General features: G+C 34.5%; 1 protein-coding gene and 1 long non-coding RNA gene across 2 annotated transcripts in view; both read right to left on the bottom strand.

Annotated features, from left to right (window-relative positions):
- Nucleotides 1-49,263, bottom strand: part of CDH12 (cadherin 12) — a 1,480,679-nt gene extending 1,431,416 nt beyond the window's left edge. The window contains exon 1 of the mRNA XM_056824264.1: nucleotides 48,944-49,263. The gene's annotated coding sequence lies outside the window, so the exon portion shown is untranslated. The remainder of the gene's footprint in view (nucleotides 1-48,943) is intronic.
- A 74,076-nt stretch (nucleotides 49,264-123,339) lies between these two features.
- Nucleotides 123,340-272,632, bottom strand: LOC103102415 (uncharacterized). Its single transcript, XR_464176.3, has 8 exons — nucleotides 272,436-272,632; nucleotides 239,850-239,957; nucleotides 211,284-211,397; nucleotides 203,414-203,467; nucleotides 193,399-193,736; nucleotides 167,385-167,470; nucleotides 123,939-124,062; nucleotides 123,340-123,716 (listed from the first exon to the last, which is right to left on the bottom strand). It is a non-coding gene; the product is annotated as an uncharacterized LOC103102415 (long non-coding RNA).
- Between the last annotated feature and the right edge of the window lie 15,726 nt (nucleotides 272,633-288,358).

The following is a 288,358-nucleotide window of genomic DNA, read 5'->3' as shown; positions in this document are numbered from 1 at the left end:
GGCCACGTTGGTAAATGATTGGCATGCATGCCTGAGTCACTCACCCTTCTGCTCAGCAGCTTGTGGGGTGAGGCTTTCAGTTTGGCCACTTGGTCTCTAAAAGTTTTGCCATCACTGGTGTAAGATTTCGTCCAATATCAAATCTTGTGGTCCTGTATAGAGTCACTATTTTCTATAGTGAACAACACTATAAACATAATAGCTATTAAAGTATTTTAAAAATGAAAGTACTATAGAAATGCCAAAAAATTTTGGATTTTAATAATAATTATTAAGAAGGTTAAGCATGGTAAACAGTTTTATGTGGGAGGTACAGTAAATCTAAGGGGAAAAAAAACAGGATTAAAAGGAACCATATAAGGTGTTCAAAAGCCTGAGGGCAGTTTTAAACTATTAAAGCTTAATAGCTACAAACTTGTCTGTTGTGCCAAGGAAAACCGTAGGAGAGACAATAAGCACTATCTTTGGACTCTTCTGCTCCCAGGTTCCCACAAGCCAGGAGTTTTCAACCTCTTTTGTTTATCATGGACCCTTTTTGCAGACAGGTAAAAACTAATGAACCTTTTATCAAAATGTTTTAAATGCACAAAGTAAAATGCTCAATATCAAAAGGTAATCAATTTTTTTCCATTTAAGTTCATGAAATCTATGGATTCTCTGGGAGTCTGTCAACCCCAAGTTAAGGAGCCTTACCTAAATGGACAAAATTAGTTTTACCTGATTAAAAGAGCTGGCCTTATGTATAATATGATTTGGTCTTCCCTCTCAACTCTTTGCTCTGACCCCATAAATAAATAGATACATATTTATATCTGTTTTCTTGCTAACATTAAGTGAGAAAAGTCCAGGGTATTTTTCCTTAGATAGGGATTGTTTTAAAACATAATGATATAGTTCGAGTAACTTTTTTTCTTATTCAAACTTCAAACTCAATACTTGTCAAATGTGTGATTTTCTTATGACTTATATAGGACACAATCCTGAATTTCTTGGAAAAAATGTTTTGAGAACAAAGAACCTTTCAATGACTAAAAAGTCTCACAATGAGGCAGTAGAGTCCAAAAAGGAAGAGTCTGAGGGTAGGAAAAAAATCCCAAATTTATAATATTCCCCAACTTTAGTTCTATTTATCATAAAAAATACTTTTGTGTAAAGTGTGAATTTAAACTATGTTCCTAAAATATGTCTATTAATGAGATGAAGAATATTTCAACATAGCTTTTGGTGATAATCAACATCATCATCATCCTTCTGTAATCAACTTCATTCTTTCTTGGAATACCACTTATAGGCATTTAATAATTGATGCTTTGAGGTTAGAAAAATGAACCACTATAGTTACACCCTGATTACTTTTCAGAATTTTGTTCTTAGATAATTGTTGGAATAGCTATGTTAAAGACTGATTAGATAGCTTTTTCCTCTGCCATTTTGTTTCACATTCTCAACTTGGTTTTTAATAGATATGCCTTCATATCCTGAAAGCAATGAGTGGTTTTTAATTAACACTAGGAAAAACAGCCTTGATGTTAAAAGTTGAGACAACAGCAGGACAATTAAAGGGATGGGGGAACAAATATATATCAGGATCAAATTTGTTTAATCTCATAAGAAAAGGATGCAAGGATCAACAGGTCAGGACACCTCTCTTGCCTTTGTCAGTAGAGATGACTTTTAGGTCATAGCCAGAAGAGTGAGAGAACACTTCCAATCTGGCATCCATGTTATACTATGATTTTTACATTTAATGCAGGGTCACCTGAGATCTGACATAAAAGGAAATTCATCAATTTTTTAAGAGAAGACCAGGTATTTTGGAGTCAGCTTCTGTCATCTTACACTAGAGCCAATATTTAAATTATCAATGTAAGGATGTGCCTCTTGGAAATCAGCAAATGCTATAAATGAGAGTATGAATTATTACTTTGTTGATTGTCTGAATTTAAGAAAGTGATGGATAACATCAATAATGAAACTTTAACTTTAAAATATAATATGTAGGGGCATCTAGGTGGCCTAGTGGACTGAGAGCCATGCCTAAAGATGGGAGATCCTGGTTTCAAATCTGGCCTCAGACACTTTTTAGCTCTGTGACACTGGGAAAATCACTTAACCACAATTGCCAAAACCTTACCACTCTTCTGCCTTGGAAGTGATACTTAGTATTGATTCTAGGTCAGAAGGTAAGCTTTTTTAAAATGTGTATACTTTTTTTTCCAGAGTTAGTTGTTAAACATTTACTGGAATATTACTAACTGAAATCTAACTTGTGCGTCTCTGATGTCTGACTACTTCACAGCTTTCTTCCTTGATATAAGATATTTCTAGAGAGACATTGAGGATCCTAGAAAAGTTAGATGTCAGTCATATTTGGCAGAAAGAGAGATATAGCTCAAGCATGGGTAACCCATATCAAGTAAATTTGAACCAAAACATCAGAAGGTTTGAGAGGTTCTTTTCTCTCTTTGACTTTAGTGTTTTTAGTGCCAAAAATTCAGATCAATGCACTAACCAATGACAATTCCAGAGGACTGCTATTGAAGCATGCTTACTGTCTTTTAAAAGAAGGGTGGCCAAAAAAGATGCAAAATGTAAAATACATTTTATGAGAAGGCCAATCAATGTAAGGATTTGTTTTGTTCAGATATGTGTTATTTTTTTAAGCAAAGAAGCCGCTTTTTCATGGGAAGTTTGGGGGTATATTTAGGAAGAAATGAAGAATTTATGATGGAATATTACTGTGTCATAAGAAAATGAATAACAATTTAATTTTGGAAAAATATAAAGATCTAAAAGAAATTTTGAAATGAGCAGAACCAAGAGAACACTATATAAACTAAGGCACCACCTCTATGAACTTTGGCCCATCTTACTCCGAAGGAGAGGACACCCAGGTCCCCTCTGTCTCCAAAAAGAAGATTAGCCAAATGACACCTTGTGATGTACAAGCTATACAAGATAAAAGTCTCTCTCTCTCTCCCTGAGGAGACACTCCAGAACTGCAATGCCTTTAAAATCAAGATAATCTTTACTAAGCAAGGATGTACATAAGCATGGGGAACAATTTAGCCTTATGATGAAAAGCTCAAATTCTGAGTTAGAAGGCAGACATGTGTATGTGTACATAGATACATATATGAGAGAGAAATTTTTTTCTATCAAAGTAAAGGGGCTGAGCATTGTGTGGGCTGAGAGTTCCAGGAATAGAGATGTTGGATTGCCCAGTGCAAGATGGAAGGGGAGGTTGGCATAGACCAAAAAACCAACCAACCAACCAAAAAACCCTCCTCTTCGAGGAGCAAAGACAAATACTCTTTGGTTCATATTTTGTTGTAGCACCATAGATTACCAAGTATAAATAACTCAAATCCAAGTTTCAGCAATCCAATAATCCAATGAGTCTGAAAACCAGGTGTCCTGTAGTTGAAGCCAAGTAATAACAGTTAAACAGGTTTGCAGAAATAGCTCATTAGGCCCAAGGTCAACAGAGAGATTGTCTGCCCAGCAGAACATGAGACCTAAAGTTAAATAAGTATCCCATACCAGGTTTCCATGGTTACTTCAGCATGGTCAGATTTCCAAGGACTGATTTCCAAGTCACTCTGGGTCCTAAGTAATTGAAGTCAGAAGTGAACACAGTTTAATAATCTACATATATCAAAAATTATTTTCTTTTTTCCCTTTCTCCTTTTCTTCCTTTTTTATGGTACAGATGGGAACAGAAAGTAGTTCAGATGAATATAGAGTTATGGATAATTTTGGAATTTAAGATGTCGAAATTTTTTTAAATGTACAATATAAGCAATAATGATTTTGTACTTTCATATAAAATCTTATTTGTGTTCTTTCTATATGGAAATATTAAGATTTATTAATCTAAGAATAATGAAAAAATGAAAGTATCCAGAATTGACTCAAGATATTTGACTATTCAGTAGAAAGATAAAGAGCAATATGAGCAGTGACTGGACAATTTTAAGACCTAGATGCAGTTTCAAAAGCAAAGAATTGACTATTCTCCATTTAGCCTTTCAAACTATGTTGTTCTGCTTACAAAAAAAGTTGTTTTGGCTATCTAACCTCTTTAGATTTAGCCTATTTTTTGTAGTTCTAAATATTATTTTTTATAATGTATTGGTCATAGTGCTTCATGAGTGAGCAAGTCTTAAATAAATTAAGATAATCCCCACCCCCAAAAAAGAGTAAAGGAGAGGAAGAAATAGAAGGAAAAAAAGGAAAAAAAAGAAAAAGAAAATCAGGAGCCATATTGTCTAGGCTACTAAGTATTTGGCTAAGAAATGTGTGCTCCGTTCTATAGGTAATGGGGAGACCCTATAGTTTTCTTTAACTAGGGTGGTTCTAAAGTGGTACATTTGAAAAATTAATGTGTGCACTGGGGGATAGTGACTATACTTAGACACAAGAAGACCTAGAATTTAAATGCTTTGTTTTAACAACACTCTTCACTATGGGTCCACCAACAAGTTACTTAACCTCTCAAAATCCCCTTGAAACTGACAGACCAAGTTCAGTATTAGTGAAGGACATTTTCACACTAGAAGTTCCCCATATTCATGAAAGAACAACTTGAAATCCCTCAGTCCCTAACTAACTCACTCAAAAAAAAATGTTGAATGGAAATATAGAAAGGAACTGCAGTTCAAACATTCCTTAGGAGGTTCTTTTTAGCAAATTTGCTATGATGCTAGCAAAGGGAACTTTTATAATACTATAAAGAAAAGAAAAAAAGGTTTTTCAAGAAAAAATTAATAACATTGGATATACAAGGTGAGGGAGAAGAGTGAGGAAAAACTGACTGCCAGATCTTCAGTTAGGATGACTTGAGAAATAATGTCAATATTATTAACCAAAGAGGCAGCATGGGGTAGTGAACCTGCCTTAGAGCCACTGAGAGAGGTACAGGTGCTCCTCTCTGACACATACCTGCTATAAGCCTGATCCTGAGCAAGTAATTAACTCTTATTTCTCAAACAACCTTCTAAGATTAAGTTTCAGAGAACAAGATACCCTGCATGAATAGTCAAAGTTTTGTAATCTGGGAAATTTCTAGAATAAGAATATCACAAATCCTATTTCTGTGAACAAAATGAGATAAGTGAGGAAACGGAAGGCTGCATGCTTTAAATAGGTTGAATATGTGTGGGTTTTTTTGTCTGGAATTCTCTGAGGAACTGCTCAAAGGCCAGTTGAAAACAAAGTGCAGGATTTCAATAAAAAGGAGTTTTGTCCCAGAAGATTCATCAAATTGAATTATTACTAGACTACCCTTCTGTTCAGATGATAAACTTTATTGGTGTTTCACAGATTTATGAGAACATTTGTATGTAATAGATAAGAGACAAAGACAGGTCCCTGTATGATTTTAGATGGTATCTATAGTACTTGTTTAAACATGAAATGTTCCATATATACAATTGTTATTTTTTTATAATGCCAGGAACTATTAGATTTTGTGCTGAATTTTCTGTAAAACTTACTAAAATATAAGGTTTATGCTCTACTAGTCCTTCAAATAAATATAATTAAAGGAGGAAACAATTGCCCAGAATCATACAAAGATGCAAATTAGGAGGGTATACTAGAGCCAGTTGGAATTTTCTCAGGGAGTCCATTGTTAAATTTTTAATGTGAGCATTTACAACTGGGAAATTGACAAATGCTACAAATCAGGGCTTTTTAAATTTTTTTTATTGATTTTCTCTAGACTTTAGAAAACTATGAGGAAAATGTTAAAATGCAAATTAAACTTAATTTTAAAATAATTTTTCCTATTAAAATTGCAGATTAAACTTTGAAATATGGCCTTAGAATGTATTTATTTTTGGAAAGGCAGATGTGAAATATTAACCAACACAGCCGACAAAAGAGCAAATATGAATATATCAAGCACATAATTATAGTCTAAATACATATATGTTCATTAATATTCAAAATTCACATACATATAGACAACTCTTATATTTGATTCTAGTGTTATAATAATTTTGATATCTTGAAAAATGAATTTCTCCTAAATATCTCAGGTGTGGTTGTGGTCACCTTTATCTCATATTTTTACTATTATTATTTAATAATAAAAAGTCTTTCTACTTTTTTGGTAATCTGGAATATTTTAAATGATTTAAAAACATGTTTAATCAGACCTACAGAAATGTATCTTACCACAACAGCTTATGCATGATTAACAAAAAGAAAGAACATATTGGCTTACTTTCAAATCACTATTAGAAAAAAAAAAGTATATGATTTTAAAATTCCCCATTACTGTTGCACATGGAATAAAATATAATTGTGTTGAGACATTGTATCTGAGTGATTACTGAAATTTCTTTGGTCAGATCAGTGAATCTGGTAAACAAGGAAATGTTAGCCAATTTCATTTCACAACTGTCCACCTCCAGAAAATTGATTAAGGGACACACTGAATTAGAGGCATCTGTTTTTCTTGAGCTACAAATACTACTTTTAAAATATTCTTGTTGAAAAGTGAAATTATCCTGCATTAATTTTTCAATATGTGATTAAAAATAAATTATTAAAAAAACAAATGTTATTACATTTAAATTCAGTCATTTGAACAATTATCTGAGTTCCCCAGATTAATTTTGTTTCAATCGTAATTGGCATAGATCGTCAATATATGATTTTCTATTTCCCTATCCAAACTTTCTTCTTCATTCTCATTACAACCAAACTAATCTAGTCCTTTTATGTTTGTAATTGTCAGCTTTAAATTCCCTTTATCAAGTACTAATTTTCTGTAGGTAATGGCATGTGTAGAGGTTTTTTCCTTTTGTTTTGTTTTCAAAATATCTATTTTCTCCTCTCAAGTTTCATAATTAGAATAGTCAAAATAGTATGTAATAAAAGGTGGACATATATGTATTGGAATAAGAGTGAAAAAGCAGAATTTCAGTTTTTCTATGTTACGTTTTGGGTGTTTTTGCTTCATAAAATTTAAGGGAAAAAATGAATGAGGAGCCAGAGAAACTTTAAATTCATAATGAAAGAAAGGTGGCATGCCATTGTGTATAATAAGGAAGGCTTTGAAGTCTAGAAAACATGGGTTAAAGACTAGCTTCTGAAAAACATGGAGCTTTGGGAGACTTGGGGTAAGTTAGTTAACTTTTCAGGGCTCTAGGCTCTTAAAGCTTAAGTTTCAGAACAATTTCCTGTCTGCATTGCTGAAGGGAATAGGGAATTCTCTATTTCTAGGGATTAATAAAATCAGGATCAAAATAAGCAAGCAACAAAAAAAGGTATTATATAGATATTTTTTATCATCTGACTGCCATTTTCACAGAATAAATGGTCATTTAGTCCATTGCTCAGTCATTCGGATTCAGTTTTAATGACTTCCAATGATATTTATTTCATTACTTTTTTGAATGGCTCTTTTTATTAGAAGTTATGTTCTCCCCACCCCAAAGCAATAAGCTTAAATCTATTTGCAACCTCAAGCCATTGCTATTTATTCTGTCCTCTGGGGACAAGGAGAAGAAATCTAACCTCCTCTCCCCTTCGACATCACAGCCCTTCATATACTTAGCATGCTAGGATTTGGACTCAGAGAGGAATTTAGAAATCATTTAATCAAAGACCAACAAAAATATTTATTAAGGGTCCAGTGGTATAGGACACCTTGGGAAGCACTGGGGTTATGAAAAGGGGCATAAGAAAGTTTCTCCCCTCAAGGAGATCACAATCTAATGGGGGGACAGTAGGCAAATAAATATGTAGAAACAAGCTAAATACAGAATCAACAGGAAATAATTAAAAGATGAAAGTCATTTGAATTACAAGGAGTCTTAGAAAAGGACTCTGCTCTGGACAAAAGGAACCCAGAGAAGTCAATAGGTTAACATGAGGAAGAAGAGCATTCCAAGGATAGTGGACAGCCAAAGAAAATGCTGACAGACCAGAGATGTAATATCTTATTCATGGGAGGCCACATTCACTACATAGAAGAGTACCTGTCAAAGAGTACAGTGTAACAAGTCTAGAAAGGTTAGGAGGGGATCTTCTTATGATAAATTTTTAATGTATTTTATTTGATCCAGAAACAATGGGGAAGCATCGGAGTCAGGCCTATGTTTAGGAACATTATTTTGGCACTTAACTAGAAGGTGGATTGGATTGGGTAAAGACTTGAGGAAGGCAGAATCTAAGCATGAGGAGATAAGAATTTGCACCAGAGTAATGGCAGTGTCAAAGGAGAAAAGAGGATATATTGAGATGTTGCAAAATTAAAATTGGCAGGCCTTTACAATAAATTGACCATAGGAGGGGTGAGAGATAATGAGGAGTCCAGGATGACACCTGGATTGCAAAACTGCAGAGGATGGTGTCTGTAATAAGATATAAATTTTGAAAAAGAAAATAAATAGGAAGGTAAAAAAGGTAAACTTTTAGGGGGAAAGATAATTAATTTTACTTTATTTTACAGATGAGGAAAAAAGGCCTCAAAGAAAATAATGGGCTTGAATATTTGAAAGTAACAAATTAACTAAAATGAAATTTTAAACTCATCTTTTGACTTCTAATTATATATTCTATCTACTTGAAGATCAATTTCATGTCCTCTCTATCAGTTTCTTCAACAGATTTTCATAAAATATGGTTTCTCTTTTCCTTGACTATCCTGTTCACTCTTTAGTCAATTTTGTCAATATGCCAATGATCTATAATTTTATCAGTAAAAGCATTGTTTCTGATTAGGCCTACAATACTTCCATAAAATTAGTAGATGGATTTTTGAGAATTACTATTATAAAAATCTTCATTATCCCATAGCCACATAGGTGATGAGGCTCTCTCAAATTAAAAAATTTGTAAGAATCCACCATGATCTCATATACAAAGATTTTCCAACTTCAGTTGATACTGGGAATACTTGAACATTGTTCACATAGCCTTGGAGATTGTATGGTTCCCTGCATACCATTATGGGCATTATTATAGGATTTTAGAAGAGAAAGCTCATTGATATCTAGACTAAAACATGGTGTCCAGAACTGAACACATCATTCAGAATATAGTTTAATCAGGTTAGACATTTCTATTAATGCAGCCTAAAATAGTATGGGATTTTTTTGTTGGTCATATTACAATGCTAATTTATGTTGATCATTCTATCCAATTAAGAAAAAGAGAGAGAGAAAACTTTGAATTCAAAATCTTGTCTAGACAATCAGCACCAATTCTTTATTTGTACAGTTGACTATTTGAATCTGACTGTAGAAATTTATCCTTATTGTCGTGCTCTTAGAATTATACTATAATTTCAGATTTAAAAAGTCCGGATCCTGATTGTATAGCCCAAGGTTTTGGCTCCCAGCTGCATGCCATATGCAAATCTGACTTCATTCAAAGCATTGCTAAAATAATATTTTAAATAGGTCCATATAAAAATATATGGGGCAGCCCACTAAAGAACCTTCATATTGGCATTGATGCCTTTATTAAGTATGACAGTAAGTCCAGTAATTTAGCCATATCCACATATAAAAAAATGTGGACTTAATCTGTGTCTTTCTTGCTACAAGAATATATAATTAAATATTATTTCAATTCTATTGTCACTATATTACTCCTGAATAACAATAACCTCCCTTCGTAGTTACCTCTAAAAATAGCATAACTTGGATACTTTATGGTACAAATAATTGATATACTACTATCCACTTCTTGGTGTACAGACTTAATGAGGTATTTTCTTAGAAAAAGCTTTAAGTGTGAAAAAGTTCTTACAGAATTCTTTAATCATATGTATTAAACTCAAATTTGTATCTAAAGAACTATTTAGGGCAGTAGAATGACAGTTATAAAATGTAATACCATCTATGTCTTATTGTACTTTTATTTATTTTGTTAAATTTGTCACAATTAAATTTTAATCTGGTTAGGCTCCACTTGGGACTGTTGTCACTGCAAGTTTCACGTGTCTCCTATATGCTATCATCCATTAGTAAGCTTTCCTGCATTCACAGTCCCTTCCTTCCAGGGGGTGGGCTGGGTTATAATAGCTATGTGGCCCTGATAAAGTCACATAACCCATTTCCTTCAAATTCTTCAAAAATGAAATGGAGGCAATAGCAACCCCACCTTTCAAGATTGTTTCATGGATCAAAGGAGATAATATTTATAAAGGGATTAACACAAGTCTTGGCATACAGTAGATGGTTATTGCAATCTCCTTATGGATAACCTATCCCTCCTTATGTCTGTGTAATCACCCATTTACAGATGTTCTTATCTTGTAGTTTATATCCTGGCAGCCTTGTTTTTCTTTTCTTTTTCCAGTGAGGGTAGGGGGAAGAAGGAGAAAAAATAGCTTTCTAATAATTATTTTAAATAAGGGGGTAAGAGGTGCTATAGGCACTTTCACTTGATGCAACTGTATTATTAGTTTGACTAAACACTTTTACATTGTTACAAGAGCCTCCTAATGAAGTTGGAATAATCCATGAGTGTTTATAATATTAAAACAAAACACATCTATAAAGTTTTTTTAAAATACTATAAGCTTGAAAGCTCCTCAACCATTCATATGCACTTTCTCAGTGATCTTCAATAATTTCACTTCATCCTTTTGCTCTCAAGAATCTTATATTTTTAGACCTCAACTGTGTTCACTTCCTCCCTAACTGTCCTTGATCGTTTTCCCCTTGCACATATACAGGACTCAATCAATTGATGCATTATATTTCTTTATTGCATTTGTTATATCCTCATTGAAATTTCCTTCTGTGTCTATTGGGTCCTGTCCCTTCACAGTACCGAGTTGGTTTTTCTGATATCAAGGTAAACTATATCTATTACATTTCCAATCCACCTGTCTCATAACCTTGTCAAAAAAAGGAAATTAGGTTAGTCCAAAATGACCTGTTCTTGATTGAAACCATGCTGTCGGTTTTGTGATCTCCAATTCCCTTTTATATGTGCATAAACCTTTCCCTTAATAACAGATTCTAGAATTTTTTCAGGGACTGAAGTAAAGCTAACTAACCTATTATTCAAAAAAATCTTCTCTTTTCTTCCTCTGAATATTGGCATAACTTTCTACAGCTTTCTATGCTAGAGACCTTCCCTATTCCTTCCAAAATGTGTTACTGATACATTTTCAAGTTATTGATACAAAAAACTCCTCCCAGCAAATTTATAAATTTCCTGAATGTAATTTGCACCAAAGAGTTATGCAAAACTTCCTAAAAGAGTGAATGTGACTGACAGTATGCATTACTTCCCATTTTGGGGGGATGGATATTTTACCTTTAATATTTTTGAGTAAGTATATGTTTTATTTTTTCTCAGTTTCGTTTTGGTTTAACACTGTATTTCTTTACATCATTGCAGTAATTATCATGTATTATTTATTTAATCTGCATCTGTTCATACCAAATTATATGGAGTTACCAAAACCTCAGAGTCCACTAAATCTGACCCTTTTCATTTCATAATTGAGGAAACCAAGGCCTGAAGAGATTAAGTGGCATATCAGTGATTCAGATAATGATAGAATAAGAATTTGAGTCCAGGTGCTCTGACCCCAAAGACACTCTACCACTATCTCCCTAAGGCTCATAATGTTTCTGTGAAATAGTCATATTTGTCATTTCTTCTAGAACAATAACATTCCACTCCACTCACAAAACACAATTTGTCCAGCAATTACCCAATTATAGGCTACAAAGGTTGTGTTTTAGCTTTCTGTTACTATATAAAGTGTACACTAACTACTATTAATATTTTGTTGGTCTTTCCTTTTTGCTGACAATGAACTGCTCACTATGTAAAATCAATAGTGTGATTTCTGGGTCAAAGGATATAAATATCTTAAGAACTATTAAAAATTCTTGTGAGACATCAATACTAAATTGTAAAAATTAATAGCTATAGCAACAATTAATTAGGGCTTGTGTTTTTCTATATTTATATTGTATTATTTTCCCCAATCATTTGTCATTTTTGTTAAATGATGGGTATTAGTCTCTTAGTTGCAGTGGCTTGGTGACATAGTAGATAGTGCCACAGACCTGAAAGCAGGAAGACATCTTGAGTTCAACTCTGGCCTCATATATTTCCTAGCTGTGTCACTCTTGGCAAGTCCACTTAAGCCCATTTACCTCAGTGTTCTCATCTATAAAATGAGCAGGAAGAGGGAATGGTGAACCTCTCTAGATATCTTTGACGAGAAAACCCCAAGAAGAGTCAGATGTGAATGAAACATGTCAACAATCTCTAAGTTGTGAAATCCAGAGATTTTTTTCTTATCTTTACCCTGGTGATTCTCCAAACTGCCTAACCTACCCAAAACTTTTACTAACTTCAATTTCACATTTCCAGTTGAATATCATCCTCCAATCCCTCAGTCTTTCAATACAGATGTCATAAAATTCTTCTCACTATGTATCACACCTCAGCCCCATAGCTAATCTCTTACCAAAGCCTGTTGATTTCACTTTTGCGATATCTCCAACCCCTTCTCTCCTCTGATACTGCCACCACCCTGCTTCAATACCTTATCACCTCACCTCTAGACTCCTGTAATTGGCTGCCTGCCAAAAATATATAACCACTTTAATCTATCTTCCATTCAGCTACCAAAGTGATTTTCCTAAAGCAGAGGGGTCTGGCTATGCCAACTCACCATTTAATAAGCTGTTATGGTATGGTTCCTTATTGCCTTCAGGATCAAATACAAAATCCTCCTCTCAAAGCCCTTTATAACCTAGTCCCCTTCCTACCTTTCCATTCTTCTTATATCTTACTACCTGACAATAATTTTTGATCCAGTGACACTGGATTCCTAGTGGTTCCAGTAACTAGACATTACATTTCTTGGCTCTTGGCATTTTCTTTTGGCTGCTCCTGTGCCTGGAACACTCTCACTCCTTGGCACTGACAGTTGGCCTCCTTCACTTTCTTTAAGTCCCAACTAAAGGCTCAATTTTTGCTTGAAGTCTTTTACAACCCCACTTAGTTCTAATGCCTTCAATCTCCAACCATTTTCTATTTTGTCCTGTCTATAACTTACTTTGTATATATGTTTATGTATTGACTCCTTTATTAGAATGTAAGCTCCTTAAGAGCATGAGCCTGACTTTTGTGGAAATGCTTAAGGCTACAATTTTCCCTTCAACTATGCATTTTTTCCTATTCTAACCAAATTGATTTGGTTTGTGTAAAAAGTTTTAAAATATTAAGGAATTAAAAAGGCATATTTTTATAACATCTCATTTCTGTATTTTTAAAAATTCATGTTCATCCATATGTATGAGAATAAACTTTCTATTCTTCTTTTGTTTTTCAGTGATATCATTTGTAATCAGTGTATATAGTTTGTTAATATTTGCCTCAGCAAGCCTTTAATGCAGGGACTTCTTTCTCTAATTTTGAGAATAATGAGGTTATCTGAAAAATATCCATTCTTCAAAAGTCTGATATAATTAACTTTTTAATGCATCTGGTCAAAGATGTGTTCCATAACTTGGGAATTAATTTACAATTTGTTCACTTTCTATTTGATATTAAATTATTAAGTTCCAAATTTACTGGTTGTTATTTGGGCACTTTGTGGATATTAATATTTTTCTGTTAAGCTTTCAGTTTTTAGGGCTATATAGTTCTGATTTTTTTATTCATCTGCAGGTTATAAATTCCCTTTTATCTCTGACTTTGGTAAGGTAGGTTGCATCCCTTTTCTGTCTAGTGAACCAATAACTTATCAATGTACATATGCATATGTGCATGATTATGTTCTACATATATGCATACATGCATGTCTGTGTGTGTCAATATATACACATGATTGATAGTGTTCTGTCAACAGGCTTTTATTTCTTCCATTCTTTGTATTGATTCTCCAACTCTCTTTATAGTCTACTATTTTCTTATTTTCCAAATATTTTCTCAACTCAATTTTCATATTGAATTTTTTCATTAAGATATTTTTTCAAACTTATATGTCAAATATATATATATATATATATACACACACACGTGATGTATTTTTTCCAGAACTTATAGATGTCAGATATTTTGTAAAGTTTATTAAGCTTTTAAATCATAATAGAGTTTATTAAAATTGTTTCATTCTCTCTTTTAGGGACTAGTTGTATAATTGTATTGTTCTACCCTACTGGAGATTTCTCCTTAAATTCTTCTTCTCATTTATTTTTTATATTTTTTTCTCCATGCTTTATTTTTGCTTACTTCTTGAGTCTCTCTACCAGCATTTCTCCAAGAACTTTCCTCGAAGATTATTTCCTATTCTACTCTTGTTCATTCATTTTAATTTGGCACATTTGTGATCTTTTGAGGTATTATAAGGATACTCATTAGCTCTATAATCCTTCAGTTGAATAGAAATATTCTCATCTGCCCAATTTTCCATATCCTGGGATAGATATTATGTGGGCCTAGTGAGCTGAACTTTGTGTACAGTAAAGTGCTCTCATAATTTCTGACTTATTTTTCCTTTGAATCTCTCCTTAAATATTCTTGTCCTATTCATCCCAGTCCAATAAATATACTCAATTGAGAAAATGAAAGTAAAATAATTATTGCTGCCTTCTTTTAATTGTATAGTTATGTACAGTTGACATGAATTTAGCCAATTTCTTGCTCTTCTTCAGAATATTCTGACCTGCTTGACATTATTTTCATATTTTTCTTTTACTTTAATCTTGATTTCCCCCATTACTTATATAAATTATTATAGTAGTGATTTTTTAACATAGGAAGATTTTTGATATCTTCTTTTTCTTACATCATTCTATATAACAAAAAATATTTTAGACAAGGAAAAAAATAGCACAATGGATCAACATATTGAAAAATTTTGTGTTACACATGTGAACCTCCAATGTTCACAAAGGGGTGGTTTGTGGGTCCTATCATATCTCTTCATTTCAGTCCTCATTTAGATTTTCTAATATGAGCTGCATGTCCCATTCTATCTTCTACAGATGCCTTTTTTCAGTTATAAATTCCCATGAAATTTTTTTAAGAATTACTTATTTTTTTCCTGCTTAACACATGCAGACTTTTACCAAATCATTGCCCTTGTCAAACATAATCCTTCAGTTAGATCTAAAAGGAACCAATGTGGGAATGGCTCTCAGTAGATACTAACATGAAGAATCATCACTCACCATTTAGTGGTAGATACAGATTCATTTTTAGATTCCAAGTAAGGTTCAGACATTCTTACATAGTTCCCTGTGGGTGTCCAAATTTTGTTTATGTGCTTTTATGTGTATGTGTTTTGAATCTTTCTACATGCATCATCATAAGTTATAGAAATACTAATATAGAAACTTCAAATGACTGTGCTCTTGGATTATATTCAGTAAAAAAGATAAATTAACAAAAGCACTAAGGGAAAAAGGCTTAGCATCACACATACTATGAGCCAAACAAATCTTACAAGCTAACTATGACTGCCAATTTTTCTTTGAAAAATATTTGCTTGGTTGTCTCTTCTTTTACTGCCAAATTTGTCAAATGAGAATTACCTCAGTTACATCAACCTCCTCATTTAAAAATCTTTTCACCATTTATTTCCTTAACCTTTTACATACTTCATTCTGCTCTATCAAAGATCATAGACCAATTTATCAAATTCACTAAGTGTGTTCTATTTTTCCCACTTTTTCAATTCTATATTGAATTTGACACATCATTATCCTGTATTTCTATAAAACATTTCATTTCCTTTGCTTTTTGTGATAATACACTAACCTACTTTATGCCCAGAAACATATTTTCAATTGTTTAAAAGGCGTCTCCACTTCAAAATCAATAATGTAGTTCCAGATATGTTCACTGACTTTCTACTTGATTCAATCTTCCTACATTTCCTCTTCCATAGCATCAACCATGTCACTTTGCAGAAAGCACCATTTTGAGGCTCTGCTCTGCTAACTGATAATTTCCTCACCTGTATCTCCATTTCAGGAACTTCCAGGCTGTCTTTTCTTCACTATTTAATTACAGGCGCTCTGGATTCCCCTTCCTCTTGTCTACCACTTTTGCCCATTCTCTCACCTGCTGTGTTTCAACACTACTTTACATGTTGACTTCTCACATGGGAATATAAGCTTGTTAAAGGGAAGGACTGTTTTATTTAATTATTTTTTGTCTCCAAAGCTTAGCCTAGTGCCTGCCACATAATAAATGAATAATAATATCTATCAGTGTCAAAAGGCAATCTTATCTGTCCCACAAATTGTTTTCCATCCTGTCTCCTTAATCTCATAACTGGCCCTACCACTGTTCTCAGTCAGTTATTACCTGAAAATTATTGTTTTATAACTCCTCTCAGGGTCGTCTCTTCCCTTTCATTCTGGCTAATATCACATCATACAGACCCTCATAATATATCAAATGTGGACACAGAAAAAAGGTCAAAAAGGAAAAGATTTCACAGGGGAATATATTGTTATAAGGATAGATTAAAAATTTTGGAAGTGAAAAGGATTCTGGGTATAGTCAACTCAGTTCAGGAAATATTTATTAATTTCCTAATGTACTCAATGCACTCTACTAGGCACTTGTGAGAAAACAGTATGATATCTTCCCTGAAGAATCATATAATCTATAAGAACCAAAGTCCCATTACTACCATTACAGAACTTTACAATACGGTACCATTTACAGTAGCATTAGGAAACAATAAAGAGATTACATAATCTATCACTTTCTTCAGTAATAGTAGAGAACCACCAGGTAATGAATGTTTTCTTTAAATTTTTTCCAGACTACATATCATAAAATTTTTAATGATGGTTCTCTGACATTTTGTAATCCATGTTCTTCCCCTCCCTCCACAGATGGCATATAACAAGATATAGGTTTTGCATATGTTTTCACAACATATATATTTTCATATTAGTCATTTTGTGAAGCAAGACACATATTCCTTACACTGGAGACAATTCATGGAAGAAATAAATTTAAGAATATGTTTCAATATGCATTCAGATTCTAACAATTCCTTCGATGATAGTGAATAGCCTTTTTTGTCATGAGGCCATGGATATCTTTTTTTAACCTTCTTTAAAACCTAAACTTCTTGCAATTTCACATACCAAACTCTTTTTAAACTACAGGACATAGGGGGCAGCTGGATGGCTCAGTGGATTGAGAGCCAGGCCTAGAGATGGGAGGTCCTAGGTTCAAATCTGGCCTCAGACACTTTGTACCTGTGTGACCCTGGGAAAGTCACTTGACCCCCATTGCCTAGCCCTTACCATTCTTCTTCCTTGGAGCCAATACACAGTATTGTCTCCAAGATGGAAGGTAAGGGTTTAAAAAAATAAAAAAAATACAGGACATAACAGTGAAAATCCCTTTGTCTCCCAATTCAAGGATTTACTATTTGTGTAATTAGACCAAATCACTGAAACTGTTCTTAAAACAGGTATAATTAAACTTGTGCTACTTTTCTTACAGCCTTGTTGTGAGAAAGCATTATAAAAATGGGAATTAGTTGCATTTAATTGTCATGATATGCTTTTCTTTAAAAATGGAATAATTATCCATGAATAGACACATTTTTAAGAATCATACTTCTGTTAAATCTAATAGGATGAATATGTAACATGTAATACAATGTGAAATTTATATAATATCAAAATATAAGAATGATAATAGTTAGATCAGTGACTTATTGTTGCTGAGTCATTGTAGTCCTGTCTGATTCTTCATTAGCACTTTAGGATTTCCTTTGCAGAGATACAAAAATGTAGCTTGCATTCCTTTCCAGCTCATTTCCAATGAGGAAACGGAGGCACACTGGATCATGTGACTTGTCATATATGGCTATTAATTTTCTGAGGCTGGATTTGAACTCAGATGTTCCTGACTCTAGGCTCTGTGTCACCTAGCTGTCCTATTATCTAGGATTTATCACTATTTATAAAATAAACTACCAGGTACCTTAAAAATCTTAGTGCTATTCTAATTTTCATTTGAGGACATGCTCTATTTATAAAAGATTTCATTTTTACTTACTGGCCAGGGGTAACCATGAGGTACACCTTTGTTTAGTGATTTGGGAAGTAACCCTGACCAAAAGACCTAGATTAAAGTCTTGCCTCTGATATAGTCTAAAATTATAGGACAGTCTTTAACTTCTTAATTGCTAAAGATGTAAGAATCTAATTTACTGATCTAAAAAACAAATGTGTATTGGTTGAGGGTATTGAGAATAATTCCTGGAAGGAATTTACTACAAAGGCAAGGAGGAAATCTCTATAGGTATATAAAAGCAGGTACACACACATGTACACACACACACACACACATACACACACACACACACACACACACACACACACCCCTGACCTAATAGTAGTTGAAATTACTGAAGGGGTAATAGCAACAACACTCCAACCCCTTTCTCTATCATTGTATTCTGTTCACTAATCCCAATAAAAATCCTTCTTTGAAAGTCCAAAAAGTAAATCATCTAAATATGTTTTGAAGGTGCTACATAGAGAAGTCTAAAAATATGATTTAATAGCCTTTCCTTTTCACCTTATAGCTGCATGATCTTGCATTTAAAGTTTTAAATAGATGGTGTTACGCATGTTCAATATATCCCCTCAAATAGATTCTTAAGCCACAAAAGTGAAAATATTTGAGGAATTGAAAGTGCAGTGATTATACAGGTTGTAGGTTGAGTTTAAAAATAGAATACAAAAGTCAAATTAAAGCAAAGCATGGGAGGAATTGTTCTTTTTATATCCAACAACGCTCAACATGTCTGGGAAGGAGAGATACAGAAACTAAGACCTCCAACTTCTATTAGCTCGATTCAAATAAAACAAACATTTCTCTTGTATTAAGTAATGTGTACGTCCCACATCTATTTCTATGTTAAGACCTAGTAAACTCCCAGAAATTCACACTTTCCATTGACGGCATTTATAAGGAATATAGAAGGAAAATTTCAGGCAGTAAATCTATAACAATAAATTTAATTTTTCCTAAAATAAGCATTAGAAAATAGAAAGCTAATAATTTGTTTCCTTGATCCTAAACTCTTGGAACTGGCAGGGAAGGAAGAAAGGGAAGAGAAACTGGGGAAAAGAGAGAGTGAATCTCTTCCTGGGTAGAAGTTCATCATGCTTGGAAGACCCTGCTTATGGTCTAGTCACTGTGATTGGTGCTGCAGTGGGACATTTTTCAAGCTAGGCTGAGTTCTAGATACTAGTTTGTTACAATCTACTCTGGGTTGCTCCCTTTCCAGCTCTCTGATTTTGCTTTTCTAAGAAAAGAGTTGAGAGCTCTGCATACTGCAAAATCTTATACAAATTAGTCTAAATCCCACTGATGTTTACTTCATCTTCTCCTTGGCTAGGAAGGAATTAACACTCAGTTTCAGTTCCTTCATATGCCAAAAAAGGATAAAAATAATACATTCTTCTAAGGATTATTTTAAAAATAAAGTGGGATAGCATGTAAAGCATTTTTCAAATCTGAAATTGTAACATAATAAAAGTAACATAATATTACTATTTCCTATAATTATAGTTTACTTATGGTCTTTTCAACCAACAAAATATCCAATAAGGCCATTAATATGAAAAATAGGCTAAAAGCAAAAGTCAAGAATTTACTAATATTAAAGGCAGATTTTTGTTAACAAAATAACTAAGAAAAAAAAACCCAAAATACACAAATTGGAAACACTGTATTCCAACTTTTTATTCACAAATTTAATTGAATGATATCCCAACCACAGGAATATCATCCAAATGATGCGATCAATTTTGACAACTATTTGGATGTTACTTGATTGTGCATATAATATAATATGGCTAATGTATAATCAGAAGAGATTTTAAAAATAAAACTACTTTCTCTTTTCCTACTTCATGAGTCTTTAAGCTTCTTTCAGGCTTCTAAATACATGTACATATGTTGAAACATGAGGTACATATGTTTACACAGATGCAGAAAGAGTTAATGTGGTTTTAAAGAAGAGTCAGTTTGTAATTACATTTAGGTTATCATATTCTCCCTGGCCTAAGAACTTAAAAGCTAATTTCATCATATTTGAATGTATAATCAATGGTCTTTCATATTTAATAAGCATCTTTGGATCAGGAAAATAGTTCATTGCCTTCCTCTAAGAAATGTCATTGCCTTTACTTAAAATAACTATGATTAGCATTAGCATCACCTGGAACAAAATCAGTTCAGATTAGCATTCAAGGGATCATCTGGGAATGAGGGAGTGTTAGTAGTGAGAAGAATGTGGGTAGTGACACAGGAAGGGGGAATAATTATGCTACTATTACTATGGTTACAGTTGGATTCTGTAGCTTTGGGTTTTAGTAGATTCTAAAGGTAATAAAGAATGTTGCAGATATGATATAAAGACTTTATCATTATCATAGCACCCTTTAGTGCTAACAAATAGTTAATAGTCAAGTGTCATCAACCAATGAATATTGTCCAAAAATATAACTATTTGGATTTTCCTTGATTATACATAGTACGTAATATGGCAGAAGAGATGTTGAAAAAGCAACAGAAGAGATGTTGAAAAATATAACTACCTTCTCTTTTCCTATTTTATGAGTCTTTAAGCTTGCTCCTTTCAGGAACTGAGGATAAAATTCAAGTAATCACAGTCTATGTCTTCAAGGAACTAACCTTCTATTGGGAAGAAAATGCACAAAGGGACAAATATACATATAAAATAAACCAAAAAAATGATTAGAGCTTGGGAATTAAAAAAAAAGACTTCTTGAATGAGGTTATGTTGGAGCTGAGCATCAATGGAAATTAAGGCATTTCAGGAGGTAATGATGAGGACTTAGAGCACTATAAGCATGAGGAATTATATGTAGAATCACTAGTTTGATTGAAACATAGATTGCATGTTGTGAGATTTAAAATGGTTGAGGTCTTAAACTGTAGTGATTAAAATAGTGGAAGATATAAATTGTGATAGATATAAGAGAGGGTGAGTAAATTTGACCCCAGAAATATGTTTCACTACAGTGTCTTGGGTTTTAAAATCAAATATAAGGTGGTCGCCAGGGAAATATTCCCAATTATTCAAATACCCAAGTCAATTGGGTTTTATAGAGATTTTTAATTAACAATACAATGAGTAATCAAAGAAGGAGAGAGTAAGAAAAGAATCAGTTTTTTAACACTCACCAAAAGGTCTGACTAAACAAGGATTTCTAATGACAACAGGCCAGCAGCATCTCAGCTGCTTTCACCAGCTCCCTCCTCCATCTGAGTGTTTCAGAATCAGTCTCCTCAGAATGAGTCTCTCCAATCTGAATGTTTCAGAATGACCTCCCAGCTCTTCCCTGAGCTCTTATTTTTAAGGGCAAAATCTCCTCTGTCACCTCCCCTAAGTCCTTACATCTACCAATCACTGTAGATGTTTCTAAAGGATCGCCCATTTTTAGTCCACACCTAAGAAGGTGTGGATTTTTGAGTAATTCACACCAGGAAAGCTCTGAGTAAGTTTTCCAGTTCTTTGTTCCTTGTAAATTCACAAGTTGCTTAACCTTTATAGGTATTTAGCTTAAGAAAAGTATGGGTTTAAGTACTTTTCATTGTTCAGAAAAGAGTTTACAACTTTATCTTCCCCTAGGGCAGACCCAAGTAGGTAAAGTAGAATTCTCACATTCCTGCTTTAAGTAGAGTTCACTGCCCAAATGGGGAATGGTCTTAATCCAATCTTATAAAGTAGGGTCTGGGAAATTTTAAGGTTTACAATGTAGAGAAGTTTACAATGTAATCAGTCTAGAAAGATATACTAATATATCAATTTTTATTTATATGTCAAACAGAGAAACTGGTATTTTAGTTAAATGAATTTAAATATGCTGTGTTCTTCTACAAACCTTAAATTGCTTTTGAAATGTTAGCAGCTGCTGCTGTTGCTCCTACTACTTCTAAAAGTACGTGTACTACAACTAGTCTAAAGGCAATAGGGAGCCACTGAAAGTTCTTAAGAGAGGAATTTATACTTTCATCTAAATTTAGGAATATCAATTTGAAAGGTCATTAGTAGACAGATTAGAGAGGCCTTGGGTTGGATACAGGTAAATCAGTAACAATAGTTCAGCTAAGTGATAATGAGGGTTTAGCTGCCCAAGTGCAGGAAAGGTGTAAGACACAGTAGTTGTTTCAAATTAAGAACTGACAAAATTTGGCAATTTATTGAAAAGGGAGGGTGTGTAGGCCTATAAAGTTGAACATGACTCCTAGGCTGTAAACCTGAGGGATTAGAAGAATAGTAAATTCCTTGAAAGAGAAGAAATTAAGAGGATGGTGAATTTATGGGGAAAAACAATTTTGTTAGTTTTTTTTTAGTAAAATAGAGTTTGAGATGCCCCTGAGACACCATGGTGCAGATTATCCAGCAGGCAGTAGGAGATATGGGACTGCAACTCAGGAGAGAGTAGAGGGCTGGATATTTATATAGAAGACTTCCAAATAGATGAAAGCTGAACCCATGAGAATCAAATTAAACAAGAGAAAGTAAAAACAAAAAACAAAGCCAAAAATATAGAGGGCAAAACTCTGAAATACATCCACACCTGGATGATGCTTCTTTGTGCAAAGGAGGCAAAGATAAGGAACCAATGACAGAGCATTGCCACAAAAACCCTTGCAGAGTCATTATGCACAAGGAGAGGGTAGCCAGGAATTTTCAAAGTGCAAGTCTAACATAAGAGATATGAAAGCAATTGTAATATTAATGCATTCATTATAAATAGACACTGTGAAGACTATGTGAACACTGGGCACTTGGTTGATAGTAATCTAGTGACCAGTGATCACTTCAGCATCGAGAAGTGGATAAAGCTAAACAAAATATGTTATAGCAGTACAAAATAGCCTTTTCAGAATATATAGGAGCCATCAAAACTGCAGGCTCTCTTATTTCAGCTGCTTAAGTATTTGAAAAACTCTCTGGTGAAGTAATTGGCTCCTTTCAGAGACCACATATTTGCTCAGCATTCCTCCAGTGGTAAGGTAAGAGTCATAACATGTAATGATTTAATAGCAATTTGAACTGAGTTAGGGTACAGTGCTGTACAATAAAATCTTATCTGCATCTTTGCAAAAATCTAATTATGTTTATGATTCCAGCTATAAGTTTTTCTTTTTAAATTTTCCATTTCTATCAAAAAATTCCTCCACAGTCTACATCTTGCCTCAAATCTGGCAGAAATGATATCCCTCTGTCTTTTTCCATCAGTGTACAGCAGAGTGAACAAAGCAGTACAAAGTTACAAATGGAAGCTAAATAAGCCTTTAAAACTGTATGATCTTTTCAGTGGCCTTCCACACCACCATCCCTCCCACCTCAAAAACACATGTTGTGCTATCATCTTGTTCATTTTCCCCCCAGAACTAAAAAGGAGCTGACCCCTATTAACTGTGCACTGTTTACTCATAAGATAACATGCTGGGCTGTGTTACAATCAGATATTCTGGTTAATAATTCCTGACCCCTGAGTACTTCACACATTCCTGGTTTGTTTTTTTAACCTGGCTGATACAATTATATCTGTAAAATACTTCTTTTTATTGCTTCCCCTTTTCACCTCAGTGGATGCTGCAGGTGGATAAGTAGCAGTGGTATACTGTATCCATTTTACCCATGGAGAAATTAAGATAGCATGAAGTTAAATCGCCTTCTTAAACTCATGTGGCCAAGAGTATTACTAATCACTTATAATTGCCCTTAGTTCATTAAAAATTTCACAAGTTTATAATATTTATGGGGAAGATCTATAAGAATTGTGATATTATTTTAAAAGAGAACAGGTATGTTATTTTCATGTACAGATTTAATTTGACAGGGACAAACCACTAGAAATCATATCATTTTAAACAAGAAGAGAACTTAGAAACCATGACTGAATGAATGAATAAATGTATAAAAATAATTAAATTCTTCCTATATGCCTAGGATTATGTTAAACTCTAGGGACTTTGTACTCCAATGGGGTAGGTGAACAGGTATATAAATTTATAAGACATAAGGAAATATAAGTTAAATCTTCTAAGTCATTAAATATTGAGGGGTTCAAGAAAGGCTTTCCCTATTAGGTGGTCTGTAAGCTGAGTCTTGAAGTAAAGCAGAGATTGTACAAGGTAGAGGTGCTAAGAAAGAACCTTCCAGGTATGGGAAACATCCTTTGCAAAGAATTAGAGGCCCTGAGAAGGGCATCCTGTGTGGACAATGGTAAGTAGGTTAATGGGGCTGGATGGCAGAGAGTGAGGAGGAAAACAACTGAAGACCTGTGAAGAGCTTTAAATGACAAACAAAGGAGTTATTTTTCTTTTTTTTTAAAGGTAATAAGGAGCTAAATGGGGACAGATCCATCCCCTTCTACATGATATTTCAAATACTTAAAGACACCCATCAAGCTTTTGCCTGGCCATCTCTTCTCTAGGTTAATCCTCCTCATTACTTTCAAATGATCTTCATATGTCATGAACTCAAGATATTTCTTGATTGTCTCGCTTCCCTTCTATACACTATCCATTTTATGGACGATTTACCAAATCTTTGTATGTATAAGTGAAACACATTAAGAAGATGTGGTCTAATCCAAGTCAAGAGTCTAGAGAGGAAGCAACTACTTTCACTTTGTCCCTGATTGCTATATCTGTCCCCTAAAGCAGCTTAATTCATTAGTACCCTTGATAGCTAATATAAAATAGCCCATCCCCCTGGACTATAGTTCAGGAAACTGAGATCTTGGATATAGGAAGTGACTTGGAGCAAGCCAAAGAAGATATAAGAAGTAGAAAATGACTCATATCCTCTGCCTCTTAAGATACATGGTATAGGACAACCCATGCAACAGAGTCATCTGATTCATTTAACTAGAATTAACAACTAAACAAGGCTTATTAAAGTAAAGATCCCAGCAAGTCACCTTTAATGTTTTTAATTAATTTAAATTAGCATTGCCATTGTATAATGTTGAACACCAATAACTTATTTAAAAGGTTCAAGTAGTAAAAACATACCTGTTCCTATTTTGTTTATACTGCTAATTTGCTCAGCAAATGCTTTCTTCCCAGATTGTATAAAAATAAACTTCAACATAGCCCTGAATTAATGAGGTTTTACTTCCCTAACTTTTAAAAGGCAGATAGAAGAAGATTAAGCCTTTTAGTGAGCCAATTAGTTGCAAAGAGAAATGACCAGGGAATTCCTTCCTTCAAACTCCCTCTCTAACCCTAGAATCTGTTTTCATTTCCAGATTATCCCAGATATCCCTGGCACATGTATTGCAAATGACCCTACTTTCAAGTCTCTCCTACCTAGAACGAGATGTATAGTGTACATTTTTGCTGAAACAAAGCAATTACTGTATAATATCAGCCAAGCACCTCCACCAACTACAAAGCATTATAAGTGTTCCAAAGCAGGATAAAATAAAATATCATGACATTTTGTAATAATTTTTTAAACAAAATACTGCAATAAGCCTGAAATAAAAAGATTTTCACAGGAAGAATTTGTAAGTATTTTTCTAAAATGAGCAACTCCATCACAGCAAAAACTCAATGTGAATCCAAATGTCATATTGCATCTCTATTCCAATACTTGCCATTTCTGTCAAATAAAGCTTTCTTGTTTTCTTATCTTTCTGAGAGCAAAACATTTAAATCTAATATTTGTGAATGTTAATTTTTTTTAATCTAATGGACAAAACACCCAGACTTTTTTTAATTGGGGGAAATTAGAAAGCAGCATATGTGTCCCTAGAAGGGGAATTGCTAAACCATCAGGAAACAAAGTATTTATAATAATTTGGAGTAATATCTTTCAGAAAGCTCAATATTTATTTTGTTACTTGTCTGTAACAGTGGCCAGCACAAAACGCTTGAAAAGAAATCTTTTATTAACAGTCTGAATGACTTGAGCAATTGGTGCATCTTGGGAAATAAGCAACAAGAAAGAGAAAACATTCAATTCTAACGCTAAGAATTGTTTATGATGACTAATGACCACCCTCTTAGTTTTACTGCTCTCACCATTTTTATTGGTTTTTTTTTGGTGAATTCTACCTGTGCTCAGCTTCAGTATCATTCATGAGTATTACCCATCAACTATTTGTCCTCCCCTCTTTCAAAGGCTCACTTCTTCTTTAATCTTTCACATTTTTATTACCACCTCTCTCCCCACTGACTATATGTCATCTTCTTGCATTGCTAATTCTCCTAGAAATCACATTCCCCAAAGTACTTGTTTGAAATTGAGTGTGGGCCTTGAATCTGTATTCCCAACAGAGGGCTGATGAACAATTTCTTATTTGTTTACAGTTTATATTAAAAGGAAATGGCCTTTATGGACTAAGGATATCCAATATTCCAGATGCAAAGGAAGATACACAAAATCCAACTTGGGTATTCAGAGATAGCTATTCCTTTGAAGTTGTAAAATTGGTTATATATTGATGGACAAATTCTTGTATGAATTTCTCTTTGTTATTATATATAAAACACAAATCAAATAGGAACAGATGAAGAAAATAAAAGTTGATTTTGTCTTTGACTAAACTTATTTAAACTCTACACAATTATGAGGTCTATAATATATAGCAGTGGTATCCAAATATCTGAAAAGCACTTAGCAAGTCATAGAGTACCAAATAGTAACTTATTATTTCTAACTATTCAACCACCCCATCTGTAAAAACTTCATCATGTACCTCCAATATGTATAATATTTGCTTATTCATAACAAAGATATACTGGTCTAGCAATAATTATATCCATCATAAAACTATACATTCATAGAAATTATTTGAAGGATGACAAAGATGGAGAGCAATTTGACCCTAGAATCAACAAGAGAGCCACTAAGTAGAGAAGTGACATGGTATGACTTGTACTTTCAGAAGATTATTTTGGTCACTTATGTGGAAGATGGATTAGAACCAGAAGGGACTGGAGGCAAGGAAGACCAATTAGAAAGATACTACAGAAATCCTAGTGAGAGGTAGTGAGTTAGGACAGGGAGAAAGACACCTATTCTAGGAGAGGGCAGATATGAAAGACAAGGAGGTATACCCAATAAGACTTGGCAACTAACTGGAAATCTGAATCTGAATTAAAGGAAAAGGAACAGTCACAGAAGACATTTAAGTTTTTAGAACATGAATATTGAAAAAATTGGTGGTAAATTTGACAGAAAAAGAGACATTTGGAAGATTAGTATGATTTTTAAGAAAAATAATGTAATGTATGCCATGTCTATCTATCCTGTTCATAATATATCCATGCCTGGTCTTCCCCTGTGATTCATATAGTTTGACCCAAAGTGAAAAGGGTGAGATGGGGTCCTTATTTAATTGTGACTGTCCTACTCTAAAGAGTTTTCATTCTGATCCTCCTTCCCCCAGATATGAGTTTATCTGGTGGGTGTCTGGGCAGAATTATCACAAGGGCATCTATAGCAGCACACGTGGGTAACTGTTGACTTAGCTTATCACTGCACTGATACTCTAAAACCTGATGGCGAGCTAGAAATGCTGTGAGTTCAGCCATGGCTGAGGTAGAGTAGAGGAATAAGAGGAGATAAGGTGTTGTTGGAGTCAGGATTGGCTAATATTAAGCAGTGTATATTTCCTGGAGTCAGGCAATACCTACTCCAACTTGAGAGTGAAATTATAACTTCACTTTGAAGACCTATAACATGTCCTGAAATTTCCCATTTCATAATTTCTATAGGTATAGGTACTCTTTTACTGAAATAGACACTAGCCCCTCCAAAGCTAAATTTTATTAGTAACTGATATAATTGAGTTGGCTGCTTACAGGCTGACTAGGTACACAACTTACCCCGCCCCCCCCCAAATGGCAAATCCTCAGAAGTCTATATTATCAAGTCCTGGACTATACAATTATTATTTTTTATTACCTTTAATAATTTCCATCTAAGTTCAGGGCCTGGAGCCAATGAATTTTTTTGTTGTTGTCACTACATATTTTGGTAACTAGAGTTCAATAAAACTGGTTTCCTATGGACATCTATGTATTTTACATTATGCAGTTTAAAACATTATTTTGAGAATGGGTTAACAGGCTTAATCAGACTGTCAAAGGGGTCCATGAATCAAAACAGATAAAAAACTCAATCTAAATGATATAGAAGGCCTATCCTTACTACTTTCTCCTATAACATATCAAAACATGATTATATTTGTATTCTCATGACCTAGTATATTATCTGGGATATAGTAGGCATTTAATATTTTGAATTCCTTCATTCATTTCAACTTAACTGGATATAAAATCACAAAAGTTTTCAATTAAAACTCATAAGTTGTTCCATTTATATGAAAGGAAAAGTCTTCTTTGTTTTTCACCTTAATATTTAAAAGAACATCAACATATCGGTAAAATTTGCCCCTAATAACAAAAATAAATACAGATTGGAAGAAAACATTGAAAGTCTACCTGGAGACCAAGAAAAAATTTGAAATTGAGTGATAGATTCCAAATAAAAGTCAGTATTGAAAATTGTTTTAGATTTGCTTTTTGGTATGTGTGGCTATATATCAATTCCTAAGAAAAAGCCAAACTTATAACACCAAAATATGATCCATTTTTAATTTTTCTAGGTTTTTTTTATAAAAGTATTTAAAACATGGAGAATCTAAACTAGAGAGATTACAAGAACAGCTTATAATTACCCATTTGGCCTGTTCAATACATCTCATGTTAACTTAAGAGATATTAAATGTGTTTAGTATAATTTTGAATCAAGATAAATGCTTGGCTCTCAGGTGGAATATTGATCCAGTCCAGTGGAAATAACATATGCATAAATATTATATATGGAAAAAAAGTTCTGTCATCTTTATAAGCAAAGCATTTAATTTGTTGCAATACATTACTTTTCTGACAGATTGTAGACATTATAGCCTAAGATCACCTCATCATCTGGTTTGTTTTGTGGTATTTCGGCCTTTATAGATTATTCATGCCTTCATCTTAACTTGCAGTGGCTAATATCATAAATTATATGTACAGTTATTTTACCCAATCTTAGGCCTTTATTAGTTGTAGGATAATTAGAGAATAATGAATGGGGAAGTGACAAATTTCCTCTTCCTCATTTATTCTTGTAATTAAATTGCAAGTCAAGCATCAATCAAATAATCTACATTATTAGAATCTAGAGATTTCCTTTTTTTTTCTTCAGAAGCTTACATGTTGCTTCCTTGGCAAGACATTTATCAAAGTTTATAGCCTCCTGTCAGACAATCAAAAAAGCATAGCTACTAAACTAACTACCTAATGATGTTTCCCAGTGACAATGAGTTACAATTATACAGTGCAGTTTCAAAAACTCAAATTCTCTTTCTATTCATTTAATTAGAATGACTAAAATCTTCCAACAAACTAAACTATATGGCACAATAGCACAATAGAGTTTTGTATACCACAGATTATTTTTTCAGAATGCATGTTATTTAGTACTGAAGTTTGTCACCTTTATAGTGATTGTTTCTATTACTCTTTCCCTAATGTCCAACTCTGTGCCTCTTTATTTGTGGAGGTAAAGTATGTCAGAGCCTTTGAGAAACCACGGGTGTCAACTCTGTCACATCTTACAAAGGCTTCAAATGTGCTCTCCCATAATGGACTGTACAATTGTTCTCCAAGGATGAGCTTAGAGACATTTAGAGGGGCTCATCACCAGGTTGCCTGGAGGATGATGAATTTTTTTACCACAACAACTCCTCAAAGATTAAATCATAGAGGATTTTCAATCTGTGTTGGGGTGGGAGAAGTGTCAGTGAGATGGAGTGATAACTGATGGATAGCTCAGTTGTTTCATGGATATCTTTAAAGAGAATATGAAGGAAATCTTCCAGATGTTGGTTTGATCCTCTATGATGACTTATGGAAGCTCATTCATGAAGATTGTACAGCTTATCCAGAGTTGAGTTGGTTGTAATTTGCATGGTTATTGCCCATATTTGCATTAAAAAGTTAACAATACTCCAATGCAATGTTGGGGTTGCTTTAGTGTTTGTGTTCAAGGGTGGGGGTGAAAAGTATATACACACCATTGAAATTATGAATTATAGGTAAAATTAAAAATTAGTTTCTACAAGGAATGCATTATGATATTTCTTATAACTGCTTTATTTCTCTTTTCAATCTTTGTTTCTTATTCTCTCTTAAGGTCATTACTTGAGTTAAAGAAAACAAAAGCAGCTGGAATCCAAATCGAAATCAGACATATGTAAAAAAATATAGTGTTTTATATGTGCATGATTATGGGCCTTTGTTAAAGAGGGTCATATGTTCAATTTATAATTTCCTTCCTCAAGTAGGGACATGATATTCTTGCCTTTCTCTTCCCTATACCTAATTAGAGCTGAAGAAAACTCAGTGAATCTTCTGAAAATGTGATTCTCCTTGCATAAAACATATTAATATTTAGTGAGGAGATTGATTTTATATCAATATAGTCATTTTTATTCCTAGTTATGGAAATCAGTATACAAATAAGGGATAATATATCTACTATATCAATAGCACCAGGGCATGAGAAAATTCTGCCCAAGATTACTAAAGATTGCCATGATTGTCTTTTGTAAAATTTTCATTAATTAGATCTACACAATTTATTGACCATTTTTCTATAATTTTAAATCATGTTAAAATAGTACCTTCTGCAACATGGATAGAGTGCTGAGCTTGGAGTCAGAAGACTACCATTCAAATCTGGTCCCAGAAATCTCTTGTATAAGCCTAAGCAATTCACTTACCTTGTCTTCCTTAGTGCCCTCAAATATAAAATAGGGATGATAATAGCACATACCTCAGAGGGTTGATTTGTGGAACACATGAGAAAAGAGCTGCCTACCATGGAGCACAGTGTCTGGCACAGAGTAGGAACTTAGTAAATGCTTGTATATAGAGAACTAGTCTTGAAGCCAGGAATACATGGAATCAAATTCTGCCTCTGAAACATAATTGGCTATATGACCTTTTTAAGTTACTTAGCATCAATATGGTGGGACATTCTTGAAGTTCATGTATTACAGAGAAAGTGCCAACTGACACTGGTGGAGGGAATTACCTCACCTGAGGTTTATTCTGTGAAATGAAACAACAGATCTACATCCTATATCTTTATTTTTTTAAAGCATGTGGACAGTTATTTTACATATTACACTAGAACCATAGATAGAGCAGAAGGAATATTAGAGACCACTTAATACAGTCTCTTCATTTTACAGATAAGAAGATGAGACCCAATGTGCTTCCATGGTCCACTAAGGGTCACATACTTAATAAATAAAAGAAGTGGAATTGGAATGCAGATCTTTTGACTCCAAGCCCAGCATTCATTCTCAATGTACTACTCTACCACACTTTGTAACAGCAAATTTCCAAGTTTGGGGATCAAAAGTTAGCTCTATTCATGGGTCTCAGAATTATAATTATAATTAAAATTACCATTACCATCTTAAAATTACATAAGCCAAGAGGGAGAGAAAGGTGATAGAGAAATTCATCCTTTTCTTCTCTACTTCAAAGATCTATGCTCATGTCAATGTAGCTCCTTATTTCATTTTTTACAGATCATGATTTCATTGAGATAAATTTCAAGAATGGTGCCCATAATGGAACTTTAGTGGCCAACCTCATCATAACTAGGTGGCACAGTGAATATAGTATGGTGAATAGAGAACTGGGTCTGAGATCAGGAAGACCTGTGTTCAACTCCAGTCTCAGATACTTACTAGCTATATGACCCTGGGAAAGTCACTTGAACACTTTCTCCCTCAGTTTCTTTAACTACAAAATGATCACTTATCTCCCTGGGTTATTATGAGGCTTAAACGAGATAACATTTGTAAAAGATCTGCACAGAGTAAATACATACTAAAACTTATACCCTTTTCCCTTCTTCCTTTCTCATAATGAACTTCTTTGAGACATAATCTGTTTGTGCTGGTGGCCTTTCTACCTTTGTAGCTTCTGCCAGATTTCAGGCTACACTGAAAGTCTTAAAATATCTACAGTCACCTCTATGCCATTAAAGACATCATAGTAGGGTTATAGTTGAGAGATAATAAATATACTTAATAAAAAATCAGAAATCAGGCCCTATTGAAATGAATTTCATGTCACTATATAAAAGGTAACAAGAGAAATCAATCATAATTTTTTGAAGTTAAAACTGAATGCATTTTCCTCACAGATGATTTTAACAAAAGCACATTAAATTTCTCTATCACTTCTCCTTCATACTAAAAAAAAATGTACCTACAAAGAAAGGGAGGTATGTTGTAGGGTAGGAGAGTATTGTATTCAAGACTATACCATTCAACTGACTAGACTAAGCTCCACTTGTGATTCATCAATTAATATATTATGGAAGATAGATCTACCCAAAATATATATCCATTTCATTGCTCTGGTGCCTTTCATCTCAACTTTAACCAAAAAGTTCAACTTTCCAGAAGATTCCTACTAAGGTATACACATGCTACATAATGATGAGAAAACATATAAAAAGGGTCATAAAACAGATTTTCCAAGAAAGAACAAATGACATTTTAACTTTATTTTAATGGTAGTATTTATTAATATAATGAAGAATTTAGTATCCAAGAGAGAATATATACATCGGAAAACATGGTTTTAATTCTATAAACTAAGAAGCTTCTATAGTGACAGGGAGAACAGTAGCAAGGCGGGGAATGTGAGACCCTCAAGGAATAGTCTGGACTATAGATGAGCCAGTAAGTTGTCAAATGGTGATTGAGAAATAATTGGGTAGATATTAGGAAACATAAGGACAATAGATCTTATGGAACACAAGGACAAGGGGGAAAAGAGTGATCAGAGGTCAAAATGAAATAGAAGATCAGAACTAGAAAAATGTCAATGTCAGTCAATAATAAACAAGTAAACCATGAAAGTATGGCATTTTTGCTTCATTCCAAAGGTTCTGCATTTTTGATTGGAGCTAAATACTAGGGACATAGATAGCCAGCTAAGGGCTTGCAGGTGGGAGCAAATGAAGGCAGAGGAGTCACATTAGGAATATGGGAAACAGCTACAGTAGATAATATAGAAACACAAGTAAGTATACCAAGATATCTATTCCCCTAATGTTCATGCCAACTTGAAACCAATCCAAAAATTGTCCTACAGAATTTGTGGGAACTGATTTTGCAGTAACTGGTAGCAAAATTAAAAGAAGCCAAATTTTTTGAAAAATCTAAACATTGTAAACATTTCCAAAACAGTTTTCTACATCTTCACTGTAAACAATGGTGTTTAACAGCTGGGAAATCTAATTTAATTTGGAATCTGTTTTTATTTGTAAGGTTCTCAGCTATCTTTCCAGGATGGCTTTTGCCCATCATATTTAGATCAGATGAAAATATCATCAAATGACAGACATATGTATATGTCATAACATAATGGAATGACTCCATTCATTTGTTGTAACTGCCTATCTTTTCCCTTATTCCCATCAAAGCAGGGAAAAATCTTTTTTTTTCACATATAGAATTTGTTTCTACTTCACTTAGTGTGTAACAAAGACCCTGGTTTTCAAGATTTTTGAAAACTTGGGGAATTAGGAACTTTAGGTGATAAAAATATTTACAAAAACTGGCATTGTGAACAATTTTTAATGTAAACTTCTTGGCTTAGTTTTCAGTATATTTATCATTGTCCTGGGAATGGAAAAGTTTAATATAATGGTTTAAGAGGAGATATATGTGAATTAATAATAACAAACATACTCACAAGTTAACAGTTCAGCTTAGTGACATTAATTAATGGAGCATCTTTAAAAAAATTCATTCAACCATGATATACACTTATGGGCTGATGACCACTTTTTCTGTAATTTTTCAGGAATAAATAGTAAATATAAAGTTCTTTCATATCCTCTACTTTCTCTATACTCTCTCTTTTCTGAGAATTGGAGATTAAGAATACATTTAAGGATGTAGTTTCCCTGATCCTGCCCGGTACTCTTCACCCCTATATACATAGCTTTAATTATGAAAAAGTATTTGGAAAGTATTGATGTAAATGAGCTTTAAAACAGAAATATTCAACAAGGTTTCATTCTACAGCATCTGGACTCTGAAATATTTGATAGTCATGTATTGCAAGAAACTCTCGGACATTCAAAATCGCATTGGAAAAGAGAAAGAAAAATTGTTAGAAATGGCACTCGCAAACAAAACTTCATGTTTAGTTCTTGTTTTCAACACTCAGAACAGATGTGTGTATGTGTATATGTACATACATAGGAAATGCACCAGAGTGAAAGACAGTGAGACCATGTTAAGAAAGAAAAAAAAGAAACAACTTACTGGGCCCAGCAACCAAATGACACTTGAAAAATCCTCAATCTTCTGCTAGATGCCCATGTTCCTTAGATGTTGATGCCAGTTTAATCCAGTCAGATGTGACATTCACAATCAACTTTGAGCCTTTAAAAATGTAGTGACTTCTTTGCCCATAGGCTTTGTTTTATCTGTGTGTGTAAGAATCTTCTGTGAAGGCTATATGTGCAAGGAAAAACAATTCTGAGGAGTTTTAATTGTAAATATTCCAGCACTTTCCTTAGCATAGGAAGAAAAGAGACACAAAGAGAGATCCAAAGTCCAGCCCTTCTGTTCAGTCAGATTCCAACAGAGAAACGACACAAGGCAGGTGTTCGTGATCTTTACAAGCCTGACCTGTGCCCATGTGTTTTGCATCTAGCCAAAAATAATTCATCCCCAAATGTTCGAATTCTTCAGGCTTAGTGGATGTGCACACTGAGCTTTCCTGTAATCACTAGTATATCTAGATGAACAAGGGAAGGGGCATGACTCATCATTTGGATGTGATAATATGACCCAAGCTAACGTTAGGGGATAATAGGCAACCTGGCACTCTGCAAATCGAATCACACCATGATCCATCATTAACCCAAGTGAGCCACTGCTTTATTGAAGCAGCCCTCCAAATGAATAGGTCACAGTCTATTTAAAAGCTCAGAGATGTGTTAAGGCTCCAAGGACTTCTATTCTATTAGAACCTATAGCCCAAGCATTAGTAAGATTGGAGGCACTTCTGCCCAAAGCACTTAAATTTTTTCACAAACAAGTTTCTATTACTGGATTTTGACAGGTTGTTTTGAGTGGTGAAATGTCTCCAGATTAAACACACACACACACACACACACACACACACACACACACACACACACACACACACACACACACACACACACACACACACCCCTCCCATGTAAATAGTATAGAGAGAATGGGCTCAGGGAAGCCCTTCTCTAAGAGAGGAAATAAGTTTCTACTCTAAAACAGACTTTTGCAGTGCAATTAACTTAGAAAGAATGGAATTTCCAAAGCTGTTCAAATTAGGGCAGTGCTGTTAGAAGCAGTTGTATTCATAAAGAATTAGTATTGCCCTTCAGAAGAGAGCTCCTGAATCGAACCTAGAAGGGTTTTAAGATTAAGCCATTTAATTGCTACTTTAAGAACTCTGGACTTTGCATAGACATGAGTTCCAGGTGTTAATACTGATTCTTCACTGTTCACTTCAGATAACAAAACTGAGCCTCAGAACCAATTAAGAAAAATCTTTCAAGGATTTCTTCCTCCTTTTAGTGCAACCTGGGAGCTTTATTTTAATTGTAGACACCATGGGGAATTGGGGACATTATACACACACAGATAGTATTGGATCTTCAGTTAAAAAAAAAAAAAGGCCAGTTCCCTCCTGAGTTATTCAGAGTTAAAGTTTAAAATCTTGGATCTGGCACAAAATTGGAGGCCCCTTTCCCCCTCTTCTTCCCAGTGAGTATAATGGATGAGCATTTAAAAATTCTTTTAGATACTTTACCTTTACTGGTAGGTTTTTAAACAAATCTATTATAATTCTTATAGAAAGACAGCAATTCATTGACTGTTTTCCTGAACCTCTCTGAGATTTCTCCTTAGTTCATATTCTTAAGATAGTACTTTATGAGAGGGATTTATAAAACTGTGCTATAAGTACTGAATTTGCAAGGTGTTTGAAGGTTTACTCCTCGAGGGCAGGGACTGTCAGTCTCAAGATTGTATTTATATCCCGATCACGTAACATAATACCCATCTTATTTAGTAAATGCTTGTTGACTGACTGATAAGTCATTCTGTAATCATAATGTAGTCATCCTACAATTGATGCCTAATAAACCAGGATAATCAGCACTAAAGAGTTAATATTAATTAAAAATTCTGCTCAACTTACTATGGTTGAAAGGTAAGGACAAGCTGGAAAATGAACAGAGTCCTGGATGTTAACTTCACTTGTGACATATTATTAATGAACCAACATTGGCCAGGCTCATGAATACTTCAAAATTCTTGCATTTTTTCTTTTTTTATTAATAAAATGTATCCCCAAATATTCAGCCCTTTCCCACCCTCCCTGAATAACAGAAGGCATTATCTAGGAGACAGACATGTTCCTACAAATTGTCTTCCATGTTTCCACCTTTCAGTTCACTTTCTGGAAATAATGTTCAATGTTTATTTTTCCAGTACTGATTCTATAGCTATGTATATATTCCCTTGGTTCTACTCATTTCATTGTTCATTATCTTATGTAGTTCTTTCCAAGTCTATTTTTGTAATTAGCCTGCTCATCATTTCTTATGGCATAGTAGTATTCCATCACAATCATATACCATAATTTGTTTAGCCATTTCTCTCAATTTCCAATTTTTTCACCGCTATAAAGCTGCTATTAACATTTTGGAACTTGTTGATTATTTTCCCTTTCCCTTGATTTCCTTGGGAAATAGACCAAGAGATACCTATACTAAGGGTCTAAGGATATACAGTTTTATAACTGTCTGGGTATAATTCCAAATTGCTCTCCAAAATGGCTAGATCAGTTCACAGCTCACAGCTCACTAAAACACAACAGTGTTTTTAGTGTCCCTGTTTTTCCACATTCCTTCCAACATTTGTCATCTTGCTTTTCTGACTTTTTAACCAGTATCATAGGCATAAGATAACATCTCAGAATTGTTTTGGTTTGCATTTCTCTTATTATTAGTAATTAGGGCATTTTTGTATACCTATGTATAATTTGATTTCTTCATCCAAAAATTGTCTCTTCATATCTCATTTTTTCAAAGCAAATTGGTTAACTTTTCCATTGCTCTTCCTTCTATAGCACACTGCCTCCTCATTTCTAAAAATGCTTACAGAAATTTACAAGTGGAAAACAATGGTTTGTTCAACTATGGGAAAGCTCATTTTAAAGGTTAAAAAAAGGCAACAGAAACTAAAAGCCTCTTGGATTGTGTTAGTAGAGAATATACAATGCCTTTATAAAATTAAAAATTTGATTAAGTTGGGTGGGAACTCAACTCTGATACTAAACGTCATTAAAGTATGTGCTTCACTATTAATAAAAATTCTCTGGAATAAATTTCATCAGGTGTTTCTGAGAAAGTTATCAACTTGTAAAAGCTCTCATATAAAAACTTGGTAGATAAAAGCATTGTTAAAATCTAAACCCTAAAAAAGAATGTTAAGCAAGATATCCCATGGCATGAACAAATGTTTTTGCCATGAATAATTCCCTTCGAATACATCTCTAGGCAATTTAGTTTCACATTTGCTAGAGGGGTAGCAATGCTCCCACTAAATTCTACCTTGTTCCATGGACAGAATTAGGTACTGCTGAGAAATTAGATAAACCTACATCCATGACATAAAGTGCAAATTCCAAGAAGGTGGACAATTGAGTGGTTACTAGGAAGAATCAGAAGAGTTATGAGAAATAAGTCTAAGTACTAGCTACTAATAGAAGATAAGTGAAAGGTGCCCTCATTTTATCCCCTCTCCTCAGTCATTTTAGTATTGATAAACTTACTTTTGTTACTCAAAAATGAGTACAAGTACACAAATAGTCATGTAAAGTCATCTTCATAAATATGAAGGAACTATTTTTGGTATATGATCCCCAGTGAATATAGAAAGCTAGGCCTGGACATGGGAGATCCTGGGTTCAAATCTAGAATCAAACACTTCCTATCTCTGTGACCCTAGGCAGATCACTTAATGCCATCTGCCTAGTCTTTACCATTCTTCTGCCTTGAAAGCAATAGTTAGTATTGACTCTGAGAAGGTAAGTGTTAAATAAAATATAAAGTCAGGTTGATAGAGAAGCTTGTGTTTAAAATATTTTGTTGTAATAATATTTACCAGGTGGAAACAAAGTAGAACAAAATATATTATATGTTTACATGCACATATTCAAATATAAATGTGATGATGTGACAATTTTGTAGGTTTATATATTTTAAGGCAGAATTAAATTTGGGAAAACTTCATAAAAATATTCCTTGGAAATATCACACTCAGTATCAGGGTTATTAGTCAGATGTCCTTGAATTTGTCTTTTAAAAATATTTCAACAAGTCATCAACATCCATGGACCACAGAACCCTCTACAATCTGGAAAATGTGAGTAAAAATTTTTGGCCCTCCCTTCAAATCAGAGAAAAGTCTAAAGTTCCCCTTTTCTTTTATGGGGTGTTTATAGTACCTTATTGTAAAATTTGGGTCAAGTATTTGACCATAGGCTACATGTAGGTCAATATTAACATTTATAGTATGCTGGCTTTCCCATTCTTCTTGCAATATGGGGAAAGATACAATGTGGAAGGTTTACCTGGAGCTAGTTTCCTTTGAAATCCAATATAAGTTTTTATTTTTTAACATAATTAAAGGCATTATTTGGAGGAGTCTATATACTTCACCAGATTTCCAATAGAATCCATGACCCAAAAAAGTTTAAAAATCTCTGATATATAGATATAGCTCTATATACACATATGTGTATATGCACCTACATATTTATGTATATATTTATACATATAGACACACTTAGTAGGAGGGTTGAAGATTTATACATTAGCAAACATGCTAAATTTGGTGTTAAAAGCCCTTGGATCATGTTGAGATTCTTCTGCTTCCTATCTATGTAACCTTGGGCAACCTGACATCACTCAGTCTTAGTTTCCCCTTCCATAAAATAAAGGGATTGAATTAGACAATCTCTAAGGTCTAGATTAAGTTTAAACCTATGATCATGTGATAATATATACATCAGAGAAAAGAAGGGGAATTAGTATTTATTAAGCACCTATTTTGTACCAGCGGGGTGTTATGGGGTGCTCAGGGAGGGGTAGTATCTCTGGTATGGAGGGCTTGTCGTGCCCTTTTAGGGCAGCTCTCCAGCCTCTGACCCTCACCTGACACCCAGCTCTCACTTGTGGCTCCCAGTAGCTGCTAGCATGTGGCAGGGGCCACACCCTGGGCAACGGCTTTGACAGGCCGGCCAAACCTTGTGAGGGTAGCCATCGGGTCTTCGACCCCTGGTGAAGCAGGGCTTTGCTCACCCAGCATGTGAAGACTGCTTCGGCGGAACAGGTGGAAGAAACTAACAAGAAGGTTCAACGGCTGAGAGGGCTACGCAGCAAAGCACTGTGGAGTGCTCAGGGAGTGTTGGAGCACAAAAGACAACTCGGCCATCCAATGCAGCTAAGGAAGTCTCCAGGTGTAATGATTTTTCATGCCAATGGACCCAGGCTTCCAACGCCGAGAGAGTGGGATTGTCTCTGTGCATCAACTTTTCTACTTAAATCTCTTTCACGCACAAGTATCTTTGTGCACACTCATCTATCCTAACCCTGTCCACCCTCTTCAAGACATGCAGTGATGGGGGAGTGGTGACGCAAGATTTGTGCCTCAGTCTTTGGACTCCATATGAGGGTACACCGTAGATGAAAAAGCACAAAGACAATTGTCATTCTCGGACACCGAGAGACTACTACTATTTTGTACCAGCACTGTGCTAAAAACAGAGACAGTCAGAACTGAACTGATTTGCCCAGGGTCAGACATAAAGGAAGTGTCTGATGCTGGATTTGATTACATACATAATATGTTAAGAAACTATGATGTCATTAGGGTAAGAATTCCTAGTGTAGGAACTCTTTCCACTAATGCAAAATCCAACTTATTTATATATTCTTTAAGGAAGGGTCTCAATTTTTTTTTTTGCTCCTTAATACATATAGGAAAAATGAGACTGCTAGGTGGCACAGTATTGAACATGGGATCACAAAGACTCTTCTTCTGGAGTTATCTTATGCACTCATTAGCTGTGTGACCTTGGGCAAGTCATTTAAAACTGTTTGCCTTTGTTTTCTCAATTTTTAAATCAATTGGAGAAGAAAATGGCAAACTACAGCAGTATCTTTGCCAAGAAAATCCCAAATTGGGTCACAGAGTCAGATATGACTAAAAATGACTAAACAGTGATTTTTTAAAATCAGTAAAAACAAGCAAAAAAAGCCTCTGAGCATACAGTTCTAGCTATATGCATATTCATTTTTATTTGAAATATGAAATAAATTGTAATAAATATCCTTATCCAAGAGAAATAAATTCTTACAATACCTATGTCCAAAAATCTTTTTTTTTTCCTTTTTTTCCCTCTCCCTCCCAACCCTGCCTCTTCCTTAAGAAAGCAGGCAATATGATATAGGATGTACATATATTATCATATAATACACATTTCCCTGTTATGATACTAGACAAACACTGCTTATACTAGAGAAAAAACAATGTAGGAATAACATGAAGAATGGCATATTTCAATGTGTATTAAGACTTAATCTGTTCCTTTTTGGTGGTAGATAATGCTTTTCCATCATAAGTTCCTCAATTATCTTGAATCTTTGCCTTGGTGATAATAATTCATTCATTCACAAATTATCATCATACATTATGACTGTTTCTATGTACAAGGTTCTCCTGGTTCTGCTCATTTAACTTTGTATCCCTTCACATAAGTCTTTCAAGGTACTTTTGTGATTGTCTTGTCTGTATTTTCTTATGCACAATTGTATTCCTCTACAAACATATACCACAATTTGTTCAGCTATTCCCCAATTTATGGATATTCCTTCAGTTTCCAGTTCTTTGCCACTACAAAAAGAATTGCTATAAATAATTTAAAACATATACTTTCTCTTACTTTTTTCTTGATCACCTTTGGAAAAAAACCTAACAGTGGTATTATTGGGTCAAAAGGTATACCCATTTGTATAACTCTTTGAGTATAATACCAGATTGCTCTCCAAAATGGTTGGATTAGTTCACAGTTCTACTAACAATATATTACTGTCCCTATTTTCCATATCTCCTTCCAACATTTAGCAACCTTACTCTTTTATCATTTTAATCAATTGGATAGGTGTGGGATATCTCAGGGTTTCTTATTTACATTTATCTAATTAATAATGATTTATAGCAATTTTCATATAGTTATATATATAGCTTTGATTTTTTCCATTCAAAAACTGTTTATATCTTTTGACCACTTATCAATTTACTTTCTTGTAAATTATATAATTGTACTACTGAATTGATTATGTAAATATAAAACTTACACAGAACAAATTGAAAAGACTGAGAAAGAAGAAGTAGTATTTTGCCCTTTTAGCTAATACAAATGTATCAGTAATAGTAATAATACTCAGGCACAACAAAAGTGATTGTATTTCTTTCATGTTTAAAATTTCATTGAACATGTTGTCTGTGGGGATTCAGATAGTACTCACGTATCACTAGCCTATAGTAAAGACTCTATCAAGTGATGAGTGCTGGTAGAAACCATAAAGTGAGGAGGTTTCCATGGTCTAGCATGGTCGAGGAGAATTTGTCTATAGGGCTTCTGTGGGCACTTAGGTCTTAGTTATACCATAATCACATTGAATGGTAAGGTCTGCAGCCCCTATAGGATAGCTTTGAAAGATGGTAGAATGAGGGGAAAATTAAGTTATAAGAAAGAGATGAAAGGAGTTTTATAGCAGTGATTGATTATCATGGCAAAGTGGATGTGTGATTCATGTTCCCTTCCTCCAACCAGCCAATCATACTTTCAGTGAAACCCAAGCCACTATTCTGAAGCCCATTTTCTTAGAAACAGTGTCTCCCTGAGGCTCCTAGATTTTAAGTGACTGATATTTGCAGATAGCAATGTCAAGATAAAAACTCAGTTCTTTTTTCTCCAAGTTCAATCCATCAACTTTTTATTACATATTAACTTTCACATAATTAAATATACATATGCATGTGTCTCTACCTAAAGAGGCAACAAAGGAGAGTGGATAAGATATTGTCCTTTTAGTGAGGAATACCTGAGTTTAAGTACTGCTTTTCACAGCTACCAGCTCTGTGACTTGACAGGCAAGATGCTTAACCTCTGAGTGACTCAGGCAACTCACTAAGGTCTCTGGTTCCTAATAACTAGATTCCATAGTAATGGTGGGTGGTTCAAAACAAGAATTCCTTATATCAATGAAATCACAGATTCTGAATAAAAATAAATTACATGTGCATATACATATTTAAACACAATGCTACACAGAAGTTATATCAATGCAAGTCAAGATCTGATAATTTCTATGAAGTAGTAAGGCTTTGAATAAAAGTTTGGTGATAAACTTTCTTTTACTGGAAAAATAACCTACTTAAATGCACAGTGTTGGGTTTATCTGTTTAGTTAGAAAACAGATGATTTTTTTCCCTCCTGCTTCAGCAATTCATTAAGGTGCCCTTCTGAAGCAATTTAATTAAATTCAACTCATTTATTAAGTACTTACTATTTATAATGTACTATCTTCCAATCTAGGGAAACAAAGACATAAACCAAATAGTATCTACCTTTAACAACTTAAATTCTACTAAGAGGCTACCACATAAACAGAGATAAATAAATACAAATACAAAAGATAGTTTGGTAAAGGAGAGACCACAAACTATTCAAGAGAGAAAATCAGGGAAGACTCCAAGATGGAAATGTCATCTGAATGGCATGACTACCTAGTGATTGACTTGGATAATAATGTCTAGGTAGATTCAGCCATGCTTGAATTATACCTAATCCATCTCATTAGCCAAATTATGGCCGCGGGCTCAACATTCTCCCACCTCTCCCTACCATCTAACCATAATCAAAGCAATACTGCCTTTGCTACCAGATATGATGTGACAGACAACTATTGTATAGAACCACTCATCATTCCTGCATCTTTCTAAACAAAAATCCCTTTGTGGCCATGACTCCTCAATATTTGTTGGGTCCCCCTATTAGTATGTAAACCACATGAGACTAGTGAGTTAATCTTCACTTTTGCATGTGTATCTAATGTGCATGGCGCAACACTGAGTACATGATTAAGAAATGTTTTTCATTCATTCATGCATCCATCCATTCAGTGTAAGTATTCTAAGAGACCCAAAGAGATAATGGTTTACATGAGGGGAAAGAGAGTGCATCAAAATAGAAATATGGGTCTTTGAAGTACTCATTAATGAGGTCAGTGATTATATGATATACTGTAGAGAGATGGTCCTGTTCACTCATTGGGAATGTTGAAAATATGTTTATAATACCATCAAAACTATTAGAAGTACCACAATGGAGTAGCCTCATTTTATAGCACACTAGCATTTAATAAGTCCTAGCTATATGGCAGGAATTATACTAAATTCTTTACAAAATTTTCTTTATTTGATCTTCACAATAATTCTGTGAGGTAAATATTATTATCTCTATTTTGTAGCCAAGGAAACTGAGTTCCACAGTTAGCAGTATCCATTCAGTTCTTCCTAACTTCATATCTTTTATTCTATCTATTGCCCAATTTAGCTGCTTCTCAAAGAACTAACAGATGAGGAAACTGATTCACAAAAAAGATTAGGTAAATTGTCCATTATCTCACAGTTATTATTTGAGTTGGTATTTGAACTCAGGATCATATGTGTCCATATACTAGTTTTTATTGCAACTATCATAATGATATGTAAGCATCAGAATAAACCCCATAGAGGGAGTAGTTTCAAGTAGGGCCAAGAACTTTTGACTCCTGGTGAGAGATATGATGTCAGGATAAAGATATCCAATTTCTATTAGCTCTTCTGTGTATCTGTCACATTAACTCAGTCATTAGTATAGATCTTAGGTCAATCCCACCTGGACATTCATTAGTCTGCAGAGTGCTACCATGAAATAATGGCATAGAAAATATAACATATCCATCAAGGTCTGGATTAGTTTATTGAGTCAACATTATGGCCAGAACAAAGAGAAAAAGAGTGAGACTACAAGAGAACAGTTTCTGAAGGGGCTGGAACATGGAGATTAAAGGAAGGGAGACATTTGGGCTTTAAAATTGTCAAGTTGTAACTTTGGGACCCAAATAGGGAAAAAAAAACAATGCTTGATCATTAGTAATTTAGAGAAGCAAAATAGGTCTTCTCTAGTCATGACCACTGGTTTGAGGGCAAAATAATCCAATGTTCTCAGTACATTAGGAAATTCTGAAACAGATTCTGGAGAGTGGAAAATAGAATTCTGGTCAACCAGACCTTGCCAATGGCATGAGAACTGAATTAAAATCAAGGTCAAGACTGGGCAAAATAATTTTAGGCAAGAAGGTACTAAGGGAAAGCTAGTAAGGATAGCTGGTGTTGAGAAAACTAGAATAGATTTTTAACAATCATTGAAAAATAGTTAATGGATTATATATTTGTATTTATACATATATATAATATTATTATACCCCCATCTTCACCATTGTTCCACTGTAATGGCTTAATTCCTATTCGATTACTTAATAAGTCAGTGTACTTTCACAAAAAAGCAAGGCATATATTGGGTGGTAAGAAAGAAAATCACAGTTATCTTCCTTTTAATACAACTTGGAAATTTCCAGTTTGACATTTATAGGGGGTACCAGTAAGGATAATATTAGTCTTACCAGTTGGGAAACAAAGAATGATTCTATGAAAAATAAAAATCTGTTACACACTCTGGCATCATCATTATTTAAAATGAAGTGTATTATTATCTTTTCAAAATCCCATTGTAAATGAAAGTTTCTACCATTTTGTGTTCTCAATATTTATCTTTCTTTTAGGGGTCTGAGAGATTCCTAGTTTTAAAAAGATTATAGAATTCTGAAAATTAGTTCCACATAAATGTCAATATATGTATATATGCACATAACATACATGTGACTAAACTATGTAGCTTTGTATTTGAGTTCACTTGGGTATATAAGATGGAGGCATGTTATGTCTACTTTAAAAATAGTCTAGAATTGAAACAATTTTCATATTTAAGTTAATGTAAATTCCATCCAAAGCAATGCCTTAGAAACTCAAAACAGTGACAGTACAATAAAATTCACATGAAGATTAAATGGAATAGATGCATACTCTAGGTTTAATTTATCCCCCTATTCTAAGAGCAATGAAACCACAGGGAGTGCTAAAAAGCTGAATAAAACTACATTGCTAATAATAGAAAATGTATACTCCTGACAGTCTATCAATTGTTTATTATATACATTAAATAGATGCAATATAATTGAAAATTCAATAAAACATAAATATGCATATGCAGGCACACACTATTGTTATGCCATTGATCTAGGTTCTTTTATAGCTGGTGATATTTGCCTATTCATTTTTTCTTATTTGCACCTCTTCTAAATGTATATTTTCTCCCATATTAACATTTTATAATTGATAGTATTCAAAATGGAGCTTTAACTGAGTCATTAATTGTATTCTACACTGTCAGGATTCAGCACATAAACACACGCACACACCACTTTTCTATTATAATAATGATTTAATTATTTTTACTATGTTTTCACAGGCAATCAGAAAATAGTATGCATTTCCTAAAGAAAAAAAATGAAATAAAGTAGCCTTAAAGCTAAAAGAGGTAATTCTTTTAAGAGCCACAGAACTGCAAACTGGACATTTGTCTCAGATCAAAAAAGCAAGAGAGTTCATCCCACCTCCCCACGACCAAAATTTTATTCACACAGTGTTTACACATCAAACCTTGTCAATTTTCTTTAAACATCATTATGTACAGACCTAGAAATGAAATTGGGTTTTTATTAAATTCAGAGAGAGTTTGATCAGTCTTTACCATTTGTTTTCCCTCCAAGAAAAATGCCAACAGTAACTAAATATTGTGCTCACATGTCAGCAAAAATATTCTTTTCAAGGTGGTCATGCTGAATTCATGTTGTATTTTTCCATGTTACTTAGAAAGAAACAAAAACATGACTTTGTCAATAAACAATATAAGGTGGCATCCTACTTTAGAAGGTGAGGAGCCCCTCTAGCCATTTCTGTTTATGCTTTCTCCTCCCTGAGAGAATTATTTCATAAAACACTCTAAAGACATAAAGGATGTTCTATTTTACAAGTATGTCCATGCATCTATTAAAGCATTGCCAGGTAAGCTTGGTTAACGTCTTCAGACATAACAGTCATTTTTGTCCTCACAGAACATTCTGATGTTAGAAGTTTTTGATGTGTGTTTTAACTTATAATGTGATGGTATAATATAAAAAGATAACACCCTCCACCAACACCATCATAAAAGAACTGTCGAAGGAGACTCTATATAAATCTGTTTCATCACCAGAGATTAGTTAGTGTTTGTCACAAGAAAGAAATAGCTGCTCCATGTTTTCCTTACCACTACACTAGAAAATACTGACCATTTAGAGTCAAGAACTGTGCTGTAGAAAGCATGTGCAAAGTCCCAGGTGCAAGCTAAAATGGTATAATAGGTGCACTGAAGTTTACTTTATTTGAATTGATGCTATGAAAAGGTATAGGTTTCACAGTAAACTTAATATGCAATTGTCCATAAAGTCAAGTAAAGAACCCCAAAATACAGAAAAAAGTAATATGTGTCCTAATTTGATACTTTCTACAGGACCCAGCTTCCACTGTTTTTTTCCCCTTCTCTCTTAGGGTAGAAGCCTAATCATGATTATTATTCCCCACACTTAATAGGAACATATTACCTGCTATATAGTCTAGTCCTTTCATGCTGGGAAAAACTATCACTGGGTAATGCAACTGAGTGACTGATTGTCCAGCAGGAAACTCACATCATTGGCGGACAAACTTACTCTTAATGCTTGTGCAACAGAACACAAACAGTAGGGGTTCAGAAATTCCCTAGCTGGTATAGTTGTAACAAAAAAATAAGACAGGCTCTAACAAAAATAAAGCAGTGTTGTTTTGTGTTGAGGGAAAAGAAACTGTGAGAGATCATATTTCAGCATGGGTTTCTAGAAAGATACCTTTGTAGTGAGAAATGTAAATTAGGAGAAGTAATTATTCCAGATTTGAGTTTTCAAAATTAATATCCAGTGTTTCCTCCTTACTTTGATACTCCCTCCCCACACAAGATCCTTAAGAAGCACTTTGATGTTGCTACTGAACTGCCTGATATAACGAGCTTGATCAGTTAACATGTAAGCTGCTACTTTGTGTGTTGATATGCTCCTGAGCACTCCAAATCAATTTGGCAATTAACTGCTTATGACTTTGGTAGAGTAACCATCTGGCTTTACGTTCTGAAGAGACATTCTTTAAGGATCCTGGAAACCTTTCCCTACAACGTGCTCACTGAAATTCCTACTGAGATGTTGATAGAAAACACAAATGGCTCTGGCCAGTTAATGCATAATAGACTAACTTCAATTTCTGAGGTTCACATTCTCTCTCTTTTGAAAAATCTTAAAACTGCCCATAGGGGTAATGAAAAACACTATGGCATAACACTTGCTTAATATGCTTAAACTGCAATGGTTTGATTATCATAAGATAGTTTAAAACTGCATACACTGGCCACCCCCTGTCCCCCAACAAAACATCATCCAAAATCTTCTGGTGTTTTGACTTTCTAACCAGTACCAGAGCAGTCATTTATTCTTAGGAGAATACAGAGGAAGAGGGCAGGTCTGGGTAGCTTATGATTGGATCTAACAATAGCCAAAGTAAAACCATGAAATAATCACAGAAAGGAGCTTCAAGTCTATCAACTCTCTACTTGGAGTACATATCTGATAGGTCTGTGAGTCACAGAGCAATCTGAAAAACTGAAGTTACAAGACTATTGTTTCATTTACATGAAACAGAATAGCATTAAAATTATCTAAATATGTTAAAGGTTATGTTATGTTAATATGTTAATAGTTATCTGAAAAAAATGTAAACCACAATTTTATTTGGGGTTTGCATGCCTCATTTATGCTAGGCAATTTCAAAAGGTAGGAAACAGTAGAACAGAGCCTATACTGAAGTATTTTGTATCAGTGCTGAGTTAATCTCTTGCAAGGAAATTGAGATGGCATTGCAATGAATGATTATGTAAGTTGTTTTTAAAGTTAATGGATTTTTGGAATTAAAAAAAATAAAATAATACCCTGCTTTATTGACTCTTAGTGGGTAAGAATATAAGGCATGCGTTTCTAAAAGTCGTTATGAAAAATATTTTTTAAAAAGCAAACTAATTTTAAAGGAAGTTGATAAATTAGGCATTAAACCCATTAGAAAGCAAACTAGTAGTGCCTTCTAACATCTAGCATTTGTGATTGATCTTTCCCTAAGAAATCATTTCTGCCTGAATACTTTAAGACTTATGATTAAAAAATAAAAATAATTTTTTTAAAATTCTAAGGCTTAGCATCTTGCCAGACCTACTCCCATTTTCCTCGTTCTCTTTAACATCTCCCTCTGAAGACTGGCGACTTGTTTAGAACTTGCTGAAGTTTCCCAAAGCAAAACAAAACCCAGACCGCTAATTCAGATGCTTCATCTGCGTGGATGCTTATGCAGCTTCTAAGCACACTGCATCCTTTTATTAATCTCAAAAGCATTTCTGTTCTTGTACCCTGAAGGAATCACGCAAGCTGCAAACAGATTCAAAAAAAGGAAGCTCTTACCTGACAGCAGAAATTGCAGCAGCAGCAGGAGCAGTCACAGCAGCGGCAGAAGCAGCAGCAGGATACAACGGGAGCTTGTACTGAAGTGATACCTTTCTCTCTCTCTCTCTTTTTTTAAATCATTGTGACATTAAACTGCCCCGTAACGTGTCCCTCTTCATTCACAAAAGGATCTCACAGGCAACGCAGCCAGGTAGAAACCACTTTCTTACTGGAAGAGGCTGCCTCTCTTCTCAGAAATGACTGGATCCCTCTCTGTGGCTCCCTACACATTTACCCTTCAGATCAATACTGCTCTTTAGCAGCAGCTTGAGCTCAACTGCAGCTGATAGAGTCTAGCCAATTGGTATTGAGGATTCCCTTTCTGTCATCCCCTCCCTCAAAAACACACAGCGTGCCTCTGAAACATTATTTAGTTGTGAAAAGTAATTTAACCCTTTACTTGAAAGGTAACTTACATTTCAGTGCGTTCTCCCCACCCCCCTCAGAATTCATTTCATATTGCTTTAAAGAAAATCTTTATGGAACCAAGTAGTTTTCATATGAATTGTTAAATTAGCCCTGTTGCATAGTGTGAAGATTCCAAGCACCTGAGCACAATAGCTCCTGGGTTGTTTTAAAATGTTGCAATCCGAGGATTTTTAAAAAAATGTAATTGCAAAGCCATTTAACTAAATCCAAGTGCCCTGTGTTCTGGGTCACAGTTTTATTTTCTTTTCCTTTTTTTTTTTTAATTTTTGGCCAGTTACCTGAGCCACTATAGCCAGAGTTCTGACCTTGGATATACTGCAGGGTCTCAATTTCCTCATCTGCAAAATGAGACAGTATGAATCTTAAGGTGTAGGAGGTTCCTTTCTGTGTTCACCTTCCAAGATTATCAGTATCTGAACCAGCTGATAACTCTAAGATTATCATTAATTAGAATCAGCTGCTAATTAATCAAATTCTACTGTTCTTATCATAAATGAACATTTATTGCTTCAAAACTTTTCAAATTTTGAAATGACCCTGAAAATAAGACATCCCTTCACATTGACTATATCAATGAATTATATTCTTGATTACACATACACATACATGTAAATGTTTCATGTGTACATAGGTTTCATTTACATTAGCATAAAACAAACATTTTCAGGATGTATTAGTGACTACAGGACTGCATCATTAATTGTAATGAATAGGATCACTATTTTTCAAATAACGTTTTTAAAAAATATTCTTAAAGGCCAAAATCTATATAGGAAAAATATGGAACATTTCACACAGTTGTCCACAGTGATGCCAATGTCAAGTTTTCTACCAAAAATTTATGAAGGTAATAAATGATCATTTACATGTTTTCCTTTTGATTTTTTGTTATCATTGTATAATGGGGGGGCACTAGCTTTGTAGTCAGAAGATTAGATTCAAATCCTGATCAAAATTACAATAATGTTTCCTTGTTTGTAAATTAAGATCATTAGAATAGATTAATACTAAGGTTCCATTTACAAATCTATGTGCTATCTTTTTCTACCTATTACCGACAAATGCTGTAGGAATCCAAATCCAAATCCAAATCATTTTCATCATATATGTGTGTGTGTCTGTGGCTTTATATACATACATATATACATAAAACATAATATCTGTTAAAAGAAAAAAGAACAAAATGGTTTAAATAGAATAATTCTTAAGTGGTACAAAGTATTTTTTTAAGTTGATATCCTATATGTTGAATCTTTATCCCTGGTATTACTTACTAGCCTAGTACTTCATCATGCTTCAAAAAGCAAAAAGTTTTTCTTGGGAAGAAACTAATTAAAACTAATACATTATGTATTTAATACAAAATACTTAATGTATTTAATACATAACATCCCATGGAATCAGACAGACTAAAATAGCTTGAATGCAATCCAGCAAACAAATTTATTTCTTTACCTGTCCATCACTAGGTGGAAGGAAGCATCAGAAAAGTCTGTGTTCTTGACTGCTTCATAAATTTTATTGATAGTAGAAGTTAGGTTAGCTCTTAGAGTAAAAGGCTAATGTATCAAAAAAGCAAACACAAGTGATTATTGAGCTATGTACAATAATTTTATTGTGTGTTAATTTGTGTTATTCCATTAAATACATAGTCTATGTACACCATTTCTTAAAGTTATTCTATGATTCACCCACTAATTCATTTAATAAATATCTACTGGGATCAATGTGAGAAATGCAAAGAAACTGTAAATCAAATGAAACAACCTCTGAGAAAATGTTTGCTGGTCATAAAAACACTTGGGCTTTGTAGTTCTTCCTAAATATGTAAGAGAAGAAATTAAGGCAAAATCTTGCCTGTAGAAGGAAGGCATTGGTTTTCATATAATATACTAAAGCTTTTACATACTTCCATGTAATTATAGTAAGAAGTTCTTGGCTATAAGAAGATCTAGAGGAAAGCAAAGAGACAAAGGGAGAAAGGAACAACCTCCCAGTGTAAGTAGCTAGTGTTGATAAAATTTGGATTTCCCTGCTTTTGGATGTTGAAAGATAACTTCTAAATGAACAAACTGGCAGGTGCCAATGTTTTATTTGTTTTGTTTGTTTTTTAATCAAGGGCACTGAATTCATTATCAGGAACACTAAGAGAGATTACCTCAAGGAAAGATCATTGATGGCCTTGAATATATTCTAAAATAATCAAATAGTCCTTTGTAGTTTTTCCAATTGGGCATAAAGATGATAAAAAAATTTTTTATTTATTTGTTTTGCAAATTAAACTACTGTTGGTTTCTAGAATAAACTGCAATCAGTGGAGAGATTGGTAAGAATGTTATGATGTTAATTAAGATATAAGTTAATAGAAGTTTGAAATAGAATGGTAGAGATAAGAATTAAAAGTAAGATTTGGACCTAAGAGATAATTGAAAGAAAATATCTGTAATATGTAGTGAGTAATTTGGAAATTGAGAAAGGCAAAGATAAATGAAAACTTGAGTCTTGATTATAAGGTCTTTTTGTTACCTTATCACTAACAATTTTTAGGAAAGGATTTATCTTGAGGTAAATACAATGAATTTGGTTTTAAATATGTTGAACTTGAAGAGTGACCAGGTCTTTCTACTGGAAGTAATGAATAGGTGGTTTGGAACAAGGCACTGAAACTTGGAGAGAGACCCAAATCAGGATGAGTGATATGGACCTGTTCTTGTTTAGGCCCCCATCAATTCTTACCTGAAATAATGCAATAGGTTCTTAATTAATCTTCTTGCTACCATTCTCTTACTCCTCAATTAATCCTCAAAAAAATCTAAAAAATAGATATTCTCACAACACGTTTCCATATTATCCCATTACTCATGAAGCTTTAGTTTCTTCCAATTGATTTCAGCATTGTAGTGACCTTTAACCCTCCTACCTAGACCTTCCCTGGGTGGAAGTAATAGCCCCTTCATTGTGGTCATTGTTCCTTGACAGTTTAGGATGCTTAATTAGCTTATCAAGACCCGAGGAGGTCTTATCACTGACCACTTTATCAATGACCAATGTAATCCTTCTGGTTTGTTACTTCTGTCTCAGCAGAGCTGGTTCGTTTTGTGCTTCTAACCCCAGATAAGGCTCAGGAACTGAGGAGACTACCATAATTTTGTTTTGGCCTCTTTATTAGTCCCACCAACTCCACTCCAAAAATGACTGGATCTATGATAACAAGGCTTATTATAAGGGAAAATAGAAACCAGCAGCTGCATTCATGAATCCCATGTATGTTAGGGATTAAGTTCCTCTTTCTTTAACTAATCCCAGGGATTTTCCTTGAAACTTGTATTTTTCCTGAAGCCTTATCCTGCTTCCCAGTCCCCCTCTTCCTAAATAACCATTAAGAGTGGGAAAAGGAAAATAAAATACTAACATCTGCTTAGCATTTTAAATACTTCAAAGATTGGCTCAAATGTATCTTTAGAATCATAGATTAATAGGATCATAGATTTAGGCATGAGTTAAATCTTAGAGGCCATTTAGTTCAACTCCATCATTTTATTGACATGGATCTGGGCCTCAGAGAGAATAAGTACCTATCTACCTATTGTCACATAGAGATTTGACCCCATGTCCTCCGAATCTAGTATGTTTTCAACTTTACCAAAATTTCATCAGAAAAACATGAACAGTATAACAAAACTTGCATTCATTATTTCCTATAGATGACATTTGCCCAGGTTCAGCTGAAGATACTTCCTTTCAACAGTTATTTCTGATTCCAATTCTTTATTTTTTTAATGAAATTTTAATTTATTTTCAATTCCAATTTCTCCTTCTACTCCTTTTTTTCCCATTGAAAAGGCAATAAATACAAAGCCCATTACAAATTGGAAGTCATGCAAAACAAATTTCTGCTTATCCATATTCTTAAAAAATATAGTTCAGGGGGCAGCTGGGTAGCTCACCCAGCTGGATTGGGAACCAGGCCTAGAGACAGGAGGTCCTAGGTTGAAATCTGGCCTCAGCCACTTCCTAGCTGTGTGACCCTGGGCAAGTCACTTGACCCCCATTGCCTAGCCTTTACCACTCTTCTGCCTTGGGGCCAATACACAGTATTGACTCCAAGAAGGAAGGTAAGGGTTTAAATTTAAATAAATAAATAAATATATATATTTATATATATTTCAATCTACACTCTGAACCAATCGGTTCTCTATCTGAATGTGAATAGCATTTTTCATAATGAATCCTTTATGTTGGGTTATTAGGTTGATCATTTATTAAAGTCTTTGAAAGTTGATTTTTCTTCATGATGCTTTTGTTACAGTGTAAATTGTTGCCTTGTTTTTCCTTGTTTCACTTTGTATGTTTATATTATTCTTCCCAGGTGTTTCCTCTTCATTATTTTTTGTAGCACAATACTATTCTATCACAGTCATATGAAATAACTTTCAACTATTTTTCATTTCAAAGACATCTCAGTTTTCAATTCTTTGACTCCACAAGAAGCTTCTGTGAATATTTTTGTGTATATGGGTACTTTTCCTTTTTCTTTCATATATTTGGGATATAGACCTCTTAGCAGTATACTGCTTTGTTAAAGTCAGTTCAAGATTCAGCAATAGCACTACTAGACCTAAATCCCAATGAGATCAAAGAAAGGAGAAAAGAATCTACTTGTCCAAAAAATTTTATAGAAACTCTCTTTGTAATGACAAATAATTGAAAACTGAAGTGTTGTCCATCCTTTGGGGAATGACTAAACAAGATGTGGTATATGATTTTAATGGAATACTATTGTGCCATAAGAAAAGATGAACAAGATGACCACCAAAAAACCTTGGAAAGACATATGAGATAATGCAAAGTGAAGTTAGCAAAACCAGGAGAACATTGAAATAATATATGATGATAAACTGTGAATGAATGAATTATTTTTAGCAATGCAAGGATCCAAAACAACTCCAAGCAACTCATGACAAAAAGTCATAGAAGAAACTGATGGAGTCTGAATACAGATTAAAGCATACCATTCTTCACTGTAAATCCTCCATGAATTCTTTACTAGTGTTCTTCTTTCACATCATAATGAACATGGAAATGTGTATCATATGATAACACATACACAACCTATATCATATTGCCTGTTTTCTTAGGGAAAGAGTTTAAGTGGGAGTAAGGGAGAGAACATGGATCAGAAAATATCAGAAAATGATTATTAAAAATTATATGAATACATAATCATTTAGTCAGTTTAATAGATTTTGGGACCCAGTTCCAAATTCCTTTCCAGAATGGTTAAACTGATTCATAACTCTCCCAAAAGTACATCATTAAACCTATTTTCCCACATCATCTCCAGCATTTGCCATTTTCCTTTTCTATCATCTTAGCCATTCTAACACAATAAGGTATTATTTGACAGTTGTTTAGTTGTTTTTTTTCAGCATTTAACATTATTTTATTTGGTCACTTTCATACATTATTCATTGGAAACAAAGATAATTTTCTTTTCCTCCCCCCCCCCCCCAGGATCCCTCCCATAGCTGACCCACGATTCCACTGGGTATCACATGTGTCCTTGATTCAAACCCATTTCCATGTTGTTGGTATTTGCATTAGGGCCCACTGCTTGTAGCTAGTGTTTTTTCTTCTAGATCCAAGCAGAATGTTCAGGGACCTTGTATTGACACTAATGGAGAAGTCCATTATGTTCAATTGTACCACAGTGTTTCAGTCTCTGTGTACAATGTTTGACTGGTTCTGCTCCTTTCACTCTGTATCACTTCTTGGATTTTTCCAATGATTAGAGATTGAGAACATTTTATTAATAGCTTTGATTTCCTACTTTGTGAACTGCCTTTTCATCTCTTAATCATTTACCTTACAGCTTCTCAGGAGAAAGGCTGGTTGGCTTATTAGAATCTGTCTCTTTATCTATATTTGTCCACTTTCACTCTTTCCACCTCTTTATAAATAAAGCTGGTAAAAGTCATTTTGACTTAAGCTATAATATTTTTAAATCAGCAACCACAATATTACTTTAGAATGCTCAGATTTAGCATAAAACCTAAATTTAAATTCTTACAAAGTCATAATAAATAGGAGAGTCCCTAAATGTTTTTCACATGAATGTTCTATGCATGAAGGAGTTAACTTAGTATATATAATGACTTTTTTGTCTACAATATCTATCCCTTTCTCCTTTTATTTCCCATAACCTGAACTATCAGGACTATGGTCTCAGTAACATAGCATTAAAACCCCCAGTTCAATGGTGTCCAGCTTCAGCAGAGCCAGGATCAACCCCAGATTTTATGATTCCCACATATAGCTTTATACATGAGCATATTGTCTAAAGGGAATCGAGTATAAAATGAGGAAAAGTATGTGTAAGGATTAAACAATAAAAGAAGCAATCTAAGGAGAAATGCTGCTAAAGGCACTTTGGAACTAACGACGTTCATGAGGAAGGGCTATGGATATTTGGGAAATATGAGATGTCAGTGTTACATTTTGGCTGCTAAAATGTTAGCTTTTTAAAAAAGATCACAAATCCTCATTGTCAACTCACACTAATGAAATCTGACGTGTTCATATAGGGGATGATGTTAATTTATTTAATACTAAAATAGTTTACAGAATCATTGGTTAGTCTGATAAAACTCTTGCTGCATGAAATTGTCTAGCAGTAAAATCCAAAGTCAAATAACATCCATTTTTTAAATATAAGGTAAACAGCAATATAGGAGCAACTTTCAGAATGAAAGTCAAAGTTTTCCAGCTTTACTCTCTCTTTCTAATATTGTTAAAGTGAAGGTTTAGGGAGCAATACACATGACTAAGCTATCAACATCATTTTGGGAGTTAAACAGAATTTTCTCAGTCATACTCAAACAAGAAGACTTAGAGAGGGAAGATGTGACTGAGTTAGATGTGAAAATTTTCAAAAGATAAATTTTTAGAGTTATGGATTGTGCTTATGGATTTGACTCACAAAAGAGTAGAAACAGACTTAAATTCTGTGTTCTCTAACAAAAGAAGAGATGAAATAAACAAATAAACAAAAACTATGGCAACTCATTAGTGAACCAGCAGATGGCAATGAAGAAGAAAAGACAATCTTCAAATGAAAATAGCAACATGCCAGCTTAGGAGAGGAAGTGGAGCAATAGATGACATCACCACATCAGACCTGAATTTACCTTCTTTTAAATATTTTATAATATGATGCTTTTGATAAAATTTGTTGGAAAGTTGGCAACGCTTATTGTTTTAATTTTCTCATTCTCCACTCAATTTCCAATATTTACAATTGAGATTCCATATTTAGTACTGAAGAGATTACTCAAACCAAGAAGACAAATAATCACTATATATACATATAATTAGATGGCCTTTTTCAGTTATTATCCTTTTTACCATTTCTGTGAAATTTAGCCATTGTTACCCAGAGGCCTCCTGGTATAGCATATTTTTAAATTGTGCATCAATTGCAAAGTCCCTGAATTTCAGAATTCTTAGAAAATTCAAAGCAAGAGTTAATAAATGAAGTAGACATGATTTTAAAAACCAAATAAGGGCAATGAAAGAAACTCTAGAAAAGAGAATTAATGACTTGTAACAAGATATCCAAAATCTTATTCAAAAAATAACCTGAAAATTAGAACTGACAAAATGGGATATAGAAACTCCATATCAAGAAAGTTTAAAATGAACTCAAAAGAATGGAAAAAAGAGACTATGATGTATCTCATAGTGAAAATAATTAAGCTGAAAAAATAGTTTAGTTCCAGGAGAGATCATTTCAGAATCAACAGACTGCCAAAAGTCATGACCCCTCCCCAAAGGCTTAAATATAATATTTCAGAAAATCATAAAAGATGGCTTCCATGATTTCTTAGAACCAGAGAGCAAAATATAAACTGAGAGAATCCACTGGTCACTTCCTGAAAAAGTCTCTAAAATGAATATTAGTACCAAAATCCAGACCTCCCAGATCAAAGAGGAAAAAAAAATACAAGAAGCCAGAAAGAAATAATTCAAGTACTAAAGAGCCACAGTGAGGGTTGTATAATATTTATCAGTCTCCAGTACAACAGAGCAGAGACTGGAATATGATATTATTGAAGGCAAAAATCTAGGCTCACTACTGAGAATAATATAACCAGAAAAAAATTTAGTACAATCTTACTGTAAAATAAATGAAATTTTAATGAAATAGAGGCCTTCCTGTTGAAAAGACCAGAGCTGGATAGCAAATTCTACACATGAAGACTGGAGTAAAGAGTATAGAAAGGTGAAAATACGAGTATACAATTGTAACACATTAAAAATGTTAAATGGTTTATATACATTAATGGGTAGATTATATATGTAGTCCCTCAGAACTCTATCATTACTGTTCACATCTAATTAAGAAAAAATACTGGGAATTATTAAATTATATTTTGATTACCTTAAAAGAAAAAATGTGTAGAATTGAGAAAAAGATCCCTGGGAAAGGGAGTAAGAGATGAATAAAAGGGAATATCATCTCACATAAATGAGATGTGCAAGTAGAAATCTATAGAACAAGGAGGATGGATTGGGCAAGGAAAAGGAGACACATGAGCTGCTCTCTTCTCCAGACTTTTCAGAGGGTGAAAGGATATAAACATACACACACACAGTAGTTTACAACAATACAATTCACCCAGAAAGGGAAATTAGGGGAATAACAGAATGAGCAGATAAAGGGAAGAATTCATCAAAGCAAAAAAACTGTCTTAAAGAAGGCTCAGGGAGAGAAAAAGGCCCTTAGAATATGGTATAAAGATATTTATTATATTAGAAATTAAAAATCATAAGAATTTAAAATATCCATTTATAATTTTATTTTGAATAATAGCAAAATAATGTAAATAACATATTGTATGTTTTCCAAAACAAAACAAAAGAATATTGAGAAGTGCTTGTTTTTTGTATTCTTATAAATCCCTAAATAGAAAATAGCTGCATTCTCATGTTTTCTCTATTTAATATATTGTGAGAAGTCATTTTAGTTGAAGTATATGAAGAAAATCTAATCTCTTGTATGCATATAGATGGAAAAAGGAGGAATATATTGATAGAAAAATATCTTAGTATTGATATAAAAACAGTTTTGACTTCTCAGATGCCCTGAAAGGGTTTTGTAGACCCCTCTATGACAGTTGCTCTAGTCAACCTAGCCTACTTGCTATGCTCCATAATAATATCTCATATCCTAAGTATGTCATTGTAGAGTCAAAGTCTGTCTCCTTTCTCACTTCTCCCTCTTGGAACCTCTAGTTCCTTTTGAACTTTGGTTTGAGTGCCACTTCCTTTAATAGGCCTTTCCTGATTCCCCCCAATTATTTTTCCCATCCTTGCCAAGTCTTTGGGTAATTACTTTGTGTAGAGGCTATATTTATTTATCTGTAATTGTGACAATTAAAATATATAAGAGCCAATATTTCTTAAATTTAAAATAATTTATTAATTGACCAGCCAAGATATCTCTATGAGGTCAAATGATTCTCTAGACAACCAAAAGACCTCCTTTCTCCTGACTAAGAGAGCTATATACACTTTAGGAGCTCATTATTCAGCTTGCCCCCTGAATAATATAATTTCTAATTGGTAATTAATTAATTAGAAAATGGTCCATAAAATGATCCACCCCACCAAATCCTATGTGACAGGGGTCACTTGGGAAGGAAAAGAAACTATATCTCACTTTTCTAATAACCCAGTTTTATTCAAAGAAAGATATTCATTGGGATTGAAACAGACAAAGAAAATGTAAAAAGCAAAAGTCAATGACCCAGAATCCAGTAAAGGACTATATAAAATTTTTTCTAATCCTTAAAAAGGAATTAACATAATATATTTTAATATAAATTAATATAATAAATGAAAAATAAATTATCATATAATAATGTTGTATCCCTCTTAGCAGAATTTAATTTGCTTAAAGACAAAGAATCTAGGATATTCATATTTATATGATCAGTGCCTGGCATATAGCAGATGATGAATAATTTTTGATTGATAGACCCACAAATGATGTACTCAGAAGAAATTACTAATTGATATGTGAGTCATCTGAGATGTACAGTTTCTTTTCGCCACATCTATTTCATCCCTGTGTTTATCTCCAGTATTCAACTTGATAGTGATGTTTGTGGAAATGTCTCTTTGAGGACATGTTTTTCTTTGTTATTCATCTTGCTATTGTGTTTTAGATAAACTAATTTTGTTTGGAATTGATATATCTTCTATTTAGTCTGGAAAAGGGAAAATTTGTGGGGCTAATAACTAGGTTCTTTGAGTAGATTCTAACCCAAAGTATTCCTTAAACCTAGGAATCATTTTCTAAGTCCAGCATTTGAGGGTGAAGAGGAAAGACTACATTTATTATCCACTCTTGAATTATATCTAATACCTTTTCCTCAAGATGCTCAAATTATTTGGCTTATTATTTTAAATATTGAATAATCTATTATATATTTCCTGTATTACTGCAAATAATTTGATTTTTAAAATATTAAAACATTCTATATGCCATATTTTTCTTTTTTCTACAGCATCCTAAAATACATTTATTCATTCACTGAATTGATATTTTAATATTCTTTTAATAGTTCTAAATTATATTAAAATACATTAATGTGCTTTATTTTTATATCGTTTTTGCAAATATATCTATCCCCTCCCTATCCCAGAAATTCATCATTTGCAACATAAATGAAAAAAGATAAAGAGACAAGACATTACCACAAAGTGGATACATGAAAAATAAATGACAGATATTTGTTTATGTTGTGGTTCAGTCATTTTCTAGTTGTATCTGACTTCCTATAACACCATTTAAGATTTTGTTTTCAATTTTGGGTTTGTTTTTTTTTTTTTGCAAAGATACTGGAGTGGTTTGAGATTTCCTTCTCCAGCTCCTTTCAGAGATAAGGAACTGAGGCAAAGTTAAATGACTTGATCAGGCTCATATAGCTAATAAAGGTCTGAGACTATATTTGAACTCGGGACTTCCTGATTCCAGGCCTGGTGCTCTATCAAATAACCACCTACCTGCCCAACTTATTTATTTACTTATGGTGATTTTTTTTTCTTATTATTAGTGATTTGAAACATTATTTTATTTAATTGGTTATAGTTTGCAGTTTTCTGATAGTGAAATGCTGTTTTACATTTTGATCATTTTTCCATTGTGGAATAGCTTTTATATGTTATATATTTGAGTAGTTCTACATTTATCATAGATATCAATACTTTCCAGAAACATTTGATACAAAGATTTTCTTTCAAAATAACTGCTTCCATTTTCTCATAGTTGAGTTGATTTGATTCATATAGAAGTTTTCAATTTCATGTAATTGAATCTATTTCATCTTTTATGATTTACTCTATCTCTTTTTTGGTTAAGAATAATGCCCCTGGTCATAGTCATAAAACTTTTTTGATATGGTTCTACTCCATTTTAATATTAATCTTTAATATTAAGGTTCTACAAATGATTTGATATTTTTATCATATATGAATTTATTTTTATATGATAGAAATATTCATTGAAATCCAATTTCTGCCATTTTCTAGTATTACAGCATCTTTTACAAAATAGTGAATTCATCCCCATGTAGTTTATTCCTTGAGTTTAACAAATGTTGGTTGATAGAGTTAAATAGTATCTAAATTTTATTGACTAAGTCTAATTCACTGTCTATTTGCCTTTTATTTTTTTTTAATTTTTTAAACCCTTACCTTCATCTTGGAGTCAAAACTTTATTGGCTCCAGGGCAGAAGAGTGGTAAGGGCTAGGCAATGGAGGTCAAGTGACTTGTCCAGGGTCACACAGCTGGAAAGTGTCTGAGTCCACATTTGAACCCAGGACCTCCTGTCTCCAGGTCTGACTCTCAATCCATTGAGCCACCCAGCTGCCCCCTCTACTCACCTTTTAAAATAATCTGTAACAAATAATGTTGATTTTCAGAACCAGAGGTGTTATTCAACTTCATTCCTTCTTTTTTTAATAATTTCCCTTGAGCTTCTAGACCTTTTGCTATTCCAACAGTTTCCTTATTTCTTTGTCAAGTCCTTTAAACTAGCTACTTCTTAGCTGTTTGATGAAGTAATGAATCAATAAATTAATTTAGTGTATCATCAGAATTTATCTTTTTTTAAAGAAACAATTAGAATTCTGGATTTGAGTAAACTTGAGAAAGATGATTAAATATTGTGTGTAGCTTAAAGTATATTTTATATAACTTAAACCCTATTTTCCATAGTTCTGATATTTGAATATGAGTTCCAAAAAACCTACTTCACAGAATAAGTAATAGCAAAAGCAATTTAGGGCTTGAATACACACACTTAGTAAATACATTTGCCAAGTATTGGCCCAGCTCCTTCTTATACTCAATAGGCTTGGGGCAATATTGTAGATACAGCTAAAGTAACTGTTGCCAATCTAGAGAAGACAGATGAAGTTTAAGCTATGTAAACTTAGCTTTAATCGTTGGATAAAGAAGCCCCATTTTGTTATATAATATACAGGTCCACTTAGGAACATCGCCAAGCCAAAAGGTTATGCTAATATATGTATAGTATAGTATAGTAGAAATTATGTCAGCCTTGGGTTTAAATCAAAGTTCTGTTACTAATAATCTTTCTGACCCTGAACAAATAATTTATCCTCTCTGTTCCAGTTTCCTCTTGCAGGAATTGGATTGGAAGGTGGAGCAATTATTTTTAAGATCCCTCCATTCTCTTGATCTATTGCCCTTAGAATCTTCAAAGGAATTTGAATCCTAGGACTTGAAAGGGGGATCTTATAGCAAAAAAATTAATCTATAGGAAAATATGCTAGCACAGGCCTGGAATAAAATATCTGGAATGCATCTAGAACATAGCAAAATTAAGATGCTAAAATTTAGTAACCTAAAGTTCTTGGAGTTAGTTTGAGAGCATATATGTAATGTACAAAGGCACTCAATACATTTGATTAGTCATGTACCAGATCACAGTGAAACTGCTCAGCTGATTTGGGTCCAGCTGCACTCAAAATTCCAATAGAGTAAGTAATCCAAGGTAAATGGAGGAGAGTGTCAGCAACCTAGAATATCATGATATTTAAGATACAAAATTTCCACGATGCCTTTTGACATAAGATTTTTTAAAGTTCTATATCTGAGATACTTTGGCATTCTTTCCAATATTTTATTATCATTTCTTTAAGTAAAAGTTTTTTTTTTCTGTCAATTCACCTTTATTCTCTCAATTTTCATTTAAAATCAATGATAGTTTAGAAACATCTGCATTGGAAGTTATTGATTGTATTTCCATTTTGTGATGAAAATGAAACCAATCTATATGTGGATGAGCTCAGATTTTAAAATGATATGCCCCAAATATGGAAACAGAACAGTAATTAAGAATGGATACAAATAAGCAAAGAGCTAGATTTAGAAGGGCCCTTTAGAAGTTGACTGAATTCAATACATATTTCTTAAGTGTCTACAATGTGCCAAGTACTGTGTTAAATGCTGGGAACCCAAATGTGAAAAAGATTGACCCTGTCCTCATGAAACTTACAGTGTAATGAGGGATGAAGACAATGCACAAAAGAAAGCTGGAAAAGAGGACACTGTGGGTTACCATGTTCCATGCATGGAGTTGAATCCAGGCAGAACTATAACATTATCATTTTGCAAATGGGTAAACTGAAGTGGGATTAAAGGAAGGAGAAAGTTAAGTGATACAGAAGTTCATTTAAGTAATAAGGGTCAGAGGCAATCTCCAAGGGTAGTACTATTTATTGGTTTATTTTTTATTTTATCATACCTTCTCATACAGTTATATGAAGAGTAAAACATGAGGGGGCAGCTAGATGACTCAGTGAATTGAGAGCTAGGATTGGAGATGAGAGGACCTTGGTTCAAATTTGACCTCAGATGCTTCCTAGCTGTGTGACCTTGTGTGACAAATCATTTATTTTTTAGCCCTTCCTATTCTTCTCCTTTGGAACCAATGCACAGTATTGATTCTAACAGGGAATGTAATGTTTTTTAAAAAGCTACAAAATTAAGGTTATGGAATGGTGTAAGAACAATAAAAAGTTTTGGTTATGCTATTACTGTCTGTTTTTAGAATATATCCAGAACAAGAAAAAGAACATGTAAACCATAAAGTACTATATAAATTCTATTATTATTAAATGTTATTCAACCAAGTAATATATTTTTAAAAAATTAAATATATTTTATTGATGTACTTTTAAAAAACATTCATTCCTATGATATAGGAACCCATCCTCACCCAATTAATGTCTTTTGTAGTGATACAAAACCATTAATCATAACTAATCAACATAAATAAATCTGATAGCATATACAACATTCAACATCCATAGTCCTCTACTTCTCCACTAAATGATAATGACAAGATTTATTTATCAGTTTTCCCAGGCTATGGTAAAAATTATAATTAACATTTATATAGCACTTACTATGTATCAGGGAGTTGACTATGTACTTTATAATTATTATCTCATTTAATCCTTATAACAAACTCAGGAAGTTATTATCTCCTCTTTATAAATGAAAAAACTAAGGCAAATGGAGGTGAAATAACTTGCCTAGAAAATTAATTGTATAGCTAGTAAGTGTTTATGCCCAAATTTGAACTCAGATCTTCCTGATCCCAAGGCTTTATCCACTGTGTCACTTAGGTTCCTGTATTTGATCTTCATAATTGTGATTTTTTAAATTTCATATATATATTTATTATATATAATTATACAGTATATAATTTTTTACTTCTAATTCCTATCATTGTATTCATCACATAGATTGCTTTCCTGGTTCTACTTATTTCAATCTTTATCTGTTCTTTTAAGTCTCTTCATGCTTACTTGTGTTCTCCATATTTGTTATTTGTTAATGTGTGAAAATACCCATTATACTGTAGAGAACAGAAGAAGTACAGGGAATAAGGAAGGTTTTGTAACAGGAAATGGAGGAATTGAAGGGAGAGAGGGAATATGGGTGCCAGTGAGGTAAAAGGAGAGAGATACCCCTGCTGAGAGGCTATTTTTGAAAATTGAGGTTCCCAAGAAATAGGCCATTTATGATAGCCTGAAGGGATGTCTTCTCTATGGACTGATGTGGAAGATACCCCAGAGCAGGTAAGCCTGGACCCCCCTGAGCAACAAGCCTCCCCCCCAGACCAAGGTCACCCAGCAGCGGTCCAATAAGGACTATTTATGGTTGAATGGCTGTCCCTGGGTTCTGCTCCCTCTATGTCCCTCTGAAATGATAGTCCTCTTATCTGACTGAGGTTATTTAAATAAAGATGAATTTTAATAACAAGTTTGGATTTGGGAGATATCAGGGAAGAGGGAAGAGGGATTTCCCCAGTTTGGATTTGAGTCTCTCTCAGCTTTTGAGCTGAGGCCAGACTTCGAAGGCTGATGGAGGGTTTCTTTTATTCCTTTCTAGGCTAATCTATGCAAGTTCAAAGTCTTTAGCAGTAGACAGCAAGAAGAAGAAAAGGTTCTGACTTTCAGAGTTGGTTGGGCATGTCTCTTCCGGTTGAAGCCCTAAAGACTGACCTTATAATTCACATCACTCCCCTTAAATTCTTTTGTCCGATGACAGGATCACAAGAATCCAGGTAGAACACATGTTGGGAAAAGTCCAGGAATAGAGGTACTTCTATCCAGAGTCAAAGAGGGAGTGCTCCTTCCAGTTCAAGGACTAGGAAAGAGAATCCCCAGACCAACTGTCCCTCTCCAAGTTCCCCTCCCCCATCAACTATCATTCTTGTCAATATCTTCTCTCTCACATTCCAACTGCTGTTTGCTCCACCTGAGTGGCAGAAAGTCCAAAACTTGCTGCAGTTTTCCTTTCCATAACTACAACTTGTTTAGACATTAATTAATGGGAAGCTATTTTGTTCCTATTTCTTTGCTACCCAAAAATAAGTGCTCCTATAAATATTTTGGTAAATATTGGTTCTTTCTTTCTGACTTTAACTTCTTTGAGATATATGCCAAGCAATAGAATCATCCATTCTATCTACCAGGAAACCAAGACCCAGAGAAACTTGTCTAATAAAAATATCCTTTCTAGTTGTTTCATAGGTTTTCTATTATATTCTTATTCTGTACTTTACAAATATGAATCAAGTGAGCATGTTTACTCATTATATTTGTGTATATATACATGTGTATATATCGTAGAACAAAAAGATTATACATAAAATTGTGAATTTCAGTCACATATTAATTACTTTCCTTTTTAAGTACACAACAAGTTTGACACAAGTTTGCATTATAACCCTAATATTTAAAATATCATTGGATATTGTAACAAGGGAATCACTTTAAAAGACTGATATATATTAATTTAAGGTCGCCAAGGAATCAGCTATGTATTTCCTAAATGAAAAACTCAAGTCAGCCGTCAGCCTTTTTTGGAGTTTAATTACAATAGGAGTAAGAAAGGAATTAGAGATAGAGAGAGAGAAAAAGGGAGAGAAGGAAATAGGGCTTAAATACCCCTTTTGTTTAGGCTGGGCCAAAAGGCCCAAGCCCTTAGATAGCTGGGGCAAAGAAAAGAGATCAGTCCCTATTACTCACGTGTCCAAAATGGAGAAACAGTCTCAGAGGCCCCCACCTTCAGCTTCCTTCAGAGCAAGCCTTCTCAGAGCCCACACGAACCACACCGACCAACTCTCCACCTCTCCTGGAGTCTTCTGACCCCCTATCTTTAAGGAAACCATCCAAGTTCCTCCCCTCAGTTCTCCCATCTACCAATCACTGTTCATCAATTTCCCTGTGCCAATGGAGGCTCTAGCTTAACCCAGGACCGCCCAGAGGTTTCTGGCTTTTGCACATGTCTGTTGAAGGTCATATTTTCAAATGATTAAATCTTTACTCCTTTGCTACAGCCCTTTCTAAATCCTGTTAACCTGAGTAGGGTAGAGATTGGAATAATTAAATTTTGATCTAGGCTGCAGCCCTTACTCAATCCTATTAGGACTGAATAGGGTGGAGATTTATTCCAAGTATCTCCATTGTATCAATTCTAAAATCAATCAAGACTCAAAGAAATTCCTGTTCTATGCTTAGGCATAGGTCAAAGTCCTTTCCATTGTTCAGCAAAGGGTTTCTGTCCTAAAGTAATCTTAAGAAGGGAAGAGAAGGAACCTCCCATGCCAATGGGGTTCCCATTCCAATAGACTATCAGTAAGAAATTTTCCAAGTATGAAATATCCCAATGGTGAAATTTCCAACATTTATAAGTCTAAGGAAATTTGAGGTTTACAATATATTTCTCCTTCCCATTTTCTCCTCATTTTCCTTAAGGAGTTGGGAGCGGATAAAGAAGAATAAAAAACCCTTGAATCAAATAAGCATAGTCAAACAAAACAAATTTCCATCCTAGTCATATCCAAAGATATGTTTCTCATTAACCATATCTGTCCATTCCCTCTGTCATGAGAAAGGTAACATTTTTGGTTATCAGTACTCTGGAATCATGATCTCAGATAATAGCACAATGAATGACAAAAGTATAAAGCAAATATGGCTAAAATGAACTTGAAGTCAAACATAGATGAGATACTAATCAAAGATTACACAGCTATTTTAAATGCATCTAGAATACCAACTCTAGGTGAATGTCATGATTTGAACAAATATTGTTAATCATAGGAAAACAAATGGAACAGGTGAAATCCCAGAAACCAAGTATGAGGAAATATTATCTTGGCTTTCAAAAATAGGTTAAAGGGTTAAACTCCAAAATTATGAAGTTGATATTGAAACCTGAAGTTTTAGAATAAAGAATTTTGTGTTCTTTGTGAATAAATCAAACATACTAGAAATCAGTCTGTAATCCCTAAGAAAAAAACACCAACCTGAGTTAATTTTTTTTTAAATTTACTATACTGTATTGGTAGACAAAAGCAATACTATGGTTAGTTTACTTCTATTTCAGAAGGGAAATTAAGACTATTAAATTAATTAAAGATAATATGAATATTCCATGTTGGTTTGTAGTAAAGTTTTAAGGTTATAAGTAATTGAATGTCCTCAACTGAGGGAAACCAATTAAACAGATCAAAGCCTTCTCTTCTTCTATTAGAATCATTTCAAGTTATTCCCCATTTTTATCCTTTTCTTAAAAGAAAGTAAAAATAATTCATCAAAACCAACTGAAGTTGTAACTTTGTTTGTAGACTATATAATCCCCACCTTATAACTACCACCTCCATAGCTAGGATACTATGCTTAGAAACTCTCCAGTGAAGGCAAGATGTTGCTTTTATTTTATCTTTTTTTGGGGGGGGAGCAGGATTAGTTATTATAATTATTAAATATTTGACTTTAATATTTTTAAATTATGAAACTAATTTTTCTCAATTTTCTTGAGTGTGCTTATTTCACTTTACACTTGCTCATAAAAATCTTCCCATCATTCTCTGAATTCCTTGTTCTCAGTGTTGTTTTGTTGTTATTATTCCTAATGTGGGTGGGATCCAGTTCTTTTGTGTTGAAGGTCTACTTGGTATTCCTTTTGTCTTCCACCATTTAGCAGTCTGTTGAGAACAATTTGAATATATAAAGAAAAAAATTCCTGTAAGATAATCACCTCTATATTCTATTCATATGATATTATGGGGGAGATACAACTAGCACATATTACATGTATTTTCTTAAGGTTTGCTAGAAATTCTGGTTGCCAAGTGAGCTTAAAAAGATCCTGAGGGATGGAGGATGATCTTTAATATTAGAGGTAAGACCACTGAATCTGAACTACTGTTATAGTAGTTTAATGGCTCCCAGTGGGAGGTAGTTTCAGGATTTATTTCTTATATGCTGATTTGGGAAAAAAACATCCCTGTATCCATGTTGTAAGTAAAGGAGTTTGTCAGAACAGCCTGTTCATCAGTAGAGAGAGAGAAAAAAGAGGTATTGCTAGGAATAAATTCTACTGAAGAATATAGGAATGAATGAAAATTATCAAGAGTAAGATGCATTTGTTTGAATCACAGCTACCTGATGTGAGAGCAAACACTGGGTAACAAAGCAGGCAAAATGCCAGGGCTAACCCACAAGGGTAACGAAAGCTAGTTTATTTAAAAAAAAAGGAAAAGGAAAGCTCTAACAGTCTGTGATGATCAGGAGCTGACAGCTAAACAAAATCTATATGCTTTGTGCCACAGTTATAGGATGCAATAGTATTTTTTCAAGGAAAATCCCTCTTGTTTCTGTATAAGTCTTAAGAACCCATCATTTATTTACACTTTTTTATACTTGGCTTTTTGATTGATGGTTTAATATCTTCTGAGTGGCCACAATGTGCTAAGGGCAAAAAAACATAACTATCTGCTCACTAGGGGCATTCCCAGTCTGTGTCTATATGGTACTTCTAATCTAGTCCACAGTACAATAACCCAGCTGTCATGAGATTTCATGCCCCAGCACAGTATGCCTGAAGAAAGTGCCCCATTGGCAATGTGTAGATACTACTGCCCACTGACTGAAGTCAGCTTTGAAGACATGACTAAAGGCAACCAGACTTATATAATTCATTCTTTGCTATTCCTTTTAAAATATATATGTATATCTATTTTTCTAACTTTATACATGAGTAGCAATATCACAGTTGAGAGAGGTAATTTATGGTTATCTGATATCCATACTAGCAAGAGGAGCGTGATTTTGCTTACTCCTCTTGGTAGATTTCCTATGTTGGGATTTCAAGTAACTATATGCATTATCTAAGTGAGAAGAATTGTTTACTGGTTGGTGTGCAACATAAAGGGACAGAGAATAATTTGGGATATTTTTATGGGTCCAAGTTATTAAAGTTGTATACTGAAGATTTTTTAGAAATTCATTTTGTGTCTTAGAAAATACAGCTGCATTTTCTCTAGTCTGTTCACGTACAGTTTATATTTGTACTTCAACAATAAATCACCTTCCTTAGAAACGTACCTTTTTTCTTTCATTTCCCTAGAATATCTACATTTATTTAGAGGTGACTCCTTGGAAATTGTTGCCCACCTCTTGAATTTTGGTGGAAAGATTTATTAATAAACTGTCAAGTATCTGATTATGGTGGCATAAGAGTTTTGCATCCAGCATCTTCATCATAGATGAAAGAAATGATACCAATGGGCCTTCCATTAGAAATGGAGTTTTGTTTTTGTGTTTTAAAGAATTAATGTTGTGAAATACTTTGTCAAGTTGCCTTATGTGCTACTGTGCTGTGTCATTATTCTTTATAACAAAATAAATGCACCATAAATACACCTTTGCAAAAAAAGAAAGAAGCACAAAGAAAAAAATGAAATTCTCTTTGAACTTAGGAAATATTAAAAAAAACTTCTTTAGCATTTTTCATTATTGTACTTATGGAAATCAAACACTAAGACTTTTTGGGTAACATTTACAGTATAGAAATATAAATAATAACAAATAAAAGCAATCTATTCCTTGCTACCAAAGGAAGTGAAGTGAAAATAAGTGGAAAAGCATAACAGAATTTATTATATAGCATACAATAGGTCACTGAAAGCTTTGGTATAAGTATTTCCCAGCTTTTAGAATCATGCTTAACTTCCTATTATATAAGTATTTTTTGAATCATTCTAAGAACCCAATGTTACTTCCAACTGAATTTTAGTATAATAGAAATTTAAAGCTATGTAAAGGGAAAATAAACTTGGCTACTTAAAACCACTCTTTAAGAAATTCATATAACAAATATTTTGTAGATCTGAAGTAAATATGTAAAGATTGTCACTAAGCATTTGTCCTCAGCCATTAACATTCCCTGTTTCCCTCCAAAATACATGACATGCTGAACATTATTACAAGAAGCCTTATCATAGCCAATCAAATTTTTTTATTTCCTATGCATTATCTTCAATAAAGTATTTCCTCATTATTGCAATAATGCATAGATATTTGGTTTCATTAATATTGATACTACCTGCATTTTTGGAAATTACTACATATTGTTAAAAAATGTGTCACTCTGAATCTGGGAGGTGAAGGAGAAAAGGTGTGTGGCTGATACATCTTGAAACCCATCCATCAAGCTACTGTGCTTTTGAATATCTACTGACTGTGGTGAGAAGTTATTTTCAGTCTTCTGCTGGACAGGGACTAGAGAACTCACCTTCCTACTTTGATGACCATCTGTGTACATCATACCTGGGACTTCAGTATATGACTTACCAAGGACTCTCTATTTGTGAGATTTTGATTCCCTGTTGGACTTGCCCTTAGGAACTTAGGTTTTAGTTTAGGGTGAGTGAGAAAGTGTTGATTTAGTGGGTAAAACATTTAGATTTCACCCTATCCCACTCTCCTTCCCTTCATCCCTTCTCTTCTAAATAAATTCTATAATTTTATATGAACTGTTTCCCCATTTTATTACTTTCCTTCCCCTTTCCAAATTATATACATTTTTAACAATATCTATGCATTCTAGTGCTTTGTGACTTATTGCCATTTTTCCCCATGAACCATAGCTAGTGGTGTTAATCAGTGTTCTGAGTGATTTCCTCATTCTCTATTAATTTACATATATACAACAGCAGAGCAACTAACTATATGTTTCCTGTTGCTCTTACCATATAGCAAGGCTACTTCCTCTTCTGGTAATACATCTCATTGATGATGTCTTTTATTCCAACGTTTTTGTAGGGTTCATCTGTGGTAATGTGCCTATTTATGCCTACTGTGAGTCTTTTGACAGTCATTTTGAAAATCTGCAATTTTGATTTTTTGAAGAAATGTGATTTATAGATATAGAACCTTACCAGAAGTATAATATGGAACTCTGATTTTATTCAAAAGGGAGCTTCAGGCAAGGAATTTCCCTTGGACAGTGCAGATCAGCAGCTTTACCATGGTCACACTATAGAGAAGGCACTGAGATGTTAAAAGATTTGTCTAGAGTCAGACAAGTAGTCTGTTTTAGAGGCAAAACTTGAGCCCAAGTCATATTGGATTTATTCAATGAGTTTCACTGGTTATCCACTGTAATATTAGTGTTAGCATAAGTAGTTGTTACAGAAAGAACCTTGGAGTTATTGAAAGTGTGTCCCAATCTCCCAAATGCAATATAGTTTCTCTCTTCATCATACTCAATCTTGAAACCAGTCCCTCATGTTTATTCAGTATTTGTCCAAGATTTATACTTTGATTGGCCAGTTCTGTGGGCTGCCCATGCAACTGAATATCATTATCTGGACAACAGATTGTCTTCATCTTCATCTGGAGGGCCTCACCTGCTATAGAGATTCCATCTTCTCATTATATTCTGTATTTTAATTCCTTTGTCAGTGGAAAAAAACAAACAAACAAACCTTAGTTGAGCCTACATCACCCTCAATTGAATAATATGAGGATTATCCAGCAAATTCATCTCTGCCATTGTACCTCTTATGGAATATTGCATGATTTCAATATACGCATTAGGTATAGCTTGTTAGCAGAGGAATATTAATGTTATAATTTGTTCTATTGAATCCATTTTGTAATGATTTAATTACTACAAATAAGAATAGTTTATGATGAAATATAATGTATCTTCTTTTGCTTATTAGCATTCTATTTTCAGAACTGAGATAGTATTCCCAAGTTTTGATGATTTTATATATAGAGTATTAGTTTTTCTTCTGGGAAGAATAAAGTTATTTAAAAATGTTTTTACATTTTTGTAATAGTTTAAACATTATCAATTATGCTTCCATTTAATTATTAAATATTTACTCTAACAGATATAATTAATATTTATGTACAAATGAATTTTTATCATTATTACATATATATTTACTTAAATCTTTCTTGGATTTTTCGATTTAATATATCTGAACAGAGCTGTTTTTATTTGTAGCCATAGTTTTCACTAACAACCATTATTATTTTAGGGACACAGAATGAATGAATGAATGAATGACGAATTCTTTGTGTTTAGTATGTGCTAAGTGTTGAGTATAAAAATAGAAAAGTAACATTTGCTGTTCCCTAACTGCTCACATTATAATGGAAGAAGACAACACATATGGAAAGTTTCAGCTGCAGTTCAGATGTATAGCTCCCATGTTCTTTAGGAAGTAGTGAAAAAACAGGTACTAAAGCCTTTTCAGACATGTGTGCCTGTACATATGTATGCACACATATGTATATGTACACATATCTGAAAAAATGAATTATGCCTTTCATGTTTCTATTTATCATTTCTTTCTCTGGAGGTGGACTTTCACAAGTCATTCTTCAAATATTAGTTCTATAACTGTATATAATATTCTCTTGGTTCAACTCATTTTTCTCTTCATTATTTAATTTTGTCTTTCAGAGGTTTATTTTTATTAACCTTCTTATCCTTTCCTACAGCACAATAACATTCCAAAGCCTTTTCTTTAAGAGAAAAAAATAGATAAGCACTTATCTAATACCTACTATTTGCCAGTCACTATGCTACGCACTAATGCCACTCTACTGATAAAAACATATTTATTTCTGATATTGACCCATTTGATAATGTCATAGATTTTCTTGATAAGAACTTTCTTTTCTAGATTTTCAATTAATGTGTCTTTTAGCTCTTGCAAAGGCAGTTGCCAGGCTATGTTTCCAAAGGATTTCTTCCCATGTTGATAGGTGCAGGCAATCAGGATACAAGCGTCACCATTCCCAAGGCTCTTGGTTCATGGTTCTAGGCTGTTCATATAATGGTCTGAGGAGTAGTCAAGTTGTTGATGATGACCTTTCCACATACTACCTACCTATACTTCAGGTACCTTACTGCTCTACCTAAGATGTTCTTTTGGTGGCAACTAATTATGTTTAATTTAATATGTTAAACAAATAAAGAGGGAAGGTTAAAATTCCATGGATGATAGTAATGTCTTTGATGATTTTTACATTTTATAGTTGACCTTGTCATTGAGTAATAAGCAATTGATATTTCTATATCATCGAGCATTTTTGGATAAGCACATCTCTAATATGATAAGATTAAAAAACTCAATAGTAAAAAGCAGTAGTGTTTTGCACTTTAATGGACTATATCACAAGGGTATAAATCAATCTTTGAAGAGCATCCTCAAGCAAGGATATTCAGTACCAAGAACACAATTTTCCATTGGCTCAAAATGATTGTTTTCTTTTTCTTTTAAGATTGTCTTCTTTTTCTTGCTCTAAACTTACAGACAAAAATATATACTATTTATTTACATTTCATGCTCATTTTAAATAGTATATATGTACATATATATGTATGTATGTACTCTACATTTTACTTTCAAGATTGCCTTGCTTTTGTTTATTCTATCTTCTGAACTTACTTCTGGTCTCTTATGTGCATTTCAAAAACATTTCAATGACCTTACTCTTTTTTTTTCTTTTTCATCATTGTTGCTAACATCCTAAGTCCTCCCTCATGATGATTTTAAATTAAAAAAAATGACCTTTTAGCAAATAATTAAAGTAAATTAGTAAGGTTGCTAAGTCCAAAATGCATATAATAAAATGTTTCATCACAGCTCCTTGGAAGCATGATTTGTCATTGCTTTGATCAAAGTTCTCTAGTTTTTTTTATAAATGTTTATCTGTATGTTGTGTCACTGGAAAATTTATTCCGTTACTTTTAACTTCTTCTCTTTAGTTTAAACTTCATAAGATTATCTAAAATCATCTCTTTTGTTTCTTACAATACATGAATATTCCATTATATACATACATGTGCCACAAACAGAGCAACCATTTCTTCAACTGAAGGGAGTCCCTAATCTTTGGTTTCCAATTTTTCCTTTTAGTAATAATCTTTTAGGATACCTTTTTGCTTGTTGCTCTTTATCTGGTTGTTTTTGGCTTAAAACTATTATCTTTATGGTGTTATCCTCCCCTGTAACTATCTATCTTCTTATTCTATTTGTTTTCTCAGTTGAATTTAATATATTTCTATAGCAAATTGTTTATGTTTACAACTATGTGTTTTTTCAACCTTCTTTTATCTGTTTCAGATAAGTATGGTGTGCTCATTTCTCCATGCTCTCTATGTTCATATGTTCTTCTACTATAATTATGAGACATTATTTTAATGGACATTGGCACATGCATAGATTTTTAAAGTGTATTGCAAGACTTAAATCACTGTATATAAATATTAGCAACCATCATCACCATTATCATTAACTCTGATAAGATATTTCTGTGCAAAGAAAATTACTTCTAAGAGCATCTGATGATATGCAAAAGAAGTACCTTAGAGAGACATGGGTTCAATACCGAAATTCTATAACTGGTCCCTGTTTCTTTCTTTTCTTTTTAAACCTTTACCTTCCATATTAGAATTAATAAAAAAAATATTGATTCTAAGGCAGAATAGTGGTGAAACCTAGGCAATGAGGGTTAAGTGTTTTGTGCAGTCACATAATTAGGAAGATTTGAAACCTGGACCTCTTTCTCTAGGCCTAGCTCTCTGTCCACTGAACCACTTAGCTGCCCCTCCTGTCTCTTTCTGGTGTTGATGTCAGAGACACTCTATACATTTGCCAGTCGTAGTTTTAACTTTCTTCTTTTCTACAAAATTGTACTCCTTTTATATTCCCTACTCTTTTCCCTCTTACATACCTCAGGACACAACCAATTTGTTCTTTAAAAAAAAATCCCATTACTTTCAAGGGTACAATCTCCTTTCAGTCACCCAGGGTCCCAAGATTAATGTCAATCGCACATACCTACTCTTCTTTCCTCATAATTTATTTGGGTAACTAGGTGGTTTAGTGGTTAGAGTATTGAACCTGGAGTCAGGAAGATTCATCTTCTTGATTTCAAAAATCTGTTCTCAGACACTTACTAGCTCTGTGACCATCAGCAAGTCACTCAACTCTGTTTACCTCAGTTTCTTCATCTATAAAATGAGCTGGAGAAGGAAATGACAAACCACTCTACCATCTCTGCCAAGGAAACCACAAATATGGACATGGAGAGTTGGATATTACTGAAATGACAGAACAACAATTTGTTTAAAAAGTCCTGTTGATTCTACCTTCACCATCTGGCTACTACATACTCTCTTTTCTCCTCTGACAAAGACAACACCATGTCCTGAGCTCTTTTCACTTCATGCCTGGACTATTCCAATACCCTGCTTATTGCCTTTGCTACCTTGAGTCATGCATGCCCTACTCCTTGTAGGTTCTCTATTTAGCTACAAATGTGACCTTCCTCAAGTGCAAATCTGACTCCAGTGGCTTCCTTTTACCACTAACAAAATATTTATCAAATGATCTATTTGGTTTTTAAAGCCCTTGATAATCTGGTCTCTTCCTACCTTGCAAGTCATCATACTTTATTACCACATGAGTAATCTGTGATAGAGTGATACTGATCTCCTTGCTGTTCCTGCCACAAGTCACTTCATCTCCAGAATATAAGGATTTTTCTAGGCTGCATCCCATGCTTGGAATACTCTCTCTTCTTGTATTTACTAATTGTCTTCCCTAAAATCCTTTAAATCTCTGTTAAAATTCCATCACCTGCAAGAAGTCAATTCCAGTTGCTCTTAATTTTCATGCCTTCTCTCTAAGATTAGCTCCACTTTATCCTTTATATATCTTTTATTTTCATAGTTGGTTACACATTTTCTCTCCAGATTCCTATGAAATCCTTAAAGATAGTGACATAGTTTTGCTTTTCCGTGTGTCCTTAGAACATAGCAAAGGGACAATGTATAGTGAAGGTTTAGACTGAGCATTTGAATCCCTAAATATACAGATCATCATAAGAATTATCTTCTACTGCCTGAGCAAGGGGCTAACCTTTCTGAAATAATCTGGAAATAATTTGTAGTATGAATTTCCTTTGTTATGCTTTCCTTGTTGACACTTACTCTTTTCTTTGTTATGGACAATATGGAAATTGGAAGATGTTCCCTCAGTTTTAGAGATATGAGCTACCATGTAGGGAAACTATAGTCCCAGTGCTCAGGGCTTTGTTTGGGGCCTGATTAAAGTTTAATTTGTTTTAGTCAAAAGTTGTTACTCCAGATTTTCATTAATTGCAGACATAATATGCTTCTGAAACATTAGGGGATTAAACCTGGGGTTTCACTGATATCAGGAACACCCATTACCAAAATAATTGGATATTTTGGCAATATATCTATGTCTAAGATATCCCTTCAGTTTTGCAACACAAGAAATAATACCTTAAGCAGACTGTCAGTTGTGTTTGTAAAATTTAAATATATGGATAGCTTACATGTCCTTTTCAATTTATCCTTTAGGTTCATCAAATGATGAAGCAAGGATATTAGATATTAGATGAAGCAAGGATATTAAGGGAAAGTAAACATGATCATGGATCTCTGGTTTCCTTGCTTCGAGGCAGAAGAAGAGTTATTAATTATTAGTGACAATTAGCTAAGTTGCTGATACAAAACTCTTCACTATGTCCCTAATTGGGCTTTCTAAGCACTGATTTGCTGATGTTCCAATAACCACTGTGGCAGAGGGTTTGCACTCAAGAAAGAGTGACAGGCTGAAGTGTTGACGGATCTGCTCACTTCAATGGGGGAGGGGTCCCAGGAGCTCTGGAATGTGGAGAAGACAGAAGATTCTGATTGGGATTTCAGTTAGATCTCTCTGTCAGCCTTGAGAAGCCTAGGAGGGAGGTGTGACCAAAACAATCTCCTGAGGAGATACTCACCTTGTTTTCCTCTCCTGGTGACTATACATTCTCCCGCACCCACACCCCCAATAGCCAACTGAAGTGATAGCTGAAGAAGATATTGGAAGCTCTTTCAAAACTTACCTCACAGCTCCTGGTGCCCTGGGTCTGAACTGTGGCCAGGGGGCCAAGACCAGGGCCAGCCAAGCCTGACTCTCTCTCTTAGGGAGCCCAGGTTTCCAAGGCATGAGTTCCCCAAACTCGAGGAGGGAGGGAAAGGGGTAGTTAGAAAACTATCCTCCCTTACTTTCCTCACCAATTCCTTTCCTGCCAGCCATTTCTTAGTGTTATTGCCTGCTTAGTTTATGTTAAAGTTGTTGTCTTTTCCCAAAGTGACTCAAGTGTGAGTGGGACAACTAGAGAGGGGAGAGAAATCTTCCTGAGAAGAAACCTTTAGGATCTTGTAGTGGAGGGAGTCAAGAGCCAGTTTAGGAAAGCAGCCATAGCTGAAGAGGCAAGGCTGAAGCGAGAAAACTACTTAAACCCCTTCTTCTCACTCTGAGCCAACCTTAAACATCAGCTGCCTCTCCTGGATCCTGCTTTCAGGGGGAGATCTTTATTCCTCCTCTATCCTTTTTAACACCAACTAATTCCTCCATTACACCCCGCAGAAATAGTTGAGAATGAAGCTGCACTGCCACTGGTTGTTCAACTTTATAAGTATACCATTCTCGTCCTCAGAGTGATTATTGTGTTGGAGAATGATGATAGAGTGAGAGATGAGCAAATCTTTAGTAGTCTTGTTACTGCGGAAACTACTTTAGAAATCTCTACAGCAAGTAAATATAGTAATTTGAGATATGAAATGCCAAGAAACTCAAAAGAAATAAAATCATTTTTTACCACAGTTTCCAGCCTGTATGCAGAAGTGTCTCAGAATTTTTAATATGTGTCATAAGTCCAAACATCCATGAACATATTCCCTTATGAGAGGCACTAAGTAACTTTTGTCCAAAGTCATCTCTCTAAGACCATAAATTTCACACAGTGTACCAGTCTGTATTTGCAAAAGATGCTACCTCATTAGTTAAAATAAAAACCCAGCACCCTCCCCAAAAAGGAACCAAACTTTATCTTCTTAAAACATAAAAAATAATAATAAATATATATTTGTGGAGAGGTTTGTTCTGGAAGAATGAGCAAACATTTTATAGAAGAAAATTATCAAGATTATCTAATGACAGAAAGAACAATATGTTTCTTGAAGTAATAGTTGGGCTTCTTTGGTATGATTTTTATTCATAAAAACAGTAGGATAAGTCTAATTAATTTCCCATTGAAACTAATCTCCAAAGTTTGAATTTTATTCAATGGTGAAACTGGATTAAAAACAAAAATGTTCCTTTTCACATCCTCTTAAAGAATCATACAATGCTTATGATGAGGTCAAGGTATAATTTCAAAGTGAAATTGGTGTCATTTACTTATTATCTAAAGTGTTATACAAAAAATAATCACAAGAGGGCATTAACACTTAGAACCAAATTCAGAAATACTGTCATACAGAGATTCCCAATGTAGAAATAATAAAGACTAATCATTGAATTCCTCAACAAGTTGTCAAATGAAAAATGGAAATGAATGGTTATGATGGAGGTGCTGGTGTTTGAAGTGTTAAGCATTTATAAATATATAATCTGACACAGTGGGATTTTTTTCTGAGGAATTTTTGGATGAATGTGTTACTCTTAAAAATAGTTGCCATAAGTTGTAGGAGTCTGGAAAAGAATTAGTTTGAATACAAGAAAATATGAGTTGAATAACGTGGGAGAAAATGCTATTTTAACAGAAGCACTGAAATGAAAAGCAGCCTTTAATCATGGAAATAATACTCAAATGTACTTAAATATATTTTAATGAAAGAAACAAGAAAATAGACATATTTTATGAAGATTATTGTGTCACATTCTAACCATTAACAGCCCATACATTAATTTCTGATTCATTAGAAACAATATTTCCTACAAGTTTAAAACTTCGCTTGAATTTTAATCACAAAACATAAAATAGCCAACAAAATAATTTCCTAACATGAAATAAGAAAGCCCCATTTGGTTTCCCATTTTGAAGTGAAAAATGTTTGAAGTGTCTGTGTAATTTCTATTCAAGGATAGTCCAACTTCTAGGCAGGACGAGGTGACTCTGTATGTGATATAGGAGAAAGCCTCCATCCTCTCCACCCCCTTCCACCTCCACCACCTGCCTCAAAATATGTCCCCTACAAATTTGCCTCAGTGTCTGAAATCTCCATCATTAGTTAACATTTTGAGTTAATGTACCATCTCTGAAATAATTTGAAACTCTGAGTGATTCATGATTCCATTAGTGTAGGTACTTCTTCCACTGATGCAGCCTGCACTTCCATCATACCATTTTAGTAGACTGTCTGGTTTCTTAGTTTCATTGGTGGCTGAGTTCAAACTATCATTTGATGGTCAATCATGAATTGATAACTGTGCTTAGCTATTATGTTTCTTGAACTATAGGTAGAAAGGGCCCTGCCAAATCCAAACTCAAAGACTTTCTAATTTAATGGTATATGTCATATCTTGTTACCACTGAAACAGCTTAAGAGAATGCATGATTGTCTCCAAAATGCAATGTGGTATTAGACTAAAACTTTAGTAGAGACATCTAAGATACCATATTAAAATACACATATAGATGTACCAAAGGATGACAGAAAGGGGCTGGACTTAGAGAAAGCCCTGGGTTCAAGTCCTGACTCTGACACACAGTAGGTGTGTGACTTTGGGTAAAGAACTTTTTAAAACACTATATCAGTTTTGGACACATTGCCTCTCTGCAATATGTACTGTCAGTATCAGTAAAGGAATTTATAATAAAAGTTTCTTATAACCAATAGATCATGGAAACATATTGATTATATATATATATATTGATTGATTTATTCATCTCCCCATCTCTATTTAATCTATTTGACCTATACTTCTATATATACCATGTAGGAATGACGGTATTTTATAAGGGGATGCATATATATTGTCAAGATAAGAAATTTAAATGCAAACACATAAGAATTACAAATGCATTTATCTCTCTATGTATGTATTTATGGACCACGATGTATTCACAGGCCATAAACATGGTTTGTAGGCATATATGTGTATTTGTGAACATGTGTGTATACATAATACACATATGAATAGGTTTCTATAGGCTAAGATTATATGTGTAATACACATGACTATATGCACATGTATGTATGCATGTATAGGAATATCTGCATGCAAATATATGCACACATACATGCATATATACTCATTTATCATTTCTAAAAGGTCTAAAAGCTAAATGAAAATGTTGAAATACCATATAAATATATATACATGTTTATATATACATATATACACATTCATGTATGAATACAAATTAATGAATCTTTAATCTTACCACTTTAGGAGTTCCCTCCAATGATTCTGATCATAACTCACAATATTCATGTGCCTTTTGTCCAGATCTTCCCCCAAAATTGCTGTAGGATATTTGTCCAACATGTTAGAAGTCATTCTTTGTTATCTCACATTTTTCTTGGGTGCTCATAAAACACTCTGTCTGGATTTAGCCAGTGCAAAGGATAGAGATCTGATGCTAGAGTCAAGAAGACCCAAGTTCAAATTGGACCATAGACACTCACTAGCTGTATTATACTGGCCAACTTCATCTGTCTGCTGTACTTCCCTCATCTGCAAAATGGGGATAAAAATTAACACCCACCTCTCAGAGTTTTTTTTTTTGTTAAATGAGATGATATTTGTAAATCTCTATAGCAGGTGTTGAATAAATATTTATTTTCTTCCTTTCTTCCTACTTCACCCCTTATTCATGCCTTGTAATCTAATTTCTCTTCCTAGCATACAAAACCTTTTTTATGAAACCCTTTAATACATTTCATCTTCAGAGTTACTTGTTTGCTATTTGTAGCCTCCTCACTCTAAATTGGTCAAAATTGGGCCCAATTCATTGTCCATTTGTACTATGTAACCCAGATATATATATATATATATATATATATATATATATATATATATATATATATATATGGATAGATAAGCCTTAAGAGTTATTCATCCAAATTCATGTAAAAATCTAGGCCAAGAACATTGCTCATGGTCTTTGAACTTCCTCTGAGAATAAACATACCGAACCCCTTTGGGTTATTTCAGATCATTCCCAAAGGCTTCTGTCATGTTCCAGGGATTGGTGGAATTTTCAGAGTATCATACAAAAATAGGGACATCTTCAGGATCTCTACCTTCCACAGTTATTATCTATTACCCTGTACTTGCCACTAGATCTCCTCCAACTCTATATCAGTTGTACCTTTGTAAAATAGGAATCTCTTTTTGTTATATCTCTCCTAAAATTCATTATTAGAAGTGTTTTTTAAAAAACAATTAAAAATAATTTTGGTGTATGGATGACAGATTCTTTGCAGTAAAAGAGTTTGAAATATGGTATTTTGTTCTACTAACTTCAATACCCTTTCACAATCATCAAACAATAAATTTAATGTGTTCTTGCACTCTCTGCATCTTTCATTTAATTGTAAAGTGTAAAGATGTAGTCGATTATTTAATATGCTTGTGAAAGTCTGCTTGTTTCCCACTAATATTCTTATTGTGGATAAGGAAATGTCAAATTGCTCCAGTATCTTTGCCAAAAAAATTCCACGCCCACAAGATCACATTGAGTAGGACACAACTGGACAACTGAACACCACCAACATCAAATATTTTTACTGAGAATGCTCTTGATGTGTGTATTGGAAGATGACTCAGAAAGATTCTGTATCAATAGGAATATATTCTATCTGGTCTCTTGTTTGTATTTTTAAGGTTTAAATGTTGAGATCTTATTCAAGATCTTTGATATCTCCCCACATTCAGATACCTCATAAATCAGTTCCCTAATACTCTCATAATAATGTCAGTTCCCACATAGATAGCCTCTATATAAACTTGATCCAAAGTGGCTATCACTTACATCTTTGTTCTTTTTAGTACCATTTTTACCTCTATTTTAAACACAATGTGAATTGTGATATTAATGTTTATATATGGTAGTCCCACTCTCCTTCACAGAGAAAAGTTGGTAAAAAGGTTTTGGATTTTTTGGTGACTTTTTTGTATTTTCTTTCATTTGTAATACTTATATTTTCACTCTATTATTCTCATGGAATGGTTTTATTTAACTACGTATTTTGCTAAACTTTCTACAAAATGGTTTTCTCTCCATTTCTCTTATCTACATGAGATAATACTGCTCCTAACTACCCTTCAAACTTCTTTCTGAGAATTTAAAGACAAGTTTACCTTCTGAGCTAGGGTTTCATGGGACAGCAGTTTACCTCTACTGACAAACATTTTCTGACTACTTTCAAACACCTTATGTTGGCAATTCATTTATCTTGGATAAACTTCTGTATACTATACAGTTAGTGTTATCAGTAGTGATTTTACTTTAATTGCCTTCTTATGTTTTTTTTTAATGATATAGTTAAATAATTTCAGGATTGTTTCATCCTTTCTGTAACTACCAATGTGATGTTTAAAAAGTGATCATATCACTCCCCTATTATATGGTAACTAATATTTCTTATTTCCAGGATTCAGTAAACCATCTTTAGTTTGACATTTAAAAGAGCTTTTGACTTTTTCCTATTTTCACATCTTCTTATATTCTACTTCCCTTTTAAGATCCAATTATTTTGACCTAATTTCCACTCATCACACTCCATGTGTCATCTCCTTCCTCATTACTTTACACAGTGCCTGTAGCAAGTACTTAATACACAGTTGTTGATTGTGTTTGTATTTCTAGGATATGTCACACATTAGAATCTACTGAAAATAATATTTATTATTTTATGATATTAGGTAACTGTCACCTAGTAGATAACAAGGCCCACAGGGAAGGGATCACAGGTTGAGTAAGTTAGATCAGGTTGGTAAAGGGAGAGCTCATACAAGATGTGGTCTTATTCCATTGCTTAATCTAGTTGTGGAGGAGAACGTTCTTGAATCAAAGGAGTGTTTTTTTTTCCTTTTTACCTAAAGGAAGGAGATCAAGTAAGCCTGGGTAGAGTATATATCTATATCTACATCTATATCTATACCTATATCTATGTCTATATCTATATCTATATCTAATCTATAGCTACATCTATATCTATATATCTATATCTATATCTATATCTATATGTCTATATCTATGTCTATATCTATATCTATATCTACATCTATATCTATAGCTATATCTATAACTATATCTAGGCAAAGGCCCATTCAGAGCCTACTATGTAATAGTGGGAGTCTAGAAGGAAAGATTACAAAAAAGAAGAGAAGTCATCAAAATATCAAAAAAATTACCATCAAAATATGGAAAATCTTTCATAGCTGGGGTCAGAGGACCTGAACCTTCTCATTGTATTCTAGAAGAAATTGAGGCCTGAGTTTCTTCCTTATGTAACTTACGAAAAGGTTTCACACTTACTATCAAAGGTGGTAGTAATAAAATTTGTCTGCTGCTTACTAGCATTTCCCCCAATTCAATTCTAATTCCAATATAATTTTTCAAAGAACAATTTTCTACTACTGATTATTTTTCTTTCTTATAGGACAATACCTATTAAATATTCCCTTCCATATTTTTTTCTTGTTTATCTACTTATAGTTCCTATTTTGAGAAAAAAAATGCAATTTTTATTCCTTCACAAAATTTCAACTCTAATGGACTGCTGTGCTTATCATCAATACCATGAAATTAATTCTAGAAAATGTGTGGAGAATAGTTGGGAAAAACAAAACAGAATGAAACAAAACAAAACTTAAATTACCCTTGCTCACTTCCCTTTTATGAATGAAAGTGGAATTAAGAATTTTCTTTCATTATTCTTACTGAACATTAAGAGGGACTATTAGGAGAGGGAAAAGTGGAAAATTGTTCATTTAAGAGCTTTGCCTCAGGCTGCTGTTAGAATAAAACTAGATGTTCTGGGCTTACTCCATCTGAAGCAGAAATAGAAAGAAACTGGGTGCTCTTCCTCTTGTTATTTTGAAAAGAATATACAATTATAAAGACAATTCTAAATACAAATGGACAACCATTGATTGAACAATGAATGAAGTTCAAGTAGGACAATGTACTTGATACTAGTGTGCCATTAACATTTTAAATAATATATATTTTAAAAATCCTGTTATATTTCTAATTATACTTTCCATATATAGAAATATAGATTATAGAAATCAAACACAATTTCCTTTTATCTATATTTTAGTCCTTTTTCCATATTAACCATGTTGTAAAAGAAAACACAGGGAAAAAAAAACATTAAAAAGCTGAAAAATAGTATGCTGTAATCTGTATTCAATTTCTTTCAGATCCTTCTCTGAAAGTGCATAGCATTTTCTATCAAGAGATTTTGCCAACTTTCAAAAGGCTTGGGAAGAAGAGTATTATAGACTGGTAGATATAAAGTTAAAAGGGACCAGAGAGATCACTTTTTCTAACCTTTTTATTTTGTAGATGAGGAAACTGAGATTCACAAAGATTAAGTGATTTGCCACATTTCTCACATAGAGTGAGAAATGAGATTTAAGCCAGGCCCTTTGATACCAAGTTAAGCTCTCTATCATGCCTTGAAATATAAGGGAATTTCATTATTCTTTTGGAGTTTTGCTGACTGAGATGACTGAGAAATGTTAAAAAAAATAAAACAATAAATTTTTTAATTTAAATTTTGTATTTAATTCATTAATTTAGAATATTTTTCCATGGTTACATGATTCATGTTCTCCCCCCCTCCCCATAGCCAACCTGCAATTCCACTAGGTTTTACACGTGCCATTGATCAAGCCCTTTGTGAAGACTGGATTTGGCTATCTCCTGATTATAACAATGAAAGTACTTAAGTCTTCCTTTCCATATTATTGATAATTGCACTAGGGTGATTGTTTAGAGTCTACATCCCCAGTCACATACACATCAACCCATGTGATCAAGCAGTTAAAACAATTTTAAAACAAGTTTCTGACTATATGTGCCCTAAATTTATATAATGCATTCCCTCTTTATTTGTCTCAATCTTAGAAACTTATTTTCCTTCATAAATTCAGTGATGCAAAGAGTTCTTAGACATCAAATAATCCTTATTCTCTTCTGATTCTTTGGAAATTTTGCATTAGCATATTATCATATATGTATTAGCATTATACATATATAACATATATATGTAAATTATATAAAAGTTATTTTCCAGCAATCAACTTAGTTTATTTTTTCCTTATTTTTTAAATTAAATTATTATAGGAATGAACTTTTCTTATTAGCAGCTATATAATCAACTCCTGGATTCTCAATCTATTTTAATAAGTCCCAAAATCCTTTTCTCTCCACGAAGCCTTTTTATGATGATGGAAAAACAAACAAACAAACAAACAAACAGCAACAAAAAAACAACCCCTGACTACTTTTATTTAGTCTATTCAACCATGACATAGAATTCCCGAAACTATTCTCTCTGATCTTCTCCTGAATTTTGTATTTACTCTTTTTTTTCCACTCTTACGGTGCACTTACCCTTGAGATGAAAGTGATGTCAATACCTTTTTGTCAATTCACATACAGCTTAATGATCCCATTCTCTCTGCTTGTCCTATTTTTTCATCTCTGTGTCAACAGATGACCTATCTTAGCATGTTAACTAATCAATCATAAATAGGAACTGGGCTTACTTAAGTTGTTTTTGTATATTACCTAAGGGAAATGTATTTATACAGATGGAGATGGACTCCTGATGAGCTATTTTGGCTGGCTTCATTAGAATCTTCATTGATATCAAGGTTAGTGAGGATGTGGAGGTTTTATAGAATCACTATCTTAATAAGAATAGACCTTGAGGAGACACTGAAGAAGGGGAAGATACTGTACCTCCTCTCATATTAGGGACTATCTGAGAATCTAAGGGCTATAAGATCTGGAAACATGGTATAATGGTATAGTTCTCCTTTGCCTAGAACTTGGTTGGAGTTCTGGGTCTCCATTGGTGAGGAAAAGATGCTTTGGCCTGATGGACATCAAGTTGTCCTTGGTTCAGGATGAATAGTACCATCAAAGAAAACCATCAGACAGAGTAAGCAAGTAGAAATAAATTCAGAAGCTCCAGGAGTATAGGATGAAATTTTCAAGTGATAGAATAATCATTGATCATATTCAGGTCAAATTGAAAAGACTTTCAATTTCATGCTCACAGTAAGGAAAGCATTTTAGGAGAGTGTGAATTTTAGATTTATTCCACCCTGCTTAGTCTAACATGACAGGAATGTCTACACCCCTACTTAAGGATTAAGTATTGAGAAGGATGGCCTATGACAGACGTGCTAGCACATGAAAAATCAGAAACAACTGACAGACCCCCTAGGCTGTCCTAAGTCAAGCTTAATGAACCTAAATGTCTAGTCTTCTGGATATATTGAAATATGCCTTTATTTTTTGCTTTTCCCCTTTGATTCCTAGTCTCCCTTGTTCTTAACTGCTTTGTCTTGAACTTTGGAATACCCTCATGAGGTTATCTACTCTTTCTACATTGTTGTTCAAAGTGCTTCATAACTGAAGCCCTTATTATGGCCTTTATAATCTTAGACTTTCCATCCCTATACACATTCTATAATTTTAGGCTGTGATGGACTTCTTGCTATTTTTCATATACAATACAATTTCTCATGACTCCAAGCATCTGTGCTGTCTTTCATACATGTCTGGGATACTTTTCTTTCTCATTTCTATCTCTAAGTTTCCTTGGCTTCGTTTTAGACTCACCTCAAATAGTATTATCTTCATTAAAATTTTCCAAGTGACTTACTTGAATCAGTGGAGAGAGTTCTGCGGTCAAGATTTAAGTTCAAAATCAGCCTCATTCTAGATGTATGACCCTATGCAAGTCTCTTAATTTTTGCCTACTTTAGTTTCCTCAACTGTAAAATGGGAATAATAATTGGAATTACCTTCAAGAATTGATTCAAGGATCAAATGATATGAGCCCATTTTCTGTTTATTTATCTCTAATGTTTTGGTAAAAATGTTTTTTCTTTGTTTTATTTTTATTTGCATATGTATGTGTATGTTTAATACTCAGACAAAGTATATCTCCCTGAAAAGAAATAATTTTTTTCTTTATAAAGAAGCTAAAATATTTTAAAATCAGCATCATCTAGCTGAATGTGAAGATGTTTAGATAGAAATGGGTTTACCATGAATAAAATCATTTACTAGCCAAACATCCCCATTTTTAATAACTGATCTTTATATGTTATAATTTTTGATTCCAATGGTCACTCTCTTCTCCCTGGATAAGCTTTATCTTGCAAATATTCATTCTAAATGTGGTATGCTGAAAAGACATAAACAAACTAGAACAGCCTTATTATACCAAGGCAGAATCCAGCAGGTATAAAGGATAATTTTAGTGTTGTGACCTAAATTATAATAATTATTGGTTGCCATGGATATCCCAAATAATAAAATAAAAATACCCAAGTCAGTCTGAAATGTTATGGTGATTTAATTAATATAGTAAACAGAAATTAAGAAAGGAGAAGGAAAGGGTGTAGGATTTTCTCCCACTTGACTTGTACTGGACAGGAAGATTAGGGGATCTAGAAAGTAAGGGTTTGGAGTGTGAAAGAGGAAGGAATCAGCCTGAATTCCAAGAGGGTTCATCCAAGATGCCTGAACCTGAATTATCTCAAGGGAAAACTCACCGCCAAAACCCAGACAAATAGCTGCCACCATCCCAGGATGTTGGAAAGCTTAGCATTCTGCCAGCCAGAGATGCCTCTCTGGGAAAAGAGCCAAAGAGGGCAAGTGACTTGCCCTATATAGATGGTTTTATGTCACTTTCATGTGTCTCATCTGTACCAATGTTAGCTTAGCTTTACTTAGGACAGCCCAGGGATCTGTCCACTGTTTCTGCACAGGTCTGTTGAAGGCCATTTTCTCAAATACTTAATCCTTGAGTATGGTGCAGACATCTCTGACCTTAAACTAAGTAGGGTGGAGAAATGTAGAGTTCCCAAGACTTGATTCTTTTAAACCAAGTATCTCCATTGTTACTAATCAGGAGACAGCTAAATAACATCTTCTAAAATATGGTCTAAGTATGGTGGAGTAGTTTTAAAATTCACACAGGACTATTATTAATGTTCCTTTCTCTATACATGATAGTTTTACTTATTATTCAGTCATTTTCATGACCCCATTTTAGGTTTTCTTGGCAAAGATGCTAGAGTGGTTTACTATTTCTTTTTCCAGCTCATTTTATAAATCAAGAACTGAGGCGAACAGGGCTAAGTGAATTGCCCAGGGTCATATCACAAAGCTAGTAACTGTCTGAAACCTGATTTGAACCCAGGATGATCTACTGAGCCACCTCACTCAGTAGATCTTCTATCATCTATCTCTAGATACTTCTATCATCATTGCCTAATGTCACATTGAGGGCCATTATGGTAAAGTGACTAAAGAGCCAACCTCGAAAAGAGGAAGATCTGTGTTCATATCCTGCCTGACACATATTAACTGTGACTCAGTGAAAGTCACATAATATCTCTGTATTCCAGGCAGCTTTCCACCTTTGTAAGTTGCCATTTAGTTACTAACCAAAACTAATAATTGGAGTTCTCTATCACAGTAAAATTGTAAGTCTTATTGAATAAAAAGATAGTATTATCTTTCCTGACTACTATATCCTACTGACTCACAACAAGGTGGAAATCCATAAGAATCCCTAGATCTTTTAATAAACTACCATTGAGTCATATTTTATCCATTCTGCCTTTGTGTAGTTGTTTTTTATTGAAACCAAATGCAGGACCTTATATTTATCTACAACATTTTATTTACTTGAAATCATCTGGCCATTCCAACCCATTGAATTCATTTTTCTCATCTTTGTGTCATTTAGTCATTGAATAAACATGATTTCCTCATCTTCCTTCAAGGCAGTGACAAAAACATTGAACAACACACAGTTAGGAGTTCAGCTCTATGCCATTTCTTTAGAACTCTCCCTCTGGATGGGGATCAATCCATTAATCAACATGCATTAAATCCAGTCAGTTCTAGTATTCTGAACTAGCCTTAATGTAAGCGTCTTTCAGCTTTCATCTCTTATCCATAGGAATATTGTGAAAGGATTTGTCAGAACTACTATATATGTAAGAGCTTAGGATTTTAACTACTAACATTTTCAATATGAGTCACCAAAGTGATAGGCTTTTTGTGGGGGAAATTTTTGGTTCAATAAAAGGAATAATTTTCTAACAATTACAGTTGTCCAACATGGATTAGGGCTACAAAAAAACGTGTTTTTTTATTCCTTCAAGTATTTGGGCTGAAGTTGCAGAAAAACTGTACAAGAATATGATTTTTAAAACAAAATAAATAAACAAGTTTCTGCTTTGTGATGATGGTTGAATTAGATAAGAGAAGTAAAAGTTATTGCTGTAAAACTCCCAATTACAGCACAAATGAAATAAGATTAAAATATATTGAGAAATAACAAAAATAAATACAAATATAATGCAACATTGCTTTTTTTGTCATTTTCAGTCAGGTTCAACACTTCAACTTGGCTTGTTCTTGACAAAGATATTGGAGTGGGTTACCTTTTTCCTTCTTTAGCTCATTTTATAGATGAAGAACTAAGGCAAATAGTGTTAAGTGACTTGCCCAGGGTCACATAGCTATTAAGTGTCTGAAGCCAGATTTGAAGTAAAGATGAGTCTTCCTAAAGCTAACATTCTAACCACTGAACTAGCTCATTGTCCCTACATTGCAACATAGCTATTATTAACTTGGCATTTTCTATGTCTATGTGGCCCTCAAGGATCTGTTTCTTTTTGTGATAGGCACCACTTGTCTAAATGCTCTCTGAGATTCCATCAAAATTTAACATTGCATGATTTTATGAAACTTGGGGAAAATATTTTCTAAATTAAATTTTAACCTATCAAGTTAATAAACATTAATTTTATCAGGAAATCATTTCTACCATCTTTCCTTTCTTTTGACATTCTACATTCAGGCTTTTAACCTAATCATACCACCAAAAATGCTATCTCCAAAGTTACCAGTTTTCTCCTAGTTACAAATCCAAGGACATTTTATCAACCCATTTTCTCTTTGACCTATATGTAGTGTTTAATCCTGTTCAACTCCCTCTCCTTTTGCTATTCTCTTTCTATAGGTTTTCAAGACAGCGTTCTTTCCTAGTTTTCTTCATATATATACATATATATAACCACTCCTAGGTGCTGGATCATCTATCTGTGGAGACTGTCTTAGAGCCACAGATGAGTGTTAGGTGACAGAAAGAACCAAAAGGTGAATGAGTTGCTTGGTAAGCTCTCATTCAGAGGCACTAATCTTCCCTGCATTCTCCGTACACCCCTGGCTAAACCAGCTTGAGAGTCACAGACAGTTCTCAAACCCAGCATTGACTTCAGGAGATGTTTACCAGCAGCATGTAAAGACTTCCCCATATGGACAAGTGAAGAAAATTTGTTCCAGCAGTCACAAAGGCTGTCAAAGCAAGGCACTGTGATGCACTTATAGCTTGGTCAGATATCAAAAATCCTACCGTCGTGGGTTATTGCCAGTTCTCCTGACTTTTGTCTTTCCACTAGACTTTGGTTATTCTTGAAGAGAGAGCAAGGCAGAGGAATTTTTGCATCTCTGCCTCATTTAAATCCAATTTGAGTATAAGTCAAGACATCATGATGCCATTGTTCCTCCTTGAAATAAAAGACAAATAACTTTATTAGTCAGATCTTCCACATCATACCCTTTCTCTCCGGGTTCTGTCCTTAGTCTTCCCTTCTTGCTTTGTACTTTTTCACTTGATTATCTCATCAGCTCACCTGGATTTAAAATATAACCATTCATATTCAAAATAGAAATCATTATCTTTCTCCCTAAAACCTCCCCTATTCCTACTTTCCCAATTATTGCAGAGAGCAACACCATTATCCTCAACTTCTCACTGTCTTTCTCTCAGAACCCCCCCCCCCATATCCAATCTGTTGCCAAGTCCTCTCATTCATTTCTGCAAAATTTTTCTAATATGCCTCCTTCTCTCTCTTGTCAGGTATCACTCTAGGGCAAGCCCTCTAAGTTTTATGTCTACACTATGTCTAGAGCCTGTAGATGGGTCTGTCTGCTTTTAGTCTTTCCCCACACTAATCCTTCATTCAGCAAACAAAGCGATTTTCCTAAGTTGCATGTCCAACCATGGCTCTCTCCTACTTAATAAAATCTAGTGGCTAAAATAATTTGTTTGACATTAAAATATTTTTCATTACCTAACCCCTTCTACTTTTCCATTTCTGTTTTATTTTATTCCTCACATACAGTGACATTGAACTCTTTATTGTGTCACAAACAAGGCACTCCATCTGTAACCTCTAGGCATTTTTTCTGACTATCCCTCCATACCTGGAATACTCACCATTCTCAACTCCACCTGCTGATTTCCCTGGCTCCCTTTAAATACCTACTAAAATCCCATCTTTCTAGTGTATTCTAGTGCCTTCTTTCCTAGTTATTTCCTGTTTATCTTGTATATATTGTTTTTCATGATGCCTCTTCCATTACATTGTAAGCTCCTGGAGGTCAGAGATTGTCTTTTAACTCTTTCTGGATCCCTAGCACTTAGCAGTGGAACATAATAAATAAGTGATTAACAAATGTTTGTTTATTATTTTGTTGATATATGTAAATGTATGTGAGTCTGGAACTATATACTATGACTGTATGTGTACATATGCAGACAGATACCTATACATACACACAAATATAAGTCTCATATAAATGAACATACTCAGAAGTAATAAGCTGCTCTTATTGCTTATATAGGAGCTCCTATTTGAAAGCGGGATTCCATTAAAATAGATAAAATTAGATGAATTCAAGATGGCGGTATAGAGGCAGCAAAAGTTCAGAGCTCTGAAAATTCTTCCTCACCAATGAAAAACCAAACACTCCTAGGGGAATAAAACAGCTAAGGAATCCTCCTGCTGGACTCAACTTAAAAGGGATACCCCCAAAAAGCCTGAATTCGAGAATACTCAGGTTTAAGGGGAAGGAAGAAGGAAGGTCCAGGACCCCTCCCCCAACTACAGTACTGAGCCTCCAGCAGTGGCTGGAATCTCTGGGTGGGCAAGGGACTACCTTGTAGCCAAAGTTGTGCCAGGCTCAGAGCTTTTAACACAGGTGGTGGGGAAGTAGTTGGAGAAGAAGCACAGAGCAGACAGTCTAGTCTCAGCCAAGACACTCCATATTTCCCACCACCACCTTCCCAAGGTTTTGGCCTCAGGGAACATCCAGCATTGCAAGTTCAACTTCAATGGGCCTAATCTTATCAAGCCTTCAGAGGGATGGGAAGCTCAAGCTCCAACACCCCTCCCCCACAGACTGCTCTGAGAGCCTTATTAAGCTCCAAGGGTGAAGGTTAACAGAAAAGCCCAAACCCACAGATCCAACACATAATGAGAGGAGCAAGAGTGCAGGCAACTACAGGGAGAAAAGAAGGGGCAAATATGAGCAAACAACAGAAAAAGAAAAAAAGAATTATACTCAACAGCTGTGACAAGGAAATCACTTTAAAAGACTGATATATATTAATTTAAGGTCGCCAAGGAATTCAGCTATGTAATTCCTAAATGAAAACTCAAGTCAGCAGTCAACCTTTTATAGAGTTTAATTACAAACAGGAGGAAGAAAGGAATTAGAGATAGAGAGAGAGATGGAGAGAGAAAGGGGAGAGAAGGGAATAGGGCTTAAATACCCCTTCTGTTTAGGCTGGGCCAAAAGGCCCAAGCCCTTAGATAGCTGAGGCAAAGAAAGGAGATCAGTCCCTATTACTCACGTGACCAAAATGGAGAAACAGTCTCAGGGTCCTCCACCTCCAGCTTCCTTCAGAGCCAACTCTCAAAGCACCACCTCTCAGACCAAAAACCTCTCCAACCAACCCTCCTAGTCCTCAGACCCCTCTCTCTTTAAGGAAACCATCCAAGTTCCCTCCCCTCAGTTCTCACATCTACCAATCACTGTCCATGTCTTCCCTGTGCCAATGGTGGCTCTAGCTTAACCCAGGACCGCCCAGAGGTCTGTGGCTTTGCACATGTCTGTTGAAGGTCATATTCTCAAATAATTAAATCTTGATCCTTTGCTGCAGCCCTTCCTAAATCCTGTTAGGACTGAGTGGGGTGGAAATTGTATTTTCCAAGACCTGGTTCTGTCATTCCAAGTATCTCTATTGTATCAATTCTAAAATCAATCATGACTCAAAGAAATTCCTGTTCTATGCTTAAGCATAGGTCAAAGCCCTTTCCATTGTTCAGCAAAAGGTTTCTGTCCTAAAGTAATCTTAAGAAGGGAGGAGGAGGAACCTCCCATGCCAATGGGGTTCACATTCCAATAGAGTTCCCACTATCAATAGGAAATTTATCAAGTATGAAATTTCCCAATGGTGAAATTTCCAACATTTATAAGTCTAAGGAATTTTAAGGTTTACACAGCTTCTACCCAGGCAATGAAAAAAGAGCAAATGTAACAGAGGAAGATCAAGGAACACCAAGCAAAAACACATAAACTCCAGCAAATTAGACACAGGCTTTGGAAGAAATCAAAATACAATTCAAAACACAATTAAAAGAGATGGAACACAACTGGGAAAAGAACTTAAAAACTAAGATAAGTCATCTGGAAACAGAAAATAGTATCTTGAAAGCCTACATTTATAAGCTTGAAAAAGAGTCAAAGAAGATGAAAGATGGCCTCCAAAGAAAATCAGATTAGAAGGATAAAGATGACCAAAAAGCCAGGGATGAAATTCAGTCTTTAAAAAACAGAATACAACAATACAACAATTAGAAGCAAGCCACTTCACAAGGCAACAGGAAACTATAAAACAAAATCAAAAGAAAAAAATGAGGAAAATATGAAACACCTCATTCACAAAACAGAAGATTTAGAAAATCATTCCAGGAGAGACAACTCAGGAATCATTGGTTTACTGGAAGACCATGTCAAAAGAAAAATCCTGGACATCAGCCTACAGGATATTATCCAAGAAAACTGATGGGACATTCTAGAACAAGAGGGAAAAGTAGAGGTTGAAAGAATTCACAGATCACCTCCTATACTTATCCCCAACTGACAAAACCCAGGAATGCTATAGACAAATTCAAGAACTATCATACCAATGAAAAAATATTATTAGCTACTTAGCAGTCATTCAGATACCATGGAACTACAGTGAGGATAACACAATATCTGCATCTACACTGAAGGAACAAAGAAAGGCATGGAATATGAAATTCCAGAAAGCAAGGGAACTAGTTCTACAACCATGAATCAACTACCCATCAAAACTGACTATATTCTTACAGGGGAAAGGATGGTCATTTAATAAAATAGAAGAATTCCAAGCATTTGTAAAGAAAAGACCAGATCAGAAGAGAAAATTTGATGCTCAAACACAGAACTTGAGAATGATCAAAAGTTAAGTAAGAAAGGGGGAAAAAAGAAAAACAAACAAAAAAAAGCTTTTTTGAGACCCAATAAGTTAAAATGATATGTATCCCTAAAAGAAAAGAGAACATTGATAACCCTTAAAAATTGTTGTTATCACCTGGGTAGCTAGACACATTATACTTAGAGGGAACAGTGACAAACTATAGGATGGAATGCCAAGACAAAAGTATGTATATAGACATATGTATGCATAAATATATATATGTTCATATATATATATACATATATATGTACATATATATGTATATATATATATATATATACACACACACACACACACACACAGAACTGATTTGCGCCCTATAAGGAAGTAGAAGGGTAACAAAGGGACTGGTGGGGAGAAAAGCAATACAAAAGCAGGTGAGGGTGGTGGGTAGTTTAAAAAGACTGTAAAGAAAATAAGAGGGGAGGGGGGCGGAGTCAAGATGGTGGCCTAGAAGGAGCAGAAGTTCAGACCTCTGAATACCCTTCCTTGCCAGTCACAAACTGAATGCTCCTCGGGGACTGAAAATCAAACCTAACAACAAGACAGAACAAAGGAACCCTCCTGCTAGACTCAATTCAACAGGTATGCTCCCCCAAAAAGCCAGAATCCGAGAACACTCAGGTTTAAGGGGAAGGCAGAAGGAAGGTCCCAGGATTCCCCCGCCCCCCCACCGCCCACCTAGAGCACTGAGCCCCCAGTGGCAGTGGGAACCTTTGATTTTCAGTCAGTGATTTTCAGCAAAGGAAAGTAATGAATGCTGGAGGGGATGTGGCAAAGTTGGGACATTAATGCATAGCTCATGCAGTTGTGAACTTATCCAACCATTCTGGATGGCAATTTGGAACTATACCTAAAGGGAGCTAAAAGACGGTCTGCCCTTTGATCTAGCCATAGCACTGCTGGCTTTGTACCCCAAAGAGATAATAAGAAAAAAGATAGGTACAAGAATATTCATAGCTGTGCTCTTTGTGGTGGCAAAAAAAAATTGGAAAATGAGGGGATGCCCTTCAATTGGTGAGTGGCTGAACAAATTATGGCATCTCTTGGTGATTGAATACTATTGTGCTCAAAGGAATAATAAAGTGGAGGAATTCCATGCGAGCTGGGATGACCTCCAGGAATTGATGCAGAGCAAAAGGAGCAGAACCAGGAGAACATTGTACACAGAGACTGATACACTGTGGTACAATTGAAAGTAATGGACTTCTCCCTTAGTGGCTATGCAGTGATCCTGAATAACTCGGAGGGATCTATGAGAAAGAAGACTATCCACATTTAGAGGAAAAACTGTGGGAGTAGAAACACAGAAGAAAAACAACAGCTTGATTACATGGGTCGAGGGGAATATGATTGGGGATGTAGACTCTAAATGATCATCCTAGTCCAAACATCATCTATATAGAAATAGGCTCTGATCAAGGACACATGTGAAATCCAGTGTAATTAGGTGTCGGATATGAAAAGGGATGGGGGGAGGGGAAGAAGGGAAAGAAATATGATGATTCTTGTAACCAAGAAATTATGTTCTAAATTGACTAAATAAAAATTTTAAAAATAGATAAAATTAATTTGAATTCATTTGTTCATTACAACTGATGAAATCCACAATGGTAGCTCATTTTGATTATGATAGATAATGGATTGTGAAATCTTTTGTGCCAAGTTGACAAATTTCTGTGTTTGATAGTTATTTTATAATTAATGTGACTTTGAAACAGAAACCAGTTAATGAAACGTGGTTTTCAATCTTAAAAAAAAAACATTTTCATCCATATGCTGATGTATTTACTATTCCATACTTTCAGTGGATAGATAACTGAACTTGGTTTCAGGAAGACATGGATTTGACTTTGGATATTTACTCCTTTTTTGCCCTGGGCAAGACACTTAACTTTTATTTGTTTCATTTTCCTGATCTGTAAAATAAGGATAATATTAGTATCTATCCCCTTAATTTGTTGTGAAGATTGAATGAGATGATATTTGTGAAAAGCTTTGCTAGATTTAAATGCTATATTGTTTTGTTACAGTCCTATGGGATAAGGGAATCTTTCATGGGCTAATGTAGGGTTTCCCTATTGATGTTTGCTTTCTACAATGGGGTCTCAAGATAGTATACTGCCCAACTGTAAGTACAGCTATCAATAGATTATGTCCTCAACCAGGTACTCAGTTTATGTCTAAGGAAAGGCCTAGAAGATGTCTGGGAATATAACCCCTTAATGAGATTGAGTGCTAAGAATAGGATTCAGTTTAATGAAAATTTTATTGCCAGACATAGGGAAAGGGGAAGGAGAGAGAGAGAGAAAGAGAGAGAGAGAGAGAGAGAGAGAGAGAGAGAGAGAGAGAGAGAGAGAGAGAGAGAGAGAGAGAGAGAGAGAGAGAGAGAAATGGGTGACCCAATATATAACTCAGATATGGATATAATTCAGTGTGAGGGCAGTGCTGCAACGGGAAAAACAAAGATAGGTCCATTGAGCAGGAAGGGTGTTGTCCAACAAGGTTTGTTAATGCTGTAGGGTAATATGGGCTCCAAAATACCCTTCTAAGAGGATACTCAGATGTTAGGTAGTCCTCCTGAAGGTTGTCTAGTTACATCTTGGGATCAGAGCAAAATATTATTGGGATAGAGTTATTTATCAGAGGTAAAAAATAACCAATAATTAGACAAAATGTTATTCTGAGGAAACAACTGTACTTATCTTTGAAAAAAATTCATTATATTTTTTGAGAGTTTATTATTTCTCTAACCTTATTGTTTCCTCTAGGAGGGAAACTGCCATGATTGCTTCAACATCATCATGCCCAATCTTGTCCAAACAATGTTTTCCACATATAGATTCTACAAAATATAGCCTCCCTCCAGGAGGAATTATCAGTGTGGTCTCAAGACCACCAACACTCAAACATATAGCATATGTAAATACTATTGCTTGTTGTTATCATTATGTCCATCAACAATATTCCAGACTTTGACATTTACCAATCTAATTCCTGTTTGCTTTGAAAAAAATATAGTTGAGAGGTAACATTCTGAGAGAATGTCTAAAAGTCATATAATTCTTTCATGATTTGGGGAGTTTTTTGTGCCAATGTAGATCATAACCATTCTTTGACTTTGTGGAGGGATAATGAACTACTTGGACAAAAATAAACCAACATTTTGTGCCAAAATTTATATTGATAAACCTCTCAGGCATTAGGATAATATACTGACCAAACTATACTTATGAACAAAAATTTTGTTTTTAGAGTTTAAGGTAATAAGCCATATTTAGTAGGACTCTAGGACTAAGGAAAGTGGCCCCAGGTGTATTAAAACTGATATTCTGAGAAGTCTTGAATGGAAAAATAATTACAGAAGGTAAAAATGTGGTCTTAAGTAAATGGAAGAGGCATACAAGGAAGATGAGGACAAAGTTATGAAGAGGGAGCATGTAATTATGAATAGAGTCCTGGACTTGGATTCAAATCTACTACTCAGAAGCCATTTAACTTTCTTCAAACTATATTTCCTTAGATGTGAAATGAAGATATTAATAACAGTTCAATTTCAGTGAGTGCCTAGGATGATTAAATGAACATAATGAACAAACAAATACAGAGCATTTCCGCACCTAAAATCAAAAATAAATATTGAGATTTTTCTTTAATCAATATAAGAAGGGCAGGTAAGGTCTCTTTCATTTTTGTTTTTATATCTATGGTGTCTAGAGCAATGCCTGTCATTTAGTAAACAGATAATTAATGGTTTATTTTGGAGCTGAATAGAAAAAAGAAAAGGCAATAAAACTATTTTGGCTGGGAAACAGCAGGAAATATTATGGGATGATTGCATATTTGCATAAGAAATTGGACTTTTTAAAAATATATTTTCTGGCAGAGCTTCCACCCTTCCTCTGAGTCTAGCTTCTTGAGTCATTGCCTATTCACTCTTCATGACAACAAAATGGGCTCTCATTAAGTGTGGTGCCATGAGAGAAATTATCCAGAATATCTCTCTGCTCACAATTGGTTTATCAGATATAAAAATATCTGATATTAGATATAAAGAAGCTTAAAGGACATCAAAAGCCATCTGGACCAAAATGAACTTTGCCACTAATTCATTTTACAGTATTTCACATTTCCTACCCTTTCCCCCAGGTAATCACATTGTCTTCAATCCAATATCTTTATTCAATGGAAATTTACAACCATTTCACTACAGGTGGATTCCACTTTTGGATAATTCTAATTGTTAAGGAGTTTTCCTCAATCTCTCTTTCTGATTATCTGCCCATTCTCTCTAGTTTTGTCTTCTGGGGCTAAGCATTAGAAGTCTAATTATTTTTTTTTCTACATAATAATCCTTTGAATACTGGAAGAAAGCTTTTGTATCCCTCCCTGCTTCTGCTTTCTCGAAGTGAAATTTTTTACATCCTTCAATATATTATGTTCTGAAATTTTTTCACCATCCTGATCAGTCAGTTTTAATTTTTTAAAGCACCTCCTATATATTAAGCACTTAGAATACATAGACAAAAGACATTTGCTGCCATGGAAGAGCTCATAATCTAATAAATACTCTGTTGTGAATATCTGTGCCTTTCCTTTTTTTTTATTCCCCCAAAATAGAATATGTTATTTCACTTGCACATTAATCAGAGCAAGGAGCTGCAGAACTATAACTTCTTGTTCTTAATGCATGGACTTTATGTATCTTAAAATGTTGCTATATATAGATATTATTAGCAATATGGGTCTATTGTCAGCCTGTTGACTTACATTGAATTTTTAGTCTATTAAAACTTATATTTCCTAAAACATATTGCCTAGTTCAGTGATGGCAAACCTTTTAGAGAAGGAGTGCTGGGCCCCATTGCCACCTCACTCCCATGATCAAGTGTCATGCTCCTCCCTCCCCACCGAGTGCCAGGAATGACCTGCCCCCTGCTTGGCCCACACAGGGGAGCAGCTCCACCTGAGTCCCTCTGCCTTTCTAGTAAGAACTCTTGGGGGTTGGGGTGATGGAGACCACATGCCCACAGAGAGTGCTCTGTATGTCATCTTTGTCACCCATGCCATAATTTTGCCATCACTGGCTTAGTCATAGCTCTCCAATATGTAAAGTGATTTTAAAGCCAAATGTAAAAGTTTACATTTTTGCCTTTAATCCCTGACTAGGGACAACAAATTTTTAAATAAGCCATATTCATTGTAGAGTTATTATTGATGCAGTTCCCATAAGCTTTTTATGAGTTTTAGAATATGTCTTTTTTTTGTTCCACTCCTATCCATCTCCAATTTGCTACAATCACTGCAATTTAATATTTTATTAAACAAATTTAATTATTTTTAAAATGCCAAGAACAGAATACAGGGTTGTTTCTAGCTCATATAACTGATAGTGATAATTAAGTCTCTGTTTTGCAAAATCCTCTAGGAACTCTCAGGTATTTTTAGTGTCTTCAATTCATTTCTTCTTCTCTAGGGTTTATATATTCATATTTTCCCCATTTCCTTCTGTGACTGACTTGTTCTCTACTATAGCATATACAACTTTTAGTGCAGTGTTTGGCACATAGCAGGTACTTAATACATGGTTGATAAAGTGGCTATCCATGCTTCCAGTAGTTTTTATCTTCTTTCAAGACTGCTCTACAGTCATCTTGGGTCTTTCAATTTCTTTATTGACCCAGAAACTTGCTAACACTTGCAAAACCTCACATTCACCAACAATGTTATGTCTTGTGGCTGTGCAATTAAGAGTCCCTTTTTCTTCCTCCTTTACATTTATTTGCCTTTGGTCTTTGCCATCATTGGAAAAGGCTACTCGAAACCTGTAAGAGCTGCTCTCTATACCCCTTTTAAATAGGTTTAAATGATTAAGTTTCTTCTGTTGAACTATTTTGAATCAGGACTTTGACATCTGCTGTGTTAACCAATCCTTAAAGATTTACATCAACTACAAATTTGACTAGAATGACATTTATATCTTTATATAAGGTAGCAATAGGAATATGGAATAATACAATATACAATAATTCAACAGATCCCTAGAACACTGTGCTAGAGACCTTCCTCCAAGTTGTCCTGTAATAGATATTTTCATTTCATAAATTTATGGTAAGTATTGATTTCTTCATTTTACGTGATTTTTTCCTGTTTTTAGAAGTTACAACAAATATAGCCATATGACAGGGAAGTGTGGCTATAAAATAATAGACTTTGAAGCAAATATTTTTTACATGTGATAATAGCTGTAAAAATACCTTTAAAGCATTCATGGCAAAGTTTTTTTCTTGAAAACATTTCTAGAACTCCCCTTTTAGAGTCATTTGTTTGAACTGTAAATAATTCAACTTGATTACATTTGATATATTAAGCAAATATTATGTATAATGATCTGTGTTAGTTGTTAGGAAAAGAAAGTTTAAAAAGGAATATTTCAGATTTTTGAAGAGCTTACATTCCACTAAGGTGTGTGAATTCAATTAAGTACAATTGAATTCAAATTGAGAGATATTTATTAACCACCTACATAGATGGGTATGATTCAAGACTGGTAGGCCAAGAAAATGATTATCTTTTTTATCCAATAGGCAACTGCAAACCATTTGGTATTTTTGAGCAGAATATTATTTTAGTAGCTGTGTCAAGGATGAATTAGAAAGAAAAAGTAAACATTATCATGGAGTCAATATAGTTTAGGTAACTGATGATGAAAGCTACATTATGTGAAGAAACTGGTAACTATTAGAGACTAAATAGGAGAGATATTACTGAGGCAAATTTCTCAAGACTTAGCAGCTGTCTGAATAAGGCGGTGAAAATGGGAAGAGTCTAAAATGTCTACAGTATATTACTAAGTCCTTCTTTCTGCTGTAGATTTCTGGGATTACTGAGTAATGTAGAAAAATTCTATAATTTATTTAATATTGATACTTCTGTGTAGAAGTCATGGGGAACAAATTTGCTGCACACATATCTTGAATCCAACTGACCTAAGAACATAGAACTTCATAATAACTAAGATATATCCTACTCTTCCCCATTATCTCACCCCTCCCAAAAAAAAAAAAAGAATGAGAAGGAGAGATAAGGGAGAAACCTTTTCTTTAATAATCCATAGTCAAGAGACTTCCAGTCAAGATGGCGGCTTAGAGAAAGCTAAAGTTCAGATCTCCGGAAACCCTTCCCGAACGATCTCAAACTATAGGCTCCTAGGGCGCCGAAATTCAAAACAATCAACAGCATAGACCATGGGAATCCTCCTCCTGGACCTGGACCTGGATCAAAAGGTAAGGCCCCCCTCAAAAGCCAGAACCCGAGAACACTTGGACCTAAGGGGTAGGAGCACAGAGTCCAAGGCTCCGGGAAGCCGTGACCCCTCCCCCCTCAGAGAGCAGGGTCGTCTGAAACAACAGTAACCCTCAGGGCTGGCAAGACAGCCTCAGGGCCAGCTATTCTGAAGGCAACTTCCCGAAAGCAAACCGACCCAGTCGAGGGGGCACCCAAACATCAGGGAAACAGAGAGAGCCAGGGGCGGATGTAACCCCCTGGCCCGATCCTTCCATTCCAGTTCCAGTGAAAGTCACTGCCTTAAGGCATACTCAGTTCAACTCAGGGAAACCTCATAGAATGGACAATCTGCCCAGGACTAAAGCCTCTAAACACCAGACAGAGATAAGAAAAGCTAATCCTTCCCAATCAGAGATGGCAAACTCCACAGAAGCACAGAAGCCCCAAAATCCCAAGAAAAATAAGAAGAAAGGGGCGACTTTGGACACATTCTATGGAGACAAAATACAAATTACAGAGGAGATAGAAGACGATGCACAATAAAATGCTCCGAAACCTTCCAAAGGAAATGGAAACTCTCCACAAACCCATGAAGAATTTGAATCAGAAATGACCAAAAAGATGGAAGCCTTCTGGGAGGAAAAGTGGCAAATAATGCAAAAGAAATTCACACATCTACAAAACCGGTGTGATGAAACTGAAAAGGAAAACCAGGCTTTAAAGGCCAGAATCAGGCAACTGGAAGACAACGATCGTGTAAAAGAGCAAGAATTAATAAAGCAAAGCCAAAATACCAAGAAATTATAAGAGAACATAAAATATCTCACCTACAAGGTGACACATTTGGAAAATAGAGGGAGAAGAGATAATTTAAGAATAATTGGACTTCCAGAAAAGCCAGAAATAAACACCAAACTCGACATCGTGATTCAAGATATAATCAAAGAAAATTGCCCAGAGATTCTAGAACAAGGGGGTAATATAGCCACTGACAGAGCTCACAGAACACCTTCTACACTAAACCCCCAAAAGACAACTCCCAGGAATGTAATTGCCAAATTCCAAAGCTCTCAAACAAAAGAAAAAATCCTACAGGAAGCCAGAAAAAGACAATTTAGATATAAAGGAATGCCAATCAGGGTCACACAAGACCTTGCAAGTTCTACTCTGAATGATCTTAATGCATGGAACATGATCTTCAGAAAGGCAAGAGAGCTGGGTCTTCAACCAAGAATCAGCTACCCAGCAAAATTGACTATATACTTCCAAGGGAAAGTATGGACATTCAACAAAATAGAAGATTTCCAACTTTTTGCAAAGAAAAGACCAGAGCTCTGTGGAAAGTTTGATACCGAAAAACAAAGAGCAAGGAATACCTGAAAAGGTAAATATTAAGGAAAGGGGAAAGGAGAAAAATGTTATCTTCTTCTTTTATTCAAACTCTCTTCTATAAGGACTACATTTCTATCAATTTATGTATACTAACATGTGGGGAAAATGTAATATATAAATAGGGGATAAAGAAAGACCAAATAGAATAATCTTTCTCACACAAAGATTCACATGGGAAGGGGAGGGGAAGAAAACTGCTATGAGAAGGAGAGGAAGAGAGGGTTTTTTACTTAAACCTTAATCTCAGGGAAATGAACTCTGAGAGGGAAAAACATACAGATCCATTGGGATCTTGAATTCTATCTTACCCAACAAGGGTAGGGAGAAGGGAAAACCAAGGGGGGGAGGGGGAGAGGGAAAACAAAAAGGGAGGGAAAGAGAGGGGGGAGGGGGAGGGTACAAAAAGGGAGGGACTAAAAAGGGAAACATCAAGGGAGGGGACAAGGGGGACTGATTCAAAGTCAATCACTGGACTAAAGGATAGAGCCAAAGAAGAAAAGGTTAGAATTAGGGAAGGATATCAAAATGCCAGGGAGTCCACAATGACAATCATAACTTTGAATGTGAATGGAATGAACTCACCCATAAAACATAGACAAATAGCAGAATTGATTAGAATCCAAAACCCTACCATATGTTGTCTACAAGAAACACACATGAGGCGGGTTGACACCCACAAGGTCAGAATTAAAGGATGGAGTAAGACCTTCTGGGCCTCAACTGACAGAAAGAAGGCAGGAGCAAAGCAAAAATAGACCTGATCAAAAGGGACAGGGAAGGTAATTATATTTTGTTAAAAAGGGACTTTAGACAATGAGGAAATATCATTAAACAACATGTATGCCCCAAATAATATAGCACCCAAATTTCTAATGGAGAAACTAGGAGAATTGAAGGAAGAAATAGACAGCAAACCATATTAGTGGGAGACTTAAACCAACCATTATCAAATTTAGATAAATCAAATCAAAAAATAAATAAGAAAGAAGTAAAAGAAGTGAATGAAATCTTAGAAAAATTAGAATTAATAGACATATGGAGAAAAATAAATAGGGATAAAAAGGAATACACCTTCTTCTCAGCACCACATGGCACATTCACAAAAATTGACCATACATTAGGTCACAGAAACATAGCACACAAATGCAGAAAAGCAGAAATAATGAATGCAGCCTTCTCAGATCACAAGGCAATAAAAATAATGATTAGTAATGGTACATGGAAAACCAAATCAAAAACCAATTGGAAATTAAACAATATGATACTCCAAAATCATCTAGTTAAAGAAGAAATCATAGAAACAATTAATAATTTCATCGAGGAAAATGACAATGGCGAGACATCCTTTCATAACTTTTGGGATGCAGCCAAAGCAGTAATCAGTGGTAAATTCATATCCCTGAATGCTTATATTAACAAACTAGGGAGAGCAGAGATCAATCAATTGCAAATGGAAATGAAAAAAACTCGAAAGAGATCAAATTAAAAACCCCCAGCAGAAAACCAAACTAGAAATCCTAAAAATTAAGGGATAGGACGAGCCAATATAATAAAAATGACCATCCTACCCAAACTTATTTATCTATTTAGTGCCATACCCATTGAACTACCAAAATACTTCTTCACTGATTTAGAAAAAACCATTACAAAATTCATTTGGAACAACAAAAGATCAAGGATATCCAGGGAAATAATGAAAAAAAACCACATATGATGGGGGCCTTGCAGTCCCTGACCTTAAACCATATTACAAAGCAGCAGTCATCAAGACAATTTGGTACTGACTAAGAAACAGAAAGAAAGATCAGTGGAATAGACTGGGGGAAAGCGACCTCAGCAAGACAGTATACGATAAACCAAAGATCCCAGCTTTTGTGACAAAAATCCACTATTCAATAAAAACTGCTGGGAAAATTGGAAGACAGTGTGGGAGAGACTAGGAATAGATCAACACCTCACACCCTACACCAAGATAAATTCAAAATGGGTGAGTGACTTAAACATAAAGAAGGAAACCATAAGTAAATTGGGTAAACACAGAATAGTATACATGTCAGACCTTTGGGAGGGGAAAGACTTTAAAACCAAGCAAGACATAGAAAGAATCACAAAATATAAAATAAATAACTTTGACTACATCAAATTAAAAAGCTTTTGCACAAACAAAACCAATGTAACTAAAATCAGAAGGGAAACAACAAACTGGGAAATAATCTTCATGGAAACCTCTGACAAAGGTTTAATTACTCAAATTTATAAAGAGCTAAATCAACTGTACAAAAAATCAAGCCATTCCCCAATTGATGAATGGGCAAGGGACATGGATTGGCAGTTCTCAGATAAAGAAATCAAAACTATTAATAAGCACATGAAGAAGTGTTCTAAATCTCTTATAATCAGAGAGATGCAAATCAAAACAACTCTGAGGTATCACCTCATACCTAGCAGATTGGCTAACAGGACAGCAAAGGAAAGTAATGAATGCTGGAGGGAATGTGACCAAGTAGGGACATTAATTCATTGCTGGTGGAGTTGTGAACTGATCCAACCATTCTGGAGGGCAATTTGGAACTATGCCCAAAGGGCGACAAAAGAATATCTACCCTTTGATCCAGCCATAGCACTGCTGGGTCTGTACCCCAAAGAGATAATGGACACAAAGACTTGTACAAAAATATTCATAGCTGCGCTCTTTGTGGTGGCCCAAAACTGGAAAACGAGGGGATGCCCATCAATTGGGGAATGGCTGAACAAACTGTGGTATATGTTGGTGATGGAATACTATTGTGCTAAAAGGAATAATAAAGTGGAGGAGTTCCATGGAGACTGGAACAACCTCCAAGAAGTGATGCAGAGCGAGAGGAGCAGAACCAGGAGAACATTGTACACAGAGACTAATACACTGTGGTATAATAGAACGTAATGGACTTCTCCATTAGTGGCGGTGTAATGTCCCTGAACAATTTGCAGGGATCTAGAAGAAAAAAAAAAAACACCATTCATAAGCAGAGGATAAACTGTGGGAGTAGAAACACTGAGGAAAAGCAACTGCCTGAATACAGCGGGTGAGGGGACATGACAGAGGAGAGACTCTAAATGAACACTCTAATGCAAATATTATCAACATAGCAATGGGTTCAAATTAAGAAAACATGTAATGCCCAGTGGATTTACACGTCGGCTGGGTGGGGGGGGAAAGAAAATGATCTATGTCTTTAATGAGTAATGCTTGGAAATGATCAAATAAAATATTAAAAAAAAAAAGATCTAGAGAGAAAACAAATGAGGTTCCTTGAGTGAGGTCACTCTTTTTCTTGGAATTGCACTTTGCTGAGGCCATTTTCTTTTGTGAGCATTCCTCTCACTATTTTGTATTTTCCCCAAGCCAATAGCAACCAAAACTGGAATTTTTAATGCTGTAGTCTCAGAGTTACAGATCAGTTTGACTGACTGCCAAGGGTTAGAGTTGAGGGAAAAGGGAAAGTTTTATGGTAAGCATGTTTTTTAAATGTTGCTGGGGAAAAAGTGAGATATCCTGTTGCCTTCTTTCCACCATTTGACCCCCTACTTTATTCCATGACTTCTAGAAGAAGTTATGGGGAAATTCTTTTCACCCTAATCAGGACTCAAACATTAACTGCTTTTGTCTTGTGTCTATTTTTATTCTCCCTTGTTATAATATCAATCACTCATTCAGTAAATAAGCTTGTATTGTCTTTGATGTGCCACTGATCTGCTAAGCAATGATTTAGGAACTGGAAAGGACCTGTAACTCTACTGTGGTGAACACGAACCAAGATCTTGGATTCAGTCCATAGACCTGAAGTGAAGCCTTTATTTAAGTAACTAAAATAGGGAGCTCAGTCTGACAGCAAGTCTGCTGTTCTTTTATGCAATACCTAAAAAGCCTTCTGGCTAGATAAGAGGAGCTAGGGCTAACCGCTATCTCTAACCAGGGACAAACCTGCAAATGTGTCATTCATATCAAAATCAGGGTCTGGTACTTGCAAAGTTCAGGCCAGGATACAACAACCAGACTTTGCTCTAGATCAGATTTCTTAGGGAATGGGTACACTGGAAATTTATACTTCTGTTGTATCCCCAGAGATCCTTCAAAACCATAACACCCAAAAGAAAAGAAAGCAGCAAAAGCATACCTCAAAATATAGAACATGAGCAAAGAAGACCCAAATTTTCCTTCTAGAATTATATAATTCCTGGACAAAATATAAAGCACTGAATTAGAAAGGAAGGCAGAAAGAATTAGTAAAAAAAAAGAAAAGAAAAGAAAAAAAATGAACCAACCAAAAAATCACATTTACAATAAAAATTATTGTTGTTGTTTTTTTTTAAAGATCTAAGTATATACAAGAAAAGGAGTAGAGTCAAAAGAACTGCAGCTTGATCATAAAAAGCAATTAGAATTTCTTGAGGAATGAGGCAAGATGGGTTTTTTTTATCCAAATCATATTATAAATTAAGTGAGATCTACCAATAAAAAATAGAAAAGAAATGAGGAAAAACTTGGAGGAGAATTAATAGCTTTAGACAAGAGATACAAAATTTAACCCATCTAAGATATTTCTTTTGAAATGACAAGAAAAAATTTAAGCAATGTTAAAAGAGATATGTAACAAAAAATAAAGAGCATAATTCCCTCAAAAGCTGGTTTCTAAAATATATCAAAGAGGAAATAAATAAATCTATGAATCATTATATGAATTTAAAACTAAGAAAAAATAGAAATAGCTTGAATACAATATTTTAAGAATTTATGCCTTGAATTTTATAAGACTTATTAGAATGGAAGGTCAAGAAAATGAAAGAATACAAAAGTCTTATGAAATAAAACAAAATGATGAAATATCCCAGGAACATCAGAGACAAAATCTAGAAATTCCAGCTAAAGAAAAGTACTGCTAATAGTATCTTGAAAGAAGAGTTCGAGTACTGGGTAGCCAGTCAGGTTCAAACAATGTTTAGTAGCTATAACGTAAAAGGAGAATAAGCCTTGGAAAATGATATTGCAAAAAGTAAGTAATGTAGGATAACAGTCAAAATAATTTACTACACAAAAACAAATATAATAAACTAAAGGAAAAAGGTGAAGCTTTAAAGTAATAAAAAAAATTTAGGTATTATTGACAAAAAAAACCCAATGTTGAATAGAAAATGTGAAATAAAAACAGAGGAGTCAAGAGAAATACAAAAACATAAATATGAGTACACAATTAGAAGAATCAATACAAGGATTGAGTGTTAAAATTAGAATAGAGGAATGTGAGACAAGTATCTACTTAGAACTCTTAGGTTATTGTATTACATAGAGGAAGTTGAACAGGACATAGTGGATTTAATATATTTTCATGACCTTAAAAAATAAAAGAAAGAAAAGAGGCTTGAAAAGAAACATTACATAAGGAAAGAAAGGAAGTAGGAAGAATAAAGAAACTTAATTAACATATTCAGGGGACCAAGTCAAAGACTATACACAAAAGCAAGAAATGGAGAGAGGGACATATATCACTTAAAATTTGCTTTCATCTATACTGATCAAAAGATAGAACACACTCATTCCTAGAAGTTGGTATTTAAAAATATTTAATTCAGTTGGAAAAAGAGGAGAGAATGGGAAGAGAGGGACATAAGAAAGAGGATTCTCATGAAGACATTAGTCATAAGAAAAACAAATTTCAGACTGAGAGTATACATAATTAAGAGGTTTTAAAATGAAAGAGATAATTTGTAAATATAATTGGTGTCAGAGTTAATGGCAAAGGAGCAGAAGCAGGGATCACTAGTATATTGCATACTTTTTTAATAATTTCCTTGTAAACACAAAAGTGGGAAACAAATAGAGGAAGAAGATTATTTGAGAGTAGATGAATGGGAATAAATAAATATGAATGAAAATAATTTTCAATGTGAATGGAATAAATTCACCTGTAAAATGGAAAATGATTAAAAGATATTTTAAAATAGCAGAATCCAAAAATATACTTATAGAAAAGCAGAATCCAAAAATATACTTTGTACAAGAAAATATTTAAATTGCAAAAATTCACCCAGTTGAAATTAATAACTTGAGCAAAATTTATTATGCTATAGTTCAATGAAAAAAAAGGAGCAGTATCTATCATGATTTTAGATAAAACAAAAATAAAAATACTACATTTTGATGAATGATACAATAGAAAATGAATTGATACTAATACTTTATATATATATATATATATATGTATATGTATATATATATATATAGTCCAAACCCTCAAATAAGAAAATAGCTCTCTAAAAATTAGATTTGGACAAATGTGAGTAACAACTTTATGGGATAGTAGGAAACAATAAAACAAATATATGAAAATTAAAAATAGAAGAAAGTTTGAAATATCTCACCGGAAAAACAACTGACCTGGAAAGTAGAGGAAAGAGAGATAATCTAAGAATCATTGGACTGGTTGAATATCATGATCAAAAAGAGAACATGGACACTCTATTGAAAAAAATTATCAGCAAAAATTGCCCTGGTGGTTTTTAGTAAGAAGGACAAATGCAAATTGAAAAAGACCATGAGATGTTCCAAATTAAAAAAATACAAGGACTATTATAGTCAAATACCAGCACTCCCAAGCCAAGGAAAAGAATGAAAAGAAACCCAAAAAACCCCAATTCAAATATTGTGGGACTACAGTTAGTAATACATAGGATCTAGGAGCTTCTACATTAAAGGTTTGAAAGGCATGGAGTATAATATTCCACAAAGGCAAAGAATCTAGGCCTAAAATAAAAAATCAGTTGCTCAGTGAAAATGAGTATAATAATCCATGGGAAGGAAAAGGCATTTAGCACAATATAAGTCTTTTGGGTATTCTTGACTAAAGGACAAGAGCTAAGAAGAAAATTCGATAATCAAATATGACACTCAAGGGAAGCATAAAAAAAGTAAACAAAAAAGCAGGGAATCAGAGATAAACTAATCACATTTATTCATAATATTTTGATAACTAGGACACTTGAGATTTCAATAGTATAAGAGATACCTAAAATACTTAATATATTTAAGCTAATTAATGGAGACAATGGGGTAAAGTTGATTAAATATGTAATATTTTTAGCGCTAGAAATTTTTAAGATACTTTAAGGTAATCAAAGGAAACATTGGAATTTAACTGATTATTTAAATTCCTGGTAAGAATATGATAACTGAGATACCTAAAGTATTTAGTAAAATACCTTAAGCATAAGGTACTGAAGTGTAACAATTAAAATTAGTTTCTCTTCTAAAAATATTATCTTTTAGAGGTTTATTAAAGATTATTAGAATTAAGAAATAAGGAAATACAAAATAAGAAAAGCACGTGCAACCTACATCTTGCCTTCCTGGTAGAGAGCTACGTGCGCCTAGAAGTGGAAGCCGAGAGAGAGTGCCAAAGTTATTGAGTTATGATCCAAAAGGGATGCATTTATTATTTCTGTTTTTCTGCATTTGGTTATGAAGTTTTTATGCCTAAAGCATGTTCAATTTTTGTGTGGGAACCATGTACTGCTGAAAAGAAGGTAGATTCTTTTTTGTTGCCATTCAATTCTCTCCAGAGATCTATTAATTCTAACTTTTCTATGATTTCATTTACTTCCTTTATTTCTTTCTTGTTTATGTTTTGATTTGCTTTATCTAGATCTAAAAGGGGGATGTTGAGGTCCCCCAGTAGTATAGTTTTACTGTTTATTCCCTTCTAAAGTTCATTGAATTTGTTCTTTAAAAAGTTAGAAGATAGACCATTTGGTGCATATATGTTTAGTATTGATTTTACTTCATTGTTTATAATATCTTTTAGCAAGATGTAATTTCCTTCCTTATCTCTTTTAATCAGATCTATTATTGTTTTAGTTTTGTCTAAAATCATGATTGTGACTCCTGCTTTTTCTAGTTTAAATAATGCACAATAAATTCTGTTCTAGCCCCTTACCTTTACTCTGTGTGTGTCACCCTGCCTCAAATGTGTTTCTTATAAACAACATATAGCAGGATTCCGTTTTTTAATCTGCTCTACTTTCTGCTTTTGTTTTATGGATGAGTTCATCTCATTCACATTCTCAGTTATGATTACCAACTGTGTGTTCCACTCCATCTTATTTCCTGCTTTTGATCTTGCTCTTTTTCCTTTCATTCTTTCCCTTTTCACCAGTTTTACTTTTTATCACCCCTCACAATTACCCCTCCCTCCTATTACCGCCCCCCTTCCCTTGCCTTGTTTTCCTCTTACTTCTCTATAGGGTAAGGTAGGATTCTATACTCCAATGAGTATGATTGTTATTCCCTCTCTGAGTCATTTACAATGAGAGTAAAATTTAAACGTTGACCATTACCTCCCTCATCCTCCCTTCCACTGAAATACTTTTTCACACCTCATTAGGTGAGCTCCATGCCATCTCTCCATTCTCTTTTCTCTCAGTTAAATCCTCTTTTTTACCCTGTGATTTATTTTCACATATGATATCATCCTAATCAACTTACTTTCCCACTCTAAGTATACTCCTAACTGTTCTTCTACTAATAAGAATTTTAAAGAATTACAAATATCTTCTTTTCATAGAAGAATACATACACTTTGACCATTTTCTGTCCCTTAAATTTTCTCTTTCTTATTTACTGCTTAGGACTCTCTTGGTTCTTGTGTTTTGTAGTAAGGGAATTAGGAAATCAGTACTATATTGATTGGAACAAGGAAATTTGGAAAGGTATCTCTTAAACTGAAGAGTAACTGAGGCAAGAGAGTGAGTTCTGTTCCTAAGCTTGGAACTTTGAAGAGAGGAGAGCAAGAAAAGTTGGGACAGTTGTTCTCTGGTATCTGAGGAGACAGACCAACTGAGATCTTGCTCTCTGGATATAGCTCTGCAGTTAAAAAGGGAAGAGAAAAACTCTGAACCATCCTGAAGGGTTTTCACTTTCCTTAATTTGGAATTATATCGAGGAAAAGATGCTGTTAAATCTGCTGTGTTGGAGAACTGTTTGTGAGAGGAGAAAGACCAAAGACCTGCTTGCTTAAGCTTTGAGAGCCTCAGAGTTACACTCTGAGTCAGTTAGCCTTTGAAACATTGGTTTAACTTACTGTTTACTTGGAGACACTTTTTGCTATTAATAATTTATTCTCTTATATAAGGATTTAGTTAGTTTTAGTCAGATAGCATTTTGGGTATTTTTAGGTAATGGTAAGGAAGTATAGCATTAAGACTAGAAGACTTTGCTTTGCAGCTAACATAGGAGAATGGGTGGATATTTAGTTCAATGAAGTCTTAAAGTTTCCTTGTTTATAATCCTTATATTCATATCCTTTAAATACAAATAAATATATCTTAAAGCTTAGGCAAGAAGGCCTTCAATCTATTTTGTTTTATTGTTTCTTGATGTCTCATGTAGTCAATAGCTTCTAATTTCCCAGGAATAATTTTTTAAAAATTATTTTCTTCTGTCAATTTTAAGCCTCCTTTTTCATTTGTCCTATTTCTTCTTGCATTGATTTGATTTTTTTTACCAAGTTTTCCTCTTCCTTTCTTAATTGATTTTTAAAATCCTTTTTGAGTTCTTCTAAAAATCTGAGTAAAATTTATATTTTTCTTTAGAGCTTTGTATGAGTTTGCTTTGCTTTCACTGTCCCTTTCTGTGTCTATGCTTTGTCTCCAAAATTTTTTTCTATGATTAGGCATATTTTTGTTTTTGATGTTTGCTCATTTTTCCTACCTTTTTCTTGACTTTCACTTTCATTTTAAAGGCAGCCTCTATTCTGGGTTTCTGAAAATTTCAGTTCTTCCAAGGTGGTATTATGGTTTGTAGGCTGGGATCTCTAAGAACCATTTCCCATTACTCATTCAATCACCCCCTGAAAATGCTGATGGTTCACATTCTAGCCTCAGGCTTAGGCATAAGCTTTTAGTTTTACTTTAGGGTTGATCAGGTCAAGAATATGGCACACTGCAGGTTTCCCTACCCTAGGCCTACACCTTGAGCTTTGGTAAGGGCCATCCAGGTTTTCACAAAGCAGAAACCTGGTGATTTCTCTTGTCTTGGATTGGAGACCCAGCCCTTGGTCTACAAATTGCCCCAAATGGGGATTCAGGATCTCACCACAAGCCCAGACTGGGGCTCCAGGGCTGGATCTGGGCTCACATGGATAAGGCTGAGTAGTGCAAACTTCCAAAGGCTGGAATTCTACACTTCATCATAGGTTTGCTTGGAACTCTAAGGAGTGTGCTTTAGGTTTAACTGCTATTAGCCCAATCAGGATCTCAGGGTCTGGATGCTGGCTTGGGCCAAAGTTCAGAACCTGGAACAACAATATATGTTGAGTGGGAGGTTGGAATTTTCTGTTGACTTGCTCCTTACTCTTTCCTGCTGGCTGTGCTCCCTTTATTTCCTAGTGCCCCAGTCACTCTCTGCCTACCTTTCAAGTTGTTCTCTGCATGAACATTGTTTCTTCTCTGTCTCCTTGTTGGTTCTTTCACTCCTGTATTTGTTTTATGGTGTTAGTTTAAGATTTATTAGAGGGGATTCTCGTGGTGGTTTTAAGCTTCCCATTTCTACTTTGCCATCTTGGCTTTGCCTTATCCAAAGAAAAAGATTCAGTAGAGGAAGTATATGACAAAAACACCACTTAATGAAGATGATATGGTAGTAACAAGTAGGAATTGTAGGGAGAAAAGAATGGAATCAGGAAGACCAACTAGAAAACTATTGTAGTAATCCATTAATATTTTGGTGGGGGACAATCTAGGGTACTCACTCACTGAGCCATCCACTCAGTGAATAAATATTATTGAATACCAATGTATAAAACACTGTGCTAGATACTTTGGGAGTGTAGAAAAGTGAATAAACCCTTGCCTGTTTTGAAGTGAACAGAAATGAAAGAACATGTTTGAGTGACATTTGAAAGAATGAAATAATAGGAGCTGGGAACAGATTAGGTTTAATATTTGGAAGAGAGGAATGAATTAAACATGAATCCACAGTCTCTTGCTTACCTGAGAGATTAGTATTGCCACTGACAGAGATAAGGAAAGTAGGGTTAGAACATTTTAAAAGATTGCCGTATTTACCATTTCTCCTTTACAGAGGTAGGGATAATAGCTCAATTATTATTTAAGAATTAGGTCATTCCATCCCTAAAATAATTTTTCATCACTTCATTATATTTCAGTTTTTAGGTAACATTAATATAATTTATAATAATCTTTATTAGGTGTGTGTTAGCTTCTCCAGTTTTCAAAACATTTTTATTTAATGACCTTTTTTTTAAAAAAGAAGAACCATTTAATACTATTTTATGATTAACACAAGAAAGAGATGATTGCTCTAGTTATAAAAGGTTATATATATATTTTTTCCTTCAAACTTGAACTTGATAAGTATAGAGACAACAGCTGGTAGAAGAAATTTTCTGCCTTTCTATATACTCTTTGATATCTTAAAGATGCCCTCTCTTCTTCAGAGTGAGAAGCTTAATATCTTTTTCCAAATACAGAAAATAAAAGATAGCAAATCTTTTTTTTCCCCACAAATTCTAAGCTAATATCTTCAGGTATAATTCATTTTGGAGGGAAGCACCTATATGTGTTTAAAATTTTAATTCCATGGACAGCTCTGCAACCATTTCATCCTAATTCAGATTCTGACAGCCACCACTTATTCCCCATTATGGCATCTTTAAATATGGCCTCCATTCCCAATCTAGTACTTTCATTTCTGTTTTATCCTTCTCAATCCTTGCTTAAATCATACTTTATCATATCTTCCCAGCTCTAATAAATCCTAAGTCTAGTGGGAACATTAGAACTTAAAAATAAGATTTTCAAATTTGAATAATGAATCCCCTCCATATCTAATCTATTTCCGAGTTCACTCATAAATGCAAGATTCTATCCCTAGTCCCATTTAAATTTGACTCTATATTGACTGAAACAGGAAACCCTGGCTATAAGGAGATAGCTTGTCTTCTGCTTTGCTTTTTCCTGTCAGTTTCAGACTCCTCTTTTTCGACTCAAGAGTTCCCTTGATATCCATCTCACTTTGTATGGTCTATGGCCTGCTCCTTATACCTAACCCTAAAAACAAACTGATGGAAATTAAAGAAATTCCCTAAAATCAACGTGTAATAAGAAAACGGGTAAGAAGGAATTAATATAAAATAACATTTGAAAAGGTTCTGCTTATTGTCTGACTGTCTCTGTCTCATCTGTCTGTCCCTCCTTGCCTGTCTCTCTCTAGGATTACCATTTCCTTAATTCTTGACAGCCCCTTAATTATCAAAGCAAACAGGCCAATTTAGCTTGCTAAATAATGAAATAATAAGATTGGAGGCACTTATAAATGACAGTATCTGTCTCTTAGATCCAATGGACTAGAAAAGGAAGGAGATAACTATTTTCTTGACAAGCTGTGCATTAATGTTCTTCTGTCATTTAAATTTCATCTGTCCTCTGTATGATTCAGAGGTTAAAAAAATTTGCAAGATAAGACAGTAATATCATCTTACTGTGTTAAAGACACCTATTAGTCATGTCCCAGGCAAATAGGGATTTATGACTCAGACATAATTCTTCCAAATATGCCTGCTGTTCATAAAAAGGCAGAGATATATGACTCAAAAATAACATTGAGACAGAAATAATTTTACACTTCACTTTGCAACATTGACTCTCCCCTAGAATGTATAGCAAAATCTCCATGTTTTATGAATAGCTTTCTGTCAATACCACAGATTTATGGCTCAAACTTGTAAGTCAAATAAATTCCTGAGTCAAATAGAAAGAAAGATCTGAAGAGACATAGAGGAAAAGTATGCAGAATAACTGCATTCAAGATGGATGGTATATGCCACGCAAGCATTTAAAAATCCTATTGCTGACACAGTCTTAGCTGTGAGGAGCAGGTCAAGTATACACCAGGCTGCTTCACAGTGATTAAGCTCTTCAGTCCCTCTGACTACTTCACATATCACATAATCATTTAGGGATAAAATATTTTGAGCGGGTAGGAAAAGATATGGACAGATTGTAGTGCAGTATTTTTTCTTTTATTGTAATTTGTGAAAATGCTGCCAGGAGCATGATAGAGTAACATGCTGTGTGTACACAGAGTGCTAGAGGTAACATAAGTACAAATACCAAATTTCATCAAGAATGACAGCAACCATACTCTTTTTTCTCTGTAAACTATCAAATCTTCCAGATCAAGTATGGGACCTGTAATAGGTCCTCTCTTTCTTCATGCCTCTTCCACAGACCCTACTTAAAATATATCTTGATTCTTAAATTGTGATCACAGATATTTATATCCATACATTTAAAAGCATTTTTAAAATCAGGAATTAGTCATTTGCTTCTCCTTCATATTCTCTATGTTCAGTTTCCAAGAACCTTAGTTCCCAAAGGGTTTCTTTTCTACTTCAGAAAACAACAACAACATACCTCATACTGAAAACTTAAGAATACTAGTCACTGAATTTTCTCCAAGATAGAATTAAAGGTGAAGAAAGAAGAAGCCATCCCTCCCAAGCCAGAAGTCATAGCTAGAATTCAGAGATCTCAAAGCCCAAGAAGGCAAGGGTAAAAATAGCTCCAAAAAGGATTAGATATAAAGTCCCCAAATTTTAGGTGACTCCAAACATTAAGGCTTTGGAGATAGCTGACACATCCTCAGAAAAATATCCCTAGGGGAAACAACTTTGTTATTAAGTAAGCCATAATTAAGGTTCCCTTAATTTCTCAGTATACTATGAAGAAGATTGAGGACAAAATACCTGGGTCTCCATTGTTAATGTCAAAGCCAAGGAGCATCAGATCAAGCAGGCAGTAAAGACATAGCATTCATTAATGTGGCCAAGGTTAAATAGTAATCTAGCCTGATAGAGAGAAATAGACTACCTATATTCAACTTGCTCTGGACTTTAATGCTTTAGATGTCAAACAAATTAGAATGATCTAAACTATATCCAACTAGCCTGCTCTATATGCAAAAAATTTCCAGTAAAAAAGTATACATTTTCAATTATGCATGTTTTAGTTAACTTTAAATGATTATCTCATATTATCTAATATAATAATACATTTATTTTTCAGGGACAATAATTACATGGCAAAGGAAAAAAATAAACCTAGTCTCAAACTCCAGAAATTTGTAATTAAGTAGGTATACATATCTACTTTCAAAACTCTACTATTTTTCAGTATTATAAGGATTTATAGCTTATTTCAATAACTTAGCATTCCATAGTCTACAAAAAGTCAAGACTAGGTATCTCTTTTTTTAGCAGTCCTTTTCATCATTGACCTTCTAGGAAAGCATTAAAAATTAGATCATTGACATGAAATTCCATAGCAAAGTTCTCTGGAAGTAACCTTGCATCCTTTCATAAAAATTATTCAGAAAGGTTAAAAATGGCATCAGACTAAAATATTGCAATATTTGACTCAGGACATTGTGTGGACAGCATAGACAGTGACAAAAGAATGGATTAAGTCCTTGATTCAATTTTATATCACCTATCACCCAAAATATATCTGGACATTTCAAACATTAGAGATTAAATTTAATTTTCATTCTTATATAAATAATGAAAGAATCAATATAAACATGAGCTAATTGTATGTAGCTCATTATGTTGCACATGGAAACTCATTTCCTTACATGATATAATACTCTTTTAGCACAGGTCTGTTTTAGTATTATGAACCTATAACTATGTGCTCTACCAACATACAGAATAAATTATTGGGGGCAAATAAAGGCATCCTTTTAAGATAGCAAGATAAAAAATTTAAAAATGCATTAAGTATATATCCAAGGTGAATTGTTTTTATCAGAAAATGATTTGAAGAATCTTGATTAGTCTTTAAATAATTTTGTATTTAAATACAAATATAATAAATCTCTAGCTCTGGCTAGGAACTGGAAAGAAATGATTTGTGGACCAAGTAGAGGTAATTTGGTCAAATGGTGTCAACTGGTGAAAACAAAGAGAATTAATTCACCCACGTTAACAATTCACTTATAATCTTAATTTAGACAGTGATTCTTTCAAATCTCCCACCTTACTCCCTGCATAACTTCTCTATCATATTATTTTCCCTTGTCATTTCATCCATACCTACAACTCATTTATTTCTTTAACTAGCATCTCAAGGGAGATAACCGAGAGAGGCAGAAAGAGAAAGCGAGACCAAGATGGGGAGACAAAGGTGAGAGAGAAATACTAAGACTGAGAAACAGAGATAGAAACACCATGACAAAAAAAAAGAGGCAGAGGCACAGAAAGACAAGGAGATTCTGAGAAAGAGACTGAGGTAAAGAACATAAGGCTATCAGAAACAGAAGATGGGTTATTCGGAGGTCATATTTAGTTCACTGGGTGCCTAGAGATTTGGAAAAAAAATTAAATGAATCACTATCCCTCCTCACACTCAACAATTTTTCACGTGCTCTAGGTTTTATGAAATGCAGTCATTTAAAAAGATAGAAATATGTAATTAGGATGGATTGTGACCAAATGCCCCAGTGACCATTGGCTGGTGCCTATAAAACATACCTTGATAATGAATTGAGATCTTTCTTGGTGACAAACATACCTATACCATACTATTTTGTGAGCTGATTATCACTAGTGTTCTGGGAATATTATCAAGATGGTATGAATATTCGTCCATACCTTCTGCTGTGGTAAGCGGCATCTGTTAGCTCAGTTTAGGTCTGGCTGAGTGCTGTTCTTCCTTAGAACCATAGTGAGTAGAGAGAAAAAGAAACCCTGTGGCACTTGGCTTCTCCTACACCCAGATGGGAGAGAAAGGAGGGAAAACGAGCAATCTCTTTTCTCCAAGTCTTATGAATGTGGGAAATGTTTAAGAACACTCTTACTCTATACACAGAAGAAAGTAGAAAAAGACACTATAATTACAATACTCTGTTCCTTGGTTTCAGTGAGAGAAATTTATAACATTCTTGTCCTTGCATTGTTGTATAAAACAAGAAAGGGAATAAAAGAGGAGGTTAGGGAATTTTGGTATCTTTGAAGGAGGGGTCTCAACCTGCCCTAAAAAAAAAAAAAATATATATATATATATATATATATATATATATATAATGCAACTAAACTAGAGCTTCATTAGAAAGCTGTCTACTTTTTGTAACAATGAAAGTGAAATTATTAAATGCAATATTAATTAAAAAAAGATTGTGGTCTCTGTTATAAATTAACACTCAAGTCAGGAGTCTGTTAGTAGCTCTTAACAATGTAATTTTAATTAAAATGGAGATATAGGGAAAAATGGGAAATGTAGGAAGAGGACAGATGATATTAACTATATAAAGAATTCCCTAAGCCAAATCAGGAAACCGAAATCCAAAGCCCACAAAGCCATTTAAGCCCACAAAAACACCCTTGAGTGCCAACTAAGAGAGAGAGACAGAGAGAGAGAGAGAGAGAGAGAGAGAGAGAGAGAGAGAGAGAGAGAGAGAGAGAGAGAGAGAGAGAGAGAGAGAGCGCAAGCGCACACTGGCTCCATACCTTTTATCCTCCTTGCCCATATGTCCCACAACATATGCATGCAAAATGGGATGTGGGGTAGGAAAAGCTGGGTCAGATCAGCTGGGAATGGATTCTATCTGCACAATACCCCTTGTGATTCTATTGGGAGTTGAGAATGTTGAAATCTCCCATATTTACATGCCTAGTCTCCCCAATGAATCATTACAAATAACCAGCTTATATCTCTTACTAAAGGTGCATACAATATTGCACAATCCAATGGGAAATGACAATAATTAGAGATATGAGAGAAATAAAAAAGAGAACAAAACCAATGATTGGTAGGCGCATTGACAAAAAGTCATTTGGGGGCAATCCCCTTTGGCATAAAACTTTACAATCAAAATGCATGTGTTCCACCCCCTTCAGTTCAATTCACTATATCCCAAAGTTCACTTTGGATCTCTTAATGCAGTGTATGGTTCTTGCAGGCTTCCTCATGCCTTCCCCAAACATTTCACTTTCTCAATTTGGGAAGTTATCAAGCTTCTTTTCCTGAAATTACTCTCAAAAAAGAAAAAAAAAACTAAGTCTTGAATTCATGACAGTTATATAATCCCCCTAGAGGAGGGTATTGATCAAAATCAGGATCACCCTGGGATACATGGCTGAGTCATGGAGTGTGTAGGACTACAGAAAATTGCTGAACTAGAAAAGAACAAAGGGACTAAATTTTGAAATAAAAGGGAAGTATCATTCCCTTGTCTTATTTTACTTTCACTCTCAGGGAGAGGAGAGCTGAAATGGCAGCCAAACTGAGGTACTTGTTGGAAATATGGCACAGGGAAATCCTGCATCTGACATTGTCAAATAACTGCTTCCTTGAACTTCAAAACAAGTCCCCTGTCTTGGCACAGATTCCCAATGGGATTGGTTGGTCTCCTTGACCTTGTGTTTCTTGGCACTATACAGGGGCTCTTTTGTGATTCCTTCTTCTGAAATCAGACATAATTATTAGGCATAATTATAATAATACAATTATAATCCTGGAGGAAGGGCAGAGTAAGTTAAAGAGTTATAAATATAAAACCATCCAAGGGTCATCAAACCTTATGGGCAACCCTTCCTCCTTTGGGAGCCATCCAGGGGGTCACCAAGCCCCATGGGAAATCCTTCCAACCTCTGGGATGAGATTGTGACAGCCATAAAAGGCATGTATTTATATATTCCATCCATTGCAAATGAGGAGGTGGGGAATACAACAGTGCTATTGTACTTCATTTTGTCACCCATATACTACTCAAGTCAAAGGTAGGTGAATCATCAGTCAGAGGTAGTTGCATTCCTAGATATATGAAAATCACTTCTGAAAACCTGTTAAGATCAATTAAGATTTTTGTGTCATTAAATTTTCCAATGGTCACTATTGTAGGTTGTAACCCATATAGGACTTCTTCAATATAGGGAGAGGAACAAACTGAAAGGAGTCTGTTGAGGTTTAAAATTCACCTCCAGACTCTTTGAGGTAGCTTACCCTCCCAAATACCTCATTTATCCAGATTCCTTTGGTTACATCTATGGGATTCCACACACTGAAGTGGATTTCTACCCTAATTATAGTATGGATGAGCCACATTATGGGTATTTCGGTGTGAATTATCATTTGCCTCATTCAAATTATTATTTGTAAATACATTTCTAATATTGTTATTATTTCTATAATTGTTATTATTTCTAAAGTTGTTGTTATTTCTATTTGCCTGATTCCACTTTCTCCAGTTCATCATTTTGTGATCCCTCCTTCCAAAAAAGCAATATATTAATGGTAGATTTGGGGATTGCTGCAAAGGGGCTATGGCCACTCCTTGATTTGCATTTCCCTTTTTCAATTTTTCCATTAGTAATTTAATTTCCTTCCTTAATGCCTCCACTAAGTCAGTGTTGTCTTCATCGTTCTTTTCATGGTCATTAAAGACATAAACAGCTATTCTTAATTCCTGGAAATCAATATTATCCCAGTTTGGGCAGTTAGTCCTAAAATAGCCTTTGACCACTTTACAACAGGTTTTTTTTTTGTTTGTTTGTTTTTACAAACTATCTTCTTAATTGTCTGACATCCCGTTCTCTGGAAAATTGTAGGTCTATATACCTACCTCCCAGCTCAATAAAAATATCCAAAAATGGGGATGCATTTTCCTTATTTTTTCTGCTTTAAATTTTGTCTATGTACCAGGCCTGTCAGAATAAGCTCTCATTGCTTTTAGTAATGCATTTCTAGTGTGGCATAATTTCAAATAATCTTACTGTTTATTTTATTTCCATTTTGGGTCTTACTATGGTGAATGAATTGTTCTCCTTTACTAGGCCTGATTAACAACAGAAACTATTTTATTTTATTTTTCCTTTTTCCATTAAAATGGCTTAGAGCAAATTCCCCACATCAATCCATGTGGGATCAAAAGTGAGATAAATACTTTCCAGATTTTTTTATAATCACAATGGACTTATCTTCAAAGGAAGGAGTGTTTTCCTTGAATCTCTCAATATCTTGTGGAGTAAAAGGTGTATGATGTCCAATGGTCACTAAATCTCCACTCTTATTGTAAGTGGGTATTTCCCTTAGGAGGAATGGGAATTTAAATAAATTATCTTTGATTACTGCTACTTAGTTTTTTGTTTACATTGCAATGGAGTAAGTGAGGGGATGGGGTGAAGTAGTAGGGGAAAGGGGAGTTTGGGTAGGAATAGTTTGGGTATATATGGTTTGTGTAGAGCAAGAGATGAATTGAACAGGGCAAGGCAGAGACTAAGTAGGCTTAGATGGTGAGGCAGAGTAGGGAGATAAATCTTCCTTCTGAATCTTGAGATTTTTCAAGCTTTTCTCAAGGTTTTCTATCTGAGTCTTGAGATCAATGAAGCTAACTTTCTGTTGTTTTTCCTTGAGGAGAAATAGAGAAACTACAAAGAACCCTATAAGTATAAGCACACTCAGGAACAGTATTAAACAAAGCCATTTGGAAACTGAACTAGTCAAACTCAGTAAAGTTCTCTGGGAACAGGAGCTGTTTCAGATAGGCAGGAAACTGTCCTTTCAGAGTGTGGGCCATAATTTTTAGCACCATACTCAGTTACCTCTTTATTTTTAAATCTAAGTATTAAATTGTTTACTATTCTACTTTCTGTCCACAGGTAGCTCTAGCCTAGTATGTACTGGCTAAGGGCTAGAGCCACACAAGACTAGTGGGCTAGGTTTTGTAAAGACTAGAGAAAAAGAATTGCTGTAGATAGAGACAGACCCTAATTAACCCTTGAATGGAGGGTGGTGAAAAGACTTAGCCTGTAACTAAATTTAGGAGGGACAACTAGAAAAAGAAAATAACTTTCTATTTTAGGCAAAAGAAAACACACTTTCTTTTAGGTGAAAAAAAAAGATACTTTAAGGATATAGCCTGAATTCAACCAAGAGGTTTGGAAGAGTTTACTCCCTTTTCCTCCCCACTTAGGAATAAAAATACCAGCAGGCTAATGTTTCCAACAGCATGTTGACTGGGAGCTCCTTTGCTGATCTTGCCTAGAAAGGCAAAAATGTTTTCAGTATACAATACATGCTGTGAGCTGTTGAGATCTTTGCCCTTAATAGGTTTTGAAAATTTCTCATGATTAAGGGAGTTGCTTTCCAGGATTGCTCTCTTCAGTGTTCCACTTCCCACTTAAGCCAATGTCACATGGTGGTTAAGGAAAGGCCTTAAAAAAAGAGCAGAAGTAAGATAAGGCTAAACTTTATTAACTTTATTAACTTAGCCAAACAATTAGCACTTTCTGACAATTTAAAAAATAAAACTAAGCTGGACCTATTAACCTCCCCCCAACACTCTGGAATTCTGGGCTGTGAGATAGTAGCTTGTAGGGGCAGGGTAGTTTCCCTAGAGGCTATTGAGAAAAGAAAAACAGAAACAAAAACAATACCTGGTCTCCCAAGAAGAAGCAAGTAATGGCTATCCAACTGTTCTCAGTCACCTCTCAGCCCTGAGTTACTTCTCATCCTTCTGTGCAGGAAAAACAAGGTGCTTCCAAATGACTCTCTTAGACCCTAGCAATCAGCAATGGTTGTGAGGAAGCAGCAGGAAAGGTGGCGAGAGCAAAATTATACAAATTAAAATTAATGTACAATACTTAAAATGTTATATTTTAAGAAATTTATTAATGATCATTAGAAGTAAAGGGATAAAAAGGTAACAAAAAAAAAACATGTGCCTATGGCTAATCAGCCTGTTCAAAATCCCTGCTTACCACCACAGTCACCAGCAAGAAGCAAAGAAGCCAGGACCAGCAACCCACTGAATTTTTCCCTCTGTCTACAGGAAGTACATAATGACAGGAAGTCAGTGGGCTCCCTGGAAATGTAGTTTTTAGGGTAACAGATTTCTAATTATACAAAATCCAAAGCCCACCAAACCACTTAAGCCCTCAAAAACACCCTCAAGCACCAATCTTGAGAGAGAGAAAAAGAGAGAACCCACCCCCACACCTTTTATCGTCAGTGCCCATAAGTCCCAAAACATACACACAAAAATGGGATATGTGGTAGAAAAAGCTGGGTCATATGAGCCTGGAAATGGACTCTATCTATGCATTTTATACCAACAATAGTATGAAAAATGTGCTATTCATAAAATTTTACTATGAAAAATTTAAGGAATTTATCAAACATAATTTTGAGAAGCAATATGCTGTAATGGAAAGGTCATTGGACAGAGGCTGATTCTAATGTCTGATGTGCTTACTGTATGACACTAAGCAAGACAATCATATTTTCTGACCTTTGGTTTCCTTATCTTTGAAGTTGAACTGCTAATGAGACTTCTTATTAGAAGTAATTATGCATAAGACCTAATTAGGATCATTTGAGGTAATTGGGAGCTTAGCAGCTAAGGACTGTGATGTTATCTTTGAGGCCCAGGTAGAATCTTTGACAGAGTTCCTGGAAGAGAATCTTGAGGAGATGGAAGCCTGTTGGTTTTCCAATTGACACTTACTCCTGGTGGTATGAATGCCCTGTGAAGTGGCTAGCTGATTGCTCCTGGAAAGCTATGGAAAACTGAGTGCCAGTTGAAAAGAGGAAGAAGGTTGGAGCTTTGGAAATAGCTTGTGAAAAAAGAACAGAAAGAAGAAGAGACTGGGTTTTTCCTCAGAGTGGCTACAGGTAGAGTCAGGCTATTTTGAGCCCTGTCTTAGGCTCAGTAGCCTAAACAATTGGCAGTGTAATTTGGGGGGACTCACACTCCTTAGATGGAGAAATGAGGTTTGAAGGCAGTGAGGAAAGGGTTGATGAAAATAGCTTCCCTCACTACTCTCTCCTGGAGTCCCTGAATTACCTGAGGGAAATAAAATGTAGATCTCCCCTCAGTGAAGACTTGCCCCTTGGTGGCAGTACCAGCCCTCAAGGGTGGCAGGGAAGTCTTTTCTACAAGAAGAGGTATGAGAGACCTCAATCTAGATATGTGCTGCTTTGGTGCACTCACAAGCCTCCCCCTCATGTCTTCTCGAAAACTGGCAACAAGATGGAGTCTGTCAATGACCTTACTCTCTAGATGTAAATAAATGAGATTGAATTCGCTATCTGACTGCTTATTTGATTTAATTGTTGATTGGGGTAAAGGGGAAGAGGTTAGAGGGATTGTAGGTCATCCTAAATCTTTTTTCTAAATAATCTTAATTACTAAAATTAAAGGTTTTCTTGTAGGCAAGTATAAAGATTAAAATTAATATTCAATAGTCCAAGTATTATTTTAATACTATTTATTAAAATCCACTTAGAGCTAAGAGGAATTTTAAAAACTCCAGCAAGCATGCAAAAAAACTCCTTCCTTCCCTCTAGTAGGAGCCCAGAGAGCCCCTATGGGTGGAAACAGAAACTACAAACTCCCTCCATGTAAGGAGATGCACAAACAAGAAAAGGAAAAGGGAATTGTGGGGAATTTCTCTAGGGTTCAAGATTGTAAATCAATACCCAAGGAAAAGGTAGAAAAGGGGAGAGCACTGTTCATCTATTTGAGTCCAGTATCTCAATAGTTCATGGAATGAAAGTATTTGAAGAAATTAAGTTTCTTGACAGGAACCAGTGGTGTTTTAAACAGGAATCCTCTATGTTAAGATATCTGTCAGTCATAGAAATCTCCACAGGTGTCTTGAAATGGCCCAGAGAAACAGCTCCTCCTTCCACTCCTTTCTGCATCTCAGCACCCAAGACACCCCTCCTCAGGAAAATTTCCCAGAAGTCCTTGTTCAGTTTCCAACTGTCATTCCTATATTCCAATTTCCCCCTATGCTTCTTTTGTCCTACTGCTGGTCATTACAGCAGAGTGAGAGAACTATCAAACTTACTCAAAGCTGAATAGAGATATAGAGACAGTAAGCTTTATTTTAACTAAGAGAATTATAATTTAGGATAGTTTATTTAGATAGACCCGGGAATTAGTATAAATTAAGGAGTGATTAGGAAGCTGGGGAAAGCCTGAGCTAGAAGCAAGTTCTCCTGAACTAGAGGGTGTAGGTAAAAGTTTAGAAAAGTTTAGATCCCCATTTAGATTAGGGAATTATTCCTAATCCTCAAACCTTTGTTCACTTTTCCTTACCCTTCCTTAATTCTTTTCAATATTAAATAAGGGTTTTTTTTTGTACAATCTGTCTCCAAGCAGCTTTACTTTCAGCCATATCTGACTAGGCCCAAACCAGCTACACTGAACCTCATTAGCCACCAACTGTTAGGCAAGTGCCTAATCAATAACAACTGAAAGAAGAAGATACAGTGTCTCCAATTTCCCCTCTACATCCTAATGAATTCATGGACCCCATTTAGGAATATTTGCCTTAAAGGAGAGTTCTGAGGAACCACATTCTCAGGAAAAACACATGGCAACATGTGATAATTTATTATCACATTATCAAACATGTTAATACTGATTATTTTTTCTCTTCGGAAATGATAACTTTGTCAACCTTATTTTTCATATCAAGTTAAAAAAATATAGTTTCATTTCTGTCACATTGAATGCCTTGCGCACAATTCAGGAGAAGAGAAGTAGTCCTACAAGGTTGAGAAGTGCTACAGATGCTGCTGTTGGGAGATGATATTGTTGGGACGACAAAAGACTCTAAAAAACTACAGGATTCATCAATAAAGTCTATGCCCACTCAAAGTATATTAATAGACCTCAAAAGGGAGAAAAATGGATAAAAATTTTCTCTGACTTAAAATATGCAGCTGGATTAGCAGTCAAATTATTTTATATGAATTATATACAAATAAGTATAATTTTGTTTGCTTGTATATTTGTATGTATATATGTGCATACATATATATTCTAATAATATAAATCCTTACGAAATTAAAAAATAAGATATTATATGTACTAAGATATATTCTTTCTATATAACAATTAAATCCTATATTTGTTATTATCTCATTTCAAACATTTTAAGCTATACATTGCTCCTTTGGGGGATTTTCTTGGCAAAGGTACTAGAGTGATTTACCATTTCCTTCCCCAAAGCTTTTTACAGACGAGGAAACTGAGAAAAACAGGGTTAAATGATTTGCCCTGGTTTATATAGCTAGGAAGTATCTCAGGCCAGATTTATACTCAGAAATTCTTGCTTCAAGGCCTAGTGCTCTATTCACTGGATCACCTAGCTTCCCTAAATCCTATAAAATACATTCTAAATATAATATATAGTCTAAACATTATATATTACATATTAGATCCTATATCTAACTTTTCTATTATATATTATATAACTGCTATATTTTGTATGCATATTCTATATATATATGCATGTATCGTATTTATCCATATATATGTACATATATGGATATCCTGAAAACACAATACTTCAATTGTATATGGAATAGATGGAATAATATTTTTCTGCTTATAGTCTTAGAAAGAGAATTATATTCTAGAAATAAAAGAGAAAAATGCACATTGAGTTCAGTCACCTAATAAAACAAGTAGTAAATATTTGTTGACTATCTGTATATGTAATATATGTAGCTCTGAAAAGTTTAAGCAGTAAAGTAGTGTTCAATATTTGAAGAACTACCGATTAATCAAACAACAAGAACTGATTGAACACTTACTGTTGGCCAGGCACTATACTATGTTCTGGAGATATAAGTGCCCAATCTTCTCTTAGCTTTTTCTACCAAATGGAAAAGATAATATGATTTGTTTGTGTTTCTCCAAAAAGTAACTAGAATTGATGTATGAAATTTTCCATTTAGATTTTAAAATTGAAGATCATCTAAAAGGAAATAGAAGAGCATATGTTGAGTACTGCAATGCGAAAAGGATAGAGATAGGATAAGATTTAAGAGAAGTGGAAGGCTGTCAGGGCAAATACTAAGAACTAGAGGGAAAGCATTTTAGCAGGCAGAAGGCAGAGGAGGAACAGTTTGGAAGTGACAACTGCTAGAGTAATGATTTCCTGGAGGAGGTAGGTCTCTTCCTCTCTGGAAGAGTGAAGGAAAGGCAGGCTTGTCAGAGCTCATATACCTCAACCTGACTGTGGAGAAGGAATAAATCCAGAAACCATCTTAGGAGATACTTTATTTGACTGGGAAACATCTAGAAAAGAATCTGACCACACCTACTGTGCTTTCCAGAAGGTTTTTTATCTAAAAATCCTGTCAGATCAGCTTTGAGGTTTTACCTCAGAGGTCAGAAACCCTGGGGTGAACTTAGCTTTTTGAGATCAATCATAACAGTTTTTGGAGACAGCTTTTGAAATAAATCTAACCAACTACTGAGAGTCATAGATAGGTAGTTTAGTCAGGTTTTGGGGAACACCTAGATAGAAATAGGCAGTTGGTAAGTTAGCTGGAAGACCCGAAGACTCCCTCTTATGAGGGGCGTAGAGGATTGTGGGGAACTAGCTAGATCCCTTAGAGTTAGGGACCTCTTATTCTGATCCTCAGTTTGTATCCCCTCATAATAATATATATATATATGTGTATATATATATATATATATACACATATATATGCATAATATACATATATATATGCATAAATTGTCTCCAATGCATTTGTGCACTGGCCCAGTGAAAGAAAGTGATTCTTTTCACTCTCAGTAACCAGAGGTTAAAATACCCAGAGATCATAGCTGGGTATTCAGGGAAATACCTAAGTGGAAAATACCCTCTGGGTCTGGGTCTCTCCTTTATATCTTTGTATTTTCTTTTAGTTAGTACAAGGAAGCTATAACACATTGCTAGCAAGAAATTTTATGGTGTTAGTAAATAAATGATTTCATGAGACTGATTTATATAATGAGAAAAGTAGAAGAGTGGTCTTGGTAGTCAGGAATACAACAATGTGCCTGTATATATTTTACTGGATTTCATAAATTGACAAGAGAGCTAAATGTAAGCTCATCCCCCATCCCCTGCACAATGAGTCAGTTAGTAAACATTTATTACTATGTGCCAGGCATTGTACTAAATTATATGGGTATAAAGAAAGGAAAAAATATTGTCCTTGATTATAAATGGCTCATGTTCAATGGTTAGACCAACTATGGTGTTTTTACACCAAGATATAAGGAATTAGAAAGGGTAGATAGACCATGAATTGAACTGGCAGAGAGAGTATCCACATCATTCATATACAGAATACTAATAGATTGAGATAGTCCATAATTATGTAGAAAGAGAACTAGATTTAAATTCTTTTTTAGCAATTGATTATTTAGATAGATCTTTGATGTCATCAATATGAATACTTCCTTTAAAAGAAAAAAGCTGTCTTTCCCAGCTTCTGCACATCTTTATGTGTTTCTATAAATCCTCTATGGAGGATCTATCTAAAGAAATAATTGACTTCCTGTGTCTCAGAGTATCACAGAATCTCAGACTTAACTAGCTTATAGTAGCCATCTGGTTCAATCCAAAATAAGGAAAAGACCTCTCTAAATCAAAGATGAGAAGCAGTCATTCAGATTTTACTTGGAAGTTTCTAAATAGAAAGTCACTCCTTTGCCGAGAAGTCCATTCTACATTGGGATGGCTGTAATTATTAGGAAATATTTCCTAAGTCAAACCTAAATTTTCTGCTTTGTAGTTCTCCTCATTATTCCTATTTTTTACACCCAGAGCAAAGCATACAAATTTTGTTCTTTTTCTAAGTAACAATCCTTTAATTGTGTGAAGAAAGTTATCATATATGCCCTAAAACTTTCCTTTTCCAAGATAAATATCTCCAATTCTTTTAACTGAATATCATTTGATATGATTTTTGTGGCCCTTCAATGATCTGGTTGCTCCATATCCAAGTTTCTCCAGTACTCAAGTGTCCCCTATAAAATGCAGTACGCAAACCTGGACCGACTACAATGGAACTCTTCTCTCCTAAGTTCTCTCTTTTTCTCAAAGTAACTTATGATCACACTGACATTTTTTAACTATCATATCATTCCATTGAAAAATATTGAGTCTACAATATCTTAAAGCAATCTATAAAAACCACAATAGATATTCAATAGTGTTTCCCAAGTTAGGAATGGAAACCACTAAGCTCCTTCAGGTCTTTTCCTCAGACAGAGAGAAAGTCAATGATGTTATCACCTCCAGCCCTGAGAAAGAATCCTTGAGTGTCTGTCTCTGCCAACTGCCAGAGACCAACTCCCAACTGCCAGAGAGAGTAATTGACACAGAAAAATGGTTATAATTGTCAACATCTGAAATCAACATGCTCCCTCAGTTCTGCTTCAAACTCCAATTATTTTCTCAAGCCAGCCACTTTACTTCTTGTCTCTAAACTAATAAAACAATACTTATTTTCTAATATCATCCTTACCATTTTTTGCCACCACAAAGAGAGCTGCTATACATATTTTAGGTAAATATAAGTTATTTTCTTTTTCCCCTGATCACCTTAGGAAATGTATGATAGTGATATTGCTAGGTCAAAAAGTATACACAGTTTTTTAACTCTGTGGGCTCTTTGAGATTGTCCGCTAAAAAGTTGGATTGGTTCACAGTTCCACCCATGATGTATTAGCATCCCCATTTTTCCACATTCCCTCCACCATTCATCATTTTGTCTTTTTATCATGCTAGCCAATTTGAAAGGTTTTATACTTAGAAACACCTGAGTTCAAATCTAAACTTAGGCACTTATCAGCTTAGGGATATTGCAAATTATTTAACCTCTGTATTACTCAGTTTCCTCATTTGCAAAATAGGAATATTAGCATGTACTTCCTAGGGTTGTTGAGAGCATCAAACCTTAAACTGCTTTATAAAGGCTAGCTATTGTTATTTCTCATTCCTAAAACATGACCAGTGCATTCAGGTTCCTACTGAATTCTGTCTTTTCAAATAGGCCTTTCCTAATCCCTTTTATTTATTAAAAAAATTTTTATTTTTTTTTATTTTTTTTAATAAATAAATATATTTATTTATTAAAAAATTAAAAAATTTTTAAACCTTTACATTCCATCTTAGAATCAATACTATCTACTGGTTCCAAGGCAGAAGAGTGGTAAGGGCTAAGCAATGGAGGTTAAGTGATTTGCCCAGGGTCACACAGCTGTGAAATGTCTGAAGCCAGATTTGAACCTAGTATCACCCATCTCTTGGCCTGGGTCTCAGTGTACTGAGGTATCCAGCTTCCCCCTCCTAATCCATTTTAAATGGTAGTAACTTCCTTTTAAGATTATCTTTACTCTCTTCTAAGTCTTGTTAGTACATAGTGATTGCATGTGGTCTCCTCTATTAGACCTTAGTATCCTTGAGAGCAAAGACTGTTATTTGTTGTTTTTGCTTTCATTGTATTTCTAGCACTTAGCACAGTTTCTGCCATATAGTAGGTAATTAACAAAGACTTACTGATTTGATTTTATGTCAGATGATATATTATGTTGCTTTAGATGACTATGTAATTTTGGGCTATAGGCTAGATGCTGATTCGACACATAATATACCTTTCCTTTTTTCCATTTCAGAACTTATCTGATTCTTTTAGGAATATGATAGGACATGATTACATTTAGTTACCTATTAGAATCATTAGATTTATTGGTGGCACTTAATAACTTAGATTAACTGAAAGCTCTATTCCATATCCAAAATTTGATCCTGCAGAAACACTTGCTTACTCTTTATCAAACTCTGGGTACTAAAAGTCATCAGTGATCTATAGCACTTCAGATCTGAGTTGCTCCTCCATATACGCTGCACTAGGAATTCATCGGCTCTCTCTCTGGAGCTGGAAAACATTTTTTTTCCCCTTAGGACTATTGGCTTTGTTTTGGATCATTTCTTAATCAGAGTAGCCAAGTCTTTCACAATGGATCATCTTTACTGTTACGTACAATGTTTTCCTTGTTCTGTTCAATTCACTTTATAGCAGTTCGCATAAGATTTTCTAGGTTTTTCTGAAACCATCTAGTTCTTATAGCATGGTAGTATGCCATCACAATGATATAGCACATATTGTTCAACCTTTCCTCAATTAATGGATATTTCAATTTCCAGTTCTTTTTTGCCACAAAAAAGAGCCACTATAAACATTTTTCTACAAATAAGCCCTTTTTCCTTTTCATTCATCTCTTTGAGATTCAGACCTATTGGTGGTATTACAGAGTTTTAGAGCTATTTTTTTTATATTTCCAGATTATTCTCCAGAATGGTTGAACCAGTCCACAACTCTACCAATAGTGCATCGATGTCCCTCTTTTTCCATAGTCCTTCCAGCATTTGTCATTTTCTTTTTCTGTCATTTTTGTCAATTTGATATATGTAAAGTGGGTAGAATCTCAGCACTCAGAGTGGTTTTAATTTTTATTACTTTAATCAGTAGTTATATGGAGCAATTTTTAGTGTGATTTTGATGGCTTTGATATTGTTTCTATAGAATACTAAAAAAGGGGCTCTTAACCAAGGGTCAATATTTTTTCAATAGTTGGGTCATTTTAATATAATTGGTTTCCTTTGAACTTTCATTTCATTTTATACACAAAAACATTCTGAGAAAGAGCCCATACACCCCACTATTCTGCCAAAAAGGTGCATGACACACAAAAATAGTGAAAAACCTTTGCTCTAATGTATTGACTGGCTCAGCTAGTGATCATTGTAGGTAGTAACTAAATCTACTTCTGCTTCTAAGCTCTGTGATGTATATCAAATTGTGGATCCATTTGAAAATAATTTTGTCTTCTAAATATTTTATATTATATTATTTTATATTTATATTTATTTTATCTTCTAAATATTTTAAATTTTCTCTCCAATCTTCCTTAAATGATTATTACATATTTCCCCTATCATTCTTCCCCCAAGTACCCTGTCCTCAAAAAAAAAAAGATATGGAGAAAGTTGCAATAAAATAGACAAACGCTGAACAGTTTCTAAAATTAGGGAAACTTTTTGAATTAGTGAAAATTGAATTATTGGACATCTCCATAAATAGCTCAGGTTTTATTATTTTTAATGTGCTTTGTTTTATGTTTTTGTTACCACCTCTCTTCCTTCTCCTTTAGAATCCCAGGGTCAATATTACTATCACCAAACTCAGTAAAATCCAATCAGATTTGCACACAGGATATCTTTGAACAGCATGAGCAGTTTGAACATGTGATAAAACTGACAGAGCATTGGCTGACCTAGGCCAAAACCATTATTAATTCTACAGCAACTGAAAGTAGCTTCAAGCTACTAAAAATAATTTACTCTGAAAAACAATGAGAGCTTTCAAAAAAAAAGACCATCAGGAGAATAGTTGTTTTTGCTCTAAAAGCACTGGTTTCAAAGGATTCAGTAGCAAATATATGCAAGCAGAATTATGTTTATAACTTATTCTCTTTTAATATCTATTTGGCACAGTCACATTTGTTATAATGTGTATGTTAAAAGCTACGGATTTAGAACCTACTAATAATGTTGTTTTCCTTCTCTCCATTACATCCTGTCAAATGATTTAGCTGTCCTTCCTGCTGAGTCACAGCAGAATATGAAAGTCCACATTAACAACACAATGGTACTGAGATCCTGTACTGGTTGCTGAATTCTCCCAGCTCTCTTGACTGGTGAGCATTTGATTCCCTGCTTATAAGCTAATTATAGTAAAACAGCACTAAGGTGCATTTTTACCTAATGGATGCAAAGGAGATAATTCCAATACCTTTGAGGATTCCCTGCCACTTCTTTTTCTCATTGTCTCTCAAAGCAGGAAAGCCATTATGGTATCCTCAAGGTTAACTACAGTTAAACAAACACTTAATCAATCAACAAGCTTTTGTTAGGAATCAGCTCCACCACAGACTCTGTTAAAAGCTGTGGATACAGAGAGGGGCCACACTAAAAGTGTTTCCAGGATAGCACACTTTTTCAAACACAAACACACATTCATACACACGCAGCAGGTCATGCAAGAGGTAGTGGACTTGTGATTTAATTGGTAAAAAGAACTATTGAGAAACACTCTCTACAATTGAAGGTAGGTGCCTTCTTTGCAATTTAAAATCTTAGAGAATTGCTTAGAATGCTGAGGGGTTGAATGACCTGCCCAGGGTCACACTCTCTCAGAAACAGGTATCAAACACCAAAGTCTTCCTTGTATTGTCCACTAAAACATCATTTCTCTGTTTCTCTCTGTCTCTCTCTCTAACAAGAGTATGTGTGTTTGTATATATCTGTATGTATGTATGTGTATATATATATATATATGTGTGTGTGTGTGTGTGTGTGTATAGGCATATATATTATATCTATGTATTTATGTGTATATATCAGTATCTATCTATATGTCTGTCTGCCTTTATCTATATCTCTCTCTTCATCTCTCTTTATCTCTCGATCTACCTGACTGCCTGTTTCTGTTTGTCTGTCTATCTATTTAATTATCTGATTGTGTCTGTCTCTGTCTGCATCTGTATCTATCTATCTATCTATCTATCTATCTATCTATCTATCTGTCTGTCTGTCTGTCTGTCTGTCTGTCTGTCTATCTATCTATATGTCTGTCTGTCTATCTTTCTGTCTATCTATCTGTCTGTCTATCTATCTATCTGTCTGTCTGTCTGTCTGTCTGTCTATCTGTCTGTCTGTCTGTCTATCTATCTATCTGTCTATCTGTCTGTCTGTCTATCTTTCTGTCTGTCTATCTTTCTGTCTATCTATCTTTCTGTCTATCTGTCTGTCTGTCTGTCTATCTATCTATCTGTCTATCTGTCTGTCTGTCTATCTTTCTGTCTGTCTATCTATCTGTCTATCTATCTATCTATCTTTCTATCTTTCTATCTGTCTGTCTATCTGTCTGTCTATCTTTTTGTCTATGTCTATCTATCTATCTATCTATCTATCTATCTATCTATCTATCTATCTATCTATCTTTCTATCTGTCTGTCTATCTATCTGTCTGTCTATCTAGCTATCTATCTTTTTGTCTATATCTATCTATCTATCTGTCTGTCTGTCTGTCTATCTATCTATCTATCTATCTATCTATCTATCTATCTATCTATCCATCTACCTATTCCCAGACCTATGAGTCCATGACTCTAGTAAATGCTAATGCAGGTTAGCAATTCAGTAGCACTGGTAATTTATAGTTTCCTAAGACATTGAACGATCATATGGCTAACATGTGTCAGTAGTAATATTTGAAATGAAGGCCATCTATCCAAAATGATTCTGCTGCTCTTTTAAAATAAATCTAAATCATTCATCACTAAAAAGCAGGGATCAGCAAATTACAAACATTCATTCTGCTTCCACCTGTTTTGTAGGGTTTGTTTGTTAAGAAAGTTTTTTTATATGATTCAATGAATAAAACTTCATTTTATATATGTAAAAATCCAGGTAGGCCATATTTGGCCTTTGGGCTATAATTTGCCAATTTCTGAATTATGAGAAGGGATGATTATTAACCAAAATTCTTAAAAATGCAAGAAGCAATCAATTGGGCAAACATTTATGAAGCATCAGTTCAGGCACTGTGCTCTAAGGACGCATATACAAAAAAATGACACTGGCCTTGCCTTCACTGAGTTTACATTGTACTGAGTAAAATGAATTATTCTAAAAGTTAAAGCACAAAGGATAAAATTGTTAATTGTGTTCTGGAAAATACTTGGTCTCTGAACACATAAGAAAAATGATCCTCTCTGACATACTATTTAGAGGAGATCCTAAACTCACACCTAGTCAAGGTTTTGGAACTGCTAATGACCACAGATCCATCTGCAGCTAACCTCATCTATTAGGTTAGAGGAAGAACTAGAGTAAACTGTAGTCTAGAATATATTTTCTCTCTTACCCTTTCTACTCAAGTGAAATCGAATTAGTACTTTCAGGCACTGAAAGTGGTTTCAGGCAACTTCACTGAAAGCAGACTGGTGCAAAAGAAACCTAAAACATAGGGACAGCGGTCATTATTTACTGCCGAGAAATGTCACAAAAAAAGGCAAAAGTGGAGAACTAAAAGGAGAAAAGGACAGAAAAGTGAATTATATTTTACCTGACTGCTGATTCTCCTTCTTCTTCATCTTTCTCTTTACTTTCTTTATAGAGACTTAACAAAATGCTAGAATATTATAATTGCGAGGACCTTAAATGTCCATCTAATTCAACCCATACACAAAAGGAATTTGAAATAATAATAATGATGATGATGATGATGATTATAGCTAATGTTTATATAATACTTACTGAGTGCCAGGTCCTGTGTTAAGTATTTTAGAATTTTTATATCTTTTGATCCTCAAAATGAGATTTTATTATTTTCTTTATTTTAAAGATGAAGATGTTGAGGCAGACAATTTAAGTATCCAGGGTTATATACCTAGGAAGTGTCTGAGGCTGGATTTGGACTTCAGTCTTCCTGACTCTAGACCCAGTACTGTATCCCCAGCATCACCTAACTGCTCCAGATAACATGTATAACATGTGCTCATCCAGCCTTTACCTGAAGACTTCTCTGGAGGGGTTACTAACAGCCTTTCAGGGCATCCCATTCCACTTTATGTGAGCTCCAATGCTTAAGAGCATTTTCCATAGACTTAGCAGAAACCTGTCTCTTTTCAGCTTCCAAACATTATTGGGTCTGCCCTCTCAGACCAAATAGACAGAGTCTAATCCCTCTTACACAGAAGTACCCTCCAGATATTTGAATATAAATTTCATATTGATACCCTAGTAACCAAACCCAACTTGAATCTTTCCTTCTGTCTGGATATTTCCAACTCAGTTGATTTTCATTTGTTATAGCTCTTCCCCTCTTCTGAGTGCTCTCTAACTTTTTAATGTCCTTCTTAAACTATGGTGCCAAGAACTTAACTCAATACTTCAGTTGCAGTTTGATGAGGTCAGAGTGTAGTAAAAATTGCCTCCTCATTCCTGGAAACCTTTTAATTTAGGACACATTGTTGATGCAATGCATATTTAACTTGTTGTCAATTTAAGCCTCCAGATCTTTTTTAGACTGATGTCTAACCATGCCTCCCACACACTATGCTTGTGAAGTTGACATTCTGAACCCATTTAAGAATTTAAATTTATTCTATTGAATTTTTTATTCTAAAAATAAAATTTTATTGTTTTCTTTGATTTTTATCTCACTGACAACCAAAATTTATCTCCATTTACTGATAGAATCATGAAATATAGCAATGAAAAAAGTTTTTAAATTAATAATATTATCCAAGATAACTAAAATAAATGACATTATAAGTAGCATGCTTCACACCGATAATCACCTAATTGCAAAAATTGTAGAGACATATTATACTTTTTCATATCTTTTTTAAATAATCAATTTTTGTTGATAATATTGCCATTTACGTTGTTATAGTTACTTTGTATGTTGTTTTACCAAATTCTATATACTTCACTTTTCACTAGTTCACTTCTACGATGATTCTAAATATTAAGCATATATATTCTTTTTTTAATTTAAATTTGTTTGTTTCTTACATTAAAATTCCCATTTATCCTTCTCCTTTCCTTCCCTCCCAAAACTAGAGAAAATTATCAACCAACCAAAAAATCAACTATGTCTTACATATAGAAATCAATTCTTTCTCTAGAGGTGTACATTCATGGTTCTAAAAAGTATGAAAGTATCATTTTATTATTTTGAAATAACCTAACTAGGCCATAGCCATGCAGTATCTCTCCAGTGTTCTTTGTTTTTAGTTTTAATTTTTTAAAGAACATTTTGTAATTTCATTTATAAAGTTTATAAATTAGCCTTATTTGATTAATTTAAACATATTTCCTACATTTTCTAGTTTTTATAAATGGGGTTTTCCTTTCTAATATTTTCTCCCAGTTATTATTCATGTTATGTAGAAATATTGATAGTTTTTTGGGGGGTTGAGGTGATGGTGAGGCTGATTTATTTTGTTTTTTTGCAACTGTATTGAAGCTATTAAAGGCAGCCTTTTGTTACTGTAGATAGGGTGTTGCCTGGAGTCAGGAAGACCTGAGCTCAAATTGAGCCTCAGACACCTATTAGCTGTATGAACATAGATAAATCCCTTAACTTTAAGTTGCTTTAATTTCTTCAGCTGTATAATAGTGATAAAAATAGCAACTACTTTGAGAGTTGTGATGATTAAAAGTAATAACATTTGTAAATTACTTAAATTATTATCTGACATATAGTAGGTGCTCAATGAATGCTTCTTTTCTTTCTTTCCTTCCTTCCCTGTCTCAATTTCCTCAACTATAAAAAAAAAATTGAATTAGATTGCCTCTGAAGTTCTTCTATATCTATGAATTTATTTTTAAAAATTTCACTCAGTTCATAAGGTTTTTTTTTCCTATTATGTGCCAATGTGCTATTAGGAATATAACTATTCCTGTGAGGACTACATTAGATATGCCTCAGAATTTGGGGTATGTTGTCTAATGTAAAAAGGAAAGGAGTTTGGGAATCTTTAGGGATAAATTGTGTTGGACCTACATCAGAAAATTATCTGTGGTTTGGGAAGGCCAACAAAACCCAGCCTGGCAGAGCCTGGTCTGGGACTACACACGCAGGTCGCTCAGTGCAATGGGAAAGTAGGTTTAATGAAAGAATAGGGTAGAAGTGTATGGTATAACCTAAATCTAATTGTCTAATACCCCAAGATCTAATATCTCTTCACAGAGATTCTTCAGAGTGATTTTCCTACTCTAATCCTCTCCTCACTGCCTAAAATCCTAGTCTCTGTTCTTGGCTAAGCTAAAACTAAACCCCACTTAGCTGGTTTTAAGGAAAGGGTCTTTGTAAGCCTGATAGGGCCCAGGGAAGGTTCTAGATCCATAAGGACCCGGGTCTGGTCTCACAATCACTGCATATGTTTGTTCAGGGTCCCCAGGTTCTGCTTTGATGAAATACAGCAACCAAGACAGCAAGCAGGACAGGGACAAGGATAGGATCAGCCACTAAACTAAGGAAATACAACTATCACCTCTGGATATCTCCAGAGAGAGAGTCAGCTAACAGCCTCAGAACCAGTCCAACCCTTCCTTCTAAGTTCCAGAATCTTCTTGCTGGTCTCATGCCACTTCTCTCTGCAAACTTATACACCTTCTTCTTAACTTTTTCTTATAACACTAATCATCAGTTTTTCTACATACTTTTGAATGTTTCTATGATTTGTCCTTTAACCCATTCATTGTACAAGATGTTAAATTCTCACTTATTATTTCCCTCCATGTTATTTTCACCCCATTTTCCCTTCACTTCCTCCTCTCCTTTTACCCTTTCCCTGTTCAGGAATATTTTTTTTTCTGACTATCACTTCCTTGAGTTCATTGTCCATTTTATCTCTCCCCCTCTATTCATATTCTCCCACCCCTTCTTTCTTCATTATAAGGTAAGATGGATTTCTATGGCTAAGTGTGTACAGATGTTATTTCTACTCTCTGCTAATTCTGAAGAGAGTGAGGATCAAATATTTCTGCCAACCTACTCCTATCTTCCCCTCCATTACATTTTTTCTAACTTGCCTCCTTGTGAAGATAATTTACATCAAGTTTTTGCTCCTTTTCTCCTTTCCCAGTATATTACTTTTCCTTATCCTTTAATTTTGTTTTGCTTTTTCTTAATATCATTCCATCATATCAACTTTTTTGCTGCTCTCTCCTTATATATTCATTGCCATGAGAGTAATAAAGTTATTAAGTCTCCTAAGTAATTTAGATACGTAATGTACTTCAAGTATCATAGATATCTTAAATATCTTAGTTATCACCTTATGTAATAATGTTTAACTCCATTCTTTCCCTTGACTACCTTAATTATTATATAAGTATTTTGTGTATCATAGAAATTATACATTATTTAACACTTTTCCATGTAGGATGGTGTTCAGCTTAAGTCCAATAATTCCTTGAGTTTTTCTTTTCTCTTTTTATGATTGTCTTGAGTGTTGAATTTGCCAGTCAAAATTTCTTTTCAGTTCTTGTTATTTCATAAGACTACCTGGAAGTCCTTTACTTCATGAAATATATATTTTTTTTCCTGAAGCATTATGCTTAGTTTCACTTGATAAGTGATTCTCTAGATCGTTTTTGCCTCATGGAACATTATATGCCATGCTTTTCAGTCCTTTAATGTAGAAGCTTCTAGGTCCTATGTAATCTTCATTGTGGCTCCACAATACTTGAATTTCCTTTTCCTGGATGCCTACCAAAGTTTTTTCCTTGGCCTTAGAATTTGACTATAATAGTTCTGGGAATGTTAAAATTAGGGCTTCTTCCAGGAGGTAAATGGTGGATTCTTTCAATTTCTATTTCTCCTTCTTATTTAGGACATCAGGGCCTTTCTGTCTGATAATTTTGTACAATATGCTATGCATGATTATTTTTTATCTGGGTTTTCAGGCAATTCCGTGATTCTTAGATGATCTCTTCTGAATCTATTTTCCGGGTCATTTATTTTCCATTGAGATTTTCAGATTTTCTACTATTTTTTTTTCATTCATTTTAATTTGTTTTATTGTTTTCCAGGGTCTTATTGAGTCATTAGTTTCCATTTGTCTAATTCTAATTTTGGAGTATCCATTTCTTCTTTGAGGCTTTATACTTTATTTTTAAAGACAATTATTTGCCTGTTTGAAGTTGTATATTACATATTTTTAAGAATCTGTTTTCTTCTGTGAGTTTTTGTTCTAAACAATAGGCTTTTTCTATCATTTTCTTTTCTAAGTTTTCTTCAAACCTTTTTGTTATTTTTAAATCCTATTTCAGAGCTCCTCCTGGAGTTCATTTTGGGCATGGCATTCACATTTGCCTTTGAGGGCTCATATATTTCCATTTTGGCATGCTGTCTTCTTTTGAGCTTGCATTTTGGTTTTCCATTTTGCTTAAATAACTTTCGATGGTTGGACCTTTTCTTTGTCCTCTACTCATTTGGGGGCTTTTTGTTATCTTGCCGGCTCTATTTCTGGGATGGAGAGAGTATTGTTCTTGTGTTCCCCTACATGTCTTATATGGTGAATGTAGCTGTGTTTCACTCTTCAGTGGCCAGCTTTCCCTGTTATTGTGCTGGGATTGTTCCCTGAGTATGTTTTAATTAGTCTGATCCTCAAGCTCATCAGAATGTGCTGGCACAAGACTGCTCCTTATGCTGCTGATTCCAAGGCTCTTACTTCCTACCCCATCACTAGTATTGGACTACTATCATGCTGTTGGTTCTGCCATTCATTGTTACTTAGTTGATTCTGAATTTTCATGACCCCATTTAAGGCTTTGTTGGCAAGATACTGGAATAGTTTGCCATTCCCTTCTCTAGTTCATTTTACAGATATGGAAACTGAGGCAAATAGGATTAAGTGATGTAAACCTTAAACTTTCTTAGACTTATGGATGTTGGAAATTTCCCCATTCGGAAATTTCATACTTGAAAAATTTCCTACTGATAGTAAGAACTCTATTGGAATGTGAAAACCCTTGGCATGGGAGGGTCCTTCTCCTCCCTACTTAAGACTACTTTAGGACAGAAACCTTTTGCTAAACAATGGAAAGGGCTTTGACCTATGCTTAAGCATAGAACAGGAAGTTCTTTGAGTCATGATTGATTTTAGAATTGATACAATAGAGATACTTGGAATGACAGAACCAGGTCTTGGAACTTACAATCTCCACCCTACTCAGTCTAACAGGATTTAGGAAGGGCTGCAGCATAGAACAAGATTTAATTATTTGAGAATATGACCTACAACAGACATGTGCAAAGGAAACAGACCTCTGGGCAGTCCTGGGTTAAGCTAGAGCCACCATTGGCACAGGGGAGACATTGCAGTGATTGGTAGATGTGAGAACTGAGGGGAGGGAACTTAGATGGTTTCCTTAAAGATAGTGGGGTCTGAGGACTGAGGGGGAGGAGGAGGTTTTGCTCTGAGCGAGGTGGCTCTGAAGGAGGACTGAGGAGGTTGCTCTGTGGGAGGACCAGGAGAGAAGGCTGGCTCTGAAGGAGGAGAATTCTCTGGAAACATTTCTTGAAAGGAGGCTCTCTTGAAGGTGGAGCCTGAGGTTGGCATGAGAAGCCTTACCTAGAGAGATCTTGGGTGAGTGATAAAACCAACTGACTGATTTATTCATTCTTATTCCTTTCTTAATTTCTCTCTTTTTCTATTGATTAATCAGTATATTATAAATTAAATTTCTCTATAAAACCCAGTTGGCTTGGGCATATTCATAAATTGGGAATATATTCCCTGGCGACCATCTTATATTTATATAAAACCAAGACACAGTAGAAAACATATTTCAGCGGTCATAATTGATATATATATTTCCCTTGCTCCCAAACATTTTAATTATCACAGTGACTTGCCCAATGTCATATATGTAGGAGGCATTTAAAGCTAGATCTGTAATCAGGATTTAGTTCTGGCACTTTATCTATCCACTTGAGTTTGTATGTTTTACTCATATTGCCAATATTAAATACTATTTTTGATATAATATATTTAGTATTTCTGCTTTTTAAGACTAATTTATAATGTCTCTTTAGTAAACATAAGTTTTACTTTTGTAAAGGTACACAGGTCTTCCTTATACATGGATAGGTTCTCTAGTCACTAAAGCATGTTATACAATCTACAGAGACAAGATGCTTTTAATATTTAAACTAAAAGTCATATGAGGAAAGTACTAACAACTGAGGGGGACCACGAAAGGTTACATTCAGGTGACAAGAGCTGAGTCATAAAGAAAAATGGAAATTTCAAGAGGTGGAAGTAAAGAGCGATCGTTTTCCAGGATTGGAGAAGAAGCTAAACAAAGAAATATTCCCAAGATTAAAGAAAGGAGGTGGGGAACAATAAGAGTAATCATTAAGAGTAATATTTCTTTTATATAGGCATGTCTTATTCTCTTTAAAAGGTGATGGAAGCTTTCCTTTCGATTTGATCCATTTAGGGGATTATGGCATAACCTTCTGGCCAAATGAAGCATAAAGATACCAGTCTAGAAGCAGATGGACCTCTGGGCTTCATAGAATTCCCATTGCCAATCCAGCCAATATTTGTGTCTGACTAGGCTGTGTCCTCCCAATGAAAGTGAAGGCAGAGAGAATAATTGTACACTTGAATCAGTAATTGTGTCTTTTTAAAAATATTTTTTTTTTGGTAAGTAAATCTCTTTTTGTGAAAGTCATTAAATCTCTTTTTGTTAAGGTCATCAAATATTTCATTTTGTTCTAATCTTGATTATTTATAATATATATATATGTGTGTGTATATATATATATATATATATATACATATATATATATATATATATAATAATTGTAGTGGTCTGAGTTGTACCTGGCACAGAAAAAGAGAAACATGACTTAAATTCTTAGATTTACAATTTGTATTAGTAGCTAGGTGGCACAGGGGACAGAACACTGGACTGGGTTCAAGAAGACATCTATATGTGTGCAAATCCCACCTTAAACACTTATTAGCTGTGTTACCCTGGGCAAATCATTTAACCCTGTTTGCCCCAGTTTACATATCTATAAAATGAGCTGGAGAAAGAAATGGTAAACCACTCTAATATCTTTGCCAAGAAAACATCTGCTGAGTCATGAAGAGTCAGAGAGGATTGAATCACTGAACAACAACAAATATCAAGAGAAATAACCCACAAAAACAAAAAAAAAGTTTTGGGGGATGTGGGTGGAGGGATCTTCAACCAATTAGAAATGTTTAGAGTTCTAGTCTTAGAGTCGGGAGGACTTCTTTCAAATCCAGCCTTAAATACATTCACTATGTGACCCTGGACAAGTCACTTATATCTTAGTATCTTAGTTTTCTCATCTGTAAAATGAACTGGAGAAACAACTAGGAAACCATTCCAATATTTCTACCAAGAAAAACCCAAATGGGATGAGAAAGATTTGAATATGACTGAAGAGTAAACAACAGAATTGATAAGTTATCATTATTTGTGTATGTATTTTATCTTCTCTATTAACTTAGGAACTCTATAGAACCATGGAACATTACCTCTTTTATCTTTGCTTCCTGTTCAGCATCTTATTGTTCAGTCACTTCAGCCATGTCAGACTCTTAATGATATCATTTGGGGTTTTCTTAGCAAAGATACTGAATGATTTGCCATTTTCTTCTCCAACTCATTTTACAAATGTGGAACTGAGGCAAACAGGTTCAGCAACTCGCATAGGATTACACAACTAGAAAGTACCTAAAGTTATTTTTGAACTCAGGAAGATGAGACTTACTGAATGCAGATTTGGTACTCTATCCACTGCACCACCTACTTGTTCTTTCAGCATCTAGCATATTCTATTTTGCAACTAGTATTGACATTGGTAAAATTGAATTGAATTGATTCATTTAAATAACTTAAAAGTCCTAGGAATAAGGTGATGTTTGAAATAAGTTTGAAATAAGTCACAGAATAAGAATGACCTGACACCAAAAACTCATCTACTTTCTCTTAAACACCAAAGAAAATTTTAGTAACTGTGCACCAACAGAATTGGAGATGAGGTGAACAGAGTGATTGGGTCTAGTTTCCCATATTTCAAAACACTTTTTTCCCATGTGAGATGTATGGTAGGTTGTTGGTAGATTCCCTGCCATTTTGGGCACCATAGAGAATGGCTTAGGAAATAATCATTTAAGATAACATTTAGATCATATAATTCTGCTGTTTCCATGTCAATCTATCCTTTTACAATGGAAAAAGGGATTAAAATGTGGGTGGCAGAAGCATATTCCTGAGCTTCCTAACAAACTAGATTTCTTGCCTGAACTTTGAGGATTACTTAGACAATTTGTCTTTCCTTTATCTTTACATATAAAGAAATTTCTATTATATATAAGTATATATTAAAGGAAAGACAACATTCTAAGTAATCCTCAAAGTTCATATATATGTATACATGTATATACACATGTCATATATGTATATGTACACATATACATATATATATATATTTCCATTTGAATATTCCAGGAGAAACCTACATATGAGGTTTTAAACTTTTAGAAATAATCAATTAACATCAAGTTGAGTAGTAATATGAAATGTATTAACCATCATATACTCAGCTCACTGTAAAAGTGAATAGTAAAAGCCCATGGATTTAGAGTCCTCTATCTTTACTGCTGGTTTATATTTAGAATATTGAATGAAATTTGAAAAAAGTAACTGAAGGGCTATGATAAGTTTATTGGCCCCAGGAAGAGAAATTTATTAGGCAAGACCATTTTGATAGGTAGATACAAGGATGCTTCTATGAAGCTTATCGAGTGAACATTGTAGCATAAAAGATCTCAGCTTTTATTCAGCTATTAATAAAGCTAGCTTAGTTGTATTATAGCTTCTTAAGAGTTATCACCCCTCTTTGATTATAATATAATAATTCTGCATCTGATTTCTGCCTTTGCAGTGATTTGTCATTTCATTAAAATAGTATTTTCCTGAAAAAAGTTTGATTGTGCCTACAAGAAGGAAACAAAATAAAATGCAAAGAAATAATAGCTGAGATATATAATGATGCAGTAACTAAGCATATTAATGTGGGGAAGGGAAAGGTTGGCCATTTATATGGTCAAGTTAAACCAGATACATTTAACCTCTGAATGGTTCATTAACCTATATATGGGCACTGTAAATGGTAGAGAAGGAATTATAAACTCCTGCCTAGATAAACTGTTTTATCAGCTATCGTAGACTGGTTTATGGTTTTCTTTTGGATATCACAGCAAGCAGCATTACCAGAGGGAACAAGGATGATCAACCATCACAACTCAGCACAGTGGCAGGAAAAGGTGTCACAATGAAAACATAGAGAAACTTAAATATGTGAATGATAGTTATAATAAAAGTAATAGTACTGTTATGAACTGATTAACTACATACATTTGAAATTATAGAAACTGGTGTTAGCTGGGATATTCTGTTGATGTTTGTTTAATACAATTAATTTCAATAAATATTTATTCAGGACACTATCTATTACTAGGGATACATAGCCCTTACACCCCTCCAGAAATCTTGCCAGCTCTTCTTTAGCTGGGCCTTATAATAACAGATCCACAGATGAGAGCTATTTGAAAGATGGGTGAGCAGAACTGGAAGGGCATAGCAAGCCCCGACCTCAGAGGGGCTGGTCCTCCCTGAACTCCTCATATACTCCAAGAATCTATAGCACTTAGAGGGGCTACATATCTATGAAAACATTTTGGCAGATGGGCTAAACCAGGTTGAGGGTAACTAATGGGCTTTAAAGCTCTTGGTGAGTTTGGGGGATGTCTACCCCAAACATGTGAAGATTTCCCCTGGTGGAATGGGAACCATTTGTTCCAATAGCCATGAAGGCAGATAAAGTGGGTGATCTCTAGCACTTAGAGTTTCATCAGATATGAAAGATAACAAGGTGGTCCACTGCATCTTGATTCTTGCCTCACCCCTGGACTTCAATGACTCTGGAAGAGAGAATAAGACTGATAACTTTGTGCAAGTCTGCCTAACTTAAACCCAATTCATGTGCAAGTCAAGACATCACTCTGTGATGATGTTGGTCCTCTTCAAAAACAAAAGAACAATAATAATAAATATCATTTACATAGCATGAAGGTTTACAATGGATCATATTGTATCTTCAAAACTCTATAAATTATGTGTTACTATTATTCCCATTTTATAAATAAGTAAACAGACTGAAAGAAGTTGAGACCTCTTCAGGGCCATACAAGTTTTAAATACTCTTGGCAAGATATAACGGGCCCCATATCATGCTTCCTATCTCACCACTCATCAACCTGGAAACCAGGATCTCCTCCTAATGAATCTTGACATCTACAGTACCCTTTCCCTCCACTTGGAACAGCACTCTCTGGACCTCTGGCCTCAAAGACTATTCCCCTGCCTTCCCTGTGGAGTTGAGCTGTTGAAGTTTAGAAGTTTGTCCTTAGGATAATCTATTGTGAGAGAATATATGTGTTCCTGCAAGTCTACTCTAGTTGGCCAGTCCCACTCCATGCTTCCTATTTCTCCCTCCATAAAGTCTAAGCTTACCTAGGAAACTTGCCTTTTGGCCTATGACTTTCCTGTGTAGTTTTCCTCTTCCCTACAACATTTCTTTCTCTGAAAAATAGTAAATTAATGACTAGAAAAGTCATTTTAATCACATGACCTATCATTCTACTCTCACTCATTCTGAATATCAAAACCAAATACCTTTCCCTGGTCTTCATTCCCCTATAAGCATTGTTTCCCACTAGAGAAGAAAATGTGTCATCTGTATGTTCCAATACTTAACACATAGGAAGTTTTTAATTTTTTTAATTCATTCTTTAAAACAAAGAGAGGTAAAATCCAATTTTTTCTTACATTGAGCTTAGTGGGTAAGAATAAGAGAGGCAAGAGAATAAGAGAAACACATATACTTTAAGAACTGTAATATGTATACATTAATGGGACACATATTTTATACTACTTGAGTTCAGAAGAGAGAGATCATATTGATTTGGGGAAGTTCCAAAAGGTTTCTTGAAGAATGTGACTTTGGTTTCTTTAGCTAAAACGTGCTAAATTTCTTGTATAATCTTTGTCCCTTAAAGAATGAATTCCCTTTGGCAATGATGGTTTTGTTGTCACATTGTCACATTTAGTTGCTTTTATACCTTTTTGCTCAGTAGGAAGCAAAGTAAAACTATTGGCAGGGATTTGCTTCCCCTCTGTGGTTATTGATGTGGTGGTAAAGTCTAATGTTATTAATTAGGACTGGATTAATTAGAAATGTGTAAAAATTTGGAGAGGGTTAGGAACAAACCTGCTTTTGCTTAGTAAGGGCTGTTCCTCAGAAAGGATAAATCAAACACTACTTTGGGAGTGATTTTTATCCTAAAAATATTTTGAATTTGTTGTCACCCCATTATTAATAAATGCTTATTACCCTCAAGCATTTTAGAAGTCCTACTTATATACAAATAGTCAATCTGTTCAATCTTATGAAAACTATAGAAATGTACTTGGAAGCAATAAAGCTCTAATTCTTTTAAAATGATATTTAATTCATATTTTTCATTTTTTCAGGTTTACTGTCACAACACTTACCCTGAGTTTGTGTGGTGATATCTTATTTACTTTTTTGCCAAACAAATACCTTCATTTGACAAAGAATCCCATGATATAATGCATCCTACGATCAGCAGACAAAGCTCTTAATCTGTATTCTCTTTGTTTTATAACATGGCAACAAGTAGAGAAATATTTTGATTTAACTCAACGAAATAAGGTGAATTAGTTGTGCTGACCTGAAACATAGTTTCTGAAATCATTAAGTACTATTAATTTCAATCAGGACATATTAGATGCTAGAAGCTGCTTATTAGAATAAAGAGCAGGAGCAGGTAGTTTCAATGTCTTTAAGATAAATCAGGCCTTTGTGTCTATGGAATTTAATAAGAATGGGTAAACCTTGAGTTCAAGGCAACATTGATTGTATGTGAAGGAAGTGACTTATCTAAAAAATTACCTTCATAAGTTTCATGCCATGTGCATTTATTCTATAATGACCAGAGGATGCAGAAAGCCTTCCTAGGGCTAGAAGTGGAATGAAGACAAAAAGAGATAAGGAGTTTTGTGGTTCTTGTACTGAATAAAAGTTGGACCACTAGTATTCTTTAAGATATATGGTTAGAGATAACTTCACTGTTTCTAAAGACCATTTGAGCTAATTAACCTTCATGCTTACCAATGCAATTCTTCTTGTTTCTCATCATTATTGAATACCATGAAATACTTTGACAGAGACTAACCAAGTTTGGGACCTAAGAAATTAGGCAAAGGTCTAAACTTTGGAAATAATATTCATGGTCTAAGGACAAAGATTGGAATGTAAATATCTCCCCTATCCCAGTAGACTAAATATCTTAGGAAGTGGCACAGATGATCCGAAAAACCATCTTGAGACAGAATATGTTTTGGAGTCTTTAAATAGTGGAAACAGAGACACACAATGATTATTGAACAGTCAGATTCCCATGAACAAATTTGATATTAAAAAATTGATCTTTGTTTCAGGAAGAAGCTTGTGAAAATAGAGTGAGAGGGAAGATAAATGCAAAGAGATACAGGGTGCAAAGCAAAAGATCTTGGTTGGAATTCAAAGAACAAGGGTTCCAAAAAAGAATGTGGGAACAGGATAAAGGGACAACTGACTTGAAGCTGAAACTAGGAGTTCCTGATTCATTTGGAACTTGGACAGGGGACTTCTGGAAAGTTAACTGCCAGCCCTGGGAGGAGCAGTGGAGCCATCTCAGAAGTTTCCAGCTTCTGGACTGATTTCTTCCCCTGTTCTTGCTTCTGTTTCTGTTCCTGTTTTGTTTCTGAGCTTGATTTGAAACTACCTGTGTGACTCTGAAAAGAAAGCTGGCCTGAGCATAAAACTGATTTGTCTGTACTCCAGCAACCCTGTAGGCCACCATGGCCCTAACATTTGGTCACCACCCTTATCCAGCAGATCTTATCTATTCATATTTGCCAAGGACTATTTTGGAGTGGCTTAGATAGAGAAGCTAGAATAGGGATTTGGGTTACAGCACAGATAGGTCAGGTTGTTAATTAGTGTTCAAGAAACTGAAGAGAGGCCTGAGAAGGTCTAGAAGATTTGGAGGGTGGAGTAATAGAGGTATTAGATTCAGGGAAATACCTTAGCCCTCCTTCCTACCCAGTCCTTCTTTATATAAGTCATTAAACCCTTTTGTTATACATATATATAAAGCAGTCAGATTGTGTTCTTGAGATATCCAGGACTGAGAGCCACCATTTTGCTCTCTGAGCCCAAGACAGACAGAGACAACAACTTTTCAAATTCACTAACCTTTTAAGTGATAAAACTCACATTTTTCACATGAAAAGGCAATTTGGTCTTTGTACTCCTCCCACTAAATCTATGGTATTTCCTTTTTTTTCCAGTTAAATCTCTAAGTCATATACACACATATACATATACTCATAAATATATATACATACACATATACATGCATGCCAAAACACATATGCACTCATCTATCTATCTATCTATCTATCTATCTATCTATCTGTCTGTCTGTCTGTCTATCTATCTATCTATCTATCTATCTATCTATCTATCTATCTATCTATCTATCTATCTATCTGCTGTTCTGTCTGTATCTCTCTATCATATACATATGTCTATATATGTCTGTATGCATAAATATAGCATTACCTATATACATATATAGAAAATTTTAACCTAGGACTGTAGCTCATGTAGTTTTTACAGGGATCAGGAACAAGCCAGAGTCACCAATTCTTGAAATTGGGGGCTGCAGTCAGAGAAACAGTAGTCTAGAACATGGAGTGTCTGGGATACCGGGAGCCTGCAATTGTTATTTGAATGTAACCAGAGCTCCAAAGAATTTAGGGATCAGACCAGAAGGGCAACCAATGGGGTATGTCTTAGATTATACTGCCCCTGGGGCAGCCCACCCCATACACACACACACACACACACACACACACACACACACACACACACACACACACATAGCCTCTCCCTGGGTGTTTGTGTGTAATATATATGTGTGTGAACACTTTATATGTATATATACACATAACACACACAATGAAAATATAATATACATAATATATTAATATATTTTATAATATAAAAATTGAGTATATATGCTATGTATGTAATCTATATTAATAGATTAACTAACATAGACAGTATAAAGTATATAATGTATGCTAATGTAATATAGAGTACATTATATGTAGTATATACTATATTATATTTATATTAAATAAACACTGGATATATATATATATATATTATAGAATCTATGTGTATAAACTGTGTATATTACTTATATATATTGTGCATATACAAAATACTCTCTATATATCTATATACTATCTATATACTGTATATAATTATGTTGTCAGTGTTTTAGTTCATGCTTCATTTTCAAAGAAGACCAATAGGATTTTAGTGAGGCAGAGTTGTGCAAAATTCATTCAGCCTTGCTCTCTCTTCCAGTCATTGAAATCCAATGATAAAACGAAAGTCAGGATGACTAAAGATGGCCTGGAATGCAGAGAATGGATGATCTTGTTATCTCTGATGTCTGAAAAAGCTCTAAACACTCCACATTGCCTGTTTCAGCTGCCTTCGTGGCCTTGGAACAACTGTTCTCATCAGCCCATTTCACTAGACGTCTTCTCATGCTTGAGGTAGACATCTCCTCAGATTACAAACAGTTTTAAGGCCTTTTGGCTAAACACAAACTGTTTAATCTATCTTTGGAGATGCTTTTACCAGGTCAGGTTCATTGTACATGGCGTAAGTTTTTGAATCCACAGGTGAGAGTTGGATGACAGGAGGATGCCAAAGGTGGGAAGGTGAGCCTGAAAGGTGTCAGCAAGCCCTCTCACCAGAGGTGCTCGTCCTCCCTGGTCACCTCATAGGCAACAGAACAATAACAAAATGTGTATGTATACACACATACAGAGCACTAAAGTTGCGATATGTAGTGTCGATGTGGGGTGGGCTGCACAGGGCAGTATGATCCAGGGCATATGTATCCTGATTATTGCCCTCTCACTCCAGTCCTCTAGGCTCTGGAGACATAGTTGGAATTAAAGAGAGATAGCTGTAGGCTTCAGGTATCCTCAAGTACATTGATCTAATTTCTCTGCCCCTAGTCCATAGCTTCAAGATCTAGGCTTCCTTCGTATGTTCCCAGTCCCTGACCTGCAAGAATTCCATGAGCTTCCTTCTCAGGATGGGATTTTCTGTCTGCACTCCTCCCTTCATGCCCCAAACCCACAGTTTTCTATGGGCCTAGACTGACAAAATGTTTTTATTCAGTTGTGTCTGACTCTTGGAGATACCATTTGGAGTTTTCTTGGCAAAGATATTGGAGTGGTTTGCCATTTCCTGTTCCAGCTCATTTTAAAGGTGAAGAAACTGAAGCAAATGAAGTTAAGATAATTGCCCAGGGTCACAGAGCTAGCAAGTGTCTGAGGCCAAATTTGAACTCAGGTCTTCCTTACTCCAGGCCTAGTGCTCTATATACTGTCCCACCAGCTGCCCTGTATTTACTGTAATTTCTCCTTGAACTTTTTAAAAAAGCCATCTCACTTTGACACTTCCCCCTCCTTCCAATTCTTGCTAGCATGTTTGCAAGGAAGACAGATGGTTCTGCTTCTACTCACTCAACTATCTTTAGGAGAATCTCCCTGATACATAAAATATAAATTGTCAATACATTTGCATATAATAATCTGGACACAATAAGCATTCTTAATCCACTTGTGTTTTTTTTTCCCTCTGTGTGAATACTTAGTTTGAATACTTTTGTTTGAATGTGGATCCCATTTAGGAGAATTTGTATTGTTCTGAGGCTTGACGCCTTTTGGTATCATTATTTAAAAGGAATCTCTTTTCAATTTCTCCTTTTTCATTTTTTCTCATTTTGTCCAACATAACATTCTAAAACACAGTTAGGGATCATATATCTCCCTATTTCTTCCTACTTTAATATTAATAATCACTGCGTAATTGTTCAAAATTCTCTATATTGCTACATTTTTTTCCTTCCAGGGAATCTTGTTTTAATATATGTGCATAGCAGGCACACTTTTAGAGTCTTTAAGTGGACAGCCAGTTTAACAAATTAAATACTTTAAAAAAATAAACAAATAGCTAATATACTGTGATTATAAATTATTTGAAATTTTCAGTGAATTGTATAATTATATAAATATCATCAGCTATGTAATATGTTTATATGAAAGCCTTGCTCTTCCTATTTCATACCTTCCCAATCTATCTCTATCTATCTGTCTTGTCTGTCTATCTATCTATCTATCTATCTATCTATCTATCTATCTATCTATCTATCTATCTGTCTGTCTGTCTGTCTGTGTCTGCCTATCTATCCTTGAATTCTTCCTCATATGCTTACTTAGCCATGTGATCCTCAACAAGTTACTTAACCTCTCCCAACCTTAGATTCCTCATCTGCAAAATGGGATTACAATTCCAAAGGATAGTTTATGCATGTATAAAACACTTTGAAAATCTAAACTTAAGATATAAACATTAGCCATTATTAGATTGAAATGTGTTATGATTATTGATATTTTTCTATTACCTTTTTGTTCCTAATAATGTCTTTTAATTCCCCCCTTACCCCAGCAAATGGCATTCTTCCCTTTTCTGGATATTTTGAGAATGTGTTCTTCAATAACATGAAATTTGTATGTCCTCCAGCACAGACTTCCTCTGTGTATCTAGTCCAGCTGCTCTTCTCATCTTCTTTTTTTTTTTTAATTGCTATTTCTACTTTGCCATGCAGTACTGCCATGTAGTACATTGGGGCCTATGGTGTTAGAGTCCAAATGTGTTGGCTCTACTGTCACTGCTGGAAAAATAGATTATTATAAAATCTTGATAATTCTTTTCAGTTTTCCATCTGTTTGTTGTCCTTCCAGTTTCATCTTTAAATGTTCTCAAAATGCTCTGGCTTAATTTAGGTCTCTTACCACACTCTCTCTGAGGGGGAGGCGAAACAAAAAGAAGGAGGAGGAGGAAAGGAAGTTAAAGAAGAGGAAAAAGAGGAAGGGGAGAGGAAGGAATGGATAAAGGGAGGGAAGGAAGAAGTGGGAGAAAGGGAGGAAGGAAAGGGGAAGGAAGGATGGAAGGGAGAAACAGAAGAAAAGGAGGAAGAAATAAAGGGAAAAATGGAAGAAGAAAGAGAAAGTGAGAAAGATCATGAATAAGCTCTACATAAACTAATAAGCATCAGTATTTTATGAATAGAAAACCTATAGTGCTCATATTAATGATAATATATAAAACAGGTCCAGTTCTACAGAAGATACCAGGATATCAGGATTAAGGCAGTCAAAAGTTATGTCCAATAAACTAGTCTGATAAAAAGGCAACACTGGAAATCTATCCAATAACATTCTCTAACAAAAAGATGGAAAATGATGTATTTTTTTTTCTTATGGAACCCTGAAATGCTAGAGTATCAATAAATAATTCCAAGAATGCTAAATCTCATTATAAACTGAGAGCTTGAAAGAGAAGAAAATGACAACAAAAAAATTGTTTATTTTTTGTTTTGTTCTGCTGTATCTTGTTTTGATTTTTCACCATATTGGGGTACAGGATCAAAGGATTTTTGCTTTGTCTGGGTGAGATGATGTCAATTGAAGAGAAAGGAAATATTGTTGTCCAGTGCTTATTTTGTTCTTTTTTTCCTCTTAGAGTGAGAATAGCTTTTGTTTTGGAAATGACAAGACAAATATGACTAATAGTTTATCCAGGATGAGGAGGAAGATAGTGAAAAAGCACCTAATTGCCCTTGATAAATGTAAATCACCTGACCCCAATGAAAATATGATTTATACAGCATTGACAGTAATACTTGAAAGATTATGAAAACCACAAAAGGTGATACAAGGGGAAAACTACCCTAACATCCTCAAAAGGAAAGACACTAATCTTTTAAATAATACATTGATAAGCTTAACTTTGTTTTCTTGGACATTTCTGAAAATGTCACCAGAGATTATTGATCAGTTAAGGCTGGCTATGTTCCGATAAGGAGAAGAGTCTGAACCCAAATAGAAAGAGATGCCTCTGACTTTTAATCTCTGTGCCCCTATCCCATATGCACACCTGGACCATGTGGCCCAAGAATGCATGGCCCTTCTGTTGCTTCTCTATCTTTTATGTTTATTTTTACCTACTTTTAGTACAAGGTTGGAGAATGCTGCAGACATATACTTTGAAAGATTGTAAGAATTAGCCAACAGAAACCTGGCAGCTCTAGTCTATGCTGTTATTTTCTAAAAGCCAGGTGATGATCAGCAAAGTCCTGTGTGTTCTACTCACCTCAAACCAGCAGTAATAGAGATACAAAATTATTCATCCATTTGGCCATACTACATTTGGAAATTGAATTTTTGGGGGGAGAATGCTATTTAGAAACCATAGCAAGTTTAATCCCATTCCCTCAGAAATCAAAATATTATAGGGGACAATGTGGGCCCAAGTATTAGTAGAAAATGTGTGTATTTCTGTTTCTACTGTATCTCCACAGAAAATTTCTTTTTGCAAAACTGGTGTTGATTGTTTAAATGGAATTAAGGCACTAATCATTGGTGGTAAATAGTGGGAGTAACACAAAATAATGATCAAACTAAGAGCATTAGTTTAAAATAACATTGACCCATAAGGGATACCCTAAAACCAATAAGGGAAAATGTAGATGCTCACACTCTGAAAGCTAGTGTCTAGAATTTTGTCTCATTTATATCTGGTGTAGCTGTGGTTCTTTCTAACTACAGAACTGAAAAGATACATTAATTAACACTCGGGGAGGGGGAGTGTTTGGCAGTTCATCAACAACAACAAAGCATAAACCTCTCTTCATAGAAGAAATTCCAGTACATTTAGATCATCCAAATATCACATTTCCTGAGAAATAGAATCTTAGTGAATAAAAGTCTTGTTTAAAGTTGATATTCGCATACTGGCATCTAGGTGACATGGTCACTGAACCTTGAGTCAGGAAGAGCTAGATCAATTTCAGAACTCCTATAGACCTATAAGCTGTGTTACTGGGCAAATCACTTATTTGACTCATTTTCCTCGTCTGTAAAATGAGGAACATAACGATAGTTATCTCCTAGGGATTTTGTGAATGTCAAATGAGATAAATGTAAAGTGTTTTACAAAACTGATAGCACTATAGAACTGCTACCTATTACTCTTTCTTTGTCTTCTTTTCAGAATGCAGCTTTTCTGGAAGGTTCTGGTTCCTACTCGTATGAATAAGGGAACAACTAATGACTGCTTGTAAATAATGTTGTGGGAGGAGAACACACACTTATTTACACTGATAATCTGTAATTACATTTGAAAAAAATGGCTATTGGAGAAAATCTAGAAAGAAAGTCATTGATTACAAATTGTCAGTATGGCTTTATCAAGAATAGGCCAAGTCAGACTACCCATATTTTCTTTGGTAACAGGGTTTTCTAAACTGGTAGATAAGCAGAATAGCATATTTGGATTTTCAGCCAAGCTACAGATTAATTATCCCATACCATATATGGATTATATATTGATACAATTAGATGGTTTCAGAAAAGGTTTAACGGGTGAACTGAAAGCATAATTGTCAAATGCTCAATGTAAGTTTGGTGGGTGATCTCCAGTATAATGGCCTAAGGATCTCTGCTTGGTCCTGTATAGTTAAATATCTTTATTAATGAATTGGGTAAACACATAACTTGAATGTTTATTAGATTTGCACCTGATAAAAGGTGGGAAATATAACTAACACACAATAACAAAATGAAGATCCAAAAGAATATTGATAGACTAGCACATTGGGACTAATATAATAAAGAGAATCCAAAGAGGGATAAATAGTCTTACACTTTGACATAAAATATCAACTTCTTAAATATTAAGAAGTATCATTACATTAAAAAAAAGTTGGTGTACTGCAAGCTGATTATAACTTAGTAGCGCGATGTGGAAACCCAACAAATTTAGCAATTTGGAATACACTAGCATAAAGGACATCATAGGGCTGCTAAATTCTTCCTTTAAACTTTATATGGTACTGAAGTGGTATACTTCATAAAGCAAGTCCAGAAGTTCAATTAATGGAACCAATATTCATTTATTAATATGTTGATTAATAATGCATACCTAACTGGTCAGGGAAACCTTCCTAGTGAAAGTTACACTGGACTGAAGACACAGTGCAGTTTTTATAGGGTGAAAGATACAAAGCAAACAATGTTCATTATGAGACATATACTTGATAGAGCAAGCAGCCTTATCATCTAGAAGCTATATCGGTCAGTGGCATGGGGTACAAGGCATTCCTTTTATCTCATCCCAGCTGCCAGCACTAAGGGAGTTATTTTCTCAGGGATTCTAACTATTCTGAGCTGACTGACCTTCACAGGAAAGCTCAGTTCTGATTTCTACTTTCCCAGGAAAAAACAAATTTTTCTGGTCAATGACTTAGTTTACCTCACTTCAGTACACTATGTTCACCCCATAATTTAATAAAGAAATTGGTAAGCTGGAGAGCATCTAAAAGGAAAACCAGGAAAGTGTAGAGATTTGTGGTTAGATTATAAAAGTATTGAATAAAGGAACTGAGATTGTTCAGCCTGAACAAGAGAATACTTAAAGTGGTTTGGGACTGGGGTGAAATAGTAACTGTATTACAATATTTGTAAGACTGATATCTGGAAGCAAAGTTAGGTTTCTTGTTTGACCACAGAAGGCAAAACCAAAAGTAATGGGTAAATGTTACAAAGAAATAAATTTAACCTCCCAAAATCCTGACTGACAATTGGGCCTGTGCAAAAATGGAATAAGCTTGAGAGGAGGTGAGTGAGTTCTCCCTCCTTAGGTATTGTTGTAAGGGTGATTTAGGGGATGGGATTTGATGGGTTCATATAGGGCCAGTATCAGAAGATGTAACTGATTTGGGAAGGCCAACAGAACCAGTGTCAGTAGGCTGATAGTGAGTTGACAAGCTAACAGACCCAGGCTAGGCAGAGCCTGTCCTGAGGTAACAAACACAGACCACTATATAACAGGGATGGATATTATGACAAGGAAGGTGAAAAGGTAATTTGGATAATTCTAAGCTAATAACAACTACCTAAACCTCCCCCATATCTAAATGTCTCATCTCTGAGAGTCTTCACAGATTTTGAACTAACCTAATCCTTACCTATCTGTCTAAAGACCCCAGTCCCTAATATTGATAAACCTACACTAACCCAACCTTCCCTTCCCCTTTAATGGTAATAGAGGTAGTAAGTTTTGGCAGGTTGCCAGGACAGGGCCCAGAAAGAGGTTGTGGATCCAGAAGGACCCCAGTGCTAATCTTACAGACAGATGGTCCAGATGGTTCAGGATCACATCAGGAAGCTCAGTATATGACAATAAGGCAACAAGTAAGCAGATAGGATGGGAAAGACAAGATAGAAATACCCACTAAGGGAAAGCAACCACTTCCTCCAGGTCAAACCAGAGAAAGACCTATCTCCAATCTCAGTTACTCATTGCACCTCCCCCCCACACACATTCTAGAATCTTTTCCCTGCATCTGCATGTCCCTGAAGACCCACCTCATTTGCTCAAATCCTCTCTTCCTTACAACAGTATCTTCAAGCAAAAGCTGGAGGACCCACTTAGTATGTATCTTATTGTGCAAATTTCTTTCTGATAAGGACTTTGTTAAAAGGAAAGTTTTTGACAGAACCAGCTAGGTTTTCCAACCTATTTTGCCAAGAATTTGGGAAAAAGAAGGCAGTTGGAAGTGTTAGGTAAGTTTCAGAGAAATTGTGCCTACATACATTTCAAAAGCCTGTGTGACTGTGGAAAGCAGCCATTTTGAGAGCTGTGTTGAGTGCAACTAATCTGCCTAGCAACACCACAACCAAAAGAAACCACTCCTTCTGAAGGGAGGAGGCAACTCTTAAAGGGTCAGACTTAAAAGACATTTTTTCCATTGCAAAAGGCTTTTCAAGATATAAGATGGCAAAGAAACTATTACTTGCTATGGGTTATCTAGCCCTGATTAGACATTTCTTTTATATGTTTTACAACTTATTTTTTGTCAAGATTCCAGGTTATATTTATTTTCTGCTTACCATCTATGAAAGTTTGTAATGGTTGAATATAAGTGTAAATCACTTGATTTCATTCATTCCCACATATACTAGAGCATTATTCTTCTTAATCCAATTATACTATGCCCTAAAAAAAGGTGAACATCTAATTTATGGGAATAAAGCAAAAGACAATGAAATGGTTGTGATGATTTTAACCATGAGGGAGGAGATGACACAACTAAAGCAAATGAGTAAGCAACTGACTGAGGAGAAACAAAGTGGCAAATATATTAACACACAACAGGACATACCTAAAAATAAGTAGCTAGGCAAGGAAAAACAGATGGGGCTGAAGGTGGAATATCAATATTGCCACTAAGTGATCAAACAAGCCTACAACCAGACAGCAGCATAATTCATATTAAAACACATAAGCCATTTACAGCAGCTGACCTTGAAAGTCTGAAAAAATGTATGCCTTCCTGGTTTTCAGAGCCTGTGAGATGTTTGAAAGAATTTGAAAAAAACTATTAGGCTTTATGTTCCAAATTTCCAGGACACTGAATTATTCTCTCAGAATTATTTTCAAAAAGGGAAAAAATAGCAATTCATTGATGAAACTAGAAACAATCCAAATTTAACATCATGGCCAGAAGAAGGAACAGACTTAGAGTTATCTAATAATTAAAATCCATGTTAATTAAAAAAGGCCAGAGAAGATCTATTAGAGGCAATGAAAAGTTTTTCAAAAAGAACAGATACTTGGGGACAATTTGAGAAATTGAGACAGGAAAGTGGGGAACATCCATCAAAGTTCCTAAATAGAGTGATTGAAGTAGCAGAGGATGTGCTTGGATTTGAAAATTTGACTGATTAAAATCTCCAACACATAAGGAAACAATTTGGGAAAGGCAATAACACACCTATTAGATCATATTTTAAAATTCCATGCCCAGTCTGGGAAAACTAAATCTGGAGAATTTAAGAAAAACTTCAACTTATATATTCACAGGTCATAAAGAAATCCTAGAGGAAAAGGATGAAATAATAAAAGAGCTTAAAACCAAGCTCAAGGAGGCAAATAGCACAATTAAACATAAAGAAATTGAAGAAATAAAAAATCAAGCCACTCTGCAATCATACAAACCTACAAGTAATTACACACAAAACAAAAGGGAAATGTACCCAAATGTTTCCTATGTGGAAAAATGGGTCATGTGGTTCAAGACTGTTATTTAAAGGCACAGTTAGTCCAAGCTTACAAACAGAGGTCCTGAAAAAGCAACATAAAGTATGGCGGCAACAATACTCAAACAAATACAAAATATTGGAATTGGAATTGCAAGAATTCATTGCAAGCACCAAATTTAGAAACCATGGAGAGATATATCCAACAAGGAGCAAAATCACGTTATTTGCAACTAGTCACAGGTGCTGCCAAATAAAGTCAGTTATGAAGCCATGCACATGGGGTAACATCAAAAAGGAAAAATGGGAACAGAAATGGGGAAAATGAAAAGGAAGGAGACTGCATGCAAATAGAACTTAGGGGACCAAAAGCACAAAATAATACTAAAGAGCAGATAGAAGAAGACATCCAATTAGATAATGATGTAACAAAGATTAAAGAGAAAATTTTTGGAACAGTGGAACAAAATACAAAGAAAGGGAAAGGAACAGATATGGCAAGAGTCTGTAATATACAAACCTTAAACTTATTAGGACATTATGACTTAAAAAGCAAAAAAACACAAAAGATCCAAGCAACAGTGAATTGCAACATTTCTCAGCCCAAGACAAAAGTAACTTAACAAAGAAAAGAATATACTTTAGAAACAGAAAATATTGAACAAATAGCAAAACCCAAAACAGAACCATATGAGACACAAATAGTAGAGGGTTCTAAATATTCTAAACAAACTGCAACTGAATTAATTGAAACACATGAACAAATAGCTGAATGATCCAATGGTGAGGAAAATGCAATAACAGAGAACATTCAAATTAGCAGACTTCCTGGAGACAATAACACTGAAAGCAGAGATGAGATTACAAAAGAACATACCAATGACATAATAGAAAAGTCAAACTTAAATCTTTATGTCAAAGAATTCCAACCAATAGTAACTGCACAAGGAAAAGCAAGCAAACTCAAACATTATTACACCATCCTTAAGTTTCCATGCTAATGAAATTATGTTGCAAACTGATGATGCATTGCAAAATAAATGTTCAAAGCCACAAGAAAAGTCTGTAGCTTAAGAACAAAACTGGAATTTGAACAAAATAGAAATACATGCTCCTATGGTCCATGTTTGCCAACAAAATTAGAACACAGAACCAAGGGTCATGATAAAAGTGAGTAATGAAATCTACACAGCTCTTATCAATACAGGGGCAACTAAATCTGTTTTAAAAACATCTCCTGAAGCCAGCCAAATCACAAGTTACATACAAATAATGGGGGCTACTGGGAAAAAACAGGGAGTACCAAAACTAAAATAAAAAATGGTAACTCTAGAACCCCTAACAACAGAATACATATTCTTGTTAATCCCAGAATGCCCAATCAAACTTCTTGGGAGAGATTTTTTGTGCAAAATTGAAGCAACCATTGAATGTGATAAATTGGGGAAAATCTACATCTACCAAAAGACTCTTTAAAACATTATCCATTCATGTTCATGGGACAAGTAAATGATGAACAAGTTCAGAATGAAGGTACAATATTTGAAATACCAAGTGATATAGCAGAAGGACTTTGGGCTACACATTCTACAGATGTAGGGATTCTAAAGTCAGCAACACCAGTAAAAGAAGAAGTTAAAGTAGGGACACCACCAAAGATACCACAATACAAACTAAGTAAAGAAGCCATAGATGGAATCAACCCAATTATCCAAAGCTTATTAGATGAGAAAATTTTAATCCCAACAATTTCGAAATATAGTATACCAATAATACCCATAAAGAAAGCAAAGTGTGACTCTGAAGGAAAAGTTCAATGGGGACTGGTCCAAGATTTAAGAGCAGTAAATAACTTTGTTAAAAAGTCCCATGCAGTCATTCCATGCCCATCTAAAATAATTTCAGAAATTCCAAGAAAATCTAGATATTATACTGTCGTTGATCTGTGTAGTACTTATTTTAGCATTCCAATTGCAAAGGAAAGCCAAAAAACCTTTTCTTTCACTTGGAATGGGACTCAGCTGACATGGGGAAGATAACCAATGAGATTCTGCAATAGCCCAAAAGCATTTTGCCAAATCTTGCAACAAGATTTAAAGAACATCCAATTCAATAAAAGTAAAATCATGTACTATGTGGATGACATCCTTCTTGCATTACCATACACTAAAGTTTGTTACCAGGACAGTAGAAAACTTTTCCTAGAGCTATATAAGAAAGGCCACAAAGTTTCCAAATCAAAGCTACAAAGGATCATGCCTAAAGTGGAATACCTAGGATTTATCTTGGAAAAGGGAATGAGCAAGATTTCCAAATAAAGAGTAGAGGACATACAGAAGTTCAGCGTGCCAAAGACTAAGAAACAACTGAGAGCCTTTTTAGGAGTGACAGGTTTCTGTAGACAATGGATCCCAGGCTATAGCCAAATAACAAAATGCCTTAAGGACTTAACCAAAACCACAGTCACAGAACCTTTGAAACTACCAAAAGAGTATCTCCAAGGCTTGGCACAGCTTAAAGAAGCAATCATAACAGCTCCAACCTTAGGTATTCCAGACTACAACAAAGAATTCCATCTCTTTGTATATGAAGCAAGAGGCATACCTTCTGGAGTATTAGTCCAAACTTTAGGATCCAATTTTAGGCCAATGGCATATTGTAGTACACAGTTGGATATTATTGAGAAAGTAATGATTCCCTGTTTGAGAGCAATCACAGCTACAGCAACTATGATTCAAAAGTCATCTGATTTGGTATTAGGATCAAAACTTAATGTCCACCCTTCACACCAACTAGAATCCATATTGAAGAAATGTCATTTACAAGCTTGCACACAGCAAAGACTTTCTCAATATGAAATTGTGTTACTAAGCAACAAAAACATCACTTTAAAATGTTGTCAACCATTGAATCTGGCAATCTTGATTCCAAATCTGCTGTTTGAAGGGGAACCCATGCATAATTGTCAGGAAACAATATCATTAGTAGAAAAAACAAGAAATGATTTAAAAGACACTCCCCTGGAACAACCTCACATTGAAATGTATACATATGGTTCGAGCATGATAGTTAACGGAGAAAGGTACACTGGAGTGGCAGTAGTAACACAAACAGAGACATTGTGGTATGTGTCCTTACCAAAACACATGAGTGCTCAAGGGGAAGAGCTAGTTGCTTTATTAAATGCTTTGCAAATTGGGAAAGATAAATGGGTCAATATTTACATAGATTCCCAGTATGCATTCTCAGTAATTTATGCCACAGCAGAAATTTCAAGACATAGAGGATTTTTGACAAGTGCAGCAAAGAGATTGCATATTCCAACATAAAAATGCAACTTCTTGAGGCCCTATATCTGCCCAAGGAAGTGGCAATAATCCACTATAGATCACACACAGGGGCTAATTATCATGTGTCCTTAGGAAACCATAGTGCTGACATAACAGCAAATTTTGGAGCTAGAGAAGGACCTCTACATGTATTGAATTTCTCTGGTTGAACAGGTCAATCTAACTAATACCTACAATGAACAGGAAATTCAATCATGGATAAAGAACTTAGGGGTGAAACAAATTAAAGGTATATGGTTTTCACAACTAGGCAAGCCTAGAACGTTATTCTATCACGTGTGCAATGCAATACATGCACAAGGAAACTATGGAACCCAAGGCGTGATCGATTTTGTACGACAATTTTGGACTGCACCAGGAATATCCTCCTATGCCATAAGAGTTTGTCAAAAATGTAAAATTTGTATGCAGTTCAATCAAGGAATTTTTAAGACCAAAGGGTTAGGAAGTCACCCCTTAGCATATTCTCCATTTGAATGCATACAGATAGATTTTATCAATATGCCAAAAGACAAAGGTTTTAAGTATTGCCTGGTCATCATAGACAGACTGACTAGATGGCCAGAAGTTTTTCCTGCCAAAAAGAACAATGTGTCATTTGTGGTCAAAATCCTATTAAAAGATTCCCACAAAATTGTACTCAGGCCATGGAAGTCACTTTACTCAATCAATATTAAATGAAATTTATAAAAATCTAGGAATGCAAGAACCATACCACACACTGTATCATCCCCAAAGTTCAGGGCAAGTGGAGAGATTAAAGAAAGACATCAAAACATTTATAGGAAAATTTTGTGCAGAAACACACCAACAATGGACTGACATTCTGCCATTAGTTCTGTTTCATCTTAGAACAAGACCCAGTGGAGATCTGTACATCTCTCCATTTGAGATGCTATATGGACATGCAATTTGGCAAGGAAGGACTTGTAAACCAGCTTACATTGCAATGATAGGTGGAGATTGTCAATTAACAAAATATATACAAGCTTTACAACCAAGAATAGCAGAGTTGCTTGAAATGGGCTTGATATAACAAACAGTACCCCTGGATTAAAATTTGCACAAAATCAGGAGACATAGTATACTTAAAAAATTTCAATAGAAAATTGGCTACAGACATAAAATGGACTGGACCACATGAAGTATTGCTTACTACCCCAATAGCTATAAAAATTGCAAGGAAAGACTCATGGTTCCACTGTTCCCATGTAAAACCTTGCTCCCTATATCTGGATAGAAGTGCCTCTATTCCTGATTTTCCCAACTGTGTGCTCTCCCTGGATTCCTGTGATTGTGTCATAGACAAAAGATCTTAAGGGAAGCAGTTTGAATTGTAAGGCGAGTCTTTAGGGGCGTCAGCCTGCAGAGACAGGCCCAACCAGCTCTGAAAGTCAGAACTTTTCTTCCTCTTGTTGTCTACTGCTAAGACTTTTAAAATTAAGAAAGCTATCATAGATATAGCATAGACAGGAATAACAGAAACCCTCCACCAGCCTGTGAGGCCTGGCTTCAGCTCAAAAGCTGAGAGAGACACAAACCTCATCTAGGGAATCCCTCTTCCCTCTTCCCTGATACCCTCCCAATGCAATTTGTTATTAAAAGTTATCTTTATTTGAATATCGCAGTCAGATAAGAGTAATAACATTTCAGGGGACAGAGAGGGAGCTGAATCCAAGGACAGCCATTCAACTATGAACTGTCCTTATTGAACCCCTGCTGGGCGACTAAGTCTGGGGGAAGGCTTGTCCCTCAAGAGGGCCCATGCTTACCTGCTCTGGGGTATCTGCAACCTGAATCCATAGAGAAGACATCCCCTCAGGTTATCATAAGTGGCCCATTTCTTGGGAACCCCATTTTTTCAAAATAGCCTCACGGCAGGGGGCATCTTTCTCCTTTTACCTCACCAGCAGCCATATTCCCTCTCTCCCTTCAACTCCTCCATTTCCTGATATAAAATCTTCCATATCCCCTGTTCATCAATTCCACTCAATTTTCTCAATAAATATTACAGTATCTTCAAGCAAAAGCTGGATGACCCACTTGGTATGTATCTTATCGTGCAAATTTCTTTCTGGTTAGGACTTTGTTAAAAGGAAAATTCTTTTGGGCTTCAACCCTGATTAATAAGGCAAAACTCAGGAAGAAGAGAAATAAAAGGAATTTAATAAAAAATACATCAAAGTAGTAACACTTTGATGTGCTGATCATGATAGATCAGCAAATGATTTGAGATGCAACCAGCTTTTATTGATAACTTTCATAATGAGATGAAAAACAATTTGGATAGGTCCATATCAACAAAATAGGATGAACTATTGTGTCTCAGCTCCTCACAAATTTCCAGTCTAACAGGTAAGGCATGACCAGGTAATACTGGACAATTTGATAATAAGAAAGCTGAAAACTGGTTGATATCCCTCCCAACAGAGATCCCTTAACACTGACTCATAAGCAGAACTGGGAACTCTGGGGAAAATGAATCAGCACAACTTTCAATAATTGGGCTGGATAGTTGTTGAGATCTCTTCCAACTCTCAAATTCTCTGATTCAGATTCTGGGACCTGTTTTCTATTTTTGTCTATTTTCTAGTCCTATTGATTTCTTCTCTGTAGTTCTATAGCATAGACCAGTGATGACAAACCTTTTAGAAAGAGAGTGCTGTCCCCCCCAACCATGTGTAGTGCTCCTCCCCCTTGCCACCCCCCCCTGAGTGCCAGGTGTGCCACCCCCATTTACCCTACACAGGGGAGGTTGGAAGCTCTCCTTTTGGCTGCTGGGTGGAAGGGTGGATGAAGTGAGGAATGTCCTCAGGAAGTGGAGTGAGCGGGAGGGGAGGGTCCTGAGGACTCTCCTTCCTTCCAGTTCTGCCACCTATAAGCTGCCTACCTTACCCCCTATGCACTTCCATTGGGCTGCTGGGCATAGGGCAAGGGGATGGGGAAAAATGTCATCAGAAAAAGTAGAGAGGGCAATGGGAGCAGCTCCACTTGAGTCCCTCTGCCTTTCTAGTAAGGAACTCTGATGGGGTGGGGAGGGTGGCCAAGAGCCCACAGAGAGTGCTCTCTGCATTTCATCTTCAGTACCCATGTCATAGGTTTGCCATCACTGGTGTAGACTATTTCACACACAATTAAAGGCATTTACTTCCTACTGCCTCTGCTAAGGAATAATGGCAGCTGGCCAAATTGGCATTCTTTTGATATTTTGAGGGGGGAAATAATATGCCCCTTTTAAAAGATTCTTATTTTTATTTTTAATTTTTTAAACATGAATAACACAACACATACTGACCAAACAGAGAGGAGTTTCCCCTTGCTAATGTACCAGTATAGAAATTAAAACTGGAAATTAAATCATCTAATATAATTTGCTCATTTTATAATTATAAACCTGAAGTCAGAGAATATAAATGATTTACTAAAGGTCACATAGCAAGAAATGAACTACAAACTCAAAAATGGCAAGAGAGTAGGCATATTACTCTTTAAATTACTCTATCATAAATTCAAAGGATCATAGTTTGCTTTGACCCTCCCTCCCAGCGCCATATATGTTATATTGCCTCTCCTGTGCCAGAGGGTTACCCTAAGGGATTGAGGGAGGTCATATCTCTATTGCTATCAGTCTGAATACCCCTCGTTGCCTCCCAACTGTTAAAGCCCCAGTACCATTTCAGAACTTAATATCAATTATCAAGAACAAATTTACCTTGAAACCCTTGATCCATATTCTCCCAAGACTGTTTGTGAGACACTCTTGGTCTTTCAGGGGGCGGGCTGCGAGTAGCTCAGTTCCTATAGAGGACAAATTTATGTTCAGAACTAGTATAACTGCTGGGTGAGTCCTTCAGGTAGGCTGGGGTCTTGTTCTCAAAATTCTATTTCATATTCCTCAAGGTATCAATATCCCACATCATGCAAAACTCATCCTGGATTTCAAATTCCTGATTCCTATGGCTCACTCTCCTAACCAAAGTTACCTACCCTTACCTGTAGATAGAACAGAAAAAAATAAACTATAAAGTCAGCTTAGGGACCATGTGATTTTAAGGAATAAGTCCCTAACTGCTTGCCCCTTATCAATGGTCTTTCATCAGACACTGAATGAGCTACAACTCTCCCTGCAGAAATGAATCAAAAGATTTACAAAAATTGCTCTGCTGTTTTTGAAGAGGCCAACAATCCATCTATGCAATGAATTTGAAAAAAAATTCCCACAAATGAGTCACATCCTAATGCATATGGTACACAGCCCTTCTGCCTGGGTTGCGTCACATATTATTGAAAAATGTTAGATTATTGAGAGATAAAAATTAAAAGTAGGGAGAAGCTGAGTGACTTAATGGATTGAGAGTCAGGCCTAGAGACAGAAGGACCTAGGTTCAAATCTGGCCTCAGACACTTCATAGCTGTGTGACTTATGGCAAGTCACTTAACCCCTTCTGCCTAAGCCTTACTGTTCTTGTGCCCTAGAACCAATATACAGTATTGATTCTAAGACAGAAGATAAGGGTTAAAAAAAAGGATGAGTAAAATAGTTAAATATATATGTATATATGTGGTATTCATTTAACTTTATAACCTTGTACAAATTCTATTAATTATTAATAAATCACTATCTTAGATTAATTATTTCCTTTGGCTAAATACTGATTAATTTTATCATCTAGGACCATATTAAAAAGGGTCAAAGATTCTCATTCTCTTCACGTTATCACACTTTTTAAAATTTCCAGTTATTTTTATTTAAATATATAACATAATATAACAAGAATAATATAATTAATTGTGAATTATAATAAATATGCTTGTCCAGAAATAATTTTTTCATTTTATATATGTTCAAAACTCTGGCTCTTTCTTTATCCTCCTCCTTTCCCCCTCAACACCTCCCCCAAAGGGCAGGTAATATGATATAGGTTGTACATATATTATTATATAGACAAATTTTGCTTATACAAGAGAAAAATTCATGGAGGAAAAAAGTGAAGAATGGTATGCTTCAGTGTGCTTTTAGATTCTGTTTGTTCCATCAATAGTGGTATATATCCTTTTCCATCCAGAGTCCCTTGGAGTTTCCTGCATAGTTGCCTTATTAATAATTAAGTCATTCACAGTGGATCTTCATATATTACTATTGTTAATATGTACAGTGTTCGCTTCGTTCTGCTTAATTCACTTTGCATCATTTTATGTTTTTCCAGACTTTTGTGTATGTTTATGATCATCTATTTTGTCATTTCATATGGCATAATAATATTACATTACAATTTGTTGAGGTATTCCCCAGTTGATGGATCTCCCCTCAGTGTCCAGTTCTTTAACACTGTAAAAATATCTGCTTTAAATATTAGAACACATATTTTCTTTTCCTTTTTCTTTGATCACCTTAGAGAAAAAATCTTATATTGGTTATTACTGGTTCAAAAGATATACAAAATTTTATAACTTTTTGAGTATAATTTCAGATTGCTCTACAAAATGGTCAGACAGTTAACAGTTCTATCAATAAAGAATTAGAGTCCCTATTTTTCCACATTCCCTCCAACTTTGTCATTTTGCCCTTTTAACATTTTAGTGAATCTCATTGGTATGAGACATTCCAGAATTGTTTTGATCTGCATTTCTCTAGTCAATAATGATTTAGAGCATTTTTTTTCATAAACTTATACATAGCTTTGATTTCTTCATCAAATTCTCTCTTCATATCTTTTGACCATTTTACATTTAGAGAATGGTTCATATTCCTATATATTTGACAAAGTTCTCCATATATTTTAGATATGAGACTTCTGTCAATAAAATGCTTACCAAACTTACTGCTTTCCTTCTAATCTTAGGTACATTAGTTTTATTTGTACAAAACCTATTCAATTTTTCATATTCAAAATTATTTCATAATGTTTTCTATCTCTTATTTTTAAATTCACCAATCCATAAATCTTCATATTCCCTGTTCTTTTTATTTGTTCATAATATCTCCTCACATGCTATTATAAATAAAATTAATCTTAGAGACTTTATACTAAGTTTATAAGTATTTATTAATAAAAAGAAAGAAGAACTATTACCATTCTAATTACCCAAAGTCTGTAGCTACATTGCTTCTGCTTCATCAGTTCCTATATTCCCAACCAGACCTAGTCCATTTCACAAGGTGGGGCCAGGAGGCCCAGCTATCCACATGGTCATCAGGCCAGACAAATGAAGGCTAGCCAAGGAACTGGATTGAGTTCAGGAAGGGATCAGAGCCTAAGAGGCTGTACTTCCATTTTCCCAATGCAGTGTGATCCCCAAATAGCATTCTAGTGAGAGAGTTCCTTTCAGAAACCAAAAAATGGCTAACAGTTCCCACTTATTCTGGCTCTTAGGTCTTGCTCAAGATGTAAAACTTTCCTCATATTTTGAATGGAAAGGCTAAGTCATATTTTCTGGGGGACTTCAATTAGCCCATCCTGGAAGACATAAACTGCACTATCACTCTTAATCTACCTTATTGTGCATATACCATGTGGTAATAGGGAATGGAAGAGGTAAAGGGAAAGAGAGACTATGGAGGGCTGGTACAGTAAATGCATAAAGGTAGCCTCTGTGCTGAGAGACAAATCTTTGTAGTTCCTTCACACTCAACTCACAAAAGGATACACTGGATAAATTTAGGTGAAGGATGACAGGATCAGTGTTTTTGCTTAAACTTCTGGGGAGAATAGTGGATTTTACTCTTCAAGGCTTTACTGGTAGTTGGAACCCCAGAAGTCCCCTTTGTCTGGCAGGCAGACTGTTGCTATTGCTTTCTTGTTTAGCCTAAGGCTAATGGCTAGCCAGCCCACCACCCTCTTTTCTTTGTGTCTTCTTTCAATTCAAATCTGACTGCCATTTTCTATTTAAAAGATGGTTTAATAATTTTAGTAATAAGAGAAAAGGGCAAGGGATTGTGGGAATAGGAGACCCTAGAGGCTTTCTTTGCTTCTTTGTTTGGCTCAGCTTCAGCTTATTTATCGTCTTCTTTAGCTAGCCATTCTCTCTATCCTAACTAAACAAATGTTAAGTGTCCTTCTTGGGAAGGTCAAGGGATGGAAAGGATCTTCAGTGTAACACCCTGAAATTAAGGGGTCAGCCCCTTTCAGCAGCTATAGTTGTTTGGTTCTTCCTCTAATAGATGCTCTCAAACATACAGGAATCTTCTTCTTCTGGGTGAGGGAAATTGAGGCAAAATTTTTCCACAGATTGGGATATAGAGCTCCAGGTCGTTGCTCTACAACTGAGCTCAGAGGGCAAAGACCCTTTCTGTTTAGCAGTTTCTTACACAATACTCTTCTCTCACTCCGACTGTCACTCCCTCCTCCTCTCACATTCCAAATGATGGCTACTCAATCTCAGTGGGCAGAAATGCAAAAGCTTGATTCACAGTTTTCCTTTGCACACTAGTTCCTGCCAAACTATTTTCTTGTTTTCTCAACAATTTTCACCAAATAGCAAATTCCAAAAACTTGAAACTTTACCTTTAACAAACACTAGGTTACTAAAATCTTTGCAATTGTTTGTTTTATGACTCTTTTATTCACTGACCTACTTTTCTATTTCATAGAAAGAACCAGATAGTTTTGACAATTTCTTTATAATATAGTTTGAAATCTTGTACTGCTAGACTTCTTTCCTTAACATTATTTTCATTATTTCCTTTAATATTCTTTTTTTTGTTTTTTTTTTCCATATGAATTTTGATATTATTTTTTCTCTTTCAATAAAATTGAAATGGCATTCAATAAGTAGATTAGGGAGAATTGTTATTTTTATTATATTGGCTCTGTCTAGCCATGAACAATGGATATTTCTTCAATTATTTAAATTTGATTTTTGTTTTATTTAAATGTTTTATGTTTTGGGGAGGATTTGGGGAAAGTTATACTTGTAGGCATTGTATTCAGTCTTTAATCTCTTCTTGCAGGAAATTTGATGATATGGAGAAATGCTAATAATTTGTGTAAACTTACTTTATATCCTGCTACTTTGCTAAAATTATTCATAGTTTAGAAAAGTTTTAGTTGAATCAAAAGGATTTTCTACATATATCATCATATCATCTGCAAAAAAAGAGATAGAGGCATTAACTCTTTGCCCATTCATATAACTTCAATTTCTTTTTCTTTATTGTTAATCCTATTATTTCTAGTACAATATTAAATAATATCAGTGATAATGGGCATCCTCAAATTTTCCTAGTCTTATTGGTGAAAATGTGAAATTTTATTTATTAATTATTAAAATTAGTTTATCTCTTATGATCCTCTATACAGTATCTATAACTATGATGTTAGGAGGGTTGGTTTCAGTTCTTAATTAATTGTGTATGAGCAGTGATAATTAAGGAGAAGAGTTAGCTTAAGAGCTCCTGTTATCATCCCTGGATTGTTAAATGCACAGCTTGACAGAATCCTGATATCAGATAAAAGATAACAGAAGTAAACATATATAGTCAGTTGTAGAAGAAAAAAAATATTACTAGTATTTACTTTTATAAGAACTTATGTCAATAATAGCATCCTCAGATTTTATGACTCAGAGAGACAATTCTGTTTATGTATTAGTTAAAAGATCAATAAGTTTCTTTAAAAGTCATTGTCTGAGGGTATTAGTTATAGGATCAATAAATGTTTGGACTTTGTACTATAATTTATTACCTCTTAGCTAACATACTGTGAACATTTGGTTTTGTTAACTTCTGTTCAGTATTAATTATCAAAAGCCTGTATAAACAATTCTGAAATCCAAAAAATGTATTTGCCACAGGCTGTGTGGTGAGATCTCCAGCTCTAATTTCCACAATTAAAGTTGGAGATTCATCTCAGAATGATTGCCCAGATATATTTATTTCTTACTCAGGGAAACCTTCTAACTTTTCCTCATTAAAGATTATGTTTGCTGATGGCATTAAATATGTACTCATCAGTCTAAGAAAAAATCCATTTATACCTATGCTTTCAAATGTTTTTAATAGGAATGAGACTTTTATTTTGTCCAAAGCTTGTTCTGCATCTCTCAATATCGTCATATGATTCTTGTTATGATTTTTCTGAAACAATAAATTATTTTAATAGTTTTCTTCATATTAAATCATCCCGGCATATCTGTAATAGATTCCCACCTCACTCCATCACTCTTTAAGTGATGTAATTTGCCCCATTTTAATTCTCTCTTCCCTTTTCTTGTAGTACAATCATCTTTTTCATCCCATGACATTTTTAACGTGTCATTTTAGAGCTTATCACACCCACTGTCTATGCATACTTCTTCTACTACTATGATAATGATAATGATTTTTAAGAGATACAGATATTATCTTTCCATATAAGAATATAAACAATTTGACCTTATTAAAGGCCTTACATTTTTTCTCTTTATTTACTTTTTCATGCTTTTCTTGAATTTTGTATTTGAATTTCAAATTTCTTTTTCGATCTGGTCTTTTTAGGAATGCTTGGAAATCTTCTGTTTTATTAAATGGCCACACCTTCCACAGAAATAATATAGTCAGTTTTGATGGATAGGTGATTCTTGACTGTAAACCCAGTTCCCTTGTCTTCTGGAATATCATAATCCAAGCCTTTTAATCCTTCAATGTAGAAACTGTGAGATCTTGTGTAATCCTGACTGGTACTTCATGATAATAGAATTGTTTCTTTCTTGCTGTTTATAATATTTTCTCCTTGACCTGGAAGCTCTTGAACTTGGCTATAACATTCCTGAGAACTGTCATTTGGGGATTTATTCCAGGAGGTGATTTGTGCATTCTTTTGATTTCTATGTTACTCTTTTGTTCAGTTTTCTTTGATAATTTCTTGTAATATGATGTCTAGGCTTTTTTTTGGTCATGATTTACAGGTAGTCTAATAATTCTTACATTGTTCCTCCTGGACCTATTTTCTAGGTCAGATGTACTTTTAAATGAAATACTTCATATTTTCCTTCTAATGTTTCATGCTTTTGATTTATTTTTATTGTTACTTGATGTCTCATGAATGTCAGACCTTGCTGACAGGGGATCCAACCTGAGACTAATGAGACAAAGAGTGGAGTTACATAGCAAAACTTTATTTAGAGGAAAGAGTGGGTAGAAGAGAATGGGAGGCCAATGGCAGTAGAAGAGGCAGTGGAGTGGATAGGTGGGAGGAAGGGGGGGTGCCTGAAACCTGGGGACAGTTAGGAGTCTGAACCTGGGTAGAGAACAGAAAAATTTCTTAAAGGGTAGTGGTCTGGGATGAGGTAATCTGTATTGTCTCTGTTGGTTCAGGTGAGCTTGTTTGTGTTCATATGATTAGATGGCTGTAAGGGGGTTAGGAAACTCAGTCTTTGGGAGAGGGAAGTTCTTAGGCCTGATGGTCAGTGATGAAAGAGATCATTTTTCTAGGCCTGACAGTCAAATTAGCCAAATCCTAATGTGCTGCACAGTTTTTCTGGGACTTCATCTCATGGTTTGGACAGGTGCTGGGGTAGAGGAGGTCTATTGGTCTAAGTAGGGATTATGGAAAGGTGGGTGTGGTCCCAGGGTCTATCAGTAAAGTCATTGGCTTCTATTTGACAAATTCTAATTTTTAAAGACTCAATTTCTTCCACAACCTTTTAATTCTCCTTTTCCATTTAGTCTATTCTACTTTTCATGGAAATCTTTTCTTCTTTGGATTTTTTTGCCTCTTTTTTGAGTTAACCAATTTTGCTTTTTAGGCTATTTTCTTTTTTTCCTTTACTTTCATTTATTTTTCCCATTTGTCTTTGAGCTATCTAATTTGATATACGTTCTTCCAAAATTTGAGAGCAATTTCTATTTTTCTATAAAGTTTTACATGTGGTTGCTTGGATCTCACCATCCCCTATTTACTCTGCTTTGTAATTTGTCTCCATACAAATTTTTTAGGGCTAGGTGTTTCTTTTGCTCTTTCCTCATTTTTCTGAGCATTTTTTTTGCCTGTGGTCTGGAAATTCTGAAAAGCTGTTGATTCTGTCTCCTCTACTGATGGCTTGCAAGACTTGGCACTGTAAACTATTTTACCCTGGGGCTAGTTCTTCACCACAGTGCATGCTTGAAAGGTCAAAGAGTTATGGACTTCTGGGTCTCACTGCAGTGTGCTGCCAGGGTCCGGGACTTAAAGGGGTAGACCTAGGTTGTAGGGTACTGTTTTACTAGTGTAGTGCAGGTGCCAGGATCCCAAAGTTGGCCTCTACCCAGGCTCAGAACCTGTCACAGCAGGGGTGTGTGTGTGTGTGTGTGTGTGTGTGTGTGTGTGTGTGTGTGTATGTGTGAAGAAATGGTCTGCCAGCATTCCTCTGTGTATCGTTTAGCTCCTGGTTCACATATATCACATGAAAATAGACCCTGCCTGCCTATTTTTAAAATTTTATTCAGTGAAAGAGCCTGACTCACTCCATCTAGCTATCAGTATTTGACTCATCATTTTAAGGTTCTTTTTAAAGTTTGACATGGAAAGATTTTCAACTTGGAAAGATTTTCATAGTGGTTTCAGCTTTTGCTGTTCATAAGCCATCATCTTTGTTCTGCCTCTTTGTTTTTCTTTATTTAATTATAACATTTTGGGGTCTTAATATATGGTCAATTTTTCTAAAAGTTACATGTCCCTCTGAGGAAAAGGTATATTCCTTCTTATCCCTGTATACTTTTCTAGTTATCTATAACATCTGGCTTAGACTGGATTTTTTTTTATCTCCTCAACTTCTTTCTTATTTATTTATTTTTCTTTAGATTTATCCAGTTCTGAAATGGGAAAATTAAAAACCCCTACTATTGTAGTTTTGTTGTCTATTTCTATTTTTAATTCCTTTAGCTTTTCCTTTAAAAATGGATGCTATAAGATATGATGCATATAAGTTTAGTCTTGGTAATGCTTCATTATCCATCATATATTTGAACATGATGAAGTGATTCTTTTTATTTCTTTTAATTAAATATATCTCAGCCTTACCCTTATTTGACATCATATTACTATCCCTGCCTTTTCTTTCTTACCTAATGCAAAATATCTATCTACTAAGACACTTAGCCACCTGATAACTATTGTGATTTTTGAAAAAAATATCTTGAGTGTCACTGTCAGAAACCTCTTATTGGAGTACAGATACTACTATTTGTATCTTTTTAATATCTCTTATATTCTCATGCCTTACATATGACACTCTTCAATAGATGTAATTAGCAAAAAAAAAAGCTGACTGAGAATACCCTTCCTTTTTCATTTTTAAAGTGGAAAAAAATTACAAAATTAACAATAAAAATCTTAAAATATAACATCTGCCTTTGAAATATTCCACCTCCTTCTATCAACTAGAATAATAGGAGGGGTGTTTAGGGTTATCAGTAGAGAGTTAGGTAGTCTATTTCAGGTAAAACAACAACATTTGAGTAGTATAAGATTAAAATTAATATCCAATAACTCCAACTATTATATTTTATAAGATTTATTAATAATCACTTGAAGTAGAGAAAAGTAAAAACTGTGAGGACCACAAAAGCAGAAGACAGGGCAGGGTTATGCAAAACTTTATCTACAAAATGTTACACCTTCTGTGGGGATAAAAGAGGAATTCTGGGAAATGAAGTCTTGGGGTACAAAATTTTAATTACACAATAGACATGTTCATACCCAATCACAATACAACTGTTTACATGCATAAATGCACATAAGTCTGATCTATATAAATATTAACTTCTAGTGAGAGTCACACAACTGCCCAGAGGGAAATGTTTGCAAATATGTTTCAAAGGCAAAATTTTGACTATGTGGCCTGAGGTTACATTTCGACAATATATGTAAACTGGGTCAAGAAACCAAAATAAAATGAAATGAAATGAAAAGTCAGCACTTTTAGGAAAATATTGAGTTTTAACAGCTTTGGCTTATTTGATTGGGTATACATATTTATTAAGGCAATTTCCAAAGGGATTTAAAAGTACATCTTATAGTACCAGGGTAATTCCAAAGTTTCAGTGTGATATAAATCACATAACAATGATTCTATATTAAGAAACTTTTATTTTTGAAGTCTAAGGTTAGTATCAGTAGATATGCAAATTATAGCAGTTACACAATAAACTTGTAAGAAAATCAATGAGAATCATTTCTAGCTAGCTGGTATCAATTTGTTCAGCATACTACATCATTGTTTCTCAGATTTAGCAGAACAAATTCCCAAATAGAAATCATATCATTTTAGAGTTTGCACCTCATTATGGGAATGTCATTTAAACAGGAAACATAATAAAAAATGACAAAGCAAATGACATCTAAATGAGAGAGCTTGATAGAATGTAACAAAGATAGAATATAGGAAATATATTTGTATTTTTGAGCAATATCTTTATAAAAGCTAAAAGGAAGACAGAAGAGAAAAATACCCTTGCAAATGAAATATGAATCAATGCGCTCATTTTATTCATAGAATACATAGATAAGAGGAGAAAGGGGATATGGACCATTAAATATGGGGAATGATATTTGGTTGGTGAGAAATGTCTATCACAATTTTAGACCTGCTAAGTAATGTATGGGGAAATAATGATTGTACAAATTCAGGGAAAACTTGGGAAAATGAAGATTCAAAAGTGCGGATCCCAGGCTGTTTAGAAAGCTTTAACAGTTGATTTTTTTCATTCATCCTAAAATTAAGAAGTTCTTAATCTAGGGTGGTATTCTTCTAGGTCAGTTACTAAAAACCACACCATCCTTAGATTTGAAATGTAACTTGATTGTTGACGCTCTAAATTTGAAACCTGTGTGCAGTGATCAACAAATATGTCTGTTACTGAAGGAACTAATCATTCTTTACATTTTTTTTAACTATTAAAGAAATAGAGAAAAAGGAAGTTACGACTAAATGAAATGATGGCTTATAGAAGGTCTTTGGAGAAGTAAATAAAAGAATGAGTGGGGTTATGTGCTTTTGTTGTACAAATGATGGCAGCAAGAAACATCAAACTTCATTGGACATTTGGTTATCTTATATACCAGTGTTCATCAGAGAAACTGGCAAAAAGGCCACTATGAAAATAACTGCAACATGTTCATCATATATTTCATAAGATAAAAATAAAGAGAAACATTGAACAGAACACAAAACTGTCCATGTTTAAAATATAACTGACATTTGAAGCATTTGGTGTGTTGGTGAATATAGGCAAGAATGTAAAGTAATTAATTGGAAGATACAGATTAAAACAAATCAAGGAAGAAATCAGGGCTTGTAGTGACAAAGAAGCCTTGTGCCCAAATACTTTGAATATTTTCTTTAGAAAAAGTAACCTGTAGGCAGAAGACATTAAGTATTAAATAACTAAAAGATCTTACCAGATCAGAAACAAGTCATTAATGATGTTCCTGAATGAGCTTTTATATACATTTTTATCACCAGTGTTGACTTAGAAAAACACAAAACTATTAGTCAGAATAAAACACTCTTTAATCAAGGGAAAGGAGTTCAATGAGATAGTAGGCCTCCACACAGAGCTGCTTGACACTCACCAACACAGAGTCTTAGGATTGAACTCTGTTCACTCTGGACAGTGACCCCTGGGAAAGTCAACCACGCTAGGTTGGACAATTCTGAGGAGCCATTAAAGTTGCAGAGTTTAAATACTTTTCTTGGTGAAACATGGGGGCTGAGGATGGAGAGGGACAGTTGAATGACTTTACAATGGTAATAAAGGAAAATGTGGAATTCCATACAGGAATAATCTTGAGGAGCTGATGCTTTACAATGGACACAAAAAGGAAGGACCAGCCAAAAGCTGGGCCACCTTAGTAAAGGACTCCGAGGAACTCTAATGCCACAAGGTGAAAGCCTCAGGTTTAAATCTTTCTAGGCTACAAGTTTGGGGGTTTCTAGATTCCACATTGACACCAGCATTGCCAAGAAAACTTTAATAATTAAAGATTAGAAAAGCATAAAGGTAGATTATCATAATTTAACACAAAAATTTAAGAGGTACAATTTCATTGGTATAACAAAAAGTCCTGAAGAGCCAAAAAATGCTCTTTAACTAGAAAAATATGACAGCTACTTGCTAAGAAGAAAGAGATAGTTGCTTAGGTAATACCAAGTAGAATAGTAGTGGTAGTCTCTTGGTGACCGAGAATGACTATTGTCTTTGTGTGTTTTCATCTACTGTGTACCCTCATGTGGCTTTGGAGTCCAAAGGCTGAGGCGCAGAGTGTGTGGCACATGGGGCCTGGGACGCCAGTTGTTATGGGAGGTGCGGTTGTGGCCTGGTGTCAGCGTTCACGCACAGCGGCAAGACGTTGACGTTGTTCATCTTCAAAGGTGGTGGCGACGTGGTTAATGTGGGTTCCCCAGCTGCTTCTGTCAGAGGCAGCGAGTTCTAGTTGCTTTGGTGTCATGCCAGCCCACTTCAGGTTGGACTTTAGCTGATCCTTGAATCTTCTCTTTGGTCGGCCTTGTTTCCTGAGTCCAGCTGACAGTTCACCATAGAATACCTGTCTTGGTATTCGCTGTGGGTCCATGCGGATGACGTGTCCAGACCATCGTAGCCGGGTTTTGAGGACCATGACTTGGATGCTGGTGGAGTTGGCTCTGTCGAGGACTTCCTGGTTGGTGATTCGGTCCTGCCATCGGATCCTCATGATTGACCGGAGGGAGCGTTGGTGGAATTGCTCCAGCTATTTCATGTGCTTCCGGTACAGTGTCCATGTCTCACAACCGTACAGGAGTGAGCTGAGGATCACTGTGTTGTACACTTTGAGCTTCGTCGCAGTGCTTACACCTCTGTGTTGGAGGACTTTGCAGCGCAGCCGCCCGAGTGCCCGGCTGGCCTTTTGGATCCTGGCATTGATCTCGTGGTCTAGGGACCTGTCGTTGGCAATGGTGCTGCCCAGGTACTTGAAAGTGTTGACATTAGAGAGCTGCGTGCTGTCGATTGTAATGCACGGCTGGTTCATTGGCCTCCCTGGTGCAGGTTGGAACAGCACCTCTGTTTTGCTGAGGCTGATAGTCAGGCCAAACAGCTTTGTTGAGGTGGAGAACCTGTCCACAATGGTTTGGAGATGATTTTCTTGGTGGGCCATGAGAGCACAGTCATCTGCGAAGAGAGCTTCCAGGATGAGTCTCTCTGTTTGTTTTTGTTTTTGCGGTCAGGCAGCGAAGGTCGAATAGTGAGCCATCCAGTCGGTATTTGATGTAGATGCCCAGGTCTAGATCCATCACAGCATGTCATAATATTTGGGTGAAGGATAGGTTGAATAGTACCAGAGTGAGGACACAGCCTTGTTTCACGCCATTGGAGATGTTGAAGCAATCAGAAGTCTCTACACCAGATAGGACTTCCCCTGTCATGTCGACATGAAAGAGCTGGATCAGTTTGACGAATTTTGCTTTGCAGCAGAGGTTGCTGAGGATCACCCACAATGCATCCCTGTTCACTGTGTCAAAAGCCTTCGTCAGGTCTATGAAGACAATGTAGAGACTCAGGTTCTGCTCAAGGCATTTTTCCTGCATTTGCCTCACTGTGAAGACCATGTTGATGGTGCTGTGATCTGGTCGGAAGCCACATTGTGATTCAGGCAGATTCTGCTCTGAAACAGATGACAGGGGTCTGTTGAGTATAACACGGGAGAGGATCTTTCCAGCATTGGAGAGTAGTGAGATGCCTCTGTAGTTGTCACAGGCTGATCATGAGCCTTTGTTCTTGTATAGGGCTACAATGGAGGCATCTCTGAGTTCTCGGGGCATGTCTTCCTCTTCCCATATGAGGATGTCCCTAACCTTAAATGAGGGGGAATTGAAGGGTTTGAGAAAATAGTCCAGTTAAAACTGTGACTCTGAGACATTTAGAGAGATGAAGGACAACAGCTGTTTAAAATCTTCTCTCTTCTTCACAAAGCCATCAAGGTCTCTCAGCTTAACTCCAGAGAGAAACAAAGTTCAAAATCTCTCCTTCAGCCTGGCTTTCCTCCAATTGTTGTTCAGTCAAGTCTCAGAGAGAGCAGAGGTTTCTTCCTTTGTCAGAGAGCCCCCCAAAACCAAACCAGTTCTACAAGGGTCCTCAGCCAGCCTCAACTGCCAACTCCTGGGAACATTCCATTTGGAACCTTCTTCTTGATTGACAGCCAGGTCCCCAGCCTCAGTTCTTGCATTTTGGCTTGTCCTGCAAAATCTCTCTCTCTTTTCATGTCTCTATCACAATAGACATATAGCAACCAGTCCATCTATAAACCATCTTCATGGCAATCAGCACATCTATACCTCATCCTCAAGACACCTACTCCTTGCAATATTCCCATGGCATCCTAATAATGGCTATGATTTGGTATTAAGCCAAGCCTCTGTCCATGGGTCATCAGAAGAAAGTGATACAGAGTGGAGGGGCTCTTATTCACCAAGGTTTGTGACATCTAGGGGGAGGTGTTAGACTTAAAATAGTTTTGAGCATTAAATAGTTGTAGATAAGAGAGTGGGAGCCATAAAATATGATAATTAAAATGTTTGGGAGCAAAGGAAATATATAACAATTATGACCACTGAAATATGTTTTCTACTGTGTCTTGGTTTTATATAAATATAAGATGGTCACCAGGGAATATATTCCCAATTTATGAATATGCCCAAGCCAACTGGGTTTTATAGAGAAATTTAATTTATAATACACTGATTAATCAATAGAAAAAGAGAGAAAGTAAGAAAGGAATAAGAATGAAGGGTCTCAAGCCAATAAGGCCTAGACCTCAGTCCTAAGAGATAAATCAGTCAGTTGGTTTTATCACTTACCCAAGATCTCTCTAGGTAAGGCTTCTCATGCCAACCTCAGGCTTCACCTTCAAGGGAGCCTCCTTTCAAGAAATGTTTCCAGAGAATTCTCCTCCTGACTCCTCCTGAGTTCTCCTTCCACAGCCTCCTTCAAGACCTCTCCAGGAGCTCTCCCTCCAGGACCTCCCTCCTCTCAGACCTCCTCCAGAGCATCAACCTTCAAGATCTTTAAGCAAAAAATCTAAGTTCCCTCCTCTCAGTTCTCACATCTACCAATCACTGTCGATGTCTCCCCTGTGCCAATGGTGGCTCTAAAGGTCATATTCTCAAATAATTAAATCTTGATCTTTGCTGCAGCCCTTCCTAAATCCTGTTACTCTGAGTAGGGTGGAGATTGTAGTTTCCAAGACCTGGTTCTGTCATTCCAAGTATCTCTATTGTATCAATTCTAAAATCAATCATGACTCAAAGAACTTCCTGTTCTATGCTTAAGCATAGGTCAAAGCCCTTTCCATTGTTTAGCAAAAGGGTTCTGTCCTAAAGTAGTCTTAAGTAGGGAGGAGAAGGATCCTCCCATGCCAAGGAGTTTCATATTCCAATAGAGTTCTTACTATCAGTAGGAAATTTTTTCAAGTATGAAATTTCCCAATGGGGAAATTTCCAACATTCATAAGTCTAAGAAATTTTAAGGTTTACAGAGGTGCCCTTCAAGCTATGTTGATAAGTTAAAGCTTACCATATAGTTTAAGAGAGGAAAGATTTGATTTTAGAAATTATTCAAAAATGCAATAAATGTATATATACATATATATATATAAAACTAGTTGCTTTTATTTATAATAAGTAATTTTAATTAATATTTCTATGGAATCACACCAAACTAAAATATCCTGAGGATTTAATCAAGAGGATAAAATTACTGACATATAATGGGTAGGGGATCTACCAAAATAGGGTAGGGGCCAATTGGTTTCTTAAACTCTTTTATAAAATCATAGCAACAAGGATGCTTCAAAACTGTGAACTATATTTTCTCATAAAAACAGATAAAATAGAGAAGTACAAAATCAGTTTAAAGGAAACTTAACAAGAGGCCAATAAGAAGTCAACCTAAGAGCAATTAAAGATGAAAATTAAAGGAAAATTGAAGAAAAATGGAAAGATTATTTAAAAAAAATCATTTGACCATCAAGTAGGAAGGGTTTCAGCATATGGCAAATCATGAAGATATTAAATATGTATTCAAAAATTCTAATGAGCAAAGTATCCATGGATCAGACTTATCTGGATATATTTCTAATATTTTATATGGTTGATAAATACTGAATCTTTCTATTGGTTTTGATGAAAATTCATTGGGCTTAAAAATTGTACTTTCAAAGAAATAAAGCTGTAGCCAGCAAACAGGCTTTAAAAAACGATCTTTTTGAATCTGTAAAGATTAACCTTTAACATCTGAATACATTTTAACCTGGTTTCCCAGAAGAAGAAGGTTTGACAAGTCAGGAAGGACTTTCAAATGAGATTCTTTCCTGGCCACCTGGCCTAACATTCATTATCTTTGTAACTGGACTTGTAATCTTATGTAAAAACCTTTGCTGCTTCCTTTGTTCAATGGATACCCCCAAGCCCCAAACCCCTCAATCTTAAAAAAGAAGTTTAATAAACTGGTCAGAGATGAGCAAACTCTCTCTCACTTGCCTCCCTGACAGATTCCCCACTGCTGATTTCTCTGTCTCATCTGTTATTTTCTCTGTGCATCTTCCTTCTCACTCTTAAACCCCTTCCCATTTGCTTTTCCAGTTTTTGGCTTCCCTCCTAAGTTATTAGACTCCATACATGGATTATTGGGGAGACTGGACATGGATTATTGGGCAGCTGTACAGGACAATATTTCATCTTCAAACAATTGACTGTGTGGACAGTTGAATGGGAGAAGACTATGAGGCCTACATGCCCTGTCCAAATACTGTACCAAACTATGGCTATAGAAGAGGAGTAAATACATACGAGTGAGTGAACCCTAGGAAAATGGAGTTCCTAATTGCTGCTCCAGTATAGAGGGGTAAGAAGAAACTTATGGCCTCAGTAGAAACTGCAGAGAGGTTAGAGTATTGAAAGTAAATTCTTTGCTGGGGATTCTGCAATACAGAAATTTATAAAAATAACAACTAGGAAATCAAAGATCCCCCAAAGAGCTCGGGAAATAATAAGAAAGACAATTCTGAAATATTATCTCTCCCCCACACAAAGAGGAAAGAACCTAACACTTGTATAAAATTGGCAAGTAAGAAATAGGCCACTAAAAAAAATTAAGCAAATGAGAATGAACTCACCACAGATAGATTCTTTGAAAATAAAGATCAGAGTTCAAATACAGAAAACAGTAAATTTATATCATCTGGAGCAAACAGAAGAAGGGGTGAAGTGGTGCTTCATCCCAGAACAAAGTAGAGAGATGATAAGGAGGGCTTATCTCATGGGGATATGAGGAAAAAACACTGAATAAGACTCAGGAGAATTGGCATACAATAAAAAGCTGCAGGGGAAAGAGTATAGCCAGCTAAGTCTAGCTTTAGCTAGGTTAAGAGAAGAACCAACACAATATTGAGAAAGCAGGATTAGGAAGAAAGCATTCTTGCATTGTTCAGCCAAAATAGAGCCTGGGTGAAAATTCATCATAGCCAGCAGTGGGAGGAACTCAGCCCAATAAGGTCTAGCCTCTGTAGGTTTAAACAGAACCTAATATAACACAACTGAAATGAGTAACAACTGCAAACCACACACACAATAAGCAAACTAGGTTGCCTGGGGAAAGTACACAATCTGAGACCCTGACAGCTGAACCAACCACAGGGACAATTCAAGTCAAGAATAGTACTACCTGCACCTCAGGAATGGAGCTGAGCTTCAGCATATAGACAAAATCACAGGAAAAAATTACCCCAAGTTGTGCAAAAGACAAAGAAAAAGCCTGATCACAGAAAAATATTTCAATAAGAGAGAATGACCAAAGTATAAGCCAGGAAGAGAACAGTAATATAAAAATAAAAATGTATTAAGTCTCAGAGGAAAATGTGAAAGGATATTAAGTCCAAAATGAAACTAAAGAAGGGTTACAAAAAGAAAAAAAGAAGAAACTTAGAAAAACAATTAGAAAAGAAAACCAGAAAAACCCCAACAGTTTAGGATAAAAACCTACTGAAAAATAGAGTTAAAAAAAAAGAACTATAATATCTCAAACAGGAAAATAAAGCCCCAAGAAAAGAAATCTAAACCCTTGAAGAAAAAAATGATACCTTTAAAATTAAAATTGTGAAAATGGAAGCTAAGGATTTCACAAGACAGTAGGAAACTCTAAAACAAATTCAAAAAAATGAAAGAAAAATTTAAATCACTCATTAGAAAAAAGATCCAGGAGAGACAATCTAAGAATCATTGGATTTCCTGAAAGTCATGATCAACAAAAAGAAACTAGACACTAAATTGAAAGAAAATAAAAGAGAAAACTGCCTTGATGCTCTTGAACTAGAGGGGAAAATAGAAATCAAAAGAATCTACTGATCATCTCCTGATTGAAATTCCAAATTTAAAAACCCTAAATTCATTATAGCCAAATTCCAAATCTCCCAAGCCAAGGAGAAAATACTATTAGCAGTAAGAAAAAAAAACCCAAATATTGTGGAACCACAATCAGGATGACACAGAGCCATAGGAACTTCTACATCAAAGAATCAGAGGACATGGATTATACTATTCTGTAAGGCAAATGATCTTGGCCTACAACTGAAAATCATCTATACAGTGAAACTGAGCATTATACTGAGGGGTGGGGATGGGGGGGTGGGGGAGATTGACACCAAATGAAATTGAAGAATTTGATGTATTTCTGATGAAATGACCAGAGCTAAAAGGAAAATTAAGTAACCAGATTTGACCTCCAGAATAAGAATTAAAATGTAAACAGAAAAAAATCAAGGGAATCAGTGTGGTTAAACTAACCACATCCTTACTTGGGAAAGTGGTAACTAAGATACTTGAGGTTTCTATATTACAAGAGATACCTAAAGTATTTAAGCTATTTAAAGTAATGAAAACAATGTAATTAAACTGATTACTTTTTAAATGGGAAAGTGACAACTAGAACACTTAAGATACTTATGGTAACAAAGGAAATTTAAGATAATTTAAGACAATCAAAGGAAACAATAGAACTAAACTGTTTATATTACATTACTAATAAGAAAGTGAAAAATAAGACGCTAAAGATATCTACGGTACTTGAAGTATTTCAGATAACTGAAGTACTGAGATCCTGAAGATAGTGAATATACTAAAAATCTTTATCCCTATAAATGCTGAATAGGAGCATATATAAACAAAGAGCAAGAAGTAACTTGATTATGATGGAAAAATATTTTTAAAAATCAGGAAATAGGAAAGAGGGAAAAGGGAAAAGAGGGATAAGAAAGTGAGAAAAGTGAAATGGAAAGAAAATAGGAGGCAAATAATCTCATGGGTAGAGGCATGTAAGAATCACTACAATAGAACAGAAGAAATGGGGAAGAATGGGCAATGCTTAAACTCCTCTCTCCACAGAATAGGCACAAAGTGGGAATAACATCCACACTCTTAATTTACAACAAATTGGGGGGAAATCTTCATAAAATTCTCTCTAACAAAGACTTTATTTCTCAAATACATAGAGAACAGTGCCAAATTTATGAGAATACAAAGCATTTCCTAAATGACAAGTGAACAAAGGAAATGAATAGGCAATTCTCAGATGAAGAAATTAAAACACTCTTTAGTCATATGAAAAGAATGTTCTCAAGCACTACTGATTGAAAAAATGCAAATTAAATCAACTCCAAGATTCTATCTCACATTTGTCATAGTGGCTAACATGACAAAAAAGGGAAAATGACAAATGTTGGAGAGGATATGGAAAATTAGTACACTAAAACACTGCTGGTGGAGCTGCAAACTAATGCAATCATTCTGCAGTGCAATATGTAACCATGCCCAAAGGGCCACAAAACTGTGTATGCTTTTTGACCCAGCAATACTAAAGAGATTAAAGATCTCAAAAGACATTAACAATAGGGTAAAAGAATGTATAAAATATATTTATAGCAGCTCTTTTTGTGGTGACAAAGAACTGGGATCTAAAGGAATGTGCATCAATTGAGTAATTGCTGAGCAAGTTGTGGGATATGTTTGTGATGGAATACTATTGTGTCATAGGAAATAACAAAAGAAATTATCACAAAAGAAACCTGGAAAGCTATATGAAGCTATGCTTTAGAAGACAAAAAATACCCTCAACAATAAGGATAGCTATAATAATGCCAGACAAGTTTGAGCTAAATAAATCTATTTAAAAGAGATTTTAAAAAAGTTCACCATATTATGATTAAAGGTACCACAGAATGAAACATTTTAAATACTAACCCTATATGCGCCATATGTTATAGCAACCAAATTATTAAAGGAAAAGTTAAAGGAGTTACAGGTGAAAATAGACAACGACAAAATAGTAGTGGAGGACTTAAACCTTCCCATCTCAAATCTATATAAATATCTCAAAAATCAATAAGAAAGAAGTTAATTAGATGACTAAAATTTTAGCTAAGCTAGATGTGATAGATATGTAAAATTGTATTGGGATAAGAAGGAATATACTTTTTCTAAACGACAGTATTTTTACAAAAAAATATAATTAATTATAGAAAAGCAGAAATGTTAAATGCATCCTTTTCAGATCATAATATAAAAAATAAATTAATAAAACTTTCAGAGTTGTTTTCATTAAAACACGAACAAAATAGATAAAACATTGGTTGATAAGACTTTTTTTAAAGGGAGAATAAAACAAAATCATTAGCATCAAAATTGAAAAGGATGAATTTAAAACAATTATTAGGAGTTGTTTTGCCAAATTATACATCAACAGGTTTAATAATTTAAGTGAAATAGATAATATTTTCAAAAAAATACATCTTGCCTACAAAGAGAAAGAAATAGAATATTCAAATAAACTTATATTAGAAAAATAGAACAGGTTACAAAAGAACTTCATAAGAGGAAAAAATTATCAGGACTAGAAGGATTTACAAATGGATTTTACCAAACATTTAGAAAGTATGTATATGAAATATTAAACAAAAATTTTAGAACAATTTGTAAAGGAATCCTACCAAACTCCAAATATGGTGGTGATACTTAAATCAGGAAGATAAAAAAAATACAGAGAAAGAATATGATATGCCAACTTAGTTAATGAATGTAAATTCATTGGATATGAAAATACTGAATAAAATATTAACCATAAAAAACAACAGTACATTAGAGAGATAATACATTATGACCAAAAAGGATTTAAATCAGGAATGCAGGGATGCTTTCATGTAAGGAAAATATCAACTGGTTAATGATATCAACAAGAGTAATAAAAATCATATGATTATATCAATAGGTGCAGAAAAAATCTTTTGAAAAATATAAAACTAATTACTATTAAAAAATTTGAAAGCAGAGGAACAAATGGATTTTTTCTTTGATTAATAAGAAATGTATATTTAAAACAACCAGAAAACATTATCTGTTGTGAGGATAAATTTGATGTCTTCTCCATAAGATCAGAAGAAAAATGTGTGCTCATTATTGCAATATTATTTGTTATTGTACCAAAAAAGCTAGCAATAGCAATAAGAGAGGGAAAAAAATTAAAAGTATCTGAATCAGAAAAGAGGTAATGAATCCTTCTAATTTTGTAGATGATATGATGATACATATAGAAAATCCTAGAAATTAACTTAAAATTTAATTAAGATTACTATTGATTTTAGCAAAGTAAATATACCTAGCTAATTTGCATTTCTACTAGTGTTCTCCAGGAAAAGATAATTCATTCAAAATAATCGTAGACAGAATAAAAATACTTAGAAGAATGTCTTCTCCAAAATCCAAATACTTTATGGACATAAGTATAAAGCACTTTCTATACAAATAAAGTCAGATTTAAATAATTAGATCAAAATTAATTGTTCAAGAGTGGAAAAACCAGTATAATTAAAATGATAATCCTACCTAAACATATACTTTTTAAATGACTTCCCAATTAAATTACTAAGAATTAATTTTATTAAACTGGGAAAATTCATGATGAAATCCATTTAGGGAAAAAAAAACAAAAAAAGTCAAGAATATCAAAGGAAATAATGAAAAAAAGTTAAGGAAGGACGTTTAGCAATATTATATTTCAAACTATATTATAAAACGATAATTATCAAAGTTGGTACTGCCTACGTACTAGTACTGGCTAAGAAATAGAAAAAGTAGGTCAGTGAAACAGAATAGACATACAAGAAACAATTGTAGAAATTTATAGAAACCTTATGTTTGACAAAGGTAAAGTCCCAAGTTTTTGGAATAAGAATTCATCAAACTAGATATAGACCAATATCTTATAGAGTTTATCAAGATAAGATCAAAATGGATATATGATCTCGGTATAAAGGGAGATATTAAAAACAAATTGGAAGAACAAGGAACATACTACCTTCCAGATTTATGTACAAGAGAATTTATGATTAATTAAGATATAGAAAGCATTATGAAATGTAAAATGGATAATTTTGAGTATAATAGATTGAAAGACTTTGCACAAACAAAACTAATATAGTAAGATTGAAAGGAAAGCAATATCAGGAAAATTTTTTCTTGATGGTTTCTCAGATAGAGATCTGATATATAAAATATAAAGAGAACTTAATCAAATAGATAAGAATATGAGCCATTCCCAAATTGATAAATGGTCATAATATAGGAAAACAAATCAATGAATATGGTCTCTTTTGATCTTCACAACAGCCCTTGGAGGTAAATATTTTTATTAGTTCTGTTCTGTAATGCATGAAAAAGAAGTAAAATAGAGGCTAAATGATTGCCCCAAGGCACTGAACTCTTTATAATCAGATCTGTCTGACTCCAGGCTCTGTGGTCTAGCCCTTGTGCCACCTAGTTGTTGATTTGACTTAAAATGTAGAGAATATATGACATTTTGCTTATTTTATGTTGTTAATTTTTAAAAAAGAATCAACTGATTCATTACAGCAAAATGCTATCTTAAAGTCTATCTTTGAAAAGGGAGCCATAAAATCTAGAAATCAAAATTATTCAAGATTATTTGAAATATATAACAAAAGTGATAACTATATTTTTATGATATTCTTTTTAAGGGTATTTATTCTTTTAAAATTAATTAATTAATTTTTATTATATACTTAGTAACCACTACTACCAACAAAAAAATTCACTAAACAAATGCACAAAAAGATCATGTGCAAAATCCCCAAATCTGCATTTTTTACAATATATTTAAAATATGAACATCCTATAGTTCCCATTGGATATATTTACTTGGACATTTTTTTTTCTTTTAATTTTGTGGCTTTAAAAAAAATTTAATCATGGTATATGTTATTCTTATTTTCTTTTCCTCTATTCATAGATTGCTCTTATTTTCTTACATTTCCAATATTTGTCATTTCTACAATTCATTATATTCAAACATCATTGGTCTATTCAGACATTTCTCCCATTCATTGAATTTTATTTCCAGTTATTTTCTCATAACAAAGCTTCCATTAATATTTCCATACATGTGCAACTTTTGCTCTCTCAATAATCACCTTACATAATAATTCTAGTAATGGGATCTCTAGGTCAATAAGCACAAACAGTTTTACAATTATTAATATATATTCACATCTTGTTTTCTTAAAAAAAAAAATCTCAGCTGCTTTTAACAATGAAAGACCTGTTTCTCCTTGTTGCTATCAGTATATACTTTGATGGCTTTAGCTCATCTGGTTCTCAGTTAACCTATATTACCAGGAACATATTTTGCTAAAATTGCTTAGGCAACAGACACAATCTGTTGCCAGGACCATACTCTTTCCAAAAATAGTCTTTCCAGCTTGGTCATATGCAAAGGAACTTTTGTTCCAATGACATAGCACCTCAGGGATGCAGGATTACTAGTATGATCAGTGTTAAAATAAGAGTTTTACATGATATTTATGCTCTCTAAACCATTGTCCCACCAGAAAGGATATTCAGATTATGGGCATTTCCATCTACTTTGTTGCTCTTCACTGTTTGTCCTCCTCTATTTTTCTGCTGAATCCCTTCTCAGATATTCCATTTTCTTTGACTAGTATATATCTAATGCACATCCTTTCCCTAAGATCCTCTCTTATCCTCTCTCCTTGACCTCCTAGTTCCCATTTGGCCCATCTTTCCAAAGGTCACTCCCTTATCCTTTCCCCCTTACATTTTAATTTTTTATTCTCTCCAACTTTCCCCAAATCCCTTCCTTATCTCCCAACTGTCACCTGCTACTTCTTGATTCACTTATCCCCTTACTTTAACCACCTAACTTTTGACATTTAATCTTCTCTAAATATTCTTATCTTCCCTCCTTTTTCTTATCCCCATTGTCCTCCTTTCTCTTAATCCATCTTCCTTATCTTATTCACTCAGTCCCCCAAGGGAATTTAGCAGTCCCTCCTTTATCCCATCCATTTCCCTATTGTTTCTCTATACATTAGTATATTTACTCTTCTAACTGTATATGTTGTTCTCTCTTTATCTCAGGTCTGATGAGAGTTGGGTGCTAGTACTCCCAGTCCTCCAACCTTTGATCCCCTTCTCCCTGGCAGTTATTCCATTCCTTCCTTGCCCATGTAGATAACCATTCAACCCTGCTTCCCTATGGTCTGTTCCACTACTATTTCACCTCATTACATTATATTCCCTTGATTTCAAGTCTTCCATCAATACCCTTCAAATTACCAAGGTAATGATACCCATCCCAGGGGTGATAGACAGTATTTTCCTATTGTTATTTTATTTTTGTTTTTGTCAAACAATTTGACATTTGGGGGTTGCTTATGATTAGTCTTGCATTACTTTGTATGTTTTTTACAAATCATGTTTTCTGCTAAATACTGGGTTTTTCTCCAGGAATAGTTGAAACTCCTGTAGTTTGTTAAATACCAATGTTTTTCCCCCTTTTATAATTATTTTTATCTTTTCTCGATTTATTGTTCTTGTTATAAGCCCAGTTATTTTATTCTGTAAAATGCTGAATTCCATTTCCTGCATTCTTTTAATTTTGTAGCTAAGTTTTGTGTTATTCTGACTATATAACTCCATAACTGACTTTCTTTTCTTGTTGCTTATAGTATTTTATATTTAACCTGGATGCTACACAAATTGGCAATGATATTTTTAGCCATTTTCATCTTTGCATCTCTTTGAGGTGGTGATCTGTGCTTTCTTTCAATCTCTACTCTCTGTTCCTAATGTTTCTGGACCATTTTCCTTGATGATTTCTTGGGGTATTGTGTCTAAACTCCTTTTTTTAGAGCAAATTCCTTAGAGTTCAACTATTTTCATACTGTCTTCCATGATCTATTTTCCAGGGCAGTTGTTATTTTATTTTATTTTAAAATTTTATTTAATTAGTTAATTTTAGAATAGTTTTCCATGATTACAAGATTCATGTTCTTTCCCTCCCCTCCCTCAAATCACCTTCCATAGTTGGCATGCAATTCCACTGGGTTTTATTGTCATTGATTAAGACCTATTTCTATATTATTAATATTTGCACTAAGGTGATCATTTAGAGTCCAAATCTGCAATCATATCCCCCACAAATCCATGTGATCAAGCAGTTCTCTTTTTTCTGTGTTTCTATTCCCATAGTTCTTCCTCTGAATATAGATAGCATTCTTTCTCATAAGTCCCTCTGAATTGTTCTGGATCTTTGCATTGCTACTAGTAGAGAAATCCATTTCATTTGATTTTACCACAGTGTATCAGTCTCTGTGTACAATGTTCTGGTTCTGCTCCTTTCACTCTGAATCAATTCCTGGAGGTCATTCCAGTTCACATGGAATTCTTCCAGTTTATTATTGCTTTGAGCACAATAGTATTCCATCACTAACATATACCACAATATGTTCAGCCATTCACCAATTGGAGGGCATCCCTTCATTTTCCATTTTTTTTTTGCCACCACAAAGAGCATGGTTTTTAATATTCTTGTACAACTCTTTTTCCTTATTATTTCTTTGGGGGTAATAACCCAGCAGTGCAATGGGTGCCAGTCTTTTAGAGCCCTTTGGACATATTTCCAAATTGCCTTCCAGAATGGTTGGATCAATTCACAACTCCACAAGCAATGCATTAATGTCCCAATTTTGCCATATTCCCTCCAACATGTGTTACTTTCCTTTGCTGTCCTATTAGCCAGTCTACTGGGTGTGAGGTGATACCTCTGAGTTGTTTTGATTTGCATTTCTCTGATTATAAAAGATTTAGAACACTTATTCATGTGCTTATTAATAGTTTAAATTTCTTCAGCTGAAAATTAGCTTTTCATGGCCCTTGCCCATTTATCAATTGGGGAATGGTTTGATTTTTTGTACAATCGATTTAGCTCCTTATAAATCTGAGTTATTAGACCTTTGTCAGAAGTTTTTTTAAAAAAGATTATTTTCCCAATTTGTTGCTTCCCTTCTAATTTTGATTGCATTGGTTTTGTTTGTACAAAACCTTTCTAATTTAATATAATCAAAATAATTTATTTTGTATTTTGTAATTTTTTCTAATTCTTGCTTAGTCTTAAAATATTTCCTTTCCCAGAAATCTGACAGGCATACTATTCTGTGTTCACCTAATTTACTTAGAGTTTCCTTCTTTATGTTCAAGTCATTCACCCATTCTGAGTTTATCTTGGTGTAGGGTATGAGATGTTGGTCTAAACTTAATCTCTCCCATACAGTTTTTCAATTTTTCCAGCAGATTTTGTCAAATAGTGGATTTCTGTTCTCAAGGCTGGGATCTTTGGGTTTATCATAGACTGTGTTGCTGAGATCACTTACCTCAAGTCTATTCCATTGATACTCCTTTCTGTCTCTTAGCCAGTGCCATATCGTTTTGATGACCATTGCTTTATAATACAATTTAAGATCTGGTACTGCTATGCTGCAGGGCAATTATTTTTGTGATAAGTTCTATCATATTCTCTTCCATTTTTTCATTATTTTGCTGTTGCTTTATTATTCCCTGTTGGCTTAGGAACTCATTAGCTTCTCCCTTATCCAGTTCTAGTTCTTAATACATTATTTTCTTCTAGAAATTTCTGGATTTATTTTTCCATTTCTTTGATCTTTCTTCCAGGAGAAAGTTGGGCCCCAGACAGAACACTAAAGATTTGACTCTAAAAAACAAGGAAAAAAAAAAGCAAGGACTTAGTTAGTCTATTATTCTTTTAATCCTGACTTTCTCATCTTTCCACTCACTTCTCATCTTTTCCCCATCTTCTGATTCTGGGGTTCATTATATTGTCTTCTCACCCACAAATAAAAGTAAGGAATGCATTTTCTTATTCTTGAGAGTAAAGCTTATCTTTTTTTTCATAGCACCCTTAAGGATTAACTCATTTACTGCCAAGAGTTTAAAAAATTCTACTTTACTTAAAGGACTATTGTCTAATCTCTGGAAGTAAAAAACAAACTGTTAACTAAGGAAAATAAAAGGTATTTTTATTTCCTTGAACTCCACCAGGCTTAAATAACTGATGTTATAATGATAAACCATGGACACTTAGATGATTTCTTGGTAATACTTGTTTCAATCCATCTTCATTTAGATTAATAATACTACTGGAGCCTTATTTCCAATGTAACTATAGAAAAGTTCATCTATTTATTTTATGTAAATACTATGACCATTTGGGTCTTGAAATATACTTTTTCTTTTTCTTTAATTTTAGGTCCTACATGAATTTTTCTTCTCATGAGGTATCCCCTAAATCATCACAAATTTCCTTTTCTTTATTCCAAATTTTACAAAAACAAATAAAAAACCATTTCCATATCAAAGAAAAAGGCTATACACATATGAAATTGCAAATTTATTTTATGTTTAATTTACTTTTCTTCACATCTACATAATAAACATCTATAAATGTCCCACTTTCCCCATATCACAGAAAACTTCAGACCACCATGTTAATACTAATTAATTCTTTCATGTTTTAACCTTTCATTCTCTGGAAATAACACTCCCATTTTTTCTTCTAGTATTAACTCATAATTGTGTATAATGTTCTCTTTGTTCTATTCATTTCACTCTTCATTATTCCATGTAATTTTTCTAAGATTTTTTTGTTAGCCTACTCATCTCCTCTAATGGCACAATAATATTCCATCACAGCCATATACCACGATTTGTTTACTCATTCCCCAGTTTATGGGCATCCCCTCAATTTCCAGTTCATTGTCACCACAAACAAAATATCTATAAATATCTTGGAAAATAAATTATTTTCCTTTTCCCTTGATCTTCTTATGGAACAGGCCTTCCCTTTTGGAGGCAGCTGGGTGACTCAGTGGATTGAGAATCAGACCCACAGATGGGAGATCCTAGGTTCAAATCTGACCTCAGACACTTCCCAGCTGTGTGACCCTGGGCAAGTCACTCAACCCCCATTGCCTAGCCTTTACTCCTCTTCTACCTTAGAGCCAACACACAGTATTGATTCCAAGATGAAAGGTAAGGGTTTAAAAAAATCCTTCCCTTTTCCTCTCCCTTTCCACTCCTATTTTCAAATTGACCCACCTTTCTAAAGGTCCATCCCTTGTCCTTTCCCTCTTACCTTTTAGTTCTTATTCTCTTTCTTTCCAAAAGTTCTCCTCCTATACCTCCAAACTCAGCCTTCTATTTCTGGATATTAGTTTGATTCTATAAGTCCCTCCCTTATTGTGTCCTGAGTGCCTCCCTTATTTCTGCACCTTACCCCACTATATTGTGAATAGGCTCTCCTTTCTAGTTACCCCTTTATTTTCTCATTCCCTTTCCCTCCTTTTTCTTAATCTATCTTTCATCCTTTTTGACCTTAAACCCCATTAGTGGACTCTTAATCCCTCGCTTATCTTATTCCCTTACCCTTCAGTTTCTCTATACATTAAGAAAACTTTTACTCTTCTAGTTGTATATATTGTTCTGTCTTTAACCCATATATGATTAGAATAAGGTTCTACTACTACCAGCCCTCAACACCCTCCTCTCCTTTTTTTGACAATTCTTTCACTCATTCCTCTTTAAAATGAGATAATTAATTGGTCCATCTTACCTCTTCCTGTTTAATATTTTTATTATTTTGACTCATTATATTATATTCACCTCTTTGGGTCTCTTTGAGGTGGTGATATGTGGATTCTTTCAATTTCTATTTTACCCTATGATTCTAGAATTTCTAGGATTTTTTTCCTTGATAATTACTTGTAGTATGGAGTCTAAGCTCTTTTTTTGATCATATCTTTCTGTGAACCCAAATATTTTTATATGATCTCCCCTTGATCTATTTTCCTGGACATTTTTTATGATAAGATGTCTCATATTCTCTTCTATTTTGTCATTTTTTAAAAAATTTTGCTTTATTACTTGTTCTCTCATGAAGTTGTTCATTTCTCCTTGTTTAATTCTAGTTCTTAAAACATTACTTTTTATGAGTTTCTGAATCCCTTTTTGCAGGTTGGTGATCTTTCATAATTTTCTTGTTTTTCTTGAATTACTCTAATTTTTTTCTATTTTTTTTGTTTCCTTTGATCTTTTTTAAGCTTTTGTAAAAGTTCTTTTTGAACTAGTGACTATTATTTTTCATTGTTGTTTTTTAAAATGATATTTTTATTTCACTGTCATCTGAGTTTGAATCTCTGTCTTCATAATAGCTCTCAATAGTTGACATCTTTCTTCTTTGCTTGCTCATTTGAAAGAAACAGAGTGGCCAGAGCAATAGACTTAATTATTATTAGCTTTAGGTTGGAGTCCTAGAGTGCTGAGGGATGATGCCTCAGGTTTCAGCATTTTTTATGTTTGCTATTTCCTGGGTCCTATTTAGTTCTTCTAATTTTATTTTTTCCCAAATTTATAATCCTGGATCAGATACAATCTCTGGTCACCCAACTCAAACCCAAGTCTGTGATTGACCTCATACACTCTAACAAGAGCTTCTGTGCAGTTCTGCCAGTGCAATTGCAAGCTGTCAGCCCACCTATCCCTGTGGCAGCAATCATAGATTCCATTGTGGTGGCCATAGCTGACAGAGCAAAAGGTATCCTTCCCAAATCTCAAGGGTATCTTTCCCGCCTATAACACCATGAGCTCTCAAATTGTGAATACCATTTTATCCTGAAATATCACTACTAAATCTGTATCCCATTACTGTAAAAAAACTGTAAAAAATATTTTAGCAGCTTTTTTTTTTGTGTTGTCAAAAAATTAGAAACCAAAGGAATGTCAATCATTTGGAAAATAGCTTAACAAGGTTTGTTATATGGTCATAGTGGAATTCTATTGTGCCAGAAGAAATGACAAACAAGATGATTCAACTTAAAACATGGAAAATATTATATGAAATAAACAGAACCCAGGAGAACCTTGTACACATGAACAACATTAATATGTGATAATCAACTGTGAATGACTTAACTATTAAATCAATAAAGCAGGGATCCAGGACAGCTCCAAGAGACCCACAACAGAAAAAAGAATATCCATTGCCATAGAAGGAACAGATGAAGTCTGAATGCAAATTGAGACATTATATTCTTTACTTTATTTCTTCCATGATTATTTCTTGAGTGTAAACAATATGTTTTTCACAGCATTATGAATATAAGAAAGTATATTATATGATATTACTTTTAGCATCTGTATGTTGTTACCTGCCTCCTCAGGGAGAGTTATGAGGTGCATAAGAGAAAGAGAGTACCTGGGTTGCAAAATATCAGAAAATAAATATTAGAAATTCAATTGTCTTATAATTTGGAACAATCTAAAATGTATTAAAAAAGGAAAAAAATACCTCATGAAAGGAATAAACTGAAAGATGGCATGCTTTGATCTGCAATCATACTCCAACAGTTTCTTTTTTTGGCAATTTTCATCATGAATCTCTTGTGGATATCTCAGAAACTTGTTTTGCTTATGAAAGTTTAATTCTTTATAGTTGATCATCATAGAACATTTCCCTTTTTAAATGTGTTTATTTAGTTAGAATATTTTTCCACGGTTACATGATTCACATTTTTTCCCTCCCTTCTTTCTTCTCCCCTCCTGGAGCTGATGAGCATTTCCACTGGTTTATACATGTATCATTGTTCAAAACCTATTTTCACATTATTAATATTCGCAATAGAGTGACTATTTAAAAAAAAAACCTCCAATAATATATCCATCGAACCATGTGGTCAATCAGGTTTGTCTTATGTGTTTCTACACCCACAGTTCTTTCTCTGGATGTGGATAACGTTCTTTCTAATAAATTCCTCAGGATTACCATAGAACATTTCTGTTATTGTATACAGCATTCTTCTGATTCTGATCACTTGATTTTATATCACTTTATATAAGCCTTTTCATGAACTTCTGAACTCATCTTGTTTAGCATTTCTTATGGAGCAATAAATATTCCATTACAACCATATACCACAAATTGTTCAGCCATTCGACAATTAAAGGACACTCCTTCAAGTTGCACTTCTTTATACTACAAAAAGAGTTACTGAAAATATTTTTGTACAGATAGGTCCTTTCTCTGTATCTCTGATCTCTTCAAGATAAAGACCTAATAGTGGCATTACTGGGGGTCAAAGTGTATATGCATAGTTTTATGACCTGTGTGGTTTCATATTGCTCTCCAGATTGATTATATCAGTTCAGAGGTCAACCAAAAGTTTATTAGTGTCCCAGTTCTCCCATATTCCCTTGAACATTGATTATTTTCCTTCTTGATGATATCTGATGATCTTGATGATCTGATAGGTATGAGGTATATTTCACAGTTGTTTTAATTTACATTTCTCAAATAAATAGTGACATTTGTGACAGAGGCTGGCACTAGGAAAAAGTGCCAGGCTGAAGAGAATTGATCACCTCGACAGGGGAGGGGTCCCAGGAGTGGAATCCTGAAAAGAAAAGACTCTGGGGGAGAGAGCAGTGAGGCTCTCTCAGTCTTGAGACCCCAAAGAGAGAAGGTGGAAAAAAGACTTTCTCCTGAGTGTTTCCCACTTTTCCTGCTAGTGACTGGAAATCTTTCCCCCCAACACTTCCCAATTGAAGGTACTTCTGAAGAGAAATCTGAGCAGACTTTACCTCAGCTCCTGTGGCTCAGGGGTTGAGTCAACCTGACTTTCTCTCAGGGGGCTTGGGCTGCCAAGGCCTGAGTTCCCTCCAAATTTGAGGAGGGAGGAAAAGGGTTTAGATAGAGACAGGGACCTCCTTTCCCCACTTTCCTTTTCCTGTTCTTCCCTGCCCATTATTCCTTTTGCATTACCTGATTGAGTTAACATTAAAAGTTATCTGTTCCCCAAGCTGAATGTGAGTGAACAGATCAAGGGGAGACTTTTTGGTCTCCAGTAGTGTAGGGGGGACAAGAGGGACAAGAGTGAATTGGGGAGAGCAGATTTAGCTAAGGAGGGAAAGAAGAAGAGGGAAGATCTTCAAACCCCCTCTCTTCTCTCTGAGCCAACCTGTTACATCTGCTGTTTCCTCTGAACCCTGCTTTGAGAAGGGTGTTCTCCTCTCTTTCCCACCTCCATACCGAAAGTCCAAGCTTCCCTCGGGGGAAAAAAAAAAAAAACTTCCCTTCATTTATCTTTTTTTAAGACACAGGGCATTTTAAAAATCTGATTATAGTTTTAACTTCTCCCTCTAAAAACTTTCCACTTACATCCTTTGACTATTTGTCAGTGGGGGGAATGTTTTATATTCCTATAAGATTTACTCATTTCTCTATCTATTTGAGAAATGAGGCATTTTTCAGTGTCATAAAATCTTTCCCCCAATTTCTTGTTTCCCGCCAAATCTTGGTTACATTGGTTTTAATTGTCTAAAACCATTTTAATTTAATGTAATCAAGATTATCAATTTCATTTTTGTAATGTTCTCTTTTTATAATGTTTTGTAATGTCTGAATATGTTTTATTTGCTCATATATTCTCCCCTTAATCATAAACTAATAGGAAAATTTTTCCATGTTCCCCTAATTTCTTTATGGTGTCACTCTTTTTTTTTTCTAGATCCAATACCCATTTTGACTTCATCCTGTTGTATGGTGTGAGATGTTTGTTTAGCTTCTGCCATTCTGTTTTCTAATTTTCCCAGCAGTTTTTGTTAAATAGTGAGTTCTTTCCCCAGTCAAGATTACTATAGTAATTAACCACTATGTGTTGATGACTTAACCTATTCCACTGATTCACTACTTCATTTCTCAGCCAGTTCCTGATAATTTTGATGATTACTACTTTGTAATATAGTTTGAGATATGGTATGGCTAGGCCTTTCATCATATTTATTTCAGTAATTCCCTTTACATTCTTGGCACTTTATTCTTCCAAATAGGTTTTGTATTTTTTTTCTAGCTCTACAAAAAGTTTTTTGGGTAATTTTTATCCCTCCTTTGCCTCTTTTCAAAGTCTTTATGTTATGATTAACAAGTTCAACTTTGAATTTCATTTTTCATCGATGGATACATGGACAGTCTTATCTTTCCATACCCCATTGCTTGGCTCCAACCAAGGACCTTCTTTGTACTTGCTAATTTCTTCTCCATTGTTTCATGGGCTCAATAATTTTAGTCAAGGCCATGCATTTGTGCTAACTGGATTCACTAAAAAAAATAAAAAAGTTTTCTCAGCTCAACTGATCGCCAGTAACTGCACAATGATACCTTTATTTATTTCAAATTGACTTTCTACCCTACTCTTCACAGTAAGTATTCTAGCACATCAGTTTCTTCAGACCTCCTACACAACTCTAGCAGATGACCTCAGCTACTACTTTAGTAAAAATAAAAATGAAGCCATCTGCTATAAGCTTCCTCTTTTCCCTAATTCCAAACATCAAAATCCTCTTCATTTTTGTTTTTTACTATGTTCTGATGCATACATTCATTTTTCCTTGTCAAAGCTAATTCATCTCCTTAAACTCTTGATCTGGTTCCCCTTCATTTCCTCCAGCAATTTCCTCTATTACTTTTTCCAAATTTTCCCATAATTTTCAGTCATCTTATAAGCAATTCTGAATACACTTCCTTAAAACATAGCAAGGTCTTTCTGATATTAAAAAATAAATTTACTTGACCCTGTAATCTTCAAAAACTTTTTTCTCATTTATAGACAAACCCAAACAAAGAATTGTCTCTACATGTTTCCTTCATTTCATTACTTTCTAGTTACTTTTCAATGTCTTGTAATATCACTCCAAAATGAACCACTGGACCAGAATTAATTTATCCCAGGTCATCAGTGATTTTTAACATGGTAAATCTAAAAACCTCTCCTAAGTGTTTATATATCTTCAGCCTTCTAGCTTTTGACACTCTTGGCATTCTCTCTCTTATTGGACACTAGCTTTTCTTGGTTCATGTCACCTTTTATCTCTTAGATCTCCTGGCTGAACTCTCCATATGTCTCCTTTATTTTATCATTTTTATTTTATTTTAACATTATTCTCTTCTCACTACTACTCTCCTTAGTTCTGTTGTGGAATTGTTTCTTTTTGGTCTCTATAGACTTTGCATTAATCATAATAGTGGCACCCATTGTATTAATTATATTTTCTTAATAGTTGGATCTCAAATCTCTGTATTAAGACTTTATTTCTATCTTGAGCTCCATTTCTATACTGCTGACTACCAGCTGGACAACCTCACCTGGCAGGCCCATTGACTTCTCTAAATAGAATTGCACAACTACAAAGTTTTGTCATTCCCACTACAAAAAATATGTAACGTTTCCATATTGTTCTAGGATAAAATAAAGAATCCTCAGTTTGATATTTTAAGCCCACACAATCTGGTTCCCACCTACTTTTGTGATTATTTTATATCACTTCCCTTCACATACATTCCATTCTTAACACATTGTTCTACCAATGCTCTCCACACAATATTGAACATCTCCCAACTTCATGCTGTTGTATAAATGATCTTTCAGTGTACTTGCAATGTTATTTTTCTCCTCATCTGCCTTACACAATCCTGAACTTCTTTTAAAAAATAGTGTAGTTGCCATTTCATATTTGAGGCTTTTCATAAGAACAAAACGAGAAACAAAAATCAATATTAAATTTCTCCCTCGAATATGTTTGTATTTACTGTATTTATGTCTGTACAGATTCAGATTTATATTTTCCCCTTTCTTCCAAAAGATTTTAAGTATTTTATGGAAAGGGACAATTTTGCTTTTGTCTTTGTATTCAAGAGAACTGTGAAAATAACCACAATTTAATAAATATTTATTTTGTTGAATGGACTTGACTATCCTTAGAGAAGGGATGTAAAAATATGGAATTGCCTTCTTTTAAAGATTTATCCAATATACTTTACTTAAAGATTTAATGGGGGACAGTTGAGTGTATTGAGAACCAGTCCGGGAGACAGGATGTCTGAGGTTCAAATCTATGCTCAGACACTTCCAAGCTGTGTGACCCTGGACAAGTTACTTAACCCCTATTGCCTAGCCCTTACTGCTCCTCTGCCATGGAACCAATAAACACTATTGATTCTAAGATGGAAAGTACGGGGTTAAAAGATTTAACAACTAAAATAGTGAAATTTGAACCTAGGGATCTAAAGAAAAAAATATAGAAGACATAGTACCTGTCATCAGAGAGTTTATATTCTAGTCTGTGTGTGTTTGTGTATATGTGTGTGTATGGATATATGAATATGGGTGGCATATGGCACATAGACTCATAGATATAATACCAGATGTGGAGTGATAGTACTCCAGAAATAATCTAGAGAGTGTGTTCAAAATATCCCTGTCCACTAGAGGAGTCAGGGAACATTCTAATGAGGAGGCTGCACCAGTCATAGGCAGGGAACAAAGATCAGAATTCTGAGGCAGAGATAAGGAGAAATGATATTCCAAGTCTAAGGGATCATCTATACAAAAGGGTGGGAACAGGGACTTTCAGCAAGTTGTAGTTTGAGGAATAGATAGTAATTGAATCTAAATGGAATTTGAAGTATGAAAAGAGTAGTTATAGAATATGAAATGGGAAAGGTAAGTAGAAGAGAGACTGTGGAGAGGCCTTAAGTGCCATGCTAAGTATTATGCATCTTTTCCGTGACCCAAGGGACCTGATAAAAATATTATTTATTAGTAAAATGATTTAGTCAATGTGTTAAGATTTTTTTTTTTGAGCTGAGTGAAAGACTAATTTAAGTTGAGTGAAACTGGAGGCAGCAAGACAAATTACAGGGCTATTACAGTAGTACAAGGGAGTGAGTATTGTGAGTGAAGTGGAAAGATGAGGAATGGTATTGAGAGAGAAATGGCAGGAGTAGGAAATTGGTTGTATTTGGGTGAGAAAGAAAAGAAAAAAATCAGAGGTAACCTAAGGCTTCAAATTTGGGTGACTTAGCAGGTAGAAATAGGGAAAACTGGAGGAAAGACATGTTAAAGGGGCAGAGTGATGAGTTAAGTTTTGGACATTTTGAACTTGAGGTATTGGCTGACACCCAGTGATAGGTATTCAGCAATTATAGTTAAATTACTGAAGTTTATTTTAAAAATCAGTATTAGAGATGTAGATTTGGGAATCATCTCTGTAAAGGTGATCATTGATCTGATGGAAATAATAATTATAGTAATAATAATATATAACATTTGTATAGTACTTAATTTGCACTAGGCAGTATGCTTACTGCTTTTCAATTATTATAGCACTTCAACCTCACAAGAATCCTGGGATGTAGGTGTCATGATAACCTCCATTTTACAGGTGAGGAAACCAAGGCAAACAAAGGTGAAGTGACTTGCTCAGGGTCACATAGTAAGTGCTGTCAACTTGGAAAAAACCAAGAACCACCAAACTACTTACAAAGATCAGATCTTTAATCAGGACAACGAAGACAATGCTCTTGTGGTCACCACTCTGAAACATACAAACCCACAACACTGCACTTAACCAAACTTTGAGAGTCTTGAAACAATGTCTATGGGGAAAAAAATAAAAACTATGAATGGGAATTTTCATAAAATTGAAGAATTTGGGATTCTATTTATACCTGATAGAACCCAAAAGAAGCAGCTGTTTTATTACCTAGTGGCTTGGGAAAGAGGTTGTAGATCAAGGCTAAGGTACTTAAGAAAGACCTAAATACAAAAAGAGAAATTTAGAAGATTAAAAAGGGTACTTAAGACTTGACTACATCCCCTACTCCTCTCTAAGGTATTCAATGGGCACTTGATGACCTATTGCTCAACTCTGGGACAAGGGTCATTCTAGAAGTTTCTTGAAGGCATGTTCCCAAAGGACCAGGTGAATTAAAAGGTATTTAGTGTCTAAGGTTGGATTTGAACTCCGGCTTTTTGACTCTAGGACTGACACTCTAACAACTATATCTCCTAACTGCACTTAATGAAGGTGATCATAAAGGAAGATAATAAAGAGGGAGGGATAAGAAAAAGGGCCTGACAGAGCTTTATATTTAGGGTGTACTAAATGGTGACCTTGATAAAAATTACTATTAAGGAAATGACAAAAAATGTTACATTAATCTTTCTGTCATGGGGAGAAGGGATTATCATTTCTAGCAAAGAACAAACACACGCAAAAATTAATTCTCCTTTACAATAATCAGATAATTTTTGAATAACTAGTTTGAAGATATAGATGGCATGTTTTTCAAAGTTATAAGTAAAACAAAGTTAAGTCATATAAGTTATAGTTTGGGAATTGCTTTGATATGGTAGTAGGATAAGCTTATTTTTATTACATAAAAAGTTAATTAGAATAAATGTAAAAGCCTACAGTTGAATTCCAAAAATTCACAGCAAAAATCTTGAAGGGGAGAGGCATGACTGCCCCATAACTCATGAGAAAATCCTCAAAGGTTTAGTCTGAATCATTTTGATGGTAATAATCACAAAAAAACAATTGGCCAATCGAGAATGGAATTTTTCAAACATGGCTACTCATGAGGACTCTCTAGCTAGGTATAGAGAGACTAAGATAAGCTTTGGTAGAAGTGCCCATGAATATGAAATAATGGATCCTTGAAGTATTGAAATAAATCACTTAGTTTGTTCAAATTCAATCCTCCCAGGTTACATAATCATCTGAATACGTTTGTGTGTGTTTGTGAACAAGTCTGAAAGTGTTCTAAATTGAACAGGATCTTTTCTAAGTGTTGTTGTGAAACAGAAAACCCATAGGCTCCATATAGACAAGTTAGGTAAATAAGGTCAAAAATCCAAATTTCTCCAAGTCAAGGTAGAAAGTTAAATTTTATTGGAAGAGGACCAAATCCTCCAATAAATGCATTCTCTTGCATATGTTACATTGTTGGACCCAAGCACAAGATAACGCTCAGAGGCTGAGAACTGGTTTATATAACAAAATGAATACTACCTTACAAGGCTGATGACATATCACAAGACATAACATCATATAGACCTTATATAGAAACAGCTACACAATTACTAAGTTGATTGGTTAGTTCATTTCAGAAAGCCCATATTAGTCTTTAGACTAATGACTTAGTCAAGTCAAATGACCATTACCTCTCTCTTATCTGATCTGTGGGGAAAGGGGGCTATTTCCAAACAGGGAAGGTGGGTAATATTTGTGCCATATTTGGACATGAGATCCGGATAGTCAGCATTTTATGACAAAGGGAAGTACAAACTTAGGGAGGGGTTAGAAATCTCTTTAGAAGCAGTTTTTATGCTTTAGTTAGAAATCCTTGTAAAAATTATGACTTTTACTAACTGTATTAAGATTATAATGGAATTTATACTAATCACTTTAGAATCCCAATACTAATTATCTTAAACCTATCACTATCACTAAAATCCAAACAAGTAGGGGGTCTATTTTCCCAACAGTGTCTAAAACTAGAGTTGCTGCTATTAAAATCTCAATATCAGATTTTGGTTTCAATCTTATTTAGGAAAAAGCCTTAAAGTATATAATTTAATTATTTTTTGCAGCTAAATAGGATATATTTTAAATTGTTTTATCCCTTCAAGTTTAAATATCCATTCAGAACAAGTCTAACTACATTTTAATGTTTTAAAATGCTTCCTCCAATCAGTTGTACCCACAAACTAAGTTGCCAATTTCTATTAGGTAATAAACTGCTTGAGGGCATGTCAAATTTATTTTTACCTTTGTACTATTTCCTCAGTAACTTATGTATCATACACAATGCACTGCTATTATTTAATAGATTAATGAAGGGGAGGGCAGATTAATTAATGTATAGGAAAAATTTCAATTATATGACTGATTATTCTATAAGATATAAAATATTCTACTGTGTGAAATAAGGGAATGACATCTTAGCCCTCAATAGTCTTTTCCTTATCTGAATTCTTTAAATACATGTAGTCTACATCAAGGAGATGAAGAATAAATACTATTTTCCTATATTGTTATTGTGTTGTTTTATAGAAATATGTTCTACTTTCTATTGTTTTGTGTCCCTCCCTACACCATCAGGCACACCGGTTGTTCAGTCATTTCAATCATTTCTTACTCTTCTTGATACCATTTGGAGCTTTCTTGGCAAAGATACAGGTGTGACTTGACATTTACTTCTCCAGCTCATCTCACAGATGAGGAACTGAGGCAAACAGAACAAAATGACTTGCTCAGGGTGCAGAGCTAGTAAGGGTCGGAAACCAAATTTGAAGTCAGGAAGATTAGTTTTCGTGTCAAACCTATGGTATTTGTGCCAAAGATGTCATACATAGATTTCTCTGTAGGGATGTGCACCATCACCCGCCAGAGTTAGTTATTAGAAAGGCAAAGGGACTTGAGTGGAGATGCTCCCTTCCCCCTCTCCACCACTCCACTGCCTAGAAGCCTAATGGAAGCTCTTACTCTCTCCCCTGAGCAGAGCACTTGGGTTATTCCCCTCACTTCTCCCTCTGCTGTCTGAAGTATGGTGAGGAGGGGGGTGGTACTTGGTCTCTGGGTTGTGGGGCATGACATGTGGTCTCTAAAAGGTTCACCATCACTGCTCTAGACCTAGAATTCTATTCACTTTACCACCCACATGCCTATCAGGTTCAGAGTATTTGCTTAATATACTGAATTGATAAAAATGTTTGCATTTCTTACCTATCATTATTATACAAGATATGTATAAGAATGTGGTATTCATATATATGTATTTTTCTAAAATTAACTATGTATTAACATAGATTATTATCAGACCTTCACTGAAGTCCTAGTTTATATGGGACACCATGCTAGATATAAAAAAAAAAAATGATTAAGGCACATTCCCTGCACTTTAGGGGATAAATATTCAAGGTATAGAGAAGACATCTACATAAAACATTAAATGATAATTCAATATGACACAGTCTAAATGCTGAATAAAAAATAAACTAATGTATCATGTTTCATAGATGTACAACTGTAAAATAACTTTAGAGATCAGTGAGTTTAATTCCGTCATATCATAAATGAGAAAACAAAGAACCAAATAATTTAAATGACACCCCAAAGTTAGTATAGATGAGTAGCACAGCAGCTGGAAACCAAATCATCTATCTATAGACACAATGGTGTTTCCATCTGCGTAATATGTATCTGTAAATCTTTTCTCTTCCTCTCCAGATTCCTTAATCTGCCTTCCATAAACATAGATTACATCCTAATGGAAAAACCCAAGTGGATTTTTTGAAGTAGGTTAAGTAATTTATCCATGATAACACAGAAGCAGGATTTGAAATGAAGTCTTTCTGAATCCAGTTCCAGCATTCTATTCTCTGTGTTATGCTATATTCATTTACATATCATGGTAAATTAAACAAAGCATTTTCCTTGCAAAAATATTGTGGAGTAGTTAGGATAAATTCCTAGTATTATTTTATAAATGCCGAAAATGAGACTGAGAAAGATGAAACAATTTGTTGAAAGTCACAGTGCAAAGAAGTTTTGTAGCTGAAATACAAAGAACTTGCCAACTGAATCATAATGAATTATCACAGCCATATCGGTTACTTTTTTTTTAATAATTAAAAAATTTTCATGTGTCGAAATAATTTTTCTTCTCTTATTGCTAACATTTTCTTGCATAATGTTAAATAAGGGTGGTGATAATGGGCATCCTTGTTTCATTCCTGATCTCACTGGAAAGGCTTTTAACTTATCCTCATTTCAGATGATATTTGCTGATGGTTTTAGATAGATACTACTTATTACTTTAAGGAATGACCTATTTATTCCTATGCTTTCTAGTGTTTTAATTAGGAATAGGTGTTATATTTTGTCAAAAGTTTTTTTTTTCTGCATGTTGAGATAATCATATGATTTTTGTTAATTTTGTGATCTGCTTGGTGAATTATGGTGATGGTTTTCCTAATATTAAAACAGCCTTGCATTCCTAGTATAAATTCCACCTGGCCATACTAAATAAAATTCTTCTGATATATTTTTATAGTCTCTGATACCATTTTATTTAAGATTTTTGAATCAATATTCAATCATGAAATGGTTTGTAATTTTCTTTCTCTGTTTTTGGTCTTTCTGGCTTAGTTATTAGCACCATATTTGTGTCATGAAAAGAATTGTTCATGACTGCTTCTCATATTATGCCAAATAGTTTGTATTGTATTGGGATTAATTGTTCTTTAAATGTTTGATGAAATTCACTTGTGAATCCATCTTGCCCTGGAATTTTTTCTTACGGTGTTCACTGATGGCTTGTTCAATTTTTTTGAAATAGGATTATTTAAGTAATCTATTTCCTTTTTTGTTAACCCAAGCAATTTATATTGTTATTCATCCATTTTACTTAGTCAAAGTTATTGCCATTTAATTGGGCAAGATAGGCCGTAATGAATGCTTTAATTTCCTTTTTATTAGAGGTAAATTCACCATTTTCATGTTTGATACAGGTAATTTGATATTCTTTTTATCCTTTTTGAATCAAATTAATCAGTGTTCTATTTTCTCTGTTTTTTTAATATAACTAAATCTTAGTCTTATGTATTAATTCAATAGTTCTTTTACTTTCAAATTTATTAATTTCTCCTCAATTTTTAGAATTTGAAATTTAAGTTTTAATTTACATTCTTAATAGCTTTTAATCACAAATCCAATTCATGTCTTTTCTCTGTTTTATTGGTATAAATATTTGGAGATATAAATTTCCCTCAAGTATTCTTTTGATTGTATCCAATAAGTTTTGATATGTTGTCTCTTCATTGTCTTTCTCTTTAATGAAATGTGTGATTGTTTCTATGATTTGTTCTTTTTAACTTGTTTTGAATAACCTGATTATTTAGTTTACAATTAATTTTTAATTTGTATTTCCATGATATCTTATTGATTAAAATTTTCATTGAATTATAATGTGAAAAGGTTGTATTTATTATTTTTGCTTTTCTTCATTTGGTTGTGAAGTTTTTATGTTCTACTACATGACCAATTTTTGTGTATGTACTTTGTGCAGCTGAAAAGAAAGTATATTCCTTTTTATCCTCATTCAGTTTTCTACAGATATTTATTAAATCAAATTTTTTTCTAAAATTTCATTCCCTTCCTTTATTTCTTTTTGTTCATGTTTTGGTTATGGTTTGTTTCTGGTTATGAGAGGGGAAGGTTGAGGTTTCCCACAGGTATAGATTGACTGTATATGTTCTTCTTAAGCTCCTTTAATTTCTCTTTTAAAAATTTAGAGACTATATCATTTGGTAAATGCATCTTAAGTACTGATATTACTTAATTGTCTATACTACCTTTTATTGAGATATATTTACCTTCCTTATATCTTTTAATCAGATCTAGTTTTGCATTAGTTTTGTTTGAGTATGATTGCTCCTCCTTTTTTAAAATATAAGTTGAAACCCAGTAGATTCAGTTTTATCCCCTTTCCTTTATTCTGTGTGTGTCAACCTGCTTCAAATCTGTTTCTTATAAACAACATATTGTAAGATGCTTGTTTTTAATAGACTCTGCTATACACTTCCTTTTTATCCGTGATTTCATCCCATTTACAATCAGTTATGATTATTGTCTTTGTATTCCTCTCTATCTTGTTTTCCTTATTCAATCCTGCACCTTTTGTTCACTCTGTCCTTCCACAAAAGTGTTTTGCTTTTAATCATTCTCCTCCATTCCCTCTCCTTTATATTATTCCCCTATCACCATCACCTTTTTATTATCCTCCTATTTCTCTATAGGGTCTTTCAATCACCCTCTCTCAACTTCCCCTTTCCTAATATTTGTCCCCTTCCCACCACCTCCTTTCTTATCCTCCTTTGCTTCTCTATAATGTGTAATTAGAAATCTTGAACTCTTGAACTATACTACCCAGCACCCCACTCTCCTCCTGTCATTACTTATTGACCTATGCAGGATATAAATTTTCCCTTTTTCTACCTAGTTGGCTCTTTCCTTCTTCTTAGTGGCTTGGGTGGAGCTGGACCTTTTGAGCAGGTAGATTGATTTAGTCATGTGGTTCTATTTTGTCAGATAGTAAACTTTATTAAAATAATATTTGAAGTATTAGACATTAATTTAACTCTTACAACAGGGTAAGATGAGATTCTATACCCCAATACACCTGGCTGTTTTTCCCTCTCTGAGCCAATTCTGATGTGATTAAGGTTTACATATTACCTATTACCACACTCATCCTCTCCTCCATTGCAATAGTTCTTTTTCCCCCTATGACTTGTAAGGGTTAAAAAGGGGTTCAATTTTAAAAGGGTTGGACTTTATATTTAAGAATGTGGTCACCAGGAATTTTATTAATTCTAAAGATATTATTTACAATTTTTTTACAAAATGTAGAAAGAGTGAAGTAAGAAATCAGAGAGAGTATACTGTAATATATCTGGCCTAAATACTAATTAATTTGATCCTGGCCCTTGGGCAGGGAGAGTTAGTTCTTAGCTGGAGGGGATACAGGGAGCCTCTCTCAAGAGCATAGTCTTTCCTGAGTCCAGTCTCTTCAGGGAAAATCCAGCAGTTAAGAGTCAGCTTTTCATTCACTCACCATTTGTCAGTCCAGTCAGGAACAGGGTCTCAGGTCCAGTCAGCAGATCAAAGAATGAAGAATTGTATCTCACAGGAAGTAATAGCTACTTTTAAAGACACTTCCTCTGTGTCACTTACTGTATATTCCCCTAATTTTATGTCTACCAATCACAGTTGATGCTTTGTTTTAAGACTGCCCAGAAGGCAGTCAGTGGATTCTCATTTATTACTCACTATCACACACGTGGGTCACAGACCTCCCCCACTCAATGTGTGAAATGGAGTGTTTGCACCTTTGGTGATTAAATCTAAAAATGGGCAGTTCTTCATACTCAACTTTAAGTAGCATGTTCTCAAAATAGACAAGGATTACAATTTAAATCTCCACAATCAGGGGAGAGTAAAGTATTTTTATTGTTATAATCAGGGGAGTTTTAAATTTAGTCTTCACACTCTTTATGCAGTAGAATGTGCCCCATTTTACTTCTCTCTTCCCATTTCTCTCAGAGAAATCCTCTTTTTCATCCTTGATTATTTTTATGCACATCATCCTAAATAGCTTACTATCATATCCTCTGTCTATGTGTATATGTATATATATATATATATGCATATACATATATATATATATTTCTTGTAACTACTATGACAAAGACAAAATTTTTTAAGATGTACAAATATTACATTTCTACATAGCAATATAAACAATTCAATCTTACTACATAATTTTTTTCTCTTTCTTATTTACCCTTTTATACTTCTCTTGAATTTTGTATTTGGACATCAGCTTTTCTGTTTAGGTTGGATCTGTTCCACAGGAATACTTGGAAATCTTGTATTTTATCAAATGACCACATTTTCTCTAGAACAAATAGAATTGGTTTTGATGGGTAGATGATTCTTTGTTGTAAACCCAGTTCTCTTGCCTTTCAGAATATCATGTTCTAAATTTCCAATTAATCCCTCAATATAAAGCTGTCAGATACTGTGTAATCCTGACTGTGGCTCTATGATATTTGAATTGCTTCCTTCTGACTATTTGTGGTTTATTCTCCTTGGCCTGTAAGCTCTTGAACTTGACTATAACATTCCTAGGAGTTGTCATCTGGAATTAATTGTAGAAAAGTGATATATGGATTCTTTCAATTTCTAATTTACCTTTTTGTTCTAGGAAATAAAGGCAGTTTTCTTTGATAATTTCTTATAATTTGATGTCTAGCCTTTTTCATTTTTTTATTATGACTTCCATTCCCCCTATTATATGGTTGATATATACACACACACAATGTACTGCTGAGAAGATATATTCCTTTTTATCCCTGTTCAGTTTTCTCCAGATATTTATAAGCTCTATTTTTTCTAGCATTTCTTTCACTTCTCTTACTTCTTTCTTATTTATTTTTCATTTCAATTTATTTGGTTCTGAAAAGGGAAGGTTGAGATCAAATTCTAATATGGTCTTACTATCTATTTCCTCCTTGAGCTCCTTTAATTTTTCCTTTAGAAAAGTAGATTCTATACCATTTGGTTCATAAATGTCTAGTAATGCTATTACCTCATTGTTTATAGTACCCTTTAGCAAAATTTCCTTACTTATCTCTTTTAATCATATCAATTTCTACTTTGGCTTTCTTTGATATCATGATTGCTGCTCCTTTTTTAAAAATTAGATTATGATTATAAATTCAGCTCCAGCCTTTTACCTTAAATTTGTGTATGTCATGCTGTCTCAAATGTGCTTCTTATAAACAATATGTAGTAGGATTTTGTTTTTTAATCAACTCTGCTATCTGATTCCATTTCATGGGCAAATTCATCCCATTCACATTCATCTTTATGATTACTGTGTTTTGTACTCCATCTTATCCCCTTTAAATCCTGCTCTATTCCCTTTCTGTTCCTCTTCACCAGTATTTTTTTTGTCACCCTCCCCCCCAAATTCCCCCTCTCTCCTATTTCCCTGGATTGTGCTTGTTTTTCTTTCACTGCCTCTTATTAAATCCTTACTCTAGAATGTATCCCTATTAGTCTCTACTCAATAAAAACTTGTCTACCTTTCAAGACAAAGTTCAGATTTGATTTCTTCTGTAAAGTCCTTTGAGATCATTAAGCATGTCACATATATATATATATGTGTGTGTGTGTGTGTGTGTGTGTGTGTGTGTGTGTGTGTGTGTGTGTGTGTACATATTTTATAACTTCTGGCAAGATTGTAAGCTCCAGAAAAGGTGAAACTATATTTCATTTCATTTTGTTTTAATTTTAATACTGTCTAAGCTTAGCATGGAAGTCTTCACCTAGTAAGCAAAAAATACATATTTATTGAATGCCTCCTTATTTTAGACCATGATCTTGATACTGTTCCTACAAGAAAGTATAACACATTCTCAATGAATAATTTTAAATAACGAGAACTACTTATTGTCAGAAATTAAAACATATTCTATAAGCATCTGTATTAGTAATTTCCTAGTTTCTTTACAGAACAAATGATTATGCTTTTATGTACTCTAAAAACCAATAGAGATAGATGGAAAAGATATTTAGATGACCATAGTAAGTATTTTTAACACAAAATTTGAAGATTAAATGTATTATATCATAATGAAATCAAATAGAATTTGGGAGCTAAAAGCAATATTAGAAATCATCCAATACACTTTGTTATTCTTAAAGATAATGCAATGCCATGTTGAGAGAGAAAATTTGAAAGTTCTATATAATTGAATGGAGATGAACTTATTATTTAGTTATCATATGCCATGCATGATGCTTTACATTGGGAATACAAATATAAGCAAGAGAGACAGTCTCTACCCTCAAGGAGATTATGATCTAAAGCAAAAAAAAAATAATCATATAGGGAAAGGGAGGGTAGAACAGAAATTATGTGTGTAGACGCAAGAACTGGAAATAGGTACATAGTGTTCTAGTGGACCCATGGAAGATGAGCTGAAAGCTTACTTAGAAGAGTTCAAGGTTCCAGATTCCCAGAGCCACAGGACTAGGAGTCTGAGATATAGTGGTAGTAGGAATATGCTAGTATTTAAGCAGCATAGCATTGAGATGCCTGGAAAATTTTTGTATGTTCAAATCATAAACTGACATTTTAGATTCATATAACAATTAGAGGATCATTAATTAACAGCAACATATTTCTAATTTTTGGTAATACCATTGAGATAAGCATTGCCATTTCAAATAGCAATATGTTGTTGCCATATCTGTTTTGATGAAAATATGTCCTAAATTAAATATAGCTATGTAGATATACCTTTTAAAATAGACAAAAAAATATAACCTCTAAAATATATATATAATGGCATCAGTTTGAGTGTTAGTTTTTAACAATTGTGAACTATTGAAGAGATTCTGGGTACTGGAAGAGAACTGGCAATTAGTCTGGTAACATGTGATCAGCAGCATATCTCAATAACATGGTTAAAAGTTGAATCATTTAGATTATAACTTCCAGTTGCCATCTGTTGCTAATCAGTTTTCAAACTCCATGTAATAGGAGTTTCTTTTTCTATCATTATTCATGTGTAAATATTACCACCACGAATTCACATCTTGACTGGCACTAATTGGGATCATTCTTTGGCATTCTCAGCAGAGAAACCAAGGACTGAAGGAACTAATAATGTCACTAACCTAATCACTTGCTATGACAGACACACGAAACCACATTTTTGAAGTATGTCTACTAGTCCTACTTTCATGAATGTATTTTCAAATTTCTAGTTTAGAAACACTGTCTGCAATGCCAATAATGCCAACAATGTGACTAATCACTTGCCATGAAAGATACACAAAACCAAAAATTTGAAATGCATCTACTAGTACCTTTTTCCTTTCATGAATGCAATTTCAAACTACTAGTTTAAAAAGATTGTCTGCAATGCCAATACTGCCTCAAAAGAGCAAATAAATCTCAGTGACATAGTTTTAGAGGAAATGGTACTATTGAAAGTCATTTATTATGGTGGAAAAATTAAATGGTGCTCACTCTGCAGATCAACAGACTTTCTGAATTGACTGGCTCCAAAATGATGATTCCTTTGTTTTTAAGGGAATAATTTAATATCTGAATAGAATAAGAGTAGGCTGATATCATAGATGAATGAATAGTAGGTAAATAAAATTAAAATATACAATTAGGAAAAGTGAATCATTTTGATGAATAAATTTAATTACATAAAGATACTGCCATTGACCTAATGGGAGTCTAAAATTAAGGACATTGTAATATTTTATCAATGTGTGTATATATACATATGTGTATATATGTATGTATATAGATAAAATGATCTGAACTTGTGAAGAGTGAATGAAACTCTCTTTGTCTATCAATCAGCAACTTTTAAATTAATCAAAAACTTAAGTACCCCTACCTTACCAGTCACTAAGCAGGATAGCTCACAAGTCACTTGATAGTGTGGGTGGCAAATTCAGAGGCAACTGACCAACCTCTGGGTAGTGCTAGGCACATTGAAAGACTGTGATTGGTTCCCAGTGGGGAAGAGACAGGATGTCATGTACAAAAGGACTATAAAAAGACTATGACTTCCTTGGTTCTTGAAGAGAAGCTTCCCTTGGATCCTATGGTGGTGAGTGGAGTGATTCCTTCCTTGTTTCTTTGGTGAGGAGACCCTCTCTGCTCCTTGGCTCTTTAGTGGGACTCTCCTTTCAGTGTGAGTTGTGGTGAGACTCTTGGCTGTCTTAGCCTCCTGTGCACTGAAGGTTCATGGGGAATTCTTCAGTCTCCTAGATCTTTGGATTTCAGCTTCCTAATTAGGACTTTGGATTCTGGTGAGATTTGCTTTAGGATTTGTATCTGTGGTCTGGAGACATTAGAATTAAACTTAGGGTATTTGTAGCTAGGAAATGCTTTCTGTCTCTTTATCAACATTTTTCTACTTTCACTCTTTCTACCTCTTTGTAAATAAAGCTGCTAAAAGTCATTTTGACTTAAGCTGTAATATTTTTAAATCAGCTACCACAACATTACTTTAGAATTCTCATACTTAGCATAAAACCTAAATTTAAATTCTTACAATTGTATATATGCATATATAAATGTATATATGTTTATATATGCATATATATGTTTATATGTGTATCAGACTGAGTGAAGTTATAATTAATCACAAAATTAATATTTATATAGAACTTATTATATACTAAGCACTGTGCTAAGGACTTTACAAATATGATCTCATTTGATATTCACAACTCTGAGAGATAGGTCTTATTATTATCTCCATTTTAGAGATTAGGAAACCAAGGTGAACAGAGATTAAATGATTTTTCCAAGGTCACACAGCTAATAAGTATCTGAGACCCAAATTTGAATTCAAGTTTTTCTGACTCCAAGACTGGCAGTCTATCCACTTTGCTACCTAGATACCGCAGAGACAGATAAAAAAGGTAAATAGCCATAAAGCCAGTCAGCCAGGCAGATTAATAGATAGATAGATAGATAGATAGATAGATAGATAGATAGATAGATAGATAGATACAGAAATATCACCAAATAAGATAAAAATTTGCTACTGGACAGTAAAATATTTATACCCAATTATTGTACACTAATAAAAAAGAAGCATTATATTTATTAGAAGCTTATTGTAATTTTTCTAATAAAAAATTTCACAACAGATGGTATGAAGAGATGTTACTGATGAGAAATAACTATGCTTTCCAATGAGAAATAACTATGCTTTCTTACTTTAAAGATCTCAATATTGACCAAGAATAGATTAGACCAACTAAGTCAAGTATTATTATCATATCTACAAACTCCAGAATGAATTATGTCAAAAATTCATGGTAAAATTATGTCATTTAGAAGAAAAAAAATTCAGAAGGCATGTAATCACATCATAAAAACAAAGATTTCTTATCACTATCACAAAATGTTTTCAGAATGATAGATCTGTAGTAAAATTATAGATATATCTTTAAAGGATTAGAAATTTATATTTTTTCCCCAAATCCTACAAAATGAGATACAAGCATGGAGGAAGAGGAAGTATGAAGGTTTCTATATAGAAAACAGCCATAATTTTCTGTGTTTTTATTTCAAAGTGTGTTTTACTTTGCCTAACTAAAAACAACAACAAAAACCCCCAAAATGACAATAAATAAAAGTATAGGTAGGGGGAGAGTCAAGATGGTGGCTTAGGAGCAGCAATAGTTCAGACCTCTGAAAACTCTTCCTTACTGATCACAAACTAAGTGCTTCTAGGGGACTGAAAATCAAACCTAACAACAAGACAGCGCCAGGGAACCCTCCTGCTGGACTCAATTCAAAAGGTACACCCCGCAAAAGCTGGAATCCAAGAACACTTGGGTTTAGGAGGAAGGGAAAGGGAAGGTTCACCCCATCCCCAACTAGAATGCTAAGCCTCCAGTGGCAGCAGGAAACTCTGGGGAGCAAAGGCCCTGCTCTGGAGGGTGAAACTTGTGGCCAGGGCTGTGCCAGGCTCAGAGCATTGAACACAGCTGGCAGGGAAGCAGCTGCAGAGAGAGCGAAGAGCTGGCAGCCTGGACAGGAAGTCTGACACCCTACATATTGCTCCAGCCTTCCAGGAAGTTTTGGCCTCAGAGCACATACAGCCCAACCCAGCTGAACTTAATCCCATCAAAAGTCTTCAGAGCTCAGGGAGGCCCAAGTTCCAATACCTCTCCTTCACTGCCTGCTGGACTTTAATCCAATCAAAAGCCTCAAGAGGACAGGGAAGCTCAAACTCTAACACTCCTACCCCAGAGACTGCACTGAGAGATCTGACAAAGCTCCAAGAGAGGATACTGAGAGAAAGCCCCAAAATAAAAAAAAAAATGAGAGGAGCAATAGCACAGACAAATGCAGGGAGCAAAGTAGGGGTAAATATGAGCAAAAACCAGAAAAAGAAGAAAGAAATAACAAATTATAGCTTCTTCACAGGCAACGAACCAAGAACAAACAATTCACAGGAGGAGGCAAGTAATAAAACAGAAATCCCAGCTAATTGGATACAGGATTTGGAAGAACTCAAAATGTAACTCAAAACACAATTAAGAGAGGCTGAAGAAAATTGGGAAAAGAATTTAAAAACTAGGATAAGTCATCTGGAAAAAGAAAATAGTGTCTTGAAAGCTAAAATCAACCAGCTTGAAAATTAGGCAAAGGAGATGAAAGATGAGACAAAGAAGATGAAATATGAGGCAAAGGAGATAAGAGATGAGGTAAAAAGAATAAAAGATGACCTCCAAAGAAAATCAGACCAGAATGAGAAGGATGACCAAAAAGCTAGGGATGAAATCCAGTCTTTAAGAACCAGAATACAACAACTAGAATTAAGTGACCTCACAAGGCAGTATGACACTCTAAAACAAAATCAAAAGAATGAAAAAATTGAGGAAAATATGAAGCATCTCATTCACAAAACAGTATTTAGAAAATCGTTCAAAGAGAGACAATTTAAGAATCATTGGAATAAACAGAAGACCATGACAAAAGAAAAAGCCTGGACATAATACTACAGGAAATTATTCAGGAAAATTGCCCCGATATTCTAGAACAAGAGGGAAAAAGTAGAGAATGAAAGAATCCACAGATCACCTCCTGTACTTAATCCCTAACTGACAACACCAAGGAATGTTATAGCTAAATTCAAGAACTATCAGACCAAAGAAAAGATATTACAAGCTTCCAAGAAGAAGTCATTCATATACCACAGAACCACAGTAAGGATAGTGCAGGATCTGGCTGCATCCACATTGAAGGACTGAAAGGCATGTCCAGAAAGCAAGGCAACTAAGTCTACAACAAAGAATCAACTACCCAGCAAAACTGACTATATTCTTCCAGAGGAAAGTATGGTCATTCAACAAAATAGAAGAATTCCAAGAATTTGTAAAGAAAAGATCAGACCTGAACAGAAAATTTGATGCCCATGCACAGAATTCAAGAGAATCATCAAAAGGTAATTTAAAAAGAGGGGGGAAAAAGAGAAAAACATAACAAAACAAAAAACACCTTTTTTTAAAGAGACTCAATAAGTTAAAATGATATGTACCCCTATAAGAAAAGAGGTCATTGGTAACTCTTAAAAATTGTTATTTTCAACTGGGCAGCTAGAAGAATTACACAGAGGCAACAGTGACAAACTCTATTGGATGGAATGACAAGACATAAATAGATATATAGATATATGTATTCATAAATACATATACATGTACATATATTATATATATATATATATATACAACTAGAACTAAAAAAAGAGGTTAATACTAAAAGAAATTAGAAAAGAAACAAAAAGTGGTAAATTTATATGTCACAAAGAAGCTCATGGTGGGAGGGGGGAGAACATCAATACACTGGAAGGGTAAAGAGGTTGGAGATAGGAAATACTCAGCTCTTACATGCATTGAAATTGACCCAAAGAGGGAAGAACAATCCAATCCATTGGGGCAGAGAATAGATTTGCACCTCATAGGGGAGTAGTAGGGTAACAAATGGGCTGGTAGGGAGGGAAGCAGTAAAAGGGAGGAAGGGTTGGGGGGTAGTTTTAGAAAGACTGTAAGACAAATAATGGAGGGAATAAGAATGGAGGGGGGTAGAAAGGGAAGTAAAATAAGGGTGGGAATTAGGGGATTGACTAAAAACAAACATTGGTGTAGAAAGAAATAGTGAAAGGAGAAAAGGCAGGATCAGGAGTAGAAATCAAAATTCTGGGAAATACACATCTGGTAATCATAACTCTGAATGTGAATGATATGAACTCACCCATAAAATGCATGTGAATAACAGAGTGGATTACAATCCAAAACTCTATCATATGTTGTCTACAAGAAACACACATGAGGAAGGTAGATACGCATAGGGTGAAAGTAAGACGATGGAGCGAAATCTATTGGGCATCAACTGATAAAAAGAAAGCAGGAGTTGCAATCATATCTGACAAAGCCAAAGTAAAAATAAATCTAGTTAAAAGAGATAGGGAAGATAATTACATCCTGATAAAAGGCAGTATAGACAATGAGGAAATATCAGTACTCAACTTGTATGCACCAAATGGCATAGCATCCAAATTTCTAAAGGAGAAACTATGGGAGCTCAAGGATAAAATTAGATAGAAAAACTATACTATGGGAGACCCGAACCTTCCTCTGTCTGAACTAGATTAATCAAACCAAACATAAATAAGAAACAGGTAAGAGAAGTAAATGAAATTTTAGAAAAATTAGAGTTAGTACATATATAGGGAAAAATAAACAGGAACAAAAAGGAATACACCTTTTTTTCAGCAGCACATGGTGCATTCACAAAAATTAACCATGTATTAGGCCATATAAACATTGCAAATGAGTTCAAAAGGGCAGAAATAATAAATGCATCTTTCTCAGATCACAATTCAATGAAAATAATAATTAGTGAAGGCATATGGAGAGGAAAATCAAAAATTAATTGGAAATTAAACAATACAATTCTCCAAAACTAGTTAGTTAAAGAACAAATCATAAAAACAACAACTTCATTGAAGAAAATGACAATGATGAGACATCCTTTCAAAACCTATGGGATGCAGCCAAAGCAGTACTCAGGGGGAAATTTATATCCTTGAGTTCATATATTAACAAATTAGGGAGGGCAGAGGTCAATGAATTGGGCTTGCAAGTTAAAAAACTATAAAGGGAACAAATGAAAAATCCTCATATGAAGAGTAAATTAGAGATGCTAAAAATAAGAGGAGAAATTGATAAAATTGAAAGTCAAAGTACTTTGAAAAAACAAATAAAATAGACAAAGTACTGGTAAGTCTAATTAAAAAAAAAGGAAAGAAGAAAACCAAATTGACAGTATCCAAGATGAAAAGGGAGACCTCACCTCTAATGAAGAGGAAATTAAGGAAATTATTAAAAACTATTATGCCCAATTAAATGGCAACAAATATGGCAATCTACTTGATATGGATGAATACTTATAAGAATATAAATTGCTTAGACTAACAGAGGAAGAAATAGATTACCTAAACAACCTCATATGAGAAAAAGAAATTGAACAAGCCATCAAAGATCTCCCTAAGAAATAATCCCTAGGTCCAGATGGATTCACATATGAATTCTATCAAACATTCAAAGAACAATTTATCCCAATATTAGACAAACTATTTGACAGAATAAACCAAGGACTTCTACCAAATTCATTTTACAACACAAATATGGTACTGATCCCAAAGCCAGGTAGGTCAAGAATAGAGAAAGAAAACTATAGATCAATCTCCTTAATGAATATAGGTTCAAAAATCTTAAATAGGATACTAGCAAAAAGACTACAGCAAGTCATCACAAGGGTTATTCACTGTGACCAGGTAGGATTCATACCAGGAATGGAAGGATGGTTCAATATTAGGAAAACCATCCATGTAATTGACCATATTAACAAGCAAACCAACAAAAATCATGATTATCTCAATAGATGCAGAAAAGGCCTTTGATAAAATACAACACCCATTCCTATTGAAAACACTAGAAAGTATAGGAATAGACAATCCTTTCCTAAAAATAATAAACAGTATATATCTAAAACCATCAACAAATATCATCTGCAATGGGGATAAACTAGAAGCCTTCCCAATAAGATCAGGAGTGAAACAAGTATGCCCATACCTCTATTATTTAACATTGTACTAGAAACATTAGCAGTAGCAATTAGAGAAGAAAAAGAAATTGAAGGTATTTAAATGGGCAATGAGGAGACCAAGCTATCACTCTTTGCAGATGATATGATGGTCTACTTAAAGAATCCTAGAGAATCAAGCAAAAAGCTAGTCAAAATAATCAATAACTTTAGCAAAGTTACAGGATACAAAATAAACCCACATAAGTCATCAACATTTCTTTATATCTCCATCTCATTTCAGCAGCAAGAATTAGAAAGAGAAATTTCATTTTAAATCACCCTAGATAATATAAAATACTTAGGAATCTATCTGCCAAGACAAACACAAGAACTATATGAACACAACTACAAAACACTCTCCACACAATTAAAACTAGATTTAAACAATTAGAAAAACATTGATTGCTCATGGGTTGGATGAGCTAACATAATAAAAATGACAATCCTACCCAAATTAATTTACTTATTTAGTGCCATACCCATTAAACTACCAAAAATCTTCTTTATGGAATTAGAAAAAAATGTAACAAAATTCATTTGGAAGAACAAAAGATCAAGAATATCCAAGGAAATCATAAAAAAAATGCAAAGCAAGGAGGACTTGCAGTCCCAGATCTCAAACTATACTATAAAGTAGTGATCATCAGAACAATTTGGTACTGCCTAGGAGACAGAAAGTAGGATCAGTGAAACAGACTTGGGTTAAATAACCTCAGCAAGACAGTCTGTGTATATATATATATATACACACAGAGACTGATACACTGTGGTACAATCAAATGTAATGGACTTCTCCATTAGTGGCAATGCAGTGATCCTGAACAACTTGGAGGAATCTTGGAGAAAAATCACTATTCATTCACATTCAGAGGAGACATTGTGGGAGTAAAAACACCAAAGAAAACCAATTGCTCTAATACATGGGTTGAGGGTATATGACTGGGGATGTAGACTCTAAATGAATCTCCTACTGCAAACATCAACAACATGGAAATAGGTTCTGATCAAGGACACAAGTAATCCTCAATGAAATTGCATGTGAGCTGTGGGAAGGGTAGGTGGAGGGAAGGGAGGGAAATCATGTGATTATTGTAACCAAGGAATAATGTTCTAAATTGAATAAATTAATTCAAATGGGAAAAAAATAAAAAAAATTAGAGGTAGGTAAGAAAAATAAGCCAATATAATACTATTTATATTCCAAAGAAAATTTGATTGAATGAATAGAAACAAACTTAGCTAGAGAAAGAAGTCAACCGTTCTGGAACATCCCTTAGAATTTGAAGTAAAATATCATTTTAAGCGAAGAACTGTTTATTAAAAATAGCAAACATATTTGAACCACTTTTTAAATAAAGAGAAATTTGAAGCACCAAAACAAGTTATATTTTTTCCTTTAAAAGCACATTTCCCCCCCCTTATAACATGTCTGAATTTAATGTCAAGTTGTGAGTGCTTTCCCAAAACTGTAGAAGGTTCTTTGAGTTTTTTCTACTAATTGGTTCTCAGATTTAAAGAAAAGAAAAAAAAAATTTTTCTCAGCCTTTGTGGAAAGTGTAGAATATTGTTAGTTAAAGATATCTGAGGGTTTGAGATATTTTGAAAAGGGTCTTTTTTTAGCCTCTTTATCAGAAAAGTCTTCTAATCATTTCTCAAAATAATGCTAGTTAATAAATATGTACTAAATATATAACAAATTCCAAACAAGAAAGACTCAACAGATGAGATTCTAATTCTATGGACTTTATACTTAAAAAAATCTATATTGTGTCCTCATAATGGAATTGAATTTCCACATGCTAGCAGAAACAGGTTGAGAATGCTTGGGATAGCATTTCTTTGTTATAACAATGAAAATCATTTAGGTCATAGTGTTTAAACTAAGTAAACTTAGAGATTTAGCAAAACAACTCAATACATTTCACATAGTTTTAATAAAACTTTCTGATAGTCAGTGAGGACAAAGCAGTTATACATTTTAATATGACCTCCAAATATATTGTTTCTGGTATCTATAACATGTTTTTTGGCAGGTTTGTCAATCTTCTCAGTCTTATTCATTCATGTATGTAGCATAGCTTTTCCTTTTGTTCTGTGCAAGAAAATTCCCTCAGCCATTATTACAGCTAAGTGGTTTGGCAAATGTTCTGAGTCTGGAATCAGAAAGACTTGAGTTCACACTTAGCCTCAGATTCTTACTTAGCTGTGTCACTTTGGGTGAATCACTTAATCCCTGTCAGCCTCAATTACTTCAACTATAAAATAGGAATAATAATAATAGCACTTAACTCACAGGGTTTTTGTGATGATCAAATAAAATAATATTACCAAATAATATTCATCAACGTGTTTAGCACAGTACCTGGCACATGGTAGGCCATTGATAAAAATTCATCCTCTTCCTTTTTTTTTTTTGATACTTTTAATCTTAAATGGGGTTTTTCTTCACTAAGAGTTTAAGCGACTATCCCAGGTATCAAAACAAAGGCAGATCATAAAATCAGGCCTTCCAGAATCCAAAATAGACACTCCTTTCACAATACTACACTATGAAGAAACATTATAACAAAAAAGAGAGAAAAAACCCAAAGTTTTGATGTGTTTGGCATATTAACAAAATGTCTAACATCCAAAAATTCTGAAAGGGACAGTTAACAAAGTTAAATTAAGCATGACTTAAAAAGACATGGGAAATTGCATAAATAACCAGCAATATAATACAAAAATGAAACCTAATTTATAGCCTTTTTATTTACTGAAATATATTTTTGAATTTTCTGTGAAGTCCATCAAATTGAAATAACTGAAATACAAACATGAACATGCTATGATTTCTCTTTCATCCAAATTTGGGAAATCAATATAAATATCTTGCCAACAATGAAACATGCCAATTAGTTGTCTTATATACAATTCTAGTTTTTATCATTTTTCTTTAGAATATTTTTCCATTGTTAAATGATTTATTATTTCCTCCCATTCTTCTCTCCTCTCTCCCAGAGGTGAAAAGCAATTCCACTGGATTATACATGGATCATTGTTCAAAACCTATTTCCGCATTATTCATATCTGCAGTAGAGTGATCTTTTAACATCAAAACCCCAATCATATCCCCATCGATCCACGTGATCAATCAAATGTGTGTGTCTGTGTGTGTGTGTTTCTGCTCCCACAGATATTTCTTTGGATGTGGATTGTGTTCTTTCTCATAAATTCCTCTGGATTGTCCCAGATCATTGCATTGCTGCTAGTAGAAAAGCCCATTACATTTGATTGTACCACAGTGTATCAGTCTCTGTGTACAATGTTCTCCTGGTTCTGTTCTTTTCACTATGCACCAATTCCTGGAGTTCTTTCTAGTTCACATAGAATTTCTCCAGTTCATCATTCCTTTCAGCACAATAGTATTCCATCACCAACAGATACCACAATTTGTTCATCCATTCCCCAACAGATGGACATCCTCTCATTTTCTAATTTTTTGCCAACACAAAGAGTGATGTTATAAATATTTTTGTACAAGCCTTTTCCCTTATTATCTTTTTGGGGTACAAACCCAGCAGTGGTATGGCTGTGTCAAAGGGTAGGCTTTCTTTTAAAGCTCTTTGTGCATAGTTCAAAAAATGCCCTCCAGAATGGTTGAACTAATTCACAACTCCACCAGCAGTCCCAATTTTGCCACATCCCCTCCAACATTTATCAATTTCCTTTGCTGCCATATTGAACAGTCTTCTAGGTGTGAGGTGGTACCTCAGAGTTGTTTTCATTTGCATTTCTCTAATCAGGAGGGATTTAGAACATTTTTTCATGTGAATATTGATAGTTTTGATTTCATCAGATGAAAACTGCCTATTCATATCCCTTGACCATTTTGTCGACTAGGGGATATAAAATTCTTAATAATGTGTTTTTTCCCAACATTTGGATATGGCCATTTAAAATTTAAACTTAATATTTTAAATGATCACTTATAATAGCTTTTATACTGTTTTAAGTTGAAATGCCCTGAAAATTCTATGGATTACAAACATTTGAGAACAGCACAATATTATAGAGCCTTCTCCTCCTTCAAAACTAAATTTAAAAAAATAGACCCTTGAGGTCAGGGGCTATGTTACTTTTTTTCCCCGTCATTCTATTCTCTGTGACTAGCATAGAGTCTTGTACATAGTAGGTGCATAATTCATACTGACTGAATTGTATTTAATGTCATCTTGCTTACTAAGGCAAATAACATTCTTTTTTTTTTTTGCAATTTCTTTTGTAGCAAGAACTATTAAAATCCTTCTTTATTATCTTTATATATCTGTGTACTTTTGGTGAGAAAGTTCTTAGTGTTTTTCTCCCTAAAATATATAGAAGGAAACTTGAAATCAATATTTTCTTTTATTTGTTTTTATTTTTTAAACCCTTACCTTCCATCTTAGAATGAACACTGAGTATTGGTTCTAAGGCAGAAGAGTGACAAGGGCTAGGCAATGTAGGTCAAATGGCTTGCCCAGAGTTACAACACAAGGAAATACCAGAATTCAAATTTGAACCCAGTACTTCCTGTCTCTGGGCCAAGCAATCAATCTAGCTAGCCCAAAATGGTGTTTTAAATAAATAAAATACACATAAAATTTCATTGCTTTAAATTAATTGTTTTAATTAATTATTTAATGTGCACATTTCATATTTTGAGTCACTATATATTTTTTTTATCTTTCCACTAGTGTTTCAAAGAAAAATAATTGAAGAGGAAACAAAAATTACTGGTAATTATTATTTTTTTCAAATGTAAATTAATAGAAGAGGTATTAAATGTTGGAAAAGATTTGGAAAACCCAAATGGACATAGAGAAAATTTGGAGGAATGGAAGCATAGCCTAAAAGAGCAATGAAGTCACATCTGATCTCTATGATTAGCTTAAGGAGGAGATTCTGGGAAGATCCAGTAAATCAGAGGAAGGGTTGAAAGAGGCTATGGGTACTTCCAGTGTGAGAAATTCAGGAGTAGAGTTAGCTTTCATCATGAAAAAGTTTCTGACATTTGGTAATGAAAATCTGGAGTACAGTCTTGAGAATAACAAATTTTAGAAATGTCGAATGTAAATGAAATTGTCAAAGAAAATGCATTCCTGCTATTATATAAGTGCTATAACAATCATGTTTTGGTTTTAAACTGTAAAATATTTATTCTTACTATAAATGAAAAATAACAACAAAAAATCAGTATTAAAAGAAATCTTTGTTATGGTTAATAAGCCAAACTCAGGAAGAAAAAGTTTAAATGATTTCATTCAACATTCCAAGGCAACAAGCATTGGGTTGGTCAGCATTCTATTTGAATCTATTCCTACTTTTTATATACAGCAATAAATCACTACCATATAGGGGAAGAAGAATCTTGATTCACTCATATTTCAAAGAGATGTGTTTAGTGCTGTCTTCTCTCTTTAATTATTTAGATGTGTGTACTGGCTATTCAGAATACACTAATACCTCTGGTGTGAGGGCTTGCCAAAACTTTTTTAGGGCTATTTTCCTCTTGTGATGCCACCTGCTACCTAAATATCACCTGTGACTCCAAGAAGTTGGAGAATGCAGTAGCCACTCTCCAGTAAAACCATATTAGGAGGTGGGCTAAACCAGTCCAAGAACAAAGATCAAAATTGGCAGTGAGAGAGGAAAGTATCTACCCCAAGTATGTGAAGACTTCTCTTGGCAGAGGAATGGATGAAAATAATTTGTTCTGACAGGTGAAGGCAGAGAAGGCAAGGCACTCTAGAGTGCTTAGAGCTTGATTAAACATCACAGAAGTCAAGGACATCTACTTCATCCCAAGCCAAGACCAGTCATCTTGACTTTGGGCTACCATTGCATTTTGACAATTGTGGAAGAGAAAATGAGGCCAAAGACTTTCTGCAACTGCATTTGTGTGCTAGTCAAAAGACAACATCTGTGGTTTCATTTTGGTCATCCTTGAGTAGGTAAGACAACAGCCAACATACCAGATATGCACACATTTCTTCTAAAAACATTGCATAAGTGAGCATGCTAAGTAGGCTAGCTGCCAGGTATTTATTATGAGGAGATGGGATTATGAGTAAGGAGATGAGATTAGTGCTCATGCTGTATAGCCCTCCCTTGCAGGCTGCCTGCAAGTAGGCAAAGTCAGGTAAAGTTAAAACATGAGGTTGCTTCAGAATGACTGCATTTATGACTGATTTTATAAACTACCTTTATTGAAATGTTACAATGAAAATAGACCCCAGGTTTTGAGAACTATTTCTTTTATGCAGGTAAAAAGAGAATAATCAGGTTTTTTTTGTTCTTTATTGATTTGGTAAGTTAGGAAATTAAAATGTAAATTAACTGCCATTGGGCTATGCTCTATTCATTGTACTTCAGTTCTCATTGCTAAGCAAAGTTCCTGATACATAGTGTGCCACTTAATAAATATTTGTTGATTAATTTTATTCAAAATAACTTTTTTAGAACAATTCTAGTTTATTTTTTATGCTTAAAAATTATTTCTATTTGCTGTACTTCTCAAAATCTAGCTATACAAGTCATGATATTTAGGTATTTTTAGTGGCAATATTGATAAGTAATAAAACTAATAATTAACATTTCAAATCATTACATATCTGCACATATAAAATTAAAAATTCACTTCAATTTTATTCACATATGTAAATTATAGAATCATTGATTTAGAGCTTCAAGTAATTGTATAAGTAATCTAACCATATACCTTGACTGACACAGGAAAAAGAAATTGGTCAACAATTATTTTATAAGGCTAGAAAAAATAATAGAAAAATCCATACAAAAGAAGAAAAGATCAAGAATATCAAGGGATTTAATAAAAAAAAAAAGTGAAAGAAGGTAGGTGGATATAAAACTGAGTTGGAGGCAAGGAAGACCTAGTTTCAAATCCCTTACTTGAAAGAAATTATTTATACTTTTTTCTCTCTCCTTTCTGTCTCTTGTCTCTTTGCCTTTCTCTTCTCTTTTCATTTTTATTCTGATCTGAAACACCAAATAAAATGAGCATTTCCATATATATTGTAGAACAGAAGGAGGGGATTAAACATGAAACTGAATCTCTTTAACATATTGTGTATTTTTCATTTTAAGTAACTCCACTTTGCATCTGCTGCTCTGACTAGTTTCAAATTTATGGAATAATATACTTCTCCTATGATAACTTCATCACTTTTAAACTCATCATTGTGTTTATAACTCAAGTCTTGGGTCGCACCACCTTCCTCAATTTCCTCACCTCTCTGATTGGAAATCGGGAAGACAGAACACCAAACTTTTCCCAATACCTTCCTTTATAGAGGGCAAAAATTGGACTTTCAGCTCATTCCACTTTGCATCTACTGTTCTGCTTTGTTTCATTTTTAGAGATAAGATGCCCCCTTACTGTTCTTTCCTCCTTTTGTTTATAAGCTCATTGAGGGCAGAGAATCTTTGTTTTGATTAATAATATCTCCTGTGCTTAGTACAGCACTTGGCATGTAGTAGTTATTGACTAAATCTTTATTAACTGCTGAACATAATGTGATTATAAAGGATCACAATGCTGTCAATGGATGCAGAACTGGAGGTTGTCTAGCAACTCCATTTCTTGTATTATTTCTTTGGCAAAATTCAAGAGCAGAGGGGAGCATTTTCAATCAAGAGGGACTGGAGGCCTATAGAAGTAAAATCACTTTCAGTCATAAAGGCCAAGAAACCCTGAGGAGTACTATGGTTTCTTGCCCCAAGGGGAGAGGAACTCTGAAGATCATTATCAATTTAATTCAATTAATAATAATCAATTTAATTCCTAAGAAATCAGAGAGACCTTTCTTGGTAAAAATCAGTCACCTACTTCTATACATATCATACTACCTTAGAAGCATCAAAAATATCCAAACTCCCAGATCTAGTTTTAAAAATAACTGTGAAAAAGCCTGAAGTTTGAGATAGTGCCTTTCCCACCCTCAAACCAGAAGCAGAGCTTATTTTTTACAGAAATTCAAAGACAGGAAATAGTTTGAGAAAATGAGTAAGCAACAAAAAAGTACTTCTCTTTAAAATCTAGTATGATGGCAGGAGACATTTAGACACAAACTCAGAAGATAATGAAGTCAAAACAACTATAATTAAAGCCTCAATGAAAAATTTTAAGTTGGACACAAGCTCAATAAGAATTCTTTGTAGAGCTATTTTTTTCAAAATAGAGAAAAAATTAGGTAAAGAAATGACAGGGGGGGAAGAAAATTATGAAAAGACAATTTATAGTTTGGAAAATAAAGCACAAAAAATGCTAAAGAAAAAATAAATTAAAAAACAGAATTGACCAAATGGAAAAAATGAAAACCTCCAACTATAATAACTCTTTGAAAATCAGAACTGAGCAAATAGAAAAAGATAAAAAAAAATCACTGAAGGAAATATTTCCTTAAAAGTTAAGGAAGCTTATGTCTACATAATACATCAAGAAACAACAAAAAATAAAGGAATGAAAAATATAGGAGAAAATGTGAAATAACTCATTAAAAAAACTCACCTAGAAAATATATTAAGGAAAGAAAATTTAAGAATTATTATATTCACTAAAAGGCATGATAAAAAAAATGGGCCTAGACATGATATTTTAAGAAATTATCTAGAAAAACTTCCCCAATTCCTTGTATCCAAAAGGCAATGTAAAAAGTGAATGAATTTTTTCTTTTTCCTTTTTTTTTCAGAGGACCAATGACAAAATGGGTTCATCTTGACTTGTTCATTGATTGGATTTAAGTGGGTCAGAGTTGTACAAAGTTTTCAGCCTCATTCTCTCTTCCAGAGTCATCTAAGACCAGTGACAAGACAAAAGTCAGCATGACTTGTGATGGTCCTTGATGCAGTGGATAACCTTGGTAACTTCAATGTCTGACCAAGCTCCAAGTACTCAATGGTGCTTGCCTCAGCTGCTTGCAGGGCTGTTGGAATAAGTTGTTCTCATCTGCTTCTTCTACTAGAGGAAGTCTTCACATCTCCTTCATTTACAAATGGGTTTATGGCCCATTAGTTCCCCTAAACCTAGTTCATCTCATCTGCTAAGGTGGTTTGCCATAATATGGCTACTGTGCATGCTGTAGCTTCTTGAAACTGCAGGTGAGAGTTGAGTGCTGAATGGACACCCAAGGTGGGTAAATAGCCCTTAAAATTGCTCAGTAAGGTCATACAAGAGATGCTAGTCTTCCCTGAAAATCCTGTACACTCTAGCTGAAATAATGAACAATTTCAGTGAAATTGATGGTTATAAAACAAACCAACATAAAGTAGTATTTCCATAATCTATTAACAAAATCTAATAGGAAGTTATTAAAAAGATAATTTATTGGAAATAACTGGATATAGTATAAAATGTTGAGGTATTGACTTGCCAGAGAAAATTGAGGGATCACATAAATTCATTTACAAAACATTCTTCAGAAAAATACAGAACTAAATAACAGAAAATGTTAATTGCTTATGAGTAAATTGAGGCAATATAATAAAAATGATAATTCTCCCTAATTTAATTCACTCATCCATTTCCAAATCAATACAATTACCCAAAAATATTTTATTGGGTTAGAAAAAAGTCATAGGAAAATTCACGTGGAAGAACAAAATGTCAAGAATGTCAAGGGAATCAATGAAAAAAATGTGAGGGAAAGATGCCTAGCAATTCCAGATTTAATGCTATATTACACCATGGTAGTTATTTAAAAAAAAATCTGTTACTGGTTAAGAAATAGTGTAGGGGATTAGTGGAATAGATTAGATACACAATAAACCAGAGCAAATGACCACAGTAATCTTGTCTTTAATAATTCCAAAACGTCAAGACTTTTAGGTAAGAGCTCAATTTTTGACAATAATTGGGACAATTAGGAAAACTAGAAAACAGTTGGCAATAAATAGGCCTAGACAAACATCTCACTCCTTAAACTAGGAGAATGTCAAAATGGATAAATGATTCACACACAAAGGAAGACATCATAATAGGGGACCATGGAAAAATGTACCAGTCAGATCTCTGGATAAGAGTATAGTTTATGATTAAAGAGGCATAAAGAATCACAAGAAGTCAAATGGATAATTTTGATTACAGAAATATTAAATATAAAAAGGTTTAGCACATAAGACTAATGTAACCAAAATTATCAGGAAAATTAGAAACTTGGGGAGGAGAATGAAATTCCTCTGATAAAGGCCTCATTTCTCAAATATATATAGAGATCTTAGTAAATTTACAAGAAAAAAAGCCATTCCCCAATTGAAAAATGGTAAAAGGATATGAAAAGACAGTTCCAGGAAGAAATCAAAGGTATTAATACTCATATAAAAGTTCTAAATCATTATTGACTAGAGAAATGCAATAAAACAACTCTGAGTTATCACTGCATACTTATCAGATTGATTCACATGACAGAGAAGGAAAATGATAAATGCTGGAGGGGATGTGGAAGAAGTGAGACCCTACTGTATTGTTGGAGTAGATGTGAAGTACTCCAATCAATCTAAAGAACAAATTGGAACTACATCCATAGGGTTATAAAATTATGCATACCCTTTGACCCAGAAATTCCAGAACTAAATCTGTATCTCAAAAAGATCAAAGAAAAGGCAAAGGATATATTTGTATAAAAATATTTATAGCAGTTTTTTAAAAAAAAACAATTTATTTAGAATATTTTTCCACAGATACATGATTCATGATCTTTCCTACTCCTCTTCTCTCTCCCATTCTGGAGCTGACATATAGCAGGGGATTTTTTTTTTTGGTGGTGAATGGGAAATTGAACTGATGATACTATAAGCAAATTAGAGAAACATGATGTAATTTCCCTGTCAGAGCTATGGATAATGGAAGAATTAATGTCCATACAAGACACAGCAAACATTGCAAGATGCAGAATAGATAATAGACTACATGAAATTTAAAACTTTTTTTGTAGAAACAAAATTGTTGTAGATAAGATTAGAAGGAAAACAACAAACTGTTGAGTAATAGAAACCCACCGACTTAATATAGACAATTTAGGTAAATAAAGCCAAAAAGTCAAATTTTTCCAAGTCAAGGTAGAAAGTTAGAATTTATTGGAAGAGGGCCAAGTCCTCCCATAAAAGTGTACTCTTACATGTATTACATTATTGGACCTCAGCAAGAGACAATGCCCAGAGGCCAAGACCTGGTTTTGTTACTGGGGCAGTAACAAAATGAATATTTCCATACAAGGTTGATGACATATCAGAAGGCATAACATCATATAGACCTTATTTCGAAACAATTAACCAATTACAAAGCTAATTGGTCAGTTCATTTCAGAAAGCCCATATTAGTCTAATGGTCAAACCACAAGGTCAAACAACCTTATTTGGGCAGTTAGTGATGACCTCAGACTCATCTGATCTGGGGGGAAGAATGGTTATTTCTAACAGAGAAGAGTGCATGATGTTTGCACCATATTGGGACAAGAGATCTGGATAGTCAGCATCTTATGATAAAGGGAAGTACAAACTTAGGGAGGGGTTAGAAATTCCTTTAGCAGTAGTTTTTATGCTTTAGTTAGAAATTCTTCTAAAAATCATGTATTCTACTGATTATATTAAGATTATAATGAAATTTATACTAATTACTTTAAAATCACAGTATTATCTTGAACCTATCATTAACTGAAATCCAATCAAATATAAGGGGGTGGAGGTCTGTTTTCCCAACAAAACTGAAAAAAAAATCTATAGAAAATGTCTCTTATAAAGGTCTCATTTCTCAAATATATAGAGAACAGAGTTAGATTTATAAGCATACATTCCTAATTGACAAATTGTCAAAGAATATGAATAGGCAATTCTTAGATGTATGATGAAATTAAAACTATGTTGTCATAGGAAAAAATACTCCAAATCACTATTAAAGAAATGCAAATTAGAATATCTCAGAGGTATAACCTTATACCTCAAAGGCTGTCTAATATGTCAAAAAAGGGAACATGATAAATGTTAGAGAGAATGTGATAAAACGTGGATACTAATATAGACTATTTGTGGAGCCATGGACTCTTACAAACATTCTGGAGAGCCATTTGGAACCATGTCCAAAGGGCCATAAAACTTTGCATACCCGTTGACCACCACTAGGTCTATATCACTAAGAGATCAAATATATGAGAAAAAGACCCACTTGTGTAAAAATAATTATAGCAGCAAAGAATAAAAAACTGAAGCATTGTCCATTAATTAGGGAATGACTGAACATGTGATATATAATTGTAATGGAATACTAATATGCCATAAGTAATGACAAAATGATCACTAATAACCTGGAAAGACACGTGAAGTGATGCAAAATGAAGTGAACAGAACCAGGAAAACATTATACACATTAACACAATTGGGTATCATGTTCATCTGTGAATGAATGAATAATAATCAGCAATGAAAGGATTCAGGACAACCAGTAGGGACTCATGATGAAAAAGGCTATCTGTTTCCATAGAAGGAATTGATGGAGTATGAATGCAGATTGAATCTTCATTTAAATTTCTCCATGATTTTTCTCTATTTTAAGTGATGTGTGTGTGTCGTCTTTCATAATATAATGAACATGGAAATATGTATTGCATGTTAACACATGTACAACACATATCATATTATCTGTTGTCTTGGTGAGGATAGAGGGGTAGGAGGGATGGCAAAAGCACGGATTATAAAATGTCAGATAACTTATTAGAATTGTTTTTATATGTGAAAAATAAAGAATAAAATTAAAATTAAAAGTGCTGTAGTACCTGGCAGATGGTAGAAGTCAATAAATATTTGTTTATTATCATATTAACTTGATTCACTATTATAAATTTTCTTCAAGTATGTGCCTATCAGTTAGATATTTCTTTCAAATAGTATAGGCATTTCAGTTAGATTTTTTTTTAGAATAATTGCAAAATTCTTTCCAAAATACTTGGAACAATTGACAGTTCCCCTAAGTAATTCTTGTGCCTATCTTCCAATAATCATTCCAAAATATATTATTATTTTGTCATGTTTGCCAATTTGATGGTATGAATAAAATGTGATGTTAGGGGAAAATGTTTTTATCTTATTAATAATTTCAATCCTATTTTTCATGTAATTTTTTCAGTTTATATTTTTGGTGTGAAATTCCTTATTTAATGGCCTACTACTTGTCCAATGACTTTTGTTGTATATTTGTGCTAATTTCCTATATAGCCAGAATCCATGGTTTTAATAATATTCTGGTCATATCTGCCAGTGTTTTGAAATAATACTGTATTTAAATAATAATCAATGGAGAGCAGCTTTTTAGGGCATTATTAGGTTGTAATACCAACATAGAGCCAAATGAGATATTTGTGCTTTTGGGAAAATGAGTGCTAGTCATGATGAGAATAAAAACAAGCTCCACTGACATCCATACAATGTTGAGAAATCTAGGAAGTGTTTGCCATACTAGATAGAGAATTGCAAAGAATTTATAGGACTAGGATAGGAATAATAGAGCATACAAAAGGTTGTAAATAGGTTGCAACCTGCATAATTGGAAGAAATATTCCATCACTTTATCAAAATATAGTGCTAATGTCTATAATCCATTCAAAGCAAACTCTACCCTGTGACTCTTCCCTTTATACTGGGGAGAGGTAATGTAGACCATTTACTTTGGTTTCCCATCCTCACTTTCTTTCCAAAAACATTCAACAACATTTGCTAACATCTTTTTAAGAATTAGAATATAATTTGCAGTCAATAGTACTACTAGCTGGGCAGCTGAGTGGCTCACTGGATAGAGAGCCAAGCCTAGAGGTCCTGGGTTCAAATCTGAACTCAGATACTTTTTACCTGTGTACATTGGGGCAAGTTATTTTACCCCATTTACCTAACTTTTACCACTCTTCTACCTTGGAACCAATCTTACTTAGTATTGATTCTAAGATGGAAGGTGAAGGTTTAAAAATATAGTACTAATATCTGTAGTAAAAAAGGACTATAATTTCTTCTCACTCAAAAAGTATTTGATCGCTTGAAGTACTTAAATGCCAATAAATATTGTAAATCAGCCTTTTGCGGTTTCTAGTTAGATGAATTTGAGATAGTGGTTTTTACTAGAATTTAAGCACAAATATTGATAGACAGTTTGAAATATATTGCATTGAATAATTCAACGCTGAAGTTAGTATTATTACAAAATGGCATCAAATAAGGAAAAAAAATTGACATTATAAATAATATTCCTGAAATGTTCCAAAAGTATAGATATCGCAAAACTCATAGTAAAATATACTATTTGTAGTATAGGATGAAGAAAATAATAAATAAAGAAATTATGAATTTTTGTTGCTAAAAAGAAGAGAAATGTGGTAAAATGCATTCTAAAAATATGCCACAAATTTTAATACTTGTTACTCAGTATTTTGTATTCTCTTCCATCATATTTCCTCCACTTAAAAATAATCATTTGTAAATATTTTGTCAGAAATATTTTCTTTGTTTGCTTTCCACAAAGGTGAAGAGGTTTGAATCTCTGTTTCATTATGAAGGCAGGATTTACATTATTTTAATTAAGCAATATCTAAAATCTATTTGGCAACAATAGTAAAATAAACATGTTCTATCATAAAAGATGGGTATGGATAGGATTATAAAAATGTTAAAATTAAATCAATTGACCTTATGACTCATGACCTTAGTAAAAATTAAAAGAAAAATTTTTTTCAAAGCTACTTGGCATTTGAATAAGTAATAACAGGTAGAGTATATAGTATATCATGGTTATAGTATAATCATACTTGAGTCAAGCTGTATGATATTTACTTACAACCAAACTGATGATTTTTCTGATGTATCAAAAACTAACAAAATATTGCATTTGAAGCTAATAAATGTGGGAAAATTCTGTTGATAAAAAAGGAGAAATCTATCTCTTATGCTGGACAAATTATTTCTCTCTATATATATATCAATAAAATACAGCTGTTGGTGATATAGATAGATAGCTGTAGATACTGACAAAATCATTTTGATCCTATTTTGAAATTGATTCTATTCTATATCACTATCAATCTTTTGTAAGGTTGTTTCTTTGTCTCTGAGTTAAGTACAGAACTTCATGAGTTCAGAAGTTCAGTTTTCTTCTTTGAATTAAGATTAAACCTTCAGTTTCCATATTAATCACTTTAATTAAAGGAAAGCTTCTTATATTTGTACCATTGTCTGCCCTTGTACAATTAGAAGAAATCTGTTATGTTTATACTATTAGTTATTCTACCAGGTGTATTAAATCAATTAGAATTTTCTAGGTGGAAGGACAAGTTGTTACTAGCTTGCATTCCCATTTCCAGCCAATCAGAATATCTCCTATGCTATGATGCTTCAAATTTTGTAAACAATCATATTGTTTTCCCCATCTATGATTATATCTTTTGGTTTTTACATGCTCCTGCTTTTGTCTGTAACAATTGATTTGGCCTGTTTTGGCTTCCTGTGGAGTCTAAGACCACGTCTATTTTTTTTTTTATTTTTATCTTTTTAATTGTCATCTTTATCAATAAATTGAACCTGTGCATAACTTTATGCCTCAGTTTATCTTAATTTCAATTGTGATAATATAGATATAGAACTCTATGTGTGTTTGTATACAGCAAGAAGCCTATTCCTTTACTTGTAAGATTTTATTGGGAAAAAAAGTAAAATATAATGCTAAGTGCCTGAACTTATTATAAATTTATATCTCTATCAATCTATATTCACATATGCATAACTACATAGAGTCCTAAGTACTTATATATCTATAAATGCCACCTACTCAATAAAGTATTTTCTAATCTCACCTAGATACATGAGTATTAATCTTATTAATTATAATAATTATTAATTCTACTTATTTTTAAGGATTACAATTTAATATTTTGAAAAATAATTGTTTGGTTTATTGATTGATGACATATCCATAATTTTTTATGATCCATCCATAGCTTATTTCCAATCAATATTACTCAGGTTAGTATGATTATATATAATTCTTTATTATCCCCATATTCACATGGAATAATCAAGTTTGATCATATAAATATTGATCCATTTTAAACTCATAAATGATTAAATGGATTCTTTCTTATATCAGACTTTTTAGGCCACAAGAATACTGCGTACTACGAGTCATGAGAGTACATGTTTAACTACAAAAATCAAGTTAGAGGACCTCCACCATTGTGGCCTGATGAATAAGGCCAATGTGAAGAAGGGGATCATCCAGATCTATGTCTTCTGATATTTTCAATTCATCCAGCTTGAGGAGGTAAGCATTCCAATGCCCATCTTATGACCCCTTAGTCAGCAATACATGTACATCCTGCCCAGAGATGACCCTTTCCTTTCACTTCTTGTGACCACCCATAGAAAGTCCACAAGGTATTAAAAAAAAAACAACTTCATAACCTTTTTCCATTTCTTTTGATTGCCCAACATTGAGTGGGATTCTGATCACTGGATGACTATTTAACTTCTGCCCATTTCCTTAAGACCACTAATGTGACCATGGGAACACTAATGAGAATTGGTATTTTGTGGTGCCATCTCTGGACTTTCTGGGCCCTGAGAGTTATAAAATCTGTACTGGGGTTTCAGATCATGATGAAGATGTGAGGTATCGGGTCACTTTAATTAAGTAGCTATTGGCTTGGAACTCTGCTTCGGTTCTTTTATTTCAGATTGGATGAACTTCTGCATTTCATTATACATGCAACTTATAATACATGTAAATCTTTGTACATATATGTATACACTAATGTATATTTTTATGTATATACATATGTATGTGTTTATGTATATGCATGTGTGTGTATATACACACACATACAGTTGTGCCTTCCTATGTTATGGTTCACATCTTCATTGTATCATGGGTTTTAAAAAACATTCTAATTCTGAATTGTGGATTTACACTTATCCTGGCACACTATTGGCTGATGGAATGAAAAGCAACCAACCACAGTGTTATGTTCTGTATCCTAGATGCTGATTGGCTCAGTGACTGTAGGTTAATTAATTTGGAAAATGTTTATAGAAGAGTGGGAAGGGTTTATAAAGCAATATATATATATATATATACATATATATGTATATACATACATACATAATAAGATGAATATGTCTCTATGAATTTTCATCTATGGAGTGGGATTTCTCCTGAAAGTAATTCCCATAGATGATGGATCTTTATATATATATATATTCCTGCTTTGTAAGTGTGAGAGGAATTCTGGTATACTGATTATAGACTTGTTTTCAGAATAAAGGCTCATGCCTTTATTTTTTCATTTTTTAAAACCTTATCTTCTTTCTCAGAATCAGTACTGTGTAATGGTTTCAAGATAGAAGAGTGGTAAGGGCTAAGTCATGGGTATTTAGTGACTTGCCCATGGTGACACAGCTAGGCTATAGCTGAAAGTAAATTTGAATCCAGAATCTCCTATTTCTATGGAGATCTCTCAATTTACTGAGTTACCTAGGTACCTCCCCCCTACCCCAGTCCCATATAATTTCTGAGGTATATTGGTTGTTGATTCTAGCCAAGTGATTAACTTTTTGATATCCACAGGCAACTCTAATCATTAGACTAAAAACCTAAGGTGGTGATTTGATTTGGTATAAAGAAATTAATAGATATAAATACAGATAAATAGATAGAAATATAGAACTTAAAATTAAATAAAGTAAAATTCAACCTGAATTTATACAACAATCCACAGATGACTAGAATAACCAGATTTTTCACAGTTCTATAAAAAAAGAGATACTAACAATAATAGAATTTTATACTGAAAAGTTCTAAAATACTTTTTTGAATCAGCACAATAATGTGAAGCTTTATTTAGCATAGATGCTTTGTTAAGTATAATTTTCAAAAATTTTAATCCTTTGTACAAAGTAAAATGAGAAGAACCAAGAGAAAATTGTACATTGAAAGTGAAACATTGTAGAGCTATATAATATAATGGACATTACTACTAGTAGAAATACAGTAATTCAGGACATTCTTGAAGGACTAATGAGAAAGAAAGCTATCCACATTGAGAGAAAGAACTATGGGAATAGAAACACAAAAGAAATACTTATGACTTATTTATATGCATATATGGTATGGGATTTAAGCTCTATGGTGAAAATGAATAATGTAGAAATAGGTATAAAGTGATAACATTTGTACAACCCAATGGAAGTATTTAAAGCCTCTAGGAGTGGGGAGGGAAGAGGAAAGGGAAAGAAAATGAATCATGTGAACAGGGAAAAATATTAAAAAAATAAAAAAAAATTATAATCCTTAGAATTTATATATTCTTGTGTGTCTATGTTAGCCTTCCTTCAATAGATGCTGGCATTAGTACTTATCTACAAAATATTGTACTCAGCTCTGGGAAAGTTATAAAGTTTAATTAAGGCATAATGTATGAACATATGGAATTTGCCATTTAACTAAGGTGCTCAACTTATAGAGAAATAATTATAATATGCAACAATATGTGATATACTTTATAGTGTGAAAATAGGTTTAATTCTCCCCTTGTCTGTTTTTAGCTTATCAAATGAAGAACTTAAAGTACCTCTACTTACCATTAAGTATGAGAGTACACAAATCATTTAGTAAGTGACAACTCCAAGGCCACTATGACTCCCCCACATTGGGCAGTGGTAGGCAAATTGAAAGACTGCCATTGGTTTCTGTGAAGAAGGAGGAGTTAAAGGAAGTGAAAGGAAGTGACATGGAATAAAGCCCTATAAAAACAGACCAACATGGTCTAGCATTCATTCCCTTCCAGGCATCTGGAGAGACTTGTTCTGTTCTTTCCCTTCCTGGCTTTTGGAAAGATTGGTTGTGGAGATTCCTGCTTTGGCTTTGGAGGAGGCTACATTGGTAGAACCCTAGCTGAAGATGCCATGGGCACTTCTGGTTTGGAGAGATTCCTTCCTTGTTGGCTCTACAAGAAGACCCTCTCTGCTCCTTGGTGCTTTGGTGGGACACTCCCTTTAGTGTGAGTCTGTGGAGAGACTCTTTTCCTTGGATATTGTATTGGCTTGTTGGTGAGTGACTCAGACTTCCAAGTGGAGATTGGAACTTTGTTGGGGAGTGAGCTAAATTTCATCGGATCAGGGCTTAGGGTAGGCTGGGCAACCCTTGCCTTTTTTCCTTCTACATTTCATACTTCAACTCTTTTTCTTCCTTGTCATAAATAAAATCTGCTAACAGTTTTTTTTTTCTGGCTTAGGGATAATATTTTGAATTTGGAGACTCCAACATTGAATTTATAACTCTCTTATTTAGTCAAAACTCCAACTTAACCCTTACAATAGATGAGCAATACAAGGAATACTGAAAGTCCAAGGGAAAGATTATTATTGAAGGAAATACTTCATGGAAGCCTGCTACATAGTTAGGAATTCAACAGAACAATAAGGGGAGAGTTTGTATCTTAGGAAAAGAAAACCATACCTACAATGTGACAGAAGCAAGAAAATGGATGATCATTTAAAGAACAGAGAGTAATTGAGTTTGAATGGAGATGGTGAACATGGAGGGAAGTCTCATAACATATGCTGGAAACATAAGAGTTGGCCAAATGGTGGAAATTCCTAAATGTTAGGCAAATGAATCCAATCATGAAATGATAGATTATGACAAAAAAGTCATAGAAGATATTTTTTTCCTAACCAAACTGAATAACTTTGGATGAATGACATGACCATATGTATGTGTAACAAAGTCATCTGGTACCATAATAAAGGTTGTATTTTAGGTCAAAGGAACAGAAATGTATGAGTTATTACTTTCCTTTTTTAATGGTGAGATAAAATTATAGAGTATTGGTCAGAAGTATTCAATTTCAATACTAATTTTAATGGGCACATAAATGATTTTGTGGTGAATATTTCTTATTTTTAAGTTAAATAATAGACTTTATGGTCCATTATGTGCATTTTTTATGAATTATAATTTGTATATCTTTCTGACTCTCCTTAAAATATTTCATGTAGGACTGTATGAATTTGGTTTTCATTTGTAATCTTTCATGACATCTTTTGAGTACTCTAGCATAATAAATAGTTCATAAGAAAAAAGAATAGTTAAATATTTTGGATCGGGGAAAATAATAAAACTGCAATTAATTTAGAATAAGTAATATTATGCATCCTGGATCCTTACTAAGGACATAAACAAGTAACTCAGAGGAGGTTTAATTGACTCTTTACATGACTTTGAGATCATATTCATTGGTTATTTTCCAAGGTTCTTAAAAGTGAATGGTCCTGGGTCAATTCTTTCATGAATCTTACTATTCAAGTAAGACTGAAATGATTTATGTTTCAAAAGAGGAAACACAGAGAACTGGATGCTTTTTCCATTTCAAAGTGAAAGAACACAATCAGCAATTTCAGTAAATCCCACTTCATTTTTTGCTTTAATTAAGCAAGTGTATAAAAGTTAAATTCAGAAAAACCCAAACTACTGATTCATTTATTGTCATTTAATGGTATGTGGAATAACTGGAAATAATTAATTTATATAAAATACTTGAGTTGTAAAAGTTACACAAAATAGTACATTACATTATACAACAAATACAGACTTCTTCCACTCCTTGTTAGTATTGACTATGCATTGGAAAGAGAGCTAACAATAAGCAGAAAAGCCAGTCAATCAATAAACATTTTTAAAGGGCTTATTATGTGTCAACCACTGTACTAATAGCTGGAGGATGCAAAAGGAGACAAAAGTCCGTCTCTTTGCTTAAAATGCTTAGAATCTAATCAAAGAGACTATATGCAAACCCTTCTAATCTCTATTTTTCATTTTTTTGGGGGGAACATTTATCTTTATTCCTTAATTAAAAGCCTCCAAACTCCCCTAAACTCCTTTGAGCAAGTGAACTGGTGGTAAACCAAGAAAAAAAGATTGAAGTATGCCTAAGAATACACTTTATCACACATTAAAGTGGGTTTATGGAATTGCTGCATACTACTTCAGTCAAAAATGATTATATTTTCCTATTGAAAATACTAGAAAGTATAGAAATAGAAGGGCCCTTCTTCAAAATAATAAACAGTACATATATAAAACCATCAGTGATTATCATCTGCAATGGAGATAAACTAGAAGCCTTCCCAATAAGATCAGGAGTGAAGCAAGGATGCCCATTATCGTGTGTATTATTTAACATTGTACTAGAAACACTAGCAGTAGCAATGAGAGTAAAAAAAAGAAATTGAAGGGATTAAGGTAGGCAATGAGGAAACTGAACTATCACTCTTTGTTGATGATATGATGGTATGCTTAAAGAATCCTAGAAAATCAACTAAAAGGCTAGTGGAAATAATTAACAACTTTAACAAAGTTATAGGGTACAAAATAAACCCACATGCATCATCAACATTACTATAAGTTTCCAACAAAACTCAGCAGCAGGAGTTAGAAAGAGAAACTCCATTTACAATCACCCTAGCCAATATAAAATATTTAGGAATCTATCTGCCAAGTGAAACACAGGAATTATATGAACACAACTACAAACTGCTTTACACACAATTAAAACTGGATCTAAATATTTGGAAAAACAGTAATTGCTCATGGGTAGGATGAGCTAATATAATAAAAATGAGAATTCTACCCAAATTAATCAACTTATTCAGTGCAATATCTATAAAACTACCAAAAACCTTTGTTAAAGAATTAGAAAAAAATATATAACAAAGTTTGTCTGGAAGAGCAAAAGATCAAGAATATGAAGGGAAATAATTTTTAAAAAGTGAAGGAGAGTGGCCTATACTATACTATAAAGCAGTGGTCATCAAAACAATATGGTACTGGCTAAGGGATATAAGGGGATCAGTAGAAGATACTAGAGGTATGTGACCTCAGCATGCTAGTGTTTGATAAACCCAAAGATCCCAGCTTTTGGGACAAGAACTCACTCTTTCATAAAAACTGCTGGGAAATTGGAAAACAGTATGGCAAAAATCAGTTTAAATCCACATCTCACACTCTATACCAAATAAATTCAAAATGGGTAAATGACTTAAATATAAAGAGTGAAATCATAAATAGATGAGGTGAAAATAGACTTGTGTACCTGTCATAATTTAAGAACAAGCAAGAGATATAGATCATTATAAAATGTAAAATGAATATTTTAAAATATATCAAATTAAAAAGGTTTTATACAAACAAAACCAATGCAACCAAAATTAGAAGGAAAGCAATAAACTGGGAAAAAATTTATAACAAAACTCTCTGACAAAGGGTTAATTTTCCAAATACATAAGGGACTAAGTCAAATTTACAAAAAATCAAGTCATTCCTCAATTGACAAATGGTCAAGGGATATAAATAGTCAGTCTTCACATGAAGAAATCAAAACTATCAATAAGCACATGAAAAAGTATTCTAAATTCTTCTTGTTTATAGAAGTGCAAATAAATACTCTGAAATACCACCTCACACCTTGTGGACTGGCCAATATGAAAGCAAAGTAAAATCATAAATGTTGGAAGGGATTTGGCAAAGTTGGGCCACTAGTACACTGATGGTGGAATTGTGAATTGATCCAACCATTCTGGAAGGCAATTTGGAATTATGCCCAAAGGGCTTTAAAAGAAAGCCAGCCCTTTGACACAGCCACATCCCAAAGAGATAATAAGGAAAAATACTTGTACAAAAATATTTATAGCCATGCTCTTTGTGGTGAATGTATGTCTAGTCATGAATGAATAAGAGTCAGCTTAAGTCAATCACCTCAGGAACTGGGAAGAAGGGAAATGGCGCAACTCTCCAAGTGCCAGCAGAGCATACTTGCCATGTCTTTGTCAACAAGGAGCTACTTCTTAAATTCACTACAACAGGGAGAAGTGAATATGAGGGGATAACAAAGGGGAAGAATGATTAATATCTGATCAGATCAAAGGATCAAGTAGTGGTAAATTTTCAAAAAGATCATATGATCTATTCCAACCATGAGGCCAGTGAGGTCAAGATAGTCCTTTCTGTTAACTGTAATTAATAAGATATAAGCCTAATTTATTCTTTTTAATCCTGTCTCTTATTTTATTATACCTAAACCAGAAAGGCATGGTCTCTAAAGCTATAAAGCAGGGGTATGTTTTTAAAACTGTGAACAATGGTTAATTAATCAAAGGGCTAAGAGAATTGGTGTTCATTTACTTACATCCTCAAAAGGAGACAACCCCCAAATGAAAGAGATGGCCAAGGAGGAGCACTTTGGTCCAAAAAGTCAGAGGTATGCTAAATAGGGCCATATGGTGACTGAATGATCTACCTTTTCTGGGAATAAAGGGTTGCTTTAATTAGAAGAGCAAAAGTGGGAATATAGAAGAGGCTTATGAACATGGCAGCATCTGTGACAGTGCTGCAAACTGTGGAGAAGTAAAAATTATAGAAGCAAACTATCTTTAATCCCTTTTTAAGTGCTGAATCCTTTTGTGAAGTTTATATACATGGCCTTTTCTCTCTTATCTTAAAAAGAAAAAAAGGCTGCACTACATATCCCATCCATTCAAGCAACCTCTTCTTTCCTTGTATAGCCAAGCTCCCCACATTCCTTCATCTTATCTCCTTACCCCTTTCCCCTCAAATCTACACTGATTTAATTCCATTCTCACTCTTTCCAGTCCTTGCAATTTCGTTTCCAATTTTTCCCTCCAGTTAACTTTTCTACAATGGCCATTTATTAATTGTCCAGCCCAGTGACCTCTCTTGAAGTTAATCCTTATTGACGTCAAGAGAATTTGACATTACTGTTATATTGACCAAGTCTCCATTCCTGGACACTTTCTCTGTTCAGAATTTTTATAATATAATTTTATCTTTCTTCTCCTCCCTGCCTTCCTCTTCGGTCACCATTTCTATTTTATCATCCGCATCTCTACCCCTGTAATTATGGATTTGCCCCAAGGCTTAGCCCCATATCTTCTCTCTATGTATCCTCTCACTTAATATCTTTATCAACTTAGTTCTTATCTCTCTATTGAGATATACTTCCATCTATCTTTGGAGCTCCAGTCCTGTACTGTTAACTGCCTTTTAGACATTCCAAATCCAGTGCCCTATAGATATTCATAAATTATGAGAACCAAAGCAGAACTCATCATCTTTTCTCAAAAAACTACCTCTCTTAGAACTTTTCTATTTCTGTCAGAAATAACATTTCCTTTCAGTGTCTTACCTTTGTGACCTTAGCGATATTTTTTAACATCTCAAATGAATCCATATATTTAGGCAATTGTCAAATTTTGACAATTCTACCTCTACAATAGTTCTCAGATTCTTGCATGTGCTCAGATTGCATAGTCAAAAGCTTTGCTCAGGGTCTCAGCACCCCTAGCCTGGACTACTATAATGGCTATAATTTATCTCCCTGTCCCAAGTATCTTTTTACTTTAATGCATCTTCAAAAGTGATTTTCCTCAAATGTAGGTGAGAACAGATTATTCTCTGCTTAGTATGCATTGATGGTTTCCTAGTGCTGCTAGGCAAAACAAAACTAGGATAGTTTGGATAGGATAAAACTGTCTAGGATAAAATAAACTCTGATGTGTGGTACTTAGAGTCCTTCACAATCCTACCTTTCCAAACACATTTTACATTATTCCCCTTCCCATACACCAAGCACAGATAAATTATATTTCTTGGGGTTCTTCACACAGGACACTCCATCTTTTCTCTCCATGTTATTGTCCCTACCATCTCTCCCCTTGGGAGACACTTTTTTCTCACTCTTACCCTAGAGTATCTATTATGTTGTTCACAATTGCCCATAAGCATCACCTGCTAAATGGAGCTGTTCCTTAATCTCTCAAGTGCTATTCCTCCCTAAACTACCTGGTAGATATTTTATAATTATTTTTTCTCTATATATACACATATATTATTTCTCTAGTAGGATATGTTTTTTGAGAATAAAAGGATTGCTAGTTCTTTTTTTTTTGAAGTTCTAACACTTAGTACAATTCTTGGGACATGGTAGATACATTATAAATGTCTATTGATTATCTTTCTTGCTAAGACAGGGAGGACCACCCTTGGGCAGTATAGGGGAAGGATTTCCATCTCCTTCCTTAATTTAATCAAGTGGATTAGCACCATGAATCATTTAGTTGAGGAAGCTATACTTCTGAAACCTAGACTTTAGGCAAAAAAAGACCCTGGACATTGAATACCACAAAAACATAGCTTATTTGTTAATGTTTTCAAGTGGGAAGTATCTATTGGAGACAATGAAGAACATGGGCCATTGGGAGATACCTTGGGTTATTTACAGTTAGTGAGACCTGAATTCAAATATTGTTTCACATATTTACTTGCTTGTGACTATGAGCAAGTCATTTATCCCATTTCAGTCTAAATTTCCTTGGTTTCAACTGATCTCATAGAAACAAATTCTTTTTCAGCATCTGCCATCTTCTTTATTTGGGCCGGTTTGCCTGCTAACCCCATCTATCAGCTTTGTACTATATTTTTTCCTCAAGTGACTGGATAGATGAACTTATTTCTTATTCTTTTCAGTTTTCTACATCATTGGTCATTCCAGGATATTTTTAGATATTATTTCATAAGAGCATCTGCTTGTTGAGAGGACCAAATGAGTTAACATAAATAAGAATGCCAAATAAATTCTGATATGATGAGGAGGAGGAGGAGAAGGAAAAGAATGATGGTGTTGATGGCATATTCCTTTTTGCTAATACTCAAATAAAGGGTCCTTCTTATTTCCCTTTAAATCTTCTTCCAAACAACATCTTACCTTCCAAGTGCTGCTAATGAAAGGATTATTTTAAATTAAGAAATTGACCTTGAACACAATGTAAGGTAAGCTTAAGAACCCCAGGAAGATTAATACCCTCCAGACCACTTGTCATGCTTGTAACCCAAAACATATAGTCAGTGCTATAGCCTCCATCTCCTCAGCAGCCAATGATTGATGGTTAAGCAATGGAAGTTGTCAGTGGCAAATTCTTTGGGACTCTAAAGAGGCAAAATAGATATGATTTTTAGAAAAATAAATGATATTAAATGGATGCTTTGCTGCTATGTCCTTAAGACTACTAAGGGTTTAAACCTATGCATGTGGTCCCTCCCAATAAGACAGTATATTCCTTGAGAGAGGGGACTGCCTTTCTTTTCTATTTGTATCTTCAATAATTAGCATTTTTTCTAAACAATTAGTGCTTTTTCATTCATTCATTCATACCATATTGAAAATAGAAAATCACTTCCCCATTCCAGGATCCACTGTGCAATATTGCAATTTTGTAGAAGGAATGTTCTTCCATTACCTTATATCTCTTCAAATTGGTCAACTGTATTAGTTATTGATTATGCTACTGCTAAGTTGGAAGAGCTAAGGGAGCCTTGATTCAGAGCCATATTATTAATGGAGTTGAATTCCAGGCTAGAGAATCTTTTTTTCACTAGTTAGGAACAAACTACTGAAGGGTTTTGACCAAAGGAATAACATGACAACATTATGCTTAAAGATTAATATGACAGTGGTAGGTAGAATGGGTTTGAAGGAGATGAGAGAAGTGGAAAGTTGGGGCAGAGTGGATACAAAAGGTTGTTTGCTGAATACTTTCTGTTTAATTCCTTAGGTTAAGAGGTTAGATGGTCTCTGGATGCCCTTGTAGAACTATAAAGTATATGTAACAAAATACCTATGTTGAAAATTCTTTGTTCTTGCTACCTTGATGTACTTCAGCAAACTCTTTTAATTCTCTTTGTCCTTAGTTTTGCTTCCTTAATCAGAGTGAAAGCCTGAACAGAGAATTTTCCTTTCAACACCTATTTCCGTTATCCAAATGAAACCAAAGAGTATATACAAGTCTTATTTTTAGCTGATTCATAAATAGATATATTTAAATAATTGAAGACAAAGAATCAGGAAAAAATTGAGACCATTTTTGCAATTTTTAGATTAATAGGGAGAAATTCATGAGACAAGTATGAAAAATATCACTATACATTCAACAGAGAAGATTGAAGCTGTCACAAGAATCTTTTATAATTAGTATACTATGACTCAGCCTTGCTATATCTACCTTTCAGGATTCTAGGGTACTTTAGGGGTTAAAAGTGTTTCTTTTATCTGCTATCTTCAGCTTGAATGTCCACTGGCGAGGGACCCCATTAATAGGAGCCAGTGGCCAACACCATTTCATATTGAGTAGCTTTTATCAAGGGATTATTAGTTCAAAGTAATTCTAGTAATGAACAAACTTAATAACTGGGGGCATAATTTTTCTTATACCATCATAGTTTCTAAGGTATGGGAGGGAGAATGTTCAACCCAGTTTCTATATTGCACTTGTCTCACTAAGTTCATGATCAGGTGAAGAACAAATAAGCAGACAGATCTTCCTATCCACAGGTCTGGGTCTAGAAGGTCTCTGGGTCTAGAAAATCTCTCTTTTTTCTTCAGATAACAATGTTGACATGCCTACAAAATCCAGCCTGGATTGCTGAAGCTGGAACGCAAAAGCAATTTTTTTTGGACTTTGTACTTTGTAACTTCAGTTTACTGAAGAGTCCTTTAAAAAGCTGGAAACTCAGAAGTCTTTGGACAATCCATTCCCTTCACATTGAATAGGAAAAAAAAAAACCCCAAAACCAAACAAAAAAAAGTAGAAACCAAGGACTGAGGCTCATTTCTCAGGTCACAAGGCTTTAGAGGGGAGAAGTTTTCAAAATCTCTCCCCTGACAGCACCACTTTAACCAGATGCAATCGGCAAAGGAATTAACACTTGTAGGAGCAGAACAGCTCAAAGAAGGATGCTAGTCACATGGTGGAAGCTGTTTGAGGCTTTGAAATTCATCAGTCAAAGAATCTCCACTTGGTGTAAGGTTCACCAGCTGGCTCTAGTTATAGAATTTCTGCACATGCTCCATAGTCCCTTCAAGTTTCTACCTTACATTTTATCATGACTATTTTAGAAGCAGGATCTTCAATTCTCCATGCGGGGAAGTTGTATCAGCAAGATGGTGTCTGAGTATATACTAAACTCTAGGTATACTTGTAAGCATTTCAAACCATGAAAAGGAACTAAATATGACAAACACAGGTTTGCAAAGATTGAGCAAAATACAAGCAGATAGTCCAAGTCTCTTAAACAAAAGGTACTTTTATCTTGAGTATCTACTTCTGTAACCTTTCCATCTGGGCCTAAGTGTCTCAGAGGGAAAGCTTTAATAAAAGCTCTTTCACTTGGTATAGATTTCAACAACAAAATTCTAGATGCTGTGTGTTTGGCAGATTGTCATTTTTTTTAAAAGAAAATAGGAAATTGTACAATGATTAGATAGCAATTAACCACAACCACTGCAGATATTATATCATCTGGGAATGCCTGCCTAAGTTTGAAGCAATACTCAAGAGAAGTAAAATGATCTTTTTAGGATGATAAACTTCAGAATCAGCAAGAAATTAGATCTAAATGCTTGAACCCAACTCCAAAAACAGAGAGCACTGCATCTTTTTTCAAATATATTTTTTTATACCAGACTAAAGATTACATTTCACAATTTTCCCAGTGAATGCATCATAAAGTAAGGAAAACAAAATTTATGCTTATGCCCAGAAGTATATGGATAAATTTCAATAGAATACATGCAAGTTAAAATACAAAATATTCCTTTTTCAGGGATTTTCTCTTTTTTCTAATACATGGTAGGTTGGCAGGAGTTGGGAGAGGAGATGAACAATTGTATATGAGGCAAATTCAGGTAAATTTAATTCAATTAACATTTATTTGATACCTATTATCTACAAAGAACTTGGCCAGGATCTGGGGATGCCAAGTTAAAAAAGACAATATCCATGTAAGGAATTTAAATTTTTAAAAATTAATTTTCAGTCTTATTGCTATTAAATTATCAAAGGTACATGCATAACTATAGCAGCTATTATTTTAATATTTTTTATTGAAATTATTGATATGATTACCAGAAAAATATTGTTTTTTCTCTTAATAGAAATCATTTGTTATGATATCCTTTGGATTATAACTCATCTCTCTCTCTTTTTTTTTTTTTTTGCATTTTGCCCATTTAAAAATATAGTTTCTATTTAGAAATCAATAGGAGAACATGCAATGCTATATTTTTATAATTAAATTAGGAAACATAATGTTTATTTCTGCTTTACTCTCACTAGAAGTCTACTATTTAGAGATGAATGACATATTACTTTGGTTAGATTATCCCAAATATCTTCCATAGTCTTTATTTTGATAGTAATCAACTTTTTCTTGTAATCTTTTAGAAGGATCTTAAAATAAAAAAAAATGGCCATTTGATCAAATGATATCCTGTGGCAACTATAATGGAGGGTGTATAGGTATGGGATTAGATGGCTTAGATAGGGCCAGTATCAGAAGATGTAACTGATTTGGGAAGGACAACAGAACCAATGTTAGTAGGTTGATGGTGAGTTGACAAGCTTACAGACCCAGGCTAGGCAGAGCCTGTCCTGAGGTAATAAACACAGACCACTATATAACAGGGATGGATGCTGGATTTATTATGACAAGGAAAGTGAAAAGGGAATTTGGATAATTTTAAGCTAATAACAACTACCTAAACCTCCCCCAGATCAAAATGTCTTGTCACTGAGAGTTTTCACAGATTTTGAACTAACCTAATCCTTACCTATGTTACAGTTAAAAGAGTGGTTGGCATAAACTGTAACAATTAAAAGAGTGGTTGCCTTAAATTGTGACCATGAGAATATGGTTTCAAGACAGTGTCTTGAGTTAAATAAAAAATAAAGTGGTCGCCATGGGAAAATTCCCAAATATGAAATATACTCAAGTCAGCTGGGTTTTATAGAGTTTTTAATTAATACAAATTAAGGAATTATTGAAAGGGAGAGAGAGAGTAAGAGGAAATAATGAGAAAAGGGCTAGGTCAGCCTAGGCCAGCCTAGGCTTAAGTCTTAAGAGAGAGAGCAGTCAGTCTTTAATCCACTCATCACAAGATTTGTCCCAAGCAAGATTCTAGTGTTCAGAGACACCCACCAGTTCAGCTCCTCAGTTCAATTAAGTTCAGACACCGAGCCCTTCAATTCAGCTTTGGCAAACTGACCTCCTTTTAAAGAGAATTTTCTCCTATGACATCTCTCCTAAGTTTTCACATCTACCAATCACAGTAGACATTTTCACAGGACTGACCATTCTTTAATTCACACCTTCTTTAGTTTTCAACTTCTCTGGGTAGACTAAAACTTCACACCTCTTTTGTTAAGCTTGTCCCTTGCAAGTTTGTAAATTGCCTGACCTTTTAGTGATTAATTTGACATTTATAGGTACTTAGCACCTTTTTGTATTAGATCTAAAAATAGACTTAGCTTAAGGGTTCTTGCCTTACTTTAAGTATGGGTTAAGTACTTTTCATTATTCAGAAAGGAGTTTACAACTTTATCTTTCCCTAAAGTATGCTTAAGTGTGGGTGGAGTAATGTTAGAGTTCTCACATTCCTGATCAATTACCTTCATTGTTTAAAATGGAGAATGGTCTTAACCAAATGTTCTAAGGTAGAGTCTGAGAATTTTTAACATTCACAAGTCTGAGAAATTTTAAGATTCACACCTATCTGTCTAAAGACCCCAATCCCCAATATAGACAAACCTACACTAATCCCAAACCCCTCCTTTTGATGGCAATAGAGATAGGGAGTTTTGGCAGTTTGGCAGGACAGGGCTCAGAAAGAAGGCCTGGATCCAGAAGGACCCCTGACCTAATCTTACAGACAGATGGACCAGATGGTTCATGATCACACCAGGAAGCTCAGTAGATGACAACAAGCCAGCAAGTAAGCAGGTAGGATGGGAAGGACAAGGTAGCCACCAAGGGAAAGCAACCAGTCCCTCAAGGTCAAATCAGAGAAAGACCCAGATCTAACCTCAGTTAACTGTCTTGCCCTTCCCCACCCACATTCTATAATATTTTCCCTGCATCTGCATTTCCCTGCAGACCCACCTCATATGCTCAAATCCTCTCTTCCTTATAATACAATGCAGAACTATAATAATACCTTAAAATTAATTTTCCAATGAGAAATATTAATAGTCTTGGTAGGTATGGCATATATCTACTTAATAAAATAGGTGCTGAAACACTGAAGGTTAACATTTAATTTCAGGTTTTATTCAGAATTTATAAACTTGACCATAAAACTCTTCAGTTGAGTCTTGACATTCTGCTACCATTTTTAAAATCAAGTAGTAACCTGTTACATAATGGTGAAGAAGGTTGAGAATTATGAACATTGTCTTGCTGTTAGAAAAATGTGCATTTTATGACCACATAAATTTAAGCTGTAATTTGGAATGAATGAAATAATAATGTAGTATATTGGGGAGGATTAGCTTGTCCATTTAATCAATTAGTTAGGAACAATCTTGTCTTTATTTTTATTTCTTAAAACCTTTACCTTCTATCATATAACCAGTACTGTGTATTAGTTCCAAGGCAGAGGAGCAGTAAGGCTACACAATGGGTTTTAAGTTACTTGCCTAGGGCTGGATAGCTGAATTTGAGGCCAAATTTGAACCCAAGACCTCCTATCTCTAGGCTTGAATTACAATCCACTGAGACACCTAGCTGCCCCAGGAAGAATCTTATTTCAAATGTTATAATACCATTTATTGCATTGGGTCATCTCAATTTATTTTAGCACTTTGGAGACTTAAAAAAAATTTCTTACCTTCTTTCTTAAATTAATTCTGTGTATTTGTTCTAAGACAGGAGAATGGTAAGGGCTAGGCAATGGGGGTTAAGTGACTTTCCCAGGGTCACACAGCTAGGAATTATCTGAGATCAGATTTGAATCTAGGACCTCCCAGCTCTAAGCCTGGTTGTCAATACTCTAATCCACCCAAGTACCCAGTGTACTTTGGAGACTTAAAGGAAACTTTATGAAAAGATTGTAGATCAGACAATACTTAAAGCAATAAGGCTTCTTTATTGCTTATTTTAACTCATAAAATGAATGGCTGGGGTGGAAAAGGCATCAACAAAACAAAAAACAGAAAGGATTATACAAGTCAATGAACTCTCTGACATCTCCCATCAAGTGCAGTAGAAGTGTCCATGATCCATTCAGGAAACAAAACCAGGCTTCTAGGAAAGTGTAGTAGAGGGCCCAGGTAGGGGAGAAATGAGAAAAGGAGGAATTCTCACTCAAACTTGCCTGATTGATTTCCTATCTATAATGGCATAGGTAGGGAGATGTTGGGAATAAACAGTAAAGGGAATAGAAATTTCTGAAAAGTTTCCATAAATGGGGCAAGAATTGGGAGAGATTTTAGAGCTTAGAAACTCTACTTCAAGATGGGATAGTATTTCCAAAACAAGTAGCATTTTGGACAGTCCTTGAACTAGTTATTTCTGTATATTATACTGTATACAACTAGGTAAATGTCCTTATTGTTCAAATATTGTTATTAAATGACTCTTCATTTAACTTCTGAAAGAAAGAGAGGAAGATAAAAAGGAAGGAATAAGAAAACAAAGAAGAAACAAAAGGAAAGAACTACCACTTTTGGAGGATGATTTTCTAGGCATTGCCATTCTTTCTATAAATTTATCTAGGACATATTCAATGATCAAGGGTGCCATTCAGCTCTGTCATTAAAACTTCATAATACCATCACCATATAAGAAGTCATTAAGTAGTTTGTACATACTCTTCTGCCTCTTTTTATATGTTGTACATATATTATCACATAATACATAGTTCCATATTCATCATGTGATTATTATATTTTATATTATATATTGTATAATATATAAAATAAAATATTTTGCTTACACTAGAGAAAAATTCATGGAAGATGTTAAGTGAAGAATGGTATGTTTCTATTTGCATTCAGACTCCATCTGTTCCTTCTATGGCAATAGATATCCTTTTCATCATGAGTCTCAAGATTTGTTCTGAACTCTTGCCTTTTTGATAATAGTTAAGTCATTCACAGTTTATCATCTTATATCATTGTTATTATTGTGTGCAACATCCTCCTGGTTCTGTTCTCTTTATTTTGTTTCATTTTATAGAAATCTTTCCAGGATTTTTGTCTGAACATCTTGTTTGTCATTTATTGTAAAATTTTGTTTACTATATCCACTAGCCCAATACACCGATTTGTTCTTGTTCAATGGTTTTCTAGTCATGTTCCGCATTTCATGGTCACATTTGGAGTTTTCATGGCAAAGATCTTGGAATCATTTGCCATTTTTTCCTCCAGCTCATTTTACAGATGGGGAACTGAGGCAAATAGAGTTAAGTGACTTGCCCAGGGTTACATAGCTAATAAGTGTCTGATGCCAGATTTGAACTCAGGAAGATAAGTATTCTTGACTCCAGACTCTGCACTTTATCCACTGCACCCCTAGCTAACCCAGGCCACCAAAAGCAATTGCCAGTACTAATTTGTTCGCTTATTTTGTTACATCCACTAAAACAGAGATGTTCAATGCAAAATCAAAACAATAGCTCAAATACCACATTTGCATAGATATTATGCACTTGATTAATTACTGTCTTCTTATACAATAAATTAATGAATGAATGAATGATAAAATACCTGTTTTTATTATGTGCAAAACATTGTGCTATGTTTCAGAGAAACAAAATATTGTATTTACAGATATGAATTGATTTAGATAGCCTTTATTCTCAAGGAACTCTCATTCTAATGGGAGAGACAGGACATAGAAAGAATTAGCTATAAATCATATGGAAAAGTCCCTTGATCTTTAGGTAGACTTGTAATGTACATATTTACTATCTTCTTTACTGTCATTTCTAATGATTAAATAATATTAGATTTTGATATTAAACCATTTCAAATTGCCTAACAGTGACAATGCAAGTGACTGCTTGGTGATATCAACTTCTTTTGGGAACCTTCAGAAGAGATGACTCCCTTACCTCTAGAAGTAATTGCTAGGGCAACTGGTGGCTCAGTGAATTGAAAGGCAAGCCCAGAGATAGAAAGTTCAGGGTTCAAATCAGGCCTCAGACACTTCCTATCTGTGTAATGGTGGGCAAGTCACTTAATCCCCATTGTCTAGAATGTACTGCTCTTCTGCCTTAGAGCCAATACACAATATGGATTCTAAGACAGAAGGATAAAGGTTTATAAAAAAACAAATTAATTGCTAGACCTCATCTTCACAGAATGGATTTCTGTAATGATGGCTGCAGGGTCTTGGCCCAAAGACTCTCGGAAACCTTGAGTGGTGTATAGTAAGAAAATCTTGAACCCTAGGAATACATTCCCCAGAATTCCTTTTGCATTTCCCAGCATTCTTTTCTCTTTGTTTACATGCATCTTTAAAGTGATTTGTATATAACTTACTGAGACTCCTCCCTCTCTCTCCTTCTTCCTTGAGACCATAGCTACAGTTAGTTAGTTCCCTTTTAACTCTAGTTTTTATTTTAATAAATCTTATAAATATAATACTTGAGTTGTATATTAATTTTAATTCTCACAGGGATTCTGACACTTTCATTATTCTTGGGCACATCAGCCAGTTTTTAGCAATTCGTGGTGTTGTCGTCAAGGATGGTAGATCCCTTCTCCAGTGATTATTCCCCTAGGTGATGATTTTGAGACCAATATGGAAATATACATGGTGTTCTTGATGTAATCCCTATTTCCAAGGTTCTTGTGTTTAGGATCCTGAACTATCTCTATCAGAATTTGAGGTTCTGATTTAGGTAGTGGTGATATAGCTTGCCTGAGATAGGCTACCTCCTTTCCTTCCCTCAGCTGCCTTGGTACTTAATATAGGCCTGCTTGATTCCCCTGTAGACATGGTAGTTGATCAATAGTCTGTAGGGATGGAGAATATAATATAAGCAACCATTCCATTAGTTAGCCACAAAATACCATGTATTCTTGAATAGATTTCACTCAAGTGTTTTAGGCATACAGGAATAGAGTAATTAAATGCTTGCAAAACACTTCATCATTAGCCATCAGATGTAAAACAGTCAATCCCCCACCCCCATGCCACTTTCTTCTAAATTTCCTTCATATGCTTTTTTATTATGGAGAAGCTTTCCTAATCTTCAAAGATGAATCAAACTTCTTTTTCTTTGGACATATGACGAGTTTCCAATTCTCCTCTCCCTTGTCAGTTCTGCTCTGCTGCTCAGCCATTTTTGCTGGTCAAATTGATGTTTAAAAAAAAATCTAGCTATTTATGTGAGGAAACTTCCAAATTTAGTATTAAGTTTTTCTCTGTTTATCCAGAAAAACACATGCATGAATGTGCACACATGCACACACACACACACACACACACACACATACACACACAGAATTGTCCCCACAAAGGAAATAATTTTGGGAAACAAAAACTCTGATCAGTTTACAAACTTTTCAGTTACCATCTAAATACAGATTTACAGTGCAGTTAGATTAGGAATTTCTTTTAAAGATTACTTGCTCTAAATGTTACCTTCCAGTTCATCAGAACTTCAAGCAAACTAGCTCCTGGAGAGAAGTGATTAACATTAAGATGTAAAAATTATTACCAAACATAAAGCATTTCGTATCAAAGGCAAACCATCACTAGCCATTACTACTGATATTTTTTTCTTTCCTGACTTTATGTATTGATATTTTTAACATATAGGACAAGATCCCTCTCCCCCAAATAAAGAGCAAGAAGGGAAGGTTCTGAAAAATAATAAAAGAGGGTTTTAAGTGAGTAGATCAATGACTCTATTATATGAATGGAAAGTCAGATAACATTTGCTTCTGTCTTTTGCCAATATGTTCTGTGAAATACTATAAGTTCTCAGGCTTATGATTCATGCTAGTAAGCAAGATCAGAAATCTTCACCCCACCCCCCAATATCAACTCAGTACAGTGTGAGTTCTATTGGTCACTACTTGATCAATTTGGGCAAGCAGGAAATCAAGGGAATGGATCTCCTCTAATAGGGGAGAAAATGGGACAAAGGCTCAAGGCTATAAAACAAAGGACTAGAACGCTCATATATCTATGTTCAAAGTATCTCTGCTGTTTTACTATGTTCATTTTACTATGTTTTACTATGTTATACTATGTTCAGAGTATTTCAGGGTCTGCTATTTAGAACTTGTATTCTAGTAATAGAAACCTGGCTAGGTATCCCTGACAATTCAATTTAGCCAATTTAGAGATTCAAGTTTAAAGGAAGAGATAGAAATACAAAATCAGATCTATTTTCTGCCCTTCACATTGATGATGCCTAATGGAAGGCTACACCTTTTATACTTAAACATTGTGACATTTATGGAGCTCATCATATGTGCCAGGATCTGTGCAAAGTGCTTTATAATTAATATCTCATTTGATCCTCAACACAATCCTGGAAAGTAAGTGCTAATACTATCCCCATTTTACAGATAAGGGACCTAAAGCAAACAGAGGTTAAGTGACTTGCTCAAGCTCACATTTCTGGGTGAAAGTAGATTTTTAACTGAGGTCTCTCTGTTTCCAGAGCCAGTGCTTAATCTACCACACCAGCTTGATGCCCTAGATTGTCACCTATAAGAATTTCTCATTAAACTTGTTCTACATTCAACAAGACAGAGGAGGTCACAGGTTAGCCAGGTAAATGTGCCAGGCTAATTGATAGGCAGTTCTCCTTTTTGTTGAGAAATATACATATGGTTGTTTCATGTTTTCTAATTGCCTTCAATGAACTACACACTGTATATCACATTGCCCTTGCTTCAGGATTTGTCTTTTAAGATTTTATTAATTATCTTTTATTCATGTTTAATTAAAGGCTCTATCATAAAATACTTTTGCATTCACAAATTTTATTTATAAATTAATGTGAACACAAAAGTGATATAAGGAAATTTCAGTCTTTCCCTCAAATATGACAACTCATTTACTTTAGGTTCATTCAATGTCACATATACTAAAAGGAAGTGATTACATAATCTGACACATTAACATACTAAAATGATCTTTTATCTTCACAGGTTCATTAATGAAAGCAATGTGTTTCAATAATGCACACTAGGGCCATGACTTCTGTCTCACTTGAACTCAAGGAAAATCATGCTGGGAGTACTGAATAAAGAACAGTTCCAAGCTCTGACAGTTTAAAGGGGGGAAATGTTAGCAATATCTTCAGTTGAGTGTTAAAACACTAGGGGAAAAAAAACAAAACCACATATTAGTGCCTGCTAGTCAGAAAGCAGCCAGACTCATTAGAATTTTCATGGCTCCTGATAATAAAAAGAAATGAATCAACTATTTAAAAACTTACAATGATTGTGATATTTTCAAAACTTACCATGATTGTATATATTTTTATTAAGAATCCAATAATCAAAAATCATGTTCATGGGCGTTTGCTATATGTAAAAAATTAAAATGGAAGAACAACTTTTTGTGTGCAAATTCTAGGATGATTCAGGAAAAATATCATTCTTTTATTGTGCCCAAAAAGCATTCATTGTTTATTTCCATATTTGTTCATATATCTATATTTATTTTTATTTCCTTATCCATATCTATATATGTGTATGTGTATATTTCCTAAGTAAATTTCATTTAGGGAATATATTAAATTGCTAGAGTAATAAAAACCAAGACATGTTGCTTTTTATTAAAAATTTAATGTAGGTCTCTTCATGTGCCTGGAAATATAGATTTACCTGGCCATGAGATCCCTTCTTTTTTTAAATATATATACATATATGTGTAAATATATATATAGATAGTATAATAATAATGACTATATATTACACTATAATGAAATTTATGGGAAACATTCTTCAACCAAGAAACTGAGGGTCAATTTGCAGTGAAAGTTCTCAACTATTGACAAATTTGGGGAATTTTAAACAGTGTCATTACATATAGAAATATATTCTCGACCCAGTGAAGGTTTATGGAAAACAATTCACCTTTTCTTGGGAGGTACATAGATAAGGAAGATGTTACACTTTTTCACTGTGTAAAATGATGCAATTTAAGGTAGTCGTAGGAAATCTGAGGTCAGGAAAACTAGTCTTAATGTATGGTCTTCTCTTGCTTGAGCCTCATTATACTCCTTTCAGAGAGTAACCATATATCTATTTGGTGGCTGGTTGCCATTCTCATATAGGTCCCAGACTCCAAGTGTCTCAATTACTCCCATATGTTGTTATTAATTCTATGATTTTTTTCTGCCTTTTATGGGATTCCTAAGTTTGTTCTACCCTGTGAACAGTTCCCTATGTCTTTAATTTTTTATTTGATTCCATCCATGTCCTTGAGTTTACTTTATCTGGTTTCTGAAAATATAAAAGCCATCATGGTAAGGCAGTGCAGGGCAGATTAATAGCTATCCAAGTTTTTGGTAATCAGATTAGAAACTTAAAAATAAAATCTAGGATTTTGCAATTTGTGAAAAATTAATTCACTACAATTATATTGAATTAATAGCAGGAATATAAGTATAGTTCAACATTAGAGAAATGTTTAACATAATTAATCTTATTAAAAATATCCTAAACATCATGATTTTATCAATAGATACAGAAAAGATCCTTTGACAAAGTACAATATTCATTTATTTTTAAAAATTCTTATAGAGAGTTTTCCTAATATGAAAGAAATATCTTTTCAAAAGAAAATCCAACATTACATTTAATGGAGGACTTTAAAAGACATCAACAAATTGATGCTTCTTTGTGATCACTGCTTCCCATTCTAAGTGTTTGCTAACAATCCTTTTAAAAGTATATCAACAAGACTGGAACAACCTCCAGGAAGTAATGCAGAGCGAGAGGAGCAGAACCAGGAAAACACTGTACACAGAGACTGATACATTGTGGTACAATCGAAGGTGATGGACTTCTCCATTAGTATCAATGCAATCCCTGAACAATATGCAGGGATCTAAAAAAAAAAATACTACCCACAAGCAGAGGATAAACTGTGGGAGTAAAAACACCGCTGAAAAGCAACTGCTTGACTACAGGGTTGGAGGAGATAAGACTGAGGAGAGACTCTAAATGAACACTATAATGCAAACTCCAACAACAGGGAAATGGGTTCGAGTCAAGAACACATGTGACAACCAGTGGAATCATGCGTCGGCTATGGGAGAGGGAAAGGCGGGGGGGGGGGGGGGGGGGAGCGGAGGGGAGGAAAAGAAAACAATCTTTGTTTCCAGTGAATAATGTATGAAAACGACCAAATAAAATAATATTTAAAAAAAAAAAGAAAAAAAGTATATCAACATAAAGTTAATATGTTCATAATTCAGAATATTTAAAGTATTAACTAAAGTTAACTCAATGTTTTTACAAATATACTTCTGTTTCTATGAAATTTCTCTCATAGTAATTAGCAGTTTTTAAAATATATTGCATTTCAATTTTCAAATAAATATCTTTGTCTTTACAATGCCAAACTCACCTAACTGAAAAGAGCATGTAGTCAGCTATTTTTTCTGCACATTACAAAACAACTTGTTTTTATCAATTTTTCTCCTAACTGAATTTGCAGCATTTTGTCAGGTGTCCCTGATATCATGTAGACCACGTCTCAGATGCACATGTGTCCAGGTAGATAGCCAATTCAAAAAAGCCATAGGTGAAAACTGCTGTGAGAATTTCCTAGGGTTTTATCTACTCTTTGCTATAAATGGAAGTATACAGGAAAAAGAAGAGCAGGCTTAGCTCTGTCAATAACCAGACTGACAAAATCCAGCTGTGTTAGTATAGATAGGTTAGGAAAGAGTGGAAACAGATGAAAGTAAATTACAAAAAGAATAATAATTTTGATGTTCAAAAATGTACTAGCTAGTAATAAAATATTGATTAGAAACTTTAGCAGTCTTAAAATGTGCAGATACACACAGATATACCTAGATATACACAGTTACTAACACTGAACCCAATTCTTATTCTCTAGAGCGACATTTTGTTTATTCTATATTCCTTTTCTTAATTAGTCTAGAATCACTTTTTTGGTTAGTCAGTTCAGAGTTACACTAAGCAGTGAGTTTTTAGATATAAAGTTCAATCTGCTGGCAGCATTAGTTATTGGTGAAAATATATCATTTTTGATGGAGAGCTTATTGGGTCAAACTTGGTTCCCTGTGTGTGGAGGTTGTTTTGTTTTTGTTTTTATAGAATCAAGGAAAGTTTTGGGTTTTGCACGGGCTCTGTTGATGGTAGTATTTTTAAAAATCCCTTTTCCATTTTGGGTAGAAGGTGCTGTCTTAGTATTCTTTCCATTTCTCTTTTTGTTTATTGGTACAGTCCTTAAGTTATTTCTCAACTTAGTGACATGTTGTCTTCCTTTTTTAGTCCTGATATTGAGCATGACCTCAGTCAATAACATTCATTTCAAACACACACCACAGTGATCAATCTTTTGTTCTGTTCCTTGGTAACAGTGCCTCTTATAGAAAAAAAAATTAAGTAGCATTACAATCAATACACACATACAATCATAAACTCCTCAATAAGAAAATAGAATTGGATTTAAATTATCTCATGATTATTAATTAATTCTTAATACAAAATCAATGTAGATTCACTGGTATTATTATTCTCAGTCTTTAGGAATAAATATTAGCAGCAGGGGTGGGAACAGAGGAACACAGAAAGGACCACACACCTAAAATAAGTAAGGCTGGTAGACTGGAAAAAAAAAATCTGGTCTGCAGTTAGAAGATATAGATTGAAAATAGTATTTGACAAATTTTAGAGATTTCAGATGATGTCATTTAATATGAAAATATAACCTTCTCTGCCAAGGGTAGGGATATATAACTAAATCAACCCTTTCCTTGGTCATCAACAAGGAAGCTGACTTTTCAGTTATATAAGATGATCTCCATTGGAAGTAGGAGAGGGAAGTGTCTCTGACACTTGCTCACTGGGTAACTCTGGGCAAATCTCTGAATATTCCTAGACCCAAGGTTTTTTGTTTTCACATATAAAACAATAGAGTTGTGTAAGATGACTTTTGGAACTTTCTTATCTTTAGATCTATGACCTAATAAACATGTGAAATTGCAACAACTTCAGCTACATGGGAGTCAGGCAAGAAAGGTAATTTATTAAAGAGTAAGAGTATTTGAGAAAGACATTGTATACTGTTGTCAATTGAAAACAATTCCTAATGATGTTTATTATTCAGCAGTTGAAAGAATGTGAAAGTTCAAGGCTGGCTGAAGATCTGGGATATGGCCTAAAAGTTTTATTGATGGTCTCAAGTGATGCTGCTGTCTTTGTAACAAATTGAGGTTGGAGCTTAATTATTTTTTCTCTTTATATCCTTATTGCCAAGAAGTATATATATTCACAAATAAATACATATAGAGAGAGTATAGTATAGGAATATGTAGAGAGAGAGTAGAGAAAGTATAGGAGTATATATATGTATATATGGATCAAAATACATATATTCGCATCACATATATATATATATATATATATTTAACTTTGTCAAGTGCTTTACATATATTACCTGTTTTGACCCTCCCAACAACCCTGTGTGTTTATTACCCTTAATATCCCCAACTTAGAGAAGAGGAAACTGAGGCTGAGAGAAGTGAAATTATTTTTTCCAAGGTTAAATATCTGTTAATTTCTATAAATATCTGTAAATTTCCAAATAAATATTTGAAACAGGATTCAAATTCAAGTTTTCCTGACTCCAAGTGTCTCCCAATATACCATGTGGATACTTGGCATAGACCCTGGCACATTAAGCAGTGTAATATAGGCCAATAACTGATGTTACACCCACCCACACTGGTGAATTGGGGAGGAGAGAACAGGTTGAGAGAATGAGGGAGGAGAAGAGGATGATATTACCCTCTCTTCCTTCAGTGAAGACAACCTGAATTTGTCTTCCTGAGGGATAGAATATGTCTCCTCAGAGATTGGGGTTGTGTATTAGAGGGTTGGTTTGGGTATAATGAAGAAAGAATAGATGATCCAAGAAAGTAGAAGGAAGGTAAGATGAATTCTCCCTTCAGTCTTCTTCAAATATGTCTCTCCACTAACCCTGCCTTTACTCCTCTCTAATAACTGATTAATGGGTGAACCTTTTCCCTTGGGGAAAGAGAGATAAATCAGCTCTCTTCCCGTTCAATGTGACAAGGAAGTCACTTTAAGATAACTGACACATTATTCTAACAATTGGTGGTTAGGGGTAAGATAAGCAATATGTCTGTAGGTTGGAGTTTATAGGAAACGGGTTAAGGAAAGTCCCTTTCTGTCTAAAACTATCTTTCTCCCTCCCCCCAAAGTTGAGAGACCCAGGCTTGTCAGCCTGGCCTCTAAGAAGTTCAGGGTTTGGTGACCCCTGGTCTTAGTACAGCAGAGCTAATGTCCAGACTCAGGTTATCACAGGAGCTGTGTGAAATCTTCTGATGCTGTTCTTCTCAGGTTTGCCACAACTCTTGGTGTCTTTGGGGAGCGGGAAAGAAATGGTGATTAGGATCAATGAGGGATTTGTATAGCTCAGGAGAGAAATCTCTGATCAGCCTGTCACCCTTGGCTTTCTCAGGCAAGAGAGAGATCAACTGTCTACCCCTGAAATCTCTTCCCTCAAGATTCCAAACCTCCTTCATCATCCCCCACTGTGGATGCAAATCTCAGCATGTCCCCCAGGCTTTGTCCCTCAAAGTCTCTGGATCATTTCTCTATCACAGTTGGGAGGTGGAGATTCAAGACTGAAAGGAGAGGGCTTTAGGGAAATGACCCCACTGCCTCCCTTCTTGATCTTAGCTATTATTGAGAAGCAGGATAGATTTTCCTTCCTCTGGATTCTCCCAGTACCCCAACTACCATGTTTTCCTTTAAGATCTGAATTCACTCCTCAGTCCTGGTCTTGAGTTAGTCCTCCTCTTAGGGGAGGGGTATGGTTCTCTCCAAATATCCAGTCTCCTTCTTTGTTGTCAGAAAGTAGTCAGACTAGATCTAACTAATAACACTTTAATAGAGAACCACACAGGAAAGGGAAATTGAAAGTTGGATATAAAAAGTGGGTACCAGGAGTCCCTAGAGACTGGCAGACTCACCCTCCCCCCACAATCTCAGGAATCCAGGCCCTCAGTCTTCATCCCTCTACTGGTCAGCTGATGGTGGTATCTACTCTTGAGCTAATCTGATTAAATTGCTGGAGTTCAGGACAAGTTGGGGATAGAGAGGTCAAGAAAATCCTCTGTTCTTAGTAGATGGCTTCATCAAAGTCCAATCTATAGTGGTTGAGGTGAGCAAAAGACTTCCAGGGATTACTAGGAAACAGTTGGTGTCCAGAGAGAGATCTCCAGTTTCTGAGATCCTCTTGTCAGACTCTCAGCTGAAAGAGTGAGTTAAAGTGTGTAAAATGGAGATTTGAACCCTAGACTTCAATTCCCCAGAAGTCCTTGGTATTTCCCAGAATTTCCTATAATCTCACCTGAGTCTCCACCTGGGCAAGATCACAATTAATATTTAACTGACTCTCTGCCTCCCATGTGCCTCTCTACTCAGTCATTGCAATGGTGTAGTAAGTAAGCTAAGCATTCTGTATTGGTTAATCACATGGGCATGTGGTGTATTTTCTTTATTCCTTGATTTGCTAATAATCCTTAATAAACCTCACAAAATATAATACTTTTATTACTAGATACTACATTTAATTTTTACAGTTTTGGCTGACCACATTGGTTGTGATGAAATATCCTCAAACTTCTTAACTTTCCTAAACCTTTTCTCTACTGTGACTATCCATAAGTTTAGCTTTTAATAGCTTATTTTGATCAGCTATAGAGGGAACAACTGCCTAGATTATTTTTTTAAGCCACATTTCTCCAAGGCTTTTCAGGAAAGCTTCTGATTCAACACGCTCCTGCTGCCTGCTTCTGCACCACTCTGGACCTGCTTGACCCAGATCACTCTCCCGATTCTGGCCCACCCTGGCTTAGCCCCAGATGATCTCCAGCTTCTGAGCCAGATAACCCCAGGCCATCCCCAAGACCCAGGCTGCTGGTAGCTGCCCCTTGTGTCTTCAGAATCAAAAACCAGCTGGTAAAAATGGGGGTGATTTTTCATTAGGCTACAATTAGCCTTCACAGTGGCAGGGGACCACAAGGGGGGACAAGGAGGGGAAGGAAGAGATTTTTCCAATTGGGAGGTTGATTATAAGCATGGCATATTTCAAGGAATATCTTTTGAGTGCACTGATTCTGTTATTTATCTTACCTGAGATTCAGGAGAGAATTTCATGCCCCTGCAACTCTTTGGCCCAATTTGAGATTCCTAAAACCCACCCTCACTATGGGGGAGTAGCTCAGTGGCTCAATGGATTGATATCCAGGACTGGAGACAGAAAGTCCTGGGTTCTAATCTGGCCTAGGACACTTCCTAGCTGTGTGACCCTGGGAAAGTCCCTTATACCCCATTGCCTACTCCTTACCAATCTGTTGTCTTTCTGACAATAGGCATCTAAATGGATAAAAAAAAAATAAAGAAAAAAATGAACTTTAAAGAGACTAGAGGTTATATTTTTAAGACTTTTTAGACTCCAATGTTTTATAAAATTCTCTGTATTTTATTGCATTTTTCTGATTGTTTTGTTTAAGATTTAATTTTGTTGGTTTTAAGTTCATATATTAATGCATTCAATACTATTCTGTTACACCGAATCACTTTAATGTACTGGGTTTTAACTACTGTTATATTCTGTTGCGTTTCCCCTATAACTATACTGAACAAATATTATTGAATAAGCCCATATATAAAAACAGCCCTTTCTATCTTTTTTTCTTAAAACCCTTACCTTCTGTCGACTCCAAGGCAGAAGAGTGGTAAGGACTAGGCAATGGGGGTCAAATGACTTGCCCAGGGTCACACAGCTGGGAAGTGTCTGAGGCCAGGTTTGAATCTATGACCTCCCGTCTCTAGGCCTGGTTCTCAATCCACTGAGCTATCCAGCTGCCCCCAGCCCTTTCTATTTTTGAATTTGTAAACCATCACCTAAAGGATGGATAGACTTCATCAGAACTAGTTACAATTGTATAACAACCTTTGGAAAATTTAATGAGCTAAATATCTCAAAATGTTTTTAAGAGGTCTTTTAGACATGATTTTTAGATTTTTTTTTCCCTCAACTCTGATCATTTGCCTGTCTCTAACAGGATGTAAGGTCCATTTTAGTAGCTGAAGTGAAACACAATTATAACCCCCATCTCCCACATTTATAAAACTGTGAACGGATAGGACATCACAGTCTCATACCAAAGGAACTGGGAAGTTAATCCCAGGGCATAGTACCCCTGGATGACTCCCAAAAGAGGAGCAGCTCTCATTTATAACTCTTCAGCTCACTTTACCCAACATCAACAGTACAGGTGTTTGGGTTTTCCCTAGACTCCTCTGCCACATTTTTGTAATGATATCTAGATTTCTTGATGATGTTCTAGACCCAAATAAGTTTTTCTTTGCTTAAAAATATGTTTGCCAAGGTTGAAACATTGTTACACCTGAAAAACTTGTGACAAGTATACAGTTTCTTTAAATGTCATACAACTTATGTAAAATATGCTAGTGGGTTTGTTTGCTATTGTAATTAATTGGGCTATTGAGAATTTTGGGAATTTTAAACTACTGTTCTTTATTAAAAAAAAAAACTGTTACTTTGTGAAATTTATTTGCTTGCACTCACTGTGGATCATGGCCAGGTATGAAGAGGAAATGGATCTCATTTTTGGTGAGAAAGCCTTGTATTCTATATTTCCTTAGCTGACACAGTGTGTCAATGATTATAAGCTATATTTTTATTTTAAAAAACTCTTATGTTATTATATTTTTTCTTGCATGTGCAATATACTATTTCAGTTTTATTTTCTCTCCTATTTATATTTGAAGCACATCAGCAGTATTAAGATTTTCTTTAACTTTTTTGATTTTGCAGTAATATAAGTTTAAAATACATTTGTTATAATGTCAATGCATGCCCCCAAAGTTTGAGACTATAAAAAATGATGCCATTTATTGATAAAAATTGTGGGACTTTGCTTAATGATTCTGTCTGATTCCAGGACAAGATATAGAAAAGAACCATTGCACAGGGCCAAAGAAGCACAAAGCTAAACCTGAATTGTGCCAAAAGAGCACACAGGTGAAAAAAGAAGAAAAACCAATCTAGGTAGGAATGATGTACTTCTAAGAAAATACAAAGGACTTGAACCTAGTGTGAGACTTGAGGTTGTGATGCTTGACATATGTTAAGATGTAGGTCTTCCTTGTATCCACACTCTTTGTGAAAATACAGACAAGTATCCCAAAATTTGGCTCCTACCTGGCTCCTATAATCTAGTCCCTTTTCTGTCTTTCATAATGTGGCAAATTTTTGTAGTCCTGGCTTCTGACTAGGTAAATGCTTATTAATTGCTCATATCATTTAATTGGCCCTGATTCAAGGACCTGTTATAGATTTATTTTTCCTTTACGTAGAATTTTTACACATAAGACTTTGATAGTCTATATTTCATCCAGAAATAATCTTTTTTATTTGAATTTTTTGATGTTTTTGATTCCTCTTACCAATTGATTCATATGCCTCATAACTCAGTCATGCTTCCCTAAGTGATCCCTGTGTTTTCAATCACCTTCTTCAAGGGGGAATGTAAAATTATTATTATTTTAAATTGCAAAGTTTAAATTCCTTGAGAGAGAAATTTTAGGTTAAGAAACCTGCTACCTCTCTGAATCCAGAAAGTGAACTGTTTGGAGAAGACACCATGAAGATGCCTCCACAGACCACAAGCTGCAGGAGAAGATCAAGAATGGACTTTGGGTGTGGTTGATTGAACATGTATTTGTATGTATACTTTCATGCCAAAGGGGACTTCCCCCTGACTGGCTTTTTGTCAGTGCACCTAGCAATTATTGGTTTTGTTCTTTTTTCCTCTTATCCTCAAATTATTGTAATTTCAAAGTTGGTATATTTACAAGTCCCATCGGAGAGACTAGTCTTCCTTGGGCCTCAGGGGGGTGGGTTGTAAAATGGAGATTAGAATCCTAGACTTCAATCCCCAGAAGTCCTTGGTATTTCCCAGAATTCCCTATAATCTCACCTGAGTCTCCACCTGGGTGAGATCACAATTAGTATTTAACTGACTCTCTGCCTCCCATGTGCCTCTCTACTCAGTCATTGCAATGGTGTAGTAAGTAAGCTAAGCATTCTGAATTGGCTAATCAGCCATGGGTATGTGGTGTATTTTCTTTATTCCTTGATTTCCTAATAATCCTTAATAAACCTCACAAAATATAATACCTTTATTACTAGAGACTAAATTTAATTTTTATAAGTGGCAATTTTGAGTTCTACTGTCTATCTTTTCACCCTGGAATCCTGGGTCTTTTCCTTTCTGCCCCTCCCCCACATGGGGTGCTTCTTGTTTCACTGGATCAGATTTCCTTCTTTTGCATCTTCCTCTCTTTTGCATATTCTTCTCTTACAGCAGCTAGCAATGCTGACTGTTGGGGTTAAATTTAGGGGTTAAGACTGAATATAATAATTATTGGTCACCAAGGATTTTATTCATAAAATCCTAAATGAAACACTCAAGTTAGAATGGAGTTTTTATGGTGATTTAATTACAACAGGAGGAAGAAATTATTAGAGGGAGAGAGAGAGAGGGAGAGAAGGAAAGGAGTTTAACTCAAAACTGCTCTGACTCAAACTTAGCCAAGGCGGGAGTTTAAGGCCTTGGAGAACCAAGGCAGAGAAGGGAGTCAGTCCTTATCACTCACTTGACCAATCTGAAGGAAAGCTGTCTGTGGGGATCCTCTAAGCTTGAGCTCCAGGATCGAACTAGCATCTAGCCCTCTCTACAGGAAGTGACGAGAACTCCAGAGGCTGTTCTCTATCTCACTTCCTGTGTCTCACATGTGCCAATGGTGGCTCAAGCTTAGCTTAGGACAGCCCAGTGGGGCAGATAGTTGTTTCTTATTTGTCAATAGCTAGCACATGCCTGTGTAGTGTGGGTGTGCACATACCTGGGTGCTAGACCAAGCAAGATAGAGGAATTTTAAAAATCACATTACTTAATTCCATTATTATTGTTATGTCTCTGCCTACTGACACTTTATGGAAGCATTTAGAGTTGTGGTATATTTATGTATCCTAGAAAATCTAAAATGTGTCCATGGTCAGATTCTGTGTTACTTTGGAGGTTGGGCACAAAACAAGTCAAAAAGGTGAAGACATGCATCATATATTAAGCCTGAAATTGCATATATGATTCTCAGTGATTAAGCTCAATGCTCTGTCCTTAAGTAAGGAACAGCAATATTGCAGAGAAGAAAGAGTTCTGGGTCTAGAGAATAAGACCCATCTTCAAATCCTACCTCTAATCTGAGCAACTAGTATGATTTTGGACCAATCACTTAACCTCTCTGGGCCTCAATTTTCTCACCATAAATTGAAAGTGTTGAACAAGACATACTTTGATTTCTCTTTTAGTTCCAGGTCAAAGAGCTTGTATGTATAAGGTGACAGGAACAGGAAAGTGAAATGATTATTGCTAAAACAGTTGCTTGGTCATATTGCCCCCTCCCCCCCCAACCTGTTTCCATATGGCATCAAAAGTCATCATTTTGTAGTATCATCTCAGGTAATCTAATGGAGGAGACAATAAATAGACTTGAAAAGTTAGAGATATCCAAGAAATAATGATTTTATGTCTGATTAGATTCTGGATTGATACTATAAGTCTTATAGACAACAAGCATTTATTAAGAGCCTTCTTTGCGCTAGGCACTATGCTCGGCTCTGGAGATTCAAAAAAAAAAAGGAAAAGAAAATAGTCCCTTCTTTTATGGAATTCAAAGTTCAATAGGGGAGAAACATGCAAACAAATACTATGTACCCATAATATATATGCAAGATAAATTGGAGGTAGACTCAGAGGAAAAATGCTAATAATGATAAATGCATACATACATGAATAGATAAATAAACAAATAAATGAATTAATAAATAAAAATAAGGAAGATAGTGTACAAATAAAACTTTTATACACCTGAACTACATTTACCCAGCATCCTCTTAAGTTCTGTGCCCACTTTACTTCAGCCTGCTTCAGAGATAAATTTTGCAGAAAACCATGCTGCAAAGCTTTTTGGGCTTTTGCCTTGGTAAAGTACTGCAGTTGTGGGTCTTTGGCTCTGTGCTCTGCTCAGTTGGTTGAATTAACCCTTTCTTCTCTCACTTTGATATTATTTAATCCTATACATTTTAATACTTAGAGTATTAATTCATTTTTACTCTCACAATAAGAAGGAACTTGTTGCAGAAAGAAGGCTTTTATTGTGACTTGAAGGAATTTGGAGAAGCCAGGAAGCAGAGAGGAGGAAATGAAAGATTCAGAGCTGTTGGACAGTCAGTGGAGATGCCCAAACTTTGGAGATGGAATGACAAGGGGGAAGAAAAGGAAGAAGGCAGCATAACAGGACTTTAGAACATGTAGGGCCAGAACAATAGAGGTTAATGTAGAAGAAGATTGAAAAGCTAAGAAGAGACTATGAAAACAAAAGAAAGTATTTTATATTTAATCTGGGGGTAACAGGGAGCCCATAGAATTCATTGTATAGTGAGGTGACATGATCAGATTTTCTGTTTAGTAAGATCACTTTAACAGCTGAATAGATGATAGACTAGGGTAGAGCAGAACATTGGTCTACGATTGCCAAACAAGTATGTACAGTGTGTTATGACACTTTGAAGAAGGGGAAGATCCTTAAAATGTTGATGATATTCTTTTGGATTAAGTCAAAAGAACATCTGCAGATTAAAACAAAACTACGACTAGGAACCAATTATTGCCAATAATGAATCCTACGAAGAAGTCATATTATTTCCATTGGGATAAAAACAATGATCATATTTTAAATAATTATAACTTTGAAGAGTACAAATTAATGTACATGATTCAGAATTATTGAAGAGCAAGAAGGGATTTCCAGGACTATGTAACACTAGATGCTATAGAGGGAGAAGCCCATGGACAGTATGGTCTCAGAAGTCACAAAGAGTTAGATATGACCAAACAACAATAAACACTAGATAATGTACAGTTTTCAGTACCAAGAGGCCCACAGGTTTGTATCCTATGAGGTTAAACAAAGTGTGTGAAACCCATTCACAGATGTCTCTTTTTACCACCACTGGGTAGTTGCCATTGGTAGAGTCTATTAAAGTGGAAAAATGTATGTAGGTAAAGCTCTTGTGAAGATTTACTACAACAGAATCAGATGTTTCATTTTCAAACTAAGCCTGGCATACATTAGCTATTTCCAATGTATATTTACAAAGTGCTAGTCAATATTTCATATAACTTAAATTTTTACCATTTGGCATATAAAAAAGACCATTTAAGGATGTGTCTTTCCCCAGACAAATCCCACTCTCTCCATCATCCAGATGTTCACCAACTCAAAATCAAGCAAGTATTAGACATTTCCAAAATCTAGTACCAATGTCAAGGAGCTCAATCTAAAGATTATTTTGAGATAGGAAGCAACATGTGCCAAGTGGGAAAAGTTACAACTGCTTTTGTGTTAGGACCAAGATTCCTCTCATTTCCCTACAGCAGGGATTTTTGTAAAAAAAAAAAGCAATAAAACTGTCCCTGGGGCCTAATTGTTCCCTGTCTCCTGCATATAGCTTTATGGCATATTAAGTAGCCAGGTGGAAATGGATAGAGAGGTGAATCTAGAATTAAGAAACTATAAGTTCAAATCCTGCCTCAGATACTAGCTCGTCAGGTGAGTCAATTAACTTCAATTTGGCTCAGTTTACTTATCTATAGGAAGGGAACAATAATTCTATCTCCCAGGGTTGTTACAAAGAAGAAAAATAAGATATTGGTTAAGCACTTTGTCAACCTCAAAGTTTTGTATACATGCTTGTTATTTGTATTAATAACAATACTACTAGCAATACAGCAACTACTTGGAGCCATTTTGACTTAGAAGATTACTCAGGTTACCTAAATTTGCCTCACTGAATAGATACATTTCCATACAGATATGAGGAAGGGTGGTATCTAAGTACCACTAAGACTCACAAGATAACTGTAAAAAGTAGCTTCCCTCAGGCAACCCTAGTAGAGATCTTACCTGAAAACTCTCCACTTTGGGTCCTGTAGTGCCTAACTCCTCAGCAGCCTTAGCTGTTTAAAGACTTAAAGACTGTGAAAAGAAAGATATGGTCCCAGAAGTCCTTGAAGTTGTAAATGATCCAATGTCAGAAACACAACCAGGTAACCAGGGTCCAGCCAGCAGTTGGCTTTGTCTCCAACTGTTTCTCCTGGTAACATTCCAAATAGAACCTCTCGTTTGACTGACAGGTCACCACTCATCCACTGCTTCTGCCTCTTTGCATGCTTCCCAATTTCTCTCTTTCACAGAAGTGATGCCAAAAATGCATTGGCACTCTGTGTCACAGGACCAGTCCATGAAACATCCTATACACGTTGTCTTTCCCTATTGGAATGTGAACTCCTTTCAAAGAGTCAGAGACCTGAATTCCCAGACCATGTATTGGCCTAGAAGGGAAAGGCTCACAGCTGGACCCAGACACTTATAGATCACCTTTTTCCCTTGCACCCATGTATATTTACATATTTGAACCAGAAGGGCAAAATTCAGTCACTTTGGCCATTTTCATATATGTTCATGTCTGGTTCAGAAGGGAATTAGGAATTCATTTCATTACCATGTGATTAGCAGATTAGAAACAGAATTTTGTCAACATTCTAGCAGGTTGTGTATGTATATAAGGGCTGGACGTGGCCAATTCACTATTAAATACTTAATTCTATGGAATGTGATTCTTCCCTAGTTCAAACACCAAGGAAATGTAGATCACTGGTCACAAGGGAAAGTCAGACAAAGAATGTGAAAAATTGGCAAAATTGTAGTCCCACTGTTTGAAAAGAAATCTTTAAGCTGATATTATATCAGTGGCATTATCTTCTTGTGAATGCTTTATTCATGTTTTTCAGTAGTATTATCTGAGTTATAAAGAACAGCTCATTATTATTCAATACAATAGATTTTTTAAAAAAATCAAATGTAGTCAAGGGATTGGGAGAATACTTTTTATGCATTATTGCCCCAAACTGTCATTGTTATGTTTTATCTGAACTGGGATTCTTGTAAAACATGTACAACCTAGTTTTTAGACCTTTATCAGGAATGCATCTTGTTTTTCAAATGTGAAATAAAAATAAAAACAGTTTAAGGAAGCTGTTACTCCTGGGGTTTAGGTAGATAAAATTTGTTGATGTTTTTATACATTGAGAAATATTTTTGAACATCTTAAAAAATCTTACAGTTGATTAAAATAATATAAATTCTTAGACAAGCTCAAAAAGAACATGAGGAATACCGAAGGGACTTTTTTTAGCCTAAATTTTGCCATATTGCAAATAAAAGAGCAAACAGAGGCATCTCAAAATCTCTTGGATAAAAAATTAAATCATCTATTTTCTTAGCTATGATAAATATTATCATTAAATGTTATCCTTTCTTTCCTTTCTACCATAAATTATTCATGGAGACAGATGCAAACATAAGTAGGATTTTTGATTCATTTCCACTTTTTAGTTATGCTTTTTGGAAGACTAAAGTACCTCTCTGGACAATAACATGACAAGTTGAGTTAAATATCCCTAGAAGGCTCTATTTTCTATTTGGGTGGCTATGACCCAAGCAAACAAGTTTCTTTTTAGAAACTAATTTCTCAGATCACCAAGATAACTGCTGCTTAAAAGTTTTCTAAACAACATATAATTTTCATTAAAATATTCATTCTATTAATAGATTAATGGGGGGGGAGGAGAAAACATGGACAAGAATATCAAGGGATAGAAAAGTATGGATGAATAGTAAGCTCCACCAATGAAGGATGAGTCCACAAATCTCAGACTGAAATTTTGAAACAATATTATAGAAAATAATGATAATAATTATTAGTTATTGTCTTATTGTACTTGTAACTTTTTTTAGTCAGGAGTTCCTAATGAGGAATTAACACTCCCTATTCAGATCATCACCTCCACTGCAATTTTTAATTTTAGACTCTGTTACAAAACCCCAAATATATATCCAAATAAAAAATACCCATATAAACCATAAGCTTTCATCTATATTCTTACTCCACCTGTTATTTCTCTGGAGATAGATATTGCATTCTTTGTTGTAGTCCTTCAGAATAGTTATGGACCATTGTAAAATTTAAAATTAAATGTCAAATAATAAAAATAATATATTTTAAGGGATTTATTAAATGATCATTGGAAATCATGTAATAAAGAGGCTACAAAATAAAAATCATGTGCCCATGGCTGATTATCCATTTCAAAATTCCCCACCTTACCACCATCACTGCTGATGGCAAGCCAAAAGAGGAGGAAGAGCCTCAACTCCCAATGCCTTTATCCTCTGTCTACAGGTGTGAAAAGGAAACAAGACTGACAGTTGGTGGGACACTGGGAGTGGCAGTTGGGTCTTGTGACTAGCACTTCCTTCCTGCTGGTCTTCCTTCCTTCCTGGTGTTGGAGGAGGAAGGAGTTCATTTCTGCCCAGTCTGATGTGGAGTGACTTTACTCCATTCAGCCCGAAGACACAGGCTTCTGAAGGTTAGAACTGGTCTTGTTTGCTTTCTGTCTACTGCTAAGATTCTGAATTTGACAAAGCTAGCACAGATATAGAGTAGACAGGAGGGGGTGAAACCTTCTGCCAGCTTGTGGGGCCTGGCCTCAACTCTGAAGCTGGGAAAAAACTCCAAACATTTTAGGGACCTCCCATTATCTCCCATTTTTCCAATCCCTCATTTCTTTTCCCAAATAAATATTACACAGGCAGTACATAATGATAGGAAGTCAGTGGTGTCTCAGGAATTGTAGTTCTTTTTTTTTTTTTAGGGTAACAGATTTACAATTATACATTCCCCACTGAGACCCGCAGAAGACTAATCTCTCCAGTGGGTCTTGTAAACATACCAACTTTGAAATTAAAATAATTTGAGGACAAGAGGAAATGAGAACAAAACCAGTGATTACTAGGTGCATTGACAAAAAAGCCAGTTAGGGGGCAGTCCCCTACAGTATAAGAGTATACATAGAAAAGAAATGTATTCAACCCCACACAGTACAAATCACGACATCCCAAAGTTCACTCTGGATCTTCTGGTGCAGTGTGTGGTCTGTGAAAGCATCTTCATGGTGCCTTCTTCAAACAGTTCATTTTCTGGATTTGGAGAGGTGGCATGTTTCTTAACCTAAAATTACTTTCAAAAAGAATTTAAACTTTGCAATTTAGAATAATTATACATTCCCTCCTGAAGAGGATGTTGAAAAAACACAGGGATCACTTAGGAATGCATAGCTGAGTTATGAGGTATATGAAATAATTGGCAAGAGAAATTAAAAAAAAAAACCTTAAAAAAAACCACCCAAATAAAAAAGATAATTTCTGGATGAAATATAGACTATCAAAGTCTTATGTGTAAAAATTCTAAGTAAAAGAAAAACAAATTTATAACAGGTCCTTGAATCAGGGCCAAATCAAAGTAATGTCTATCCCACAAGTCTTTAGGACAAAATATAGTAATATTTCACTTACCCATTTGCAGCCAAGACTACAAGAAGTTGCCATACTATAAGAGAGAATAAAGGACTGATAGGGAAGTGTCATTCTCTGGTCTGATTTTACGTATTTTTTCTCAGGGATACTGGAGCCAGAACAATTGATTTATATGCATTTGATATAGAATGTGTGTTACAAGGAAGTCATGCATTTATCACATGTTAAACAGCCTCAACCTTGATCACGTTATTGTGCTCTTTGCATAGAATGTCATCAATCCATGTAGGTTTGGTTTGGTCTCTTTGACCTTGTGCTCTTTGGCATTATGCAAGTAGCTTTGTGCTTCTTTGGCATTGTTCAATGGCTCTTTTTGTAATCTCTTCTCCTGGAATCAGACAGAATCATTAAGTAAAGTCCCATAATTCTTTTGAACAATCAATGGCATCATTCTTATAGTCTAAAGCTTTTTGGGTTTGCATTGACATTAGGGCAAATGTATTTTAAACTTATATTAATGCAAAATAAAAAAAATTAAAGAAAAAATTTTCTCAATACTGTTGACATGCTTCAAATACAAAAAAGAGAGAAAAATAAAACTCAGATACTATATTACAAATGCAAGGAAAAACAATAATAAAAATATTTTAAAAATAAAAAATATATATAGCTTACAATCAGGGACACTCTGTGTCAACCATATGTGAGTACAAATGATTTTCAGAATAAAACAATAATACAGTAGATAATGCATATTTGCATATTCAAAAATACCAAAGTCCCCAAAATTCACAATAGCCCAGTTAATTATGATAGCAAACAAACCCACTATCATATTTCATATAAGTTGCTGTATGACATTAAAAAAAAATACCTATGAACTGATGGATATTTGTCACAATTTTTATAGATGTAGCAAATGTTTCAACCTTGGCAAACATATTTTTAAACAAAAAGTAAAACTTATTTGGGTCTAGTATATCACCAAGAAGTCTAGATTGATCTGGTGGAAGTAAATTAAACTGAAGAGTTTTGCAGGAGCTCTCTTTGGTTTCCTGATTCATAGAAAAACCTTGGTAGGAACATTTCTTTGTTTCTCTACCTTTAACAGAACATTCTTTACCATATATATATATGTTTTATGGGAGAGTTCATCCCAATTACATTTTACATTTATGATTATCATCTGTGTATTCCTCTCCATCTTGTTTGCCTCTTTTAATCCTGCCCTTTCTCCTTTTACTCTTTCCATCCACACTAGTGTTTTGCTTTTAATCATTCCCCATACTCTCTCTACCTTATATTACTTCTCTTCTTTATAAATGGATATTTTGAAATTTTGACTTCATTTCCCAGAAGTCCTTATTATTACCCAAAATTCCCTATTATCTCTCCTGAATCTTCACATTGGTGAGATAACATTATTGGTATTTAAATTGATGTATGATCTTCCCCTGTGCTCTTTTTGACCTGCAACCAGGCTGAATTCAGGCAGTTCTTTTGCTTTAGTTATTATTAATAAAACTTTATAAAATACAATATTTAGTTATTGTTCGTATATATATATATATATATACATATATATGTATATATATATATATATATATATATATATATATTCTTTTTTTTTACTTTTTTGGCTCCCATGAAGTGAACACAAATTCTCAAAAAAATTTTAGCAGATAACCTTACAGTAAAGAAAGTTATGTTTGCCCAGTTGCTGCCCACCAAAAGGGGAGCGCGGCAGAGTGTGCCAGTGATCCTGCCCTGCCCTGCTGCCTGCTGCTGCCTACTTTTTCTCCTATCCATTTGTTTGAGCCACCATTCCTCACCATTCTCCACCCAGCTTGGAGCCTTCTCTTGCTGAGACCAGACCCACCACAAGAGTCTGCCAATCCCAGCCATTTTTCTTCCAAAGAAGGTGACATATAAAAATCTTTCCACCCTGATCCCTTTCCACACTCCATGTGTGTGTTTCTAGTATGCCATAGCCATTTTTCAATGTGGAGAAAAGAACCCCATACCTTCTAATTTTCAAGCAGATTTTTTTAAAGCTAATCCTGGACTTCTAGTTTAGAAGGTTGTTATTCAAGTTTTTTCACACAGAGCGCAGGGAGTCCAAATCAGTAGATTTAAAGTCAGTTTTGAGGGGGCAGCTGGGTAGCTCAGTGGCTTGAGGGCCAGGCCTAGAGATGGGAGGTCCTAGGTTCAAATCTGACCTCAATCACTTCCTAGCTGTGTGACCCTGGGCAAGTCACTTGACCCCCATTGCCTAGCCCTTACCACTCTTTTGCCTTGGAGCCAATACAAAGTATTGACTCCAGGATGGAAGGTAAGGGTTAAAAAAAAAAGAAAAAAAGTCAGTTTTGTTTAATAAGCCTCTTTTTCTTTCTCTCTCTTGACCCAAAACACCACTCCTTTGTATGCAAATACGCTATTGTTGCCCCTCAAAGTTTTGTCTTTAGGAAAGTGAGTACAGAAGAAAAGCTTTTAAAAAACCCTTTAGTAAAAAAACCCTTAAAAAGTCTCTTTACCTTCAGTCAGGGTCTCCTTTTGTTTAAATTTTCTTTAAGGAGTAAACTTGTTACAAAGCATGGCTCACTCTGTGAAAAAGCAGTTCATTGCCTATCTCCAGCAGATCAAAGTTTGGAGTGTCTTTTCTTACTACTGTTCCTGGGAACAAGGATCCTTGTGTTTAGCTTGAATAATCCTGAGATACAGAGGGGAGATTCATGCATTTGGGCCTTCCCAACCTCTACAATTCCTTAAATTTGAGATCCTCCCATATTATATTCAGTGCAGAATTCTCTCTCACTATGATCAACTTCAGAGCTCTGACAAAAGAGGTGCAAATGGATGATAAATACTGGGGGAAGGGAAGGAAACTTTAAAGAGATCTGGAAGTTTATTGCTAAGTGTTTTGAATTTATTCTCTTCCTATAATATAGAACAATTCTATTGGAATTGGTGAAAAGTATTTTGACTGCACTGCTTGCCTGTACCTTGTCATTTGCTTATATTACTGTATTTACTGATTGCTTTAGGGTTTAAATTTTTTTGTTTATTTGGGTTAATCTATTTGATACTTTTCTGTGATACCGAATCATTTTAAGCTACTATGTTTTGCCTATATTAATCTTTAGTTTGTACCTTTACCTTTGCTGAACAAAATATTGTATAAGCCCATGAACATCTTGCCCAAACCCTTATCATTATATCCATTGGAGATCTCATTTTGCCTTTGTGAATTGTCACATAGATGATAATGGATGGACTTCATCAAAAGCTATATACAACCTTTGGAGAATTTAATGAGCTAAGAATTTAAATTGTAATTTTAAGGAGTCTTCTGAAATATTTTTAGATAAACTAGTGGTTTCTGAATGGATGATTTTTTATATTTCTATATATTATAAAGAATGTTGTATTAAAAATAAAAAGTTCATATAAAGCAAGAAGTCAAAAAGAGCTTCTGTGCATGCATAATAATTTAACTACTTAGTTTAATTTACTTCCACCAGAACAATCTAGATTTCCTGGTGATGTTATAGACTTAAATAAGTTTTACTTTGTTTAAAAATATATTTGCCAAGGTGGAAAGATTTGCTATATCTATAAAAATTGTGACAAATATCCAGCAGTTCATAGGTGTTTTTTTTTAAATGTCATACAGCAACTTATATGAAATATGATAGTGGGTTTGTTTGCTATTATAATTAACTGGGCTATTGTGAATTTTGGGGTCTTTGGTACTTCTTTCAATGTGCATTATATACTGTGTTACTGGTTTTTTTTGTGTGAATATCATCTTAAATAGCTAACTACTACACCCTCTATTTATAATTATTCTAACTACTATGATAATGAAAAAAACAATTTTAAGAGTTACAAATATCATTTTTCTGTATAGGAATATAAATAATTCAACCTTATAATTTTTTCTTTTTATTATTTATCTTTTAATGCTTTTCTTGAATTTAAAATTATATTTGTGTTATCAAATTTTCTGTTTTATTCTGTTAGGTTTTTTAAGAATACTTTTAAATCTTTTATTAAATGATCATATTTCCTTATGAATTAATTTAGTCAGTTTTGATGCATAGGTGATTCTTTTTTGTGAACTCAGTTCCTTTGTCATCTGGAATATCATATTCTGAGTCTTCCAGTCTTTCAATGTAGGGACTGTCAGATCCTATGTAATCCTGATAGAGATTCCATGATATTCAGAATTGTTTCTCCCTCCTTGCAGTATATTCTCCTAGGCTTGGGTGTTCTTGAACTTGGCTATTACATTCCTGGGAGTTGTCTTTTGGGGATTTATTATAGAAAGTTATGTGTATTCTTTCAATTTCTGTTTTATACCCTTGTTCAAGAATATCAGGGCAGTTTCTTGGATAATTTCTTATAATATTTTGTCTAGGCTTATTTTTCTTTTGTCATGACATTCATGTAGTGTAATAATTCTTAAATATTCACTCCTAGATCTATTTTTCAGGTCAATTATTTTAAAAATGAGATTATTTTACATTTTCTTGTTTTTTTTTCATTCTTTTGATTTTGTTTTATTGTTTTTGAAGTTTCATGAAGTCATTGGCTTCTATTTGCCCAATTATAATTTTTAGAAATTGAATTTCTTCCCTCCCCCCTTTGTATTAGTGGGGAAATTGAGAAGGAACCAAAGTTGCCAGATACTTGGGCAATAAATATAAGGTAGCACCACTTTCTTTCTCCCCTTCCCCAAGTAGTGCTATTAAAAATGGAGTCAGGTCTGACTGGAAGTTAAAGGGTAAGTAAAATTCCCCTCAGCCACTCTTCTTTAAATGATGTTCTTTGAAATTCCCCTCCTAATATATTGAATTTTGTTGAGTCTAGTAAAAACCAAGATGTCTATTTAATTGGGTAAAAATGGTTGAAGTATAATGAGGACAAAGGGAAAGAGGAAATCCCCAGCTATTTCCATATACAGCTGAACCAGGGAGTCTTCTTTAGAATAAGCTCTGGGTCTCCCCTAAAGGAAAAAGTCTTTATCCTAAAGGAGTCACTAATGATAGATAAGATCTTTTGTTGCTCAGGCAAAAGGATTAAGAGATGTGTGTAATCTTCACAGCAAAGGGTAGTTCCCTCTCCTTCCAGATCAGGGAGAAAAGAAACTTTGGCTTCTCAACTGCTGCCTTTTTGAGCTTAATTAGAAAGTTCCATACCATGCCCTGATGGCAGCTGGGTTCCATCTCCTCTTCTCCTGAGATAGTCTGTCAAATTCAATCTTTCCATTGCTTCTGGTCTTTCCCTCTTATACACCTTTGGTTCATGTAACTTTTCATGAAACTCTTTTCTTCATTGAATTTTTTTTACCTCATTTTCCATAAGTTCAATTCAGTTTTTTTAAGTCCTTTTTTAAGTAATTAAGTTTTTTTGTGAATATTTTGTCAATTTTGTTTTTTCAACCATTATTTTATTTTTGCATTTCTTTCATTTATTTTCCTCATTTTTAAATTTCTTTTTGAGGTCTTTCAGTGCCTGAGACCAAATCCCATTTTTCTTTGAAGTTTGGCATGTGGTTGCTTGGATCTTACCTTCCCCTACTGATTCTGTGCCTTTCTTTTTGTTTACATAGAAATTTTCCCAGCCTTACCCCCCTCCCCACATGCCCCTCATGGACTGGGAGTTCTGAAAGCTGCTGATTCTGTCTTCTCTGAGGCTTGAAAGGGCAAAATGCTATGAACTTTCAGGCCTTACTGCTGATGCCAGATCGCTGGGACTTCAAGGGATGGATGTGGAGTGGGGATTCTTTGTTGTTGATGTGGGCAGGATCCTAGTTGACTCAGAATTGGGAGCAGTAGGTGAGGGATGATTGGACAACACTGCCCTGAGTGTAATTTTGCATCTGATTCCCCCTTATCACATGAAAATTGGCTGTCTCGGTCTACCTTTCAAATTGTTTTCCACAGGAGAGACTTTTCTCTCCATCTTGCTATTATTTTTTAACTCTTGTCTTTTTGTGATGCTTTGAAAAGATTGATATGGGAGGATTCTCTTAGTGATTTCAGCTTTTGCTTCTACTAAGCCACCACCTTGGCTCTGTAGACTCAAAGAGTTTTAGAATTAATGTAAGGTTAATGACTTAGCCAGTCAGTAGTAGAGTTAGGACTTGATCTTAGGGCTTCCTGACTCTGAGGGCAGCCCTCTTTATTTAGTGTAGTTACTCCACTGTTTCACAGTACACTTATACACTATGAACACACACACATATACATACGCACATAAGTGCACACAAAATAAAAATAGGTAAAATATCCCCTTGAAGTGACAACAAAAGTTTTCTAAAACCTGGAGCAAAATTATGGTTTCGTTAGGTCACGTATGAATTGCTTTTAAATCAGTTTTTTTCTGGTAAGGCCTCTGGGTTCCTCAGAATAATATTTTAGTTGAACAATCTACAAAGTATTGCAAAAAAAAAAAACAACAAACACCCTATTATAAGTAAGTGAGGTGGCATAATAGACTATAGCACTAGTGCTGAGTCAAAAAGATCCTAGTTCAAATTTGACCTTAACGTAGATGTTAGCTGTGTGACAGTTGGCGAGTCACTTAACCTCTGTCTGCCTCAGTTTCTTTACCTATAAAATGTACGTAACAATAGCATTTACCTCTCAGTTTTTTTGTGATGATAAAATGAGATGCTGATAATACAATAGTACTTGCTATGTGTCAGGCACTGTGGTAAGTGATTTACATTTATTATCTCACTTGATCTTCACAACAACTCCAAAAGGTGAGTACTATTACTATCCCTACTTTATAGATAATATTTATAAAAATTATTTTGCAAAGCACTGCAAAATTTGCTATGTTACAAGCCTCTACTTCTCTTTTTGATTCTTGATTAAATCAAAACAAAAAAGCAACATACTGTCTTTCATCCATGGCCTGCTAAGCCTTATTCAACATTGTTGGATTATTGTTTTTCTTCTTTCAAGGGAATCTGTTTCACTAAGGTATTATTTCAACCAAAGTTTTTCTCTAATTCTCTTCAAAGCTTATACCTCCACCCTTTAAATATTACCCCCCCAAATTCCCCATTTCTAACCATCTCCCTTCACATCATGGATGCCTTTAGAATGAACTGGATTCTGTAATGAAATTAAAGTACCTTTCATTCTTTATTGTTTTTCACGTTACACATCCTTTTCTAAAGGGAAATATGCATGCTTTTGTGTTTTTTTCTGAAGACTTAAATATTTTTAATATGCAGAACATCAGAAAACATAGCAACCACTTATTCAACAATTATGTAGCAGTAGGATCTCCAAAATGACTAACCGTTATTCCCTTTGAGTCTACTAGTTTGAATGGGTCCCATGTGAAAAAGTGATTGAAGTCTTTTCCCTTTGGGTTCTTTTCATTATTCTCTGTGAAATGAATTGCCTACTCAATATACAAACACATATATATCTATGTCTATTTATTCACACATATAGATGATGTATCTCTCAGGAGACTGACTCAGGAGACTTCTGTGCATAAATATCTGATTGATTTTAACTGTTTAGAACTATTTAATAGTCTCAAGTCACAGAACAGGAAATATGCTTTCAAGCCTTTGAGGTGTATTAAAAGTCCTCTGCTAAGGCAATATGGGGCATTGCATTTCTCAACCTATTCACAATCCTTAAACTTATATGGAACCTAAAAAGACATTCATCTTCTAAACTGTCAGTTGTCATTTTTCATTAGTCTTACTACCTCTTTATTAGATTTGGCAACTAAAATGGCTTGGCCTAAATATTCATCCTGTCCATTGGAAAACTTATGTTACTGATCCTCACATTTCTTCCTGTAAGCCTTACCATTTCCCACCAAGATCCATAAGATCATAAGATCATTTTCTATCCTTCCAGAAGAGAAACTGAAATCCTCCATAGTAGTGACTTATTAGAAATATCAGAGAGATGCTTCTAGCCTTGTATACTTCAGGGGAAAATTTACAGCCACTCTCTACTCCTTGGGCCTAAAAAATAATTACACTGAATTGTTTTGAAATTTATCATACCTCCTGTTTTGATCTTCCCATTACAGATTTTCTTCATGTGGATTATGATTTTATTTCTGCTCTCATATTTTGCTTATTTTCTCTCCACTATCATCCTCTTTGCTACATACAAGAGGGCAAATGTTGGTGTTTGAGTCTTCTTAGGTTATAATGGAAATCTGACCATGGTTTTCTTTGTGTTATTGATATTCCTATGCTACTGACCCTTTATATATCCCACTTCCCAATTCCATGATTGACCTCTGTATGCTATCTAGTGCTAATAGTATTGTGTCTCTAAAAACTTCAGCTGAAACAATGAAAGATGCTTATTTATCCCCTGATTTCTCACCTGGCCCTGCCATGATGAGGTCAAATAAAACAGGACACCTGCAGTTCTGAACCTTTTGCCCTAGCTCAGATTTAGCTCAATATTCCTCTTCCTGTCTAGTTGTAGTCATTACCTACAATATATTTAAGAACACAAGAAAATATGACAACAATGGTCAGAGAACAAATAGTATTTGCTTTCAGAATGTTATTATTATTGTTATTTTCCTGAATTCTGATACTGCCATTTGAACAATTGGTCTTCTAAATTCTTTTTCCAGAATTTAAAAAAAGCCAAAGAAATAGAAGAGATCCCAAGGGTTATTTAATACACCCTACAGTGCTAAAAGAATTCCCCAGTGTTTTTGACAAGTGATCATCCAGCCTTGCTTAAAGAAATCCAGGATATTCCTACCTCACAAGGCACTATATTCTAATTTTGAAAGCTCAGTTGTCAGAAAAGTTTTCCCTCTTAACATAAGCCAAAGTTATTCCTTTTTTTCTCCTTTAATGAAATTAATTTCATTCATTCTTTCTAGTTCAACTCAATGGAACATAAGATTCTATTCCCTTCTCTACATGAAAAATTCAGAGAAGTAGTAGATCTCTCCTTATTCTTCTCTTCTCCAGGTTAAACATCCCCATTTGTGTGCAATTGATTCTCAAATGGCATTAGCCCAAGGCCCTTCACCATTCTGGTTGATCTTTTCCTGATGATTTTCAGTTTAACAAAGGTTTAAAAAAGTGACATTTTCACCATAGTAAAACAGAGTTAAAATTCATACTGTGCAGAGGTTTCATACCTCTCTACTAGGGATGTCAACTCCTCACTCTTTCTCTTGATTTATTTCTTCATTCCAATCATCTCTAATATTAGCATATCTAAATTTGCAGAGATAGACCATTACTAGATAGTTTCACTCACTTTCCTAGGGTACTTGGGATAACTCTGCTCAAGGGAATTATGTTTTCATTTCTTACTACTCTACTTTCTGAGCTCCTATTTAATATGTGAAGTTTTTATTTGTTTTCTTTTTCATCCCCACAATCAGGCATTCACAAATGTGGAAAGGAAACTAGACTAACAGTTTTTGTGGGGGAGGGCCAACTGGGAGTGGCAGTTGGGTCTTGGGACTAGCATTGCCTTCCGGCCGGGGGAAGACTGGGGTCCTGGTGTCAGAGGAGAGAGGAGCTTGTTCAGCCCAGTCTGGAGTGGCATGCTCTTCTTGGTTCAGCCCAAAGACACAGGCTTCTGAAGGTTAGAATTGTTCTTGTTTGCTTTCTGTGTACTGCTAAGACTCTGAATTAGAACAACGAGAGTAGATGGGAGTGGGACAAACTCTCTGCCAGCCTCTAGGGCCTGGCCCTATACTCTGAAGCTAAGGAAAAACTCCAATTCCAACTGGATTATTAAACTTTATATTATTTGAATATGCAGTCAGATAAGTGGACTATCTTTTCTGGTCATAGAGGGAGCTGAACTTTTCAGTCATCAAGGCAATAAAAAACCTTATCAGACTCCAGCTGTTTCCTCTCAGCAGGGGGCATCTCCCTCCCCTGCTTCACCAAACAGTATTCCCTCTCTCCCCTTAACTCCTCCATACCCCATAGAAACCTCCTATTTATCCCCATTTTTCCCAATCCTATTTCCTTTCCCAATAAATATTATACAAAGTAACCTAGCAGGTACTTGATTCACAGAGTTAAGCATTAATTAAGTTCCTGCTATGTGCCTGGCACTATGCTAAGGGCTGAAGATATGAAGAAAAGCAAAAGACAGTGTCTGCTCTGGTAGTCTAATGGGGGAGGAAATTTGTAAATAATTATGTCCAGACAAAACGTTGTTCTTTTTCTTGTTTCAGTTGTGACCAACTCTTTGTAATCACATTTGGAGTTTTCTTACAAAAGATACTAGAGTGGGTTGCTATTTCTTTTCAAAGCTCATTTTTATAGATGATGAAACTGAGGCAAATGGATTAACAGATTTGTCTAGGATTATACAACTAGAAAGTATTTTAATCCAGAATTTGAATTTGTGTCTTTTTGACTCATGGCCCAGCGCTCTGTCCACTGCACCACCTAGCTGCCCCAGATAAGAGAATTAAAATAATCAATAGAGGGAAAGCAATAGTATTAAGGGGGCTTCTCAAAGGCTTCCAGCAAAGGATAGGTTTTTATTTTTATTTTATTTTATTTTGTTTTGTTTTGTTTTGTTTTTTAGGGAAGGATTTTAATCAAGAATCTGGAAAAGTGGAGATAAAGAGGGAAGAATTCTAGGCAAGGCAGACAACCTGTAAAAATACCCAGAGGAGGCTATTCCACATGTCTAACAGGGAGATAAAACCTGACTAAAGATTTGGTACTTACCTTCTCCAAAGTCAGGCCATTTTAAAATTGCCAATGGTAATAGACCTGCCCTGACTGTCTAACCTTTTCCCCACAATACAGTAAATCAATAATTTATCTACTCAGTTCCATTGCATTATCATGTTTTTTTTTCTTGCTTTTAGCTAAATTTTTCTCATTACAATAAAATTGAAATTTTTCTTTTGTGTTTATGTTTTTTAGTGTCTTAAGCAAAATAATTACATTTCTTTCCCCCAAAGGATTTTGGTCTTTTATTTTTAATATGTTCATGTTAATTATTTTCACAATATTGAACTATTCTTGCATACATCATATAATTACAAGTTGGTGAGAGTAAAAGATATTTTGGCTATTTCTTTGATAAAAAGTTTGACTCTCTGAGAGGGCAATTAGAGATACATTAGTTTTCTGGGATTTTTTAGGATTTCATATAAAACTTTTGAATCAATATTTTGTATGATATTTGGCATATACTTTTGAGTTCAAATCTAGTTTCAAATATTTATAAGTTGTAAGAGTAAAAATTAGTTTCTCTGCTAAAAGTATTATATTTTTATGAGGTTTATTAAAGGTTAAGAAATAAAGAAAATACAAAATAAGAAAGCACATGTCTAGGCCCAGAGAGTCCATTCACAATCACTTACTCTACATCCTGCCTGGTAGAGCCGTGTGTGCCCAGAAGCGGAAGCCCAGAGAGAGACATATGCTTGGAAACGCAAGCAGGAAGAAAGAGAGAGAAGAAGGCAGAGTCCGTTTTAAAAACCCCTCTTTCCTTGCTGCCCAGGTGATGACCTCATCTGAGATTATGGGGAATTCTGGGAGCTATGAAGCACTCCTGGGGATTGACGTCCCGGTTTCAAATCTCATTTTCACAGTGTTGTGACCATAGGCAAATCACTTCAAGTTTGCTTCAGTTTCCTCAAGTGTAAAATAGGGAAAACACCAGCATTTACTTTCTTGGGTTGTTGTGAGGAATAAATGAGATGATGTTGATAAATGCTTAACCCAATGTTTGAATCATAGTAGGTTATTATATATTTTATTGTTATTCTTGCATTATGTAAATGCTTATTTCATTTCCCTTCTGTTTATCTTTCCTGTCTTTCAACATAAAGACTACTGTCATATCATTGGTTAGTTCGCTATTCTTCATACTGGAAGAGGAACAAAATAACATTTCTGTTGAGAGTTTTGACTTGTGCATAAATTGAACTTAAGTGAGGCAGAGATTCACAAAGTTGTAGGCCTCATTCTCTCTTTGAGAGTCATTTAAGTGCAGAGGCAAGACAAAAGTCAAGACAACTATTGATGGTTTAGGATGCTTTAACTTCTTTGATGTGTGTCCAAGCTCTAAGCATGATCTTCCACCAACTTCTTGGCCATTGGAAGAAATTGTTGTTATCTATCCATTCTACCAGGAGAAGACTTCACATACCTGGGATATTCATCCTCCTAACTCACCAAGAGGCTTGAGGTCTACTGGTTATCCATGTGTAATTACTTACTTTAAGCATATATATATATATATACATATATGTATATATATATGTATATATATATACATACTGTAATAGCCAACTGTAATAGGTGAATAATAGCTGGTATAATGATAATCATACTATTATTAATTAGCTGATATATTGATCTTTCTGTTTGTATTGAATATAGATAAGCTGTTATAATAATTATAGCTATCAGTTACAAAACTACTGGTGGTGGATGGACT

This window comes from Monodelphis domestica, chromosome 3, assembly GCF_027887165.1.
Source record: "Monodelphis domestica isolate mMonDom1 chromosome 3, mMonDom1.pri, whole genome shotgun sequence".
Classification (NCBI taxonomy): Eukaryota; Metazoa; Chordata; class Mammalia; order Didelphimorphia; family Didelphidae; genus Monodelphis; species Monodelphis domestica.
This window is presented reverse-complemented; position numbering and strand designations above follow the sequence as displayed.